Source organism: Ahaetulla prasina, chromosome 2 (genome assembly GCF_028640845.1).
Source record: "Ahaetulla prasina isolate Xishuangbanna chromosome 2, ASM2864084v1, whole genome shotgun sequence".
NCBI lineage: Eukaryota > Metazoa > Chordata > Lepidosauria > Squamata > Colubridae > Ahaetulla > Ahaetulla prasina.
In genome coordinates, this window is record NC_080540.1 from 165,719,685 (window position 1) to 165,943,685 (window position 224,001).

General features: G+C 40.9%; 4 protein-coding genes across 7 annotated transcripts; 1 reads left to right on the top strand and 3 right to left on the bottom strand.

The window, feature by feature from the left end:
• Positions 1-12,016: 12,016 nt before the first annotated feature.
• DTX3 (deltex E3 ubiquitin ligase 3) lies at positions 12,017-37,626 on the bottom strand. 2 transcript variants are annotated; one of them, XM_058171780.1, is made up of 5 exons: positions 37,301-37,626; positions 27,552-27,626; positions 23,137-23,870; positions 17,065-17,282; positions 12,017-14,374 (listed from the first exon to the last, which is right to left on the bottom strand). In XM_058171780.1, exons 2-5 carry the CDS (start codon positions 27,562-27,564, stop codon positions 14,299-14,301), a joined length of 1,041 nt encoding a protein of 346 aa, XP_058027763.1. In that variant the 5' UTR covers positions 27,565-27,626; positions 37,301-37,626; the 3' UTR covers positions 12,017-14,298. The 2 variants fall into 2 exon arrangements, with proteins under 2 accessions (XP_058027763.1, XP_058027764.1); XM_058171781.1 differs by lacking the exons at positions 27,552-27,626; positions 37,301-37,626 and adding an exon at positions 27,279-27,418.
• Positions 37,627-39,676: 2,050 nt separating this feature from the next.
• On the bottom strand, positions 39,677-76,760 carry PIP4K2C (phosphatidylinositol-5-phosphate 4-kinase type 2 gamma). Of its 3 annotated transcripts, XM_058169499.1 has the most exons (11): positions 76,329-76,453; positions 73,694-73,772; positions 69,351-69,448; positions 65,127-65,223; positions 62,974-63,117; positions 61,622-61,768; positions 55,750-55,788; positions 54,025-54,138; positions 45,007-45,256; positions 43,258-43,361; positions 39,677-42,059 (listed from the first exon to the last, which is right to left on the bottom strand). In XM_058169499.1, exons 3-11 carry the CDS (start codon positions 69,413-69,415, stop codon positions 41,979-41,981), a joined length of 1,041 nt encoding a protein of 346 aa, XP_058025482.1. In that variant the 5' UTR covers positions 69,416-69,448; positions 73,694-73,772; positions 76,329-76,453; the 3' UTR covers positions 39,677-41,978. The 3 variants fall into 3 exon arrangements, with proteins under 3 accessions (XP_058025482.1, XP_058025481.1, XP_058025483.1); XM_058169498.1 differs by lacking the exon at positions 73,694-73,772 and having other exon boundaries at positions 76,329-76,760; XM_058169500.1 differs by lacking the exons at positions 73,694-73,772; positions 76,329-76,453 and adding an exon at positions 73,201-73,608.
• Positions 76,761-86,528: 9,768 nt separating this feature from the next.
• On the bottom strand, positions 86,529-152,496 carry KIF5A (kinesin family member 5A). The gene is made up of 29 exons (XM_058169032.1): positions 152,368-152,496; positions 122,616-122,703; positions 122,345-122,418; positions 122,099-122,203; positions 121,519-121,567; positions 121,290-121,345; positions 118,159-118,246; positions 116,230-116,354; positions 114,772-114,876; positions 112,440-112,588; positions 111,740-111,888; positions 110,609-110,784; positions 110,391-110,459; positions 109,658-109,864; positions 108,921-109,067; positions 107,951-108,139; positions 104,423-104,540; positions 103,823-103,881; positions 102,153-102,262; positions 101,101-101,202; positions 99,198-99,258; positions 97,763-97,834; positions 96,452-96,556; positions 91,454-91,474; positions 89,615-89,831; positions 88,348-88,498; positions 87,319-87,401; positions 86,789-86,816; positions 86,529-86,607 (listed from the first exon to the last, which is right to left on the bottom strand). The coding sequence occupies exons 1-29, from the start codon at positions 152,494-152,496 to the stop codon at positions 86,529-86,531; spliced, it is 3,111 nt and encodes a 1,036-aa protein (XP_058025015.1).
• Positions 152,497-171,630: 19,134 nt separating this feature from the next.
• DCTN2 (dynactin subunit 2) lies at positions 171,631-222,270 on the top strand. The gene is made up of 14 exons (XM_058168520.1): positions 171,631-171,747; positions 174,322-174,390; positions 206,837-206,933; positions 208,750-208,811; positions 209,098-209,196; positions 209,412-209,572; positions 211,640-211,793; positions 213,352-213,417; positions 214,478-214,516; positions 215,687-215,764; positions 216,937-217,008; positions 219,955-220,057; positions 220,252-220,343; positions 221,756-222,270. The coding sequence occupies exons 1-14, from the start codon at positions 171,712-171,714 to the stop codon at positions 221,840-221,842; spliced, it is 1,215 nt and encodes a 404-aa protein (XP_058024503.1). The 5' UTR covers positions 171,631-171,711; the 3' UTR covers positions 221,843-222,270.
• The last annotated feature ends 1,731 nt before the right edge of the window (positions 222,271-224,001 follow it).

Below are 224,001 nucleotides of genomic sequence, written 5' to 3' on the forward strand. Positions count from 1 at the left end.
ATTATAAGTAGAAACACTTCAGGGAGGGAGACAATTTATGTGGCTTCACTTTATTTATCTTTTTATTTACTAAATTTATATGCCATCCAGTGTACCAGCAATCAACACTGGATGACTTCATCAAGATAAGTTGATGAAGGAGCTGCTAATCCAGTTCTACAGAGGCATTATTGAGTCTGTCATTTGCACCTCTATAACTGTCTGGTTTGATTCTGCAACCCAACAAGAAAGACACAGACTTCAGAGGATAATTAGAACTGCAGAAAAAACAATGGCTACCAACCTGCCTTCCATTGAGGACCTGCACGAATCAAGAAGAGGGCTGTGAAAATATCTACAGACCCTTCACATCCTGGACATAAACTGTTTCAACTCCTACCCTCAAAACGACGCTATAGAGCACTACACACCAGAACAACTAGACACAAGAACAGTTTTTTCCCAAACGCCATCACTCTGCTAAACAAATAATTCCAACACTGTCAAACTATTTACTAAAACTGCACTATTAATCTTCTCATCGTTCCCATCACCCATCTCCTTCCACTTATGACTGTATGACTGTTGCTGGTAATCCTTATGATTTATATTGATATTGATTGTTTCCTGATTGCTTATTTGTAGCTTATGACTATCATTAAGTGTTGTATCATTAAGTGTTAAATTTGTACCTTATGAGCATCATTAAGTGTTGTAAGTTTTATACTTTGATGAAGGTATCTTTTCTTTTATGTACACTGAGAGCACATGCACCAAGAAAAATTCCTTGTGTGTCCAATCACACTTGGCCAATAAAAATTCTATTCTATTCTATTCTATTCTATTCTATTCTATTCTATTCTATTCTATTCTATTCTATCTCAGGATTTGACCTGGTTAATACTTGGATGGAAGACTACTAGGAAATCCCAAGGCCATGGACTTAAACTTGGAAGTTGAATATTCCAAAATATTCCAAAAGAAATGAAAGGCAAATTCCTTTGATATTCCTGCTGAGAAAATAATATGGTTGTGTCCAGTTGGTTACCAGATGTAGAGTTGAAGAAGGGCATCCTTACATTTATTCGCAGTTGCACAAAGCTTTAAAAGTACACATTTACTCCAAAAAAGGACACTTCACTGAGTGTCAGCCCATCTCTAGAGGCATTCTAGAAAACTGCCTGGGGTGTCAAAATTCCAGGAGCTGTGATATATAAATGTCTGTGAGCAAGCAGTCACTTGTTATACTTCTACAGAAAACACAAGAGACTGGTTTAAAAAGAACATTAACTTTGAATCTGCAGGAAACTATACTTGCATGAAATTGGCTGTGCTCATATCAGATCTCTGTCCTGCTTATTGTTTCTGTTCCCAGTCGCAGCAGTTACCTCAGTGTTTGCCAAAAGGAGGGATGTGGAGCCCTCCCCCACCCTACTGACAAGCACAATTGTTGTTACAAAACAGCGGCAATGATGACATACTTCATATTATTTTTATAAGATGGCTGGGTGATTCTGAGTAGATGGTATGACTTAAAATTTCAGGAATAGCCAAAATAGAATAGATTTTTACACACTTGTTGTGACCCAGGCCCAAGTAGGTAGTAATAAACTTAGTCCGTGGAAAAATAAACTTTATTTGAACAGCTGGGAATTACTTCATTCCCAGCATCATTCAACTCAAAGTAAAACAAATGCCTCCCAACACAAATTCTTCAGTTATCTCACAAACCTTAGTCCAATTAGGCAAACTGCCAAAGGCCCTTCCTGGCAAATATCCAGAAGCCAAAAAAACAAAGACATACACGAAGCAGAGGACGCAGCTACAACGTTGTTTTCCGGCAAGCTGAAACACCGTCGCTGGTCTGTTTTAAGCCTTATGGGAGGGACCAATCATCTCTTGGCCCTACTCCCAAGTTGTCCTCTCTGCTTGAGCTGCTCTTGCCTTCTGGCAGCTGTTCTCATGCGTGCATTAGAAACAGGCTCCTCCTGTTCCTCTGTCTCACTACTATCAGTCTCTGGAAGCTCTGGAGTCCGCACCTCACTTCCCAATGGCCCTGGCCTCTCTCAGCCTCATCGCTGTCTGACTCCGTTGCCAGCTCCATAGGCTACTGACGGACCACAACACTTGTGGCTGCCTTTGGATAGTGTTGGAATGGGACTGGGGTAGTTTCTTTAAAGAGGCTAGAAACTGGGTGACTGTAAGTTCTAGTCCTGCCTTAGTCACAAGTCACTGGGTCTCTCTCAGCTCTAGAAAAAAGACAAGAGTTCTGAAATCTTGACGAGAAAACTTCAGAGAGTTGCCCAGGCAGTTGCCAGAAGTCAACTTCAACTTGGGAGGAAAAAAAACCCCATGCCATCTTAACACTGGGTACATCTAAAAGTATATTAAGTCTGCCTTAATTAGAGGGAATAAGATGAAGCAATGGTATGGGACACACCATTGGAAAAAGAGGTTGCCATGGCACATTTCTTCTGTGGTAAAGGGTGACTGAGGAGAATGCATACTGTCAGTCTCAAAGGAAATTTCCCATCAACTTATCATTCATATCCTAGTCAATTATTTTAAGGTGACTGGAGTTTACATAGGAATATTCTGACAAATCTTGACTTGCTAAAAAAGACAGCCAAAATCCAGTAATGTCAGGGGTCCACTTAATTTCTGAGGGCTCCCATATATGGACACAATAAATACTGTCGGCCATCCTGTCACATAACCCCCCCTCCCCCAACATATAAACTGAATTTGTGGCTGATAATCTGAGAAGTCTGAGAAAAGGAAAGATAATGGGTTCACACAGAGAAAGGAAAAATGGACTAAGAAGCTGTGAGAAGGGGAGGAAAGGGAAGAGAAATAGCTAGCAGACAAGGATGGGATTAAGCAGCGCCAAGTTGCTGAAGAGAGGCCATTCCCGAGAAGTTCAAGACCACCAAAGAGGAATTGGAATGGAAATTGCTAGGAATGTCCCTTTAGGGCAGGGGTGTCCAACCTTGGCAACTTTAAAACTTGTGAACTTCAACTCCCAGAATTCCCCAGCAGGTTACATTATAGGATGGCCACATTGTCATTTTAAAAGAAGAGTACCGTTGCTGGCAGAGAAAGTTAATTTCTGAACTGCAGAGTAATTAGGCCAAATTATTTGCTACATTAAAATTTCCTTTAAAAGGTGAGTCTTTTCGTACCTCTTATTCTAAGAATTGTTTTAATGGTAGGATTCATAAGACCTTCCTGACTTCCTGCTGTCTCTTGTCTGACCAATCTTGAGAAATCACATTAAATCACCTTGAGTCCCTTGAGATTGAAACTGACTCATTCCCCAATAAGCCAGATATATTTAGGGTATCTGCTTGTGAAATACCCTGGATATTTTGTGAATGCTTCAGAAGAGGGTGTCTTGGCAGAATACTCCACAATATAAACCCAGGCCTTGAATAAATGGGTGCAAAATTGGTGGTCCACTAATTCCCAATTATGAGTTTAACATACCATATCTCCAATAAGATAGAAGGAATGTAAGGGATTAGTTCTTATCACTTTGTTAGTGTGTATACTGAGAATTTATGCACCAGAGACAAATTCCTTGTGTGTCCAATCACACTTGGCCAATAAAGAATCTCTTCTCTTCTCTTCTCTTCTCTTCTCTTCTCTTCTCTTCTCTTCTCTTCTCTTCTCTTCTCTTCTCTTCTCTTCTCTTCTCTTCTCCTCTTCCCTTCCCTTCCCTTCCCCTCCCCTCCTCCCTTCCACTCCACTCCACTCTCCACTCCATTCCATTCTACTCTCCATAATTCCCATGCAGAGTTGGATTGATGTGGACAAAGTGCAGTAGGAAATAAGATCACCCCAAGATAGAAAGAAATTCCGATGCCTCACTTTCATGGAGATGTGCTCATCTCAGCAAATTGGTAAGATGAGACCAATGGTATAAGTAGACTTATATTTGGAGATTTCGACCCAGGAGATTAGAGAAGCATAGTTTGAATCAAGAGGAAAAAACACAAAAGAAATGCCCCTCAAAATGGAGAGAATCCATGCTTTGTATATAGAACAAAAGTTAAACAGAATATAATTTTCTTTTTAAGGAAAAAGGGCTCTTGTTTATGCAGTGAATAGAATAGAATAGAATAGAATTTTTTATTGGCCAAGTGTGATTGGACACACAGGAATTCGTCTTGGTGCATATGCTCTCAGTGTACATAAAAGGCGGTGGTGAGGCCTCTCCTCAAGAGGCCTTCCCTGGACCCAGCTGTGTTAGGTAATTATCGTCCGGTCTCCAACCTTCGCTTCGCGGCAAAGGTTGTAGAGAGTGTGGTGGCATGTCAGCTGCCCCAGTACCTGGAGGAAACCCGTTCTAGACCCGTTCCAGTCCGGCTTCCGGCCCGGTTACAGCACTGAGACGGCTTTGGTCGCGTTGGTGGATGATCTCTGGAGGGCCAGGGACAGGGGTTATTCCTCTGCCTTGGTCCTATTAGACCTCTCAGCGGCTTTTGATACCATCGACCATGGTATCCTGCTGCACCGGTTGGAGGGATTGGGAGTGGGAGGCACCGTTTATCGGTGGTTCTCCTCCTATCACTCTGATCGGTCGCAGACGGTGTTGACGGGGGGGCAGAGGTCGGCCCCGAGACGCCTCACTTGTGGGGTACCTCAGGGGTCGATTCTCTCGCCCCTCTTGTTCAACATCTATATGAAGCCGCTGGGTGAGATCATCAGTGGTTTCGGTGTGAGGTACCAACTGTACGCTGACGACACTCAGCTGTACTTTTCCACACCGGACCACCCCAATGAAGCTATCGAGGTGTTGTCCCGGTGTCTGGAGGCCGTACGGGTCTGGATGGGGAGAAACAGGCCCAAGCCCAACCCCCCCAAGAGGGAGTGGCTGTGGATGCCGGCATCCCGGTACAGTCAGCTGCAGCCGCGGCTGACTGTTGGGGGCGAGTCATTGGCCCCAATGGAGAGGGTGCGCAATCTGGGCGTTCTCCTGGATGGACGGCTGTCTTTTGAAGACCATTTGACGGCCGTCTCCAGGAGAGCCTTCCACCAGGTTCGCCTGGTGCGCCAGTTGCGCCTTTCTAGACCGGGATGCCTTGTGCACGGTCACTCATGCTCTCGTGACATCTCGCCTGGACTACTGCAATGCTCTCACATGGGGCTCCCTTGAGGAGCACCCGAGACTCCAGGTAGTTCAGAATGCAGCTGCGCTGGTGATAGAGGGAGCCCTCGTGGCTCCCATGTAACACCTCTCCCGCGCAGACTGCACTGGCTGCCTGTGGTTTTCCGGTGCGCTCAAGGTTTTGGTAATGATCTTCAAAGCGCCCATGGCATAGGGCCAGGTTACTTACGGGACCGCCTGCTGCCACCGAATGCCTCCCACCGACCCGCGCCTCACAGAGAGGGACTCTCAGGGTGCCGTCGGCTAGGCAGTGCCGACTGGCGACACCCAGGAAGGGCCTTTTCTGTGGGGCTCCCACCCTCTGGAACGAGCTTCCCCCAGGACTTCGTCAACTTCCTGACCTTCGGACCTTCCGCCGCAAGCTTAAGACACATCTATTCATTTGCGCAGGCCTGGACTAGGGTTTTAAATTTTTAAATGATTAAATTTTAGCTTGGGTTTTAAATTGGGTTTTATTATTTATATCTTATTTTAAATATTTGGCCTTTATAATAAGTTTTTTAGTTGAATGTTTTTATTCTGTACATTTGTGTGTTTTTATATGGCTGTACACCGCCCTGAGTCCTTAGGGAGATAGGGCGGTATAGAAATACGAATAAATAAATAAATAAATAAATAAATAAATAAATAAATAAATAAATATAAATAAAAGAAAAGATACGTTCCTCAAGGTACAACATTTACAACACAAATGATGGTCAATATATCAATATAAATCATAAGGATTGCCAGCAACAAAGTTACAGTCATACAGTCATAAGTGGAAAGAGATTGGTGATGGGAACGATGAGAAGATTAATAGTAGTGCAGATTTAGTAAATAGTTTGACAGTGTTGAGGGAATTATTTGTTTATCAGCGTGATGGCCTTCGGGAAAAAACTGTTCTTGTGTCTAGTCGTTCTGGTGTGCAGTGCTCTATAGCGTCATTTTGAGGGTAGGAGTTGGAACAATTGTTCTGGTGCACAGTGCTCTATAGCGTCATTTTGAGGGCAGGAGTTGAAACAGTTTATGTCTTGGATGTGGGGGATCTGTAAGTATTTTCATGGCCCTCTTCTTGATTCGTGCAGTATACAGGTCCTCAGTGGAAGGCAGGTTGGTAGCAATTATTTTTTCTGATTTCTTGGCTAAGCAACAAATAAGCAGAAAAGCATAAGCTGATAGAAAAATCCATTTAGCTATATAGAAATTGGTGTTATATTAGTAAATTAGTTCTCTGATCCATCCACTTAAGAATCAGAATATATGTTTTAATGTAATTCAAGGCTTGTATGATCCATTTAATCTGCTGTTTCCATCCATAGAGGGGTTTCTAATTTCCCCCTTTTTGTTTATTGTTTCTTCAATATATAGGATAGTATAATCTATCACTGATATAAAGGTTTTATTTGGAGGATTTATTTATTTAGCAAATTGTGGGGCAGCAATTCTAAACATATTTGAATAAGTTTTAAATTTCCTGGAAAAAGCAAAATTGATATCAAAAGTCTCTGGAGTGCCCTGATCAATGAGTTCATCTAGTATTTCATCTGACAGCCATTCTTCAATCTTCAACTTCAATTGTAGTTGCTTAAGATGGGCAGCCATATCAATCTTTTAAATAAACAAATAATTCTGTCAAATGTCTTTCATTCCACCATACAAATCCTGAGTTGAAAACCGAAAGTCAGCAACACATTTTCTCACAGAATGCTTGCCCTATATTGGGAGATAATGTTTGGCAGTCAGTTGCTTGATGGACTTATCAAAATTAAGTCCTCAGGTCTATGACTACTTTGTTGTTGTTGTTAGTTGTGAAGTCATGTCCAACCCATCGTGACCCCATGGACAATGTTCCTACAGGCCTTCCTGTCTTCTACCATCCTCTGGAGTCCATTTAAGTTCACTGTGACTACTACATTTATATCATTGTTCAAGTGCAGGCTTTTCTGCAGCTCCCTCTATCGAAATTCCAATTATAAATTCTCAGGTCCTAAAGTGATCCTCGATCAAAGAAGATTGTAAATTTGCAGGGATCTCCATCATACTTGTCGGGTATGGTGATGGAGAATTGATGCTAGGGCCACTGGATCCTGACCGGAGGGGGGAAATAGCCTTGGCAGCTTTAGTCCTTACTGGGTTTTGATCTTTGTAAAGGGGATTTTAGCAATACAATAAGAACTTCTGGATGGCATAATTTGTTATACAATGGAACAAACTGTAGAGAAAAGTGAGAAATTTTGTTAAGAGTTTGGTACATGCTTTCTTCTCTTAACTGAATACTTCTTACAGCAAAATGCTGAAATTCATGTTACTAGGAGAGATTGGAAAAAACATTTTTGCTTGAATTTCTACTGCCATTTTAAAGACCACTAGACAACCTGTGTCTTGTTAGGTCAGTGGTCGGCAACCTTAAACACTCAAAGAGCCACAAAGGTCCTAACCAAAAGCCTCCTGTTCAATTGTGGAGCTGACTGGAAGTCCGGTTCCCCCACCATAGAGTCTCCTCCTAGCGCAGTGTCCTTTTTCCTCTACCAGTCCTAACCGAAAGCCCTATCAATTGTGGAGCTGACCGGAAAACCCGCCCCTTGCCATATAGAGTCTCCTCCTGGCACGCCGTGTTTCCCCTACCCAAAAGTGTGGTACCGACTGCAACAGGGAGTCACAGCAGAGGGTGAAAGAGCCACATGCGGCTCCAGAGCCGCAGGTTGCTGACCCCTGTGTTAGGTCATGGTTTCAGAGATATTTCTTTATCTAAACTGAGAAACAGAATGACCATGGGCCAACAAAAAATCACTGGGAATAGAAGGGACTTCTGATTTCCTGTTGGTTTCCCCATTTTTTTTCCTTCATGGAAAGCTGAGAGGGAGCATTGAAAATCTTCCTCCCTCCCTCTTCCTGCCACGTCTAGTTTAGACTTCCTGCTGGCTTTTCCACTGACTTAAAAAAGAACAGGCACTGTGAACATCAGGGAGAATTCACAAGGGTGTGGTGAGAGTCAGAAAGGATGAGCAAGTGATGTTAGAGGGTGGACTTGCTGGATGTAGTGCAGGTCAGGAAGTGCACGAGAGGTGCTGCATAGATCCAGGAGTTGCACCAGATGTGGTGCAGGTGAAGAAGGGTGTGTAACGATGCACAAGAGGTACTGCACAGGTCAGGGAAGGTGCATAGAGGTGACTTGGAGGACTGGGAGAGTGCACAGGGCTGCAATGTGGGCCAGGGTATGCAAAAGTGCACAGGAGATGCCAGGTGGGTGAAGGAGGATGCAGTGTAGCACAGGTTGGGTTCTGCAGAAATGCACAGGGGTGTACGAAAGATGCCCAACTGGTTGGAAATGGGGCACGGGGTGCAGAGCAGGGTTGCATGAGAGGTGCTGCATGGATCAGAGGTGCAAATGAGTACAGAATGGGTTGGGAAGACTGAATGGAGGTGCACAAGTAGCTGTCATTGTGCAAGTGCAGAGAGGCTTGGGAAGTTGAGTGAGTGGGGAAAATTACCCAAGCAACTTGAAACTTTCTCTGCCAGCTTCTCCATTATCAACTGTGCTCGAGGGAGCTGGAAGGGTGCATGCGTGGCAATCACAAATAAATTTATACCTCCTGCCAACTTCTCCATTGACATGTAGGAAGCTAGCAGGGAGGGTTGAAAAATTACCATCACATGACTACAATTGAGAGTGGTGTGGCGTGGCATCACTGAAGGGAGTTGTGTGTCATGAACTTTGGATGCATTCTGTAAGTTAGCCCATTTGAGGTAAGTTGAGCAAAATTGGTATAATGCCCCATTTTGCCCAAGTGATGTTTACAAAGAGACATGAGTTTTAGTAGACTATCCACCAGTCCTTATGAAAGTTGTTATTTCACGTGTCCCCAATTAGGTTTCTTTAGAACCTAAACGTTTTTGTTAAAATCAGCACGCAGGGGATAAGGGAAGTCTTTGAACAACACCTGCTTCCCATCCCTTGTTAAGACATAAAAGAATATAAAGCATCCATGAAACAAACTGCACAGCTCGCATCTTCTTATCCTGCTCTGTATGTTATATGCATTAGTCCACCTACTTGGTAGCCCTATGACTGACTTTCTGGAATAAGCACCTTGGAGTAAATAGTAAAAGAGGATTATGCTGGCTCAAGTGAAATGTTATGGCCTTCAAGTTGAGCTGTTGGTTTCAGACACACAGTCGTGTAGCTTTATTGACAAAGCAGAAATGATATGCAACTGCCTTTTTCTGATATGTTTTCAGCCCAGCTAACAAGTCTGGGATTTCAATACTTGGTTACTGGCCCTGCTTAGCTTTTCAAGATCAAGCAGACAGTGCTTCAATCTGATTGCCAATCTTTGCCTGCCTCTACAGCTCTGTCTTTGCCATCAGACCTGCTGATCTAACAAAATTTAACATAATCAGGCAAAATTAACCGGGATCAAGTGTGGACAGGTTCAGTGCAAGAGACAAAAGCAGATTCCTACTGAATTCCCTACCTTAAAAGGTTCAAATTCAAATGAAGTTGTGCAAATATGTAGATGCAGAGTTGGTCAATGCATGAGGGTGAGCAAGAAAGAGAAGTATAAATTTCAATACAGGAAGTGGGATGGAGCAACCACTAAAAGAGAAGTAAAGATGTGGCGGCTAAATTTTAGCACAAAAATACCATCCCCGAGTGCATATCCATTCAGCAGTATGGCAATTGCAGAGTTCAAAGATCCCATAGGAAAGTATTAGCTGTCTGAATAATCAAGCTAAAGTGATGCTCTCCCAGGTTTGTCCAATGAACTTGTTTTCTGTCATTCCCAACTTTCCTAGTAATTTATCATTACTTTTTAGCTCATGACTTTCAAAAACAAACAGGTGCCAACTAGTGCTAGCTTGGCACCTCTTACATTGCATCTTATCCTCTGGTCCCCCCACCCCCCAAGAGTCAAATGCCCCCCTCCTCCATCTTTCTGGTGTTTGGAAGGGTGCTAAAGGCCCTGGTCGCACGAGCCTTTGGTGAGTATTATTGAAGCTCCCTTTTCTTAATTTTCGTTGTTCCATCCAGATTTGTTATCTCTGCTATCTATATTGGGGTGGCGGTGATGTTGTTTTCAAATGTTTTTAGCAGTTTGTAAACCACCCAGAGTCGCAAGGAATTGGGCAGCATAAACATTTTCATCTTTCAAGCAGCCTAGACCTTGGGCGGCCATGAGGTCATCACAGGAGAATCATAAAGGCTTGAAGAAATGTTATGATTAAACCCCGAGTTCAGTCTTGAGGGTCCGTGGCCATGGTCCATGGTCACAACGTGGTGAAGAAAAGGTTGAGAACTACTGGCCTAGACCCAAGGGTCTGCAACCTTAAACTCTCAAACGCCATTTGGACCCATTTCCCACAGAAAAGAAAACACCGGGAGCAACAAAACCCTTCCTGTGCCTATTTCTTCAGTGGCCACAAAAACTAGCATATGCATCCATGGTTGGCCTACTGGGGGTTGAAAAGCTCAATAAACCATGTGCTGGCGGGTGTCGCATATTGGTGGTTGTGATGCATATTTTGAGTGACAGGGAGCCACAACAGAGGGGTAAAAAAGCCACATGAGGCTCCAGAGCTGCTGGTTGCTGACCCCTGGCCTAGACTATCAGCAGCATCCATGGAGTGGAGGTGGGGCAAGATAGGCAGACACAGCAAGGCAATCCAAGTCCCACTCCTTTGTATGTGCGTGCAATATTAATATATGTACAAAAGTGGTGAAGCTTGGATCACAATGCCACATCTACCACCTTGCCTCTTTCGACCAACCACCCTTGGGTGTTTTTGTAAAATATGTAACTGTAAAGCAATAGCAGGACAAACAAGATTCTTACACAAAACACAGAACTGCAGATCAACCAGCAATGTCATGGTACCAAATGCATTTCAAAATGTACCTTAATAATGAGGGATATAAAAATAGTGTCTGGCTTTAAGAATCTAATTCTTGCAGGTGGTTCGAATTACACGTCCAGACAGATACAAGAAAGATGGACATTTCTGTGTTTTTCTGATACCAGACTTCCAGATATGGTTGATTTTAAATATCCCATCTCTAAAATATTTCAAATTCAGTACCAATTTCATAGGACACTTGGCCCACCGTTATGCATCTGTCCTCAGGAGTAAAAACCCATTGATTTCAATAAGCTTACATAGCAAACTACTGCGCAGCCTGCTTCTTTAAGATCTAAGTGTTTAAGATGCTGAATAAGGAAAGAAAATTAAAACCAAGACATTCTGAACAAGAACTTTTCAAAACACAGAGGTGATGTTTTCCTGTAATAATTTCTGCTCTGGTTCAATGGTTCAGATTTTCCTTCACTTCAGCAGATACATCTTATCATATCAATAAACTGCACATTAATAAAAGCAGGCTTCTGAACTCAAGTTTCAGAGAACTGGGGAACACAGAAAATCGCAGGACCCATCATAAGAATTCCTGCTTCAAATTGGCAATCCCCTAAAACAGGGATCTCCAACTTTGGCAACTTTAAGCTTGGCAGACTTCCAACTCCCAGAATTCCCCAGCCAGCAAAGCTGGGAGTTGAAGTCCGCCAGGCTTAAAGTTGCCAAGGTTGGAGACTCCTGCCCTAAAACACAACAGGTAAATTGGGTTTGTACATACCTACTCATTGGTTACTAAGCCAGATCTTTTTGCATAATGGGAGAAGGCTGTCATTTTGTCTGGTTTCCTTTTTCCACCCTTTTGTTCGAAGTCCGTTGATATACCCACATTGAAACCACTGGCTGGTTTCATGAGGAAAAAATGCCATTTCCAAGACCCGCTTCTGATGGTGGTTCTGACAATTATCTAATGCAGTTTTAACAACTGAGGTTACAGTTTCCTTTTTCTCCCCCCCCCCCAGCCCTTCCCTCCCTGTTTATTGTGCTCTTCGGTTCACATTCCATCGTTCCAAACTGTAAACTCCTTTGAATAAATAGGTGGAAATATGTAAACCACAAACACACATTCCACAAAGATGAGAACAAGTGGCACATGTTCAGTTACTCTTTTTTAAAACAGCAAAAGAAAGCCCCGTTGTCCAAACTGTGCGTTCGAGGGAAGCTCTCACCAATACGAGACAAACTGAGTATTAGAAGTCATCTCTGCCAGAGGAGACACGCTTACAGTTAGCCAAGAGACATTTCCCTCCCTCCCCCTCCCCAAAACACTCAACAACAGGTAGGCGCGCCAGAGTCAGGAGCATTACAGACCCACCAGAGATTTAAGAGAAGGCCTGGCTAAGATCCCAGTAACACAACTTGTCCCAAGTGAAAAGGCTGGAATAATTACAGGAGAGTCGATATGCCAGGTGAGAAGCATATGAATTACACAAGGGGTGGTCCCAAGAGGTGGTTGATCCTCCTCTCCGAGGAGAACACTTGAATGGTGGCCTGTCTGTCCAGAAGCTTCTTGTTTATTTTAGCCGATATGTCCCAACGTTTCAAGGAAGTTCAACTGAGTTGGCCTTGATAACAGATCCTGAAGAAAAAGTAGCACAGGAGTGCATGAGCAAGGCAGGAACGCCTGGGCTCCACAAGTCATCAGTCAAAAGTTGGGGATGGGTGTACATCTGAACACCAAGTAAGGAACGGTGTACAAAGTCCAAGCCCTGCCTCCGGCTTCAGTACCCATGCTCTCCAGTCATTCTGATCCCATCCCAAATCACATAAAACACCCCATTTATGGTCCCATTTCCCATTCACTTGACATTAACCCTAGACACTATACACTCTAGGCTGTAACGATCCGTGGCATCTGGAGAGTGGTCAATAAAGGCAGAATGGCAGTTGCAACGGTGCAGTTGAAGCTCCACCCCTTTTTTTACATGTGATGTCACATGCATGCTCGAAGGGGGTGGGGCTTCAACTGTGCTGCTACAACTGCCTCTTTTGACCTCCTCCCATTTATACCTGCTACTATCGGGGATGCTATTCTGCACGTGCTCTTGGCTCAATTATATTCCATTTCTAACAGTCCCATTCTCAAAGTGGTTAGCACTATGGAAAAAAGGAGAAAGGAGCTTGAGATTAGGGAGGAACTGAAATAAGAGGGCTCACTGGGTTTCAACCATATTTGGGAATCAAACTCAAAATGTGAACCCTCCCTCCTTCCCTCATACTTGAAGCATAAAATGAAAGTGGACCAATAGGGTTGAGCAAAAGGGTTCCACAACTGGAGTCTGGGGACTAGATTTGGCCTCTTGCAGAGATACATTGGGAGAAGCCCTTTCCTCTATTTCCCACCCACTTTTCTCTAAATGCGTTGCTTTTTAGCACATGGGCAATTTGTCACTCACTTGGACCTAGTCCATTAAGTGCAAATATCATAGGAGCACTCAAGAGAGAGAGAGAGAGAGAGTGCTATATTTTAATACCAAAGAAAAGTACTGGAAGTGAGGATTTCCAAATGCTCTCAACAATCCACGTCTTAACTCCAACAGAAATAACTTGGGTTGAGAGAAAACTCTGAAAAAAATAGAATGTGGGGAAATAAACTGGAGAAAAAGGAAGGTCTGGCTTCTCCAATCGATATGAAACTCCTGCTTCGAATTTTTTTAAAACAAGGGAAAGAAAAGAAAAATGAAATCAACCTTGGACTTACCACTTGATCAAAACTCATTTTATCCTCAAGAGCCAAAGTATTGAGGTGGTGAATTCTAGACTTTGCAGCGTTAGATTTTAAATCTTAATGGTGCATGTATATATTTATCGCCCAGTAAAAAAAGAAAAAAAAATTCCTCTGCATGAAGTAAACCAGCACATTGAAAAGACAGGCTCAGTAGAAGTACCTACGATATGTTTGCTAAATGCAGGGACAGGCCATTTTTGTTTCTCTTTCTCTCTCTCTCTCTTTTTTTTTGCCAAAAGCAAATCATTCAGCATGACGGCCCTCTTGATACAACTATTTTGAACAAGTCCAAAATTCCACCGTCTTTCATTTACTTCACTCTCCTCTCACGCCTCATGTCTTTGTTCTCCAATTCCTCAAATAATCAATTATATATAAAATGTCAATTTCAGCCCCAAAACTCAAGCTTTGTACTCTGGATTAAGATCATGTGATAAAGAGATAGTTGGCTCCGACGGATGACGGAGCTCCCTCCGCAAGAGCGGAGTTCGGCAGTAACAAGAAGCCATTCCTGGGCACGTGGCAAGAGAGATCAGTCATTGGTGATACCCTTGGCCCGTAGTTCCTCTTGCACCCGAGCAAGATATGTAGGATCTGGGTAGCCAAACCTGGAGGAAACGAAGACAAAGGTTTGTGAGCTCACCCTGCTTGAGCTAAACTCTGGCAGTTTAAGTTATCCCCAAAGTGGCTTAACTTGGGATTCTCTGAAAGCTTCAGGAAAAATAGAGTGGACAACTTCCTTCTAATAAAATACTTACCATATTTTTCCACGTATAAAGTGATAGTTTTTCTTTAAAATATTTACCTAAAAATGGAGGGGCATCTTATACATGGGGGGGGGAGGCAAGAGGAGAATCGTGGTTGCGCAACTGCCAATCGTTTAAAATATTGATTTCTGAACTTTGGGTACGAAAATTAGGACGGGGTGGCTCCTATACATGGGGGTGTCTTATAGACGGAAAAATACGGTAACTAGCCTCTGCTGACCCCCCCTCCCTTCCCTCAAATGTGTGAAGGCTTCTGGATTCTAGGCTGTGACCCCATTATCCCAAGAGGCACAAAAGAGCAGATTGGTGTGAAAATTTTCCTTGAAATGATGATTTCTGTGTATGCTGGCTGTCTCCTCTTCTGTGGTAGGAGATGTTATCTTACAGTCGGAAAGGCTATCCTAGAACATTTTCTAGATCAGTGTTTCTCAACCTTTGCTAAGATGTGTAGATCTTAGATGTGTGGATTTCAATTCCTAACAACAGCCGTGCTCTGGATCCTGCTGCATATAGGTTTCTTGCCAAATAAACAGATGTACAAAATTGTTCCCTAAGAAAGATACCCACAGTCAGATACTTCTGCAGGTTGAGAGAAAAAGCTTAGTTGGTGCATCAATCATGTAGCTGGTCTAAGCAAAAAAAACGAACAAAAAAACCCCCCAGGCTCAGTTCATGCAAAAGTTCACAATGCAACATTGGCTAATCAAAACTTTCTTCAGCACCAGGCACCCAATATATATTGAAAAGAATCCAATGCGAAGCAAAGCAAAACAAAAAACAACAACAGAACAATGCAACAATGCTGGGTTAGAACAGGTTCTCATTTCCTTTCAGTCACTAAGGTCAGTTCATAATTTCTCTTAGCCTAATCTATCTCAGAAGGCTGCTGCAAAGATAAATACATAGGCAACAAATTTATATGCCACAATGATCAACCTGAAGCAAAGGAGTGAATGAAGGTACACAAATATGGGTAGTCAAGTTACAAATGTAATGGAGTCTGCCCATTCCATCCGTAATTCGAGAATTTGTGGGAGTGAATCTCGTACCTTGAATGAGATCACTCCTGCTTTCAGCCACGCATTCACTAATTTAATGCGTGAGCAAATGTGCGGTTTGTTGTGCACATGAAGTATCTTGAAACCGCACATAGAGGGGCCTAGTGAGACCACCACCCAAGGCCTTCCCCGACCCACAGATACCTCATTCTCCCACCCCTGGGGTCCCCACAATTGTTTCCCCCCACATCCTGCCATGCTGGGTGACTTACTTTATGAAGATCTGTCTCTTCTCCAACCTGTTTCTTTGCCTGCTCCCTCGTTTCTCGTCAGCAAAGGGCTTGATGAGGCTTCTGGTGGTGAGAAAGCAGGCCTGTTAGGCCACGCACGGCCTTCCGGGGCTACTTTCTCAGCACCAGAGGCCTCGTCAAGCTGATCTCTGGTGAGAAGATCCATGGTCTTCTGGGGCTGCTTTCTCATTGGCAAAGTGCTTGAGGATTGCATCCATATAGGATTCGGCAGCCCTTTGCAAAAACCCTCCATTGTAGGAACAGGGCTTCTCCCAAGCTCTGCTGGTGCCAAGAAAGGCTTTTCACAAAGAACTGCCGAAGCCTACAAGAACGCAATCTCCCTGCAGGCTTCGGCAAGGAAACGGCAAACAGAGGGAAGGCCTGAAGCCTTCCCTGCGTTTGCAAACATCCAGGCCTCAATTCTTAGAGAATAAAGGCCTAAAGTGTGAGATTACAAGATCAGTAGCTCAAGATCTCGTGCCACTGAACTTGCATGATCTCGCGGTATGTTAGGCCTCTGTTCTCTGCGAATGCAGGCAAAGGAACCGTGAGAGGGGAGATCTTTGCAAGGTGAGTCTCCACAGGCGAAGTGCCTGTGAAGACCCGGCGGGGGTGTGAATAGGTGGGGTGACTGTTGCAGAGCCTCTGTGGCCATTCATAACCGTGAACAACTGTCGTGGTGCCGAAATAGCCATAATTTCAGGACTTGTTCGTAAATGCAAGGGGGTGCTTACCATGTAACTTCGAACGTTCACAAAGGGAACATTCATAACCCGGGGATTACCTGTATGTATGTCAAGTTAAAAAAAAATCCTAACTATAGCATTTTAAGAAGACACGACATTGGAACTGTATATCTGAAAAGCTCCTGGTGAGAATAAAGTAACCAATTATTTAGAGAGCCAGTCTATTCTATGAAGTTCTTGATGATATTCAATGATATCACTAAGTTGTTTTCAGTTTGTAACCTACTGAGATCAAATAGCATTCTTGCAATTTATTGACTCTGGACTTTGTAGCCTGGTACCTTTTAATGCTATTGTTTGGGTTCTCATAGGACCCAAGCAGCTTTTAATATTAATCCCGCCCTTTGACAGCTCCTCGGTCCAAACCCTCCCCCTTTATTTTATTCTCTCCACTTCACAACCACAGGCACCCCAGTGTTTTTCAACCTTTGCAACACTGAGATGTGTGGATTTCAATTCCTATAATTCTTAACAACAGCCAGTTGGCAAGCCCTTACAGCTGGGGTCCCCCAGTGCAGTTGGTTTTGTGATGGATGTCGTTCCAGGTGATGACGTTGGCTCGCCCTGTGGTCATGGAGGTCCCAATAGTGAAGGTGAGCCGTTGATCAAAGGCCTTGCGGAAGAGCGCCAGAACTTTGTTGCCTTCAGGGCAGTCAGGTAAGTAAGCCACACGGGTGGTGCCTGGGTAGCGGACGCCAGGATTGGGATGTTCCACCTGCAAGAGAAAGATGAATTCTGAGGGAAAAAACCTTAACTACAAACAAGAGATGGCGGAGCTGACCTATAGGTTGGGAAGTCAGACATGGTACAGGTGAAATCTCCTAGACCAGGGGTGTCAAACTCGCGGTGTCACGCTGTTGTCACGTGACGTATCTCAACTTTCCCTCCCTTCGCTAAACTGGGGGTGGGCGTGGCCAGCGCATGATGCATCGGGCCTGCAGGCCGCAAGTTTGACACCATCTTAGACTAACCCCGAGTCAAGCCTGCAACAACTTGTTATAGTTGTACCTGGCTGGCTATAGTCCTCATTTGTATTGCCATTTTCCCCCACACTACTGCCCTCAAAATGTATTGGACCACAACTCCAATTGTACTCCCAAAGTCACCACGATCATCTAATTGGAAAAGGTTGGATGAGGGGCATTTGAGTCTACAAATAGGGGAGTAGCAAAAACAGAAACAACACAAGCTGTTATTCACTTTAATAGCTTTGGTTAAGAGAGTGAAATAGAGGAAGATCTTGCCTCTTTTCAGGAAAAAATGGAATCCAATACAATTATGTATGAGTAATTTACAAAAGTGGCTAATTTTAATGAATATACAGTTTTTCTCAACGGATCAGTCCTATCTAACTTGGCAGGGCAGAAATTTTGGAGTACAAATCCTAATGTCCTTCTTGATAAAGAAGATATGTGGTTTGTTAACAAAGGTTGGATAAGATAGCTAAACTATCAGACTAGCTCTTTTGTTTCCCATCATATATGGAACTCCTCCTCTTCTGAGCTTAATCTGAAAGAAATGGAAATATGGCTCTTCTATTCTAATAATAATGGTAGATTTATATGCTAAAAGCCATGGATAGATTGCATTTGTAGAATCTGCTGCTTTCACTCAATTTTAAAGGTCCACTAGTCTGAATCTACCGGGGGTGGGGGGGTGGGAAAGAAAGTTGGGGAACTTGTTCTGAGAACTAGTCCTCCTTCATCTGTGATCCTAGGCCTTACTCATTTCAGCCATGTAATTTAGCTTACAGGAGAAAGAAACAAGTTTTAATGTTGCTTTTCTTAACCAATTGGCAACCCAAAATCTTCCCTATGTAGATCAAAATTTTCCCAGAGATTTTACTATAGATGACCATTCTTCCGTAAGCTGCAGCTACAATACTGTGCCATATTTAAGTTGTTCAAAGATGAGTGGCTGGAATTGCCACTGAGCATTTTAGTCTCTGATGTTACTATATCAACCATCTTTTCTCTTTCTATTCCCTGAGAAAATGGCCATGCAGGACTTCTTGGCTCTCCTGCTCATTTTCCTTTTCCCTTTGCTTTCTATGTTCTTATCAAATTGAAAAATCTACAGCTTCACCAATCTACAAAAGGCAAACAATTAAAATGCCAATGAGGCCATAGGAACAGAGCTTCCCTGAAATTCCCCCCACAGGGCATTTTCATCTGCTGCTCTTTCTCAAAAGGTATCATCCTGATAGATTGTCTCCTTTGGCCTGCCTCCTGGTCACTTTGTCAAGAGTGGAAAAATATTCTGATTCAAGAAAAATAGGCCTAAGCACCCTGGATAATTTCAATTTGAATTCAAAGAATATCAAAGAAGATTTACAATTTTTTTTAATAGTAGGAAGGAATATCTGGGTGACTTTGGCCAATCTGAAAAATAGCAACTTGGGTATTGGCGACTGAGGGCTACCGTCTAGATTGGGAAGTTGAAAAACATCCAGGAGATGGCAAGCTGTATCTAAATTGCTATCAAGAAAGTAGGGGCATGCCCATCTAGTCTTCAAAAACACAAATGGGACCCTTGTCGTTTTCTCCCTGGCTGTTTTCGTCTGCTGTCACCGAATCTAATTCCAGAATGTTCATGTGACCTGCACTTACCTACTAAGAGTAAGATAGAGAACTTATTCTGAGTAACTTACCTTAACAATCAGCTCAGCAAGAAAAAAAAAAAGCTCAGTGAATGAATTATGCCCTGGGTTATCATTTTCATAATTTCATCCAAGGCAATTACTACATTTGGTCATGTTTCAACTAATGCCCCTGCGTATTCTTGAATATTACTTTTTTTGTGGCAGCATATATCTTAAATACTACCCCTCTTTAAAACTAAAATATTGACTCTTATAAAATTTTCCTTATCCTCCAGCAGAATCCCATGACATTTGACTGCAAGAATATTATGGTTTGAGTGGAGGTATTTCTTCTGCAAGTGAATCGCTTGAATCTAAGCCATTTGCATGGCTTTTTTAAACTTAGAGAAGGAAGTGTAGATTTCAGGGATCCTTGCAACTGATTTTGCAGGCTCAAGTAGCTTCAGGCTTGAATTGCAAGCTGCCTCACTACCTAACAAATCCTTCTGCAATTCCAGGAATTTTGAAGAACAGTTGGCAATATGGAATGTAGGCCACTGAGCATCTTTAGTTCCTGGCAGATTTATTTCTTACCTGGATGTCACACCTTTTCTTCCCAGAGCTGAAGGTGGCAAGCCTGCTATGCTTTTCCTTCTCCCGTCCAGCCATTTTGTTCTCACAACTACCTGCTTTGTGAACAGGATATGACTGTCCCAGAATCACCTAGGGAGTGCTCAGCCTGAGTTTTTTCAGTCCTAATCTGACACAGACATCACTATGCCCCGCCAGCTTTCATAAAAAGCTTTCATAAAAAGCTTTCACGCATCTTTTTTTTATTTGCACAGAGGAGTATCTCCCCCCCCTCACTTGCCAACCATAAATTTCTAGCCTCTGGTTTTCAATTTGTCTCCTTTTACTTACAGAAGACTCTAAAAGCATCCGACAAACATCACACTTAGCAAAATGGCACCTTTTATTTCCTGATAAGTAACTGCTTTCTCCATTTACTATCTGCTGATCCTGCTCTCCTTCAAGAAGGGCAAACCATTCACAAACAAGGTAATAATTTTCCTCACAACTCATGCTTCCTTCATCCTCGGATATGCACCGTTTTTCTAGAGAGCTCCAAAAAATCAGCAAAGCCAGGATTAAAAAATTCTACATTTTAAAAAATTAAGATTATATCAACTAAACATCAGTATTAATCATTGTCATCTGTTTGGTTAACCCATGGCATGTTAAATATTGCCATTTTTAAAGGAACCAGATTGTGCATATGACACAGACCAGGAAGCTATGACACTAGACCAGCTAGTTTAGTCTAATGGTTAAAGCACCAGGCTCCAAACTGGGAGATGGTGAGTTCTAGTCTCATCTTAGCCATGAAGGCCAGCTTCTCTCTCTCAACCAACTCACCTCACAGTTGTTAGAAAAATAGGAGGAAGGTGTGTTGGATATGTTCACCACCTTATTTGTAAAAATAATAAAGACATGATATGAATAAAAATAACACTAAGGTTTTTCTGCCAATTATAATTTTACTGATCCTCAGGACCAGTAAATGAAGAATCCTTCAGGGATTCTTTTAAGTGACTTCAGTGTGGTCTGACAGTGACTTTCCTTGGCTAATCTTAAAAAAAAAAAAAACCTAAACAAGCTCAGATCTGATTAATTCTAAGATGGGAAAGTCCAAGGAAATCCCACCTCTGTAGGCTAAACTAGGAAATTGAAAAAAAATGCAAAAAAAAAAAAGCACTTCCATATATTGTAAGTTGCTGCAAAAAAAAACAACAAACCATGAATCCCCTCTATTTTATTTTAATCTGTTACATAATTTTCCACAATTAATGCCTACAGATTTAGAGTTTTCGGGAAGACATGAAAGATTGGCTTAAAGACCTACTCTTGAATCCTATCATGTTTTAATGCGATCTTATCCAACCTGCTGCCTCTCAAGTGTGTTGAGATTACAATACAATTCTTAAAATCCTTAGCCAGCATGGCCAATTGACCACCTCTTTACAAGTCTATTCAGAACAAAATGCCATCGCATTTAATCTGCTTCCTCTCAATAGGATGGCAAAAAGGTAGGGCAATAATCATTGAAGCCTATGGTTGAAAGGAACTTTGAAGGCTTCTAGTCCAACTCTCTACCCAGGGCAAAAATCCTCAGATCAAGCCAGTTCAATGGTTTTCCTACCTTTGTCTGAAAATCTCCAAAGATGGAGCACTCATGACTCTGGGAACCAGGCTGTTCAATGGCTTAACATTTGATAATAATTAATAGTCACAGTCAGGAACTTCCACCTTATTTCAAGTTTGGATCTCTCGCTATAAAATTTCCACCCACTGGTTTCTTATCTTATCCTCAGATGCTCTGGAAAATAAATCCATACTCTCTGATCTGTGACATCCCTTCATGTTTTGGAAGATTGTTATCAAGTCTCCCTTTATCCTTCTCTTCTGTAAGCTAAACATACCAAGTTTCTTTAACCATTCTTTAGCGTTCAAGCCACTCACCATCTGTGTCTTTCTGTGCTCTTTATATTGTATTAGGGTGACCAAAACTGGACACAGTATTCCAGATACGGTCTGCTCAGTGCAATGCAGAGTAGAACTATCACTTCCTGTTATCTCAACATTTTATTTCTGTTGTTGTGGCCCAAGACTGCACTGACTCTTTTGGTATCTGCAGCACACTGGTGGCTCATGCTTGATTTGTGATGGAGCAATTGACTGAGAACCTTCTCACAAGCACCACTGCCAAGCCTATCTTTTATCTGGGTATCTATTTTTTCCTACCTAAGGGTAGGGTACCTTACATCTGTCAACACTGAACACCATTTTGTTGGATAAGGTCCGATTTTGAAGTCATGAAGATGTGTTCACTAAAGAAGGTGGCCAATGTTAATTTACATGCCTAACAAAACATCCCACTCTAAGATTCAGCCCAATACCATTCCTGAATTCTTTTCAAGTCCCCTCCCCCCCGCAGACCGCACACACACACACACACACATTCACCATTTACTCCTATTTTTGGTGTAGAAATAAAACCACTGTATTTGAGGATACCAGTGATGGAAATTGTCCTGACACCGTATGTTCTCTCCTGCAGCTTGTAAGTCATAATAAATTTCTATGTAGAGCAGGAATTTAAAGTAAACAGACCTGATACCACAGATGGCTTGCCAGCTATCTTTTGGGGGCCCGAGAATTAGGCCAGAGAAGATGAGACTGGGTACTTCAGCCTTTTTTGTTTACATGAGTGGTTAAAATGGATAATCCTATGCCTTGGAGAGATTTAATGCTCTCATTTCCTCTTAAAAATAAACATTTCTGTCTTCCCAATGTATTGTGGCCATGCCCACTGGTGGCACACAACCCTTGCATTGCCACATTCCCATTAAACCTGGTGTCGTTCAGGAGTAGGGGATGCTGTTATATATGTCCAACTCCATTTTTGATAGAACTTTCCAGCCATTTTTGACCAGGGCCATTTTGCTCTTTTCTCAATTCTCTACCTATCTTTTGTTTTCTCCAGTTTGGTGCCAACCCGTTAAGTCCAATGCTGGGGGAATAGAGAACAGCAACTCCTAATGCCATATGCAGCCTTTGACCTCATCTGAAAACCTTTCAGAAAAGAAAATAACTCAGCCCCAAGTTAGAGGTGCAGCCTGCTGCTTAGAAGGAAGAGAAGAGGGCGTCATAAAGAGAGAAAAAGCGGGAGAGTCCTAACTGTTTTTTTGCTGTCATCCCAACTATTGCTCACTTTAGTGCCCTCAAACAAATTCTCTAAGAGGGAACACAGTCCTTAAGAGCGAGAAAGGATTCCTGCTTCTGACTCTGGCCTAGCTAGCCCTGCATGGGAGCTGAGGGTTCTGGGAGATGTAGTCTTAGCACAGCTGGAAGCTTCCAGAACAGGGAAGATGACCCTGTGAAGACCATTTCCAAACAACTGAAAGAAGAAAAGAGGAACCCAACTTACTCCTTGTATGCCAGGTGGGAAGACATACTGGATTATGATGGTGCCATATTTCTCGTAACCAGGAAGCAGAAGACTTGAGTCCTTGGAGACTAGCATGCGTCCATTCTCCGGCTGGTTCCCTACCAGCTGCCCGTAGAAACGGCCACACATTGGACAGGCTTTCTTGACCTGCAAGGCCCGGGTGATGCAGTCCTCACAGAAGGAGTGCTTGCATTTCTCCAAAGTCTTAATGTTCTGGATCTCCCCCAAACAAATGGGGCACTGGCTGTCCTGTTCCTCCTCCCCTCCCCTTGAGCAGCTGGCCATCCCTCCACTGCCACTTACTACTCTTGGCCCAGAGGTCTGCTGCCCTCGGGATATCAAGGCAGCTCCTCGACGGTGGAGCTCTACAGCTCCATGTTCTCGGCTCTTCTCCATCAAGGCCATGCAGCCCATCAGCTCACTCTGACGCTGAGCCTTCTTCAATTCCTTCTCCGTTTCCTTGAGCAGTGCTTTGAGAGCCTTACGAGCCAGGTAAAGGCCATTGCTTGGTCCATGGGCAGGCATGGTAATCTGCAGCACATAGATCTCGGATGTCTCACCATCAATCAAGACACCAACTTTATTCTCCTCTTTCAACTTGACCAGTTTGGCAGGACTTTCCTTGGTCAGGAAGTCCCAGACGTGCTTATTTACCGTGAGCCTATTTTTAGTGGTGCCTCCACAAGCGGCCATCCTGGATAAAACAAATGACACTGAAAAGAGAGGGAGGAAGAGAAAGATAATCAAAGTTACAGAAGTGGTTCCAGACAGAAGTACAGATGGATACAGTCAGACAGAATCCCACGTTGGGTTACTTTATCTCTATTGTCTAGAAGCGTCAAGGACTTGGATGGTTTCATTGTTTTGGGGGGAAATATTTTTGCTTTTGTTGAGCATCGCAACCCCCATTATCAAATCCTGAAGCATTTAGAATTTAGACTGTTTACATTCAGTACATCCATCCTACATAATCATATATGCCCCTCTATCAAACTCCTAAATCACTTGAAGAAACCACAAATCTAAGAGACCTAAGAAAAATGACTGACCAACCAGGGAGGTATTGGTCCCCAAACTATACATTCTGGATTAAGTTGGGCTAGGTCTTTCTTTCTTTTTTTCCTCCTGGTTAAAATGGTGGAGCTATAATCCTACCCATTTGAAGATCCTAATTTGGCCAAAACTGATTGTGATTACGTTTTATTATTAAGGTGGGTGAAATAGGACCAAAAAGAATAATCTATTTGTTTCAGCTCTCTTTGAATTTCTAAGTAGACTAACAAATGGCCCATTATTAACTGCAAGAATGGCTTTTTAAAAATACAGTAAACCACCGGATTGTGTGTATGTGAGCAGAATCAGAATTACCATACCTGCTTCTCGCATTGGAGGGAAGAAAAAACTGTATTAACACAATTGCTAATTGTGTGAATGCCACCTTATCTTCTTTGACCCAAGCAGTAAAATTCTTGAGCACAGACTTATACTGCATGACTGGCAAACATGCAGGAGTCTGGATATTGCTAAACTTATCATTCCTAGTGTCCCTTGTTATTGGCTTTGCAGACCCAGTTTGTTAGATTCCGCAGTTCAGCAATATCTAAAGGGCGAGTTTCCTACAAGACTGAGAAATGAGTTGTGAACATCTGAATGGGCTTAATTGACAGACCAATCTACTCTTGCATAATATGGGTTCTTTCTGTTTCATCACCTTACACACTCCTCTGCATATATGAAGACAGAGGATAATTAACAATTGACCCAGGGGCAGGTTTCAAAACCCTTTGCTATTGGTTTGCTCATGGGCGCTCGTGCACGACGCTTCTGCACATGTGCAGAAATGTCTGGGTGGGTAGGTGGAGCCTTCCGCCACCGCCGCTACCGGTTCGCCCGATTCGGGGTGAACCGGTAGCAACCCACCACTGAATTGACCAGAAATCTAATTTATACCTGGTACAATCCTAGTTTATGTAGCTCAGTGGTCAATAACAAAGTGCTTTCCAATATCTTGGACAAAAATCTTTAGATTTTTTTTTTTAGTCGGATTTCCAAAATCCAAACCTGGAATTTTATTTTATTTTTGAATGCAAAGCATGGATGCTACTCTTACAAGATGGTGGGCTGAGCATAAAGTTCTTGCATTTTGCCTGGACTGCCAGAAATTCCTTTACTTGTAAGCAATCAGTGGGAAATCTATGAATGTTTTCAATTTAAACCTCACCTTACAAGGCAGAAAATCAGTCCCTCTCTCATTTCAACTATCTTTCAAGATTAAAAAAAAATTCAAATGATTAAAATGTAAACATTGCTGTATTAAAAAAAATCTGAAATAAGGAGCATCTCCAAGGATCACCTAAGACCAAAAGAAATCTACAGCCAGACTGTGTATTACAATATTCTGCCTCTGAGCCAGTACTTTGCAAGAGACTTTGGGACATCTTAGTAGAACACTGCAAGTAATCAAAGCCCACTAGCAGCCCATGATGAGTAAAAGGAAAGAAAAAAAGAATTAAAAGCCTCTGGGGAGGTATAGTCTAAGAGAGGAGCCTGGGGAGATTAATAGATGAAAGCCTAATTGGGCTGAGTAAAAGAGATACAGTAGATGCAACATAATCAGGGGGCTTAGTAAAATCCCAAATGTTTGCCTTTTGGAGACAAGTTCCAAAGAGTTCAGTGAGCCTTATACAATAGTTACTAAGCTTCTATTAAGGGAGTCCTTTTTTTTTAAAGCCGATCCTTTACACTAAGCATTTACTTTTCAAGCACATGTGTTGGTATTTCTTTATTTTATTTATTAAATGTATATGCTGCCCATTTCACTATCCAAAGCGATTTTAGGGATTCTTTTCTACAAATGACTTAAACAGCTGAAGTACCAAATAGCAAAACATGTCCTTTTTTATGGAACATAGGAAATGCTGGCATTCACCTCCACTATACATAAACAGCATACAGCTCTGAGATTTCCTGTTGGTTCCCCATCCAAATGCTAAGCAAGCCTGACCCTCTGAGCTTGCCAGCTCTTGCCTAAACAAATTCATAAAAAATTCACCCTATTGATGGCAGAGTTTTCATGGCTGGGCATTAGTTCTGCAAACTATTTTTCCAAATAGCTATTGCTATAAAATGCAGATGGGAAAACATTCTGTCCTGCTCCTATATTTCCCTAGAGCAGGGGTCTCCAACCTCGGCAACTTTAAGACTTGTGGACTTCAACTCTGAGAATTCCTCTCAAAATTCCTTGAACTCCCAGAAATCTGGGAGTTGAAGTCCACAAGTCTTAAAGTTGCCAAAGTTGGAGACCCCTGCCCTAGAGACACCTGGCTGGGGAAATAAAATACATCTCTAACTTGAGCAGATCACTTATCAGCTTCAACATGGCTCTTTTTTTGCTCCCAACAAGACACCAAGCTACACCCTAGCCCAGCAGCTATACACGCAAGAGGTTTATTACAACCTTGGGAAACTACCCTAAAATGATTGCATGGAGAATGTCAAAGGTTACAATTTGCAGCGTTTGCATGATGACACTAATTTACCTGAAGTCATTACAGCAAGGAGGGGATTTTAAATTTGCATTAAAATAGTATGTTAAATACTAGTTACACAGGCTCCTCCTCCCTTTCCTTGCATTTTCTATATACTTTTGAGAACAATTTCCCTTCCAACAGTGACTTAGAACAACTTTACTTTAAAACATACACTAATTGACACACATTAAAATGAAATGTCGTTGCATACAGCTCTCAAACGGTCATTTTCGAGTTATCAAAAGCTCCTCCTAGAAATGGTGATTAAAAAAGCAACCGGGGCTGCCTTTTTAAAAGACACAAACGTTAATTTATTTTGCTCCCAAAATTCTCCCAAGTACAAAATTTAGGAATTAAAACACCCCACCCATCCCAATCCTTGTCCAACTGGGTATGGAAAACAATGGCCTTGTCAAAGCCGGCTATGCGGGGAGGGGGGGGGTGTTTAGGGTCTGTGGAAACGCCAGCTGTCCCCTATAAAGAAGGGAAAGGACCAGATGCAACGCCACAAAGGCAAATGCACCAGGCCTCTGGAGGGAAAGGGGGGAGCCGGTAAGCTCGCTCGTCGTCGTCGCCGCCTTCAATTCCTACCTAGGATAAGCGGGAGCCTTCTAAAGGCGAAAGACGATGCCCCAGCAATGCAAGGAAGGGACCGGCTTCCTCCTCTAGGCTCCAGGCTTTAAACGCTCCGGGGATGTGGCAAGAAGGCTGACTACTCTTGGAGCGCAAACCCTTCCCTAGGTGGAGCAGGAGCAGCGGGCGGAGCCAGAGGGCGAGTGCTCCCCGCTCGGGCGATAAACGAGGCACCCAACCCCGCCGCGCGTCACCTTTGGAGAGGGCGCAAAAGCCACCGCAATACCGTACCTGGGGAGCCCATGAGAGAGGCTGGGATCGAAGACCGGCCGGATGTGGGAGTTCAGCTGAGCCGCGAATCAGAAACTGCAAAAGGGAGAGGAGAAGAGAGGAGGCGGGTTAAATCGAGTCTGTGCCGAGGAGGCGGCGCGGGGAGGAGAAGGAGGGAGGAGAGGGCGTGCGTATATTTATAGTTGGCGCGGAGGAGCTCGGCTGTGGGAACCCGGGTGCAACCCTTCGCCCAAAGATGCCTCTTTTCGGCTTCTCCCTCCCGCGTTGCGGAGCCCTTGTTGGGTAAATGAAACGTCTGCAAGCGAACCACCAAGCTTAGAGAGCACCACGGACACTACAGCTCAATCCTGAGTTGCAAATAGTGGCACTTTTCCTGAGTGTGAGTGAAGAGACTAGGCATTGCCCTAAGGGGGGAAAAAGTTCCCCTTTTCCCGTTTCCATATAACCCAGTAAATGCTTTCAGATGTGAGCTTGTGCCTGGTACAAGCCTGGTCAAGCGCTTTCAAGGTAGCTTGTGCCTGGTAAAAAGCTACATTGCATAGATTGCTTCATTGACCCCTTGGGCTGGGTGGATCTGTGGAGGTATATGGACTTAAATCAAATCCCAAGCAGTTTCCGTGTCTGGCTTTATTCTACGACAATATTTCTCTTCAAGATCCTCCAGGAGGCTATGGAGCTAATAACAACTAGCATGAGTACATCGGAATGGAGCCAAGTACTCTTGGCCATCTCTTCCACATCTGTTTTCATTCTGTGTAACCCAAGGAAAGGCTTTTGAATGAAGCAGGACTAAGCCAGGAGGTCACGGCTGACTCAAAGTGAATGTGTTGGACTTCATATTAGCCCATCACAGAATCAGACATAATTATGATTTCTTGAATAAGCCATAGTTAGACTTACTTATTGCATTAAACCATAAACCATGATTTATAGATCACGGTGGCTGAGTTCACACTAAACAAAATTAAATTAAAACCAAATGGGTGATCTAATCATAGCATATGTTGACTTTCATGTACCCAGGACTCCTCTTTGCAATAAGTAGGTATTTTTATGAAGGAATTTACCACAGAAAATCTGTTGTTTTTTAAATTTGGGAATTAAGTAGAAGTTAAGCCAAATTATTTGGATATTGTATGATTGGTACATTGCAAAGAAACACAAGAAACACAATCTCTTTAAATTGGGGAGTGGTACATAGGATTCAGTGTAGGAAATTTACAGTGCAAAGATAAAGCAATGCTTCCTGGAACAATAAACTTTCTAATTGTCCTGACTGGCCCAAAAAATCAAGGTAAACAACTGGAACAAAAGTTCAAATGAGAGTGTTCACTATGAACAGGGCAAGTTTTGGTTAGAAAAGCAACTGAAAATAAAAAGGTGAAAACAATAGCACTACATTGTATATAGTTTTAGTTGCCAGATTTCTAAATTGGGACTGTAGGCCTGGGGGGGGGGGTCTAAAAGAGCCAGTTCCTCTATGAGAAAGGATTGTACATTTTTTTAAGGACTGAAGAAAAATGGGAAGGAGGGATATTGCTAAAATTTGTCAAACACGCAATTGTGCAAACTGTGGATGGGAACCACTTTGCTCCCCCTCACATGAAATTAAAAAAAACAGCTAATGATTCAGAAGTGACAAAATTGGGGAGAGTTAAAGCGAAGTCCTTCAGAGGGAAAAAGGTTTCCAATCCAAACCTTGAATGTTAAAAGAGTATCTTGTGGCCACTCACATAGCATCATATTCTCATCAAGGGTTGAGTTGTTCCAGAAATAGTTACTATAGTGGATGCAACCAGTCACAAGACACCTATTTTTTTTAGGCTGCAAACTTGGCAGTTTGCTCCTTGCTACCTCCGCAGCCTCCAGGGATGTTCCCTAGTGATCCTGATGTAGTATACTTCCCTCCCTCTCTCCTTTTTCTTGCTTAGCACATGGGCACCCTTCCAAGAAAACACTGGACAGCAGCAGATTTCCATCATTTTAACTTTTAAGAATACCTACGGGTCCCAGAGCATTCTTATAAATAAAGATAAGCTGGTGCTTTGATTTCCAGAATGCACTTCCTGTCCAATGGAAAGAATCCATTAAAAGCTAAGGCAGGGAGGCTAGTAGGATTCAAGAGTAGTCTTGGGTGTCACACCACGATCTCGAATTCCAGCCTTTGGAAATTTTAGTTGCCCACCTGGCTTTTTGGGTAAATTCATGAAGAATTAATTTCATCAGTGGTTACCAATCGGAATGACTGTAAATGTACTTTATAGGTAGCATCAGAGGCAGTGTTGTCTCAATATGCCAGCCGTAATTCGCCTTTATGAGAAGAAACTGCCAAACTGATCAAGAGCAATAGCTGCTCTTATGATTTTAATTTGCAAACTGAAACCTATAATGCAAACAGAATGTCTCTCTAAAAATCCTTTTTCTGCTCTGATGAGGAGCAGAACGGTACGGAAAGCAAAACACAGCACCGAAAGGCCCTGCATAGATGTGACTTCTATGGATCCTATAGAATCCTCCACAAGTTGCTTGCATGTGTTAATGCAAACGCATCTCCTTCATTGAGTCCTTTGATAGTGGGAAGCAGTCAGGGAAAACAGCCATATTACTATATAGACTCAGAAAAACAATTTCATCTGCTGACATCCTTCCCAGGGTTTCTCTTCATTCCTTTACTGGGTGTACTAAAAGAGGGGTCTCCAACCTTGGCAACTTTAAGACTTGTAGACTTCAATTCCCAGAATTCCTCAGCCAGCAAAGCTGGCAAAGGAATTCTGGGAGTTGAAGTCCACAAGTCTTAAAGTTGCCAAGGTTGGAGACCCCTTCTAAAAGACCACACCATGTTATAATGACCCTCCAGGGAATTTGCTCTTGGCCACAATAGTCTCAAAGCCCTTCCATAGCTACCTTATCAATATCGCTACCTAGGAAAGTCAACTTATCAGAATTTATTTTAGAAACTGGATTTGGGCACCTCCAAGTCAGATGAAGTTTGAATTACAGGAGGCAAGCTAGAACAAGTGATCGCTCAACAACAAAGCAATCTATATGGTGTCTCTCTCTGCAATAAAGGCCCTCTGGGTGCCTTTGGTCCTGTACTCAGTATAAATTCAGGAGTGTCAAAATCCCATGTGATATTAAATCCTGATAAATAGGTTAAAGTAACTTACTGAATTGTATAGTGATTAAATCCAGCTTCTCTAATTTGGCACTGTTCTGATGTGTTTTATTATAAAGGCCTGTCAGTTCCTCATCAGCATGCCAAGGTGGCCAGGAGGGTGAAAACTTGCAATCGGGAGAGCACCCAATTTGGGAAAGCCGCCTCTGGTGGCTCAGCAGACTAAGTCTGTCTGTTATTAACACAGCTGCTTGCAATTACTTCAAGTCCCACCAGGCCCAAGGTTGACTCAGCCTTCCATCCTTTATAAGGTAGGTAAAATGAGGATCCAGATTGTTGGGGGCAATAAAAGTTGACTTTGTATATAATATACAAATGGATGAAGACTATTGCTTGACACAGTGTAAGCCGCCCTGAGTCTTCGGAGAAGGGCGGGATATAAATTCAAATTAAAAAAATCGAAAAGGACTCTTAATTAGTAGACAAGAACTTAGGCCAAAAGGTAATGGGGGGAGGGGAGAGACCAAAAAAAGTAACTTGTTCTCTGTTTACCTTATACCATAAACATAATGAAGAACAAAGAGCTTGTAAAGTATTTTTGGTGGCATATTACCTAAGAGTGAACTTCTCTTAAATGGTACTGCTTATGTTGCTTTCACCTGAAGTGGCACCTCCACATAGGTGTTATTTAAGTGCTGAGAATAATAACTGTTTTATCACCCAGAGAGAGTTATGTCTCAAAGATGGTATTCAGCACTCCAGCCCAATCCAGGATGAGGGAAATTAATTTTAGAGCAGAATGGAAGGCTCTCTTTCTAAGATCACCTTTCCACCATTCCAAAGCATCTCCAGCATTACCTTCACTTTGTATGCTTCGGGACATTATACTGTGACAGATGGATTTCACATGGAGGTTTGACCAGCAGATGGCCTTAGTGCATAAGAGCAGCAGGAAAGGTGTTGAAAGGTTCTATGAACAGAAACAGGGTATTAATATAGCCCAGTTGGTTGCTGGTTCGGACTAAGAAAACGTATTTGTCACAGAACTATCATGGGGCTGATCTTGAAAGTTACGGAGTGCCACGAGTGTGTATTCCTTGATCTGGAACTTGCCTCCAGAAGCTGTGGATGCTCCAACACTGGAAGTTTTAAGTAGAGATTGGACAAGCATTTGTCTGAAATGGTATAAGGTTTCTGCCCGAACAGGGGGTTGAACTAGAAGATCTGCAAGGTCCTTTCCAAATCTGTTATTCTGTTAACCCTCCAGGTGTGTTGGCGTTCAGAAACTCCAGAAATTCTGGAGGGCATCAGATATATTAGTATATGATATGTAGACTACCATATAGAGCTGCTGTCAGCTAAATGGAATGGCAGCCTAAGTTAAATAAGGGCTCATAATAAAAGCCTGAGTCTGATTGGCTATGCACATTTCATTAAATGAAAACCGAATATAATTTAGCGTAATGTGCACAGCCATTCAAAGTCGCAGTCTTAACAGTTGGGTACAGACAATATATGTAACCAAGTCAATTAAAAACTTAGAACTGTTTTTTGTACAACATATTAAACTGGCGAATGTTTACTTTGGTAAGTTTTTGTGGGTCAGCATACAGGTAGTCCTCAACTTACAGTTTCCGTTGTAACTTTGAAGTAACTGTTCAAAGTTACAATGGCACTGAAAAATGTGACTTATGATCGTTTTTCACAGTTACAACCTTGTGTTGCCATCCCCAGGATTATGTGTTCCAAATTCAGATGCTTGGCATCTGGTTCATATTTATGACCGTTACTATGTCCCAAGGTCATGTGATCCCCTTTTGCAACCTTCTGACAAGCAAAGTCAACGCGGAAGCCAGATTCACTTAACAACCAGGTTACTAATTTATCAACTGCAATGATTCATTTAATAACTGTGGCAAGAAAGGTAATAAAATGGGGCAAAACTCAACAAATGTCTTACTTAACAACAGAAATGTTGGGCTCAATTGTGGTCGAGGACTAAGTGTGTTATGTAAATCCAGAAAATAGTTAACTCAATAATCCAGGTAAACGGTGAGAAACCCAGTCACTGTGTTGCTTAAACAGCCAGCATACTTTGTAAACTATGATTTATAATTTAGCAAGTTAAGCAAATAGTATTTATTCGGTAGATTATAGTTCAGCAAACCATAGTTTAAGTCAATGTATAAATCTAGTCTCTCACTATAGTTCATCCTAAAATGAATGTCAACATGGCTTAAGCGAAGTCTGGAAAATACTTTGGTGGCACAGAGGCACTTTCTCAATATATGCAAATATGGATAACTGTGGGGGCAGATAAATGTCATTGAATAAATGCCAGAACTTACATATAACAGGAAACAGGTATGTACATGTGGCTCTTACATGGTGATGTTACCACGCCTGGGCTATCATTTTGGCATAGTTGTGGTTTATTCCAATTGCTGCTAAAGTTTGGCATTTCCCAAATATTCTCCTTGGGGTAGAATGTACTCTCTCACCTTATACAATTTGTTTGAGATGGCAGATCAGTCCTTACATTCTTATAAATGCTGCAAAAATGTTCCTAGTAATTGTAAATGTATAATTCATTATTTGAACAATGATAAGCAGATATTGTACAGAATATGTGGTCATCCTGATGGGAATTGATTGCAAAATGGTTTACAAATATATATATATTATATTCTACATTCACCGGGGGCATATGTCAAAAAAGTCAAGATGGTGACTGTGACAGACTACTCAAGCCCCAATCCTTTTTTACATAGTCTTGTGTATGACATTCATAAGGCAGGTGGAAGCTGCAACTGTGCAACCATAGCTGCTATTTTGACTTTGCACTGTGAATGCCCCGATCCATAATCTGAGCCCAGTTTCATGAATTTCAACAGAGAAACATATCAATTAATCATCTATCAGCTCACTCCATTTCAAACAGGTGAAATCACCTTTTATACTTTCCGAAAGATGGCATGTATTTATTTATCCATACAGTATATCCTGACAAATCAGTTTTAAGAATACTTGCAAAGGAGCCACACAGATCAAATGAGTAGGGGAAAAAAAGAAAGAAATGTACAGCCATAATATTGCTGGATATCAGGCAAGCATCATTCTCTCTCTCTCTCTCTCTCTCTCTCTCTCACACACACACACACACACACCCACACACCCACACACACTTCAGGAGGATTTCTAAGAACTTGCCTTGGAATGTAAGACACTTAGCAGAATCCAAAACGTAGTTCCTGTAATTCTCAATCATCATATTTGTACCTATCTCTGACTGCACCAATTAATGTACTTAAAAACCAGCCCTATCTATCTAATGATTAGCCCAAAAGGGTAAGGAATAGAATCCAATGTTTATATAAGTGACATTTAAATAATTCTAGAGGCTGCTGGGTTCTTCAATGAAATCTGAAGGGGGGAAAATTATCTGAATGGTAGGTGTTGATTGTTCCCGTCTTGTCATTGCAGTATGCAGCCACAGGAAAATATTAGATGCTTTTCAGCTCTTATGCAGTGGTAATGAAGTTCCTCAAACCTGCCCTGAATGGGGCATCAAAATGTATGCAAATGAAATATGCTTTAGGCAGTTTTGGAGATATCAGCATATGTAGCTCTTTGTGTGGCACAGAAGTTGATGCTAAAATGGCAGAGTAGCTAAAAATAAGATAAACAAAACACAGCCAGCCACAAGCCAACAGTTCAAAAAAAAACACCAAAAAAAAAGGTTTCTTTTCGGTTGATTCTAACTAACAACACTTTTTATAAGATATATATACAGGTATATATAAAATGGGATGTCCTTTCTGATCTGGTCATGCTTGCTCAAAATCAAACCTTTTAGTTCGATTTACTTCCTCTTAAAAATATACACATTTTTAAACACATTACAATTGCAAATAAATTATCTAGCCCATAAACATGTTAACAGGCTGCCTGTTCATACACCGTTCATACCCTGCATGTCAGCATATAAAAATTATTTCTTCCTGCTTAGCAAAAGCTTTTTTGATGGAAAACCATTTCATTTACCGCAAGAGAATGGGTACTTCCAGAGTTAGTTCTGTGCAAACAACTTTCTATATGGAAAAAGACATAGCTGAATCTATTTTACAAATTGCTCAAGAAATGCAAACATTTATATAGCAGATCTTTGACTCAAAAGCATCTGGATTGTCTTCCATTTTGGAGCTAGACAAGGTCCCAATTCTCCTAGACAGAATTCCTCACCTTGTCATGTACTGAGAGGACAGCCACTGCATTGTTTTCTTGTCCTGAAAAATCCCTTCCCTTGTTACTGCTACTGGATAGCGGGTACAGGGGCAAGCAACAGAGTGGGGTGACAAAACATGGTTTGCCAGCTGAGTTATCTCTATACAGAGCTTTCATTAGAGATCAAACTATTCTTCTTTGGTGTTGTAGTACAGGTGTCCTGTACTACAAATCCTGGGTCTGTGGTATTTGCAGTCAAACATTTGAAGGGTATAAAGTTGCTTGTGCCCTGGAACAATGCAGTGTCCACTTGTGGAACTAATCCAGATGAATAAAAACATAGCTGTCAGTTATTTGGATGGGAGTGATTCTTTAAAAATAAAGCAGCCTACACAGTCACCTGCATTTGGCAACGAATCCAGTGTAACAGCCCTGTTTCTAAAGCCCTTCACCTTCCCAGTTCAACTCCACCCCAAGATAATTTGACAGCGACCAAACAAATAGCTTCTGCTCAGTTACAAAAGGCATGCACCTCTACACAACAAATGTAATCTCAACTCCAACCGCAAACCTAATTCCTGTCTACAGTATTTCCTCAAATCATCAAGATGGAGGGAGGGGAGGGTGAGGTGCTAACTCTCCAGAATTCAGTACCCTTTGTGAGCGCATTACAGGCAGCCTTTCAGACATGCTTTAACAAACCAGGCCCAGTCAGTGAGAAAGTCCTCTGCTTGGAAATGTAATCTGTTTTGTCAAGGGAGAAAAGGAAAATTCAGCAATGCATCTCTTTGCTTACCCTGGCTAGAGTTGACCTCTACTCTTATCATTAAGCTCTGCTTGCTATTGGACCCTTAACTAAAAAAACAATGTGACCTTGGGCAACACCAGGCCTTTACATTTCAAGGAATCTCACCTATATAATAATAGCAACAACAACAACAATAACAGTAATCATGAAAAATATTTTTTAGATCTCATCCCTGGAAGAGAGGAGGAAGGCAAGCTTTTGCATGGCACAGAACTTGTTATTGTGTGGTTGGGAATTAATGCAATAGTTGTAGGGAGGTAGGAAAAACATTGATAGGTGGGCTATTTGCAACTGGGAAAGATGTTAATTCTTTTTTTAAAAAAAATCTCCTCCCCCTTCATTTTTGAGAGAAAAGCTGCCAGTTACAATAGAGGAGAATATGAATATGTGTGTGTGTGTGTTTGTATATGTGTATGTATGCATGCATGCATGTATGTCAAGGTTGAACATTGGTAGTTTCTGAGCTTGGCTGTCATTTTACAGTAACTTTTTAATTGAATTCAATGCTAAAAAGATTACACAGTAGATGAAACATCTACAAAATGAAAGCCAAGCTCAGAGACCATCAACAACCAACAAAACTGCCAGGTTTTTACAAAGCTATTCAATAGCAGCAATGAAAGACTAGGCCCAATAGCCTTGGAGTCACAAGGAGAGATGTGGAACAAAGAGAAAAGGGGGGGGGCTTGGGACGAGAAACAATGGCTTGAGGAAAAAGGGCCCTCTGGGGGAGGGGAAAGCTGTCAAATTTCTTTGCCACCCTCTGAATCCCAGTCACATCTATATTTTCCTCATCTCCCACATATCCCAGAGACACCTGCCAAAACCCCAACCCCCATTTTCCAGGACTTCTCCACCACCTTCAAGAGCCTCATATGACGCACAGTCGTGGAGGGTGAACCTTTTCTCCCATCCTCTTAATACAAGGAGAGAAAAGGTGGGCACTTTTAAGTTCATGCTTGCTTGACCAAGAATGCTGCAAAAAATAATCCCTCTGCCATCCTGACACCGGAGGGGGAGGGCAACCTTTGCTCACCTGCCAGCTTGCCTGGTTTTAGGAGACTTGACAGTTAGATCCATAGACATCTCTGTGGGTAAATCCTTACCTAAAATACCCTGGTGTGTGTGTGTGTGTGTGTGTGTGTGTGTGTGTGGTGTCTGTGCACGTATTTCCCCTAAAAGTCCTCCCCCAGTAAAACAAGCTATCATCCCCCCCCTTTTCATTAACACATAAACCATCCTTTAGGCAACACCCCTGCTGCAAAGCCAGCTGACAACACACAAAGAAGGGACTGACTGCTGCAGCTGCTGTGGCGGTTGCCTGAATATGCAGATGGCCTCTGATCAATGCGCCACATTAGGAGGAGGATGATGATGATGATGACCCTTAAGCCCCCCCCCCCAAAAAAAATCCAAAATGAAAAGGAGAACCATCCGGCCAACCAAGCCAGAAGGCGCGCTGGAGCAAAGCCCACCACCCTCTTTTTGCTCGCGCCCCATTTCCTCCCCCCCACCCCGTCCTCAGGCTCCAAAGCTTTTTTTTTTTTTTTTGGTAAAGGCACCCCTTATTTTGCAACCGGCGCTCCCCAGCACGGCACCCACCATAGCGGAACATCCAAGGGTGGCAGGAACGGTCCGTCCATTGAAGCTGCAGCTGCTGCGTGCGAAGACAACGACGTTGGGGCAAAAAAAAAAAAAAGGGGGGTGGTGGTGGTGGAAGACGGGACGGTGGTGGTGGTAGGCGAGTGAGGCAACGAGGGCGCCGAGGCTTGAGCAAACGGGGCTGACGAGGCGACCTATGGCGCGTCCGGGAACGCGTGCCGGTGCCACCGCTCTGCTCAAGGTCTCCCTCCCCGCCAAGCAGCGGCAGCAGCAGCAGCAGCCATCGCTGGGCGCGTCACGTGGCGCCGCTTGTTGCTGGCATGACGGCCATAGCCATAGCAACCACGCGCCGGGATGGCGAGAGGAGCGAGCGCAGGGTACTGTAGGCGACGAGCGGCGGCTTCGGCTTTCTCTTGGCGCAAAGACCAAGCCGCAACCGCGCCGCTCGCGGTTCCTCCCCCCCCCCTCTCCTTTTCCCGCGCGTTCTTCTTGCTTTGGTTGCCGTTTGAGAGGCTGGAAGCCGGGAGGGGGGGGGGAATCCAACGGGGCTCAGCAGGGACCTCTCGGCCTCGAGCGGCGTCTGTTCCGGAGTTAGGCCGTTCCCATTCAGGTTCTCTTCCTCTTTCCCCGCTTGCTTGAAAGCAAATGAAGCGGGCCTGGCTTCGTAGGTCAAGTGCAATGAAGTTCCAGTGGCGTTTGGTTGGGTTTTCACGTTTTATAACTAAGCAGCGCAGACCTCCTTTACAGACCTGTGCTGGGGGGGGGGCGCACTCAGAAATCGATCGCATTTTGCCTTCAGATACATTAATTAGATCCATAATTTGATTAATTGGATCCATAAACCCCCTTGCCCCCCCCCGGTATGATCTTGGTGACTGGAATAATTAAATTCCGAATAAAGCAGGAAGCAGAGAGATGGTGGGCCGGCAATAGAACAAGGGTCCCCAATTTGCAAATACTCATTTATATTGTTCTTTTAACTGCAAGAATCCTTATCTGTAATAAAGATGTAAACTTGCACAGTTCAGGATTGAGATCGCTATTCACTCCCCCCTTCCTTCCAGTTGATAGACTTTACACAACAGAAATCTTATAAAAATGAAATTGACTACTCCTTCCATAATGGCTTATCGGTTTATTATTTCCCTATTGAAGATGCGAAAGAGGCATGGACCATAACAGCTTATTCAGGGCTGGGTAGCAACTCCTAGGCTGGAGCAAGATTCAAGTAGTTGGTGGGGGAGGGGAATTATGCTCCATCTTAATTATCACACCATTTCTTATGTTTACAATAATCATTCAAGAACTTAAAAACAAGGGTTATAATTGAATCCCAAGGAATTTAGGCATGCCTATCTCCAAATAAATTCAGGTTCTAAGTTCATAAAGCTCCATGGAAGAATGATTTGGCAAAGATCCCAGGGCAACAAATACTTATGAAAATAAGCATCTTGCTGATAACCTGCTTGATATAAGTTAATGAAAAGAAGAATGTCTGCTTTGTTGATGTTGCTATACCAAGTGGTGCTAGGATTGAGGAAAACAGTTGGAAAGAAATTATAAAATATTGGGACTTGCAGACTGAAGTTAGATCAAATACTTGTGGGGGGAAAGAATCCATTCTTACACCAATCATGATTGGAGAACAATACCTAAAGGATTTCCTCAATGTAGGAATATATTGAATTTATCAGACTTGAACACCCTAATTTTTATAAAAAGCCACCCTGCTTGAAACTGCAGAGATTATTAGGTGCTACCTAATAATTCTTAGGTCTTTGATTGAGACTTGAATTATTAAGTCTTAACTGACTTTAACTGCAAATTACCCACAGATAACAATAATAATAATAGCTATTCAACTTAAGAATCTTTTGCATCTCAAAAGATCAGTGGATTGAAATAATCTTAATCCTTTTAGATACAGAGGCTGTCTGACATTCAACTGTTATAATACTAGTAGACAGGTAAGGATTGGAAGGATTGTTTTTGTATGCAGTCTTGGTTAATGATTCTCATCTGCAAATGGAGTTTTGCAGGAGTATAAGCTCTTGATCAGTTTTCTATAGGAATGGTGAAACTTGGATAATTAAACAAGCAATTAAAAAGCATGAATCCTGCCAAATTGCTGTCATCATTTTTATAAATCAAGCCAGCTTGGAACAAGATCTCCTGCTAGTGGAAGGGGCAAGCCAGACAAGACTTAATGTCTACAGTTTTGTTTCAAATTAACCCTGGTTCATCTGGTCAAAATCATAACACTCTTGTCTTAACTGATCCCCCCCTCCCCAAGCTTGGATATTTTTTCCCCCTGAAGGTTGAGAAATGTGATAAATAAAAATAATTGACATCATAATTTCAATTCAGAAAGCTGTGAAGGGCCAAGGAAAGTCTTTTATTCTTTCACTGAAACAGAGTTCATCCTTCTACCCTGCTAGGTTAGCAGTATATAACAGCACAGCTGGGCACTTCATACAGAAAACTTTTGGTTCAATAATTTATTTTTAGCCATACAAGAGTAAACCAGAAATACACACTGTATACAATTACAAAACACTGAAAGGTTGGAAGGAAGACAACCCCACAGCATAAATGTATCTCCATGGCACAGCCTTTAGTGTGCTGGGAGCTGAAATGACATCAGTCCCAACACACCAGTAATGGGGCAGAAGGGGAAAACATTACAAACCATAAAGTAGCCCCCATGTTTCAGGTCCAGAGTAGCAAACTTAGTAGCACTGTACCCTGAACCATAGCTAGAGTTTCCAGGTAGGTAATACTGGCCCTCGATGTTGTTAAACTGTAATTCCCAGCATTCCTCATAAATGCTCATAGAGGGCTGGAGTTATTGGGAATTATAGTTCAGAGATAGCTGGAGTGTGACAGCTTCCCCCTGCTGCTAGGACAGCTACTACAGAAAGCAAGATCTCTTAACCAAGCCAATAATAAATGAATAATGATCATTTAATTTATCCAGTTCTTTTCTGTCTGCATTCCTCATTGCACTAGAGGAAATATCATTTAATATATCCAGTTCCTTGTCTGCATTCCTTGCTTTGCTAAATGAAGTATCTCCAAGAATTCCCATTCTGGTGAGTGAAAAGGGATATTGTTTTTAATGCATCTGCTAATTTATAGCAGTTTCCTCCTTAAGAGGCATTTTGATCAACCACTGAGACAGGCCATTTTCCCAAAACACACTGGTTTGCCAATTTGATATACATATAGAAGAAACATATAGAGCCATTATGCACAGGCAAACAGATGCTGCTTCACATAGCATCCTGAAGCTGGGCGTGATACCCTCCCTATCTCATAACACTAAACAAAATAAATGAGGCTTGGTTGATTCCTACTTCAATACGGAGGTGTTTTATGTTTGGATAGGGAGCCAGGGCTCTCTATCTGTTGCTGAACTCTCAACAGTCCCTATTCTTACTGGACATGGTATTGATGCTGTTGCCAGTTCACCAACATCTGAGGCTTGCTTTAATTTTAATGTTAAAGCTTTACAACCTAAATGGTGAGGACTTTCATCCTTAGCATTTCTCAGCAGATTTCAAATTTAATATATGGTGGTAAATCACAAGTAGCCTAGCCATACCTTATAGGCCCTTTTATGGGTTACACCCACTCAATCTGGGTTGTGTGCCCAATAGACGCTCCTGTATAAATTACCCCAAAGATTAGAGTTACCTCCAAAATTAGTGTTATTGTGTCCTTCTCTCAATCTCCCTCTGACAAGGGAGACTCAAAAAAGCTCTGCAGTATGTAGGACAGGATTTCAGACAATAGTGCTATTACTCAGGAGTTCACTCCAAATTTATTTAGAAAGTACAAAGAACTTCTCAAACCCTACTTCAACTCTTATTCTCAACTAGAAAACGGAAGGAAAAAGGATGCATGAGAGCAATGAGTCTGAAGTAATTTTTTTCTCATTAATAGCAACCTGTGGGCCACAAAGTTCAAAGAACCTGCAATTCTACATGGAAAAAGGCTTAAGGGGTACTGGATTCAGTGCTGGGCTCTTTTCTTTAGCAGAAGAGATTTCCATTATTGACAACAGGAGTAGAATCAGAGCAAAACTATTCACAAAGATGGGGCACAGTGCAGTCTTCCATCAAAGGTTGTGTATACAGGGATGGTAGAAAAGGTATACGACTGGCGCGTGGCTTTGAAATAGGCAGTACAATGGGATATCATAGGATACAATATTTGATTGTGTAAATGGGGAAGATTCCCTTCAACCCCCTTCTTCCAAGGCACAACTAACTTCATATTGCATATTATTCTATTTCAGCATTATCCTGCTCTAAATGACATAACACTGGTACTATTTAACGGAAAGGAAGAAGTCAGTGTTTAGATAAAAACCAGCCACTCCTCTTCCTCCGGCATGGAAGGAGAAGTAGCTCTCCGAAGCATTCGTAACCAGTTTCTTTGGTACTCTCGATCATTTCTCACCTCAGCAGATGATCAGAGTTAAGGCACTTGGTTCAGCAGCCGTCCCTCAGTTGCAAGAGTGGGACTCATCTGAAGTCAGCCCAATTCCCCTGCTGATCCCAGAATAGCAGGATGAAAACTATCCTACTTACGGAGAATCAGGGAGCAGGGTGACTGACAACTACAAAGGTGCTGGAAAGGTTTGATTTGGGTCAACAAGACATATGAAAAACTGCTAAGCAAATATATTGGTGACAAAGTCCAGAAAGCGCTTGGCATATTGTTCTGGATGCACTGTAGAAATCTCTGCACCAGCCTGTAGGGGAAGACAAAGTGTCAACAACTACCACAAATCAGCCCCCTTAATTCTTAATCACTATAGTGAAAGCAGTATGGCATGGGCTGTGAATATTAGAAACACTGGGGATGTAACACCTGAGTCCTAACTTCCATAGAGCCAATCAGGAGTAGTGGTTAAGGTGCTGGTCTAGAATCTTGTAGGTCATGCGTTTTAACCCTTCCTTAGGCAAGAAAACCAGCTGGGTAACTTTGGGCTAGACATTTCTCTCAGCTCAACCCACATCATAGAATTCTTATTGTGGGGAAAATAGGAGGAAGGAGCATTAGGTATGAACACTGCCTTGAGTTGTACAAAAAAAAGGTCAGATATATATATGTATAAAACTAAAATGTACTGATCAGATGCTATTAACATGTGTATTCTCCACTGCAAATATTTCTGACCCAGTGGAACATCCGTCTTGCTTCTCTTGAATACATTATATCTGCTCCTTACCATCTTCCCCTCAAGGAAATGTCCTTGTACTTAAAAAACATAAAAGCCATTGCCCCAATGGTACAATAAAAATAACTCTTCTGTGAAATCGCCCACAGCAAATAGCATTTTTTTAAAAAAAAAATCTATTGGGGATGGTGCAGGTTTTTCTGCCACTGACATAGTTTCTCCACCTTACTTCCTTGCTTGTAGTCTGTAGCTACAAAACTCCCATCGGCTGTATTCTTCAGGACATAACTACTCTTTGATTTAAGAAGCTAGATAAAAAGTATCAAGAGATATCTCAGATAACTAACCTAAAACAACAAATCTCAATTTCAGCCTGTCCCCACTTCATGGGGTAGTCATCATGCACTACCAATGGCTATGTTGGTTGGGATCAAAGTTTCTTCTCTGTTGCTCTCTCATAATGAGAAGAGATTCTGAATTCCTGCTGCTCCCAAGCATAGAGCAAGACACTGGAATAGCTCCTATCTATAGGAAAGGTCACACAGTGATGATACAGTATAACCATCTTGAGAGGGACAGCCTTTGGCCATTCAGTTACTCAGAAGGAGAAAGTAATGCTGAAGCAGGAAAAGAATAACTATTTGGGGCAGAAATAATGGTCGTGGGAAGGGAAGATAGAGGCTGGGTGCTGGCCAGTTAATCAAAACCATGGCTCCCTTCTTAGCATTATTTGATCTTCATAACAGACAGGGCGGCTAGTCAAACTCACCCCATGCTTGACTGTCTTAGCTGCATGGGCAGCCTTCTTCTTGGCATCATACTGCGTGAGGATGTCTATGAGGCCCATGCAGTAAACCTCTTTTTGAGGACTATCTGGAAAAATAAGAGAAAACAGTGAGGGATATATATATGATGCTATATTTTACTTGTATCTCCCTTTCCATACAAATATCCATCAGCAAACAAAAAAGATGAACAACAATGACAACAAACCCCCCGCTCCCCAGAAAATACATAAGCAAAAAGAGTGGTCATACAGGGTTGAGGCAGGAAGAAGAGATTCCTTTCCTGAATCAAAATATAGCAAACCAATCCTGAGTAATTCATTTGAGCAATCACATTCTTTAGGTTCACAGGCTGGTCTAAGATCTTAATAAAGTTTATGTATTCTTCTTTATCTTCACTTCTTTGTAATCTGCATTGCAAATTCAAGCCCATAGCAATATGCAAAAATTCTGGCTATTAAATTTACCTTCTTTCTCAAAAGCCGATATCCAGATCTGATCAACATGGACTCAGCACCACTCTCGCCCTTCCATAAATAAAAAGGTTACAAAAGTTGGTGCACTGAAGAAAGACCATCCTGGTACAAATAATTAAATACAGGTGGTCCTTGACTTATGACTACAGTTGAGCCCAAAATTTATGTTGTTAAGTAAAGTAGTTGTTAAGTTTTGCCCCTATTTTACAACTTTTCTTGTCATAGTTGTTACGTGAATCACTACAGTTGTTAAGTTAATAACTCCGGTTGTTAATGAATCTGGCTTCCCCATGAACACTGCTTGTCAGAAGGTCACAAAAATTGATTAGAAGACCCCAGGGACACTGCAACCATCATAAATATGAGCCACTTGTCAAGCAGCTGAATTTTGATCACGTGACCACAAGGAGCTATAACAGTCTTATGAAAAACAGCCATAAGTCACTTTTTTCAGTGAATGGCTGTAAGACACTGAGAAAATTGAGAGTACCTGATGTTGCATCTGGAATACCACAAGGCACACCTACATCTTTGATATCATAGCTAACAGAATCCTTTTATGAGTTTGATGGAGCCTTTCCCAAACTAGTAAGAGTTTGGAAACTCTGGAGTATAACTCCCCAAAATGTCCATTCAGCAACACCTTTGTCTGACCAGCTGAAAATTACAGGAGCTGTAGTACAACTTACCTGGAGGGTGCCAGTTTGAGAACGAGTAGTGTAATATTTTAGAATAATAAAGGGAACGCCTTCACAAAAACCTTGCTTAAACGAGACTGGGATTTAAGTTTTAATCAAATGTTGCTGAGGTATCTTTTCTGTAGACCTTTCAAGATTGTAAGCTAGGAGGAGACTACATTGCTCCATATCAATTTATTGTATGTACTTATTATATTAGGTATTTAAGTAAGGCTTAACTTTTTTTAGCCCCAAACCTTGGAATTCTTGCTAGTTAATCACCCCTAGGCAAGATGGATGATTTGACTTAATATAAGGCTGTTTCTGATATTCCTGGGCTGGCTGTAATCACCTATGACAGAGAAAAATAAAGTAAAAGAACTGACTTCTGTACTCCAGAGTGTTCTCTGGAACTGACTAAAGGCAAAAATTTCTTGGTAAACTAAGAGTTGCAAATGATAGTAAATATCATGATACAGATTCTGGTGTACAAAATGCTGCAATAAACAAAAGGCCCAAAGGCATTTTTCTATTCATTTAAACTTTCATTTAATAACATTTTCGTTTTATCCCAACTTACTTTCAGCACTCTTAGTGGCATAGACATCAATATAAGGGTCAAAGTCACCGGGCTCCAATGGTTTGTGGGAGTTTAGGTAACTGCCAATGCCCTCAGGATATGTTCCATATGAGCCCACAGGTGCCCCTGGTTCACCCTCTCCATCTTCCTCTTCCTCTTTTATGTCTTCCTCTTCTTCTTGTTCAGCTCGCTGTACATCATGGATACCCAAGAGAAGGCTGTAGTCCATAATCTTTAGCTGCACTAGGAACTGAAGAAACAAACACAATAGGGAGATGGGCAGGAGATGTACATATTTGTCTCATTATTCATTCCAAATATGAAAATACGAAAATCCCACAACACAAACTCATGAAATAATTTATTCCATATATTACAAAATTGCAAATATTTTTATCACTTCATGCTCTTTTGCATTTGCACAAGCTTCTGTCTGTGTCCTTTCCATTATATTTTACTTGAAGACTGTCACAATGTTTAAGATCCCATGATCCCTTAATGCGGAGAACGGAGAGGTCATTTCAATAAACTCTTGACTGCTGGTCTTTTGTAGTATTATAACAGTTCCCCCAGTGACTAAAGCAGTTTCACTCACCAAAACATATATAGCCAACCTAGCAGGAAATACTGCTTTGACATATAGCAAGCTGCAGTTTCAGAAGGGAACATACTTAACTCAGTAAGGTACTGTTCACCCTGGAGGGGACTGTATTCTAAAGAATTAGATATGCAGCCTATGGGGAATTGTACAGCTGAATGTCCTCACCGAGACTACCTTTTATTAGCTTAGACTAAGGTACCGTCTCTGGTCTTTCTTCTTTATCTTAACAGCCTTGCAATAGTTATTCATTCTCCCATAATTTTCTATTCAAGGACTAAAGTCATTATCAGAGATACTTTCTTCGACTCTTCAGGACAATAGGCAAAAGGACAGAAAAGATATACATTTTTTAAATAAATAAGTCCCCTGCTTAAATGCAACAACTGATTTTAGTGAGAACTTATAGGTTTTTATAACAATTGTTATTGCTGTTCTTAATATATATATACAATCACTTGGGGGAGCGGCTTTGCAGATGACAGATTCAAAATAACACACATATTATACTTTGATAATTCTTGCTTAATTGCATGCCCCTTCTGGATCTATGTGATAAAAAAAGAGTGATTAAAATACCACAGAGAACTCCCCAGGTTCAAAAAGGTATTTATAACCTTCAGCTGTATAATCAATGTGTACTTTCCAACAAGCCCAAAAAACCATGCTTCTACTGTTGGGAGGCATTCGTCACAACAGACATTCTATTACTGTTTTAGAGATACGCTGTAGCTAGTTTAGCTCAAAAGAAGCCTGAAATAGCGTGGTTTCAACATAGCTTCAAAATAAAAATAAACTTTAAAGGTAGGCTTTCTCCAAACTAAGGCCATCCGAATAAAGCTGGTTACTCACGCTGGCTGGGAGTAACAAGATTTCATTCATTCTGAGAACATGTTTTGGGTGCTCCATGAAAACCACCATTCAATTGCTCATTTACCAAATGGCTATTGGGGGAGGCAATATATGGTCTCAAATGCCCAATTTTGCAAATTTGGTGACCCTGCTCTCTGTTCACTATCAACCTGTGGTTTATTTTTTTTCCTAGGCAGGTAGGCAAATTTACAAAATAGGTACTTGTGCTACACAAGCATCGTATATTTATTCTCTAACAATACCGAAGAAATCTATGAGGAACCCAAGATTATTTGGGGAAATCAGCATTAGTTGTTTGCACCACATTAGTTTCCTTTAAAAAATGCTTAGACTTAAAATAGGTTTTTTTTAAAAAAAGTAGAATAATCTGCAAGGGAGATATCCATGGGCACACTAACATCAAGGACATCATACAAAATTAAGAATCTAAGATGGATCCAATGTATCTGGGCAGATGGTATTATTGACTTGCCTGAGACTTCCCTGCAAACTTTGTAGGCAGCTAGGCATCTGAATTTCATCCAAACCCAGCTTGCTATTTCAGCATCTCAAAGATTAGACCTAAGATCTTAACACTCAAGTGTTGTGAAAACCCATTCCTCAGTCAAAGATAACTCAAATTAGTTTCCTATTCTGGATTGTGATGATCCTCAGCAATAGTAGGCCATAATGTGGATGGGTGCATTCTACATTTGCACACCTAACACTCTTATAATTTGTATTCCAAGATTTATGATTCAACATGCCTGGCACTGTAATTCATGTAATGAACTGCACTTAAAACATAGCCTCTTTTGCGAACAGAAAGCAGTTCAATAATATATCATGGTTATTTTCCTTGCTCTGGGCCTTATTACATTTCGAACTAACCTTGTAGCAAAACCAGTTTGCTTAGACCCAAAAACTCCAAAATCAGCAGGAGGTAAACAGATTATTAACTTGGTATCTTAAGGTATCTTAACTGATAAATACACCTTAAACCACTACATTGTGTCATGTTAAAAGTTAAACACTCAAGCTATCATGCAGATATAGATTCATCTAGCAGCTTTGATAGCAAAATCAGAATTTACCCTGCATTTACCCTGAATTAAAACAAGCATAAAAGCAGTTTTTCTTGCCTTTAAATGAAGTCCAGGTTTAATCCAAAGATGGCATGTGTGCAGGGAGGGGGAGGGCTCCCCTTTGGCAACCTGTCCCCATGATTAATTGCTTTGGCTGTTCAAACCAGTGGGCCTACTTTCCAAATGGAATGCATCCAGCTTTAATTCTCAGACTTGAGCCCTTTTCTATAACTGGAATGATTAATTTTTTTAAACAAGATTTTTCTTTCCCATCCTGTGGAATCAGAAAAAACAACAACAAGCCCAACCCCTGAGAGTATTGGCACAATGGCAGTTACAAAGGCAACACAATTGTAATGAAAAGAAGTTAAAGAACTACCAGAAACTCAGAAATTGGATATATATTAGATCAGCCTGGCTCCAGGACCCAGCAGCTGTTTTTTGGTGAACATTTGCTTCCATTGCTCAAAAGACATAAAACAGTCTTCTAAGCCTGCGGCCTCCGACCTTTTGGAGACCAGGGACCAGTTCCGTGAAGAGAGGTTTTTTAGTGGACCAGAGGGGGTGAGTTTTTTGTGCTGCCTACATTCCACAGATGGGGCTTCACTTGTTTTACGCTGCCCAGTTTCTGGCATGCCATGGACCAGTGCTGGTCCACAGACCAGGGGTTGGGGACCCCGGTTCTAAGAGAAACGAAAGCACAAAAGATTCCTCCACAAGCATATATTTGACATTTATTGAGTGTTTTCACTTGGTGAAAGCATCTGTGTGATTCCATACAATTGATACAATAATTCCATACTATTGAATTATAATTCAACAATGCTAGAATGAATTAGTTTACTCTTATAGCATATGACAGATCTAAGACTAAGACTAAGACTAAAAGGTCTAGAACCATGATGGCGACCCTATGGCACGCGTACCACAGCTGGTACACAGAGCCCCCTCTGCGGGCACGCGAGCCGTCGCCCCGCTTAGTTCCACCGCCCATGTGGGAGATGCGCACGCATGCGTTGGGGTGTGTGGGGATGTGTGCCTCCGCCCAGCCCGTTTTTGGTCCCAGGAGGCTGCAGGTGTTTCAAGTAGTTCTAATCAAAATGCAGTTAAAAGGCTATACAAGCCATCGAGAATATAAACACATATATACAACAGGAAGAGGAAGTGCCTCACAGGAGCAAATAGAGGTAAATCTTAAAAAGGCAGGAAATGCATCACAAAACAATGGAGATTAATGCTAAAGAGGAATAAAGCTGCATGCAAGGCAGACATAACATCTGTGAGCAGGGAGGCCTTCTAGGCCCAAAACAGGGCGGGGGGGGGCGTGTATGTGCGGGGGGGAGCATGGGGGGGTCACAGGGGGAGGGGGAGTCATGTGCGCATGCACGAGGGGGTGCATTGCATTATGGGTGCTGGCACCCGCACGCACTTTTAGCACACAACAACAAAAAGGTTAGCAATCACTGGTCTAGAATAATCTCAGGAAAAGTACCACTTCAAAACCTGGAATTTTTTAAAGCAGAAACTTTAAAATCACAGTTCATGTTTTTAACCAGGATATTAAACAGTCATAGTGAAAAAAAATCACAGAGTGGGAAGGGCGTTTAAACCCACTGAATCCAAACTTGTGCAAAGAGCAGGAATTTAAATTAGAGCAACCCCAACAGAGAGAACCATGGTGTGGTCTAGTGGTTAAGGTTCCAGGCTAGAAAGCAAGAGATTGTGAGCTCAAGTCCTGCCTTAGCCATGAAAGCCAGCTTGGGAGACCTTGGGCCAGTCACTCTCTCTCTCAGCCCAACTTACCTTACACAGTTTTTGTCATGGGGAAAACAGGAGACAGAAGGTGTGCTGGATATGTTGGCTGCCTGGAGTTATTTTTAAAAATAATAAAGGTGGGAAATGGATGGATGGATAGATGATAGATAGATTGATAGATCGATAGATAGATAGATGCTGTCTCGTCTCTATTTGAGCAAGTCCAGTAAAATGGGGGCTCAACCCCTCCTTGGGTAATTCTCATCTACTATGGAACTGTATCTTAAGCTTTATTGTTGTTTGCCAGTGAAATCCATCACTTTGTGTCCTGCACTCTTGAACAATGGAGATCAATCTTGGCTTCCTCCTGTGTGGCATCCATTCAGGTATTTGAAGATTACTGTCGTATCTCCCCCTCAATTCTTTCAATCTATCTTCATGGGACTTAAGTTCCCTCCCTTCTTTAGGTCATTAAACTCATTTAGATCAATCACCCTCACATCTCAGTCTAACTATCTCATAGAACTGTAAGCATATGTTATAGCCTTTTCCTCCTGCAGGATAAAAACGTTAGGCAACCTAATTAATGAACAGAACAGAGATTTTACTCCATTCCGCCTCTTCTTTCTTTGCAGTGGGGGAGGGGGGAGCTTATCGCTAAAAGCATATTTTCAACTCTCCTAAGAATTCCATGTTAAATTACATCAGTCATTTTTATAACAAGGCTGCCAGATTGAAAGGAAGTGTGGAGTTGTGCTTAAGAGTACAGAACTAGGGCCAGAAGAGACCTAGGTTCAAATCTCCATGTAGCCATAAAGCTCATTAGGGTTTGTGAACCAGTCACTAATATCTCACAGAAACATTTGAGTGGGTAGCAAAGAAGGGAGACAAAAGTCCCAAATGTATTACTGAGGGCTTCTGGGAGTGAAAGCCAAGCTATTAAACAAACAAGATATCATACAATAAAATTGTTCCTAATATTACATGGTAAAGGGGATTACCAAGAGATCATTACGTGCAGCTTTCGCAATCTGGTTTTCTCCTGATATGCTGTGACTAGAACACCCACAGGATCCAGCTAATGGCCACGCTAACTGAGCTTTTTGAGTGCTGTAGTCTTAATCTATCTGGAGCTGGAACCATCAAGTTCGGGAGATTGATGAGTACTGGTGGTTAAAGTAGAATGTAGTGGTTAGGGTGCTGGTCTGGATACCAGGAGATGGTGAATTCTAGTCTCATTTTAGCCGTGAAAGCCAACCAGGTGACTTTGGGCTAGTTAGTCTCTCTCAGCCCAATCCACCTCACAGGGTTGTTGTTGTTGTGGGGAAAATAAGAGAAGGAGTTTTATGTATGTTTGCCACCTTGAGTTATTTTATAAAGTAATAAGGGCAGAATAAAAAATATAATTAATGAATAAATTTAAAGCACATCTCTTCTGAAACTACCTATCCAGAAAGCAGTGAAAAATCCTAAATCTAATCTCACTTTTTGTGAAGAACCAGTTAGCAGGCATTAACAGAAACATAATACAGAAACAAGTCCTATCCTTTTTTAGCCAACTCCTATCAAGCACAGGGGACTCAGGAGTCCAGGCAGTTCAAATGAATATGTAGGAAGTTAGCACCCATCCTCTCCTAGGAAAATGAGATATTTTGGGAAATATTAAAAGGGCAGAATATTTCCCCTAAAAGGGAGGCAGAAACTCAGCCCTCCCCACCCTTTGTCAATGGGCCATTAAGGCCTAGGCCAATCTATTCTACATAACAAAGATCTACCTTCTTCAGGAAGAGCCATAGTAGGAATTTCCCAAAAGCCCTTTCATTACATCATCACCCAGCAAAAGTCAACCAAGCTTGGGACTCAGGGACTAGCTCCATGGGAGTCTGACAACCAATCATAATACAAGCTCAAATTCAAAGCTGAACAGAAGGTATAAATCTCTCTCTCTCTCTCAACCATGTGCTTTTTGCCCAGGACCTCAAACCATGTGGTCCTGTCCACCATTAAAAACTATCTTTCCAATCAGCCACCATGTTTCCAGTGTCTTTCTCCCCACTTGGAACTGAACCCAGAAGGATATTTCTTCCAACAAATATTTACATTTATTGTAAGCTAAAACTGTACAAGAATCTGAACTACTAATGATGAAAGCTAGTTGGTGGCAGATAAGAATCAACGGAATGATGATGCGTTTGAACCTTCCCTCTGGCTCTAGCCTGGTCATCTCCTACAACTCCACTGGAAACATTCAAAGTATTGTTCATGTGGCTGAGACTTTCATTTAGAAGATCAGCAGAAGATTTCAGCCTGCTTGTTCCTAGGGAGTGACACCAAATGACCTCCTTTGTCACATCCAAAGCATCAGGTTTTTTAAAACTCAAGAAGCCCATTGCCTATCAGTCCCCTGATTTGGGTCAGCAGTAAAACAGAACTTGGAGGAAGAAGAATTGGAACATTTGAGAGAAACAGAGCTGATGCAGGAGAAAGGCTGCATGGTATGTATACGAGGTTAATCGTTAGACCAGTGGTTCCCAACCTTTTCTTGTTTGAGGCACAACCTTTTCTTGTTTGAGGCACCCTTGGAAAGCCTTTCAAAAGTTCCCGGCACCCTTATAAGGAAATAGATATTTAAAATCTCCGTAGCTCAAAAGTTCCCGGCACCCTCAAAAGATCTCACGGCACCCCTTAGTGCCGCGGCACACTGGTTGGGAACCACTGCGTTAGACATTGAGCATCTGCAGCCCCCACCCCCCCATCACATGCTATTAACAGTCATTAAGGCCAATAGGGAAAATCTCACACTGCAGAAGTAGTTTAAATTCTGCAGATTCAATCCCTAAGGAAATATAATAGCTGATGAAATGCTAGCTGTGAACAAATTTTTCCAGAGCTGGAAGTTAACCTCAATTCTCACCTCATTATGGCAAATGGGGTGCAAATGTTGACCAGCAATTCAGAAAATCAGGGTCTGAGACCTCCACTAGAGAGCTGAACCACAATTCTTTCAGTACAGAATTTGTCCCTCAAAGTTATGAATACAGTACAAATATTTGCAGCTGCCATTCCAGAAGCCCAAAAAGAATAAAAAAGCAAAACAAGGAACGAGCGATAAGAAAACAATGAATGAACACTTCAGTACATAACAGTTGCTATGAACTGTTCTCATAATAATTCTCATGTTTAGATTTCTTCTCCTTCTGCCATGGAAACAACCCTTCCGGCCATTAATCTGGGGTCAGTTAAATGCTTAGAACTGCCTTTCTCCTTTTTTGGTATTACATTTTGTTTAAAGCACTTTCTATATATTTCTGCCATTACAAGTTCACATAAGTTGAAAAATGTTTTCAGTGAAAAGAGTGTGCCTTTATGATGACATAAATGCCAGCCAATAAACATTACGCACACCGACTTCCCTGATTCTCAATACGATTATATCCTGTCATTCAAAGCAACAGAGACTCTGAAGCACCCTTCTCTAACATGTCGTCTTTGACAGGGCTGATGTACTCTCCATCTGACCTTAGATGGCTAGGAAATTCAAAAGGCAGCTTCAAAAATTCCCAAATTAGCTTATGAAAGAATGGAGGGAAAGCGATTTGCTGCTATGTAATCCTCCTGAGATAAGAATGATGTACAACTCTAGAAATACCCTGGGAACCAATACTTTTTGCCATATGCAAATAATATAGGGGAAAATACCCAGAGGAAGAAAGATCCATCATATATACTTTATCAATGACCTTCAGAGTTGCCTGGAACAAGCTGAATATAGTTACTGAAAGCCCTTTGCTCTTTGTATCAAAAGGTCCTACCCCATTGCCTTCCAGAGTCAACCTAGAACCTTAGAATACAAAGCTGGTCAAATGATTGACGTTCAGGGATAATCAAGCCTGCTTGGGAACAATTTTTGGTTCTTCAGAAGCAACAGCTGATTACTCTCAAACGATACAATTTTTCATAACATCCTCACACTCAGGACGACCTTACCGCCCCTGTAATTTTCCCAAGCCTAAGACTTGATGACTTGTCAGAAAAGGATCTGCCTACAAATAATTGTACTGAGAATATTATCCCCTTTTAAGGACATTTCCTGTTTATATTGCTGGGCAGCCTGTTAGTTTAAAGAAGCAGATTATCAATAATAAGGAGCTGTACAAAAAAAAAACAAATTCCTCCGAGGAAACTTGCAGTAGGAAAATGCCAATGTCAACTGCTCAAGCGTGGGAAACAGGGAAGGAAGCAGTGAAGTAGTCAGAAATGTAAGGTAGAATTGGGGATAATAGCAAAGCTCATATTCAGTCTGTGATGTAGGAACCATTGTGGCATCACTCCTTGTGCCGTACAGATGGCATACCAGTTCTATGGCTTTTTCAGCCTCAAATCCAGAGGAGGGACACAGACCAAGAAGCCCTGGTGCTTCTGGTCAGGAACGCTGCAGATGCTCCCATACCACCAGCACAACATTAGATTTTATTTAGGGATAGGGTAGAAGGAGTTGATTCACTGGCAGATACTAGAGAAATAATGGTAACTTTTAACCTTAAAAGGTATTAAGATGGGAATCAGAACAGTAGGGTGGGTTACCATTAGTAACACCAATTCAACTGAACCATGAAAAATTGCCCATTTTAAAAATCTCTCTTTAGCATCCACACCTTGCCCCATTAGATTACTGACCCAGAACCACCCCTCTTGTTATACTAGATCAGGCTGAGAAAGCTACAATACCTCTACATCTCGCTTCAACTTTTCCATGAAGTCTTTTTTGGCCTCTTCACTGATGTACACTTTCTGGTTCATGTTTAGGAAATCAATGTCCTTCAGAGTTGGTAGTTCCTTGCCCTGGAAAAAGAGGACAGTGCATGAAAAAGAGGCAGAGGAAGAAAGTCAAACTTCAACTGAAATTTGCTGAATCCAAATTTGGAAGACGGAACTAGAAGCAATAAAAAGTTGCAAAATAATTTAAAAACAAAACTAAGGTTTCATGTGTACGTATACTATAGAATAAAAGATTTTCATTTTGTGGATTGCGTCTTCTCCACGTATAGGCCATGGTTTTCTATTGTGGTTTCAGTGTAATTTTTAAACTGATGATCTGACTTTGGGTCATTCCTTGGTGGAAAAGTGGGACATAAAATAACAATTACAAATCAATGCAAGTAGCCCAAACCATGTAATTGTAAAGTGAGATAAAAATATTTTAAACACCTTTTAGAAAAGAGAAGAAAATATCTGCTCTATTCTCACCGATAGCAGGCTTAAACTAATTAGGGAGCATATACCTTTCAACTGTCAGTTTAAGGAACATAAAAAGTCATTCTTAACCTATTTTGAAATTGCTCTTAAAATAATTTCCAGGAAGTAGCATTTCTGCCCAATATCTCATTTTTTCTATGTGCCCATTAATACCAGGGTTTTGCATTTAAGTTCTTAAAATAGTACAGTCAGTCAGTCTGTCTGTCTGTCTATCTATCTCCCTTTCTATTATGTATGTCTTGTGTTTATATTTAAAAAAAGAAAGCTAATTTTAAGCTTAGAGTGATAGCTCAGAGCTACAAAGGAGGAAACGAAAATACCAGGGGTCAGGATAACAATGCAGAAAGTTTTATTACTTTTTTTTTATTATAAAGGGGCTAAATCTATTTTAGATTTTGTAGGCCTCTGACTTTAAAACTACATCAACTTCAATTACATCAACTCCAAATGAAGCATAACATAAGTTCCATAATAGGATACTCCAATAGTTCCAGAAAAAGTTTGGGGATGCAGATTGTCCAACTTTGCTTTAAGAAGAAGCAGACTCCCTTGATTAAGTTCAACCTTTGATGATTTTATAGGTTATATTAAACATTATCCAGTAGCGAGGTATACACATTATCCTGTACTTTGTCCACCTGGTTGTGTATTAGATGGTGCAAATCCTATTAATGTAGGTGTCTCCTTCTGGATTAGGTACCTCATACTCAAGTTTCTTCACCTGGAACTTCTAGAAGCCTTCCAGTGATAATGATATCATTAGAAGGAACAAGGGGGAAAAAGTCCATTTACTCAAATGGAGGAGATTTGAGGATGGAAATGACAACTTTTAAGTTTGTTTTCCGAGCCTTCTGCACACCATTACCATCTTTAAATCAACTCTCATCACTCCGAAATTTAAAATTAAGGAAAAACCATGCCAGTGAAATAGACCCTTTTTCTGCTTAGTGTTGATTCTATGTTCTCAGAAGTTTTCCAAGAGTCTAGAAAAAGAGAGTGAGAGACCACTCACTCCTGGCTTAGCTTTGGGCATGAATTCAGCTAATTGTGGTTTATGAAATAAAAACAATAATGTTTAGACATAATCTGTATTACCTTTGTACAGAAAAAGCTATAATACCATGTTGGGTTGTGTCAACAAACTATAATCAGCCCATATCAGGTTAACATGAAAATGCACCTACAATCACCAATTACCTTCTCTTTGTCACTGGCTTCACGGGATATCAGTGAACCCTAAAAAAGGCAAGAACATGAAGATTACAGTCTAGAAAACATGAGATAAGTTGTGTATTTTTGGAGCATCTTTCAAATTAAAGTATTAACATAACTCAAAATTATTAGAAAGTGGGAAGGAAAATGGGCTCATAACTTCAGGAACTTTAAAATCTCAATGGAAGGTGAAGAGTTACATTAAACCTTCCAAAGGATTGCCGTAGTGGTCATATATTTATTAAATAAAATCACTGTAACCATGGTTAATTAAAAAATAAAGCTAAAGGTTTCCCCTGTTCAGTTGTGTTCAACTCTAGGAGCCGGTGCTTATCTAAGTTTCTTAGCAGAGGGCACAAGTATTGTCCAAAAACATTTTCATGGCCATATGGCTAGCATGACTATATGCCAAGGTCAGTGGTGAAATTCAAAAATTTTCTCTACTGATTCTGATTCTGTGGCCGTGGCTTGGTGGTCATGTGACCAGGAAAACCAACTATCACACTTTACACAAAAATAACACAAAAGCTTCACAACTGACTCACACATAATGCAAAAGCAGCTGAACTTCACACAAAATGGCCCCTGCAACAAGCAGGAACCTCAAAGTTACAGAGAGCTCAAAAACAAACTATCACACTTTACACAAAAATACCGGTTCAGCCAATAGGTAGTAAAAAAATGCTTTAAAAAGTAAAAAAAAAAGTTCTGACCATCACGGGTCACAGCTGATTGTCACAGCTGATTGTCGGAACCTTTTTAAACTTTTTTTAAAGCATTTTTTTTACTACCTTTGCCCAAACTGGTAGTAAAAAAAATGCTAAAAAAAGTTTTAAAAAAGTTCTGAGGATCATCTGTGCCGCACGATCCTCAGAACTTTTTTTTTTTTAACTTTTTAAAGCATTTTTTTACTACAGGTTCTGGTGAACCAGTAGCATTTTCACTACCGGTTTGGGCAAACCACTCCGAACTGGTAGCATTTCACCCTGGCCAAGGTACACGAATTTAAACATGTAAATCACAAATTGTTTCATGACTAATACTATCATTTTAGACGGCAATACTATCATTTTAGACGGCAAGAAAATTGGTAAGGAAATCTCTCACTTTTCTATAACCTCTTTTACCTGTATCTTCCATTCATCCCATCCCAATGCTTCAATGCTATTGGCTGTTAATTCCTGACTGGATGGTTTGAAGGAGGAGGGGAAGAACCTTTATGGTGCTTTGCATAGCCTTATATTCTGCCTGCAGGGTATGTATGTGTCCTCCCTTCCCCCTCCAATATTTGATGCAATTCTTTCAAGTCACCAAGTGCGTCCTAGTATTTAATGAGATGGATATAAAGGCTCCACGGTTGACCAGTCATTTCTTGGCACCCAGCAAAATATGCGCACATATAGAGACTTTAACGCCATTTTTGACAATAGGCCAATCATTCAAAGCAAATTCATAGCAAAACTGTCTTTAGCAGCATAAACAATTAAGAGTAGTACTGAATGGGCAAAAGTTTTCAACCATTTCCTGAACATGTTGGTTTACATTTATTTTTGGTATATCAGCAGATCTGCAATGGAAGGGTTGCACCCTAAAAATCAATGGTACACAGTGTAACATTTTCACGATACAGATTAATCACATCCTTTATTCATTCGGAACATATGTGGCAGGCATTTATTATTATTTTTTACTTAATAGAAGGGAGAGAAGAAACTGGGAAAACATGACTTAATTAAAGCTATCCAGAGGCTCTTAATGAAGCCAACAGATGAACCTGCATCTCACCCACTGAGTTCTAAAACCTTGGTGGATGGGTGTTTTTTTTTAAATTATTATTTTTTTAAAAAGACTTCAGCAGTCAAAAAGGAAGCTGCCTTGTCAGAAATTCAACATGCTATTGTTGTACCACTATGAACCTGGGTTTACACCAAACTTGGTGCCTTCTCTAAAACACACACACATACACAAACCCCTCTCAATAGAACATACTTGAGATGTCTCAGAACGTGGAATAATCTTATCAACACCAACTGAGAAGCCCCCAGACCATCTGCTCTTGCTTGCTTTCCCCCCTCCAACCTTCTGTCAAGATACACCCCCTTGGTGCCCTTGTCACTAATGCCTTTGTTAATTTCTACACCTTGGGGGGGGCCTTTGCTATACCCACCCACAGTCTCCTTTTTACAATGCTAATTTGCCCTGCCTTTCTATTTGCCTTATTACATTTTTATGTAACATTCTGAGCAGGGGCTATACTATATTGCTTCTATACGCTGCAAAGTAATTGCAAAACCCCTTGGCATCAGATAGAGAAACGACCCAACAAATTAAATCTAGCTCCCTGCTCCAAAGCTTCCCGGGGAGATAGGCTAACCTTCTGAAGAGTTATACACATATTGGCAGCATGAGCATCCGAAGCGAGGAAAGGTATCACTTGAGATAGTTAGGCTTTTATTAGAGACCCACATTTCATTCAAAAGAAAAAGAAAAACACTCCATCCCTTGTAGACTTCAGAGATAATTTTGATGGAGGAATAGGTCAAGTATTAAAAACGCATACATGGAAAACAGCCCAAATCTCTCACATTCAATTCACTCACACTGCCATATCATTTCTGCCCATTCATCCTTTTCCGACTGACTTGACTTTTGGGGCTTGCATTAATTTCAGGATAAGCAGCACATTAAGCATAATTGTGGCAATATTTTATCGTCAAGAAATATATTAACAGCCTCTGCAAATTACTTAATCTGCAACCCTGTATGATAATGTGTACTAACAAGCGATTCCCCGGCTGCATTTTGAGCTATAGCCCTTTTGTGGCAATGCAGTTTCTAGCCCCCCCACCCCACCCGTTCCCCTCCAGAGAGAGTGGCCTCCTAAAACACTTGTGAATGCAAACACTGCTTGTAAATTATTCACATAACCTTGCTATGAGAGAACTTGCTTAAGGTCAGCATTTAATGATGTGTAGCCAGGCTGGAGGCAGAGAGGCGTGGACATGATCCATCTCATTTTCCCAGCTTAGCTTTTTAGCGCAAAATAGCGACCTTGCATTTGAAGCCATTCCTCTACTGAGTGAATTCCCCAAGGAAAGAAGGGGGCCCTTGCGTGGCAGTCCTGAAGCAAGAGACGGGGAGGGAGACCTTTGCAGCCAGGGCCATCTAGGCTGCCTTAGCAGGCTTTGGGACAAAGAACAGGAAATGAAGCACAGGCTTCTGAGAGAATGCCTTTATCGCTTTGGCTAGTCATGATCCAAAATCCCATTCCAGCCGTGACTCTGCAGGACTAGCCCCCCAGGAAAGCTGCCGCAGATAGGAAATGGGAGTATAGGTAGTCCTCGACTTACAGCAGTTCATTTAGTGATCCTTCAAAGTTACAACGGCCCTGAAATATGTGATTTATGACCGTTTTTCACAGTTACGACCTTGGGAGCATCCTCATGATCATGGGATCAAAATTCAGATGCTTGGCAACTGGTTCATATTTATGACCGTTGCTGTGTCCCAAGGTCATGTAAACCATCTTTTGCGACCTTCTGACAAACAAAGTCAATGAGGAAGCCAGATTCATTTTACGACAGAAATTTTGGGCTCAACTGCAATCTTAAGTCAAAGACTACCTGTATAGCAACAACCGATGTTAACAGACTACCTTGTTTCCCCGAAAATAAGACATCCCCTGATAATAAGCCCAATCGGGCTTTTGAGCACATGTGCTAAAATAAGCCTCCCCCAAAAAATAAACCTTTCCCAAAACAGCTGGAAATCAGGTAAGACAGCCCCATATTGCTCCACACGCACCAAAGATCTCCCTGAAAATAAGGCCAAGCATTTATTTCAGGGTTCAAAAAATATAAGACAGGGTCTTATTTTCAGGGAAACACGGTATCAGGAAAACAAAATGGATCTTCTGGGCAGCTATCAGATCAGAACTAGATCTCTCCTCAGATAGATCCTAACTCAGCTGTGACAGAAAGGACTAGAAAAAGCTCAGAGGGAATGTTTTGCTTGCTTTAGGACGGAGAACTCATTTCTGACCTTAAAAATAACTAATTGGATACAGTAGTGGGGGTGGTGGTGGAGGGCAGGTGACTCCCAAAGGATTTTGTCTTTGAAACAGATCTACCTATTGTGATCTATTCTTTGAACAGGCCACCGGAGTCCATGATGCATGAAGAGAGCTACATAAACAAAAGGCAGTCCTTGCCCTAAAGAGCTTATCTAAATTTAGACACTGTGGCTGGATGATGAGGGAGTCAGACAGGCAGTGCCAGAAGATTCATGGAATGAATTAAGCATATCCCAGTCTGCAATCCCACATCACTCACTCAGGAATAAAACCTCACTGAATTTGGGAATGGTGCTCCCTCCCAAGTAGACGCACTATCCTTTCTGTTATGGATAAAGGTGGTTAGAAATAGTGTCAGCTGCTAGCTCTGTGAAACCTTTGGCTAAAACCAGATGTTTGGGGCCGAGCACAGTTGTGGGCAGAAGCTTGATCAGAGCCATGTACCCAAGCATATGCAGCATGAGGCTTTGCTGTTAAATAACAACCCCATGAGTGCCCTTGTCTCACACCAGATGGAAATCATGCTTGCTTGTCAATTTATGTCACAAAACCATTTTAAGACACTGCCATCTGAGGCAGCGGTTTTTTTAAAATAAATGCTATTTGAATGACCTTTTATCTCAATTACTCCTGTATGATGATTATCCTTTTTATAGAATAATCAAAGGAGGATTGTTGAGAAATTGGATTATTACAAGGTAAAGAGATTGGATACCAAAACTCTACTTGGGGCTGTGCAGTTTTCCAAATCAATTACCGGTATATGCTGCTCCCTTGGCTCAACACCTTCTGTTCCCCAAAGGGAGAGAAGGGGACGTTACAGAGACAGTGGCATCCACACCAAACCCACTAATGCGGTAGCAACATAAGGACAATGATGTCACTACCAATGCCGTGATATATTTGTATTAGTCTGTACGTAAGTTGCTGTAATTGACTGATGATGTCATCACACATGTCATCCTCCCCCCTCCCTTTCCCTAGGAGAGAAAGATCTGGAAATCAACATCTCCTTAAAGCTACATGTGTCATTGTGCTAAACAGCTATGACTGGGAATTTTGGAACATGGCAGTGAATATGGGCTGAGTCAGAGAAATGAGCCAAAACTCCTGACAGCCCACCTCCTTGTAACGAGTCAATCCATTTGTCTGAGTGTTTTGTTTCAAAACAGTATATCAGGGGTAATTGAGCTAAACCAGTTTGGTCTAATGGTTAAGGTGCTGGCTTAGGAACTATGAGACTGTGAGTTCTAGTCCCATTTTAGGCATGAAAACCAGCTTGGTGACTTTGGGCTAGTCACTCTCTCTCAGCCCAAACCATTTCACTGGGTTTGTTGTTATAACGAAAACAAGAGGAGGAAGGAGTATTAGATATATTTGCTGCCTTGAGTTACTTGTAAATAATAATAAAGGCAGGATAACAATCAAATAACAGATAAATAATACTACTTCCAGATACACCAGCATGCATACAGTCATGTGAAAACCACAACAACTTTGAGTTCTATGGTTTTACATATCAGGACATAGTAAAAATCATCTGATCCTTAGCAGATGATTAAGATGAACATGGTCTAATATGACATCTGTTGTTGTTCATCTGAGGTTGTATTTACCTTCTTTTAAGAACTCCTAAGGACTGGATGGTTTTTACTAGGTTGATATGTAAAACCATAAGGGAATGTACTTTCATTTTCACATGACTTAGGTAAGCACCATGCAGGAGATGACTAAGCAAAGACAGAGACTCGATTCATCCAGTGCTTTTTCTCCATCATCCATTACCTTCAAATCATACTTTCGGTGTATAGTAAGTCTGTGACTAAACATGTTCCTCATGACCAGCATGTAGCTCTCCTCGTTGTCAACACTGAGCCGGTACATACCCAAGAATTGGGGCAAGAGTGTACTCCCATGACATTTCACAATGTACTGAAAGAAAAGAGTGACAAAAACATTATAAAATGTTGTGTCAATTCTCAAAGAGCCTAATACTGGTGGAGGCAGTCAAAAGCTCAGGCATACTCTGTGTGGTATCAGATCCTTTCAGAAAGAAAATGGTTGATGACCACAGAATAACGCCTATGCCTGACAGAAATCCAGTTTCCAAACACTCGTGCCCCTTGGTACATACTGTAAGTGCTATTAAAGGCAATAATAAGCATTATTATTAATAAATAATAAACTAATGAAGATCCCCTGAAAATTTCAGATTCAAATTTTGAACACAAGTATGAAAGATGAAAATGCATAATTCGCATCTTTGAGGATAATCAGACATTAGTGGACAAGACAGCTCTCCGGTTACTATCTCCAAAGGACAAATGCACCACCTAGTGGGGGATAGTACATTTTTAATCACTGTTTCTCAGGAGAGTAGACTAAATATCATTAATCTTTTTGTTTTTCTAAATGTCAAGCTTCAGAGCTTTCTGTTGAAAAATACATTTCTTGCTCCCAAGGCGTGAAGCAAAGCTAGAACACAAGCGGCTGTTCCTATTCAAATCTCAGGAATAAACAAGGAATTCCTTAGACTGTGACTAGGCTTCAGTATTTTCTGTTCCCTGGACAGCAGAAAAAATACCTGCACAGATCTGCAGTTGCCTACATTTACATTCGAATCTGCTGAGCTCAAAAACTAGGTTTATTTTTATTTAAACACATGTTTTTGCTGTTCTAGGGTGCATCAATAAGAAAATGCACACAAAAAGTGCCCCCTTTTCTCTTCTACTTCTGAAACCAGGAGGGTTATATTTAGTTAATACCAGAGACTACCGGGAAATCTCAATCCCAGACTAAGAAGTCAGGAATAAAAACCCTGGAAAAAGACAATAATAAATATTATAATCACCTAGGGTTTTTGTTCTTAGTGTTTGCCCTGTAAAGCCAAACTGGATTTAAGAGAGATTTTAACCTTTTTACCCTGTTGCCCCCACAGCTACCTGACCCCTGCTAGCAATTTTTTCGGAGGGTGAGGCCTTTTTTTAACCAATGTATATTGCAGGAAAAGAGAAGATCAGAAGGGAAACTTTCCTTCTGTAACAATCTTTCTGTTAACCAATATTTGGATTCAAGTCAAAGAAATTTTCGTCTAGCTAGAATCCCCCTGAAGCCATTATGTCTGCAATTTGTTTTACCTGATGATAATGTGATAGAAGGCTATGCACATCAGCTACGTCTTCACTGGTTATCTCTTTTATGACCACTGTCCTGTCATAGGACAGGAGAAAGCGACCCCCACCCTCAGTCTCATAGGTTGGTGGGCTACGTGTCAGGGAGACCTGTAAAAAAGAAAGAATGAACAAAGCAAGGAAATTTACAAGAGAACTATGAAGGGATCTTCCATGTGCAGATCAGGTAGAAGATGCTTCACCTAAGCAAGGTCTCAGAACCCTCCTAAAGTCTTCCACTTCTTTTGACAATGCTCCTTCGATCAGCCATCTTCAAGTGGGGACACTTTTTAGAGCAGATCCCAGTGGGGCACCATATGAAGGATGTTTAACAGCTCTCACCCAGCTTGATTCACTCTATAATGTGAGAAGCTTGACTAAGAACTATGAAACAAGGTAGGTACACTGAAAACAACACATTTGTTGCCTGGTTAGAATTCTAATTACTCAGGTGTTCAGGCAGCTTCCAAAACAAAAGGTCACAAGGGGGACGGGGACGGGACAGAAAGAGAAACAGAAAGGAGGAGACTGCAAGTCCCACTTATAAGATTACAGTATGAGGAATGCCTTATCGTGCTTTTCTACCAGAAGGCAACAAAGAGGGATAGCTGTGACTGCTTCAGCTTCAAAGGATACCGCCAAAATACTGTCAGCTGTGCAAATGTGTGTGTGTGTGTGTGTGTGTGTGTGTGTGTGTGTGTGTGTGTGTAAGAACATAATTATAAGCAAGCCTGGCCTGGGGCTTCCTTCTCCACATCTCTCTTTAGCCCATTCTGGAAATCTGTAGCTGTTATGTAAGTACTAGATTAGATGCATACAACCTCTTGTGTGGCAACATACCATTTCTAAGCTATTGCATTTCTGGCCTTTTTTCAACATCAGTATTTTGATACTTTGGAAGGAGTTCAAGGCGCTTCGAGTATAATCATTTTCCCTACCTTTCCCTTAACCTTATATGATAGGTCACCATCATTGTTTTTACAGAGCAGGCGGGGGAATAAGACTAAGTATAGTCTTATATAATATAAAGGGGGAATAATGTCACGAGTAAAGCGGGCCTTGCAAGTAATCCAGGACAAAGGCAACATTTCATCCGGGCCTCCTAGCCCCTCTGCTACCCTGAACTGACTTCTACTAAATGGATGAAACAACTAGTATCATGGCATCTGCAAGAGTAATAAGGATTATGTATGTAGACAAGCATATCTAGAAACACAGACACTAATACAGTTATTGAATAAAATAATCCACTGGTTTAACATTAAAGTAATCCGACTTTAATATTAGTTTTGCTCAGGAGAACAGATTTGAACAAGTCTCTTCTGGGTTCTTAAACTGAAGCAAAAGTAACCTTATAAAAGAATTGTAACTGCATGTTCTAGTAGCATAGACTACAATTTCTCAAAATTTCTGTTGTTAAGTGAGACATTCATTGAGTTTTGCACCATTTTATGACCCCTCTTGCAAAAGACGTTAAGTGAATCATTGCAGGTGTTAAATTAATGGTAAGTGAATCTAGCTTCCCCATTGACTTTGCTTGAGGGGAATATTGCAACATGTGATCACATGACCCTGGGGCACTGCAGATGTCATAAATATGAGTCAGTTGCCAAGCATCTGAATTTTGATCCCATGACTGTGGGGATGCTGTCAAAAATGTGAAAAATGGTCATAAGTCACTTTTTACAGTGCCGTTGTAACTTTGAATGGTCACTACATGAACTGTTGTAAGTTGAGGACTCCCTGTAATATACTACAACATGTGTTTAATTTCAAACATGATTTCTTAACATTTTTGTCTTAAACCTTTGAACACTGGGCTTGTTACTGTAAAGTCAGTAAATGCATAAGAGCTAAATCAACCCATCCACATAAAACCAAACTAGTTCTACTAGACTAACAAAACATCTGGCCATATGGGTCTTCATTGCTTTTATTACAAGGAAGGAATGTTAAGTCTCTCATAATGTGACACTATGGAAAAAGGCATTAGGCAACCCACCTCCCCCCCCAAAAAAAATACGGGGGGAGAGAAGCTCTGTGGCTACAGCTGGAAAAACTCTGCACCTTCAGGTCTTTTAGGTACTCAAACTCTTTGGGATAAGATGGTATCTACTTACTTGATAATCCTGATCATCAATGTTGAAGCGTTCACGGAGGTTGCGGAAAACCTGTGGACAGTACTCCTTAAATTTGAAGTGACCAGGCAAGTTTTCCCTGCAGTAAGTAAGTAACATGGTTAGATGCCAAGCCAAAGTTTAGTCTGCAAACAGAGCATAACGAGGCAGACAAGAGGCCTGAAATACTTTAGAGGAGCAGAAAATGAATGGAATGTTTTTATTTCACTCCTTAAGTAAAAATACAACTCATCGGTAAAGATTCTGGCCCAACCTGCCCTCCACTGTAGTACTTCACGTATGGAGAAAAAAATTATGTTTGTTTTCCCCATCCTGCATCCTGAAGTGCTACAGGCCATTTCATCACCTCCAGGCTGTGTTACGTCTGGCGTTCAGGCTTAACCGTTTCTGCTATGGGAAGAACAAGCTCACTTTTGGAAGAACCCTACATTATATCTCATTTGTATGAGATACAAAGGCCCTACTGTTTCTTTTATCGGAAGAGCAGTCTTTTTGACAAGTGAACAAGGCTTTAACAGGAATAGCTGCCAATTACAGTTTAGAAATCTCAGTAATCTATGGCCTGTGCTCCATAATCCTCTCACCAACAGCCTCTTCTAGCACATGGTGTAATCCTCCATTCTGACGGTTGGTTACATTACTGTTCAGGCGGAAGAATCTTCTTTTAATACAAAGCATTAGGTATCTAACAGAAGAAGGCAGGCTCTCAGCTTGTACTAGCAAATAACTGCATACTTTTACATAAAGATAGATTCTAGCAATGTAATATTTGGCTTTTCTAAAATGGTATTTTAAAAGATAAGACTAAATCATATGGATATGTATACACACACAGATACACACACAAACACAAACGTAGTGTAAAAACCATGTCCTAATAAAATTATGTGAGAGCCAGTTTGACATAATAGTTAAGGCACCAGGCTAAAAACCGGGAGACAATGAGTTCTTGTCTCGCCTTAGGCATGAAGCCAGCTGGGTAACTTTAGGCACGTAATTTTCTCTCAGGTCTAGGAAGGAGGCAAGAGCAAACAGTTCCCCAAAATCTTTCCAGGAAAACTGAAAAGAACTGTCAAGGTAGTCACCAGGAATCAACCATGACTCAAAGGGGAAAAACAAGAAAAAAGAAATTATGTAAACAGTTCCCAATTCAAACATTTTGCAGTTAAGGCACTGAAAAACAAATAACACTGATATACAGTAAACTTACATTATGCATTATCTGAATGCATAGCCCACCCTTTCTAGCAAGTTTTAATATATATACACTGTATCTCACCATCCATCCATCTGGATGATCTTGGGACAGTCACCTTCTCGCAACCCAATTCAGAGCCGTGATGGTGAACCACTTTCCGGGCACGTGAGCTGTTGTCTGTTGCTCTTCCGGGTTCCGGCACACCAGCCAGCTGGTCTTCACACGCACTGAAGTGCTGGAAATCGGAAGAGCAGCAGCCCGGCGCGGATGTGCATTGGGACGATGATGTTCTGGTTTCCAGCGCACGCATGCATGCAGGCCACCTGGTCTTCTCCAAAGATGAGCTGGCCGGCGCGCATGCGTGCACCGGAAACTGGAAGATCATATTCCTGGCACGCTCATGCACACCAGGCAGCTGCTTCTCTGGTTTCCGGTGCTCCCGCTTGAGTGAAGACCAGCTGGCCAGCACGTCAAAACCCGGAAGGACAACAGGCGACAGCTCGCATGCCCAAAGACGCGGAGAGGGGATTCTGGCAGTTGCTTCCTAGGGGAGCAGAGCTGTTGGCCAGGACAGGTGGGCCAGGGCTTCCCTCCCTCCCCAAGCGGGCTTCTTGCACGGCCCAGACCCCCAGACTGCGGCACCGATGCGCATCCGTGGTCTGGAACACCTGGCCAGCTCGGGCACATGGGGCAGCATTTGCTGGCTGGGCGGTCACCCGCCCTGCCCACTTGTTGTGTCTTCGGCTCCCGAGCCTGGCTTCTTGGCAGAGACTGATTCAGAGAATGAGGGCGAAGAGCCGACAGGACTTCCCTCTGCAGGACCTTCCTCTCTGGCTCCACTCCAGGATCCAGAGGCAGGCCAGGTGGAGGAGGTGACGAGGCCTCTTTCTCCCGCACCTTCCCCCTCCCAAGAAATGCCTCAAGACTCAGCTGCTGACAATCAGTCCTGGTTAAATCCCAGGCATCGCAGAAAGGAGAGGCAGGAACAACAAAAGAAGGGGTGGGGCAGGCCTAGAGAGTGCTGAGTCACGGAGCCACACCCCACAGGGTATAAAAGCAGGAGGAGCTGCTCTATAGCTTCTTGTGACAGACAAAAACTTTGGAAACTTTGGCTGCAGTATTTTGGCTTCTGGATTTCTGTTTATTTCTGAACTGCAGTTACGCTGGTCTGAGGAGATAAGAGAACTTGGCAGGCAATCGCAGGTTCGTTGCCAGAACTGATATCTGTCGTAGGAGTAAATTGCTGGCAAATATAGTCCGCTCGCGTGTCTTCTTGGTTGTGGTTGGGGGGACAGAACACCACTGCTCCTGCCACCACCGGAGGTGAGGGGGCAGTGGCAGTTCTTGCACTGCTGCTTCTGACCGGGATGCTGGACCAGCCAGGAGGAGGAGGAGGAGCCACCGTCAGGGAGGCAAGCTGCCCCAGGAGGGCTGGAGGAGACCGTAGCTCCTCACGCATGGAGATGCTGCTGAGGGTCTGGCTCGCCGGAGGGGAGCGGCTGCAGGGGCCAGCCAGTTGCTCCTGCCCCTCCCACTGCTACTGCTGCTCTTCTGGGGTGGCGGGCCTGCGCAGGAGCTGAGTCCGTGTGGGAGGAATGTTTGTCCAGCACCAGGATAAGAAGCGCATCAGCCAGGAAGCGGCTGAGCTCCCTTGGCAGAAGTGGTGGGAGGGGGGGTTCTGCCCTGGCTTGTTCTCGGTGGCGGGCTGGGGGGGGCACTTCATTGACACTCTTCGTTTCTGTCATGTGCATAGGCACCAGCCAGCTGGTCTTCACATGTGCATGCATGCCAGAAACCGGAAGATCATCTTCCCGACCCGCACATGCATGGTGGGCGGCTTCTCTTTCGGTTTTCGGCACGCGGGAAAAGGTTTGCTAACACTGCCTCAAAGGGTTGTTGTAGAGAAAATAGGAGGAGGAAGAGGTATGTTCACCACCTTGAGTTAGAAAACTAATAAAGGAGGGATATAAATAAATAAAGTCCAATATTCAAATATTATGAAGCAAATATTATTTTGCTTCATAATCTCAAGAAGCAAAATATTTTATTTTGTTGTTTTTTAAACAGAAACTGGCCCCTAAAGAGGAGAAAATAATGGACTGTGGACTATTAACATTTCCTGGAATTCAGTCATTTCCATTCCCTTTTCTCTCAGCAAATCCCTTTTCAGTCTAGTCACAAGTAAAATTATACTAAAGGGCAGTAGAGGTTTGCGAAAATATAAAAGGAAGAAGTTCCATTACAGCACAAACGAATGGAAATGAGCAGAAGGAGATTTCAGTGAAGGAGGACCATAATCACTGTAGAGAAGCTAATAGCATAATCTGGCTAGGAAAAAGAAAACTTTTAAGATTAGAAGCAGGAATTAGTTGAGCAAGGCTTTCTGCTAGACTGTAAGTGGTTTATATATTTAGTTACTGTAAATAAGGTAGTCTATACAAATACATTTATGAGGCTTAATCAATTTTAATCAATTGTAAGTCACCTGCAGTCATATATGAGTTGGGTAGCTATATGTTGTTGTTTAATAATAATATAATCTCTTTATAAAGAGATAAACATACTCAGATCAATTAGAAGAGCATATCATATCTGCCAACTGTGTCAGATTACAACTTCCAGGCTCTTCAACTAGCACAGCGCTGGTCAGCACTAGAAAAAACAAATGGCTGCATCTGGAGAATCTTCATCTCAACCGGCAAAAACTATTTTTGAGGGATGTTTGTACCCGAAGCTATATTATTTGGGAGTAATTGGGTCTATTAATCCTTCCCATCAGGGTGATGTAGATATTAGGCTGCACGACTTTAGAACATTCCATGTAGGAAGCATGTGCATGTATTGGGCAAAACTCACAATGCCAAGCTTAATCCCCATTGTTCTAATTACTAGACCTCATTTGAAAGAACTGGAATGAAGTTTGCCCGAAAAACTGCAGTGGACCTGCATTAGGATGAAATTTGGATTAGGAAGGCCATGTATCTCTGTATCTCCAGGACTTTCCTCACCTGTTGAAGAGATGGTTGTTCACCTTTACTTTAGAACTGGCTTTGAAGTCATCAGGAAGCAGCATCACTGGCTGGGGAACTTGATTGAGTTCATTGATCTAATGTGAGAAAATGAAGGTAAAACCAGACAAGGTCACACCCAACACTCTACTACCAGATTCAGTTTCACTGAGACAATTTTGCTAGCTGTAGTTTGGTCAAAGGCTCGAGAGAAAAGTCTCTGTGTTTTTACCTGTTTTTCTGCCTGCCAAGAGACTGCAGAGCCTCCAAGATTTGGTTGTTTTCATTCTAGACTTGGACAACTTCAAATAGGCATCTGAGCAGCCCGTGACCAAGATCCTCAATGATCTTTTGACCTGCGGCTGAAAGCAGCCTGTCACATCATTTTCATCCAGACACAAGTTTTGAAATTTATGTAACAGCCATGTGTTAATCCCTACTGAAACGTGACTGTGTGAAAAAAGGACCAATGAGGAATTTTTCTATGGCAGAGAAAATGTATTGCTCTTCAGAGGTAATGCCAGGAAAATATGGAAAATGGACCAAAAGTGTAATTGCTATCAAAGATGGGCATATAAACCTCAAATCAGCATGACCACATTGAAAGAGGCACAAAACATGCTTGGCCACCTTCCTCTATAATTCCTGGTAGGAAAAATATGAATCAGAGAAGAATGGGCCACAGAGAATTATAGCTATGAGGCTCTGCTCTTCATATGTTCCATTTCTATTGCTTTTGGGCAGCCACTCAAAAGCAGTAGAGCCAGAGCCAGTTTAAACCAGCCTTACAATGATGGTGAGCTCATATTGAACTATCCAGCATTTCTGTTTAAGGAGTGGGGGAGTAAAATCTGCTTAGAATCACATTTCTCTCATAAAATGTACAAAGAGGATCCTTGATATATACTGGGCTGTAGTTGGTAAAGGTATATGTATATAGGTTTAGGTTTGTACACATACACATTTTTCTCATATAGTCCAGTATCCCTAATTTTGTATCCTACTCTCAGCTGACATATATTTTAGAAAGTTTTATATTGTCTTGATCTGTTACTCTGCCTACTTGAGGGGTCTGCCATTAAAACAAAAATTTTGCACAAAGACAATCCAAAGTGCAAAAACCATATTATTCTTTTATTCAGCATACATTTAAGCAGCAAAATAGTAACAGAATGGAATATTCTGACAGGATTAAGGCTATCTTTGAACAATTATAGGGGCTAGAAGGATAGCTTTAAAAAGTTGCTTAGGAAGTTGAACTCCAAACAATGATATACATTTTGAGGATTTTCTCTCTGGCCCTGCAGAACTACAAGATGATGCAATTCTACTTTTAAGCCCAGCTATAATGTAAACATTCATTAATAACTTCTCCACTGATGAAAAGCTTTCAAAATAGCATGCACTTATAAAAGATAATATTGCCATCACAAAAAAGACAAACTCAGAAATATTTAGTAACACGTGAACTCTACTTATTATGTGAGATCCTGTTATGGCCACAGAAGATGACTTACTTATGGCTTTATAGTTCAAAATAATAGCAGGAATTGAACATTCCAAAACAAATTAGAAGCAATTAATTCAAGCTTGATATCTGCATCAGATCCACTTATGACTGTGTTACGTGTTATTTTTAATCAAAACTACTTACTGTGCAATGTCTTGCAAACAGGACATTATGTATTAAATTACTGAACCTCTGCCTCCAAAGACATCACAGCAACATATAGGTGGATGCTACCTGATGTTCTTGTACTATACATTTACTGTATTAAAAACTTTGTTCTCTTTTGTACTTCAGTCTTCCAAAACTAGTGGTATAAAGAGATGTCCTCATTTGGCTTCAAATAAACCAGCTGCCTTCCAGCTGTCCTCTGACAACAGAAAACTTCAGTTCGTGTCAGTTAACCAACTGGGATTAGCAATTTTTACACTTTGCAAGTGTTTTGGAACGATCAATATTGATGTCTATGCTGCAGGGATGGAGCATCTACAGAAATTTTTGGATAAAAATCTGCAAAATGTAACATGCATGAGATAAAATTATTAATGAGAAAATCTGGTAAATTTGAGTAAAGAAGTATTTTAATTTGGTTCACTGGTACTCCAAATGAAGCTTTTTGTCATAGGACAGTTACCAGCAAGCAACCCCTAGTCTCTTATCTGACTGTGACGGAAAGCTATCATCTCAAACCAAGCAGAAAACCTATTTGCTCTTATGTTTTATTCATTTAGTTAATTTATATCCCACCTTTATTATTTTTATAAACAACTCAAGGTGGCAAACATATCCTTCCTCATATTTTCCCCACAACAACAACCCTCTGAGATGCGTTGGGCTGAGAGAGTGACTGGCCCAATATCACCTAGCTCATTTTCATGGCTAAGGCTGGACTTGAACTCCTGGTCTCCAGGTTTCTAGCCTAGTGCCTCAACCACTAAACCAACTGGTCAAAAGTGGGGGAAATGGTCATAAATCACTTTTTCAGTGGCATTGTAACTTTGAACAGTCACTAAATAAACTGTTGTAAGTCGAGGACTGCAAAGGTTGTTAGTGAGAGGAACAATGATAAATCCCTATTTTCAATGCCATTGTAACTTTGAACGGTTACTAAACATATGGTTTTAAGTCAAGGACTGCATGTAATTAGAAGCTAATATGGCCAATTTTCAGTTCTACCAGAGGCCTAGAAGCAGTGATGGGTTTCTACCGGTTCGCCCCGGTTCGGGCAAACCAGTAGTGGTGGCGGCAGAAGGCTCTGCCCACCCATCCGGACATCTCTGCACATGTGCAGAAGCTTCTGCAAGTGCACCCTCGAGCGAGCTGGTAGCGACTGAAATTGAAATCCACTACTGCCTAGAAGGGCAAAGTACTATAGACTCATAGATACCTGATCTATGGGAATGAGGCATTACTGTAGGAATAAACTGTTTGGCAAAGCTGACGTGCAAAGCTAATAAGAGCCAGGAATCTCTTACCTGTCAGCTCTTGGCTTCTACTTCAAGCGAACTTTAATCTGTTTAATGCTACCTAATCTTGGTACTTGCCCGGTTATTCTAACAGACTTGATTGGTATCTGTAATGAAATGTTATTTGAAGAGCTAGAGCTAGTTTATCATTATGCTAATATCCAGAAACATTGGTATTACTCTCAACAGATTTCAAGGTTTTAAGACAATTTCACATTTTGAAGTTGCATTTCTTAGATGGTTATGACATACATGCAGCTATTCTGCTCATTAAAAAAACATAGCTTAAAGAGAAAATGCCACACACTAGACTAGAGTCATCTAGATTACAACTGCTTGCAAATAACTCATATGGAATCTGAACATATTGGTCAGTTTCCACCATATGACATTCAAGAATCTTTCCTAAGCGAGCCAGTTAAGGAAGAAAGCACACACAGAAGAACCTTTTGTGGACCAAAGCATCCATATATTTTCCATCAAAGCTTCCTTAATTAGGGGAAATATTTGCATGCTGCAAGAACCTCTCCCTTCTTAGAACTGACCTGTTGCAAAGTATAGCTTGCTGCATAGGAGCAGACATGAAGTCAAAAAATAGTACTTGGCCACAGCTGGCAAACTCAGGTGATATGAGGATAAAATCTGTCCTAGTTTCCTTTCCTTAATGGGAAAAATTACCACCTCCTCTGTATAACTGCTATGAGTCAGAGAATGGATAAGGATTCTGTACCACTCTGCAATTTGAAAACATTCACTGTTTATAGTGTTCTCAATACAAAACAAGGTTCAGTTTTGTTATCTAAATGAACCAGCATTACTTCTGTTAAAGAAGCCAATCCCAAATGAAAACCATCTAAGGCAGGAGTGTCAAACTCACATTGTCACAGCGGTGTCACGTGACATAACGGGACTTTCTCCCCCTCTGCTAAACCGGCTGTGGCCAGCGCATGACGCATCTGGCCCGTAGGCCAGGAGTTTGACAGCCCTGATCTAAGGAAAAACAGTCACCATTGGGTATAAAACAGAGCACACAGGATTAAAAAGTTATTTACTGATCTAGAAACATCAGACTAGCTAACATACATACTACAGTACATACGCATGATAGGTACCAGAATATTTTCAGCCAGTTTAGGGAAAAAAGCCAAGACAAACTCAGGTTTTTTTGCAAATGCATTTTATCCAGCTTCTTTGGCAATAAAAGAAATCATGCTTATTTTTAGGCAAAACTCAAACACAGCAGTCAAACTCTAAAAGCACCAAAGAGCAAAATGGAAGGAAGCAAATGGCTTTTTTCCCATCAAGAGACTTAGCCTACAGCACCAAAAACAGCTTGCAATCCAGAAAAACATGCAGTAAGGCTCACGTACCAGCTACCTCCTTAATTCTGGAATCTGAATTATGCTAGTGTTGCGTCATGAAGCTCATATGCTTGGGGTCATAAAACTGCTGGAATCAGAGGGGAAGGGATTAATGAAGCTTACTTAGAAAGGGCAGACAATGGAATACAGCTTTGCCTCTCTGAGGCCTGCACAAACAAAAAGTGCAATCATTAGTAGGCAGAAATACTATATGTTCTGCTATCAGATGCCACAAGTTCCCATTTCCAACCCATTACATGAAAAGCTGCCTTTTTTTCAGAGTTTGAAGGAGGCCAGACTTCAAAAAGTGTATGGTTATTTATGCAATCTTGGAATTTCAGTGTTAACATTTTCTGTTGCCTACTCAAACAACTCTCGGTATTCTAGAACAGGGGCCACCAACCTTTCGGACCTCAGGGACCACTAAATTCATAATTTAAAATCCCGTGGACCACTAATAGGATCTGCCTAATGACCGGCTGGGTGGGCGTGGCTAGGTGGTCATGTGACTGGGCATGGCCAACTCAATGTCACTCACGTTGAGGGGCGCCTCTTCGGCCTCTACTCACCACTCCCCTCCCAGCCACTCCTCCCCCTCCCCATCCAGGCTCCTTAGGGCCCCAACAGGAAGCAGTTGCTGGAGCTAAGCAGCCACCACAAGAAAGAGTTGGCAAAACAGCTGGCTCGGTTCAAATTGGATGTGACCGAGAAGAAGGCTCAGCCGAAGCACCTCATTGAGGACTACAAGCATAGGCTTTCCAAGCAGAGGAAAAACCTGCAGGCGTACAAAGCCAGGTACCGGCACCTGGAGGCTCAGCGGGCTGAGATGGTCAGCCAGTTCCAGGCCATGATACAGTCCCACTGGAACAAGGCCCTCCAGCTCTTCGCCACCTTCAGCGCTTCACTCCAGCCTTCACCCAAAGCCCTGCACCAGGAGGTTGAAGCAGACCCCAAGTTGGAATTTCTGTCCCCCTTTACCTGCACAAAGAGACCCCAAAGGGGGAGACTCTCTGCAGTAACACAAATGTTCATTGCACATACCAGGCCCAGGGGCTGTAGTTTGAGGACCCCTAATTTAGTGCAATATGAAAAATGCAAATAATTTTTCTGCGGACCACCAAAATTTTCTCACGGACCACCAGTTGGTGACCTAGAATATATTAAAACATTGATAAAATCCATAAATATCACTATTAACATCTTTAAAAAATCCGTAGCAATTGTCTCATGGGGAAATTGCCTGGTGTCAGATTCTGTCAAAGAGATGGAAGAGGTAATGAGAAACTGGCACAGCAATTCTGCATTCAGCAGCACCATCTAAAATGTACTGGGTAAATCAGAACATCAGATTAGCCAGTAATTTTTGTTTGCTCAGAGCATATTTATATGAACACACAAATTGTGTTTTGTTCATCCAAGTCTAGGGGTTAACATATCATATGAATCCAGACATGTAGGAAGAAATGATAAGAGCCCATACACAGAACTATTACCATGTCTCCTTCCTTTCAATAGATGGGAACAATCTCCTCCCATATGAGTCAGGACTATGATTAAGCACTATGGCATTAGTCAACGTACTAACAGGTAGACAATTTTCTCTCTCTCACTAGATTTTGAACCAAAGTAAGTTAAAACATCTGTGCAAAATCTGTTACGTTTTTCAAACAATTTTATTATACAAATAGTTATACTTTTCCCACCATGCGTATAAAAGTTTGCAGCAAGAACAGAGAAAATTATGCAAATATGCTGATGAGCATAAGACAGAATAAGACAGAACATAACCCTACCCCAGCCTTCCCCAAGGCGATGCCACAGGGCTAACAAAAACCCCATTTATTTTTTAGTCCTTAAAAACAATACAGTAAGAGAGGGCATCGCAATAGAGAAAGCTGTTCAAAGAAAGTCATCATAGTAACAAGAGCTAACACCAGGTGTAGGGAGCAGAAGCAAAGGAAAGAAAAATAAGAAATCCCAAAGGTGCTTTTTCACCTTTGGATGACTCGAGCACCTCCACAGACAAAAAGGAGAAAAGACAGTACATAAAATTACAGGTCAGACTTAACGAGTTCATGGCATCCCATTTTACTGAAGCACTTTTGTGCCTTGTTTTTAGACATCACCACCCACTCAGTCTAACTTTCAGCCCCGGAATTTCCTGGTGGTCTCCTCTCTTATCTTGACTGAGATCTAGTAAATATATATATATATACTATATATATATAGTCCCGGGGACCGACCCAAATTCGACCTGGCATCGCCATCCCGAGACACGCCTGTTTGCCTTCCTTCCCCTCTTATCCGCTCTTTCTGAAGCTTTCTGAAACCAACCACTGTCCCGAATACAATCGGGATTCAAAGAATTAGAGGACGGGAGGATGACAAACAAAAAACAAAAAAACCCAGCACCTCCCGATGGGTACAGAATCAGATCCCGCCACCGGGAAAAAAGAGAAAGAGAAACCCGGCCGGTTGAAGAAGTGCCAGGGGGCGGGGGGGGGGGGACGGGGCGACCCGCCTTCCTTCTATCCAGCCGCGGGATGCTGTGGAAAGGAGGCGACCCAGCAAAAGAGGTGGGCTGCCCTATATTCTCCACCCCACCCGCGCTCAGCCCAACAATCATCGGGCGAAGCCGATTTACCTGATGGTTGATCCCCCAAGCCAGCACGCCCAGAAGAGGGTCGGCCGAGCGAAGCACTTTCACCCGCTGCGGGACGAAGTGCTTCTTCTTGGTCTTCGTGCGCGTCCCCGGACCCACCGAGGCCGCCATCCTCGCTGCTGAGAATCCCGCGCCGAGTGGCCGCCCCCCCCCCCACACACTACTACCCGCCTGGCCGGCCTGCCCGCCTACCCACGCGCCGGCCGCTCGGACTCAACGGCAGCCCGGAACGCCGGCAAACGGAAGTAAAGGCTCAGCTGATTCCCGCCGCACGTGACCACGAAGGGAGGCGGCGGGGAAGCTGCGTCACAAAGGAGTGGTGGAAATAGCGCCTTCGGACGTCCATCTGTGGTGGCGGCGAGCGTTAGGCCTTAGTATAGCGGAAGGCGTTGCTCGTAAAAGGTGGTTGCCTAGTGCAGGGATTTCCAACCTTGGCAACTTTAAAACTTGTGGACTTCAACTCCCAGAGTCCCTCAGCCAGCAAAGCCTAGCCAGCAAAGCTGGCTGAGGGACTCTGGGAGTTGAAGTCCACAAGTCTTAAAGTTGCCACGGTTGGAGACCCCTGGCCTAATGCGTGACGCTCGGTGTTGCGTAAACGCTCCCTGTATATGGCTGCGCGCCTTTCTTTTCTTTTCTTTTTTACTTAAACTCTGTGGTGGGGGAGTGGGGAACTAACATGGCGCTTGCAGATACACGGTGAATGAAACTTATCTAGAGCGGAGGTGGGGAACTGGGGCCGTTTTGTGACTTGTGGACTTCAATTCCCAGAATTCCTGAGCCAGCATGGAATTCCTGGCTCGGGAATTCTGGGAGTTGGTCCACAGGTCACAAAAGCGCCATAAGATTCCCCACCCAACCCCGATCTAGATCAGGGGTCTCCAACCTTGGTCTCTTTAAGACTTGTGAACTTCAATTCCCAGAGTTCCTCAGCCAGCTTTGCTGGCTGAAGGACTCTGGGAGTTGAAGTCCACAACTCTTAAAGGGACCAAGGTTGGAGACCCCGATCTAGAGGAAGGGTTGGGAATAGAGTAGAGTAGAGTAGAATAGAATAGAATAGAATAGAGTAGGAAGAAGAAGAAGAAATAATAGAAATAGAAGTAATAGAAATAATAGGAATTGAATTGAATTGAATTCTTTATTGGCCAAGTGTTTATTTGACACACAAGGAATTTGTCTTGGCTCTCTGTGTACATAAAAGAAAAGATACATTCATCAAAAATCATAAGGTACAAATTTAATGATACAACACTTAATGATAGTCATAGGCTACAAATAATCAGGAAACAATATCAATATAAATTGTAATGAAACAAGTAACAAAGTAAAAAGAACAAAGGAAACAAAAAAAGGTTCGAGGGCAGCGTTTAAAAATGCAGCCGAACAGAGGACGTGGTCGTTGCACTAGGCAGGAGTGTTATTTCATCGAGCCCTTCGTTAAGAAAATGTTTTCGGGGGAAGACAGAGCCACAATGCCATAAATTCTAAGTAACAGAATATACACAAACGTAGCCTTCCAGAGAGTTGACTTGACTAGTCCCTGCTGTTTTCTTGGCAAGTGTTTTTGGAAGTGGTTTGCCTGTTTGGGGCTGAGAGAGGGGGACTGGCCCAAGGTGACTTTATGCCTCAGATGGGACTGGAACTCGATGGTCTTCCAGTTTCTACCCTGACCATTATACCAAATTGGCCTATCCATAATTAGAGTAATTATAGTTCATTAAATATACAGACATATAACTGGACTATTAACCTTACAAAGTTTGAGTTGTTCTAAATTTGTTCATTTGGCAGCTCAAAAAGACACAGTAGGCAGAACTAAATGGTCATCTCTTTACGTATTGCTATATATCTGTTAGAGAATATTCCAGCAGTAGCATCTATTAAAACCTAAGGCATAATAGGCCAGACTCAAAACCTATCTGGGAAAGGTGATTGAGACCCATCTGCCTCAATCTAATTATCTGAACCCATTTCAGTTGACTTTTTAAATACCATAAGTATAGACCCATACAAACACCCCATACAAACAAAAAGCTTTTTTTTGGGGGGGGGGTCCTCAATTTTTAGAAGTAGAAAAGAGTCCTGAGAGAAACAAATTATAAAAAAATTAAACACAGAAAGCAGCCCTGCTTGTTCTCCCCCCCCAATAATTTTATTAAAGATTATATTATAAAAGTTAAATTTTATAGAACTACAGAATAAAAAAATATATTAAAGATTTAAAAATTAAAAAGTGAACAAAAAGGAGAAACAGAAACAGAAACCTACCCCTTCATTCTTAGCATTAGAATACAGTCAACATTAAGAACTTATCACTATCTCTTAAAATGAAACCAAACATTTTTTCATTTCATATCTCACCCAGTTTCTGTAAACCCATGCCTATCTCTTCCTATTAAAAGTCCAGTAAGGGTTATCAGAAATAAAGTATTACACATTGTATTACATCCAATCTGAATACTTCCTTTCCTTACTTCAAATAATCAACATTCCGTCCCACTCGAAAAACAGATGATCAGAAATAACTATTATCCTCCACTTCTAATAAAGAAACTATTAAACTCTCCCCCCCACAATAACAACCCATTACTTTAACCTTGGTCAAATCTTGTATTCTTTCTGCAAACAATCTTTAAACACTTCAAAGGAAGTTCTAACATCTGTCTTCTCATGCTGTATTCTCTTCTTCAGTAAAAAAAAAAATTCTTTTGTCTTTATCAAGCCTTTTGATTTTCTTGTACTCTTGGAAGCTTTCAAATATAAGTTGTATTTTTTGATAATTTACAGTTTATAGGGACATTTTCAATTATTCCCATCTTTCTTGTTGAGCTGCAAGAGGAAGGTAGGGCTAGAAGCACCAACACTTACTAAATCCAGTTTTTTTTTTCAAAGACAGTAAATATGTGTGATAAAGACATGACAGTATACTCTTCTGTGTTGTTTGTTTAACCAGCATCTTTTATCTGGTAACGGGGTTTAACTGAAGCTCTGATCAACTTGTAGGTCACAATACTGCAGGATTATAGTGTGTTCTAAATATTTCATTGACTTTCCCCACTGTAGTTTTCAGAGGCTTGTCTATCTGGCATACAGGAGAGAAGCTTCAGTGTTGCTTCTGGACACAATAATTACTTTCTGATATTATGAGGCTAAACTGATGGTGGCTCTGTTCTGATGTTATGACACAAAATTGTCTCTGTAGTGCCAATTTGTGTGTGTGTGTGTGTGTGTGTGTAGGGGGAGGTTGTCATGACACCAGTACATATTGGATGACGTCATAATGCACATTTTATCATTTACCCACCAGCAGATGTCCATCCTCCCAGAAATTCTCCAGGTACTACATTTGGACTTCAATATATGAATTGTTTTTCATTTATGTTTTTGAATGTTTATTTTTGTACCCTTTTATGTCATTGATGGTTGGCAGCTTTCCATCCTTACATTGACTAGAAAGGTAGAATATTTATTTATTTATTTATTTTATTAATTTAATTTATATATCGCCCTTCTCCCGAAGGACTCAGGGCGGTTCACAGCCAAATAAAAACAGATTACACAAAAAATTAAAAGCATTTTAAAAATCTAATTCAATTAAGCTGAAGCAAAAATTTAAAACTATAATAAAACCATCATAATTATACCCATGTTAAAATTACGTTAAGCTAGCCCTGCGCGATAAAACAAAAAGGTCTTTAGTTCGCGTCGGAAGGTCCGGAGGTCAGGGAGTTGACGTATCCCCGGAGGCAGCTCATTCCAGAGGGCAGGCACCCCCACAGAGAAGACCCTCCCCCTGGAGGTCGCCAGTCGACATTGTTTGACTGACGGCACCCTGAGGAGACCCTCCCTATGGGAGCGCACAGGTCGATGGGAGGCAATTTGTGGCAGCAGGCGGTCCCGTAAATAACCCGGTCCTATGCCATGGAGCACTTTAAAGGTGATAACCAACACCTTGAATTGCACCCGGAAGACCACCGGAAGCCAGTGCAGCTTGCGCAGGAGAGGTGTTACATGGGAGCCTCGAGTTGCTCCCTCTATTACCCGCGCAGCTGCATTCTGGACCAGTTGGAGTCTCCAGGTGCTCTTTAAGGGGAGCCCCATGTAGAGAGCATTACAGTAGTCCAGGTGGGAAGTGATGAGGGCATGAGTGACCGTGCATAGGGAATCCCGGTCTAGGAAGGGATTCCTAGACGTGGACCTGGCGTATCAGGCGAACCTGATAAAAAGCTCCCCTGGCGACGGCCGTCATATGCTCTTCTAAGGACAGCCGTACATCCAGGAGGACGCCTAAGTTGCGGACCCTCTCCATGGGGCCAATGCTCGCCCCCAACAGTCAGCGATGGAGTCAGCTGGCTGTACCGGGATACCGGCATCCACAGCCACTCAGTCTTGGAAGGGTTGAGTCGAAGCCTGTTCTTCCCCATCCAGACCTGCACGGCCTCCAGACACCAGGACATCACTTCAACGGCCTTGTTGGGGTGGTTAGGGGTGGAAATGTACAGCTGAGTATCATCAGCGTACAGATGACATTGCACCCCAAAACCACGAATGATCTCAGCTAGCGGCTTCATGTAGGTGTTGAACAGAAGAGGCGAGAGAACCGACCCCGTGGCACCCCACACATGAGGTGCCTCGCGGCTGATCTCTGCCCTCCTGCCAACACCGTCTGCGACCGGTCAGAAAGATAAGAGGAGAACCACCGAAAAACGGTGCCCCCAACTCCTAAAACCTCCAGCCGTCGCAGCAAGATACCATGGTCGATGGTATCAAAAGCCGCTGAGAGATCTAATAGGACCAGGGCAGAGGAATAACCCCTGTCCCGAGCACTCCAGAGATCATCTACCAATGCGACCAATGCCGTCTCCATGCTGTACCCAGGCCGGAAGCCGGACTGGAACGGGTCAAGATAGACAGTTTCATCCAGGTACTGGGGGAGCTCTCGCGCCACCACACTCTCAACAACCTTAGCCACAAAACGAAGGTTGGAGACGGAACAATAGTTCGATAAAACAGCTGGATCCAGGGAGGGCTTTTTGAGGAGGGGCCTCACCACCGCCTCTTTCAAGGCAGTAGGGAAGACACCCTCCGTCAAAGAAGCGTTGACAATTCCCTGAAACCAGCCTCGTGTAACCTCCTGTGTGGCCAGTACCAGCCAGGAGGGACATGGGTCCAATAAACATGTGGTCGCATTCAGCCTCCCCAGTATCCTGTCCATGTCCTTGGGAGCCACAGTATCGAACTCTTCCCAGATAATATCCTCAAGATCTATCTCCGTCATCTACTATAAATCTACTTCAACATGGCAAGAAAGCATAGCATTATTTTTTAGCAATTGTGATCATAACAGGGTTCAGTAAGGTTTAGACCTTTAACCTATAGACCATTTGTTGCTGCCTTAAACAATCGTTTACAAATTATAGAGTCTGGGTTCCCATAAAACCTGTGTGAATTCAATGAATGCTACCATTGTTCATTCTCAGAAAAGCTAGAAGTCTCCCTCCCTCCCTCCCTCCCTCTCTCTCTCTCTCTCTCTCTCTCTCTCCAATTATATTAGAATCAAGAAAAAGTGCTTCTTTCCTGAATCTATTCTGATGGTTTGAAGATCAGATTTTCCTGAATGAAATGGCCCAGCTCTAATTCAGAAAACAATTGGTGCTGGTATTCTACATTTTAGTTGATAGTAAGATTTATACAAGTACATAACCCCTGAAAAGGTATATCAGCAAATCCTTTGGCTGGATAGTACATATCATGAAATAAAACAGTGGTCCAGGATAATTATAAAATACAAGAGTGCATTTTAGTGCACGCTTTGAATTTGATACTGGAATTCTTCCAGCACAATTTTCTTAGTTATGAAGCATATAATAGCACCTAAAGGGAGAAAGAAAAAAACTGAAAGTTTGACCTTACCTTCTAAAACCTATTTTCCTAGGTATTAAACTACACTCAAATATTTTTACCTTATACTTTAAGCAAAAATCCAGATAAAATTTCTGTCTGAGATATATATGGCCATGGATCTTGAGCCAGGGGTCACTTTAAATCAGATTTTCTGTAATAGCTTATAGTACTTATAAACACCATATGTTTCTGTGATAGTCTTTCTATATGATATTCAGATCTGCACGTTCCAGATGTCATCGCCAGCATAACCAGCAGGGATTCTAGTTATAGAAATCCAGGAATTGTTTCAATATATCTGGAGGGACTGGGTTGAAAATTGTTGTAATAAGATGTTGGAAATGTACATTCCTCCAGCTATTTATTACTTAAATATGTAAACAACCTACAACCAACAGAATGTTTTTCAAACTCTGGGTGCCACAGAATTGTTAATACTGATGTTTACCATGTCATTATTATAGTACCATTATTCTAAGCCCAAATATCTAAAGTTTTGTCCTTCAGTTACAAGAACATGAGAAAAGTTGTGTGGAATTTGTCCAATGATCTAACCCAGCTTTCTGATCCTATATAGGACAATCAGATACTTAATGAGAAGCCAAGCAGGACGGGAACAGACAGTAGCAACATCTTTCTGCCTGTGTCCACTAACAATTGGTATGTTACTTTCAGAGCTAGAGGCTATATGACAGGGGTGTCCAAACTTGGTCCCTTTAAGACTTGTGGACTTCAACTCCCAGAGTCCCTCAGCCAGCAAAGCTGGCTGAGGAACTCTGGGAGTTGAAGTCCACAAGTCTTAAAGGGACCAAGTTTGGACACCCCTGCTATATGATCATTATGATTAACAATCTTTGATGTTACCTAATTTGAGTAGTGAAAAATCTATAAGAAAACAACCAAGCTCAGAGAGCACCAAGGACTCCTCATTGAATAACCTTATTCCCCCATGAGACTTCTTTTAAAATAGCCTGACTTAAAGATCAGAGATATTTCCTTTTATCTGCCTCAAATCTCTCACTATTCAACTTAATTTAATGACTCTGAGTATTATTATTATGTAATATTATAATGCTATATTAATATTATAAGAGAGAAAAAACATTGTCCTATCAATTTTTTAATATATGTCTTATACCTCTTCTTATTCACTGATGGAAGGCAATGTAGCATTATTGTTAAGATGTTAGACTAGTACTGAGACAACAGTACTAGTCCTTATTTGACCAAAGAGTTCATTTGACTACTGAATGATTTTGGGCCAGTCACCATGTTATAGATCAACCTATTTCATAGCATTATTTTTATGGATATAAAATAAGAAGTGAGCCTCATGTAAGCCACTATGAGCTTTTACAAATAGGATATATCTAAAATATATCCTATGTTTTATGTTTTATGTAATCCTATATACAATATGTATTATATGTAATAAATATTTTTGTTCTGTTTAAAAAGTGTTGTCAGTTTTGGAAGGCAATTTTCTTTTTGCTTCTTAACTGCCACATATTTTAGCTGAGGAAGTTGTGAGGGAGTTGTTGTTGGAGCGGTAGAAAGTTAGTCATAACAACATTCCGTATTCAAGGACATCCTGTGTCTGATGGTGACTACCTGAAGATTGTATCCAATTGAGTGTGAAGACTTGATTGGACAATGTGATGAACTTGTGGGTGTGGGACAGGGCTGTAAACTGTTAACTGGATGTGGAAAACTTTCAGTTTCAGGTTTTCCCAGCCATGCCAACATGACATCTGTAATAAATTGGAACTTTTGTTGGGGCGTTCCTTGGAACCCTGACAAGTGTCAAATATCATAACCATCCATTAATGGAAAGCCTTAATGATTTTGATTGCCCCTCTTTTATTACTTTTATTATATATTATACCAGCTGTATAATGTTTTATTTTGGGGTGGTGAGCAGAAATGCAGTTTGAAAGCATTATTATGGTGATAAAGCATTCTGAGAATTAACTCGTAATATTTCAGTAATTCACCTACTGCTCTTTTTCCTTACCACTCATTCTGCTTTTCCCCCCCTGATATTCACTGCAGCTACCTTATTATGTGAACTTTTAGTTTACATGTTTCATAAGGATCTACTACAGATACTTCTCCCTCACCCATTTTCTTCCAGTCTTAATAGATAGCTGATGACTTGAAAGTTAAGCACATTCAGACCAGGTTAGACTTGGATGGGAAATCATCAGGAAATTCCATAGACTAGACTGGAAAATTTAAAAAAAAATCACGTTACATATATAATATAATTTATATAATTGCCAAGAAATTGCATGGATATGTCCATGTAGTCACATGAGGATTTGAGTTTCACCTAAAGGAATTTTTATTATAGACACAGTAACAAAGCACACAAACCTGTTATTTTTTGAACTCTTCATTTATTTTTTTTAAATAAACTTTTGAATAGCTTGACATGCAACATTTGATGTGATCTGAGCAGACAGGGATAAAATGACAGGATGTCAACAACCATCAAGAAGACAGTTAAACAGGGTTATTGCTGTTTTAAGAGTTTGACAGGAAAGAGGCTTGCAAACCTTTGTAAAAGCCACTTTCCCTGTCTCCCAACCCTGTTTGCCCTATTGACTCAGAAGTGGTGATATTAAGTTAAAGATGTGCAGTGGACTCACTGTTCCCTCAAAATATACACATGGGAGCACAAATGAAAGGCCCCTGAGCCAGCTATCAAGAGATAAAAAGGAACAACTGAAAATATGTTGATAGCAGCCTAATTTTTTTTTTGTTTCACTTTACAGAATCATTAGGCCCCAGACTGTGCCCCAGATATGCAGTGGTTATGGTTGGTTAGGACTTGCTAGCGAATTTACCTGTCAAATCCAACAGGTCTGTTCTGCAAACTGTAACCCTGCCCCTGCAAAATCAAAACTATCTAGTTTTCCTTTACAGAATGAAATGGGGCCACTTATATTCCTGAGGCCATGTTGCTGGCTCGTAGAGGAGTTATGGTCCCCACGGATGAAGTCTTCACCCATTGGAACCTTCTGTTCCCACTAAGGAAACAATAACTGCTCAGGATAGGCAGCATTCCTAACGTATCAACTGAAGGAAATGACTAGCAGGATCTCCTCTCTGTAGAAGACTTTCCAAGGCCATTTCTGAAGTGCCATAGCGACCTATGAAAAATGGGAAATTTAAGTCCATAAGGGCTGAGGCTCAAGCATTATGGGAAACTCCTAAAGGTGAAGCTAACTGCCAAATTTTATATTCTTTGGGGATTACCCCAAAGGATAAGAACTAGATGTTAAAGCTCTAGGCCTTATCTGAAAGTCAGCTAATACATACACTATAACAGTTCTAGCCTACCTACTTGGAGGTATTCAACTTCTATTCTTACAGTAAGACCGAAAGATATTGGAGTGGGTGTTGTTCTACTGCAGTTCAAAGGTCATTATGACATGTGGGAAATACCTTATGCCCTTTCTCTTCGGCAAGAATTGTTTGCACATTAGGGGTGCTTCTACATCTAGGTTCTTCCCTGGCAGCCCATCCCTTAAGGCAACTGAGGCAGGAAAGGAGAGGCACAAGTCCTCCTGGAGTAAGGAGCAGGGATCCAAAGAGATAAGGGAATACATTATTCTCTACTTAAGTAAGACAGAGAAACAGTGAGAGTGAAGCAGCAGCTGATAAATATACAGGACACGGAGAGAGCAGGACACAAGGACAGGGCCAATTGTAGCAGAAGTCAAGGAAAGCCGGCTGCAGCATGCAGGTGTGAGGCTTCCATCCCATTTAGAAACTACAAGATGAGGAAAAGAGGGAAGAGGGAAAAGTCAATAGAAATGATCTTAATATACAAGCTTCTCTCCAGCTAAATATTAAGGAGGAAGCTTTCTGCATTTAGTTCTGCAATTCACCAGTAGTTCTTACAGAGATAAAATTGGTGTTGTTGAATCATTAAGTCCATGGATTTGGTGACAGCCAGCCAGAATACATTATTTACTCCTGGAAGTTCACAAACAGGATTTATGTAGTGAAAGATCAAGGGGGGGGGGGGAAGGACCTACCCTATACCCCTTGTGCAGGACAGAGTTTATTCTGTTTTAATTAAAAGGTGTCTAGCAAATCTTGTGAGAAAAAGTATTTACCCAGCTGGAAGAAGCTGAAGGGCAAATCTGATGAAGGCCTGGGAAGAGGAAATATTATGAGATGCAATAAAAAAAGTTGGTGAGATAGAGAGCATATGATGGACTGTACCTGATGGTGAGTTTAGATGCTCTGGGCAGGTGGTGATACTAGCTATTAGCTGGCTGCAGTCTCCTGATGAAAGGGAAAGAGCTTGGCTTGCTCATCAGCTTCAACACCACAAGGCAGGTCACTTCTAAAGCAGAGGAAAAGGGAACACATAGTATCTCAAACTTTCCCTCCCTGCTAAATGCTTTCCCCATACTTTTGTATTAAAAAAATAATAAATGGTTTATCCCTGGAACTAACCACTCTGAAGAAATAAGAAAACTGATTTGATCCAATGGCTAGGCAATCTTCCTCCATATAGCTCTCACCTGTTATCATTGATGTCTGTGGCATTTCCTGTGCACCCATCCAATGGAAGAACAGGGAAAGAAAAAACAGCATTACAATTCAGAGAAGGGCACATGCTGAGGGGGCAAACAGTGACATTCCTGTGCGTGTGTTTAGTTCTGCCTGGAAAATGCTGCCTCACTGAGACTTAAACATAAACCTACCAGCACCTCATGCACAAGATAAACACAAAGGAGACTTATTCTGAAGCATTTTCTACCAAGCTAACCATCTCTCTAATTTATTTTCTTTGCTTTCCAGCTTTCCTGTCCCATTTGTTTGTTTTGTGAGACAGAACCATGCATCGCATCCCTGTCTGCAAACCAAGAAATAGTGGGATGTGAGAACAGACTTTCATTATAAAGACACTATCTCCTCAGCAAGTGGGTCCTTTAAATGGGGCCACAATGATCTCAAGCTACTGATAGACCCAAATCTAGGCAAACTGAAAAGCAAGAGGCACCCTCCCTTCTCCTTAAGGGTGTACTTATTTTTCTTCCCAATATCCTACCATTATCCATATTGAGCTTCTGATAGGAGGTCAGAGGGGCAGTGGAGGAGGTGCTTCCACTGCTGGAAGGTGCATTTGTAAAGCTGCATGAATGGAAAAAGAAAAGGGATATATAAGTAGTGAATGGATATTAATAGGTTATGTATGTTAAAAGGACTATAGGTGCCTAGATGTCTCAGTTCTATTTTCTCAGTGTTGAAGTTTACAGCTGATGGGAACTGCTAGGGATTGTTGTGCTGTAATAGAACAGAGAACTCTGAAGCCAAATGTGACGTTAAAAGCTGGGGAGAGAAGATCTGTGTGTCAAAATGATTTTAAAAACCCTTTTCAAGTAAAAATGTGTAGGAAATAGATGACTATTAAGATCTTGTATTCAAATTACTAAATGTACTAAGTTCCAGGGGAGAGTATTTAATCTGAATATGGTAAATTTGGGAAATAGTCATCCCATTAAATGGTCAATGTGGATGAACTTGTTCCTGATTCTCCAACTTAAATCTTGTACCTTTGAATGACAGCCAAACATAGCAGTCTTTTTTTTTTAAATGGTTATTAATGCCAGTTATTTTTCTCCCTGTGTATTTGTGAAGATTGTAATGATCTGGTGAGTAATTTATATCTACAGCTCAGACTTGATGTATCCTAGATTATATTTTTAAAAGTAGGTTAGACCAGCCAGCACATAAGCAAATACGAATTCATTCTTCTGGCATGGCTTTTCTCCACATGATAATATACAGTGGATCTTGCACATTCAAATTATTTTAGAATTCCAGAGTCCAGATCAAAAACAAAAAATTGCAGATGGCCTAGGCCTTCTTTTTGCAACCAGCCAATAACTAAGACAGGACATTATTTAGATCAGATTTTATGTAAGTCAAATGACATGATGACATATTCAGCTTTGATTTATGGAGCAAAATGTTCTTCAGGTCTCCTCCTGAAAAACTGATAGATTCATCTAGGAAGCTTGCTTAAGCCAATCATAGTTTGCACAATGTAACAGAAATAGAAGTCAAATATACTCACTAGCTGTCAGGCACAGTGCCGCCAGAATTCAGATAGGCATTTTGATAATTCTGGAAGAGGCTATTGGTGTAGCTGATGCAATCAGAATTACGGACACCGTAAGGATTGGTTGGGGATGAAGCTGGATAGTGCCCTGGTCGCACTGGTTTTGCTGCAAGGGGAAACAAATGTTAGGTTTGGTTGGATAAGTCACACAGTATTTCCTTGGAAGAGTAAAGTACAATCTGAACAAGGGAAAAATCTGAAAGATACTCATAAGGATTATAAAATTTGTTTATGACTTTTCTTCACAAAGGAAAGCTCAAGAGCAAATCCAATAAAATAAATAATTCAATAAATCTAAAGAAAAGCCTTCTGAAATAAAGGACTATCCATTATAATAAAGGATGTACAGTTACTGTGTATATATGCGCACACGCATACACACACCATTAATTAATTAATTAATTCATGGAGCTTGGATTTTCAGGATCTGAGTTCTATTTCTCCACCCCACTGGAACAGTTTAACTCCCTTCCATGCATAGAAGGGTACTGCTGAATTGGGCTGCAGGACGGAGCTGGGATTTTTGGGATCTGAGCTCCATTTCTGTTGGAGAAGTTCCCCTCCCCTTGGCAGGTAGGCCTTTTGCTCTCAAAGGTCTGCCTGAAGGTTTTGTGTGGGGGGATGGAATCTCAGCTCCGTGCAGAGTTGAGATTCCCACCTAGCTGGCAGCCCTTTTACTCCGCAGCTTTCTGTGCGGAAGGAATCTCAACTCTGTGGTAGGTGGTAGCAGCCTGCAATCTTCCCTGCCAGCTTCCCCACCGATTCTCTGGGAAAGCTGGCAGAGAAGATTGCAAATTGTGATGACATGATCATGGGGTGCTTGGCAACTAGTTTCACAACATCCAGTTTATGAACTGTAAAGCATTCTTCCCAAGGTCATGGTACCTTCAAATGATCATTAAATGGATGAGGACCACTTGTAAAAGTCAAGGACTACCTTTAAAATTTTAAAGACCATATGCCTATAGCAGAAACTTCTGTGGAAAATGATAGGTCGCTTTAACAAATTTCAGATTGATGCAGTGGTGACACTCCCATCTTCCAAACTACCTTTTCTGAATTGAATCAGAAGTACTGCACAGCATTACATACACATTCAGCCAAGTAGAAAAGGTATTTGCTCTTTCCTAGAACACATATCAACAATATAGCTGCTACCACTGAGAACTGTCTCTGTGCTCACCAGGAACGGACCCCTAAACTACAGAATTTGTTTGCTTACCAATCTGTGCAGAGTGGTTGCGTTTCATGCTGTTTTTGTAGCGCACTGCTTCCTTGATGCGGTCTACCTCCTGCTGGTAGCGGCGCTTGTCTTTCATTGCCCCTTCCTTGGCTTCCTTCAGTGCACCCTCCAGGGCCTTAACTCTCTCAGCCGTAGCCCGAAGACGTTTCTCCAGTTTAGGAAGCTCACAACGCAGATCTGCATTGTCACGAACCAGCTGGGCCCCAAGTTAACAAGAAAGGGAAAGAAGAGTAATGGAGGTGAAGTGGACGAGGTAGGCACAACTCCATTCCCCAAGACCTGAAACATTCGCCTCCAGTCCCAAGATGGTTCTGCCCTGCTTTCTCGCATTCTGCCCTTTCCAGAAAAACACACAGTATCCGCTAATTCTACCCAATCTGATCTACCTGGAAATCTCACACCTCAGAAGCGTGATTTTTTTTTTCCTAGAAGGGAACTATTACATCGCATTATAGATTTTGTAGGAATGTTTGAATATGCCCCTCAGGGCAAAATATGAAGGGCATATTCAAAGCCAACATCTCAATTTGCAAGAACAAGCTTTATGTTCACTCTTGCCCTACTTCTGAACGTCATGATGGGGAAAAATCCTTTGGAGCTGGTCTTGAGGAATGCCTGAGTGAAAAGTAGCAGAGCTTGGGGGAGGGGGGGGGCTTTCAAAAATCACACAAAAAGAACATTGTAAACATAATCAGCCACTGCTCCAGGTTATAATGAAATGGAGAAAAATAAGCCAAATACCACACCAAGTGAAGTTCTCTCTGTTGCACATCTATTAAAAGCAACCTATAGTTGACACAGATGCTGGTGATAAGCCACTGCCCTTTATAGGTGACACCCATCCCTTGTTCCCATTAAGCAGGCCCCAAGTGCTACAGATCCAAGCCATGCACCATGCTGGGGTGGGAACATTTTATGAAATGCAAGGCCGGGAGATAAAGGCCGAGGACTCACAATGATCCATTTAACTCTCACCATATGTAAGCTTGAATTAAACACCAGGTGGGTAAGCAACATGAAGTGACAGCTTAATGGCGTGAGATGAACAATTACTCAAGGGGCAGCCAGCAGCACAATAGGAATTGGCAGGAAAACTACTGTGCAGCCCAGCCTCCAAGGGAGGGAGAGAAAATGTTTGAGATAATAACATTTAGTTCCCATATCTGGAGATCGATATCAAACCAGAATGGGGGTGAAGCATATAATGAGAATTTATGAACCATGTTCTTTTCCAGATAACTGTAGGGCAATCTTCTGTAATCTGATGTCTGCTAGATATGCTGGACTACAATTTCCATCAATTTTAGTTGTTACTAAGGAGGCTATATGGCCTCAAACTGGGAAATTATCTGGAATTCATCTAACTATTTTGATGTTTATTGTATCTACTTAATGTTGTAGTGGAAGAAAGAGCATTGCTGTTGAGATTTTAGTGTGGAACAGCTAAGCTTTAACTTTTTTCTTCTTTTTGTGACAGATGCTGTGTAGGTCAATTTGGTCAGGATTGCCATGGCAAGAGAATGGATAGTAGAAACCACATACATGAAGCTGCTGAGAATGAGGCCTTTGTACAGACATGAAGGCCACAATGGTAGTGGTTGCCATGGCAGCAAATTATGACCTAATGCAAAAGGGTCATTAGGGGGATGGAGTTGCCATGGCAGTGGAATGGTGAGAGGCACCTGACCTTTCCACCCAATCAGTGTCCTCCCCCCCACCCCCAAATAAATATCTGTACTCCCAATTTGGTCACCAAGTGCAAACATTTCCTGCCCAGCCCAACAGGCAGAGGAAGATGTGAGAGTGGCTGTACAGTACCTTGGAGACCCAGCGATCCAGCTAGGGTACAGCAGCAATGGGAAAAGGGGGATACAGACATGACTCAGCACACCAGCAGAGTCCCCAATTAAACCTTCTCTGGAAACCCAGAGAGAAAGAAGTTACACCCCAGCAATGTCTATTGCTTCTGGCTGCTGGTATTCAAGTAGTACCTTCCTTCCCTGATCTGAAAATAGGGAAAATTCTCTTTTTTGAGCATGAGATGTGGCAGAATCATCTTTCTACCATCTTACTCAGCTAAAGTAAGTGGAGACAATTGGAGAAGGAAGGAGAACAGAACAAGGGTAATGGAAATCATTTTGTATGAGAAGCAATGCAGGGAATGGATATAAGCAAATACCTACCAACGTTCTAAGTACACATGTCCCTTGCTACTTTGCCACCTTGTCTTAATTTACTCACTTCAATAAATATATGATTTTACGAGGGAATGAAAGACCGTAGCCTGAAATGCAGATCCATCTCACTTCTTTCTACTTCCTGCTATTTTCATTCCATTCATTGTTTGAAACTTTCCAAAACTTGCTGCAAAATCTCACCAAATTGCACTTGGAAACAAGTGTGACATTTTCAATTAAAGCTGCCACGGTTTCATAGCAAATATTGTTGGGAAAGGAACCAGAAGGGAGAGATGCTGAAGTACCAATATGACTGGAAGCAGAATTCGAAAGCCAGGATAAGAGAGCTGGGTAATTCCTGCTGAGCCAGATGTTAAGGAACGTTTTCTGTATTGTACCAGAAGACACAATTCCCACAGGACAAAAATGGTAATTTATGACCAAAGCTAATCAGGGAAGAGCTGTTCTTTAGTCTGCTGCTAGGGAGTATACATTATTTGTGCATGCACCTTTTACTTTGCATGCAGAAAATCCAAATTGAGTCCCTGGCATCTCAGTAAACAAGGTTGCAGGTGATGAGAGCTCCAAGTCTGAAGCAGACAAAGAGGAAACAGTTATTAGGAGGCTATAGAACCTCCCTAGAGAACTGACCTCTGCTAGGGCAGAACCTGAACTGGATCCCATTTCTCCAACTTCTTCAAATCCTAAAGAAGATTCACTGACTCCTGCAATACATCCATGCTGCACTCAGTATGAAAGAACAGAGAACTAAGCCCAGCAAGTGTGCAAGGTCCTGAGGCCAGGCTTCTTAGGTGTAACGTGCATTGATGAATCCAGTAACTGTAGAAAGACCCACTGAAACATCTTCAAGCACCTGCCTTGTTGTTGCCTTATGCCCTCAAATTCTCAGTGCTTTGATTACATGCGCCAGGTATTATACCTGTCTTACTCTGATATGATCTGTATATCTTGTTTTTGATTTATGACTGAATTTGGAACACTATTGCCTGCTGCCAACTCCTTTTGTATGATAGCTATATTTGCTTTTGATCTCAGCTAACTCAATGGATCAATGATTGGACTTACTAAAAAGGCAAACTTCATGAGCTCATCTTTCAGCTGCATATTCCTCAGGTTTTCTGCCTCCATCTAAATAAATATTTCTCAAGTGTTTCATCACTCACAACTCTTCAGTCAAAAAAAAATGACCCATAATTATTTGAGAATGGTTCCTTCACTCTGTCTGGAATCTTCCTGTTGCTACAACAAATTTCTGGATAGCTTTTCTTATCCTTTTTACTTTATTAATTTGAAACTATCACAGGATGCAAATTGTGCCATGAAACATCTATCCCCCCCAAAAAAAACACCAATATTTTTCAAGGAGTTATTTCTTAATAGATGTAGTTAAACTTACAAAACCGCTTCAAAATGTCCACTATTTGGAAAGGCAGTTAAGAAGGGGAGATGAATACTCGTAGTTTGTGATTTTTTTAACATGCGTCTATCTACTATTCAAGGCCAAGAGAAGGAGGTTGAAATTTCAAAGAAGGAAAACTTGTACATTATTTAAAAACCACTTCAGTTGCCTCCCCTGAAAGGCAAAATAAACAATGTGTTATCAGCAAAGCAAGGCTCTGGAAGCAGTGCATCTCCCTTCTGGGAATTAAAGGTTTGACCTTTAGTTCTTTTAAACTTTTGTTGTTATTGTTGCTCTTGTTTTTCTGATCAGTTTCTTGGTGGAGACATTGGCCTGAATTATTTCCTCTTTCCAAAACAATCCTACATTCTTCCTCATCTTGGGTTTACTCCCGGTTTAGTGGATATAACAGCACAATCTCAATAATACATATTGCTTTTGCCTTTTAATTTAAGACTGCACCCCTATAGATTTTGTAAGAACATCATAGGGTTGATAAAAAGTGCTCTCCCTTGGGGATGTTTTAGAATTTTGACATGTATGGGAGGAAGGTCAGGACGTTATACAGGTAGTGCTTTACTTACAACTGTTCACTTAGTGACCGTTATAACAGCACTGAAAAAAGTGACTTTTGACCATTTTTCCCACTTACAATTCCGTGCTGCAATCCTAATGGCCATATGATCAAAATTCAGACGCTTGGCAACCCGGTTCCTATTTATGACGGTTGCAGTGTACTGGAGGTCATGTGATCACCTTTTGAGACCTTCTGACAAGCAAAGTCAATGGGGAAGCCAGATGCACTTAACAACTGCAGTAATTCACTTAACAACTGTGGCAAGAAAGGTTGTAAAATGGGGCAAAATTCACTTAATAAATATCTCAGCAACAGAAATGTTGGGCTCAGTTGTGGTCTTAAGTTGAGGACTACCTGTATCTGTCGGATTCCAATAGCTCCTACTCTCTTTTTTTTTTTTATTGAAAAGAGTTTTAAAAAACAAAAACATTTTCCCCCTTTTTCCCCCCTCCCTCCCAAAAAAAACCCCTCCCCCCCCGGCTTCCCGGGTCAATCACAAGGTATTGTTATACATAAACCAAACATAGAATAAAATTTTCCCTTCCAATCCAATCAGCCTCATCCAAAGCTTTTCATCTCCCAACCCCCTCCCCATTACATAAAATAACTTTCTAATTATTCGAAGGCAATCTGATATTTCTTAATCTGATATCTGTTTTGTAGATAATCAATCCATTTTTTCCATTCAATTAAATATCTTTCCTGCGTATTGTCTTTTAAAAACGCTGAGATTTTAGCCATCTCAGCCAAATTAATAACTTTCAGTATCCATTCTTCTATTGTAGGTATCTCTTCTTTCTTCCAGCATTGTCCAATCAACAGTCTTGCTGCTGTTATTAAATTCAGAATCAATTTAGTCTGCTCCTACTCTCTTTACTGCATTCTTATAGCCGGTATTTAAAAAGTCCCCTCTATTGTTCGTAATGGGAGAGATACAATTCTCTTTTTTCTTTCTATTCCACCTCATGATCTCTGAAAGCAAAAGTTATCAACAAAAGAGCTCAAGTCTGGGACTTTATAAACCCTGTATCGTAAAATGTTTTCACCTGGTATGTATTTTCAAAATTCACAGGACGCCTTTTAGATCTACTCCCTCCCTCTACAGGTAACACATGAATAAATAAATAAACAAGATGATAAATTGCTGCATCTGGCAAAAGTCCCATCAATGATGTCACTTATGTAAAGATACAGCTGGGCAGTATAGTATATATATATATTAAATAAATAAATATAAATAAATAAAACAAATGATATGTTCAGCTTGTTGTCACTGATCACATGGTAAGGAAAAGGCGAGCAATAAGCCCTAACTATCAAAAAGATCATTGTAGGGGAGAATATTTATCGTTTTGGAAGGAAATAGTGGAGTGCCTTGTGGATTTTACAGTTTTTGGCTGGATTCACACAATGCACTGATTCAGAACCAGAAATCAATCAAACATTTTAACCTACTGTCTTGTGTGAAATTGGCCATGGTGATTTATTGATTTTCTATTTTTTTACAATATTATATTTCTTGTTTCTGTACATAAGCATAATTTATCTAAACATAAACATACATTCTCGATTCCCTAAAATCCACGGAACTACATGCTGTAATCCCTGTGAATTGCTACACACTCAGAAATACACCCTCATGCAGGGGGTAATAAAAGAAATGACCATGCAACTCTTCTCTCTTAAACTCCCAAACCATCCTCTGTCTGATCCACAGGATTGGCTTGCCAAATAATCAAGGATACTGATACAGTATGAAGGGCAAATTATTATGGATTAGCAGAAAACAGGAGACAGCTCAGCACAAGCCAAGACTTTGTGATGAGTTTTGGGATCAATAAGCTCTAAATCTGGTGTTAGAAAAGTGATTCTATTTTGATGGGAAAATAGGAAGAAGAAACCTGTTGCCTTCTAACTTTGATGAACCATATTTTCTAGCCAGCTTTGCAGCCTGATCAAAGCTGACCACTTTTTTACCCAGTTTGATGCAGTAGTTAAGGCACCAGATTAGAAACCAGGAGACCTGTGAGTTCTACTCCTGCCTTAGATATGAAAGCTGGCTGGGTGACTTTGGGGTAGTCACTCTTTTCTCAGTCCAACCCATTTCACAGGGTTATCGTGGGAACAGGAGGAAGGAGTATTAGGTATGTTCACCGCCTTGAATTGTTTATAAAAATGATAAAAGGCGGGAAATAAATAAATAAATTCCAGGAGTTATCATTCAGCAATATCTATGAGGCTCATCAGTTCCCCACCCTGATTTAAGCAAACTTATATTAAATGAGAACAGATATGTGCAGGAATTTTATTATAGAAAGAATCGGAGAGTAAGCCTGGGCAATATATTGATCTTGCATTACGTGAATTCCGAACAAGCGAAGAACATATCCATGCACGGATTTGTGCCAATTGAGTCCTTGGTGAATGGAAAAAAATTGAGAGCGCGCATCCAGATGGCCTTATGAACATTCAATGCTGCTACAATACATGATGACTGCAAAATGGAGACAGAGAAAAAGATTCCCATCCAATTGACTAATTACTGTATAAGGAATGAAAATAGCCCTGAATTCACTAGCTGTCCTTCTCTCCGTCTGCTCCATCCCTCTTTGTGGTTGCTTGGCTCTCATTCAGCCACTCACCTGTTTGTGAACTTTTGTAAGCTGTTCCAGGTTGTTCTCAAGAAAGGAAATCTTCTGTTTCTGGGAATGAGCCCCCCCACTGTCCTCGGGTTCCAACTCCGCACTCTGGAAAGAAGGAGCAAGAAGATATTTATCTCTGCAGCAGTGTAGGACATGGGAACAGAGGAAGATCCTCTGAGATAGTACAGCAATGACACCAGCAGTGCAAAGCCCAAATAAAACTATATGGATCACTCCACACTAAAATTTATTCTTTAGTTGCCTCCTTACAAAGAAGTATAATTCCAAGTGTGAAATGTGCATCATACAAGATAAGGAATGGCAAGAATGGGTTCCAGAATTGGGAATGACTGTGAATTTAATGTAACCTCACCGAGAACCGTTCAACAGAACCATTTTCTGCCTTAATTTGAGCAAAAATTCAAAACTGCTAAGTGGGGAAATTAGAAGAAAGTGAATTTCCTTTACAATGGAAAGAACACATCTGGCTTGCACAAAGGGCTTCCTAAGATTGGGTTGAGGTGCCAAACCTATCACACTACTACCTAATTTTGTAGTTATTAGTGGATCAGAGGATTTTCAAAGAGTCTAGATCAGTGGTTCTCAACCTTTATAGGGCTGCGACCCCTTTAATACAATTCCCCACGATGTGGCGACCCCAACCGTAAAATTATTTTGTTTTGAATTTATCGTGCCTGAAGCCGTATTGGCTAGCAACCTGAACTGCTTGCGATTGCCTTGAGGACGGAGGCATTAAAGCGGAGACTCCTCCCCTATTAAGTTTATTGCGCCTGAAGCCAGATTAGGCTAGCGATTGGGAGTGATTGCAGCTGGCTTGAGAGGGAGACATCAGAGCAAAGATTTCTCTCTTTTTTAATTCATCGCGCCTGAAGCCGAATTCGGCTAGTGATTTGAAGAGCCTGCAGCTGGCTTGTGGAGTCAACCATTGGAGCGCGATTCTTCGACTTGTAAGTATACTTCCCATATTTACGATGGTTTTAGGCGACCCCTGGCAAATCGTCATTCGACCCCAATCTAGACCCCGCTGGTCTAGATAATGTAGAATAATAGCTAAAAGACATGGTATATCAACATAGATTTGCTTTCACATCAAATCCCACCCTTGCAATGACTTCAGGTTGTGGCTTTAGGCAAATACAATATCTCACACCTTACCTTCTCACTCCAAACTGCAGTTTGGGGACAGAATTGCTAATTTCCACCTTAAGAGGGTTTTTTATAACAATACCTTTCAAAGATAAAGCGTTTCAAAGATTCACAAGTTTTCGATGTGTTTCAAGAGCTACCTACTTTCTTAACTCGAGTCGTGACGTCTTGAACGAACAGCTTGCGAAGGTTGTGGAGGGTCTGGAGTTCACGGGCCTAGAAAGGGCACATACGTAGAAAAGAAAGCTGAGATAAGATATTTTAGACTCCCCGTTCTCTTCCTCTTGTTCTATTCACAAAACACATTTAACTGCATATTAGGTAAACCCTTTAAGCTACATTAGTCACTTGCTTAACCAAATCTGGTCAAATTTAGCCCCAGACAGTTAAACTGCTGTTCTCTGTGGATAAAGTCAGCTAATGTGCAAACTACTTATGAGTCAATTAGTTGTTTTACAAGGATATACTCTGGTCACCAACTGGTGGTCCACAGAAAAATTATTTGCATTTTTTATATGGGCCGAATACGTGCAATGAACGTTTGTGTTGCTGCAGAGAATCTCCCCCTTTGGGTCTTTTTGTGTAGGTCAGAGGGGGGCAGAAACTCCGACTTGGGAACTATTTCAGCCTCCTGATACGAGGCTTTGGGCGAAGGCTGGAGGGAAGTGCCACTGGTGGCATAGAGCCGGAGGGCCTTGTTCCAGTGCGACTGCATCACGGCTTGCGACTGGCTGACCATCTCAGCCCACTGAGCCTCCAGGTGCCAGTACTTGGCCTTTTACTCCTGCAGGTAATCCCTCTGCTTGGAAAGCCTATGCTCATAGTCCTCAGTGAGGTGCTTCTGCTGAGCCTCCTTCTCGGTCAGACCCAATTTGAATTGAGCTGTTTTGCCAACTCTTTCTCGTGGTGGCTGCTTAACTCCAACAACTGGTTCCTGTTGGGGCCCTAAGGAGCCCGGGCAGGCAGGCAAGGAGTGGCTGGGAAGGAAGGGGCGATAGAGGCACATAAGTGACATCAGGTTGGCCACTCTCACCCTGTCACATGACCACCTAGCCATGCCCACCCAGCCGGTCATTAGGCAGATCATCATAGTGGTCCGCGGAATTTAAAATTATGGAGTTAGTGGTCCCTGAAGTCAGAAAGGTTGGTGACCCCTGCTCTAGATAATTCTAGAGAGACTCTGAAAATGGGGTGAACCTGTCTGTGTTCCTTAGCAGTTTTAACTGCCCTCAAACATAGCCCCACAAGGAGGGCAAAAGATGGCAGAAACAGATTAGTAGTGAGTAAGCCCTCCCTCCAAATCTTTCTGCAATAGTGCCAATCACAATCCCACCACTTCAGGTGTTTTTTTTTAAATACTTCCCAGGTGTTTTTTTTTAAATACTTCCCAGGAAGGGGAATGGGATAAAAAAGGCCACAAGAGGAAAAAAAGGGACAATCTTTCAGGTTTCTTTACAACAGCTGGGAGCCCTAAAATGTGGCCATCGTATAACAGAGTCCACCTTGTACCCGATGCTGCTGCCACAGATGTGAGTCTATTCACTAGGAATGAGAGAATACTGCCTTTCAGGATGCTTACAACGGTCTCCTCCAGCCCCTTGAGGTCTTGCTTGGACTGCTCGTGGCGCTCGTAGAGAAATCTGTGAAGCAAAAAGAGCATGTGGGGCAAAGACACCATAGGAAAAGTGTTCTCAGAAGAATTTAATTGTCCTCGCTAAAGCATAACTCTGGTAGCACAGGCAGGTGCTGTCTATTCCCTTACGTTTTAGAATCCTGCATATAGTCAAGATTAGAGGCTATAGATATGCAGGATGGGCAGGCTTCGAAGGAACGTCATTTGGTGGGTCCAGAAAGTGAGCCTTTTCTGAAGTAGCATCTGCCTGATGAAAAGCAGGATGTTCTCAAACTTTCAGGCCTTTTCTAGAGACTTGGTTTTGTGCCTAGACTTGGGGCCCGGGAGAAATGAAGGGACCTATCTTCTAGCTACGTTAATGACAGTGGACTGCAATACTTCCTGGGCTGCTGTGTATTTTCATTCTTCGACTTGTTTTTATTTTTATTTTGACATTGTTCGCCACCCAGTCACTTATTGAGATGGGCAGCTATACAACCTGATTTTAAAAAAAATAATGGCTAAATTAATTTTCACCTTCTGAGCTTTTAAAACCTTTTACAACTTTTATCAAGGTTAGGGTTCTTTTCCTCATTGCTTCTTTGAGTGGCATGCCTACATATTCCAAAATGTAGGTGCGTACAGAACCAAAGATGATTGAACTAGGACAAAAACGTGACTTGATACAATCACTCCCCAGATGCCTAATCATCCTGTCTTCTGCCCTTTGAAAAATTGTCACAATTAGTGGCAATTTTTGGGGGCTCTATGGGTTCCATTCCAGACTTACCACATGGCCATGGGCCTTAGATTGTACATGCCTGTTTTATAAAATCTTAAGACACAGTGTTTTTTTGTTGAAGGAGGGAAAACTGGGTAGTGAGTAGCTGAATTCAACTGCATATATGTGTGAGAGTAGGCAGATTTGGTGGCAGAGAAAAACCAAGTACTGTAACTGAGGAGGAATGGTTCACTGATCCCTTCCAGATAACTCCACTGCAGATGAATATAAATAATCTCTTAGAATTGGGGATTGAGCACCATCTGTTTTGACCCAAACTGTAAAATGTTCTAGAGCTATTCCACATAGGAAAAGAAGAAACCCCATATGGGTCATCATGGAAGCAGTGAAAAAAGAAGTGAGACACAGCAGGCTTGAACAAGTTCTTATTGGGAGAGGAAGGAAACAAGAAATGTACAAAGCCTGTGGGCTGAATTCGGCCTATGGGATGCTTAGATCTGGCCCACAGGCCCACCCTGGAAACAGTGAAGGACCGGCCCACAGTGCCTCTGCCAGCGATAACTGAGCTTGGAAGGGACGTGCACAGTCACCCAGAACTCAGTTTTCATTGGCAGAGGGCGGCAGGAGGCTGTTGTAGCCGAAAATGGAATTTGTAAGCCCATTTTCACTGGCAGAGTGCTCGGGCCACCACAGATACCCCTGACACGAGTGATGTCAAGCTGGCCATGCCCATCCAGGCCCCCCAAGGTCAAACACAAGCCTGAATGAAATCGAGTTTGACACCCCTGCTTTAGAAATATGAAATCGGACCCAATCATGACATTTCCTTGTAAAGGATCATCTTCAATTTGGGATCATCTTTTGAGGTGAAACTGGTATATGGTCTTTTAAAAACCAAATATATTTAAACTATTAAATGTTCCCTCATCCCAACTGAGTTATAGTTCCTTTCCCCACTCACTACATGGGTTTAATGTACTTCAGCTTTTCCCAACTGGTGCCTGCTGGCATCAAATCCCAGAATTCATCAGGACCAAACACATTTTGTTTTAGAGAGTGGGACTTATTCTTAAACACAGGGATGAAGAAAGACAGCTGAAAATGTCTGAGGAAAGGAAGAGCTCTCACGTCAGTTCCTGTAGCTTTTGTGTTTTCTCTTGCTCCTCATTCTTGAGTTTCTCATAGTCAGCACGAAGTTTCTCCAGTTCAAGTTCTAACTTCTGGTTTAAGCTGGACAGGAAAGAATGTATGGAGAAATATGCTATTGTTGGAATGGTAAGCTAATTATCATAGTTATTCAGCAGCCTTTCAATTTAGCATAAGATCAGCAAAAGATTTCAATGCTAAAGACTCAAAACATGGAGACTAAAAAGCCAAAGCCTCTGATGCTTAAAGGACTGCATTTCAGGACAATGTACTGTATAAAAGAGGATATTTGAGTCAACCATCTTTTAAGCCTTTCCATCACAACCAGCTGCTAGTTTTAGGTTTAGCATTGGTATAAATGGATTTTTAACTGCAGCAATCCAGCCTAAGGAATTTTTATTAGGGGAAGTTCTATTGAATGAATTTCAGTTCTCAGGAAGGAATTACTGGCCTTAAATTAGTTTCAGTTCATAGTGTCTCAGGGGTCTTAATTACCAGTCTATAAATCCTATAGATTATACACAAATTAAAGGATACCCGACAACTGAATTTATGTCACACAAGAGATATGGGTATACAGTAGTGCAACAACTCTAGCTGCACTGCATTGCCATTACTTCTAGAATTAATTAACATGAAATTTCTCCTATTTGGTTCCTCCAGACTTATTATGAAAGACTATAAATCTCAAATTGTTAGTAAGCATGCTGATTAAGAATTCTGGGAGTTGTAGTCCTAACACAGCTGGAGTGTGTGAGGTTGGTAATGGATGATTTACCCTTACCCTCTTCTTCCATCTTTGCTCCTAATTTCTATTCTACATGTGTTCATAAATGATTGTTGCTTATTTTATTCTTTTCACATTAGTTCTGCCTTGTAAACCTTGTCCAATTTTCTGTTGCGACTCTGCCAGCCCTCTCTTGAAACTGCTAAAAAAACCAAACCAGCTTCTCATCTCCAACATAACCTATCTTATAATGAGAATCTCTCTCTTCCGCATCAGAACAACTTGCCCCAGCCTTAAAATGACTCACTCTTTAAGCTCATCAATGATTTTCTGCTTCTGGTTGATCTCATCACGTAGGCGTGCCAACTGCTTGTGGTGGGCTTCGCGGTGACTCTCTAGCTGCACTTCCAAGGCCTTCTGTAGGAAAAGAAAGCAGTTCAGAAGTGTAGATAGCAGTGCTAGGGCCCCTCATAAAACAGCAAATCTTGGACACTCTTCAAAAATATATTATTTTCCGGCAAAGCTATACTCTCTTCAACAGCCCATCATACGCTTGTCCTCTTTTTTCTTGTCCCATCCTGGCTCACAAAAATCACTGATGCACGATTAAGTCTTACATCTTTACTAAAAAGGTTTTCTAGCAGAACTCTAGTGGCAAAAAAAGGTTGGACAAACAATTGTAGTCTCTCATGATTTACCCAGACCACAAAACTCAACCAGTTTAAATCAGAGGCGAGAGAAAGTTCAAATCATAAATAAGGTACCAGAGGGTCGGTCAGTTATGCTATCAGAGTCCAAACTTACTACCCTGTTTCCCCGAAAATAAGACATCCCCGATAATAAGCCCAATCGGGCTTTTGAGCTCATGAGCTAAAATAAGCCTCCCCCCAAAAATAAGCCCTCGCCAAAAATATTTAAGCACAGAGCTGGAAATCAAGTAAGATGGCAAGAGGAGCCCCATCTTGCTCCACACATCCCAAAATAATAAGACCTCCCTGAAAATAAGGCCAAGCGCTTATTTCAGGGTTCAAAAAATATAAGATGGGCCTTATTTTTGGGGAAACACAGGTACTTGAGAAAGAAAGCTAAAGAATAAAGTGGTGAGGTAAATGGAGAGCTGTTGCCAATTGATGGATGAGGCACTTCTTATATAGGGGCAGTGTGATTTGAATTTGTTCCTGGGAGGGAAGGGCAGCATGTGTGGATCTGTGTCTGTGCCTGTATTCTTTCTGGCCAATTCTTGCTGAGCTTCTTTGCTCAGTCCCCTTTCTTGCACTGGGGAGCAGGTGTTACTTTTGCCTCTTCATCTTCTAAGGTCTCTGATAGCTGCCTTTCCAGGTTGCTAGGCAACACTGCTTTCCCTGCCTGCAACTCTTCCAGTGAATCTCCTAAGGCTGATGACTCTCTTGTAACTGCTCTTCATCTTCTGAATCTGAACTGGCCATGCGTGACTGTTTAGAGCCCGAAATATGCCTGTCTGGCCCTCTGTCTCTCTACCTTCCTTTTATTTCCTCCAGCTCTACCAGAGGTGGGTTTCAGCAGGTTCTGACCAGTTCTGTAGAACCGGTAGCAGAAATTAAAGTAGTTCAGAGAACCAGTAGTAAAAATTCTGACTGGCTCTGCCCCATCTATTCTCTGTCTCCCAAGTCCCAGCTGATCGGGAGGAAATGGGGATTTTGCAGTAACCTTCCCCTGGATTGGGGAGGGAATAGAGATTTTACAATCTTTCCTCTGGAGTGGGGTGGGAATGGAGATTTTACAGTATCCTTCCCCTGCCAAGCCCGCCAAGCCAAGCCACGCCCACCAAGCTACGTCATGCCAATCAAGCCACACCCACACAACTGGTAGTAAAAAATGTTGAAACCCACCACTGAGCTCTATCCCTCTTTTTAATTAATGCCTCTAGGGGCCAAAGGGATTGTGTAATTGGGATAACACCCTTGATGTAGAAAGACATGCCTTATCTCTTGTACTAACTTTGACTTCATCTGTTTCTTGTATCACGTCCTGCTCCTTCGCTACATCATGTACCGTCTCTGTGGGAGAGAAAAAAGATCCTTAATGAGAGGATGTTAGACAGACTTAGAGCTTAGAGTTGATGACCAGTGTTAGATTAGTAATTTGCTTTCTTGATCTAGGAGACTTGGCTGAAACAACAATTGCTCCTTTAATTTTCTATGATTTCTTGAGCAGGTTATTCTCTCAATTTTATCTCTCAATCTCAATATTTAAGTGCAGAGTAAAAAGTTTCTATTAAAAGACTTATTCTGTACCCCTCCTTCATCAATAAAATGGAAACAGTAACCTGCCTTGTACCTTTATACATATAGCAGGAAAAGCTTTATGTAAAAAAATGAACAGGCTAAATACAAAGAATAAATACAAAGATTAAATAATAACAGGAAGGAACTAGTGTGAAGATTCACCCATGGTCAAAAATTCAATACGCAAGGACTCAAATAGTCTGCATTAAAATCTGTATTCTGCAACCACTCTGACCTACTCATTTCCTGAATTATTCACATACTTCTATGCCGATCATAAAGTATACCCTAAGCCCAGTTCTGTACGTATTACCTTGGGCCTGCAGTTTAGCTAACTCTTCACTCAGAGCATCATAGGATTCTTCCAGGTTCCGTTTCTTCAGCTCCACACTCTGCATGTACTCAGTAAGTGAACGGATCTTGGCTTCATGCTGAGAAGATTAGGAAATGTAAGTGAATAAGAGATCCCTTTCACAAATGTAGTCCAGATTCCAGACTTCCCAATCTCATTTTCTATGAGGAAGAATTCAACTTTCTGCTTGTCCAAGCTTGGAAACTGTCATCTCTCCTCAAATACATCCTCAGAGTTCCAAAATAAAGAGGGGACCAAGCAATCAAGAAGCCCCTTCCATGCTGCATTTCAAGGGTACACCTATCGTAGTTTACAGTATAATATTATGCAAGTATATGCAGAAACTGCAATCAATAGGACTCTTCTAAGATTAATTAGAGTAGACTAGGATTAATATTGATTAGATGGATCATTAATGACTATTGGAAACAGGACATGATTTTGGAGTAAAACATAATCAATGTGTGTGCTTGTGGGTGTAGATGTGTTGTGTGCTTTCCCCATTTCAGGTACACCCTCATAATGTTCTTCATGGAGCTGTGGATTCATGAACATTCACTAGCAGAATGTTTTAATTAAAAGAAAGGAATGTTTGTGTGATCCAGAACCAGAAAATGAAAAACGGGGAAAGAATTTAACTTCTCCTCAATCTGCTATTTCTCTGATCCCATTTTAAAAATTGGTATTGAGAATTATGACGTGCAACAGCATGAAGTCTGGCTCCAGAAATACATCTCAAAATATTAAATATTAAAACAGAGCTTCGTGTTCCAAAGTGATCTATAATTAGATTTCTCATTATTTTCATATGCATTTAGAAGCAATTGTGAGAAGCTGGAAAATGGATTAGAATAGTGGCATTAGATGGATAATATATGAAGTAGTGTTTGAAAAAAATGGAAATAGGAGAAAAGTTAAACCTTCTCCTCTGTGATTTAAAAACAAAAATCCTACTTTGAGGTTAGCTTCCCACAATGACACCTGCTCCACAGTTGATCCCTTGTTGATCCCTTGTCACAGATATTACAATGTCCAAAAGAATATTAAGATGCCTATCTGTAAACAGCTGAGTATGTGCTTCTGGCCATTCTGCTGGAGCTTGGTCTCCCAGATATGTATGTATAAACATTTAAAGATACATGCCAATCATTTGACTTCTACAGATCTGCTGTAAGGAATATTCATGTACTGGTAGCAATGGTATCTTCCTATAAACAAGGAAAATGCACATTTGGGGAAGCTTCACCTCACTACTGAAACAATGGTAGTAGCAATAAACAAGATCAACAAGACCAATGGTGCAAGTTCCAAAGCTCCTGAACCTAGACACTGAACCAAAGCTGGAACCAGTCATTTAAGGCAGAGGTCTCCAACCATGGCAACTTTAAGACTTGTGGACTTCAACTTCCAGAGTTGAAGTCCACAAGTTTTAAAGTGACCAAGGTTGGAGACCCCTGATATAAGGTTTCCTTGAATTAGGAACCCTCACTGATCTTCCAAAAAATATTTCCCACTATATCTATCCTTCTTAATGCTAGAACTTCAAGTTTCCTGATGCCTGTTTAAAGAACCTGACCGAGAAATAACAGAAGGCCACAAGGATAAGGAACTAATTCTTTAAGACTTTTTTTCAAGCTTTCTCCAACATAGTCCTTTCCTACCAGCATGGGAGATCAGCCCTTTTCTACTCCAGATTGGAAGAAATCTGGAAAGTTAATTAAATCCAATGACATTCCCAATCCAATACGATTTCCTTTTATACCTCCTAGTTCTCAAACATACCGTATATACTCGAGTATAAGCCGAGTTTTTCAGCACGTTTTTTGTGCTGAAAAACTTCCCCTCGGCTTATACTCGGGTCTATACGGCTTATACTCGAGTTTTTTTTTTTTTTTAAAGCCCCTCGGCTTATACTCGAGTATATACGGCTTATACTCGAGTTTTTTTTTTTTTTTTTCACATTTTACCGGACGGAAGCCCTGCCGGTGCAGTGAGAGGGCGGGGCGGGGGAGCCGCCAGCCTTCTCAGCTGAGGGAGGGAGGGTTTCCCCAACCGGTAGGTGCCTCATTTCCCACCCTCGGCTTATACTCGAGTCCCCAGTTTACCCCAGTTTTTGGGGTAAAATTGGGGACCTCGGCTTATACTCGGATCGGCTTATATTCGAGTATATACGGTACTTATATAGAAAACTCTAAAACTGAGATGGGTAGCCTATAAATCCCAAATACTGCTGAACTATGATTTCCATCAATTTCACCCAGCATGGTCAATGATGAAAGGTGTGTGTGTATGTGTGTGTTAATAATATCTGCAGTACCAGAGATTCCTTACTCAGATTGTGAAAATCAAGGCACTTGTCTATGAGGAGTGTTCTGGTCCCTCTTTATTTCTTCTATCAGTTTTAAATGCCACAGCTAGTGTCCTTTTGTTGTGGTCCGCTGGCAACCTGCGGAACTGGCAGCAGAGTCAGACATTGAGGAGGTTGGGGAGGAACATGGGCCAGTCCTGGAGTCTGGGGAAGGCTCAGACGAGGGCTTTGTGTTGGAGGCAGAGAGGGGGCCAGGGCCATCTGGGAGTTATGTGCTGCCTCCGGAGCCTCCAGCATTGGACATCAGAGAGGCAGAGGAACAGGGGAAGCCTGTTCCCAGGGCGCGCATGAGCAGAGCTGCCAGAAGGCAAGAACAGTTAAGACAAAAAGGATGACTCGGGAGTAGGACTTGGAGATGATTGGTCCCTCCCTTAAGACATAAAGGAGGAGCAAAGGCACGTGAGCCTTTTGTCAGGCCTGGAAACCATACTAGACTTTAGGTTTCCAGACGCTGCCACATTTTTCCCCTGAGGGGAAGAAGGGGGGCTGAGGGGTATGGTAACATTCTTCAAGCGGTCAAGGTCGGATGGTGTTCACATCTGCAGGAAGAGTGGCGAGAAGATATTCGAATGAACTGGGAGAACGTGGGACCATGTGACCATCAAAGGGGTCAGGGGGGTGGGACTCTTGGGGTTTGTATAACTGGGAAAAGAATCCGGAAGTTCAGTTTTGGAATTTCACTCATCGTGTGCCAGTTTCCTCATGCTAGTAAAGAACTCTGGAAAACAATGGCTTCTGAGTTTTTTTTATGCAGAAGAGGTTTTTCTGGAACCTTGACACCTTTGCAGGAAGCAACTTTGTTTGTTCTGGTTGGTTTAAATTCTGAAGCTCCATTTTGACTCTGTGCTGCTTGTGGCCTTGCAAAACTAATTGCCAATTAGGTCTTTGGCAGTGTGTCAAGAGAGATAAAGATGGGTGCTTATCAGCCTTATCCCAAAGGACTGTGGCAGACCTCTGTCGGATTCTTTACAAACTATTTGTGACTGATTAGGGGCTGTGAATGAACATAATTCACAGCCGTTGAAATAAAGAGAGGGTTTTTGGGATTAATCGTGTGCTTTTTACTGTCTCAGGAAGCCTAGGTCAGAACACCCTTCATCCCCACTTCCACAGAATCTGACCTGAGAAATGAGAAGCTGGCAGGAAGACAATTCCCGTCCTGTCACCTCCATCTTGCGGTGGCACTCAACTTGAAGACCTTCCAGCTGACGGCAACGTTTCACAACGGACTTCACTTCCGATTTGATTTTGCTGATGTAGAGCCGGGCAACAGTAAATTCTTCCTCAATGGCACCACTAATCTCTACTGGCTAAAAATTAACAATTTTAAAAGAGAACATATTATTTGAGGAATATACAGGTAGTCCTCGATTTACTAAACAGTTCATTTAGTGACCATTCAAAATTACAACGGTACTGAAAAACGTGACTTATGACCGTTTTTCACAGTTATGATCTTTGTAGCATCCCCATGCTCACATGATTAAAATTCAGATGCTTGGCAACCGGTTCATATTTGTGATGGTTGCAGTGTCCCAGGGTCATATGATCCCCTTTTGCGACCTTCTGACAAGCAATGTCAAAGCCAGATTCATTTAACAACCGGATTACTAATTTATCAACTGCAGTGATTCATTTAACAACTGTGGCAAAAAAAATCATAAAATGGGGGAAATCAGTTAACAAATGTCTCACTTAACACAGAAATTTTGGACTCAGTTGTGGTCATAGATCGAGAATTGTCTGTAGTTCAATGTATGATTCTAAGAAGCAGAACTATTTATACATCCCTCCTTCTTTCTTTTGCTCAGCAGATGACACCGTTCCCAGATCATTAGATTTCACTATTTTCTAAGTAGTTTTTCTCACTTTCTTCAATTTTTTATGTGGTAAGCTCAGCACTAAATACCTTAAATGAAGCTTTCTATTGCCCTTTTTTTTAAATTGGACACAACATTTAAAAGAGCTTGATTAAATACAACAAAGAAAACAATTAGGAATTTCCCCAGATACAACTTATATGTTTCCAAACTGAGAGAGAATGACTACTTTTCTTCTTTCCCAACATTGACTCCCCTATCAACTGCTTACCAGTTTGATCTCACCGTTGCCCACAATGACGCTGAATTCACTCAGATCCTTCATAAGGCCATTGAGGACCTCAGCAATGCGTTTGCGCTGGTGCCCACTGAATTCCTGTAGGCGTTGCAACTCTGATTCCAAAGACAACATGGTGGCCTGCAAAGATAAAGACAACTATGGCTTATCCAGCTCAAAGAGAATTCCTCTGGTTTAAAAATGTGGGACTCTCAGTTTTTAATTAAAGGGAAAAGACCTTAATTTCTTGAAATAAATAAAATTAAATTAAAATTAATCCTTAAATTAATGATGTAATTTCTTAAGTGTCTTAATTTAAATGCGAACCCTCTGGTTAGGAATTAGTTTATACAAAACAAAATTAAGACGAAAAAGATGGTTTAAACTTGAATGTATGCAAGGGCTCTGAATAAATATCTATGGGAATGGAAGTTTCACCAGTTAAACCAAAAAGAAAGGCTATGGTGAATTTATTAGATCAATCTATGAACATCTGCTACTGCAGGTATCTGGAATCTTCTGGAGCCTTTCTCTAAGGAATCTGTCTATACCACCATTGTTTTCTTTTTTGTATCCTAAAAAAACTTCTTTAGTTACTCAATGGCTTTTTAAGAACTTCACTAAGTCCTTTTGAAGTTTTGATGAATGTATTGATTCTAGAAGGGCAACATTTGAACCTGTTAAGTTTTAACTCGTGTTTTACAGTTCCGCAAGGAGATCTCGGCACTTACTACTTTCTGAGACAACTCATCCACCAATAGCTGATTCTGCTGGCTCTTCTCATCTACCTCCTGGGATTTCTGATCGTAGTTGACAGCCAATTCCTCCAGAGCTTGCAGTACCTCCTTCACCTCCTCCTTAGCGGAATCATTCTCAGCCTGCAGATGGCTTAATTCCTGCTGCACTTTTTCATTGTCCCCACGAGTGGATATTAGCAGCTATCAGAGGGAAAAGGCAGTGTGAGTTAGTAATTAGAGAAATGTCAGGGAAGATATAAGAAAGGAGGAAGAACAGGAAGGCCAAATGTGGATGATGTAAAAAGAGGTAGAAATATAGAGAGAATTACAGACTGCTGTTAAAGTTACCGTATATTAGTCTTTTTCTACCCAGTTGCTTTCTGATTATATATCCATCAATTCCAGTCAGCTGTAGCTTGCTAAAAATTATCACAGCTGCAATCTAATATTGAGGACACCTAACTCGGGAAGAATGGAATACAATTACAGTATTTAATTAAAGTGCTGGGAAGACCAGGACAAAATCCATAGCCAGCTACTAAGCTTATTAGCCAACTTTGGATACATCATCATCTCTCACAGGACTGTTGGGAGGACAATGTGATGAGAAAGAATAAGCAGATATCATCTGTTCCTTTGAGGAAAGGCTGTCTTAAACTAAGATAAAAAATCAGGATGCACTTTTATGCATGTCTGTGCATAAAAATACTCTTGGGAAATTGCTCACCTCCTCTTGGTCCAGCATCTGCTCTTTTAGTTTCTCCATCAGTTGGCTCTGCTGATTAATTTCATCATCCTGATTGGACAAAAATACGTCATTGCTAACTACCTTGTTCTGTGTCCATGGTTTCAGACAGATAAGGCACAAAGAAAAGACATTGTGATCAAGATGAGGTTAAAAGGAAACCAGGAGAAATTTACGTAGGATGGAGGAGAGATGTCTACCTTATCATCAAGCTGCTTATAGAGTTTGCGGATCTCCTCCTCATACTTATGCCGCTCCTCGTCTGAGATCCGGATGACGATGGAGGAGTTGTTATCATTAATGGGTGTCTCATCACAAGTGTCAGGTACCACCTTCTCCTCATCACTCAACTGCTCTGTTTCTGGGACATTCTCACCTAAAAATGTTTAAATAGAAGACAAGGGACATTTTCACACACTTATTTTACTGCTGTTTTTATTATGAATCACGAGGTACCATAGTGCCTTTCAGGGACAGATCTGTTTAATGATTATATGAGAAATCACACTTTTTCACCATCCTAGAAATGTGAAGCCCGTTCAGAGGAATCAGAATTAAGGACACTAACTAGGTGCCCTTTTCCAGTGCTAGACAAACTCTGCAATTCAAGGCCATTTTGGTCCAAATCTCTGAACTGAGAGTGGATTATGGCACTATTTTTTCACAGTAGGCACCTAAATGTATTAAAGGAATATTGCATCTGTTTCATCATAGGAATAAAGATCAAAAATTCAATGAAGAGAAATTGCATTGCACAAGTTCCCAAGTTCACTCCTTAGCATCTCCATCTCCTGCCAAGGTTGAATAGTCTGACGATACATGACAGTTATCTAGGTTTTTATGACTGTCCCTTGCATTTCATCCCTCCAAGACCCTTTCAAATCTGCACTTACTATTTAGTTCCTAGGCAACCTGAGGCATCTTTATTACATCATATATACATGCAGCATATGTCTGGGATCACCTTAAACTTAGGTGAAGCAATGTGGCATTTCAGGACATTGATATCCATTCCCAAAGTCTTTCTATTAGGCAAATGCACTGGAGCCATAATTCTTGCTTGCATCCTTGCATTTTTTTAAATATTCCACTCCAAAAATTTATCGGCATTATAGAAAAATGAAGAAATGTGCAATTCTCATTGCTTAGTTTCAGGTACTCATAAATTTTACCCCAAAACCAGCCTTTTGTTCATATGTAAACCTGTCAACATATGGTTGATATACAGGAAATACATCTACTACTAATCTCACTTAATTCTGAAAGACCAAACATGAATGCAGTTAACAGCAAAGCAAAGGGGACCTTTATATTCTTTGCACCCAACCTACCATTGCGCCAACGTCCTAGCTCAGCCTCCAGCTTTGTAATTGTCTCCTTGAGGGTCTTGTTTTTCTCCTTCTCCTTCTCAAATTTCTTCTTCCATTGTTCTGCTGTCAATTCCAGATTCACTGATGCTGTATTCTTGATTGTCTTGGCCCTGAAATGGAAGAGAATATCTTTATGGAGAAGACTGCTTTGATTGATTGATTGGTTGGTTGGTTGATTGATCCGACTTGTTTTTGACTCCTAGCAACCACATAGATACATTTTCTTCATGGTGATGTATCCATAATCAGATCATTCAGGTTTTTCAACAGTGTACTCATTGCCACCAGAATTGATTCCATTCACCTTGCTGCTTCTTTTTTCTTCTAAGACATTCCATTACACCCTATTTATTATACTGACCATCTTCCTAGTATTGACGCAGATGACTGAAGCTCTAAAAATACAGGAAGATCTTACTTTGCTACATTGCTCATTGACTAGCAGGAATAGGTTTTAAGGCTAGAGTTTACCTCAGCAGAAGATGCTTATGATCAAACCATGGCTCTTTCCATGCAAGACTTGTTTGCCACAGCTGAAGTCAGTCCTTTCCCTAGATGCCTCATCTCCGAAATAGCAGCAGAATCATTTTACTTGGCTATTCCAATAGTAGCCTTTTCAAAATAATATCCAGTCAAAAAGCATTTCTGTCAGTATGCTTACCGCTGTCCAAACATGAGAGTAGATTTGGTCTCAGCATCATTATAGCTGGAAGGAGAGCAGCAGATAAACATTGTTGTGCGGCAGTTCCCACCCAGGGAGTCCTGCAGGATACGGGTCATCTTGCTATCTCGGTAGGGCACATAGCTTTTCTGCATGAGATAATGGGAGTGAACATATTTGGCCTTTTTCACACAGGCAAAATTGACCGCAGAAATGTCAATCTGCTCACAGTTCTTATTAATTAAAAAAAAAATTCTATACATCCAATGGACAGGGAGAAGCAAACTCATCTAGAAATTTCATCTTCCAGATAGGAAAGGAAAACCTAAATCATCAGAAGCAAATAATTAACAGGTAGCAGTGTATTTTCTAGAGCAGTCAACATATTCCCAGCAGTTCTGACTGTATCAGATGCTTTTGCTACATTTTCCCCCAAACTTAAGTTCTTCAAGCCTGTTGAACCACCATTCCCAGAAGTCCCAAAGTCATATCAAGAATTAATTTTGGGAGTTATTGGGCTATAACTTCAGATATTAGGCCAACTCCCATACTCCCAAAACAGCTGGTAGAGGTTGTTTTCCTTTTTCCCTTTGGTTGTGTTAATTGGAAGAATTGTTAGTTTTGTCTGTTGGTTGCTGCTTATGTTATTTATCATTTTGTTTATTGTTTTCATTCTACCCACAGTCATGTACTCTAGATGGGTGGCCATATAAATGTAATAAATAAATAAAATCCCTAGATGGGGTGTCGGCAACCTGTGGCCCCAGAGCCGCATGCGGCTCTTTCATCCCCTTGCTGTGGCTCCCTGTCGGCTGGTCCCATCCCCCGCCCTCCCTTCCCAGTCACTCCTCACGTAGTCTGAGAAGGTAAGGGCAATGGCGGGGATCGAGACCAGAGGTGGGTTTCAGCAGGTTCTGACCAGTTCTGGAGAACTGGTAGCAGAAATACCACCTCTCACTGCACCCACCCCTATCTATTCTCTGCCTCCTGAGTCCCAGCTGATCAGGAGGAAATGGGGATTTGCAGTAACCTTCCCCTGGAGTGGGGCGGGAATGGAGATTTTACAGTATCCTTCCCCTGCCACGCCCACCAAGCAATGCCATGCCCACCAAGCCACACCCACAAAACCAGTAGTAATTTTTTTTTGAATCCTATCACTGATGGAGACTCGCTCCAAACAAGAGGGAAGCGCCCCTGTACTTGCCCCTCATCTCGCGGATGCTTCTTTGGGTGCTTCTTAGTGCTGCACGCACCTCGGTTGGTTGGGGAGATGCACAACTTGCTCTCCACCCTGAGATGCTGGCCTGGGCCAGCTGCAGCCAATGCTCTGCATCGTAATGGGCTTCAAGAGGAGGAGGGGACGCCATTTACAATGCAGAGCATCGGCTGTAGCCGTCCCTGGCCAGCATCTTGGGGCAGAGAGCAAGCCATGCGTCTCCCCAAGCAACCAAGGTGCGCATAGCAGTAAGACGCGCCAGAAGAAGCCTCCGCGAGATGAAAGGCAAGTACAGGAACGCTCCCCTCTTGTTTGGAGTGAATATCCATCCCCGCCGTTATCTTCTCAGGCTACGCAAGGAGTGACTGGGAGGGGAGGGTGAGAGGCGGGGCAGCCAGCTGACAGGGAGCTACAGTGTGGGGGGGAAGAGCTTCATTTATCTGGGAATCTGAAATGACTCTTGATTTAAATCATATGGTAAAAAGCACCCAAAAAAGAAGAAAGAACATCAGCAAAACAAACAAACAAACCCCAATCTTCGCCTGTTTTTGGAAATGGTTCAAAAGGGAGCATACACACACACAAGACAGAGAAGGAGAGAAGAGAGAGAGATGAGAGAGAGAAAGGGGGAGAAAAAGAAAGGGAGAAATGAGAATATGATGGAGGGAGAGAATGAGCGAGAGGGAAAAAGAGAGAGAAACAAATGAGAGAGAGAAGAGAGAGAGAAACGAGAGAGAGCTGGAGGGAGAGAATGAGAGAGAGGGAAAAGAGGGAAACAAATGAGAGAGAAGGGAAGAGAAAGGAAAGAAAGAGGAAGGAAGGGGGAGAGGAAAAAATGCAAAATAGAAGAGAGGGAGAGAGAGAGACCCATTTCCCACAGAAAACACCCAGAGCTCCAAAACCCAGGTAGGCGTGGCTGGGGCAGGTCATGTGATTGGGTGGGAGTTGGCCACACCCACCCAGGTTTTGTGGCTCTGTGTTTTCTTTTCTGCGCGAAACGGGTCCAAATTGTTCTTTGAATGTTTAAAGTTGCAGGCCGCTGCCCTAGATATCCATATAGCACCAGGATGGGGAAAGCTGGCAAGTAATCTTTTTGTTAAGGGATGCACTACTCACTGTGCCCTCAGCCAGAGCTGAGATAACATTCCCAAGTGCCGACAGAGATTTATTGATATTCTTGGCCTCATCCAACACAGCTCCTTCAGCTCCAGTCTTACTGACCTGCCAGGAGAAGACATTTGTTTATTATAAAGGAGATACATCTGTATGTTATATGAAATCCTAAACGAGGCTTTCTGCTCTGAATAAACAAGCTTCCTAGGTATTGGGAGAAAACCAACGGAACCAGCTAGAAGGCCCAGAAGAATTGGGACAGACGTGGAGACCAATGAAAAGTAATTGTCCCAAACATCTGAAAGCTCAAGCAAAGCTCCCTATCGTTTCCTTTGGGTGGCAGACAATTATGGCTGGCAAATCAGGACCTACTCTCCCATTCAGTGATTTCTCAATACACTATTCAGACTTGCCACCTAACTGCATTTAAAGCCCATAGCTCTCTGGAGATCCCTAAGATACTGATTTTGAGACCTGTCCTTCAAATAATGGGTTTCCTGATGCTCAGGAGAGGAGAGTACGACTGTTGTGGGCTGTCAGCAGCCTAAGGAGCTGGCAATGGAGTCGGACAGCGATGAGGCTGAGGTGAGGCCAGGGCCATCAGGAAGTGAGGTGCGGACTCCAGAGCCTCCAGAACCTGATAGTAATGAGGCAGAGGAACAGGAGGAGGCTGTTCCTAATGTACGCATGAGAAGAGCTGCTAGAAGGCAAGAGCAGCTCAAGCAGAGAGGACAACTCGGGATAGGGCCAAGAGATGATTGGCCCCTCCCATAAGGCTTAAAACAGACCAGCACCAGTGTTTCAGCTTTGCTGGAAAACAACTTCTGCTTCATCCTCTGCTTTGTATATGTCTTTGTTTTTGTGGCTTCTGGATATTTGCCAGGAAGGGGCTTTGGCAGTTTGCCTAATTGGACTAAGGTCTGTGAGATAACTGAGGAATTTGTGTTGGGAGGCATTTGTTTTACTTTGAGTTGAACGATGCTGGGAATGAAGTAATTCCCAACTGTTCGAATAAAGTTTGTTTTTCCACGGACTAAGTTTATTACTACCTACTTGGGCCTGGGGTCACAACAATGGCATTTTAATGAGTCTTAGCTTCAAGGTATATATTTTATGAAGGCATTGCTGAGATACAGTACATGTATGATGTCCACATTGCACTCATGTCAGAAACACCAAGGTGCTTCCAGATTGAAATGATTAGCTGGTAACATCACCGTTTCACAGGGGACGCCCAGTTTGGGGCTTCTTTCCTGTTCCTGACAGGAGCTGGAGCAAAGGCCAAGTGCTCACCCACCCCATGGCAGCACTCAGGTCTCAAATGCAAGCTTGCTAACCTCCAACCCAGTGTCCTAACCACCCAAGTCACCATGCTCCATATGTATGATGCTGATCTTAATTTATGAAATAAATCAAACTCTGCTTGCTTTCCCACTCAGATCTCTTATAAGCCCCGAGCACCTTTTCGCTGCCAGCCAAATCCACTAGGTAAAGCTTCCCACTCAGTTTTTGCTCAGTCTCCATGTTCTCCTGCTTAATGTTGATAAGGAAGATGCTGTGACTCCGAGAACTGTGCTCATTCATGTCTGCAAGGTTAAGGAAGAGAAAGAGACAAGCCTGTTTTATTTTTCAAAAAGAAAGCCTGGGCAGAGATTTCCTGCAGTGAAATTGTACAATATTCAACCCACTGAGGGCTCTTCGAGGCATGGAGATTGGCAGTATTATTGAAAAAAGCTTAGCAAATGAGTTTGTTGTCTGCTTTCTACTCTAATCCTCATATGTCCAGGTCTAAAAATAAACATCACAGAAACACGTAAAACTGTTTGATTTGAGATAATAAGCAATAATTTAAAGGCAGTATCAAAACGCTACTCCAGTTGAATATACTAAGAATTATATTACTTTCAACTCTCTACAGGAAATCCACATTCCCCACGCCCACAAGTCCTATACAATACTTGTATTGCAGAAAAAACACAACAAAACAAAATAGGTGATAAAAAGAGTTGTGACTGCTTCCTAATTATAAATTGAGAACAAAAAAGAATCCTTTGATTAATGATATACTAGTCTTTGATGCAGGATTCTTTATATACAGTAACTGGGAGATTTGTACACTTTTTTCCCCCTTCTTTCCTTCAATCGTGTCCAATTCTCAGAGATTGCCTGGGTAAGTTCCTGCAATTTTCTTGGCATGGTTTTTCAGAATTGGTTTGCCATTGCCTCCTTCCTAGGGCTAAGAGAAAGTGACTGGCCCAAGGTCACCCAACTGGCTTCATGTCCAAAGCAGTCCTATCCTGATGCCTTAATCACTACATCAGACTGGTTGCCATTTGTATACTAGGCCATACTTCAGTTTTTATTAGACCTAGCCTGTGATCAACGTACATTTTACACTTTAAGCATGATTGAGAGTAAGAGACAGCAATGTCATTACTTTATCTCTTGGTGACAATTAAAAAATCTTGCTGGATGATTATTGCTTTCTCTCAACTTTAAATGGAGAGGCTGAGATTTACTGGTAATCTCTCTCTAAGAACTAACCATCTCTAGTCCTGCTCAGCTTTATCAAAATTGGCTGCTGTAACCTTTAAGGGATAGTTGTACTTTTTTATTAGTGTATAAATATGTTAACAGGAGCTCATTTAGCCTCACACAGCCATCATAAAGATCTGGGTTAAATATGGAGAGGTGTCTTTGACCCCAACACTGTAAGAGCCTGCCCTTTCCTGAAAGTTACATCTCCACTGGCAACACACATAATCTATGCTCTGTCCTTCAGAGCAGAGGTCTCCAACCTTGGCAAACTTTAAGACTTGTGGACTTCAACTCCCAAAGTTCCTCAGCCAGCTTTGCTGGGAGTTGAAGTCCACAAGTCTTAAACTTGCCAAGGTTGGAGACCCCTGCTTCAGAGCATGGTCCTTACAATCTTAAGTGATATCACTCTGATTTTCTCTGAGCACAAGAACTTTTCTTTTCTTACATTTTCTTCAGTACAGACCTATCTGTGCAGTCTGTGACCCACTGAACCAATGAAGGAGTTGGTCCAAAGCTTTTTTGCAGCCTGTGGCACCGAACATGATTTTCCATTCTCTGGGTTAACCAAAACTGGCAGCTTAAGGATTTCCAGTGTCTTGCCACCAGCTCCCACCCCATCCTGGCATCTTCTGCCTGAAATCACTGCCTCAATCTGACATAAACCGCCCTCTCTTTTTTGCTGCTTTTCTGGATGTGCAAAAGCAAAGGAGGTACAAAGTTCTCAGGAAAAAAGCAACAACACTTGAAAAGGTCCTAGTGAAGCAGACATTCTTCCTGCCTGGTATGTGGGCTCCCCAACTGCCTGTTCCATACACCATTCTCCTTTCCCAATTGCCTGTCTTCAAAACTCACTGGTGACAGCCACATGGCGGTTGGATTTTCCTTCATCAATAACATCCAGGATTTCTTCAGGGCTGGAGACAAACCGTTCAGTGCAACCCTTAAGCAAAAAAAGAGACAGTAGTTTGCTCCTGATCCCATCACTCCCTTCAGTTTTGTTCCTAGTTATCTCCCTCAGCCTTGCACCTGCGTAGCTTTTCCTGAGTTATCTCAAAGATGCTTTTTCAAAAGGCAACTCGGCTTTGTTTTTTCCTTGAGGAAGACATTTTGCTTCTCATCCAAGAAGTGTCTTTAGTTCTGACTGACTTTCTTGGGTGAGAAGCAAAATCAGTGGTGGGACCAGTTCAGCCAAACCGGTTGTTAATTTTTTGCGTAGTTTGGTGAACCGGTTGATCCCACCACTGGGTGGCCCCTCCCCTCCCCGCCCACCGGGGTTGTCATTCAGGGTGGGGAGGCTGCAGGGGCATGATTTGGAGCCACACTGATCATCTGGGAGGTGGCGAATGGACCCGCTGTGCTGATCAGCTTGGAAGGGTGCCCCTCCCGCCTGCGGCCCGATTTGGGCCTTTACGGCCTCTGGCAAAATTCTGCAGCAACCACCATTCCTTCACTAATCTGCTTTCTAGCTCTGTACTCTGGCATGCAGGGCAACAGAAGAAGATCATGTGACTACCAGTTTAAAAAATGTTCAATCAGACCTTCCAACTTTATGAGATCTTTCCCCCACCCCCAAGAAGTTGGAAGGTCTGACTGAACATTTTTTAAACTGGTAGTCACATGATCTTCTTTTGTTGCTTTGCACACAGGAGAACGGAGCTGGAAAGCAGGTTAGTGAGGTAATGGTGGTTGCTCTGGGATGGGGTGGAAGTGAGGCTTTTTCATTATCATTGCTCATAAGTAAGAACCAGTAAAAGAGGAATGGAAAAATCCCTGCCTGTAGATCAGCGTTTTTTAGTCTTGGCAAGTTTAAGCTGCCTTGGAAATTCTGAGAATTAAAGTCCATGCATCTTAAAGTTGCCTAAGTTGAGAAGCATGGGCCTAGACTGGAGTTTAGGATTTTCCATTCCTGTTTTATTTAGAATTTGGTGCAATTAAATAGATCAGTTGTGGTTTCCTTAACAAATAGTGATTAAAGCGAAATGAACCATTACTGGACCTTTTGTGAGAAATTGAAATTAAAAGTTGATCTGGGCTTTGATGATTAGATATAGGATTATGGAAATAATGTAGACAAATGTTAATCTTAGAGTAAGAGTTTGATATATTTTTTACTTATATCTGTACCAAAGAAAGTTGGAAGTCATTCTTTTTCAGTTTTTCTTCTTTTCCTCTTTCTTTCTCTTTTTCTTTCTTTCTTTCTTTCTTTCTCTTTCTTTCTTTCTTTCTTTCTTTCTTTCTTTCACTTTCACTCTTTTTCTTTTCTGACCCTTTTCTTTTTTCAGATCTGTTTTTATTTGTTTATCCCTTAGCCTTTTTTTTTTTTTTGATGTATGAAGGATCAAATACTCAGCCATTATAATTCTACATTCCCTTATTTACAGAAATCATATCAAAATTTAAAATGAAATCCACTGGGAGCCCTCTCATATAATGCAGGCTCTGAGTCCCTCTAACCAAAAAGTATATCGATAGAAGAAAATATTTGTAGCTAATAGTTGAACTGTGGGTTCCTTGGTGCTCTCTGAGCTTGATGGTTTTCTTGCAGATGTTTCATTATCAAACTAGGTAACATCATCAGTACCAGAAGGGAGTGGAATTTGCTCTTATTTTCATATATTAGTGGTTTACCCTGTCACTGTTGATCAGTTGCTTCACAAACTGTGTTTTGATTGATGCCAGGTCTCTACAGCCTCAGGCAGAGAAGAGCTATTCTGCACTCCTCCCTCAAATGTTCTTTAAAATACAGTTTCCCAGCATTCCTTTAGAAACCTCCAACATGCAAACTGTGGTTACTCATCCTAAAATGAATCCTCTTTACCTGGAGCTTCAAAATTTGCTGTTTGCTGAGAAGATACCTAGCTAAAAATCAGTCTACATTTAGTGTACATCTGACTTCGGGGATGTTTCTTCATAACCAAACAAAAGTGTATTTTCTGTGCTGTTCACACCACTTGCTCGCTAGTTCTGGATGTCACAAAGCAAAGCCCACATTTTGTAATTAACCCCCACACCCCATTTTAACTGGCAGAGTGCTGCAGGAGGCTGAGCGCTGTCACATCCGTTGGCCACACCCCCTGGCCACATCCAGCCAGCTGGTCATTAGGGCAGAAAACCGGTTGTTTCAATTATTTGAATCCCACCACTGAGCAAAATGTCTTCCTCAAGGAAAAAACAAAGTCCAGTTGCCTTTTGAAAAAACACCTCTGAGATAACCATGATATGGATGATTGAGAATATAGAGCTGCGGTGGCGCAGTGGTTAGAGTGCAGTACTGCAGGTTACTTCTGCTGATCACCGGCTGTCAGCACTTTGGCTGATCGAATCTCACCAGGCTCAAGGTTGACTCAGCCTTCCATCCTTCCGAGGTGGGTAAAATGAGGACTCAGATTGTTGGGGGCGATATGCTGACTCTGTAAACTGCTTAGAGAGGGTTATAAAGCACTGTAAAGCAATATATAAGTCTAAGTGTTGTTGTTGTTGTTGTTATTATTATTATTCCATAGACTTTACCTGACTTCATGCCCAAGGCAAATGCTCTATAACAGAAGTAGTTGATTTAGTGTCTACTGGTTGTAAGGGACTACAAACTCCCACAATTCCTTGCCACTGATTTTGCTGCTTGAGATTGATGTAAAATGTATACATTTGTACAATATAATTACTTAAAACATCTGGAGATTGTCTATCTGTCCTTAAAAAAGTATATATTTAGGAAGAGCGGAAATTTTGGGGAGAATCTTCCCATCATGCACAATATTGTAGATTATGCTAGTTTTACACAAGTCTATTATGTGTCATTTTTTAAAAAAAATAGCAGAACTTCTTTTAATATGCAATGCTTTCATTGATTTTAGCACTACAGTACCTAAAGACAGACTTTTCAATCTTGTTCTTCTAGCTGTAAAATTTGGTATTGAAATTGATCATTGCCCAGTATTGATTTTTTTTAGGAAATATATTAATTCAATTTCCCAACAACTCACCTTCACAAATGGCACACGGTTCTTATCCTCGTGAACGGAGAGATTGGTCTTCGTCACTGTGAATGAAAAAGAAATGGGTCCAAGAGAACTCAATGAATCCAAGGAAATATGTTTTATTTAAATTACTCGCTATCCTCACAATTGCCAAAATTCTTCCCAGGCCATTGATTTGTTCTATCACCTGACTTGCTCTCCACCCCACGTGATATTTCCCTTGAAGCTCACTCACCATCTAGCAGATCACGGATTTTGTCCAGGTAGATTTCAAAGTAAGAAACCTGAGAGGAGAAGGAATAAAGAAATGAAAAACGGGAAGATGGGAATTACCCATCCTCTTGTCCTCAAGGATACGTGCCTTTCAAGCAGCAAACAACTATGCACTCTCAAACATTCCAAAGAGGTAACTCGAATCTTCCAGATGGGAACTGTTAAGCTTTTAGCCTTTTTAATAACAAATACAATGGAGCAACAGGACAAAGAAAAAGCAAGTTTCTATCAATCTAGTGGGTTCCAAATATGGTTTACTACAGTTCTCCTCAGTCTTAACTTGTAGATCAAGCATATCCTTAGTAGCACTGACATAAGAGAACCTGTTACTCAAAGACACGGGGCTGCTACCACCATCTAGTTGTTTTCCATGAAGGGCATGAATTGCACTAGTTGGTGCAAGAAAGGCAAGTGATGGGACATCTGCCTAACGTTCTAAGAATCTTCTGGAATTAAGGAATAGATCAGAACGCTTCAGGCAAATAAGTAACAAGCACTACCTACATCACTGGTCCCTCCTTGTACTGTTGTATGTCTCTGACCTTAATGTGGAACTCCAGGTTCTCATCCATGGAATAGATATGGTTGAAGATGTCTTGGGCAATGCGTGGGATGATGCCCATGAGTTGGGGATCATGCAGCTTGCCCTAGTGGAACAGAAGAATTGAAAGTAAGGTCAACAAGCCCTCCCAAATTCTTCAGATAACCTTGATTCTTGAAACATCAGATCTATTTGCAGATGCTACTATCAGGCCAATATTTTCTCATTTAAAACGTATAACACCAACCTCCATGGTGTGAGTCTTTCCAGAAGACGTCTGTCCATAGGCAAAGATGGTTCCATTGTACCCAGCCAGCACATCTGCAAAAAAAAAAAAAAGGGGGGGGGGAGGAGATGAAGGACAAAAATAAACTTAGCCCTTTTTAAAGGATCTTGTTTATTCTCTTTCTGCTGCCTACCCAAGCGATCCTATTAAGCACCTGATATTCTACCAATGCCGCCCTGAGTCTTCGGAGAAGGGCGGGGTATAAATTTAAACAAACAATGCCCATACTGACCTTTGACAATCTGCATGGCACAGGCATGATACACTTGTTCCTGTGTGGTGTTGGGTGGGAAGACCCGGTCAAAGACATAAGGCTTGCCCTGCAGAGGGACACAGAAAGATAACATAATAGATTAGAATACCCAAATGTTTACATGAAGTATCCATGTATTATTCCTGAAAAACAGTGCTTAGAGGGTGTCAAGGTCTGACTGGGACAATACATCAGTAAGCATTCAGACTACAGAACACTGGATCCAGTATTATTTCATTCAAAGTCTGATACATACTTGGAGGATAGGGAGAGGGTGGGGGATCCTGAACTCAGCTGTTACTTAAATAGCAGGTAGGGACCATGGTGGGTGGCAGTTGCTCCACTTCAACTGATGATACAGTTATGATTCCATCTGGACCACTACTCATCTGGATTACTGTAATGAGAGCTCTAATGATGCAGACTTTGGAAATGACCCAGAAGCTACAACCGATCGCTCCTGTCATAGTCAATACTTACGACCACAATTAAGCTCAAATTTTATGTTGCTAAGTGAGAATTTGTTAAGTGAGTTTTACCTCATTTTTGCCATAGTTGATAAGTGAATCACTGCAGTTGTTAAGTTAGTAATATGGCTGTTAAGTGAACCTGGTTCCTCCATTGATTTTGCTTGTCAGAAGGTTACAAAAGGTGATCACATGATCCCAGGACAATGCAACCTTCATAAATTTGAGTCAGTTGCCAAGCAGCTAGATTTTGATCATGTGACCATGGGGATGCTGTAATGGTCGTAACTATGAAAAATGGTCATAAGTCACTTTGTTCAGCGCCATTATAAGTTGAATAATGCTACCTGTATTATTTCTCTTGAGGTTATATAGCACTGGTACCTATAGGTTCCTTTTTAATTATAGACCTAATTCAAAGTGCCAGTAACAACTCACAAAGCCCTATATGGCGCAGCATCAGATTACGTTTCTCACAAGAGGAAAGCACAGAAAATGGCTTATTACCAGAATGGATAAAATAATTCTTCAAATCCTTGGAGAACTGCATTTCTATCACCAGCTTAAGGGTAAATGCTATTGTCACATCTTACTTTGTGATTCTTACAAGAACTTAGAATGGTTTAAGTGCTGACAGAATGATTCACACATTCTGGGAAGCCCAGCCAAAGAATACTTGTTTCAGGGAAATGTCCACTGACAGATGAAGATGATGTAGCAATTAGAACAGGGACAAAATAAGGTTTTACTTTTCCCATGAAGCTGAATACCTTGCTGAGCATAAGTGCTTTTCATGTCTGGAGTCTTTTATTTATGTATTTGTTTCTTTATTCATTTTCTTTGTCTGCCCAACTCAGTCAATGACTCTGGGTGGCTTACAATTCAAACAATATATTACAGTTTCTTCCCCAATTTATAGAAAGACTCTCTTTATTCATTTAATCCAATCAGCCACAACTTGATCAAAAATAGTTCATGGCTATTCTAGCAACATACAACCATACTAACTAGGTCCAAAGTTGCTATGTTATGTAACAGAAAATTCCTAGCCACTTTCTCCTGGAAGTGCCTGGTGTTCCATGAATTATTGCACAAGGGTGTACAAGGCAAAACTTAATGCCTTAATGGTGGCTAGGCACGCAGTAATAGACTTTGTTTAGGAGCTGCAGCCAAACAACTCATGCAATAATTCTGAAAGCAGAGACACTTTTTTCAAAAACTCTTATGTCTCCAACTCTATTTCTTGAAACACAGCTGGGAGGGCTTTATAAACTACCCCAAATCTTTATCTATATATGTATGGTATCCCCAAAGCATAGCTGACTGGGTGTTTGTAATTTTAAAAAAACCTGTGTTAAAATTAAACCACTCTTGCCCCATTATTAACCAAGTTATGATATTCTCACAATACATTTACCCCACTATTAGGGTTCTGTTTTTGGCAAGATGAAAGATTTGTATTTATATGTTTATGTCCAGGCATATAAAACATTTGCTAGACCAATTCTAGAATACAGCTCGCCTGTTTGGAACCCTCATCACATCTCTGACATCAATACAATTGAACGAGTCCAGAAATATTTTACAAGAAGAGTTCTCCATTCCTCTGAAAACAACAAAATACCTTATCCCACCAGACTTGAAATCCTAGGTTTAGAAAACTTGGAACTCCGTCGCCTTCGACAAGACCTAAGTTTAACTCATAGAATCATTATTTGTAATGTCCTTCCTGTTAAAGACTACTTCAGCTTTAATTGCAACAATACAAGAGCAACCAACAGATTTAAACTTAATGTTAACCGCTTTAATCTAGATTGCAGAAAATATGACTTCTGTAACAGAATCATCAGTGCTTGGAACATTTTACCTGACTCTGTGGTCTCTTCCCATAATCCTAAAAGCTTTAACCAAAAACTTTCTACTATTGACCTCACTCCATTCCTAAGAGGACCATAAGGGGCGTGCATAAGCGCACAAACGTGCCTACCATTCCTGTCCTATTGTTTTTGTTTTTGTTTTTGTTTTCTTTTCTTTTCTTCTTCATATATATATATATATTGATGCTTATACCTCCTAATATTTACTCATATATATGTTTATATACTATATAATCCTTTTTATATGATGTTGTGACAAAATAAATAAATAAATAAATAAAAAATACATGACATGATCTCTCCCCCCCTCCCTCCCCCCCCCCTCTCTCTATATATTTGTTTTCTGAGGTTTTCGCGGGTGTTTGTATGTAGGTCTTTGGTTATTCAGGTTTTATCCCGCGTATCCCCGTTTTATCCCACGTCGCCAAGACACTTCCAATTTTACGTGGGATAAAACCCGAATAACCAAAGACCTAGATACATATATATATATACATATATATATATATATATATATATATATATATATATATATATATACACACACACACATATATATACACACACACACACATATATACACACATACACACATACACACACACAGAGAGAGAGAGAGAGAGAGAGGGAGAGAGAGGGAGAGAGAGAGAGGGAGAGAAACAGGCGTTCCAGGATAGTCTGTGAATAAGGAGCTGTCCAAATGCTGATTCATTTAAATGTAGGTAAGTTGGCTTTTTAAAGCCACTTTGCTGCATGTCTACCAATTACAGCTGTACTATCAAAAAGTAACAATTAAGACAACAGCATAAGATTGCTCCTGAAGTTAGGCCTTGTGTAAATTTAAGCACAGCAATCACATAAGGAATCTTAAACAAGTAAGGTAGTACTCACGTAGCACATTTAACTTGTAACTGAATCACAGAATACAGTGAAAGATAAACTAGCCAAACAGGTTGGCTTTACACAACATGCTAACCCCAGATACAAAAACTAAACAAGATTAAACCCAGCCAATTTAGTATGCTATGCCAATGCATCTGCTTTTCTTTTTCTGGCTTGTTACAAGCGTGTGTTATGTGAATGCCTCTGAGGGTTATTCAGAGTCAGACCCATTCAACCTACTGACTTGAGGCAATGTAATATATACCTTGGGAATTCATGCACACTTTCTCAAAAATATGAGTGCCGAAATTGGACAGTTAGAAAATAATGAGACAGTTAGAAAATAATGAGGAAGCTGAACAGCGCTGAAAAATATATTCAGTGGTTCACTTCAGCTTATTGGACTGGTTTATAGGGCCCATGGGCACACAATCAGCTATGTCCAGGCAGATGTTTTTCCATCTGCAAATGTTATAGTGCCCACGTTTATCATCTGAAAGGCATGTCCAGGACACAAAGCATGTTCTAGCCTGTCATTACTCAACCCATTGTAAGCCGAATACACAGTGACCGCTACATATTTCGCATAATAGTGTGTGCAGTTAATCTGCACCTGCTTTCTAATTTTATCACATTTATCACTTTCACATATAGTGAATTAAATCCTGCTGCTCTGTTTCTGAGGGAGGCACTTCTTAAATAAAATCTGATAAGTAAGGTTGGGGAGGAGGATATTAGATGAATGGAACATGACGCTCTTGTGATATTTCCTCAAATGCAGGGGTCTCCAACCTTGGCAACTTTAAGACTTGTGGACTTCAACTTCCAGAGTTCCTCAAAACTGGCTCAGGAATTCTGGGAGTTGAAGTCCACAAGTCTTAAAGGGACCAAGTTTGGAGACCCCTGATCTAGAGGAAGGCTGAAGCTGGAACCAGGCATCTAAGGCAGAGGTCTCCAACCATGGCCACTTTAAGACTTGTGGACTTCAACTTCCAGAGTTCCTCAAAACTGGCTCAGGAATTCTGGGAGTTGAAGTCCACAAGTCTTAAAGTTGCCAAGGTTGGAGACCCCTGGACTAGTGTACAATTCTATCATCCTACAATAGTCCAAGATTGCAGCCTGAAAAATCAAGGCAATCGCTAACATAAAGCAGGGGTGCCCGATCTTTTAGGCAGTGGGCATATTGGTAATATTGGGAATTTGTCACGGACATATTCACAAGGTGAATGCCATGATGGGCATGGCCAATCACAATTCATTTGCCAGAATTATGAGCTTCTCCTAACCTTTCCCTCTAATCTCTCAGGATATTCAATGCCACCTAAATTCAATCTTTCAAACAATCTGATGCACCAGGAATCCTGGAAGGTCTAATGGAAGTTTGCTGAGGAGACACTGGTATTCCAGGTACCATGTTGGAGAGCTACATGGAGAGAAACCAGAGGCAAATTCATGTTAAAATCACCCTATATCTCACTATCATGATTTTTAAAAATCTGCATTACGCTACTTATAGAGAGTAGATACTTTATTTCAATTTCATTATAAGTATCTCTACTTACAAAATACGTAGATAAAATTCTTCAGATACTAAAGATTCTCAACCTAATGCAATTAATTGTGCACAACATTCATTTGAATGGGGTGTAGTATATTTTATCCCATACAGGAATGTGGCCTATGCTTTGTGCCATTAACTGCTAATGATGACTGCTCTTGAAAATGGCTGTAGGCTGCTGTACAGTTTTTAAGAAGAGATTCTAGCTTAATAGATTCCTTCACTTACCATTGATATTTAGAATAACCTAATTATATTTTGTTATTTATTACAACAAAATTACAATAAATTTTTGTAACAAAATATGTGAAAATACTGATGCTTGGCATAATTTACAGCACCAGTCAGCACTAACTGTTTTAGAGCCTTACAATGTAGGTAACTTAAAAATATATTGGCCCTCCTGACTGAAAATTATGGTTAATTCCCCCTAATGGGAAAATACCAATTTGGGGAAAGATTGCATTCAGTCTTCTTTTTCATACATTCTTCAGTGACACATTTTACCATGGAAAATTTGTGTCATGGTTTGGTTATCAAAATGCTGCATTTAATACTCAAGCTGCATACAAAATTGTTTGAAGAAAGGTGAGGAATAAATTAATTCAGTCAGAAACATACAGCCTCAATCCATCCCAGACTGTTACCAAAACAAAGAACAGATGGAAACTGTATTTTCTGTCCAACAACAATCATATTTAGCCCTTTACAAAGAGTGGTTGGGAAGAAAACAGGATGCTTATTATCATAAATAGAAATAATACATGATACACATCAGTTGCTGAAATCATTCAGTATGTATTCTTAGCTGTTCTATAATAAATTATTCATTAGAGATTCATGGATTCTTATGTGCATGTTTAATTGGCTTCAGCCCAGATTGCCAAAAAAGACAGACTGATAGTTTCCAATTATAGTTTCCCAATATCAGCTTTTCTGTTTGGTGAGACTTGATTATATTTGCTCATTATACAATAAAGCCATCATTACCAAAGTGGAGTAATGTCCCACTCATCTCAAAGGCGAGATGATATACAGGTAGTCCTCAACTTATGACCATATTGAGCCCAACATTTCTCTTAAGTGAGACATTTGTTAAGTGATTTTTGCCCCATTTTATGACCTTTCCTGCCTCAGAATCACTGCAGTTGATAACCCAGATGTTAAGTGAATTTGGCTTCCCCATTGTCTTTGCTTCTCAGAAGGTTGCAAAAGGTGATCATATGAACCCGGGATACTGCAACTGTCATAATAATGAACCAAGCATCTGAATTTTGATCACATGACCTTAGGGATGCTACAACAGTCGTTAAGTGCAAAAAATGGTTAGAAGGCACTTTTTTCAATACCATTGTAACTTTGAAAGGTCACTAAGTCGAGGACTACCTGTAATGGTATATGGAAATGACTTTGGGGTGGGGGGAGAGATGCTGCATAGGGAATGATCTGATAAGAAAGGGCACGGCCCACAGCTGCACAAGGGAAGAAAGGCAGACTCAGAAAGTATCCTTCCTAATTTCTCAGGCTGTAAAAGAAACAGCAGGAAATTAGTGCTATCAAACTTGCAAGATTCTGTTAATATACTCTTAGAATAAAGTAGAGTTAGCTTATCCAATCATGTTTCCTGTCTTGTCTATCTGGGAAGACAGATAATGGGGAGAATCAGAAAAGGTACCAATTGAGGGAATTACCTCACCTGTTCCTCAATGATTCTGGCACTTTGTATTTTTAGTGGCAGGGTGGCAGTGGAGACAGAACAATAATCTAATTAATAACTGAGCTGTGAAAAAGCACTTAGGTAATTGTGACCGATCAATTTCAAACCTACCCCAGTGTTCCTTCAGCAGGTTGAGTCTTGTGTCAATTTAAATATGAACACAAACACACACAGAGAGACGCAGACACACACACACACATGGCATAAGCTTTTATGGGCTAGATTCCATTTGATCAGAGGCAGCTGCTGAGGTGACTTTGACTTTAAGAAAGCAGAAGTCATCATATTCTCGCTAGTTCCCTAAGGGACCTTGAGGATGTTATTTTTGCCACAATGTAACTAGTCCTCTGGAAATTGACTTTTAGCTAATCATAGCTTCATCCTAGCCAATTATATTGAGACACCTAGAATCTGCCATATTGCTTTTCCCACAGCCTCTCCTGGTACTGCTGGATGGGATCACCAGGTTCTGTAACGAAAAGACCAAGGCCGCTGAGACTGCAGCTGCTGTATTATGTAAAAGCAGATATGATGCCTCTTTTTTTTGGACTTACCTAGGGGAAGGAGGCAAATGGCTCTCCTATCAGCTATTGCTCTATTGTCTCTTGAGTGTGACAGTTTTGGGGTCCAGCAGGAAAGTTCAGAAGGTCAGATCATGAAAGCGTTTCAATGAAGCAGCTTTGAAAAAAGTTCATCTCCCATGTCCAGTTCAAATAGTCAGTGGGAATTGCCTTTAGATCATGACTGGCATTTAGTTAAAGAAATGAGCAATGTGCTTAATTCAACTGCTATAATTAAGCAGAACGTCAACCAAAGGACACAGCAATAGCCTAGAAAGCAAGGGAGCTGCCCAGATGACCTCATCAATTGTATAAATGTGCCCTTCTTCTAACATATTTTTTTCTGCCATGTTTCCCTGATATTGTCTTTCCTGAACAGCCCTATTTAGATATTTAATCAGCATTTTTTACAGCTGTGTAGGGTTTCAGAAATGACTTGGAAAAATTATTTGGAGCATACAAAAACACAACAGTATTAACCTACAAGATGGAGGTCCTGAATGAGTATTTAGAGACCATATGGATGGGGTGAAACAAGTTGATGCTCAATCTCTGAAGGAAGGAACCTAAAAAAACTTTTACATGATCTTATCTGTTGGGGAAGAAATAATTGAAGATGGTTGCCCCAAAACATGCCTCCTATGCCATGATAGGACCCTTAGTGGGTGATTTTTTTATATTATTTTTCAGCACTATGTTTTTAATATTAGCTGTTCACTGTTTGGTGCCCTTTGGATGAGAAGAGGGGTGTGTGGGGGGGGGAGATATCTCACTTCTGTGTGTGTGTGTGTGTGTGTGTGTGTGTGTGTGTGTGTGTGTGTGTGTTTGTGTGTGTTTATTTCACTTCAATCCAAAGGGCATAATAATATAAAATAAGCATAAATCTTGTTTCTTTAAAGGTAAGTATTTGGCAGGCTTTTTTTTCCAACTAAGGAATTTTTATCTCAGTATTAAGATCACAGTAACTTTACAAATACAAACACACACACACACACATAAACAAGCTTTTAGAATCCATAAGTAAAGCTCAAAAGGCATAAAAAAGTAATCCACAAGATTGATTTAAAGAATCTGGGCCCCAATGGCAGCTTTAGAGCCCTAACTCTTACCTATACCCCTTGATGAACCCTGCAGATGGATTCCTACAAACTGAGGTGGTGGTAGAGGAGGAAAAGTCATTGTGCTTTACAAAAAAAATTGCCACTTGCATTGACAAAATGAACTGGGAATACAGACCATGCAGTAAAATGGGAGAATAACCACATCAACCTGAACTACCTGTTCGTTAACAAGGAGCTTTGTTAGTCCTGTGCAAAGTTCCCTTAGCCCAAGCTAGACATGGGGCATTTTCTGAGGGCAGAGGTGGTATTCAGCAGGTTCTGAAAAATTCTGGAGAACCGGTAGGAGAAATTTTGAGTAGTTCGGAGAACTAGTAAATAACACCTTTGACTGGCCCCGCCCCCATCTATTCTCTGCCTCCTGAGTCTCAGCTGATCAGGAGGAAATGGGGATTTTGCAGTAACCTTCCCCTGGATTGGGGTGGGAATGGAGATTTCACAGTATCATTCCCTTGCCACTCCCATCAAGCCACACGCACCAAGCCATGCCATGCCCACCAAGCCATGCTCACAGAACCGATAGTAAAAAAATTTGAAGTAATATAACAACTAAATAAAAACAGCTGCTGAAAGTCTACCATAAAACTAATTCTATCAAGATTATGACTGAATGAAAATACCTGAGGGAACAGAAAGCGTTTAGCCTGGCGTCAGAAGCATTAACAACTATGGTACGTCTTGAACTTCCCCAGGGAGAAAACGCCACAGCCTAACTATAATTGGTAGAGGACCAATGCTGTGTCTTCTCAGCTAACAAAAGTAATGATCTTACTAGCTGGACCAACTGGTGTAGATGCAAGCAAAACTTTAGGTATACCAATTTTAAACTAGATGGGATTTTAAAATCCAATACAGGCACATAATATTGATATATGTTTAGAAACTGCCTGGAAATCACAGTAACTGTTTGAAGCACGGATAAAGTAAATTTCACTTCCAATCCCTTGGTCTTTTTAGTTGCTGTAGTTTGGATTTATTGCCATGCTGTTCAAAAGAAGCCCAGATCGAACATTTTATGATGATCTATCACAGATGACATGGGTGGTTTAGAGGAAACATGTTACCTGCCAAGAGGCTATCTAAGAACTTTATTGTCTCATTTACAAGAGAACATAAATTTATGAGTCCATCCAGATACTGTATATCTTCATCCTTCATCGGGGACATCTAGTGGCTAAAGCAAATAATGACACTATCCGCACAGCGTTCTTCAAAGGTTTTGTCTGAATGGTAGATTATAACACAGAAATTAAACAGAGACAGCACAATACAGAATTTTCCAAAAATAAATTAGTGCAAATGTCCAGTTATAAAGTTCTTTTATCAGTTTGGGCACAGAATGGCATTGGATTGATTTTATATTCATTCTCTTACACATATAGTATTAAGTACTGAACTGGTTTTATATTTGGAAAAATGTTTCTATACCAGGGGTGAAATCCAGCAGGTTCTGGACAACAGGTAGCGGAATTTTAGTTTGGAGAACTGGTACCGGAGATTTTGAGTAGTTCAGAGAACTGGCAAATACCACCTTTGGCTGGCCCCAGAGTGGGTTAAGAATGGGGATTTTGCAATATCCTTCCCCCAGGAGTGGGGAGGGAATGGGGATTTTGCAGTATCCTTTCCCTGCCACACTCACTAAGCCACACCCACCAAGCCACACCACGCCCACCAAGCCACGCCCACAGAACTGGTAGTAAAAAAAATTGGATTTCACCATTGTTCTATCTTACAAGCTATGCTTCTATTTATTTATTTTTATTTATTTATTTATAATTACATTTCTATACCGCACCATCTCCCGAAGGACTCAGGGCGGTGTACAGCCAATATTAAAAAAGTAAAGTATTTATACTTTACAAGCTACATGAAGCAATCATTTTGTATTTAATTGGCACCAGCATAAATAGTAATTGCCACATATTAAAAAACTAACTTGACTGCTTTCATTTTGGGGCTTGTAAATTTATGGAATATTGCTAACTTCAATTTGGCATATTATATTAGACATAACAGGCAAATCTTTTGAGGCATATGGTTAGATTAAGACGCTGAAAACAAGACATTTAACTTTTCTACAAAACTATAATTTAATTGAATTTAAACAAATTGTTCATTTAAATATAATGTACACATTAGGAAAAATACAAGAAAATCTGCTCTGTTTAAGAAAAAAGAAGAGCTTTCTCCCCAATATGCCTTTAAATAGTATGGCTCAGTTCCTTGAGAATTATGATCATACAAATATATTTTTTTTCTGACCAATCTTTTTTAAGGTAGTGGGGTCCTCTTAAGTTTATAAGGTCCTTCCTTTATTTATGAAAATGGTGTGAGAAAAACAGACACTTCCACACCCAAGAATTCTAGGAAAGTATAATAAGCAGACAACTGAAAATATTGCAATTTATGAACTCAAAGATAATAACTACTTGGTTCTTCTATGGTAGAACTGAATCCTGGTCCATTTTCATTTACAACCACAATTAGATATAAGAGCAATTTTTTCCCGAACGCCATCACTCTGCTAAACAAATAATTCCCTCAACACTGTCAAACTATTTACTAAATCTGCACTACTATTAATCTTCTCATCGTTCCCATCACTCGTCTCCTTCCACTTATGAACTGTAACTTTGTTGCTTGTATCCTTTCGATTTATACTGTAATTGATTGTTTCCTGATTGCTTAATTGTAGCCTATGACTATCACTGTTGTATCATTAAGTGTTAAATTTGTACCCTATGACTTTCATTAAGTGTTGTAAGTGTTGTACTTAGAATAGAATAGAATAGAATTTTTATTGGCCAAGTGTGATTGGACACACAAGGAATTTGTCTTGGTGCATATGCTCTCAGTGTACATAAAAGAAAAGATACGTTCATCAAGGTACAACATTTACAACACAATTGATGGTCAATATATCAATATAAATCATAAGGATTGCCAGCAACAAGTTATAGTCATACAATCATAAATGGAAAGAGATTGGTGATGGGAACTATGAGAAGATTAATAGTAGTGCAGATTCAGTAAATAGTTTGACAGTGTTGATGGAATTATTTGTTTAGCAGAGTGATGGCCTTCGGGAAAAAACTGTTCTTGTGTCTAGTTGTTCTGGTGTACAGTGCTCTATAGCGTCGTTTTGAGGGTAGTAGTTGAAACAGTTTATGTCCAGGATGTGAGGGGTCTGTAAATATTTTCACAGCCCTCTTCTTGATTCGTGCAGTATACAGGTCCTCAATGGAAGGCAGGTTGGTAGCAATTATTTTTTCTGCAGTTCTAATTATCCTCTGAAGTCTGTGTTTTTCTTGTTGGGTTGCAGAACCGAACCAGACAGTTATAGAGGTGCAAATGACAGACTCAATAATTCCTTTCAATAATACTTTGATGAAGGTATCTTTTTTTTTAATGTACACTGAGAGCGTATGCACCAAGACAAATTCCTGTGTGTCCAATCACACTTGGCCAATAAAAAAAATTCTATTCTATTCTTAGCTTGATCTGCTAAGATTATAATCAGTTTCCTCTGTATTTGTTTCTTCTATCCATGATAAAAGGAGCTGCCAAAATCCCAAAATCTGCACCCTGAGCACTCAGCCATTTCAGGGTGCTGGATGTGGAAAAGGAGAAACAACATAGGGCATATGGATAATTTCCTCAGGAAATTAAAGGCAAAACTGGGATAGAACGATAAAAGACACAAAACATAACAGAAAAGATATCAAACAGGCAAGAGTTTTCCATTCATAAACTGTGAGTGGAAGGGCAATCTCAGATTCAGCAGCAACCTCTTTATTTTTAAAATGAAAAATACCACATGTCACGGTTACAGATACAACAGATGTATTTAAAATCAAGGAAGGGTATTTACAGGTAGATCTCGATTTACAAGCATTTATTTAATAACCAAAGTTACAACAGCACTGAAAAAGAGTGGCTTATGACCAGCTCACACACGTATGACTGTTGCCGTATCCCCATACTCGCATTATTAAACTTTGGGTGCTTGGCAACCAACATGTATTTACAATGGTTGCAGCATCCCACCATCCCGGGGTCCTAAGATTAGCATTTGTAATCTTCCTAGGGAGCTTCTGACAAGCAAAATCAATGGGGGAAACAACATTTATTTAATTACCTCATGATTCACTTAACAACTATTGTGATCTGCTTAACAAATATGGCAAAAAGGTTGCAAAATGAGATATAAACCACTTAACAACTGTCTTGTTTAGCAACAGAAATTTTGGGCTCGGTTGTGGTTGTAGGTCAACAATATACAGTATGTACCTGTACTCTGAACATGCTAAGACAAACTACCGAAACCTTGCCATTCTGGAATATTCTGTTTCAAAAGTGACCAACTGAATGCCTCTGAGTGCATAAACTTGGTTCTCATATTTCTAAGTGGAAGATTTATAAATATTTCTTTGCTTTTTCTTTGCTACATTATCTGATATCCCAAAACACTTCAACAATTTGCTACATTATCTGATATCCCAAAACACTTCAACAATTTGAAAACTATATTTAGCTATTATGGTTAAATACTTTGTTTATCATTTTAAGGCCATTTAAACAACACAGGTCATCACATCTCCCTTTCCTAAATCTCTTAAAGAATTATCTGCTGGATAAAGAAATAGTACAGCATAAGTCAATAGGCTCATTCCTCATAAGCCAATTTAAGTTGCACATGTCCTCCTGAGTGAAATATATGAGTAATGACAGAATCTAATTTACTGTTAATAGATACTATGATATCAAAAACAGAGCAGGAAACAATTACAGACATGAACTGGAAATCCTATACTGTACTGTATGAGATTCTGATGCATGTGAGAGTTATAGACACCTTGTGGTACTGGGCAAAATACTGCTTACCATTTTCTCATTTTTCACAATGTGGGCAATGAGAAACTTGGATGAGATGTTAGAAACTGAGGAAACAAAGGGTACCAGCTGTCAAAATTGGGGGTGAAATGTAAAATTTGTTACTACCAGTTCTGTGGAAGTGGCTTGGTGGTGGGGTAATGTGACTGGGTGGGTGTGGCCAACTTTTTTTTTTTTTACTTTTAAAAGCATTTTTTTACAACCTCTTTGGCCGATCCCAGCTGAGCCACGCATTCATCAGACCCCTTTTTTTTTTACTTTTAAAAGCATTTTTTCGGCCAAAGAAGGGCATGGAGGCTCAGCTGGGCATGTGGGGGGGGGTAGGGATTTTTGCTACCAGTTCTCCGAACCACCCTCTGCCTTCACTACCAGATCAGCCTTGGTCCAAATCCAAAGTTAAGTCTTCTAAACTAGAAAAGATTTATGTTAGAATAGAATATTTATTGGCCAAGTGTAATTGGACACACAAGGAATTTGTCTTTGGTGCATATACTCTCCGTCTACATAAAAAGAAAAAAAAATACATTCAGCAAAACTATCAGAGAGCATTTATCAAGGCGCCATCAGCGCCATCTTGGAGTAACTTTACTTTATATGTAGATATATTCATTTGTATTTCTAGTTTAAGGCTGTTTCACTCAAACATTAATTTCTCTATGAAACACATACCGAAAGAAATGGCAAATTACTTACATTGTGTTGAAATAATGCAAGAATTACAGTTACATTAGGCACGTTGGGCAGAAATTAAGGCAACTTGGATATAGCTTTGAGAACATTTGACTAAATATAAAGAAGGAAACAAAAGGGAAAGGAGACAACTAAAAATATATGAAAGAAAAGAAAACATGCAAGTGCATTTGTGGCTCTTGTAAAAAAAATAATTCTGCAATTTAGCAAGAGAATTCTGCACTTGCTAAACTGGCACAAGTTACAGCTACCAGTATATTATCTCTTCATACAATCTTCCTGTTAGATAAAAGTTTTAACTCTTTGCTAGTCAATTTGTGTCTTGTTGGGTCATCATTTCAAGGATATTTCATTATCAGGTTTCTCAATGTCTTCAACAAAGACAGATCTTTTTTTTTTTTAATTAGAAAAGTTTTACAAAAATTTTTGCCCCATACATCCCCCTATCCCTCCCACTCTAACCCTCTTCCCTCCCCCTTCCCTCCTTCCCCCACTCCCTCCCCCTCTCAGACTTCCCAGAGCAAATACTAATCATCCAAAAGCTCCCACCCATCTTTAAGCCCTTAACTCCCCTTTTCCATAAAAACGAAGAAAGGGTTGTAGCAGTGCAATTTACAATCTTTCTATTCATCAACTATTTAACTTTTTAGTCTTTCAGTCCAGTTCTTAAATATCAGTCTATCTTCTCCATTCGTAATATCTTGCATAAACAGTCCTTCAAATATGATATTTCCATGTTGCCATATAAGTTCATAAATTTTACTGTCCATTCTTCAATGATAAACAGTATTCCAACTTCCGATATTACACCATCAAGAGTTATTCTTCAATATAATCCATATTTACTTTCTAAAATGTATTTGGCTATCCAAAGTCAATTAGGAAATATATCTTATAGTCCATATTTGTATGTCCATTAAATAAACATCATCCTTTTAATTTATTTAAATCTAACATTTAACTCCAGTTCATTCCCATATTCCCAACATTGTATTCTAAACATTTTCTAAACAATCTCGACATATATAATTTTCTTAACAATAAAATTCCAATTATATCTCTTACTCTTAATTAATCAAATAACATTACTAAAATTACAACTCCAACTTATATCCAAAATAAATCAATTATTAACAATTAGACCATATATAAACAAATAGCATCATTACAATCACATCTCCAACTTAAGTTATTATTTTAAGTTTCTTCTTTTATTATATTCAAAAAAAAGAAAAAATGTATCCTTTCCCATAAACATAGACACCATTTAATTTAAAAGCTACACGAATCTCTCCTTGTTCTTTTAATTCCTTATCTTGTATTTGTATTACATCCTTATCCCATTTTTTTGCCATCTCAACACCAATCAACTTAGCTTCTAGCAACAAAGGGTTTCCAGGCTTTAATACATTAATATAAAAGTCTCTTGCTTTAAAAACTGTGCTAAGACAATACTTTCTCCCTTTGTAATTCACTGTTAAACCAGCTGGAACATCCCATCTAAACTATATCTGATATTTCTTAAGTTCACCCACTAAAAAGGCAAATTCTTTTCTCTTTCTTAACATTTTAGGAGGAATTTCCTTCTCATTATTATATCTTGTCCTAATATTGGAAATTTATTTTTATAAAATGCTTGTAAAATTCCAATAGTCTTAGTTGTAAAATAAATCACCACATCTCTTGGTAATTGCCTCTGTCTAGCCAGCCAGGAGTTAACGTGCTAAATTTACTGAATTTTTCCATTTTATTTTTTATCTTTTTTTGCCATTTGGCATATTATAGCTTAACAGGAAATGGCTTTTAAGCAGACAAAGCCAAATGTTATTAAGGACTGTGAAATTTCTATAGTTCAAATACAGAAGTTAAAAGAAGATCTTAAGGAATATTTAATGGCTTTTTTAAAGGAACTTTGGGAGGCTCAAATTTCTGTAATAGATCAAAAATTTAATGAAATGGAAAAAAAATACTGGATTTTAAAGATATGGTGGAAACTCAAAATAAGGATTTGGAAAGTGTAATGGATGCATTTAAATATTTAGCAGATTATACTATTAAGATGAATGAAAGAATGGAAGAACTTAATAAAGTTAATTTGGATTTGGAAAGGAAAATAGAGGAGGTCCAAATGAATCAAGTTAATTTGAATTTAGAAAACAAAATAGAGGGACTAGAGGTTAAGGTGGATAGGGCAGATGAAGAAATGATTATACTACAATATAGGTTAATGGAGTATGCCATAAGGGTGAGAGGATTGAAGGAATGTAAGTGGGAGAATCTAAAAAGGATTTTTACACAGGCTTTTGCACAAATAACTGGAGAGAATCCAGAAGATTTTGAAGTTAATATTGAAAAAAATTATCGTGTTAACAGAGACAGATCTTCTAATGTACTACCTTCACTGGAAAAGTTGGGATATATTCAGATTTGTATCTGCCTTTAAAATAGTTCATGTTGAACAATTTAGCAAAATCAACATCATCACAAGAAATGTTTTGTGACATTTCATATTATGTCATAAACTATTTAGCCCATGCTGAGCTGTATAGCACAGAAAATGTTTTGTGACATTTTGTATTGTTATAAACTGCTTTATAATAATGTTTATATTACAGAAATATTTTATAAAATTTGTTAAATTTCAATTCCACGAGAGTTATGGGATTGTAAGTTAACTAAGGCACTGTAGTTCAGAAAGTTTTGTCTTACAATGCACTTTTCCCCCCAGTTCAAGATTAAAAGAATCAAAAGTTTTAGTAGCATATAGATAAACAACTGATTATCTGTATAAATGAGGGACAAAATACGATACAATAATAGTCCCCCAAATTTAAAATACTACACTGTCAGGAAAAGAGCTGATCTGAAGATAACATCAATGTAAAAAAACATGTGTCTAGATATCATTTTGAGGCTCTGGCAGTGAAAGTGCAAACCACAATTATGCTTGGCCTCTTCTGAACTGTGCCCCACTCACTTGTGTTTTGCTACAGAATCAATCACCCCAGTAGAGAGGCAAAAGCTTCCCCCCCAATCATGGACCAATTAAAACAACTGGAGAAGAACATCTATGTTAAAGCAGTACTAGAGTAAGAGCTGCCTATAAGTCTTCCTGGTCTGTTCCTCTTCGCTCTATCTCTGAGATTTTCTGCAGCATGAACAGTTCTCCTCATGGTTGCCAAGCTACGAATATTCCTCCTCTTCCCCCACCCCTCATCCCCTGCGGGCTGTGGCTACTTCTCTTCTGCCTTAAAAGCAGTCATCATATTTGACTGCAGGAATATTGAAGAAACCGACTGCAGGGAAAGTAGTAGTCACATTTCACATTCTGCGGCAGTAGGAAACAGCAAGAGACAGCTAGGTCACAGTACGGAGAGCATTCGGAGCAGGGATGGAGAATCTGTGGTACTCCAGGTCTTGCTGAACTCACATCGTTAGCTTTGTTGGCTGGAATCATTGAGAGGATGAATTTAGCTATTCTGGGAGGCCCAACAGTTCCCTGTGGATAATTGTTCTGGGTTCAGTACAGAAATCCCCTTTGTGTATTAGTGTTTCAGTTAAGCTGTTAATTACCAGCCACACACTTTGAGTCTCTGCAATTTCCTGTCAAATTTGCTGGAGGATTTACGTCTTTCAGGCATCTTAAATCCACAGTGTAGGTAGTCCTCGACTTACGACCACAGTGGAGCCCAAAATGTCTGACGTTTGTTCAGTGAGATTTGCCCCATTTTATGACCTTTCTTGCCACAGTTGTTAAGTGAATCACTGCAGTCGGTAAGTTAGTAACACGGTGGTTAAGTGAATCTGGCTTCCCCATTGATTTTGCTTGTGAAGAGGTTGCAAAAAGCTTGGGACACGGCAACGGTCATAAGTATGAACTGGTTGCCAAGCATCTGAATTTTGATCACATGATCATAGGGATGCTACAAAGGTCGCAAGTGTGGAAAATGGTCATAAGTCATATTTTTCAGTGCCGTTGTAACTTTGAACAGTCACCAAATCAACTGTTGTAAGTCGAGGACTACCTGTATTCAAATATTTTCTGAGGTTTTACAACAAATAGCTAGTATATAAATTGAAACAAATAATACTATCAAAGGACAGCAAAGCTAATTTAGGATGGCATGCCATTTACATCATGAAATCACACATTTCTACATCAAGGCAATTGCCAAACAAGTTAATCTGAACAATTTACAAATAAGAAAGGACTGAAGTGTCAATCTTAGACATCTGAAATGACTTCAGGAAGACTTCGCCTTCATTCCTTTCTAATCTAGTGTTTACTTGGTGGTTCTGATAAACAGCCAATAACTTAAATTGTAAACTAAATTTTAAATTGCATAAAACCTCTTTAATCAACATGTACATTCCTGCAAGAAATGTATGTCTATAAAATGCCTAAACAGTGAGAGAAGGACAGGGAGTAGCATTCACAGTGACTGTCAACAGTCTAGTTTAATTACTGGGTGGGAGGAACTTAGAATATAGAATCTTGGAAAGTCAATCAGCAAAACTCCATTCCTCATGAAAGGAATTCATTAACACAGGATCCCTATGAATCGTTTAATTTCTTTCTCCCAGATTATTAAATTGAATGGTTCTTCTGCCAGGGTAAGACAGAAACATCCCTCTGTTCTTTGTATGTTTCCTTTGGTGTGCTCTTTTTCTTCATCAGCACCAGTAGTTCTATTATCTATGCCATGTCTTAATCTACAACTTATTAGGGGTCTGCCTGTTTAAGAATGTCAAAAAGAATTAATGCCTCTAACAACCCTCATATTATGATCCTTCCTGACTCTACATTCCACAACCACTGTGTCAAAGTCAGGAATGAAAGCCTTCTCCAGAATTCTATTCCCTTAACCTAGGCCCAAATCCTTCCTAAATATTCTGTATTTGTTTATTTATATTGTATTACACTTCTCCTTTACTTAAGGGGCGTATAGAGTGTTTGGGGGGGCGGGGGGGGGGCGGGTAGCACCTGTGGTCAGAGGTGGGTTTTAGCAGGTTCTGACCAGTTCTGAAGAACCAGTAGTGGAAATTTTGAGTAGTTCGGAGAACCGGTAGTAAAAATTCTGACTGGCCCTGTCCCCATTTTTTCTCTGCCTCCTAATTCCCAGATGATTAGGAGGAAATGGGGATTTTTGCAGTAACCTTCCCTTGGAGTGGGGTGGAAATGGAGATTTTACAGTATCCTTCCCCTGCCACGCCCACCAAGCCACACCCATAGAACTGGTAGTAAAAAATTTTGAAACCCACCACTACCTGTGGTAGTGGGGGTAGGCTTCTTACAGTTGTTGATTTATCTTTGGACCCAATGGTGGATTTCAAATTTTTTTACTACCGGTTCTGTGGGTGTGGCTTGGTGGGCATGGCATGGTGGGTGTGGCAGAGGAAAGATACTGTAAAATCTCCATTCCCACCCCACTCCAGGGGAAGGATACTGCAAAATCCCCATTTCCTCCCAATCAGCTGGGACTTGGGAGGCAGAGAATAGATGGGGGTGGGTCAGTCAGAATTTTTATTACCGGTTCTCCGAACTACTCAAAATTTCCACTACAGGTTCTCCAGAACTGGTCAAAACCTGCTGAAACCCACCTCTGTTTGGACCCCACCTGACATTGTCATCTGTGGCTCTAAGTAACTGTAAGAGGTACAGGGGCCACACCCCAGTAAACCATTTAGGCAGATGGGTCAAGCCAAGTGAGGGAGCCAATGGCCCTTTGACTCTTGGTTAGATACAAGATTTCTCTATTACAGCATGGGAATTCTGACCCTGGCAAATCAACAGGCCCACCAAGCATTGTGGAGCACTAACAGCATCATGACACACTTAGGCAATCCGATCTTCCACTGCAGCAAAAGAAGTCTCCAGCTGTATGTTCTCCATGCCGTGCTGGATTAAAGTCCCTTCTACCGAGAGAATGGGACTGCCCCTGTACAACAGCTAATGAAATTTAAGATTCCATCACCCATAGGATTCTGTTGTGTGATTAATCTTCCTCTACAAAGCATCGGAAGTTCATCTTAACCTAATCCTAATTCATGGAGCCTTTCAGCAATGGGTGAGTGGCAAAGTGACAGGTGGAGATGACCACTGGCAGTTGTAGTCACAAACCTACATATGGGTGGCTCTTGGACCAGTGATCATTCATCTCAGGACCAGGGCCACAGAGATGTCTGGCAGAATCCAGAATGACTGGGCAGGACTTCTAGGATAGCACTGCCCACCTTCACATGAGGGAGAGGGTTAAAAAAAGGACCCTACACATTGCCCGCCTCACAACATCTGGCTAGTTAACCATGGCTACCAAATAATCTACTTAATGGTCAAAAATCATGAAAAATGAATAAAAGAAAACTCATTTTTGAAACTTGGAAACTCCATTCCTTGCTGGATACAGACAAATTGTCATAGCCCAAAAGATGAACATCATTCATAGCAACCATTCTTTTGTCTTTAATAAACAAAAAGAAAAATAGAGTTGGAAGAGACCTTGGAAGTCTTCTAATCCAACCCCCTTCTTCAAGCAGAAGACCCTGGACCATTTCAGACAAATGGCTGTTCAACCTCTTCTTATTAAACTCCAGTGTTAGAGTACCCACAACTTCCAAAGGCAAGCTTTTCCACTAATTAATTGGTCTGTCAGGAAATTTCTTCTTAGTTCTAAATTGGTTTTCTCCTTGATTAGTTTCCATTCATTGCTTCTTTTCCTGCTCTCAGGTACTTTAGAGCAGGGGTCTCCAACCTTGGCAACTTTAAGCCTGGTGGACTTCAACTCCCAAAATGCCCCAGTCAGCTTTGCTGGCTGGGGCATTCTGGGAGTTGAAGTCCTCCAGGCTTAAAGTTGCCAAGATTGGAGACCCCTGCTTTAGAGAATAGCTTGATTTCTCTCCCCGCCCACACCCGCTCTTCTTTGTGGCAACCCCTGAGATATTGGAACACTGCTATCATGTCACCCCTGGTCTTTCTTTCCATGAAATTAGACGTACCCAATTCCTGCAACCGTTCTTCATATTTCTTAGCCTCCAGTCCCTTAATCATCTTTGTTGCTCTTCTCTGTATTTCTGAACATCTTTTTTTAATATCATGGTGAGATGTATAACACTCTATAACACTGACATTGCTGCACTCAGTGAGACCAGGCTGGCAAATACAATACAATATTATGGGAAGCAGCAAGAATGGACAATTTTGGAATGGGAACCCACAAACTGACAACAGGACTCACAGAGTAGGTTTTGCAATCAAAACTGCTATGCTGAAAAATATCTCTACTTGACCCAGTGGATTAAATGAACACATTATGAACACATCCAATTTTGTCTTATCAAGTCCCGCTATCTCACCATTGTCAGCACTCACACATCAATTCTCACGAGTCCGAATGAAGGCAAGGAAGATTTCTATGAGGACCTGGACCAGACTATTCAGATAACCATGGCAAGTGACAGATGTGTCCTTCTGGACGATGGAGTCCTCGGGAGACACGAAATGGAAAAAACTACATCCACAACACAATATTCACACTTGCAATAATCAGTAAAAAATGAAAACCCTACACTGGCACCTATTTGGCTATGTCATAGTTTGTCAGCATAATTGTAACAATGTCATAATCACTCATGCCATGTAAAGTGCTAAGTGCTGGATAGATCACAGGCTGGTCCAGTCAGTCCTCAATTTGCACTTTTATTCTATTATTTTATTTATATTCCACATTTATTATTGTTTATAAATAACACAAGCTGGCGAACATATCTAATACACCTCCCTTCTCCTATTTTCCCCATTACAACAACCCTGTGAAGTGAGGTGGGCTGAGAGAGAGTGATTGCCAAGTCACCCTGCTAATTTTTTCATGTATAAGCGGGACTAGAACTCATAATCTCCTGATTAGTACACGCAGTACACGCAGTACATGCCAGTACACCGAACATTAGACCAAATTGGCCCCTTTACCTCATAAACAAGCAAAGACTGCCAGAAAGTCATTCAACATTGGCAGACTACAAAACCCAAACCTAATCCAATGTCTTCTGTGATGCCTTTATTGTGGTTTTCTATATAAATAAGGGAAGCAAATGAGACTGTGGAAACTACAGAGATATCTCGCTGCTGCCCATTACAGGCAAGGTCTTTGACTGAATTCTCCTGAACAGACTTATCACTGTCTTGAAAAGGAACCTCCCAGAGGCATAGTGGCCTTCAGCGAGAAAGGAGGACAGCAGATATGATATTTGTTGCGAGGCAAGTCTGGGGTAAGTGCATTGAGCAGAACAAGCCTCTTTATTTGGTCTTCATTAGCCTTACAAAGGCATCTGAAATAGTAAATAAGGAGGCTCCTCTGGATCATCCTGAGATGTTACGGATGCTCAGAGAAATTTGTGAAGTTGATTCAGCTACTCTGCAACAGAACGACAAAACATATTTTTTACAACAATAATACATTGACTACATTTGCCATTTCCAATGGGGTAAAACAGAATGCTAGCCTCAGTCGGCAATAGAATAAGTTTTTTAATTGTTGTTTTTTAATCTGTATTTATATGTATTTTAACTGCCTGTGAACCGCCCTGAGTCCTTAGGGAGATAGGGCGGTATATAAATTTGAAAAAATAAATAAATAAGTCCTATTCAGTCCATTCTTCACTTTCATGTTGTCACTTGCTATGCAGGAGGGAGTGTACATGACCTTTTGTTTCTTGAATGCTTAGACCAGTGGTGGGATTCAAATAATTTAACAACCGGTTCTCTGCCCTAATGACTGGTTGCATGAGTGTGGCCATGTGGTCCAGACTCCACCTCCTGGACCCCCCTAGGAGCAAAAATGGGCCACGGGGGGGACAAGTCACCCCCCCTGCGGCCCATTTTGGGCCTAGTATGGCTCCCTGCAGCCTCCTCGGAGCAAAAACGGGCAGCAGGGTGTGTGTGTGTGCCACACCCCCATGTCCCATTTTGGGCCTAGAAGGCCTCGCTGCACTTATTTGGGATCCAAAATGGGGCACGTGGGGACTCCTGGAACGGGCGGGGAGGGGCCAGCCAGAAATTTAACTACCGGTTCTCCCAAACCGGCTGAATTCCACCACTGGCTTAGACTAAATTCTTCCAAACAGTCATTCAAGAAACCCTCTTTGCTGATGACCGTGTGCTCCTGGCACAAAGACACTGATCCAGAGTTGATGCTGAACAAGTTCTCAGTTGCTCAATTCCTCTTCAGCCTGATTATCAGCCTGAACAAGACTGAAGTACTTTAGCATCCCGTGCTAAACCAAAACAAAAAATCACTGTTGACAATAGCTAACTGATAAATATAAACAGCTCCAAATGCTTGGGAAGCATCATCTTGAGCAATAAAGTCTTTGGACAAAGAAACTGACTCTCGGATCAGCAAGGCCAGCCAGGCATAAGAGCAGCTACGTATTAGAATGCTCAGTCAACACAACATCCACACAGTGAAGGTCTATAAAGCTGTGGTTATCCTTTCTCTCCTATATGAATGTGAGTCCTTGATTCTGTACCAAAAGCACGTCAAAAAACTGAAGAAATTCCACATGGTTTCTGCACTCCATCCTTAGCATTTTTTGGCAAGACTGTATCTCTCAGTTAGAGGTCTTGAATTGTGCCGAGTTCACCAGCACTGAGTCCCGTGATTATTAGAGCCCAGATCAGATGGCGGGGGGGGGGGGACGGGACATGTCATAAGAATGTATACTTGTCAGTTGCTCTATGAGTGTACTGGAATCTTGGGACTGACAGCCCACACGCTACAAAAATGCTGTGAAAGAAATACTATGTCACTATGACATCCAGCCAGAAGCTAGAAACAACTACAGCTGCTGACAGAACCCAACAGCAAACCTTGTGCTATGAAACCTCCACCAACTTTGAAGATAGGTGCCACCAAAAAAAGATAGGAAACTGTGAATGGAGTCACAGAATAACATTCAGAGATACTACAACAATGGATTTTCAGTGTCCCCATTGTGTAGACTGTGCTTCCAGATTGGGACTGAGGAGCCATTTCTGCTTCCACAGACGAACTACATAACAGCATATCTTCTTCAAACTTGGACTACTATATTAAACTATGCAGCAAGTTATTTCCTCTGTTACATTTCCATTCTAATTCAATAACAAAGCTATCTCTCTTCCATAGTACCGTCTATGGCCAACTAAAAAACAGGTCTGTCTTGCAAGTTTCAAAACTAGTAGCTCTAAGTATATTTCTATATACATTTTAATAGTAAAGAAAATTAGTATCAGGAGTGTTCATACAGCTTCACTGTTAGCTTCACTCAGAAATAAGAATGCTATATTACTCAGGACATTCTCACCAGTGGTGGGTTTCAAAAATTTTCACTAACAGTTCGGTGGGTGTGGCTAGGTGGGGGGCATGTGACTGAGTAGGCATGGCCAACTGGACATCACTCATGCCCATGGCCACTCAGTCACATGATCCCCCCCACCTAGCCACGGCCACAGGAAAAAGTAGGAAAATTTTGGGAATTTCCACCTATCTATCCCTGCCCTCCCTTCGCCAGTCACCCCTGTTTCACCCCCTTTAGTGGCCCCAGCCCTAGCCCCGCTTTCTTCCCCACCACCGTCTCGTTGTTTGGGCTGTTTACCTTCCATGGCGGCTAGTCCAGAGTCTGGAAGGCAAGCTAACTGGAGTTTTTGGCAGCCCCCAGCCAGCCCCCAAAGCCGCAAAGTGGCTCTCAAAGAAGCGGTGGCTGCCTGCAGGCTGCTGAAAAGTACAAGAGGTCATGGAAAAAGCTACTGCCATCGCCACCATGTTCTTTGTGCATGTGCATCCCATTGGACTTGCAAGGCAATGGGATACGTGTGCACAAAGAACATGGCGGCGATGAACATGGTGGGCAGGGCGAGCAGGCGGCAACCAGGGGAACTTTTTGGAGGCATGGCCAGCTGGCCATCTCTACCAGTTCATCAACCTTGGCCAAATTTCCGCCAACGGCTCGCGTGAACCGGTGCGAAATGGCTGAATACCACCTCTGATTCTCACTATGAAAATTAATCTTAGTTCTCTTTTGGTAAGATGGGAGTGTTCATCTATTTAGAATATTACTTTGACAATGAGCAAAATACGCAACCTAAGATAATAGGTAGCTTGTCCCATAGTAAAAGTATTTCACAGTGTAGCTTAATAACAACTTACTGTACTTGTTAGCGATAAGCAACATAAAATCCCACACAAAATGGAATGAGAAGCCTGGCTTTCTCCTTGGACAACATGGAAACCTAGCAGGCTGGGACAAAGTTAACAGAATGGCCAAGTATTATACAATATTTGGTTTAAGAATTGGAGGGTCCAACACTGGTAAACACCTGTACCACAGGTTTTTTTAGGGGCGCAATCAGTGGTGGGTTGCTACCAGTTTGTCCCGGTTTGGGCGAACAGCTAGCAGCAGCAGCAGCAGGAGACTCCACTGACCTGCCCGGATGTCATGAATCTGCGCATGCGCAGAAACTTCTGCACATGTGCAGAAGTGGCATGTGCATGAGTGAAGCAAGCGCACACATGTGGTATGAGCAAACCGGTAGCAAAGGTAAGTGAAACCCATCCCTGGGCGCAATCTCTTGTAGCAATTTATACTATGGTGAAGGAATCGTATATGGGTTCCATTTAAAATCTAGTAATTATTGTTAAATACGAATTTCAATACACAAATTAGAATATGGAAATTTAGGAAATTTGTTTCCCCTTTCATTTTCACAGTGAATTGATTCCTTCCTTTCTGCATAAATGGTCATCTCAGTTACAACTCAGTTGTTTTTTACAAAGTAGATTTTTATATTTGCTAAGCATGTGTTTCCATGCCGGAAACCTCTTAGCAGGTTAGTAAATCATTCTGAAGGTTATAATGATGATGATTTAGAAAATAGATTACGTGCTTAGCATCATCCCAAAACAATACACTCTTGCACAAAATAGCTCATTGGGAATGCAAGTCCTTACCAGCAGAGAGCAAAGCCACCTGCTTACCCTGAGGAAATAATCTCAACCACAAAAGATTCAAAATGGTCCCTCTAACCCTTTCTGAGTAGAATAGAAGTCAGGAGATACAGTATGCCAGGCAGCTGGCAAGAAACTGTACCCCCAAGCAGTATGCAAAGGCCAGCAGACAGTATTTTTACCTTTCAGATAATTTCAGTCTAAAAGTTAGTTTGTTCCTTAGTCCTGTTTCTGCTATTTTTCTTCCTATTGCTGGTTTTACACCGTATTCTTTTGCTCGCTTTTTTTTTATTCTGCTTTAAATATTTTACCATTTTAGGATTTTCTAAAAACGCCAACAGAATTTTCTATTTCCATGTGGTACAGTATAGAAATATCGTGACTAAACCAAATAAGCACGTTAAACATTAATTTTTTAAAAAAATAAAGTTTTTTTTCCTACAAATGCCTATGCTGCTTCTGTCTATTTATTTATATATCAAAGTTAGAAATTCCCCATCTCCCTCACAGAAGAATTCTGGGCAGTGTACAAGTAAAATCTAAAAACAAAAAAAACCCTAAATATTACATTAGGAGACAAAAGTAGTTAAAATTCAAAAGGCGGGGAGAGGGCCATCTTACCAGCTACCATAAAGTTCCTTCTCCCCTTTTTAAGACAGGCGAAAGTGAGGTCTGACCCATGTCAGGAGGGAGAAGAGAAGAATAAATGATGGGACTTGGTAAAAAGTAGATAAGGAAGAAGTACTGGAGCAGTTCTTCCTTCTGCTGATTCTGCTGGTAGAGTTGGAAAGTCCATTTTCTAAGTTGCCCCATGCATTCTTTTAAATTCATATTTATACCCATGGGATATTTATACCAGGAAGGTCCACAAACTTGAATAGTTTCAAAGACTAAAATATTCCAAACATAGGTAAATCATATTGCTTATTCTGTGGCTGATTTAGCTGCAACAGGCCTCCCAGAAATAAGAGTTCTTCGGAAGAAGGGCGGTATACAAATTAAATAATAATAATAATAATAATAATAATAATAATAATAATAATAATAATAATAATAATAATTAGTTTCCTATCAAATCCAAGAGCAGACCTGTATTGTCTAGATCAGAACTTCCCTCAGGAAATAGTCTCCAGTTGTTTTGAATATCACCCCAGCCATTTCTTCCGTTATTTATGATGGTGAAGATGATAGGTTTAGAATCTGCCTCAACTGGATATTAACCAGGGTAGAGAAACTTATGTACATGTTGCAGCCTAGACTTTTACAATAGTATCAAGACATTGTTCAATGATGCAAGGAATTCATTTTTCCCTTTTTCTGTGGGATCCAATTGATGAAATGGGTCATATGGTAAAATGATGTTGTCAAGGGGAGGGCTTGGTGTGGTTAGTTATCTTTAGGTTTATTTTTTTTTTAAATCTAGGTTGTATTGGTACACAGCAAAGCATGACATGGGGTTTATTTTACATTTATTGAATAATACAGAGAAATGCTTTCACCATTTTGTGGTGATCAGTTGCTTGTATTTAGCAACACGATTTCTGGAAAATATTAGGGTTTCAGAAAGAAGGTGCTGGCATTGCACACGGTTTACTTCTATTTTATAGCGAGAGATAATAATAGCCAAAAAAAAAAGGTATATAGTCATGAAGCAACAGAACATGTTCAAAAGCAACAGAGTTTTAACCATGTTTACCAGGACTAGAGAATCATAAAAGATATGAGAATAATTTTCCCAGAGTATTTCAGGAGAAAAAAGCTACAGCTAAACAGACTTGTTTTCCTTGATGTGTAACAAAATCAATTATTAACATAAGCTGTTTCCAGCTGGAAATTGGTTCGGCATCAATGGGGAAAAAATCAGCAAATCAAATAATAAATATATCATCACTATTGCTCATTTCAAGTGTCCAGGAGTGGATGCAAGCAGATAGATGCTGATTGTAAAATCAATGACTTTACCAGTTGGCATAGGCAAAGGAGACCCTCCCCCCCCCAAAAAAAACCCCTTTTGGATGCCATGTGCAATCACAACTGGAAAGAGCAGTAAAGGGCAGAAGATCAAGATGATGGTGGCATCAAAACAAGGATGTAACCTAGCAATGGATCCTGGAATGGCCTAGAGCTGAACACAAAGGAAGGGAGTGGTACCTAGGAAGGAAGGCTCCTAGTCATTGCTCTGAGTGATGACCAAGCAACTGAGCCCAGGCATTCTGCTGCTTGCTCTCTCTGCAGTGAAATTCATGCCTTGCTGTGGTTTTCTTCCAAAGGAAGAAGAATGGAGTTGTCTTTCAGGAAAGGAAAAAAAAATCTACCCAACTTCAACCGCCTAAAATGAATCCATCTTTTAATAAGCCAGTCTTAACTGGTCTGGTGGTAACTGGGGTAAAGCTAAAGCAATTTTGAATAGTTTGATTGTAGTTCAAATGAACAGGCAACTGTCGTTCAGGCTTTATAGAGAAAGAAACGACACAAATTGTGAACACAGGCCCATCGTGTTCAGGAGCTCCGCTGAAAATCTCTGCTGAACCCACCAGCTGGAATGACTTTGCAGTGCAGCAGGACCAAATCAAAAAAGGCTTTTTTTAACATGCCAGCCTTTTCCAAGCCAAGGCAAGAGAAAACAACTTGACATCCAAGTGAAAAATAAATTGGTTATCACAGGCCTTAATTTGCCGGTGCAATAGGAAAGCAGTCAGGCCATGCTGATTGATAACTTTCTCTGCTGCAAGGGAATAGGGAGAGATCCTGGAAGCATAAATGCATGTGCAGTAAGTAGACTATTTGGAGTTTGAATCCTCCCATATACCACGAGTAGCTGGGTCACCTTGGGTGGAACCAGACTAATTTTAATTTAATATCTATCAGTTGTGGCCAGTGGGTGAACCCTAAGTTATAAAGACTATTGACGTAGATTATTCATCTGCCAACTGTCTGCAAAGTGACAACTAGCTACTTCTTGAACATATACAATTCTTAGTCCCGCAATTGTAATCAGTTACTGATAAAATAATGGCTTGTGGCATTGTGGCTATGAGAGTTTGAGGTTTAAACATAATTGTTCAGCATGGTAACAGCATATATGTTTCTACTCCAAGCAAAATCAATCATGACTCCTCCCCTTAGAGGGTATATTTAGCTCCTGAAATAGCCAAACAATAAAGGACAAAAAACCCAGAATTATAACAAAAAGAAGCAAACACGGAGACCCCATGGACAAGCTTCAGGGGCGTTGTCAGACATGTGTAAGCAACCTGCAGACTATTTAGTAAACACCTGCATAATTTGTATTCTTATACCTATGAATGGAACTGAACATGGAAGTATTATGGAGATGGATAGGATGCAGTAGCAATTGCCAGAAAAATCACCATTACTAATGTTGGAAAATCAAATTAGATATCAACTTTTCATCTTTGAGCGAATACTCTGTAGATGGGGATGTGGAGGAGAAAGAGCAGCATAATTTAAAGTTGAATCGACAGAATAATTTTAAGGTTTGGAAAGAGACAAAAATGCAGGACTTGCAAAGAGATTTGATGGAGAGAAACCAATGTTGCATTTGCTATGAATTTTTGTTTTGTTTTCCATCTAATTCTAAGAGGTTCCTTTATTTTTTCCCCAGGAGTCAAACCAATAGCTAGTAGCCACACCCAGTGGCTTCAAGGATGCAAACACAAATAAAAATCTCAAAGCATCTTTCTACCATTATCAATTTTTCCTTGGACAGATGAAGATGCGCCCATGTTTATGCTGCTAGCTTTTAAGCTAGCAATAAGATACAAAATATTCCACCTGGATGGCTCCTTAGCACACAAAAGAGCTGAATTTAAGCATAAATTCAGCTGGTTTTAAGACCAACTGGTTCTTGTACCCAAGGGCAATCTACCATCCAGAAGAGGCCTTGCTAAGAGGATCAAGAGCCTTTCATTTCTGAAGCATTTCCAGACATATGTACATATTTCTCTCACCTCCAGCATTTGCTTACCCCAATGATGACGGTGTCATCGCCCTGGAAAACCGGGATGAATTTATCTCCCCGTATGATCTCCGACTGATTCAAGGGCCGGAACCTACAGAGCACCTTGATGCTGCATTCATTGAGTTCGGTAGTCATGCTGGCTGGGCAACGGGGCTTTGTCCTGATGTGCAGCTTTTGTAGCTAGAAGGAGCGAAGAGCAGCAGGAGATGCAATTCCCAAGCAAAATGAGAGACAGGCAAAAGCAGGTTGCACACAGGCACTCTCAAAGAAGGATCACAAAGGGGAAGTCTTTCCTAGATTGTCACCCCACAGCAGCAGAGCAGTTGGCTCTCTCAGCTGGGCTGGTAAGTCTTCCGTGCCTGTGGTACCCTGGGATGCTGCTTACAGTGCCTGTATCCCCCTCCTCCTGCTGCAGGAATCGGCAGCATCAGCATCAGGCAAAGGGTTGGGCTGTAGCTCAGGGTTAATACATTTAAGGTGGAACTACCCCAGTGCCTTAAGGTGGACATGATTATTTTTTTTAAAGAACTGCACCTTCCAGCTAGTCTCTTCACTTGATGTTCCAGTTGTTAGAAGTTATTTTGTTCCCTTTATCCTTTCCAGATACAAGACAATACAGGGATCCTACAGACAATAAATATAAAGAAGCGAAAATATTGAAAATGAGAGTTTGTCATGCAAAGTTTTAAAAAACTTACTTTTCCCCATTGTATACAGCTGGTAAGAATTTTCAAAGCTTCTCCTTTATTTCAGAAATATCCACAAAAAGAAAAAAAAATCACAATTGAGTGGGACTTGAATGGTGTGGGACTAATTCAAAGCCATCACTGAAAAATTCACCTAAAGCTTATCGTTTATAGAAGACTGGAAATAGCAATGTGTTATTTTTCATCAATTAATTTGGTTATTTCAGATTGGTTTTAAGAGAGCTCCAAAATGGGAATAGGAATTGAGCAGGTCTTTTATAAATTGAAGAAAATGTTATTACGGTAGTAAGGACAGAGTAAATATAATTGTAACTGGCAATGCCTGTGGATTGACTTGCTGAAAAGTGCTTCCAACTCATTATGTAGAAATGAGGCTTAACATGGTAGTATCCTTAACGTATTCAACCAATAATAAGATTGATTAATCCATGAAGTCCTCACAATAAGCAATATAATTCTTGAATATGTTTATATGACTAAGCAATGAGTGACAATATCTGATGGTACTGTGAGAAATAGAACTTGTGGAGAAAAGGACAAATCATTTCTCAATTTTGTTTTGATTCTCACCTTAGAAACATACTTAGCATGCAGACAGAACTGGAGTTACTTGACCTGAAAATGAATAGTGAGTATGTCCTGCAGTGACTGCAAATAGCTTCTCTTCTAGTGTCTAGTCATAGACCACAATGGAATTACATAATAGAATAATGTCTACAAGACAACTATCTGCTCAGTCCACTGCTTGTGCTGGTTCTCCCTTCATTAACTGAGATAAAAGTTGACAATTCTTCCCCAAACGAATGATTGAACCAGTTACCAGACCTATGTTTTCCTTTCCTTTTTCTTTTAAAGACTATGACTTACTAGTTTAGGAGTGAATATTCTGTTCCTAGTTATTTAAAATGAACTTTTTGCCTGATTTTTCAACAGACTTTTAAGCGTGCTGTCAAGAAATGCTCATACTTTCACAGGCTTGAGTTTAGTTCAGGTCTAAGTTCCCAAATGTTTCGGGTTGGTAGATATACTTGGAATGAAACCATATCCTTGGTATTCTCACAAAATAACTGTTACAGGGGCACAGCAAGCCAGTGGCCACTAGAAGCCAGATGAACAATATTGCTGCTCACTATTACCTGTGGCTTCCTGGAATGCTGTCCACTATTCCTCTTATTTCTGGACTTTTCAAATATTTTCAAACATTGCTTGTTGCTGCTGCCCTCCCCCCTTTTCTTATTTTCTATGAATTTGTTTGGTGTACTGTACATGAAGAGCCCGCAAGCGCTCTCATAAATCAGTCTTTGCTTTGCTGCCTGCTTATTTTCTTTAAAAGAAATACTGAATCTTTAAATAAAGGAAGAACAAAGAGCCTGTGGCTAGAAAGGTAGATATTCTAAAGGCACCATTTTGAGAACCCAGAGTATATTGCTTGGTGCCCGAATGCTCCTTAAAAGTCCCACCATTAGAAACAAAATATAGGATTAGCATACATTTCAGCAGAGTCACAATGCCCTCAAGGAGAATGGGATCTAACATGGGCTAAATTAATAGATCATCTACCACTTTCAAAATCCTGCTAGCTTATGTGGAGAAAGATTCTTGTTGCCTTTATGATGATGATGATGATGATTTTTAAATGTCCTCTCCTTTTGAACATAACCATTGATGGCTACACCTTGTGACTTTCGCTGAAAGAAAGCTAAGGAGGGTTAGACCTGATCTGTACTTGGATGGGAAACCTAGGAAATTCCATCCTAGGACGGGAAGCTGAAAAACATCATGGTAAGCAATGACAAACCATTTCCACTTGTTGCCAAGACATTATCTATGGGTATTAAGTCACTGGAAACAGACCTTTTCTCAAAGAAGACTTTTTTTTTAAAATCATGGACTAAAACTGAAGTTGGAACAGGAATGGAACCCAGAACCTAGAATCAAAGAGTGAATCAGTTTTATTCATCCAGTGCATCTGTTGTTATTATTTCCCTGATAAGGACACCCATGCTGGCAATTCACCCTTGCATAATTTCCTAACTGGACCATCCAGGTAAAAGTTCCCCTCTTGCTGACGAAACTCCTTTGTAGGCCTTTCTCCCCATGTCTAACCTTCAAATGACATTATGTCTGAGCTATATTTTTTTCTCTTGTTAAATTACAAAAGGAAATCTATGAAAATCATTTGTAGTCGTACATAAGGTGGCTCAGTGGCTAAGACGCTGAGCTTGTCGATCGAAAGGTCGGCAGTTCAGCAGTTCGAATCCCTAGTGCCACATAATGGGGTGAGCTCCCGTTACTTGTCCCAGCTTCTGCCAACCTAGCAGTTTGAAAGCACGTTAAAAAAAATGCAAGTCAAAAAATAGGGACCACCTTTGGCGGGAATGTACGCCTTTGGCGTTTAGTCATGCCAGCCACATGACCACAGAGACGTTTTCGGAATCACTGGCTCTTCGGCTTTGAAACGGAGATGAGCACCGCCCCCTAGAGTCAGGAACGATTAGCACATATTTGCGAGGGGAACCTTTACCTTTACCTTTTATAAGGTACTCATGTATATTGTACTGGGCCTTAATGTATAATATTAAAAACGTATATAATTTTTAAATAAGAAAATGTGAAATCAGCTTTTATTTAGGTCAAGAGATCATAGGCTGATAACAACATTTGTTCAGACTAAAGCACAGCTTTGGGGTACACAGAACTTCTCATGGGGCTTAACCAGGCAGTAATTATCACGCAATATGTTACAAATCCAGTCCTCTATTAGGTGCTGCAAGAACACAATTGAAATTGGCTACATAACCGGGGTGATTCCTACCACCCCCTTTCTCTAAGCTTCTAAAGTAATGGCCCAGCCAGGAAGATATGCATACAGTAAAACCTTTTAATCATCACCACTGCTTGCTCTTCCAAGAAACAGAGAGCCATTTGGGCAGATATTTGCAAAAACAGCAGAAATCAGAGGAAGTCTTGACAGAGGAAGACGTAATGATAGCAGAAGGGCAGCAGCTTTTTTTGCAGCAGGCAAGAAGACAAGAGCAGAACAACTGCAATAATTGGCAAAGAGAGTTTTTTTCCTTCCAGATGGATTGAACTAAATGAAGTTTTAAAAAGGGACGGCTGAGAAAAGAGAGGTGAAGTCTCTGGTCTGCTTGCAGGTCTTTGAGACGTCAGGTAGGATACTGAGGAAAACACCAGATGCCTAATTAAATGGCCCTCCTTCTGATTCAATCTGGAACAACAATTCTTATGGTATTGTGGGAAGCTCCCCCCCCCCCACAATGAAATATTTGGGGAAATATTTTTTTAAAAGACAGAATATTATATTTCCCCTAAAGGAGAAATGAAAAAAATGTTAAGGGAGGCAGAAACCAGCCCCAGTTTCCCTGCCCCAGCAGAAACTGAGGAGAACAGTTTTTAGAAATGCAGATTTGGTAATCCATTCAGAAAGATTTGGTAAAGACAGAAACTCAGTTAAGCAATAAACAAAAGGTTGACAAAATTAGCTCAGACAAACACCTAGGATTTGCATTTCCTCTTTTGCCTACAGAGCCAGCTATAACCCTTACATGACCCCCATAGGAATCCAGAAGGTATAAAAACCCACCCGCTCTAAACTCCATTTTGTCAGCTGCCCAGAATCACATGTGGTTCTGCTTCATCAATAAATGGAACCTTTCTTTCCAATCAGCCTCCAGCGTCCATTTTGTTTCCAGTACCTCTCTCCCAGCTTGGAACTGAACCAGATGGATTTTCCTTCCAACAGTATACATATTTTAGCACAGTAACCATATGCTGCAGCGTTAAACAGAGGAATGCAGGGCACTGTAAAATAATCAGTTTGATGATAGACAAGGTCTGAGGAGGCCACGCTGAAACTGCTACTCAAGAGTTACAGATAGCTAAGTGAATTGGGGCCTCTGAATAATCTGCCCCACAGCATTGCTTTGAGATGCTATGCATGGAGAACACAAAACGAGAGGAGCCAAGAATGGGACTTTAGTCTCCCTGAAGGCCAGTTAGATATATGTAACTTACGTGTTATATGTAATTTAGATATTTGTGTATGAGTATTTGGAAACAAATCACATTCTGCTTTATGGATTTTGCATTCATTTGCTAGCAAACCTTACAAAAACCTCCACTGAATTTGAAAGGGTTTTGGACATCACGTGTGCATATATTGCAACAATGCTTAATGTGTAAATAAATGGACAATTTTAAAAAATGTAACCACAACCTATTAACTTAACTCTATCCCCAAAAAGAGTTTGAGAACTACATTTTAATCATTTAACATATTTTTAATTGATACATTGTTTCCAAGAGATTCAAAATGTTAAAAAGATCAAATGTTTACTTAGTAAAGACCATTTTCGCACAGGTGGAATACTGAATGCTGAAAATTAGAAACGAGCAAAATTAGAACATCTAATGAAAGAAGCACTGGAGACTTAATCGGAGAAATGCTTTAATTCTATCTATAGCACGTATAAGTATACATTTATGTATGTCTATAGTGAACATATAAATAGTATAAAACGTTTGTGCAGAAAGAGAACTCTACAAAACCATCAAAGGAGATGTTTTGTTCGATTTTTTTTCCATCAGCAAAGTGAGGTAGCTGTATACTGTATGGAGATGATGCATGTGAAAATAGCCATGAGCAGTTTAAAAGCAGTCTTGTGAATCTGGGAAGAGATGCAGCTACTTTAACAATTGAAGAAATGTTTCACACGCGTTCCCACACAGATGCAAAACCTCATATTTGTACAGCTCGACAATGTGTATATGCACACATGCATATTTACAGGAAATGCATATGGTTCTCCAAGAACCAGTTTGGTCTAGTGATTAAGGCACCAGGTAGAAATTGGGAGAGGGTGAGTTCTAGTCCCACTTTAGGCACAAAGCTATCTGGGTGACCTTGGGCCAGTAATTCTCTCTCAGCCCTAGGAAGGAAGCAAGGGCAAACCACTTTTTTGGGGGAAAAAACCCTTATCAATAAAACTACAGGGATTTTCCAGGCAGTTGCCAGGAGTCAGCTGTGATATGAAGGTAGACCCATATACACATAAATATAGGGTTTCCCAAATGTTATATGAAATGCACCTGGAATTTTGCAGGCACTTTCTGACAAGCACGCGTAACAGCACCAGCGTGCCTATCATCCCTGTCCTAATGTTCCGTTTAATTGTATTCATTTTATGTATTCAGTTCATGCTTATACTTATATATATTATCTAATACAAACTCAACAAACAAATAAATTAAATAAAATGTCTGTGGGGTTTTCCTTTTCATAAATTGGCTACTAGGGGAGACATGGTTGACGATAAAGCATAGACATACCTAGGATAAATGAGTGAAGATGATCTCCATCGTCTCTCTCTGATCCCTGTATTCCATTCCTATCACTGTCACAGCAGCCATTTGACATTTTTATTGTTAAAAAATATCCATGAGGCCTACATAGAATCTAAGATGTTTTCAACATTAAAGATCATACTGAATATTAAGATTATGTTGCATGGGAGTTTCCTGATTTTTTTAAATTAAAATTCAGGCATATTGTTAAAAGTTCAGGTGGGGCAGGAAGCCCTACATATAGTAAGAAGAGATATCTCTTCACACATTGGTGGCAATGAGCACTGTATTTTGGAAACTCAGGGTATATACAGGGCTTTTCCTTACATTTTTTAATGCCTTATATTTCCACTGAATTAAGACTTTCATACTGAAACAAGAAAAGATTTTCAAAATAAGCAGAATGTTGTATGAATATTTATTTTCTATCCTGTTGTTCCATTCAAAGGACAATCAAAATATCTCACAATGCAATTTTTTTAAAAAAAATCAAACCGAATAAATAACATTAAAAGAGATACAAATAAGTTTTTAAAGTTCTAAATGTTTAATGTTTTAGTAAGTTTTAAAATAATAAATCAAAAAAATGTTAGGGTTCTATTTATGACTTTTCAGTTCGACTGAACTTTTTTTCTCAAGTAAGTAGATATGCAGCTGCAGAGTCAATTTTTTAAAAGTCATGTGGAAATATAAAACTCCATAAATACTGGGCATATATCACCTCAGCTTATTTGTCATTAGTAATTACGGTAACTTTTAACGTATTCCCTTGCTATGATAAGTTGGAGCACATTCACCTTTTATTCTTACAACTTACAACAAATCTGCCTAATGAATTATTTAGGTTTACAATAAGGATGTTCAAATGGATTAGGTGCACATACTTAATAAAAAGGCCTAATGAATTATTAATATTATACAGGCATAAAAGATGCACCCCCTATATACTGCAGAGTACATTTTGTATTATTTCCTGACTTGCAGCAAAGCAAGACTCTGCAAGATACAAGCAAGACCTGTAATCCTACTGAGGAAAGGGTAAAGACTGGTGAGATAAGGATCACCATTATTTTCCATTTCATGAATACCAGATTTGGCCCAATCTATTTTGAAGCCCAAGGCCAAGATTATGTATTGCCTTCTTTTTCAATGCCCAGATGTTGGCTGGACCAGCAGATAAAGCTGAGCAGGTTGACTCAGCCTTCCATCCTTTATAAGGTAGGTAAAATGAGGACCCAGATTGTTGGGGGGGCAATAAGTTGACTTTGTAAATATACAAATAGAATGAGACTATTGCCTTATACACTGTAAGCTGCCCTGAGTCTTCGGAAAAGGGCGGGATATAAATGTAAATAAAAAAATAAAAAAATAAAAAAATATTCTTTTACTATAGGACAAAATTTGAGGGAAAGTCCAGCCCTACACTTGAAAATATATGGCTGGTTTAGGAATGCAGAGTGGGATTCTCTCCCTTAAACTCTGTAGGCATTAGCTATCCTTTTCAATAGTTTTTGAGGGGGCTGCAATGGCTTAGTGGTTAAAGAGGCTGAGTTTGTCAGCTGGAACGCTGACAGGTCGGGTTAAAGAACTGAGCACTGTGCAACAGGGTGAGCTCCCGTTCCTTGGTCCAGCTCCTGCCCACCTAGCAGTTTGAAAGCATGCTCATGCGAGTAGATTAATAGGTACCACTTTGATGGGAAATTAACAGCGTTCCATGCACCTTTGGCATATAGCCATGCTGGCCACATGGCCACAGAAAATGTCTTCAGACAAGCTGGCTCCCTCGACCAAGAAACAGAAATGAGCACCGCCCCTTATTGGAGGCGGATTGGAGAGGAAAACCATTACCTTTATCTTCAAAAGTTTGCTGCCATTTCCTGGTGTTCTGCCACTTGAAGATGTTTAGTTCCTTCTCTATGCAGCTGGAGAGTAGTCTGCCAAAGAAGCTGTTTCATGCTTGGATGCTCTTGATTTCTGCACCTGGAAGAGAGCTCTATGGAATCCCTCTGTTTCCGTTTTTGTGAGAATTCTGCATGCACCATGAAAGAAAGGGCCTTACCAAAGCTGCTCCTGCTGTTTTATATCACTGGATCAGTGGGACATACAAACTATGCTGGCTCTTCACACCCAATGCAAACTAACTGCTGATTTGGATCATAGGCCCATGTTTTATACATACATACATACATACATACATATATATATATCACTCACCAACTTGAAAAAAGACAATAACATAATCATTCTCCCAGCAGACAAAGGTAATGTCACAGTGATGATGAACACATCTGACTACCAATCCAAACTAACCAACCTACTCCAAGACTCTGCTTACAAACCTCTAAACAGAGACCCCACCACCTACCTAGAAAAAACCACCAAATCCAAAATAGAAGCCTCCCCCATCAGTGAAGAGATTCAGCAAAGAATCATCCCCAGAGAAAAATCATCCATATGCCCCAAGCTTTATGGCCTTCCCAAGATACACAAAGAAGGAACACCACTCAGACCCATAGTCAGCTCCATAGGCTCACCTCTACAGAATCTTGCCAAATTCCTTGCCAAACAACTTCAGCCCTACGCAGAATCCATCACCTCACACATACAAAACTCATTCCACTTCATAGAAACAATAAAGAAACAAAACCTACAACCTAGTGACCTACTTGTGAGCGTCGATGTCATATCCCTCTTCACCCAAATACCTATTAAAGAAGCATTGACAGCTATCCAAAACAAATACAACCCCCCCAAACACATCCTAGATCTGACCAACCACTGCCTAACCAACACATACTTCATCCACAATGGACAAAGATACAAACAGGTAGAAGAAGCACCCATGGGATCACCCCTCTCACCTGTCATCGCAAACCTATACATGGAACACTTTGAAACCAACGCTTTAGATAAATCTGAATATAAACCCAAACTCTGGCTCAGATATGTAGATGACACCTTCGTAATTTGGCCACACAGAAAGAAAGAACTGGATAACTTCCTCACACATCTCAACAGTCTTCACCCCAAAATACAATTTACCATGGAAATAGAAATGAACAACCAACTCCCCTTTCTAGACGTCCTAATCTACAAAAAACCAAACGGCTCCCTAGGACACACAATCTAGCAGAAAAACACACACACCAATCGCTATTTAAATGCACAATCACATCACCACCCGGCACAGATCAACTCCGTAGCCAAGACTCTCATCTCCAGAACCAAACACCTAGCTGACAAAGACCACCTAGAAACTGAATTACACACACTTACAAACGTACTAATCTCAAACGGATTCCAAAGAAACACAATTACAAACCTAATCCAAAGAGACACTCAACTCAAAAACCAAGACACAGAACAAAACAATGACATCGCCCTCCTCCCATACATCAAAGGCACTACAGATAAAATCAGCAAAATTCTCCACAAACACAACATCAAGACAGCCTTCTGCACAGACCAAAAAATAGCCAACAACTTAAGAAACCCCAAAGACAAGATCCAGCTAGACTCCTTGGTCTATGAAATACCTTGCAAAATCTGCCCAGCAACTTACATTGGACAAACTAATACGAGAATAAATGCACGCATAGCAGAACACAAGACTGCAGTCAGAAAAAAAGAAAAAACTTCATCTCTTTTCCAACACCTTAAAGCAACAGGACATGACATTGATTTTGAAGGAACCAAATTAATCTCCAAAACTGAACACTATCACAAGAGAATAATTATGGAAGCCATAGAAATAGAGAAACACCCCCATAATGTGAATAAACGTGACGATACCTCCCGCTTACCAAACATCTGGAAACTAGCACTAGTCAAGAAACGAATCCCAGCTACAAAAATTGACACCAACACATGACAGGACCTTGAACTTGGAACCAGACCAGAGCCCAAAATGCTACTCCCCACACAAACATCAACACATGATAGGACCTCGAACTCGGAACCAGACCAGGGCCCAAAATACTACTCCGCACACAAACATCAACACATAAAGGACCTCGAACCCGGAACCAGACCAGGGCCCAAAATGCTACTCCCCACACAAACATCAACACATAATAGGACTTCGAACCCGGAACCAGACCAGGGCCCAAAATGCTACTTCCCACACAAACATCAACCCCATTAACCAATTAGCAACACAGCCAACCAATCAGCTTGCAACAGCTAGTCCAGCAATTCAAAAAACTCCATTAACCAATCAATATGTAGCAACACAGCCAACCAATCAGCTTGCAACAGCTAGGCCTGCAATTCAAAAAAACACCCCACCAGTATTTATAGAGAAATAGCAGTTAAAATCCACACTTTGCTCACATAAGAACAAAGCCAAAGCCTGAAGATGATGAGTGAGATCTCATCGAAACATTGCCTAAATACTTCCTATCTTACACGGGAAAAGACCCGAACATACCAAAACCTGCATATATATATGCATAGGCTCACCTCTACAAAACCTAGCCAAATTTCTCTCCAAACAACTACAGCCCTATGCAGAATCCATCACCTCACACGTAAAAAACTCATTCCAGTTCATATAGATCATAAAGAAACAAAACTTACAGCCCAGCGACCTACTCGTGAGCTTCGATGTCATATCCCCCTTCACCCAAGTGCCAATCAAAGAAGCCTTGACAGTTATCCAAAACAAATATAACCCCCCCAAGCACATCCTAGATCTGACCAACCACTGCCTATCCAACACATACTTCATCTATAACGGACAAAAATATAAACAAATAGAAGGAACACCCATGGGATCACCCCTTTCACCTGTCATTGCCAACCTCTACATGGAACACTTTGAAACCCAAGCACTAGAAAAATCTGATCACAAACCCAAACTCTGGCTCAGATACGTAGACGACACCTTCATAATCTGGCCACACGGGAAAGAAAAACTTCATCTCTTTTCCAACACCTTAAAGCAACAGGACATGACATTGATTTTGAAGGAACCAAATTAATCTCCAAAACTGAACACTATCACAAGAGAATAATTATGGAAGCCATAGAAATAGAGAAACACCCCATAATGTGAATAAACGTGACGATACCTCCGCTTACCAAACATCTGGAAACTAGCACTAGTCAAGAAACGAATCCCAGCTACAAAAATTGACACCAACACATGACAGGACCTTGAACTTGGAACCAGACCAGAGCCCAAAATGCTACTCCCACACAAACATCAACACATGATAGGACCTCGAACTCGAACCAGACCAGGGCCCAAAATACTACTCCGCACACAAACATCAACACATAAAGGACCTCGAACCCGGAACCAGACCAGGGCCCAAAATGCTACTCCCCACACAAACATCAACACATAATAGGACTTCGAACCCGGAACCAGACCAGGGCCCAAAATGCTACTTCCCACACAAACATCAACCCCATTAACCAATTAGCAACACAGCCAACCAATCAGCTTGCAACAGCTAGTCCAGCAATTCAAAAAACTCCATTAACCAATCAATATGTAGCAACACAGCCAACCAATCAGCTTGCAACAGCTAGGCCTGCAATTCAAAAAAACACCCCACCAGTATTTATAGAGAAATAGCAGTTAAAATCCACACTTTGCTCACATAAGAACAAAGCCAAAGCCTGAAGATGATGAGTGAGATCTCATCGAAACATTGCCTAAATACTTCCTATCTTACACGGGAAAAGACCCGAACATACCAAAACCTGCATATATATATGCATAGGCTCACCTCTACAAAACCTAGCCAAATTTCTCTCCAAACAACTACAGCCCTATGCAGAATCCATCACCTCACACGTAAAAAACTCATTCCAGTTCATATAGATCATAAAGAAACAAAACTTACAGCCCAGCGACCTACTCGTGAGCTTCGATGTCATATCCCCCTTCACCCAAGTGCCAATCAAAGAAGCCTTGACAGTTATCCAAAACAAATATAACCCCCCCAAGCACATCCTAGATCTGACCAACCACTGCCTATCCAACACATACTTCATCTATAACGGACAAAAATATAAACAAATAGAAGGAACACCCATGGGATCACCCCTTTCACCTGTCATTGCCAACCTCTACATGGAACACTTTGAAACCCAAGCACTAGAAAAATCTGATCACAAACCCAAACTCTGGCTCAGATACGTAGACGACACCTTCATAATCTGGCCACACGGGAAAGAAAAACTTGACAACTTCCTCACACACCTCAATAGCCTACACCCCAAAATACAGTTCACCATGGAAACAGAAGCTAACAACCAACTTCCCTTCCTGGATATCTTAGTCTACAGGAAACCCAATGGCTCCCTAGGACACACCATCTACCAGAAGAAAACACACACAAACTGCTATCTGCATGCACTTTCACACCACCACCCAGCACAGATCAACTCCATAGCCAAGACACTCATCTCCAGAACAAAACGCTTAGCTGATGAACAACACCTAAAAACCGAACTACACACTCTCACTAACATACTAACAGCCAATGGATTCCAAAGAAATAAGATTACCAACCTAATCCAAAAAGAAACCCCCACTAAAATCCAAGACAGAGAACAAGAAAACGGCACAGCCCTCCTCCCATATATAAAAGGCACCACAGACAGAATCAGCAAGATCTTCCACAAACACAACATTAAGACAGCATTCTGCACAAACCGAAAAATATCCACCATCCTAAGAAACCCCAAAGACAAAATTGAGTTAGAAAATCAAGGAGTATATGAAATCCCATGCACCGCCTGCCCCACCACATACATCGGACAAACCAACAGAAGAATAAGTGCACACACTGAAGAACACAAGAACTCAGTCAAAAAAGAGGAACCAATTTCTTCCCTGGTCCAACACCTTAAAGCCACAGGACATGATAATGACTTTAAAAAGACCAGAACTATCGCCAAAACTAAACACTTTAACAACAGAATAATCAGAGAAGCCATCGAGATAGAAAAACGCCCACACAGTATGAATAAACAAGATGATACCTCCCGCCTACCAGCCATTTGGAAACCCGCCCTTATTGACAAACGAGTCCCTAACACGAGGAATGACACCAGACCCACACTTACGAGGGCCACACAGGATGTCACCACCACACATCCACCCAGAAAGCAGACTCAAACCCATACAGATGATGAAGCACAACCAAGGACCAGAAACCAGACCGCAGCTGCAACATTAGCCATTTCAAACCCCTCCAATCCATACATGCAGCAGACTGACACCCACCATGAAGATGTAACACGACCACAAACACGAAGCCAAACAACAGCAATGCAGCTCACCAGCTCAAATCCCCCTGCAACTCAGACTAATCTGAGCACAACCAAGCCCCCACCCAAATAGGATACACCCCCAGCCAATCAGAGCACAAAAACCCCCCATCCAATCAGAACAGAGCCAAGCTCCCACCCAATCAGTTCAAACTCCACTAGCAGTTAAAAGGAAGAAACAGCTGCGATGACACATTGCTCCTAGAAGCACGAAGCTGAAGCCTGAAGATGACGAATGAGACTTCGTCGAAACGTCACCAAGACACTTCCAATTTTACACGAACAACCAAAGACCTACATACAAACACCTGTGAAAACCTCAGAAAACAAATATATCTATATCTATATCTATATCTATATCTATATCTATATATACACACACACATACACACACACACACACACACACACACACGACTCTGTTGAAACTGGTGGATTTTTACTGAAATCCATAGATTTATACACTCCAATTTCTAACATTCTACAGACAGTATATATAAAAAACATTGGCACAATCTGGAGAAAATCTAGGCAAATTGTAATCCTGCTGATGCCATTTAAATGCTCAAGATTTGCAGAAATATCAAGAAAAGAAAGGAAAGTGGGAGGGAAAGAAAAAGTTAAAAGTGACGATGGGCACCCAAAACAAAACAACAGATCAGTGAGGATGAATGTGGAATATTCAAGAGGAATGGTTTGAATATGTGGACATCCAGAATTCCCCAGCCAGCCTACTGGATAGGGAATTCTGGAAATTGAAATCCACACATCTTCAAGTTGCCACAGTTGAGAAATGCTGAATGAAGTATCCTGGAATTGGAAATGATTAGCTAGAAACTTCATGAGCAATATAAGCTGCTCAGAAAAATAAAGGGAACACTTAAACAACACAATGTAACTCCAAGTCAATCACACTTCTGTGAAATCAAACTCTCCACTTAGGTAGCAACACTGATTGAAAATCAATTCCACATGCTGTTGTGCATATGGAATAGACAACAGGTGGAAAGCACAGGCAGTTAGCAAGACATCCCCAATAAAGGAGTTGTTCTGCAGGTGGTGACCACAGACCACTTCTCAGTTCCTATGCTTTCTGGCTGATGGTTTGGTCACTTTTGAATGCTGGTGGTGGTGTCACTCTAGTGGTAGCATGAGACGGAGTCTACAACCCACACAAGTGGCTCAGGTAGGGCAGCTCATCCAGGATGGCACATCAATGTGAGCTGTGGCAAGAAGGTTTGCTGTGTCTGTCAGCGTAGTGTCCAGAGCATGGAGGCGCTACCAGGAGACAGGCCAGTACATCAGGAGACGTGAAGGAGGCCGTAGGAGAGCAACAACCCAGCAGCAGGAACGCTACCTCCACCTTTGTGCAAGGAGGGACAGGAGGAGCACTGCCAGAGCCCTGCAATATGACCTCCAGTGGGCCATAAATGTGCATGTGGCTGTTCAAACGGTCAGAAACAGACTCCATGAGGGTGGTATGAGGGCCCGACGTCCACAGGTGGGGGTTGTGCTTACAGCCCAACACCGTGCAAGACGTTTGGCATTTGCCAGAGAACACCAATATTGGCAACTTCGCCACTGGCACCCTGTGCTCTTCACAGATGAAAGCAGGTTCACACTGAGCACATGTGACAGACGTGACAGGGTCTGGAGACGCCGTGGAGAACATTCTGCTGCCTGCAACATCCTCCAGCATGACCGGTTTGGCAGTGGGTTAGTAATGGTGTGGAGTGGCATTTCTTTAGGGGGCCGCACAGCCCTCCATGTGCTCACCAGAGGTAGCCTGGCTGCCATTAGGTACCGGGATGAGATCCTCAGACCCCTTGTGAGACCATATGCTGGTGCAGTTGGCCCTGGGTTCCTCCTAATGCAAGACAATGCTAGACCTCATGTGGCTGGAGTGTGTCAGCAGTTCCTGCAAGATGATGGCATTGATGCTATGGACTGGCCCGCCCGTTCCCCAGACCTGAATCCAATTGAGCACATCTGGGATATCATGTCTTGCTCCATCCACCAACACCACGTTGCACCACAGACTGTCCAGGAGTTGGGGGATGCTTTAGTTCAGGTGTGGGAGGAGATCCCTCAGGAGACCATCCGCCATCTCATCAGGAGCATGCCCAGGCGTTGTAGGGAGGTCACACAGGCACGTGGAGGCCACACGCACTACTGAGCCTCATTTTGACTTGTTTAAAGGACATTACATAAAAGTTGGATCAGTCTATAGTGTTGTTTTCCACTTTAATTTTGAGTGTAACTCCAAATCCAGATCTCCATGGGTTGCTCAATTTGATTTCCATTGATAATTTTTGTGTGATTGTGTTGTCAGCACATTCAACTATGTAATGAACAAAGTATTTAATAAGAATATTTCATTCATTCAGATCTAGGATGTCTTTTTTTTGTTTCCCTTATTTTTTTGAGCAGTGTATACTTTAAAAAGGTCAGACATTCTTAAAGTTAGTAAAATTTAGTTATATGCTAGCCTGGATAAATAGGCTTTTTTCTGAGCAAACCTGTCTTGAGGAGAATCCAATTCGCAGAAAGTTCCCATTTTCCTTTCTATTATCTGAGTAAACATGGCTGACTTTTCAGTCACAAATTTTACTATTTGCTTTGATGATGCGTTCTTAAAGAGTCAACAACTTTCCTATTTTGTTACATTTGTCATGGCTCAAGAAAGGTATTATCTCAATATAAAATATTTTTTCTCTAAGCCAACATTCCTTTCATACAACTCAGAGCTCATCCTCAAATCCCGTCACCCGTGGTATGAAGCTGTCCAGCTAACCATTTTGGAGGACTTGTTCTCATAAATACAGCCATTGTCTCATTTAGCCCACTGAAAAGGGAGCCTAAATTTAACTGTTCCACTTTAACGATTTGCTGTTTTTCTGACCCAAATCTTAGCATCCAAATGACCTTTGATGTTTCAATTCACATGCAGTCTTTGTGATGACATAGCCAGTGACTGGCATTTGCTGTGCTTCTATTGGTCAACTGAAACTGCTTCAGGCAACCTCCTTTCCCTGGTTACTGTTTTGTGCTTCCTATGGCTATTTTGACTTATAGGAAAAACTATATTGCAGGTATGTTTCATGTAATGCCTGACCAGTGGTAGGTTGCTACCGGTTCACCCGGATCAGGGGAACCGGTAGTGGCGGTGGCGGGAGGCTCCGCCCACCCACCTGGACATCTCTGCATATGTACAGAAGTGTTGCACGTGTGTGAGCGTGCACCCACGAGCAAACTGGTAGCAATGAGATTTGAATCCCACTATTGTGCCTGACCAGCCAAATGCGAGGTGTGCGCGTGCGCAGTGCACGCCAAAAGGAGGCATGGGGTAAGTAGAACTGTGCGTGGCGGTGTGTGATCAGCTGTCGCGCGCGATCTTTTTTTTTTTTTACTTTGAAAAGCATTTTTTTACAACCTCTTCGGCTGAAGAGATTGAAAAAAAATGCTTTTCAAAGTAAAAAAAAAGGCTCTGACGATCGCATGGCTCAGCTGGGCATGGGTGGGGGGTGGGCAGGGATTTTTGCTACTGGTTCTCTGAACCACCAGCCGCCATCGCTACCAGATCAGCCAATCCAGTCCAAACTGGGAGCATTTCACCTCTGCATCTATTCCATATAATAACGCAACGCAGCTTATAAGAATCCATAAAAACAAAGGGTTAGGGCAGCCACTGAAAAGATGTGCTTCTGAGGTCCTATCATGTTGCAACATTTCATTCCTTTACAAATGTATAAAAACAGTTTATTAATCTTCTGGAAGACTGGCATCCCTCTGCCCCCAAAGAGTCCAGCCAAGAGCAGTGGTGTGGAAGATGGGTCAGGAAGAAATGACAGGGAGTTCTTTAAATATGCTGGAGAAGAATGTAGAGTTAGATTCAGAAGAAGTCTAGTTGACAGGTTTCTGGGCTACATATAGTTTACCTCAGTGGTAAAATCCAATTTTTTTTACTATTGGTTCTGTGGGCGTGGCTTGGTGGGTATGGCAGGGGAAGAATACTGCGAAATCTCCATTCCCAACCCACTTCAGGGGAAGGATACTGTAAAATCCCCATTCCCACTCCACTCTGGGGCCAGCCAGAGGTAGTATTTGCCGGTTCTCCAAACTCAAAATTTCTGCTGCCGGTTCTCCAGAACCTGTCAGAACCTTCTGGATTTCACCCCTGGTTTACCTAACTAATATTTAGCTATTATTGTTAGCCTAACAAACCCAGCACTTATATTTGGAATATTCATTTTATTTATTTATTACATGTAAATGCTGCCCATCTCTCAGTTCAAGGGGACACTGAGTGAGGTATAAGCTAAGCAGTCTCAGACAGTCTGTTTGGTTTTGTAGTTAAGGCACCAGGCTCGATAACCTGAGTGCTAGTTTGACTTTAAGCACAAAGCGAGGTGGGCAACTTTGGACCAGTTACTGTCTCTCAGTCCTAGGACTGAGAGCAAGTGGCAAACTGCTGTACTGATAAGACCATACTTGGAATATTGCATCCAGTTTTGTTCACCATGATAAAAAATGTTTCTAGTGTCTTTCTCCCCACTTGGAACTGAACCCAGATAGACATTTCTTCCAACAAAGGCTTAACAAAAACAGAGCCAACCTAGAGTTGTTGGAAGAAATATCCATCTGGGTTCAGTTCCAAGTGGGGACAAAGACACTGGAAACATGGAGGCTGCTTGGAAAGATGGTTTAATGGTGGTCAGGATCACATGGCTTGAGTTCCTGAACAGAAAAGGGCCTGAGATCCTGTGTGCTCCCTGGTTTTATGATTTTTCTGAGCTTTGACCTTTCTGGGGCACAGGAAGAGTATCCTGATTGGTTGTCAGACTCCCAGGGGGTGGGGGTCTTAGCTAGCCTTGCTGGCTGTCTCTCAAGCTTGCTTGAGCCTTGCCATGTGGTGAGTTTCAGTTGTATTGTGTTGCAAATCATGGGGGGATTGAGTGAGCTTGGTTGAAGCCTTAATTGCCCATTGACAAAGGTGGGGAGAATGAGTGAGCTTAGCTGAGGCTTTTAATGGCCCATTGACAAAGGTGGGGGGGGGAGTCAGGAAGTTGCAGGGAGCTCCTTTGTCTTTAAAATATGTTTCTCCATTTCTCATCCAGGAAGGTATAATATTCTGCTTTTTAAAATATTTCCTAGAATATTTCATTCTTCTAGGAGGGGGGTGGGTGCTAAATTCCTACAGAGTTAAGGAGAAATTTCCCGTCAGAGAGAACAAAACAATCGGTGGAATGGCTTGCCTTCAGAAATTGTGGGTGCTCCATCACCAAAGGTTTCTAAGAAGTAATTGGACAACCATTTGTCCAGAATAGTATGGACAGGTTCTCCTGCTTGAGCAGAGTATTGGACTAGAAGAGAGAGAGAGAGAGAGGGAGGGAGGGAGAGGGAGAAGGAGAGAGGTTCAAATGATATACAGTACTGTATTTGTTTCTCTTCCTCCAACCGTTTTAAAATGATTTTGGAAAAATCATCACATTATTTTGTAAACCTTAATTGTATTTGTTTATTTTTTTAAAAATGCCTGTTTTTCTTGTCGAAGAATTAAGATACTAAATAAATGAAAACTCAAGCACAAAAATAAAAATAGAAAGCACCAAGCATAAAGAAGGCTAATAATAGCCAATTACTACTAATAAAAACAGAAATCCTTTTTCTCCCTGGAATTTCTGGTTTCAGCTTTGATGAGAAGTTTCTTGTGTATTTTTGCAGCCTGAAATGAAAACAAAATTAAAACCAATACTGGAGAAGGGGTATGAAGCAGGGGTATGCTAACAACATTCACAGTAACGACCAAACTTAACGTTCTTCCTCCAGCAGTGGATGACTACTGTCTCTAGGACTACAGCTCCCAGAAAACATAGCGCGGCAAAATACCCCACAAAGTCTTCCCGTCGCGTTGTTCTCGCGATACTTGGTGTTTTTCCCCCCCCCTGCCTCTCACCGGCCTAGGTGGCTTCAACCCATCCCTGCACCTGGCTATGGCCGATCCCAAGTATGCGGACCTGCCCGGCATTGTGAGTGACGAGAAAGAAGCCCCTGCGGGGAGAAAGGAGGCGGGGAGGCCGGTTGCCGTTTTAAGGATGGAGGAGCATGAACGGTGCCTAGGGAGAGGAAAAGGGTGGGGTCGGATAGGCTAACTAGTAAGATATGAGGCTGCGGGATGGATGGAGGAAGAAGAGGGTGGGAGATCTGCAAGTAAGAAGAGGAGCACCTGAACGTAAAGTGGGGCTTTTGATCCGCCCCAGGGAAGGGAGCTCCCTCGTCTTGGCTGAAATTAGAGGGGTTTATGGGAAGCCCCAGAGCTCAGCCTGATCCCGAAGGAGGTTTTTTTTTAATCTGGCAGCCGGGATGTCATTAAGAAAGGAGTGCCTCTGAGCTTGTGCAGAGAGTTGGGGATCTCCTGCAGAAAGAGCAGGGAGTATTGAGTGATATTGTGGAGGGCAGATGTTGCCAGCTAGTTCCCCACACTTTTCAGAATGCAAGGTTCCCTGTGTATTTTGGCTGCCAGTTTATATCTGTACTAATTAAACTTGTATTTAGAGCCATAATGGAAATTGAAGAAAAGGTTGATAACGAATGTTGCATGTGATTTTGTGCAAACATAGAAAGTATAAGCAAAATGTTTCTTCGGGTCCTCTCTTCACTCTCACATTTTATTTTAAAAAAAATATTCTCTCTGGCTTTTCCCCACCACTGCCAGGATGAAAAAATACAGTTGAATGAAGAACATGAAAATTAGATATTACTATCAAAAGCGATTCCAGAATCAAAGGGTCTATTAATGATAATATGCTGGGAAAATCCTACGGCAGCTTTCTCTAAAGACAAGTCTGTTGACTAAAAAAGCTCAAGACAGAGGGATACTTTTGTTCCAACGTTTTAAATGTCTGCTGCTGTTTAGTGGCTGACTGAATTGACAGACAGAACAATAACCAATAAGTTGTGCTTGTCTCGGTTAAGAAAGGGCAAGTGTCACATTGAAGGATATAACATAAGGTGTGGGTTGCAGATACTTTAGGGTATTTTATCTGGAGTGAAACAGGAAGCTTAAGAGGTGGCACATTCCATGCCCTGTAGCAACATCTCTCTATTTTGTCCTGTCATTGGAGTAATTCAGCATTTGTGAGGAATTATTGCGTAGTGGTTAATGGCACAAGAGATTCTGCATTCAGTCCCTGGCAGATCAGGAAGCATTGATATTTAACATACCTTAGTCAATTTCCAATGAGACCATTACAATGTGCTTTAAAGAGCTGCTATATTAGACACAACACCACGGCTACATAAGAGCTGCAATGAATCCCAGAGGGTTTCTGGATGCAGTTCACGTTGCTGATTATAATTTTTAAAGCTTTACATGACATGGGGCCAGTTTACTTGTAAGGCCACTGATCCCAAATGATTTCTTGTTGTCCCAATAAATCTGGCAGATGGGCATGTTCCAAATCCTCTCATTGAAGTAGAGTCTTCTGTTAACATAAGGAGCATGCCTTCTGTAATGACATATCTTGTGGAATTACTTCGCCCAAAAATAGAGGCTTAGATCCTATTGGCCTTTTGAAAAGCTATGAAAATCTTGCCTCTTCCACAGATACTAGAGTTGGTGGAGCCACAGCGTGGGTATTGTTTTGTTTTATGTTCTAAAGATGCAATTTTTAGGGGCTTTGACCCACTTTTAATTGGATTTGTAGAATTTGCTTGTGTTCCACTTCTGCTTCCTGCCCAGTGATCCTTGGCTACATGGACAGCTATCTAAATTTGTTAAATAAATAAAAACCAATTGATGCATTTGGGAAGGGCAATGCTGCAATTCAAAATTCTCGAAAAAAACAATGTGCACCTTCTGTATTTATTTCATATATTCCCTATTGTACCAAAGATGATCATAGTATGCACATTTTTCTGCTGAGAGTTTTTTTTAATTACCCCCACCCTGCCTTTGCTAATGGTCATGTACCTGATTGCCTGAGTTGCTTTAGTACTGATGAGGCCCAATAGTTTGAGATTCTGTCTGGAGTTTATAGACCTGGTTCTGAACAGCAGATGAGGTAATATCAACTACTGATTTAACCTGAATCACTGTATTTTCTGAGCAAGGAAACACCACAAATATGTAGATTATACATGCAATTCAGACAGGCTCACGAATCCCCCCCCCCAATTCTTCAATCTTTACTTATTATTGAAAAGGTTCTGTTAGGGCTGAATAATTAAAAACAGCTGCTTTAAGTGGTGAATGGGCTAATATATATTCTTTGGGCCAGTATGTGGGGTTTATTTATTTTGAAGCTTCCCATCTCTATCCTGCCACTGGGCAACATACAACATAAGATAATTAAAAATAAAAAAATATGCAAAGATATTACAAAAGAAAAGTTTGGAAAACCTGTTACTTAAGTGATCATACTTTAAGTATGTGGTCCATCTTGTTATGTTCTCTGATTTTAGTTCTTTAGATAAAAAGAGTTAATTCATACTATTATTAATTTATGGTGGATTTTTTTAAAAAAAGGAAATATTATTGTAATAGGTCTCTTCAGAATCTGGTATAATATTCTGACACACACACACCCCTTATTGTTTTTCAGGCCAGGAATGAGCCTGATGTTTATGAAACAAGTGACCTCCCTGAAGATGATCAAGCAGAATTTGATGCGGTAGGAACATATAAACTTCTATTGCTTTTTTTTTTTAAAAATGATTACATTAAAAGTCAGTATCTATCCTTAGATTATTTCTTAAAATGTCATTTCATCAAAAGTGACTTGTATTGCCTACTATTGTTATATAGGGTGACCAAGTGAAAGGAAATATTGAAATTGGAAAATGATATAATTTGGTCTTTTAAATCTTTATTAAAGAGAACGGGATTTCATCTTTTTTTTAACCTGAATAAACTGAAAGAAACTCTCTGAAAAACATCAAACTGTTAAACTGTTGATCTTTACTGCTGCCTCCCTCCTTCCTTAATGTGACTGTACAAAATAATTCTGAACTGTAGATTTTTCTGAGGAGAATATTTGCTGTTTTGTAATAATAATTTTCTAAATCAAAATTAAATATTAAGCAATTGCTTTAGAATTTTTCAAAGTTATTCTTATTCCTTCTTGCCTGAAAAGAGTTGTTTTTGTGTCTTTGTATATGTTTGAGGCTTTTTAATGTGTTTTTATTAGTTACATATGTACTTTAGTAGTTTATACTCAAGTGAAAGATTCCCTTGATGTCTTCTTAAAATTCTTGGTGGGAAACCACCAGCAAAACTATACAGGGCAAGTGTTAATTGACTTTGGTGATGAGACCTTTGCTGTAATGAACAATCAATTGGTTTTATATTTGTTGTTTTATTTGATTGTTGTACGCTGGTCAGAATTGCTATTTATAAGATTGGTGGCTATACGGATAAGATTATTAAGAAAAATAAATAGCTTTTACAATTAGATGTAATAGTTAGTAGACCCAATCTGAAAGAATTCCAGGAGAAGCTAGGGAAAAAAATCTTAAATTATTTAGAAGGATAGCATGAATTTTAAACTATCATATTATGAGTTTGATATCTGGAATTAGGCATTTATTTCTTTTCTTTAAATATTTGAAACCAAAAATATAACTGAAAATATTAGATGTGTCATTTGATTACGCTACTTTTTTTATACATGCACTGTTTAACATTTATATTCTAATTCAGAAAAGAAAAATATTTGACTTTCAAGAGGCAATCTCACAAGTTTAAAATCCTAAAATTTCAATATGCCCCAATATATAATTCCCAAATGTGTGGATGAAGAAGCTGTTTTATATTTCTTCACTTAATGAAAGTGAATTCAGTATTACAAAACTTACTTTTTTTGCAGTTACATAAACTTTCATTTACTTAACTGCACAAGTAGTCCTTGTTTAGCAACTGTCTTGTTGCTACTATTGTTTTCAATTATGATGGTAATTACAATTGAAAAGCAAGTTTGTGACCTAAGCCTGATATTTTTGACCTTTGCAGGTTTGTAAAGTAAAGCTGAAGCAAGATAAGCACAGTTCCAATGTTACTTAATGACTTTGCTTAATAACCAAATGGCCAATCCCAATTGTGACTGTTAAATAAGGATTACCTGTATAGTAAATATATTTAATTGCAAACGCAACCAATAACTTCACCAGTACAACTTTGCTTCTTACAAATATAGACCTGGGTGGTTGTTTTTTGAGGAAAAAGAAGATAGTAAGGCTGCCCTGTGTGGGTATATGCAACATTCTCCATTTCCACTTCATCCATCCTGCTATATTAAATACGCCCCCTTTCCAAATTAAGTGAATCATTACAGTTAAGTGGGATTTTTATGCATGCATAATTAAATTAGTCAAATGTGAATTTCCTAGTTCTCACTTTGCTTCAGGAAATAATCCTCTTTGTTATTCCAAGGAATATACAATCAGAATGGCATTCAAATAATACAAATACAAGTATGTTTATTACAAGGAACTTGGTTAAATCCTTCATATTTAACCATTCTACCCAGCTGCTCAAATCTTGCTTGATAAATATCTCTGTAAGATGCTTGGGCATTTCTGTATTTAAATATTTTGCAGTACGGGAGGTGTTTTTATAGTGACTCATTATTATAATGGAAAAATCTTTTGGTCCTACTATAGAATGTAAATTGTTTCCCTGATTTGTCCACAGTATAAAGGCAGAAGAGTCTTCCTTTTCTATACACAGTTAAGCAAATTACTGGGTGGACAAGGTGGGCATTATATGGCCCTTTTATTATATTGAAATCAGACTGAATTGAATATATGTGGGATTAGTCTGATATTTCCACCAAATTGCAAAGTATTATGCATATATTTATTTTTTGTCTTTCTTTCACTTTTCCTTTGCAATGTATACATACTTTGGTTCTGTGATTTCAAAACATTGTGTCCCATTCTTTTGACTTTGGGATATTTGTCATACTTAAATGACAGTCTTGCTTAATTGAGTTCCTTCTTTAGTCTGAACTCACCCAGAAGAGAATGAGTAGGACCAGAAGAGCCATGACATCTCTGAGATTTAAACTTTACTGTAATAGATTTGTTTGGGATGGGGAATAATGAAAATCTCCAAGGACTCAGCTATTTTGTAATATATGCCAAAGAAAGCATAACTAAGATATATTTGCAGCTATTTTGTAATATATGCCAAAGAAAGCATAACTAAGATATATTTGAAGAATATCACTTATTTTTTAACAAAGAAGGAATTATAGTAATCCTTTAAATAGCTATAGAACATTTGAAAGTAAAATTTCGGGGTGAGCCTTAGCTACGGAAGGAAAAGTCCTGGTTAGAATATCTGGTTTCGATCTCACAACGCTGCCAGCCTGTGATGAAATGGCATTATGATTTCTCATGGTGTGATCCCATATTAAAAGTACGTTCAAATGATGGGTTGCTGTACAAGTCCAGTGTAATGATATTTTTTTCTGTGGGGGTGCTAGTTGAATCTCCTGAAGGCTGTATAAAATGGATGGTATAGATTTTAAAGTTTAGAATCAAAAGAGTTTTGACCCCTTGTTTTTGTATATCCCTGTTTGCTGTTAAATCTGAATATTTAAAACTCCCCCACAAAGCTTATTCATACTGGCTCTGGTTTTAATAGTCCAATCTTGCGTCCATTTTTTTTTTGAAGTAACTGTAGCATCCATTAATAAATGCTCCGGCTCAGAGAATAGTGCCATAAGCTGATTCCTCGACATGGTGGAAAATGCATCATGGGTTCAAGTGCTCATTCTCACTTTGGCTTCTCTGTCATTCGCCCAACCATTAATGGCCTCTTGCAATTAATTCCCCCAAAATTATTAATCTTAGGTATGATTTATTTGAAATAAACCAACATCAATCAATGTACTATGGAATTGGTATATGTCAATACATCACAATTAAGATTAATTGCAATTTGGTTTTATGTCCTAACTTCTGATTAACTTGAAACTGATTAATTAGAAATAAAACTGAAAACTTCAGGCCATTTCATTCTCATTACAATAAACTATGATTTAACACGGTGTCAACCTGCAGTCATTTTAAATTAGGCTCTTGGCACATCATGGTAATCTGGAGGTTCTAATAGTAAGTCAGTATATTAACTGTAATATTCCTTTTTGGTTCTTCCTTGAATCAGGAATCCTGTTTTACCCCTCATAACATGTCAGAGTTGAAAAACATTTTGTTGTTTCTGATCCCTGGCTTATAAGAGAAGTAAATGAGCGATTCCAGTTTAGTTGTTCCATTTTTTGTTAAAAAAAGGGGTTTTTTGCATTTTTTCTTAAAAATATCGAACTCAAAGCCATATAGTTTGTATTTAATGTTTCCTCCCATCTCCTGCTAAAGGCTCGCCTGTTCCTGCAGTACAATATGTAGTGTTGATGTACGCCCTTAAATGTTTTGCAGTGAGTTGCATAAAAGCTATTTTTCTCTTCTTGGCATGCAAGCATTCCCAAAGGGAATTGTGGGAGGTACATTTAGTCTCAAAGTAACGGGCATAGGGATTGAGGAGTAATCAGGTCAACAAAGCATTACCTGTGTAATGCTAGCTAAAAGCACTCTGAAGTAGCGGTCCCTTTCTGTAGGCTTAGTAAAATCTACAGCTACTGATGGAAGTTATATAACAATTTAGCCAATCTTTGAGATTAATGGTGTCTGATATTCAAGCCTTCGATCTCGTGCCAAGTGATATGAAAAATTTTATCTTGGTGCTAATTTACATAACTATTTAATTTGCTGCTTGTCACCGTGTGCTTTGTACATTTTTGAGCTTAATATATAATCTTTGGGCTTTATTTTCATTTAACCTTTTATTTTGAATCAGACATTGAATCAGGATATGCACATTTGTCAGAGGCAAAAAAAAAAGTATGCTGATAGAATAAAAAATACAGACACACAGTAAAAACCAAAACGTAGGATTTGCATTTAACCCTCTCCTTTGTGCTTTAGCAAAAGCTCCAGAAAGACTCTCGGGAGAAGAGATTATGGGTAAAATGGTCCTCATATCACATCTTCAAAATTACAGCCACAGTCCTGGCTCCCTAATGCTGGCATGAAGCATTTATCTCATTATTCTGTAATATTGTACTTTTTGTCTTTTCACAAAACTCACCCTGCCTAATACAGTGTATGAAATCAGTAAGACACTGGGGGGCAGTTTAAAGGCTGCCTACTTCAACCGGCATATTCATATTTACTGGGTTGTAGTTGCCGGAATTCCAGTGGCAATGCAGCTGGTCATAAAGCATGATGTCACATAACCTCATTGCTTAGCGATGGCAATCCTGGCACATCCCATTGCTGTTGTAAATTGAATCCCACCAGCTGTTAGCCGGGGACCACTCAGATCTAAGCCAGTGATTATTGGGTTAGGGATTAGGGTCAAAAAGTAAGTAGGAAGAGAAAAAAAATTAAAAGAGGAGATTGTCTTGAAGATGACAACATGAAAAGCCGTTCTTATGTTTAATTCAAGCTTGACTAAGTTTATCTTGTAAAGGTTGGTTTAATAGATGCAGCCTCTAGGCCAGTGGCCCCCAAACCTTTGGACACCAGAGACCGGTTCCGTAGAGAAAGGTTTTTCCGTGGACCAGAGAGGGCATGGTTTTGTGTGCTGCCTGCATCTCACGGATGGGGCTTCACTTGTTTGCACAGACCGGTTGCTGGCATGCTACAGACCAGTGCCAGTCCATGCACCATGGGTTGGGGACCCCCGTTCTAAGCAATCTTTGGTGCTATAACCCAAAAATGGAAAATCTGGCCCTCCCAAGTATTGGTGAGCTATGGCTCCAAGCCTCTCTCATCATTCAGTCCAGTTGGCTAAGTTCAGCACCATATAGAGATTCATATCTTCCCACTCCAGCTAGTGGCATCGAAAGGATGTTAAGCTTCCTTAAAGGTCAGGCAGCTGTGCTCCACTTGTTTATTGCAGAATAATAGCTCTCTAGCTTCTAGCACTCAGTGCCCCAAGGAAACTGAAATAGCTGCCTATCCAGCTTGAACTGATAGGATTACACTTTTAGCCCGTCATTCATTACCTGCTATGAAAATGAGGGAGATTTCTTGCTTTGTGTACAAGCTGTCTAAGTGATGAAAAATATCAAATCTTTGCAATTGAAGAGGAAGGGTTACAAGAGAGAGAGAGAGAAAAGAGATATATTTCCTTTGCTGGGGATTTATAAAAGCTGCCATTAAAGATGTCCAAATGAAACATTGGAATACATAACCTGTTTTGATGAGAATTAGTATAAAGATTTTATCATATAACATGTATTTTTTTTAAAATTTGCATTTATATCCCGCCCTTCTCCGAAGACTCAGGGCGGCTTATACTATGTTAGCAATAGTCTTCATCCTATTTGTATATTTATATACAAAGTCAACTTATTGCCCCCAACAATCTGGGTCCTCATTTTACCTACCTTATAAAGGATGGAAGGCTGAGTCAACCTTGGGCCTGGTGGGACTAGAACCTGCAGTAATTGCAAGCAGCTGTGTTAATAACAGACTGTCTTACCAGTCTGAGCCACAGAGGCCCCTATGTATATCTAAATGGTTCGTTTATTTGGTTAAAGAAGGAAATATGGTACTTTTTCAGTGAGGTAGGGGTTGAGTAGAGAAATGGAGTTTTTTTTTTAAAAAAAAATTAGGCATTTGATAATATTTACGGAAATCTTCAAATTGTTCCCTGAAGACAGTGCTCTAAAATGGTGGTGGTGTATAAATATTAAAAAGAAAGACATTAGCATGTGTTGTTATGGAACCTCCGAAATAATAAATGAATTAACTTCCAGTCTGTATATATCTCTTGCTGTTGTATTTGTTTGCCTTTGCCCTATTAATCCAAATACTTTCTTCACGTTTAACTTATGCCTCATTTCTGGGTCACTGCCCTTCATGCCTGGCTGTTTTTTTCCATTGTTACTTTATATACCATATATATGTATGTATGTATGTATGTATGTATGTATGTATGTATGTATGTATTCTTAATATTACTTCTGTACATAGTATTTTACTCTATAAGCATGAACAGAGGATCTTTGTGCCAAAAGCATAAAACTTAAATATTGACACTGAGGGAACAGTAGAAAGACCTATATGTAAATGTTTACGTAGTACAGGAAGTCCTATTGGGGCCAGAATTTCCATTGCTAAACAAAATAATTGTTAAATGAGTTGTAACCTATTTTATGACTTTTATGACTTTTTTTGTCACAATTGTTAAAGCGAATCACTGCATTGAAGTGAATCATGCAGTTCTTAAGTGAATCCAACTTTCCGTATTGACTTTGCTTGTCGGATGTTGCTGGGAAGTGTGCAAATGATGCTCACATGGCCTTAGGATGCTGCAATCATGCTGTTTGCCAAGAGCCTGAATTTTGATCATGTGATTATGCGTATGCTGCTGTGGTTATAGGTGTGAGGAGTGACCATAAGTCACTTTTTCCAATGCCATTGTAACTTTGATCACTAAATGAATGGTTTTAAGTTGAAGACTACCGTACCTGTATTCCTTTTTCTCAGTTTCCATAAAAACCTTTGAATATTTTGTTCCTCTTATTCCTTTTACAAAGAGCCAAAGCTATTTCTGCTGTATTGAAAGTTAGATGTACTACATAATTTTACAAAAGCTGTAATTGTACAAGAAATGATTGCTTTATAGCCCATTTTCAGGTGAACCACCCACTCCATAGCCAAGCATTTCTCACTGCTCAACTTTTACAGAGCTTAAACTACCGAACAAAGCGTTATTTAAATACAGGTAGTAGTCCTTGACTCACAACTATAATGGAGCCTGCCCAGTACAGTTGGAAGTTGTGATGGCTGTTAAATGAAGCACCCATACAATCACAGTACTCCCCTCAATCTATGTTCTTCCTGGTGCAGTTGTTAAATGAACGTGTGGGTTGTTAAGTGGAGCACAAGGTGCCTCAGAAGTCCTGGGGGAAGACCTTGGAGGCCTAGCGGAGGCCCTGCCCTAGGCATCCCATACTCCCTGAGGCACTGCAGCAGCCATAACTTTGGGATCGGGTCATAAGTAGCTTTTAGAGGGTCTGCTGCAGGGATGAAATGCTCCCGGTTCAGACCGGATCACCCGATTTGGCGATGGCAGCGGTTGGTTTGGAGAACCAGTAGCAAAAATCCCTGCTCCCCGCCCAGCTGAGCCGCCCGATCATCAGAGGGTTTTTTTTTTTTTACTTTTAAAAGCATTTTTTCTTCGACCGAAAAAATGCTTTTAAAAGTAAAAAAAGGCCTCTGATGATTGTCTGGCTCAGCTAGGATCGTCAGAGGCTTTTAAAAGCATTTTTTCTACAACCTCTAAAGAGGTTGTAAAAAAATGCTTTTAAAAGGCTCTGGCGATCCCAGATGTGTTGCCTGATCGTCAGAGGCTTTTTTTTCTTTTACAGGCCAAAAAAATGCTTTTAAAGGAAAAGAAAAGCCTCTGACGATCAGGCAACTCAGCTGGGATCATCAGAGGAGCCTTCTAAAAGTATTTTTTTAGAACCTCTTGGGCCAAAGAGGTTGTAGAAAAAATGTTTTTAAAAGTAAAAAAAAAAGTTGGCCACGCCCACCCAGTCACATTATTCCCCCCACCAAGCCACGCCCACAGAACTGGTAGTAACAAATTTTACATTTCACCACTGGTCTGCTGTAATTTTGAACATTTACTAAGCAACCAGTTGTAAGACCAGGATACCTGTATTGGCTGAGATATTTGCACCTCCTTAGCTCATTTAAAATGTCTACTGCAACCTGTTGAATTAATTGTTTAATTAACTGATGCAACTCTTACAATCGGGTTGGAATTTTTGAAGAATTTGCTCCTGCTCCTGTTTAGATCTAAGGAGCAGGCTGCCAAAGAACCTGCTTTGGCAGCAAAATCAGCTGTGCATCGGCAGGAGAAAAAGATTGCTCCATTTAAGCATACCGTCTTGGTGGAAGTCCATTGTTGTTTTACATCTGATATAATCAATTAGTGGTTTTTTAAAATTGAGCTCTAGCAAAATGGCACAGTAAATGCAGTTTTGTTGCATTTTTGCTATACATATTACTGCATATATCGAACCTCAGTCTTTTTTCTATGGAAGAATATGGATGGAAAGATGTTTCTCATAAGCAAATCAAGGAGAATGAGTTTGAGGTTCACCTTGGCCGATAATGAAAAATAGATGACTTCTGCATTGTCTCAGAAGCTTTAACTGCTGAAGTGAGATACACAAATGTTTTGCTCTTTGCAGTGGTTGTATTGAAAATGTCATTGATACAGTTACAACCATACTGTGTAATAAATATGCATTGTCATAGTTTAGTTTCATCACATTCATTGGTAAGTCTGTATTTTCCCCATTTTAAGGAGTAAGAAATGAATAAGAAGTGAAGGATCATGTTTTTACATTGGCAGTTCCGAAACACTGCTTTTCCAAAAGCAGTTGAAAATAAAATGGAAAAAGAAAATGACAAATTCTTTATATAGATGTATTTTATTCAGCTATCCTGTATTCATAGTCAAAAACTTTCTGTATTATCTATAACAAATAAATACTCTACAGCAAAGGTCCTTTCCAAAGTCAATTAAAAGTTTTCTATTTGTAGATCCTGCTCATTTTATTGATATATTGATTATAGCTGGGAGAATATGAATAGCCATTGAATAGTTTTCACTTAATTTCTTTTGAGGCATTATACCTGAGAAGAGAATAGTAATACAGTGTGGATGATAATTCTGTTCTCAGCTTCCTCACTTTCTGTACAATTGAAACCCAGTTAATAATGATTTTGATTAACTTAAATAAATGGATTTTAATATACTTCCACTTGTGAACTCAGTTAATTAACTGGCAGTGCATATGTGTTAAATGAGAAACTTGCACTATCTTAATTTGCATCCACACCATCAAAGTTTTTTTAAAATTGTATTTTCATTTATATTATCACTGGATTCTGATCACTGGTCTCTGTGTGTAGCAATTCTGCTAATTGATAGAAGTGTGAATTTTATCAACTTCCATTCAGCTGCATTTGTGATGGCCAAATTCTGAAGCTTCCAAGCAATTTGGACACTGAAATCTTTGGTGCTGGTTATTCTTTTTTTTGCCTAAACGTGAGGTTTAAGCAGAAGAGGTGAGCCTTTGGTGTCCTCCAGGAGCTATTAGATTCTAGTTCTAGTCAGATCTCCTGTAAGCTAGAATCAGATCTACAGATCTTACTGTAAGCTAGGAAGAAACAGTATGGTGCATTTCTAGATTTCACCTCCCATACAGAAAAAGTGAGCCCCACTAAGAAGCTTGTTTTAGAGTAGAATTACAAATATTGTAAAAAAAACAACAACAACCAAGGCCACCATCTTCACTAATGAATCCAAAGCTGATTTTAAAAAATTAATTCAAATACCTAACTTTACATGTAGTCTGAGGTTAATGTTGGTTTCTATTCATGGGCTTGAAAATTACAATGGTGTTTTAAATGAATGATTTCCCGAGGTAAATAACCAGTTTTGTTTTATATTTGATTTTTATTATCTGTTATAAATGTAAACAGTTACCTAATGTTGAGTCAGATCAATAGTTCATGTGGTTCAATGTTGCTTGCATTTTGATGGACAAAATTGGGGGGGGGGGAGAAAGTTTGCCCACATTTTAAAATTTCAGAAGGAGGCTTTCCCTTCTCTTCCCTGTGCCCACAATGTCTACTTCTAAACAACTGGAAAAAAATCTTGGCAGCTCTGTTTGCTCAGGTATCAGTCAAGGTGCTCTGTTAGCTAAAATGGATGACAGCTTGAATTAATGATTAGCAATTTGCATCCTTCTCTGCTACCATGCCTTGGGCTTAGCAAGCAGGACACTAAGGCAATAGAATTAACAGTGCATGCTGGCATGAACATTAATGAACATTTGGTGTGCAGAAAAGGGACTATAGTAGAAAAGAACTCCTTGAACTTCCCTACCGTCTTCTTTAGGATGATTTTGTACCTGCTGGTTAGTTGCAGTACTGATTTCTTGCTTGTGTGAAAATAATACTGCAAATCAAGCATTGCAGAGATTGTATAGTCTGACAGAAAGAGATCAGATGATAACTTCCCGGATTATCCCTTAAGTGACCACTACCTACTCTTGCCTCCAGCCAATAATTGCTTAGAATCCTTTCTTGGGATGTAACGGGATATGATGTTTTGAAAATCCTATTTTCTTTTGGGTGTTACCTGCAACCCAATTGTTTCTATCTGCTATATAGGAAGGGATCCATTTGAGTGTTACGTGTGCTCAGCAGTAATGAGCTATATTGAATCTGAATTCATTTTTAAAGATCTGTGCAGCTATACCCTCAAACTGGAAAGGGACCTAATGTAAAGTTGGATTATTTGGCCAAATGTTCATGATAGTGTTTATTTGTTCCACTTCCTGAGCTGAGCCTTTTTCTAGAGAAAGTCATGACCATATGGGAAGAAGCAAGAAGCATATTTCTGCTTTTGAATATACTTTTTTAATAGCAGCCATGACATTAAAACACATTAGTATGAGCTATATAGTAGTTTATAGTAGATTTATAGTAGATTTCAGATGTGAGGATAATTGGACAATATACATCTTCAAATCTTACTGGGAATATAATGCATTTTTGTTACAGGCATGGCATTTTAATGCCAAGCTAACCTGAAGCTGTATCTTAATTATACTTTCTCAATATGCATTCTTCCAAATTAGTCCAAGACTTTCTTTTCAGGGGTAAGGGAATAAGAACTTCTTAGAAAGAGTGATGGGAGAAGGAAAAAGAGCTAGAATTTTCAGAAAGTGGAATTTATTGTACAGAATAGTGTTTCTCAAACTTGGCAATGTTAAGACATGGGCATGGCTGGCTGGGGCATTCTGGGAGTTTAAGTCCATATGTCTTACTTAAAATTGCTATGTTTGAGAACCGCTGGTATAAAAGGAGCTTTCCTTTCTATATTTTTTGTACTGTTGATGCATTTAACCCATAGTCAGGTTTGATAGAATAAAATGTGGTGTTGTGCAGGACTGCTCACAATTAATCCTGGTTTAGAGATGCAGAAGGATAACATAGGGGAATTATGAAGTAACCCGAAAAAGTACCTGTACCTGAAGTTGTAAATTATTGTAGGGAAGATTCACCAAAAAGATGAGCGCTAATATTCTTATATGTTTAAGCCAGTGTTATTGGTAAGGGTCTTCCAGATTTGATCCAGCTTTGTTAACAATCACATTTTTTAACAATCCTCTGCTAGTTATAAGGCCCTTTCTTTTACAGCCACTTCCAAGAATTGATTGGGATGTTGAGAAAATGCCTAATCATTGTTTTAACTGTGTTTATATTGAATTATTGTACCACTTGAACTTATCTGAGTTTTCCTAATGCTCTTCCCCATCACCCTTCACACCACCTTGCCTGGATACTAGTTTGCACAAGTAAGACTATTAAAAATGCTATTTTTTTTCTTCTGCATGCTTCTAGAATCTGTGTTTGCATGATACTAAATCTGCATTATATAAAATTAAATCTGTTTTTAAAATCTCTTCTTATAATCTATATCGTTTGTACTTTTATGGCACTGTTAACTGTTCATTGGGTCATATCACAAAAGGGAGGAGAACAACACACTCTAAATTGTAAGTTTTAAAAAGCAAGAGAATTTACTTACCCTAAGGAATTAATTGAAAGACCAGTAAATATTTGCATTATTAGGCCCTATTTTTTATATTTCTGAAAGTAAAGAAAGTCAGTGTGGCAGTTTCTGGAGGTTGTAGAAAACCACCATTAAGTGCCCCAAATGCAAGTAAGGCAGCAACATTTTAGATTATAGAATAAATACGTTGAATTAGACATCCCATAACACAGCACTGGTGGAAATCTGCATTTTAATAGCAGTAATCAGCTCTGCATCAACCATGCAAAGTTATTATGATTTTTGGGACACAGTGCAATATTTAACTGAAATGATCTAAGAAGGGGAAGGGGGGAATTTTTGCTGGAGAGAAGAGTGTGCACTTTCATAAGGATAGTTCCTTAGCCCGAGAACTGATGGCTTAAGGTGCAAATCTATGGAAAGTGTAACAGCCAGCTTCGAATTTGGAGAATCTGGAACAAAAGTCTGATTTAGCAGATTGTTATACCTTGGTGTTTTTTCATCTGATCTATAAGTAGCTTCTATATTCCTGTAGCTTCCTGTATTGCTTAATCAAATTAGGACTGGAAAATTGAAGCACTTGATTTACAAAAATCGAATCATTTAATGCTGCTTCTTAGAAATCTAATTGACTTGTGGGAAATAATAAGTGATTGGGTGAAGTGGATGTGCTGAAGATGGGAGATGCAACCCATCCTCTCCTAAACTATTTGATTTCTGTTAATTTTGGGAAGTTATTATCAACATCCAGCTCGAAAATCCAAATAAAACTCCAGGATCATTCCATTTCCGAAAACCTTACTGTTTATTAGAGTACACTGCGTGGTGATGTCAAGGCAACTCTGAGGTTCCCAAACACTAATTCGTAGACTTAAACAGTAATTTGCCCAGCCAAGCCCCCCAACCTCCCATGTAATCCATGTAAACAATTTCACTTTGTTATGGGAACCTTCTGCTTCAACTCCACACCTCTTATGATGTCTTTGAAAAAGCTCCAGGCTCTCACAGTCTCCAGCAGACTTGTAGAAGTTTTGTTTCTCCATCCAACCCATTCAAAAGCAATGCCTCCCCCCCCTCCCAATGGCAAATTGAAAGAAAGAGGCATGTAGCTGCCAAAGGCTCATTCCCATCAGTTATTTCATTTTGCAAAACACAGAGAGGACTATCGATCTCTTAATCACCCTTGTCATTGTTTTTGTTAAAGTTTTTTTCCAAAGAAATCAACCAAGAAGTTAGTCTGCCCCCAAGTTGAACATTTTAAGGAATATTTAAAAAGCTCACACTAAGATGGGACTCACATTTAATGGCCATAATGATTATCAGGTGGATGTTCTGCTGATACACCTGGCTCCGTTTATGTTTTTAGTCTCCATGTTTAACTGCCTTTCATTAAATCCAAGTGAAAACCTTGTTCAGGCTCTGATTGTGACTCTGCTGAATGCTTGGCCAAGGTGGTAGATGCTCTCTAGATCAGGGGTCTCCAACCTTGGCAACTTTAAGACTTGTGGACTTCAACTCCCTGCTCTAGATAACAACAGTGATCTAATTTGCATTGGCCTTGCTTGTCAAAGAAATTACCTAAGGAAAAATATCGGATGATAACTAAAGTATGAGATTCATTTTTTTCTGAATAAAGAAAACACGACCCAAATAAAATTAGATAAGACATTCTGATGATTTCAGTAGGGCCTTAATGTGTTCCTTGTTTATTCATTGGGCTTATATGCTGGTCCAATCAGAGTGGCTTGCTTACCTAATACCATCGTTATTCAGTAGTAGGATTCAAACAACCCAACAAAGCCGACACCATCAATTTCCCATCTACCTAACCATCCTGATCAAGCACAAAGGAACAAGTCAATCTAATTACAGACTCCTACCAGCTAGAAAAGGATTCATGGTCCAAGACATACACGCATATAAAAATTAGAAGTGCCAGAATTGACTCCATCTATCTTTTACAACATGGACTTTATCCAGTGGTGAGATTCAGATAATTTAACATCCAGTTCTCTGCCCTAATGACCAGCTCGGTAGGCGTGGTGAGTAGTCGTGTGACTGAGTGGGTGTGGCCAACTCGGCATCACTCACATCGAGGGGCACCTCACCTTGCCCAACATCTCCTTGCCATGCCTGGCCCCGCCTCACCCCTCCCCTCCCAGCCACTCTTTCTCACTCTCAGCTACTCACCCCGGCGAGTGAAGGGCGGGGTGGCTGGGCAAGCAAGTGGGCAGTGAGGTGATGAATGGCTGGGAGGGGCAAGGCGTTGCCAGGCGTGGTGAGGCATGCTATTCGCCAAACTGCACAAAAAGTTAGCTACCAGTTCTACCAAACCTGCGCGAACCGGCTGAATCCCACCACTGACTTTATTTAAATATGCTGAATATAGTTTCAACTTCCAGAATTTTCAGCAAGGAAAGTCTTGGGATTAAAAGTATTTGTATTTGTGGGGGCACTTCCCCCCTCTTAGCAGCCAGTATCTTCCATGTAAGTAAGACCTCCTCTAGTCTCAGACAACTGTCTGCAGAATGCTGCATTAGAAGAGGAGACAAAACTTTGATAGAGTCTTGCAAGCACATCCAAGCACACATCCATGAAAAGAAAATCCAGTGCAGAAAAGAAGCATCTCTGAATTTTTGCTGCATGCATCCTAAGGTGATGTTTAATTAGCTAATTAATTTTCTAGTGAGCCTTGAAATTATGAGATCTGCTTTCTTGTAGATAAACCCAGTGGTAGACTTTCAGATCCATAAAATATTAGTTGGCTTTTTATAGCTCCCACTGATTTTTCTTCTAGTTTGTCAATCAGGTTTTTACTAGAACTAGTATTACAAAAGGAGAAATGACTGTCTTATATAGGCTTTGGGGAAAAAAAGTATATACTGACTTCTGTGTCTCAAAAGATGCTTTTTTCAAGAGGCAACTGGACTTTCTGATTTTTCTTTGAAGACGTTTTGCTTCTCATCCCAGTTCTGGAGTGAAACGTCTTCAAAGAAAAACCAGAAAGTCCAGTTGCCTCTTGAAAAAAAGCATCTTTGAGACAACCATGACCTGAATGACTGAGCATCTCCGTAGACATTGACTTCTATGTCTGATTATGTAAGTCAGTTACTCTAGGGCAAGGGTGTCAAACTCGCAACGACACGTTATTCTCACATGACGTATTGCAACTTTCCCCCCTTCGCTAAAATGGGGGTGGGCGTGGCCAGTGCGTGATGTGTCTGGCCCATGGGCTGCAAGTTTGACATCCCTGCTCTAGGGAAATTTCCACACGCCCAATGATCTTGCTGTTCTTATGCGTTTCTGCAGGTTCATGCCCACTGTTGCATGAATGGTCCACTGTTGGTGTTTTGTCCTCTCATGTTGCCAGGTAGTGCCCACTCTAGCTGCCAGTGACGGGGGGGGGGGGGGGGGGCAAAAAAAGCAGCCAGACTGCTTTGTCCCCACTCACGTTCTTATTTCGGAACGAATGGGAAGATGGGAACGTGATGGCAAGGCAAGAAGAGAAGGGGAGAAATCTGAGGTATCAAGAAATGAAATATTTCTTGCAAGTCCTCGACTTGCGACCGCAGTTGAGCCCAACATTTCTGTTGTTAAGTGAAACATTTGTTAAGTGAGTTTTTTACAACTTTTCTTGCCACAGTTGTTAAGCGATGTTAAGTTAGTCAGGTGGTTGTTCAGCAAATCTGGCTTTCCCATTGACTTCCCTTGTAAGAAGGTCGCAGAAGTGATCACGTGACCCCGGGACATTGCAACCATCGTAACATACAAGTCAGTCTCCAAGCGTCTTAATTTTGACCATGGGGATGCTACCATGGTTGTAAGTGTGAAATTGCTAAATGAAGTGCCATAAGTGGAGGACTACCTGTAATTCCTCCCTTTGAGAGAAGCATTCTAAAATTGTAATTGTAGAAGATGAGCTAATTCAGCATCCCAAGCTGCACACAAGCCACGTGGTCTTGTGGAGACACAGTTAGTGTTGATTTCACATTTCAACACTGCACATGTAGAAGAAGAGGGAGTATTTTTTTCCCTTCTAGTTGCTTGTGGCCTAGAATTACAAGGAAGCCATTGGCTTATTCCCGATAGCCAACTTACTTCTCCTCCCTGAGGTTTGAATTAAAATTGAAATGTGCTGGATACTTTGGGTGTTTGAATAGTAATTTTTTTTGGGGTGGGGCATCAAGTAAAATTGAGAAGGGGTTCTGAAGGCAGCTAGAGGCTTGTTCTGTCATGCAGATAAAATGACAGTAAGTGTATGGATTTGAACTTTCCACAGATATAATGCCGATGAGTCATTGTTTTATCAGTGTGCTTCTCAATTAGAGAAACAGACTTCAAGGGCAATGAGGGATTTAAAAATCCCTGCACATTGTGTATTAGTATTGCTTCTTTCAAAGATTACAGGTGGTCCTCGACTTATAACAGTTCATTTAGTGACCCGTCCAAAGTTATAACAGCAGTGAAAAAAAGTGACAGAGGACGGAATTTTTTCACACTTACGACCATTCTAACATCACATGATCAAAATTCAGACACTTGGCAACTGACTCATATTTATGACGGTTGCATTGTCCCAGGGATCTCCTTTTGCGACTTTCTGACAAACAAAGTCAGCGGGGAAGACAGATTGACTCAACAACCGTGTTACCAATTGAACAACTGCAGTGATTCACTTCACAGATGTGGCAAGAAAAGTTGTAAAATGGGGGCAAAACTCATTTAACCGATTTTTCACTTCGCAACATAAATTCTGGGCTCAATTGTGGTCGTAAGTCGAGGACGGTGCTTGTTTCCTCCTGGTGGATACAGTATAGAAAGCAGATTCAGTGTCAGTTGCAGCCACCTTGGAGTCCAGAACCTGCAGCCTTTAGTTTCACTTTAGTGAGAGCTGAGCGGGGTGATTTTGGGGTTTTATTTGCCTGCTCTTAGCTGCCTCTTTCTTATGGATAAAGTAAAAGTGACCCTGGTTGATTAAGTATACCTGGGAACACCCCTACAGCAGTGGTGCCAAACTCATGCCCCGCGGGCTGGATGTGCTTAAATCTGGCCCACAAGGCCAGCCTGGAAACAGCAAAGGACCGGCCTGCGGTGCCTCTGGCAGCCAAAACAGGGCACCGTGGGGGGGGGGGGGAAGGTCTACGCGGACTATTGCAGCACTTTGCCAACTAAAACAGGATTTGGGGGGGGGCCACGCCCCATTTTGGCCGGCAAAGTGTTGCAGGGGGCCATCCAGGCCGAAAATGGGGCCCTTGCATGGCCCATTTTGGCTAGCAAAGTGCTGCAGAAGGCATCCGTCCCATCTGCCCCTCCTCTCCCCCTCCGCCCCCCCAGCCGGCCCGCAGGGGGAGAACTACAATGCTGATCTGGCCCTCGAAGAAATCCAGTTCGACAGCCCTGCCCTACAGCTTTTAATCTTTGCTTTTTAAAAATGTAACCTCCAGAGCCATAGATACTTAGACTTAAACATGGTAACTAATTTATCCATTTATAAAGGGTGGCTTTCTAAGCAAAAGAAGGGAAATAACCTTTTGCCCTTGGAGCTTCCCACTTCTGCTGTCCACGGTTTCGCGGGCTGCTTTAGAAGCCTTGAGCCACTGGCGCTTAGTCTAGCAAAGCTTCATTTGATGCTGTGGCAGAAACCCATTTGCCGATGAATTTTGAAGGCCTCTTTCTCGTGATCTCCACCCAGCCTGCATCCTTCTTAGTGACAGGGGAGTCTCAAAGCTTGGGCAGAAGGAAGAAGCGACAGCTCTCCCTTGAGCTCTTTGCCATAACTAGTTGCTGCTCTCATACCTTGACCCTCTCTTCCATTTTCCACATACGCAGACGTGGCCGTGTAACCTTAACATCCTCCAGCTGGCATTTAACCCAGTAACCACTTAGCAACCTTGCGTGGTCCATGGGAAGGCAATTCACCGTCTTCTTTTCAAAACATCTCCCTTTCATGGGGCCTTCCTTCCCAGGTGCTGAAAATTTGAAACAAATTGGGCGAGGGGCAAGCTTAGCAGAAATTATTACCTTGATCAGTGAATATATTTGAAAATTTTGGTGTGTAGTGCATGTGAAAGCCTTCTAATAATTTTTTTTTGTCTTTTCTTCCCTTCCTTTTCCTCGTTTCCCCCCCTTCTTCTTCTTAACTCCCCTCCCCCCAATTCTTCCATCTCTGGTGAAAACGCAAGGAGCTGGTAAGAAGCCTTTTCCGTCTGCTTTGGTATTTGTGCTGAGAAGTGGTAGCTGCTAACCTCTTTATCTTTGCCAGTGCTTGCTACTCTAGAGGACCGAACTTTCTGTATTTTAGGCATACATTTTTCACTGGCTGCCAAAATATAAACAAGTGGTCCTCATTTAGTGACCACAGCTGGGACTGGCAACTTGGTCATTAAGTGAAGTGGTTGCTAAGTTGAAACTGCAACTGTGCTTACCGTCTTCCTTCAGCTTTCCTTGGTTTTACAGACTTGTGAAGATTGTAAATGCGAGGACTGGTTACAGACTTATTTTTTTCATTTGTAACTGAACACAGTCAGTAAACAAGGTGGTCGCTAAATGAGGATTACCTGTATTGTTACCTAAGACTAAAAATGCTCATGATTGTTTCCTCCACAGTACTAAGAAATAAATGATTGTTGCTTTGCTTGCCAGCTTTTCACACCAAGCAGAAGCTGCCACTCAGTTTTGATTAAAAGACTTGATAGGTGGCATCCTCTTTATATTGGTCCTTTCAATATACTGTTTCATTAACTGACTGCAAACAAATGACATGGAGAGCCATTTAAGTTTTATGGCTATTATAATTAGGCGAAGACTCCTTCCGACAGACTGCCTCAAAATAGAAGATGAAACCCACTGCCACCTAGCTTAGTATCCGTTTTTGCATGGTGGCCAGCCATAGCTTCTTAAGCGAGAGCTGAGAGCAGTAGACCTCTTTGGTGGCCTTTGAACGTGAAGATGCAGTTATGGTGGAGTCTGTAAAGAGAAGCTATATATACCTTTCTTCCAAAATTGGATAACCAGAACAGTGTACAGTGTTCTAAATTGATTGTTAAGAGAAGGGGAAGAATTGCTGGGGTAGGGTGGAGGTTGTGGTAAAGCAGTCAGAAGATCACATAATGATTGTGCCAAAATCTTATTGGCCCATAAACAGAGAGCATTAGCTAGCCAGGGTAGCTTCACCGCAGGATATTTTTGGATTACTTCAGTCAGAGGTGGATTTCAGCAGGTTCTGACCAGTTCTGGAGAACCGGTAGTGGAAATTTTGAGTAGTAGGAGCGTGCATAAGAACACCAGCGTGCCTACCGTCCCTGTCCTAATGTTCCCTTTAATTGTATTCATTTTATGTATTCAATTCATGCTTATACTTATATATATTATTTAATATGTACTTGACAAAATAAATTAGATAGATAGATAGATAGATAGATAGATAGATAGATAGATAGATAGATAGATAGATAGATAGATAGTTAGTTCGGAGAACCAGTAGTAAAAATTCTGACTGGCCCACCCCCATCCATTCTCTGCCTCCCAAGTCTTAGCTGATCGGGAGGAAATTGGGATTTTACAGTATCCTTCCCCTGCCACGCCCACCAAGCCATGCCCACCAAGCCATGCCATGCCCACCAAGCCACACCCACAGAACCGGTAGTATAAAAAACAGGTGGTGGTTTACTTGTGCAAGGGACCCAAGATAGAAGCTCTAGATTAGCTAGTCTTTAGGCTGAACAGATCTTTTTTATAATCTTTGCAACCCAACAGATTGTTTGGAAAGGAACCATATAAAGGGTTTGAGCCCTCTGTCTAGCACCCTGTAAAACAGGGTAAGATTTGGCATAGAGAGAAAGAGAAATGTAGTTCAAAAGCGAACTTTTGGCTAGAGTCCATATATAAATATTTCCCCAAAGTATCCCTGAGGCAGAAGCAATTGGGCATTGGCTGTTGCTAACTCTTCCTTTCGGCACTCCTTCGGCACAGAGTGAGTTTATAAGAAGTTAGAAGGCATTCTAGAAGCCCATTTCTGTATATTTTCCCTGTCATATTGTTTTAATTGTTACTGATAGAATTAACAAATTTTGAGCTTGGAAATTGATTTTGATTGTTTGAGTCAAGGCAGCTTTTTTTTTTTTAATTTATATCCCGCCCTTCTCTGAAGACTCAAGGCGGCTTACATTGTGTAAGCTTGATGTCCTTTCATACAGAAATCTAGTCCTGGTTATCCGATTACCCCAAGCGTTCTCATTTCATTAGCCACCTTATTGCAGCTATTGTTTAAAATTATGCATCAATAAATCAGTAAAATTTTGCTCACAATCGTCTGTCATTGAACTATATCCATTGTCGTTCCACACAGTCTAAAGATAGATTGATGGATAATCAAGATTGTTAATTTGGCCTGGGGAGAATTTCATTTTAACTGTGGAAAGATGACTCATAGTGCTCAGTTCATGAAGAAAGCCAGCCCATTAAATCAACCGGAACAATATTTTAGAATACAACCTTTATAATTTTTTTTATATAAGTGTGCTTAATAATAACACTTTCTGGGTGGTGTTAAAACACTGAAATGCAGTAAAATACATTGTAAATTACATACATTACGTAAAATAAGTTGATGATGCGATATCAACAAAGGTGTAATTTAAAATTCTAGTTATCTAAAATAGAGAATATCAGGCATCAAAATTATGATGTATAGACCATGGTTTAAAACACTGAGACAACACAGTTTTTAAAAGCCTGAAGAAATAGACCTATTCCTAAGTATAATAAAGGTGCTAGGCAAACCTCTATCCCTGGAATGGACCCACAACTAAGGAGGCCCTGCTTTACTTAGCCCAAATCTGACTCTTGAATAGGATCTCATGAGGTAATATTTTTCATCCAGCTTTCTATATATATTATTTAATTGGGATACTTTCTGATCTTCTACATTTGAGATGATCATGCTCTACTCTCAGAAAAAATGCAAAAAAAAAAGGATTTGAATTTTGCTGGATGGACTTAACTGTCGTATTTACCTGAAAAGAAAATGTTCCATATAAATAACAGCAGTAAAATGAATCCTCTAGTTTTGGATGCCTTGAAACATTTTGGTATGGTCAGGTTGTTGGGTTGTCTCTCACAAAGACACTTATAATAGCACAACAGGATTTTTCTTCCTACACACATCCCTGCCCTTGGGGTTGGAATATCTTCTGAATCAAACTTTACAGGTATTTAAGAGGAAAAATGTATAGGAGAGGAGAAATGGCTCCTCCTCTCCTTTCTGTCGCCATAAAGTTGCTTCCACTAACAGAAATATGCCACTAGATGCCACTGTAGGTACAAAATGTGAAAGCAAAGTAAAATATAAAACATTCTATTGCTTTTTTACAAGGGAAACACATAAAAAAAATTGAATGAAATTTGGTAGAACCATCTACCAAATGGAGCTAAATGAATTACCAGTTGATTTTCGTGGGAAAAATCTGTGGAAAAAGATATGAAACTCTCACCTCTGCAGTCAAAATATTGCTGTTTTCCTTACTGGTTCAAGAAAATGCAGCATTTTGTTTTTGCTTTGTGCTTGTTTTCATCAATTGGAGGCCAGTGTAAAGAATTCTGGAAAAATGGTTTCTTGCCAGTTTTTTATTTCTTCATTTTTTTAATTTTGGGGTCTCTACGCAGCCAGCTGGCGATTACCATGCAGCTACAGCTGGCTCCAGATTTCAAAAATGTGTGTAATATTAATGTGTAAAAAGTAATTTGCATAATTTATTCTAGTTCAACAATTTTCTGAAAGCAAAAGAGAGGAGCACTGCTCTCAAAGTTGCAATTGCCACAATTTTTGTGACTGCTCATTTATTAGTACAGGTAGTCCTTGACTTCAAACTATTCTTTTTGCAGTCGTTCAAAGTTAACAACAGCACTGAAAAAAGGTGACTTACAACTGGTCCTTGCACTTACAATTGTTGCAGCATCTCCACGGTCATTTGATCAAAATTTGGGCGCCTGGCAACCAGCATGTATTTACGATGGTTGCAATGTTCTGAAGTCATGTCATCATCTTCCCAATTGGCTCCTGACAAGCAGAGTCAATGGAGAAGCTGGATTTGCTTAACAATCACATGATTCATTTAACAACTGCAGTGATTTGTTGAACAACCGTTGCAAAAAAGGTTGTAAAATTGGGCGTGACTCACTTTAATTGCCTTCCTTAGCAATGTTGGTCCCATTTGTGGTCTTAAATTCAGGATTATCTGTAGTATAGGCTCCCTTTTAACGTCAAAAGCTGATTGTCTTGATATTGTAAAATAAACTCCCACTTTGGTGCTCTCCATATCTGTTAACTACAACCTGCATAATTGGCTATGCTGCCTGGGTGTTTTAGAAATTGTAAATAAGAATTTCTTCTTATATACACCTTCTAAGGGGGTGTATCCACATTATTATTTGGTATTTGAAATAGATGAATTAATATGTTTCATCCAAAATGGTAAAGTAACCAGTGAAAATACAATGCCAAAAATTACTTCAGCATTTCAGGTTTACGCCTGCAAACTCAGCTGGGTTATTAAGTTCAATTTTACAAATGACATTGATATAGGAACTCTCAAGAAGAAAGTATTTGTATATGTATCTACACAAGCACAGGCACAAATACACACAAACGAAATGTTTTGTCACTCTCTGAATATTTTAAACTCCCTGCCTTTAATGTACCTAGGAAACGGTGTACAATAAGGCACCAAAACCAGGGACTACTGTAACCGAACACTTTCTGAATTGTACTTTTCAGTTATTATAGTATTAATAACTGTATTAATATTTGCTATTAACACTAAATATTAATATTTGTGACTAACACTAAATATTAACATTTGCTATTAAAACCCAGCAGTTTTAATATTAGCTATTAAAATCTAGGGCCTGAAATACTTTCCATAGCCTTATTGAGAAGATAGGCAAAAGAAAGAGGGAGGGAGGGAGGGAGGGAGGGAAGGAAGGAAGGAAAAAGGTGCATTGACAGATTTCATTTTGCAGTCTAAAAAAGAAGAAAAAAGTCTGCACCTATTTAAAAAGAAAAGCAATGTCTGTCATACAATAGAGGTGTCTTTTTGGTGAGATGGGCGGTACGTAAATTTAATAAATAAAAAAATAAGATAAAATTGAGAGAATCCTTGCTATATTGACTTAAACCCACATTTTTTTTTACTATCAGATTCCTGATAATCATTTCATTGGCCTAAGGTCAAGTTCTCACAGCCTGTTGGGCCTCTTGTTTGTCCTTGATGAAATTTATCCTAGAATAAGTGGCTAGGTTAGCCATCGGGTGGGCTTCAAAAATTTTAGCAAAAGGTTCTCTGCCCAGTTGCTGGGTAGATGTGACCATGGTGGGCATGGCCTAGTCGGCCTCCTGCACCACAGTGGGGGTGGGTGGGCCTTTTGCCCTCCCCAGGCTCCCGAGGCTTTCCTTGAGCCTCCGGGAAGGCAAAAACGGCCTCCCCAGGCTCTGGAGGCCCTCTGGAGTTCTTCCTGAACATCTGGTAGGCCCGTTTTTCACCCTCCCTGAGCCTCCACGCGCATCCTGCACTTACCTGCAACCAAAATGGGCCACGTGGGGACTCCTGGGAGGGGCGGGGTGGGGCGGGCAGGGTCAGTCAGGAATGGGATTTTGGGATTCTCCGAACTGCACAGAATTTTAACTAGAGGTTCTCCTGAAGCCCTGTGAATCTCCAGCAGCGCACTCCTGTTAGCCATATGTCAGAAAGGCTGAGTAAGACTAGAGAGGATGCTTCGACATTGCCCCAATACAATTGGCATCTAGAGAATTGGCTGAGGTAAAATACAAGTCACTAAGCTACAGCTTTCTCTATATACCTGTAAATGTATATGGTTTTAGGCAAAAACAAGAAAGGCAAAACTGTCCCTTTTTGATCATGCATTTGCTTCTTTTTTTTGGGTGTGTGTGTGTGTGTGTGTGTGTGTTTCTTGTGCTTCAGTTTTTTCCTTCTACAACTTGTTTCCTATTTGAGGAAGCTCCTGGGAGGTTCTCCTAAACATTGAGAATTGTTGAAACCTCGAAGTTTCTGTCGGTAGCAGCCCACTTCATCAGAAAGCCAAAGGCGGATGACCATGGCAGATTCTCAGGAAGCTCTTAGAATGGGTCCTCCTCTCTTCTTCCATAAATTCATTAATATTACATTCACTGTATAATTTATTCGTAAGCCACTTTATTATTAATAGCATAGCTATTGCAACCACAACTGCAGGTTTGAAAGATGCTTGCTTTTCTGCAAAAATCTCCTGCTGGGAGATAACTCCATTAAACTCCTAGCTGTCACTGGCTGCAGAAGTGAGCAGGGATAAGTCAGGCTGAGGCTGGCTGGAAGGGTATGTTTGTGTGTGTGTGTGTATGTTTGCCGTCCTTTCAGCACAAAAGTGCTACAAATCTTCGATTATGCTCATCTGAGCCAATTGTTATTAGGCACTGACTGCTTTGCGGATGCTCGCAGCCCACATAAGCATTCCAGTCCTGCTCCTTGGAGATGGGAGTGGGAATATTTTTTTTTTTAAATTTAACATTTAAATATAACTATCTTCAGATTTCAGGATGGGTTGGGTTGGAAATTAAACTGCTAAAGAGCAGGTTTTCGTTTTAACATGATGCAGCAGCAAAAGGCTTTTAAGTGGGCAAAAACCTGGCAAGGCGTGCTTTTGAATGACTTTGGAGCCCGCATGCAAATGTAAATAAAATATTATTTTCCTTCAGTTTAGAATTTCTGGCAATTAATTCAAGGTTTAAAACCATGCATGGCATGGGTACAGGTTGTTTAAGCCACCGTCTTATCCCAATGGGACTGGCTTGCCCGACCCATGACAGCAGAGGAGGGCTCAATTGGTCAGGGAATCCCACTGCCATGGACCCAATGATTCAGGAAATTTCGGCTGGAGAAGAAGCCTTCTCTGCCATGGCTCCTGCCCCTTGGAACATCTCACTCTCTGAAGTGGCTCCTGACCTTCCACAAGAGCCTGAAGACATGGCTCTGCCAGTTGGCTTGGGGCCCCAATGGGAGAGTCTCATCCCGGGTGGGGTGGGGGGTTGGTGGACTAAAAATTGATCCCACCTGCCCCCCGTACATTCAGTGCCCTCCTTCTCCATCTTTTAATCATAACCCGCCTTTTTATATTTAATTTTTTAAGCCTCCCAGAATCTTCTTGTGGCAAGACGGGTAGAAAATAAAAATGAAATGAAATATAATGAAATAAAAATATAAAATAAACTAATTTCAGTGCTGGATTGGAAATCAAGAGCCAGTCCAGAAGAATGGTCCGGATTAACATTACACACTTTCGTTATGGGTCCAGGCAGGAGTATGAGTGCTTTTCCTGGGGAATTACCAAAAAGACAGGAGTATGAGTGCTTTTTTCCCCTTTACTGAATTAGAATGGGAAGCACATTAAGCATCTACCATTGGAGAAACCCACATGGTGGACGTCTGGATGGCGATATACAAAATTCAGGCGATAAACAAAATTCAGAGAAGCAGTGAGTATCCTTTTTGGTGACCAGGGTGGTAAAAGCCATTGATTTGTTTATTTCTAGTGATCTCTTAAAGGGTGACTGGTATAAAGGATTCCAATAAAATAAATCTAGTACAGGTAGTCGTCCTTTAACAACTTCCCCTTACAGTGGCCATTCACAGTTAGCGATGTAAAAGTAACTTTGCGCCCAATCCTCACATTTATGACCTTTGCAGGCTTGTAAAACAAAGGGAAGCTGAAGTAAGTTCATCAGCACAGTCGCAGTTTGACTTAACTATATTGCTTAATGACTGAGTTGCCTGGTTGTGACATTAAACATTAAACAAGGTTGTGACATTAAACAAGGACATAACCTAATACTAGATAAAGTAGAAAAATGTGGGTTAGACAGCACCACCACCAGATGGATTTGTAACTGGCTGACCAATCGCACTCAACGTATAGCCCTCAATGGAACTACATCCACATGGAGGGAAGTATGCAGCGGAGTACCCCAAGGCTCTGTTTTAGGCCCAGTACTCTTTAACATCTTCATCAATGACTTGGACGAGGGGATAGATGGGGAACTCATCAAATTTGCAGATGACACCAAAGTGGCCAACACTCCAGAAGATAGACTCAAGATACAGAAGGATCTTGACAGTCTTGAACATTGGGCGCTAACTAACAAAATGAAATTCAACAGTGAAAAAAGTAAGGTACTACATTTAGGCAAAAAACCCCAAAATGCACAGGTACCGTATATGTGGTACCTTGCTCAATAGTAGTAACTGTGAGAGGGATCTTGGAGTCCTAGTGGACAACCATTTAGATATGAGCCAGCAGTGTGCAGCAGCTGCTAAAAAAGCCAACACAGTTCTGGGCTGCATAAACAGAGGGATAGAATCAAGATCACGTGAAGTGTTAATACCACTTTATAATGCCTTGGTAAGGCCACACTTGGAATACTGCATTCAGTTTTGGTCGCCACGATGTAAAAAAGATGTTGAGACTCTAGAAAGAGTGCAGAGAAGAGCAACAAAGATAATTAGGGGACTGGAGGCTAAAACATATGAAGAACGGTTGCAGGAACTCGGTATGCCTAGTTTAATGAAAAGAAGGACTAGGGGAGACATGATAGCAGTGTTCCAATATCTCAGGGGTTGCCACAAAGAAGAGGGAGTCAAACTATTCTCCAAAGCACCTGAGGGCAGGAGAAGAAGCAATGGGTGGAAACTAATCAAGGAGAGAAGCAACTTAAAGAGAAATTTCCTGACAGAACAATTGATAAGTGGAACAACTTGCCTGTAGAAGTTGTGAATGCTCCAGCACTGGAAATTCTTAAGAAAATGTTGGATAGCATTTGTCTGAAATGGTGTAGGGTTTCCTGCCTGGGCAGGGGGTTGGACTAGAAGACCTCAGAGGTCCCTTCCAACTCTGTTATTATGTTAAGGACTGTGTTTATTATTATTTATGTTATATTTATCATACCATTAACCCTTAATGTTAAACCTTCTAAAAGCCTGTCATCCATTTGGTATTCACTGTATAACGAATGCATCGGCTATTTAGAGCTTATACTTTAATTAATAACTTTTTACTTACTATTAATAAGGCTAAATCGTCTTTCAGGTTTTAATCAACTCACTCTTCCTGTACTGATACTTTTGAACTCTCCCAGATGACAAGAGATGAGAGAAATTCACCAGAAGCAGACCAACAGATCAGAAAAGATGATAATATTTTTTATTGCTCTAGTAATCTTGCTGCCACTGTAATACTTCTGTATTTTGAGATTTCATATTACATAGTTAAATAGGTATATTTGTTCTTAGCTAGCAATTCGTTTATTCTAATGGCTACCATGCTTTTACACTCCTGTGATTTGTGGCATTGCTACCACAAGAAAAAATAATTTCTAATTGCATTATGAAGTCATACAATTCTGCCGCATATTCCACGTTAAAGTAGATTTTTGTAAAATAGATTTAGAGTTCCTTCTTATGAGAAATCTTCAAGGCAAAATTTGCAGAATAGACTTTGCAGGCAGCATAATCCTGTCTTGAGGGTTCCCACCTGCTTTTGAAGTTCACCTTTATTGTTTTCTTTTTGTCTACCATTACTACCACCCATGTTGTGGCGTTAGGCTTGCTTTAATCCAATGCGGTTATGGGGTGGTTGTTTTTTTGCCATCGGTATTTTGAGAACAATTTCTCCAGAGGCATTTCATGTGAGAAAGCAAAGGGAAATAAAAGCAGAAGTTTGAGCATCTTGCAATAGCTCTTCAAAAGCAGTCTGGCCTTGATGCAGCCATATATTTCCCCTCAGAATCCATTAAAGTCAAAAGGGCTGACATCTCTTAGCTTAGAGGAGGGGAATTAGGATCATAAAAGAACAGAGTTATGTTCCAGTCCTGCAAGGAAGCTGCTTCTCCCCCCCTCCCCCATTTTCTCTCTCTTCCAGCCCTCCCAAGAAGCAGCATAAAGTGCAGGAATTTAGACTTGTCCTAACTGAGCATGCCTAGTCACCCTCAGCCAGCATAAGGCCAGGTACAGGTAGTCCTCTACTTACGACCACAATCGAGCCAACATTTCTGCTGTTAAATGAGACATTTGTTAACTGAGTGTTGCCCCATTTTACGACAGTTCTCGTCGCAGTTGTTAAGCGAATCACTGCAGTTGTTAAGTTAATAACCCGGTTGTTAAGGGAAACCGGCTTCCCCATTGATTTTGCTGCTCAGAAGGTTGCCAAAGGGGATCACATGACCTTGGGACACAGCTATCGTCGCAAGTATGAACCAGTTGCCAAACTTTCTGAATTTTGATCACATGATCCTGGGGAGGCTACAAAGGTCGTAAGTGTGAAAAATGGCCATAAGTCACTTTTCTCACTGCCGTTGTAACTTTGAAGTGAACTATTACAATAGTAATAGTTGAGGACTACTGTACCTAATAGTGCCGTGATGGTAAACCTATGGCATGCGTGCCATCAACCCAGGTGGTACGCAGAGCCCTCTCTGCAGGCATGCCAGCCATCAACCCATCAACCGTACATGTATGTGCACCTCCCACTGGCCAGCTGGTCTTTGGGTTTCTGCCGTGCATGCGTGGGAGGTGGGGCGTATGCATGGGGGGCGCTCGCATTGCATTTTGGCGGTTCGCATGAGCACCACCACCCCGCACCAACCTAGAAGCCAAAGCAGGGGGCAGGGGGCATGTGTGGGGGACGTGTGTGCATTCATGGGGGGGTGCATGCATGGAGGGGCACTCGCATTGAATCTTGGGGGTTCACACACGTGTACGTTTTGGGCACTCGGCACCAAAAAGATTAACCATAGCTGAAATAGGGCCTCATTATCCATGACTTTATTTAGACTTGTCCGCAACTGGCTGTAGGTGGCGATATATACCTACGTTGCAAAGGGGTTGGTGGATAAGCGTAGGTTGCAGATGGGCTGATGCTCACACTTCCCAAATCTCAGCTATGCATTGTGTAAGTCCTTCCTGCTGATTGGTTGCTCCAACTTCCTGTTGGGAGGCGGGCAGAAGGCAAGGCACTTTCAAATGACCTTAACATGGGCAGAAGTCTAAATGCAACAGCTACGCAACCATCTCCGAACGACAAGACGCACACACCCCCTGACATGTAATGACGCAGAAGGTTACACCGAGCTTTAGTGAATGAACCCAGCCACATTATTGATTGCTCATGCTTTTTGTGGCAGTGTGCCATCTTTTAACAGGGCACGAATTGGGCCCTGCCCTCAATTTTGCTTCCTTCAGAGTAAGATGCTAGATGTTTAACAGGCAGGTGATGGTGCTTCCTTGAGGGGACCTGTTTCCCAAGGGGGGTCACAGGACACATGAGCCATGCCCTTGCAGTCCTCTCAGCCCCGGCTGGGTGCATTGCAGAGAAAAAGCAGCTTTTGTTCCCAGTTGGATAAAGCACCATGTAAATGTAGCCCCACCTTGTGTTATTTGGCAGGGCATATATTCCACTGTGCTATGTAGAGAATGCCAGAAAGGTTGGGGCCAGGCGGGAGGCAGTCTTAAATTCCCATAAAAGGAGCCACCTTAAGTTCATGGAATAAACCTTTTACTGATCATTTATGTTTGCAGCCCGTATGAGTCAGGCAGCCTCTGGATGTTTTCATTATTCTGTAACCTTATGACATGCGTATGTCACTTTGTCTTCTGCAGTTGGCACTGCTTTTGCAAGTCTTACTTGCCCAGCCTATTCTCCCTGCACCATAGAGTTACTTTGCGTACAAACTGTTACTCTTTTCCCATATATTGAGTGTGGGGATTGGCTGTCATTGGAGGACTATCCTTCAAGACCCAAAGACGAGCAGGAGAATGAGGCTAGGATGAGAATATTGACTTTTCGGAAACTATGGTGGAAGACTGGCCAAAATGATGGTTCAGTTTGATTCCCTGCCTTCCTCTTTATTATTATTTTTGGTATAATTCTTTAAAATGGGTGAGAACTATAACAGTACTGGGATTATGCTGTCAATCCTTTATTTGTCTTTTTAACATAATTCTTGTTTTTAACCCTGTCCATTCCTTTGTTTTAAAGATCATACAGATTTTCCAAGCTCAGTCAGTCAAACTAATGCTTGATGATAATTAACTGCTTTGATCTTTCCTCATCTAAAATTTTATCTTTCCTGTAATGGGAGAACTAGCTTCCATCATTTTAGATACTATTTGTGATATCTGAATATGCCTTTAGTACAGATAGTCCTCGACTTACCACCACAATGGAGCCGAACATTTCTGTTGTTAAGTGAGACATTTGTTAAATGACATTTTGCCCGTTTTTACAACCTTCCTTGCCACAATTGTTAAGTGAATCACTGAAGTTGATAAATGTTAACCTGGTTGTTAAGTGAATCTGGCTTCCCTATTGACTTTGCGTGTCAGAAGGTCACAGAAAGGGATCATGTGACTCCCCGGGACGCTGCAACTGTCATAGGTTTGATCACACAATCATGGGGATGCTGCAGCAGTCGTAAGTGTGAAAAATGGTCATAAGTGACTTTTTTCAGTGCCGTTGTAACTTTGAACGGTCACTAAACAAACTGTTATAAGTTGAGGAGTACCTGTATACTCTTGGATTCGTAGGGAGACTCTTAAATTGAGTGTTTGCTGTGATTATTGGCATCCTTACATTAAAATTAACATGCCATTGTCTTGACCGTGAAGACAGATTCTTCTTCTAAATGTGGACTCAGCAGGGCTTCTTCACCCACAATGTGGAGTTTCCTATTTTATTTATTGATAGATTTCTTTTTATGCCACCTCCATCTAAAGCTGAAGGTGGTTTTTGCAAAATAGTAAAACAAAGTCAGTAATCATAAGACTAGAATATCAGTAAAACTCATAATTAAAACAGTATCAATCATCAAAATGGTTGATAAGACATAATGCCCAGAATTAGAAAGCTGATGGGCAAGTGTCACAAGCTTGATTTTCCCCCATTGCGCATCAAGCCAAGTATGGACTAGGTCATTAAAAAAAACCCTAAACAATTCTGTGTATCTATTCGTACGTTGACAATATTTTATTTTATCCCGGGAAGTAGAAGAACAAAGGTCTACTGTGGTGATGAATAAAGTAAACTAAAGGAAATGGCATTGTCCTTTCACCCATATACACAGTAAGAGTTTCTTTCCTTTTCTCATCTTTCAAGGGGAGAGAGAGAGAGAGAGAGAGAGAGAGAGAGAACGCAAAAAACAGAGTTTATTCAGAAGTCATGTGGACTTAGACAAAGTTAAACATCAATGTTCATCCTGGTTTTGCAAATAAGATTCTGGTCAACATTTGGAGACCAAGGCATGTAAACAGCTAGAATTGTGCCAATCTAAACACTTGAATGTCTTTCCTTTTTTGAAAGAGAATGTGACAATTTGCTGTTTCCATATTGAAGAGTCATTTGTGTACCCTGCTAACATCTAGTTGTTTGAACAACTCTATTTAGTTACAAAGTTGTAGACCTGAAAGGGAAACAAAGAATAGTCCAGGCCTTTCTCAGTCATGTATAAATCGGATTATAATGGCATTTAAGCTAATGCACAGATTTGTTTGGCTAAAGAGAATCTCTCTGTGGCATAGAGGAGACCAAAATGATCCAAAAAGACCAGGGAGTAGTTTCTTTTAGCAAAGTCCAATAAACCAAGCTGCACTAATGGAGGAGAAATCCATTCCTCCCTGCAGCTGACCAATGCAGAGCTGATTTCAACCTAGAGATTTCCTTTTGACTCTAGCAATAGCATTTCAAACTACCGTATTTTTCAGAGTATATGACGCACCTTCGTTTTTGGGGAGGAAAATTAAAAAAAAGCTGATTGACAGGTGGATCACCCTCCTGGAATACCCCCAATCAGCTGTTCCCAGAGGTGAATTTTAGCAAGAGGTTCCTTGGTTGTGAGCTCTGTGCCTTGCTTTTTTTTCTGCCTTTGAAAGCTTCTGAAACAGCTTCAGAAAAAAAGCCTCTGAAGCTCTGTTTGGGAGGTTCTTTTCTGAAGCTTCATTTCTGATGCTTTTTTCAACCTCTGAAACCTCAGTTTGAGAAGCTGGAGGGGGCTACATTCAGAGTATAAGACGCCCCCAGATTTTCACCCTCTTTTTTTGGGGAAAAAAGGTATGTCTTATACTCTGAAAAATACGATATATATATATATATATATATATATATATATATATATATATATATATATACCCAGTGAATTGCTGTTTGGGCTGATTTTTTTTTTTTTTGGTCAAAAACAACATTGTTACTGCAACTCAACATGGTAGTCGCTGGCGCAGCTTCTCCTCTGTTGTGGGGACCTTTAAGACAAGTTGTTGGAAAGTGATGGGTGCAGTTAGAAGGGTGGATTGGATAGGAGGAGAAGAACCGAAGGCTTTGCTGTCTAATACGTATCTCCTCTCTTTGCATAGGAGGAACTAACTAGCACCAGTGTGGAACACATCATAGTCAACCCTAATGCAGCTTATGACAAATTTAAGGACAAGAGAGTGGGTACGAAAGGGCTAGGTAAGTACCTGTCGCCATGGAAACTTACAACAGATCCAGGGAAGAACAGTAGTTTCAGATGCTCCCCTGAACTAGAAAATGTACCATGAAAAGGTGATGGTGGTAGTTATACTCTTATCATAATCCACAGAGAGGATATAAAGGTCATGACTGAAAACATTGTAATACATCTCTGTCCATTAAAATTATAATCTGGATTTATTTATTGTTCGTTGCTACATTTATGTGGCTCTGAAATGCTAAGTATGTTTTTGTACGGTTTTCCATTAGGTTGTTTTTTGAAATTTGTAAATCGTATTATCATGGCCTACAAGTATATATTTAAAAAAAGGACAATAACTGCATGCAATAACTTTCTTAAATTGTTTAATTTTAAATTTTAATTTTTTTCTGGTTTTAATTGGGGTTTTTAGATTCTTAATTCTTAATTATTTCGGCCATACTGTATAATAAGTTTTTTAATTGTATTTTAACTGTATATTGTTCTTTTTTATCCTGGCTGTACACCGCCCTGAGTCCTTCGGGAGAAGGGCGGTTTATAAATCCAATAAATAATAATAATAATAATAATAATGATAATGGCGGTGGTACTGCATTAACTACACTGAAGTACATCTCCAGGCAGTCCTCAATTTACGACCACAATTGAGCCCAACATTTCTGTTGCTAAGTGAGACATTGTTAAGCGGATTTTTGCCCCATTTTACGATATTTCTTGACACATTTGTTAAGTGAATCACTGCAGCTGTAAGTTAGTAAACCCAGTTGTTAAAGTGAATCTGGCTTCCCCATTGACTTTACTTATCAGAAGTCGCGAAAGGTGATCACATGACCCCCCAGGACATCACAACCATCATAAATAGGAAAGAGTTGCCAAGTTTCTGAATTGGGATCACGTGACCATTGGGATGCTGCCGTGGTCATCATAAGTATGAAAAACGGTCACAAGTCCCTTTTTTCAATGCCATTGTATCTTCAAATAATCACTAAGTGAACCGTTGTGAGTCGAGGCCTACCTGTATTTGGGTGATTTTGTTGGCGATGCGATGACTTGCAAATGATGAGTACCAATATCCACGTTTATGTCAACGTCAACATTGCGGCCAGGGTTTCCAGACACATTGCGATAAGAGGAAATGATAGAAATGATAGAAAACTTAGACTACAAAGTTCAAAGGGAGGGGAGTTAATACTCCTCTGCTTTAACTGAAATTTATGGAAACATATGAACCTGCACCTGCAACTCATGTGGTCTAAAATTTATTTATTTATTTTATTTATTTTTCAAATTTATATACCGCCCTATCTCCCTAAGGACTCAGGGCGGTTCACAGGCAGTTAAAATACATATAAATACAAATTAAAAAACAACAATTAAAAAACTTATTCTATTACCGAATTTAAAAAACAATATAAATAATAAAAAAAACCTTAAAACCAATAACTTTAAAATCTAATCCAGTCCCACGCAGATGAATAAGTGCGTTTTAAGCTCGCGACGAAAGGTTCGGAGGTCCGGAAGTTGACGAAGTCCTGGAGGGAGTTCGTTCCAGAGGGTGGGAGCCCCCACAGAGAAGGCCCTTCCCCTGGGTGTCGCCAGACGGCACTGCCTAGCTGACGGCACCCTGAGGAGTCCCTCTCTGTGGGAGCGCACGGGTCGGTGAGAGGTATTTGGTAGCAGTAGGCGGTCCCGTAAATAGCCCGGCCCTATGCCATGGAGCGCTTTAAAGATTGTCACCAACACCTTGAAGCGCACCCGGAAGGCCACAGGTAGCCAGTGCAAAATTAAACTTTGTCCCTTTTCTCTGTTCAACAGATTTCTCTGATCGTATTGGCAAATCCAAAAGAACTGGCTATGAGTCTGGAGATTACGAAATTGTAAGTTGTTGACCTAGTTGGACAAATTTGATTGAAAAGGGAGTCTTCCAGTCCAGTTCTGGCTCAGCTCTACACACACACACACACACACACACACACACACACACACACACACACACACACAGAGGTGACAGTGCAGGGAGAAGTGCAGGCACTTTTTTGAAAACTTTTCCACGAAGCCCCCATTTTATCAGGAATTGGGATAAAATGGAAGCTACTATCATATCTTGTATTACCAACTGCTATCCTGAAATGCTAACTTTGCTTTTCTGCCTTTTTCATTAAGTTAGGAGAAGGACTTCATGTGAAAGAGACCCCTCAGCAGAAATATCAGCGACTATTGCATGAAGTTCAGGAGTTGACTACTGAAGTGGAGAAGATCAAGGTAAAAGTCAAAGATAGACAAAAGAGACCTGGTATCTCCTGAGGGGGCGTTCTTGATTTGGACCTACCATCAAGTTAAACTGATCCAGGACTCGGTCTACTATTTAGCTTCTCTGTGTGTAAAATTAAGTGCTTCTCGGATCATATTCTTACATTAAAGTTGGAGGGGACTGCGGATTATTAGACTTTTTAACACTTGTATTCCTGCTTCCTCAGAACAGCGTAAAGGAGTCCTCAGCAGAGGAGAAACTGACACCAGTCACTCTTGCAAAACAAGTGGCTGGCCTGAAACAGCAACTGGTCTCCACCCATCTGGAGAAACTGTTGGGACCCGAGGCGGCCATCAACTTGACGGACCCTGATGGTGCTCTGGCCAAGTAGGTTGTGGTAGGACTAGGACTTTCTTCAGGGAATAGCCTTCATCACCAGCTTTTTCCAATCAGACCCTCTGTACTTAAGGACCTGATGAGATCATGAGTGCCCCTTTCCAGGCAAGCGCAAGGTCAAATGTACCGTATTTTTTGGAGTATAAGACACATCTTTTTCTCCCAAAAAAGAGGGTGAAAATCTGGGTGCATCTTATACTCCGAAGGTAGCTTCACCCAGCTTCTCAAACGGAGGTTTCAGGGCTGAAAGCAGCTTCAGAAAAAAAGCCCCCAAATAGAGCTTCAGAAAAGAAGCTGCCAAGCAGACCTTTAAAGGCTTTTTTTCTGAAGTTCTGTTTTGGAGGCTTTCAGAGGCAGAAAAAAGTTTTTTCTGAAACAGTTTCAGAGGCAGAAAAAAATAAAAAAACAAACAAACAAAAAAACAAGGCACAGAACTCACAACCAAGGAACCTGTTGCTAAAATTCACCTCTGCGAACAGCTGATTGGGGGTATTCCAGGAGGCCAGTCCACCTGCCAATCAGCCTTTTTCTTATTGTCTTGTACTCCAAAAAATACAGTATCTTTTCTTTCTCTCAGACTCTCTGAGGGGTAATACAGGTAGTCCTCAGCTTACTACAGTCCATTAAGTGACCGTTCAAAGTCACAATGGCCCTGAAAAACGTAATTTATGATTATTTTATACACTTACGACCAGTGGTGGGATTTAAATAATTTAACAACCGGTTCTCTGCCCTAATGATTTCTTCCAACAACCAGTTCACCAAACTGCTCAGAAAATTAACAACCAGTTCTCCCGAAGTGGTGCGAACTGGCTGAATCCCACCATTGCTTACGACCATTGAGTTACCCCCGTGGTCATGTGATCAAAATTCAGACACTTGGCAATTGACTCATATTTATGATGGTTGCAGTGCCTGGAATCATGTGATCTCCTTTCGCAACCTTCTGACAAGCAAAATCAATTAAACATTGATTTTAATTAACAATTGAAAACACTGACCTGGGAAATTTTTAATTGAAATTCCTGTAAATATTTTTAGACATGACAGCAATGCTCATGTTTTTCTAATTTTAAGCTGGAGGGGGGGAAAGGCACTGAAACTTGCTGACATTTCAACACACCCGAAGAATTAGAAACATTCATTATAACTTGAGGGTTAGATTTAACTAATATTGTTTCCATTTGGTTGTGGTTAATATGCATTGTATAAAAACAAAATGTTGCATGCCGCACGTGTCAGAGCAGTGAAATAATTTGTGTTCAAATGCAAACAGCCAGCTCTACTATTGATTAGATTTGAAGTGCAAATCTTTTGGTAACACCATATCACTATGTCGTCCTATTATGGAGTCTCCAAACTTGGGAACTTTGAGACCTATGTATTTTAATTCCCAGAATTCCCCAGTCAGCATGGCTGACTGGAGAATTCTGGGAATTAAAGTACACCAGTCTCAAAGTTCCCAAGTTTGGAGACCCTGTGTTAGGATGTTTAATTACATCCACCATCTGTGATCTGAAACAAGATACCATATTTTTCGGAGTATAAGACACACCTTAGTTTTTGGGGAAGAAAATAAGAAAAAAAGCTGATTGGTGGGTAGATTGGCCTCCCATAATACTCCCATTCAGCTGTTCCCAGAGGTGAATTTTAGCAAGAGGTTCCTTGGTTATGAGCTCTGTGCCTTGCTTTTTTTTGCTTTTTTTTCTGCCTCTTGAAACTTCTGAAATTCCATTTCAGAAAAAACTTTTTTTTCTGCCTCTGAAAGCCTCCGAAACAGAGCTTCAGAAAAAAAGCTTTTTTTTCTGAAGCTCTGTTTCTGAGGCCTTTTTTCTGAAGCTTCGTTTCTGAGCCCTTTTTCAGGCTCTGAAACCTCCATTTGAGAGCCTGGGTGGGGCTACATTCGGAGTATAAGATGTACCCAGATTTTCATCCTCTTTTTTGGAGGAAAAAGGTGCGTCTTATACTCCCAAAAATATAGTAGTTGCCTTAGTTCATGTGATCAATGAGAGGGTGCAAACATTCTGTAAGATTTAATGGGCTCTTCTGCCTTTGCAGGCGTTTACTTCTTCAACTGGAAGTGACAAAAACTGCTAAAAGCGTTTCTGCTGGTGGGAAAGGTGCTGCCAAAGTCACAGCGGGCCCAGAAAACACTGTGACGTACGAACTGCATTCTCGACCTGAGCAAGACAAGTTCTCTCAAGCTGCAAAAGTAAGAATGGGAAATGTCTTGTTCCCTGGGTCCTCTTCTTGAGATGGTGGGGAAATGCATTAGAATAGTGGGATAGGAAGTGGGTAGAACAGAGGTGAGTTATCTTTCCCCAGGACCATCCTGGGATTCTGCAAGCTTACGTACTGTTTAAACGAATAAAAGCTGCATTGATGGGCCAGTGTTCATGATTTCACAAACAACTCACTCTCCAAAATGCTTGGACTCTATAAATGGGGTTTTAAAATATGTGTGTCATTTTATAAAAATATTTTTGTAAATTAAAAGTAAAGATAAAGGTTCCCCTTGCGCATATGGCTGGCATGACTAAACGCCAAAGGCGCATGGAACACTGTTACCTTCCCACCAAAGGTGGTCCCTATTTTTCTACTTGCATTTTTTACACGCTTTCGAACTGCTAGGTTGGCAGAAGCTGGGACAAGTAATGGGATTTGAACCGCTGAACTGCCGAGCTTTCGATCGACAAGCTCAGCGTCTTAGCCACTAAGCCATCGCATCCCTATGTAAATTAAAAAGAGGAATATTTATTTATTCTGTTTTTAAATTTAAAAGATTTGTAAGACTGCCTCTCTTCAAATGCAACTCTGGGTGGTTCACAACGATAAAACCCTGAACTATAAAAACCATAAAGCACAACCAAAACCCACTGCTTCAATTATCCCCTTGGGATGCCCCAAACAACCTAAACACACACACACACACACACACACGTCTCTGTATGTATGTTTGTATATGTGTGCGATGTTAAAAACAAAATATGGCAGATAGTGGAAGTAACTGAATCATAAGGATTGACAAAAATTTACCTCTGAACAAGAATTACTATTACTTCTGCATGGAAACTGTTAAGGCCAGAGTCAATGTCTGATATCACACCCACTGATGCTCTGCTTGTTGCTGAAAAATTAAGGTGACTTTAGAGAGAAAAAGTAACATGGGGAAACTGGGATTCTAGACTCTTCAGATTTCTGGGGCCATTTCCTTATTGCTGGCACTGTGTACGTCGTAAAACAGAACCTTTGCTGATCCCATTTCTAGTCGGCTCCATAAAGTTAAAGTGTATTCAACACTGAAGGATTTGTTCACCTGTTAGAAATCCAGGATATTCATCCAGAAATTGCTGTAGGACAGCTTCCAGTAGCAGGAGCCGGCATGATCTTTGGGAAAGGATGCTGGGAGTGATATTTCTGTACCGCAAGCTCCCACTGCCTGGCCCCTTAACTTGCTTTGAGCGGCATGAAAAAACAACAACAATTCTGTTCTTTGAAGGGCCTGCTTCCTAGAAGACTCATCTCAATTCAAAACAAAACTTTAGAAGCAGTTTTTCTGCTTGAGTCCAAGCTAGCAGAGGTCTGTGGATCAAATCATTGTCAAATAACCATTTGTCTGAAGTGGTGTAAGGTTTCCTGCCTGGGCAGGGGTTTGGACTCTAGAAGTCCTCCAAGGTCCCTACCAACTCCGTTATTATATAAAGTTATATAAATCAGAAGAGGGGAGAAAAATATTACATTTTTGTTGTTGTCGTTTTGTGTCCTGTCAGATAGCAGAATTGGAGAAGCGTCTGGCTGAGTTGGAGGCATCAGTTCGCTGTGAACAGGATGTGCAGGTGAGAGACATAGGGCAGTAGACTGACAGGTTGCCTGACAAAGATGGGGATTTTAATCGGTTGTAATGATCCCATAGCCTTAATCATTGTTCAGGCCTGAGGTTAGGGTTTTTTCTTCTTTTTTCTTATGGAGAAGCATAGGGAAAAATACTGTACTGTATGTCTACAGCTGAAACACAGCAGTGGATGGACCGTGAAGAAGAGCTTTCTTTGGGGTCTTTCTAGGGCTATTCACTTGCCTTACTAGGTGAATTCTGAGATCCAATTATGTTATAAGCGAAGCAAAAACTTTGTTAGAGTTCAATTTTATTTCGAAGGGTGGTGGTGGGGGAGGAGGCCCACACATTGTAAGGAGGTTATAGGGGGCTAGATGGGGAAAAACAGACTCAACTCAGACTCAGACTGAATGGCTGAGGATTTGGGGCCTTCCTAAAGTTTCCATCTTTGGCTGTGGGTGGGGCTGCACTACTCCAGATAGGCCAAGTGCGCCTTTTAAGGGTCCCCTCTGACTCACAACTTCAGTTTGAACAGCAGATGGCACTCATGGCTTGGAGTGCCTTTTGACAGTCTGTTTTATAGATCAAATTGCCCTCATACTGACAGTCTCTCATGCCTTAGTCACCGTCATCCGGATTAGTATTCCAGAATTTCCCTATCTAGCATGGGAATTGAAGTCCATATATGTTAAAGTTGCCAGTTGCCAAAGTTGAGAGACACTAGCTGGTGTTAATGGCATAACATTGTATTGCAGACTAACGTCCTTGTTAGAAACTGAATGGCATTCAGTGGTGGGTTTCAATTTTTTTTTACTACCGGTTCTGTGGGTGTGGCTTGGTGGGCATGGCAGGGGAAGGATACTGTAAAATCCCAATTTCCTCCCGATAGCTGGGACTCAGAAGGCAGAGAATAGATGGGGGTGGGGCCAGTCAGAATTTTTTCTACCGGTTCTCCGAACTACTCAAAATTTCCACTACCAGTTCTCCAGAACTGGTCAGAACCTGCTGAAACCCACCTCTGATGGCATTGTATTAAATCGCCCTTTTTCCTCCCCTCTATCTAGAATCCTCTGTCTGTTGGACTGCAGGGCGCTAGCTTAATGGTAAGGCATTGATTCAGTTTTCTTATTTTGGGCCTGTTGTGACTAGGAAGGAATCAAATGGGATGTCTGCTTTTTGGGAGTAAGCATGAAGGAATCTTGTTGATTGGTTTATACTGTGGATGGTTGCAAAACTGTGATTGAGAGTTGCTGTACAAAGCCCTTGGATGTATATGAAATCCTGGAAGTGGGAGAGTTGGAGAAAGGAAGAAATTTGGGGGCAGGGGGGGGGATAGTTTTCAGTAAGGCACTGGGTACATATTTAGCATTTGAAAAATGTTCTAGACCAGGTAGTCCAGATTTGGCTATGTGTCTTAGAAGCCAAAAAACAAAGGGACAGAGAAATTGCCAACAGCATTTTGGCAATTTACAGCAAAGTACATTTTTTCTGATGTTAGAGTTACATTTTACTCTCGTGCAGAAGTTGGTACGAGAGTAAAATGTAATAAATGTTATTGTTTCAGGAGTGTCTGCAGAAAATAGTCAAATAGTAAAAAACGATGACCACAGTGGTGTGATCCAAGCTCTGCCTGGTTTTTAATATATCAGCAGAGCTTTGGATGCACATTCAGGGTTACCGTCTTCTTGAATTTTCTTTAACCATATCCTGTAGACACCCAATGCTATTTAATAGTTTAAAAGGACCTCTTCTTTCCTAAATGCTATATAGGGATCGAAAGATTGGGTATAACCTCATACTTTGAATGACTAAGCTCTTGGTGAGATAATCTCCATCATATCTGTATCTGGATATGTAGGCCTCCTCACCATTAAGTTTCTATACACACATTCACCTCAGACAATATTATCAGTCGTGAATACTCAATGATATATATGGTAGCTGGCTATGGACAGAAAAAAATATATAAAACAGCTCCAAAGTATATTATTTCACCACCACCACCACCATTCTGTTTTGTTTTCTAAAAATAACACAGAATAATAGACACTTCTGGGCATTGTGAGCTAGTGGCAGGAGAGAGAGTGTTATATTCAGAAACAAAAGGGGTTCTGAAAGGAAAGGGAAAACCAGAATAAATGTCGTGTGAGGCCTACAGATTGCAGGTACATTTGATTAATCAGAATGTTGCAAGCAGTTAAAGGATTTTTAGCTTTTCATTCTCTGTCTTATCAACTGAGTGACTGACACTCTTCAATCCCATCCATCCTTAGGAAACTGTGGAGCTCTTGCAGGCCAAAGTCAACTCTTTAGATGTGGCAACTCTGGACCAGGTGGAGGCAAGGCTACAGGTGGGAATTATTCTAGGATTTCTTTTTTTAATATAATTTTATTTAAACAAAAAACACTAAAAAGGAAGATTAAAAGCGTATAGAAAATAATTTAAAGTAAGGAAGAAAAGAAGAAAAGAAGGAAGTCAAAGAGAAAGCTAAAAGTGAAAAAAGAGTAAATAAAAAATAGAAAAAAATACAAAGAAATGGCTTCCAATCTTCTTTACAGTATTTCTTACAATTATAAATTTACCCCTATCTCTTAAGTTATAATGTGTCTCTATTCTTTCTATCATCTATCCTATCTAACCTTCAAAACCCTAAATTGTAAGTTCAGGTTGATGGTTTTTTTCCCTGTTTTCTGGAAAAAGTTTATGAGGAGTTTCCAATCAGCAATAAATGTAAATATTGTCTTTTTTTTTTTTTAAATCAGAGAAGTTAATTTGGCCATCTCAGCAAATTCCACCATCTTCCCCGACCATTCCTCCATTGTAGGTATTGCCGGATGCTTCCATCATTGTGCCTACAATAATCTTGCTGCGCTTATCATATACAAAAATGAAGCTCCATTGTTTTTTCCCCCAACATCCGCTGATTTAGAGGATTTTGAAGGTGAATATATAATTGAGAGCAGAGGTCTGTATTGCGGAACTGTTGGACAAACAGTTGGGAAAAGTTTCTCTAGGGCAGCGATGGCGAACCTTTTAGACACCGAGTGCCCAAACTGCTCACGTACACGTGCCCTAAATGTGTGGTGACATGCACGTATGTGCATGGACATGCGCAAATGTGGACATGCGCTTGCGCATGCATGGATATGTGCGTGTGCATGCACGGACATGCTCACATGTGCAGCAGAGACCCGAAGACCAGCTGGCTGGTGGGAGGCGGGGCATCCCAACACCAGCAGCGCAGCAAGAGGTAAGATCGTTTTCTTTCGTGAGTTTCTGTTTCGTCGTTTGCAGGGAAACAGAAGCTCATGAAAAAAATGCCACGGAGATCTGACCTGGGGCGACAGTACGGATGCCAGCAGAGAGGGCTCTGCATGCCACCTCCGGCACGCGTGCCATAGGTTCACCCTCACAGCTTTCCCATCCGGCAATACATTTAGGTTTATCAGATAGGATATTGACCTTGTGGCAAGGTGTTCTGGTATGCTCTGCTAACATCAGATGTTTTTTTTTCATTCCTAGAGTGTTTTGGGAAAAGTGAATGAGATTGCCAAGCACAAATCCACAGTAGAGGACGCAGACACCCAAAGCAAGGTCAGCTTCTGTTTAGTCTTTCTAATACAGGACGTGATAAATACACTTCAAAAAAAAAAAATTCATACATATAGGTAGTTCTTGAGCCACAACTATTCGTTCACTGTTCAAAGTTGGGGTTGAATGTTGAGTTGAATGTTCAGTGTTCAATATTGGGGTTGAACAAATGGTACAGATAATCCTTGAATTATGATCACAGTGCAGCCCAATATTTCTGTTCCGAAGTGAGACATTTGTTAAATTAATTTTGCCCCGTTTTATGATCTTTCTTGCAAAGTTGTTAAGTGAATCCTGGCAGTTGTTAACTTATTAACACCGTTGTAAAGTGAATCTGACTTCCCCACTGACTTTGCTTGTCAGAAGATTGCAGAAGGTGACCACATGACCCCGGGACCCTGCAATCACCAGAAGTATGAATCAGTTGTCAAGTATCTGAATTTTGATCACATGGCCATGGGGATGCTACACCGGTCATAAGTGTGAAAAACGGTCATTTTTCAGTACTGTTGTAATTTTGAACGGTCACTAAATGAACAGTTGTATGTCGAGGACTACCTGTGCTTAGAACTAGTCCTCAGATTTCCACCTATTGCAACATCTCTGTGGTCACATGATTGCAATCTGGGTACCCAACGTCTGGGCTCATGATTGCATCATCACAGCAAGCCACAGTTACGTGAGTGTGATTTTTGAGGTTCCTTGCTGGTTTCTCACAGATCTTACTGTTATGAGAGGTCCTCACTTAATGATGGTAACCAAGACAGCTGGAATTGCCATCACTAAGTGGTCACATGACACCACATTTTATAACTGTGTTGCTTAGTTACAGCAATTGCGGTCTCCATGGCCATCGCAACCCATATTGGGAAAATTTTAAAGCAATTTTCCTCAACTTGAGTAGCTGGAAAATATGGTGGGTGGATTTATTTATACCCTAACATATCCAACACCCTTTCCTCCTCCTATTTTGAGACAGGGGTGAGGGTGGGGAGCCATGGCCCTTTTATGACTTGGACTTCAACTCCCAGAATTCCTGAGCAGCCATGCATGCTGGCTCAGGAATTCTGGGAATTGAAGTCTACAAATCATAATGGGGCTATAGTTCCTCACCTCTTTTTTAAGGTGACTTAAACTGATACTAAGTATGTATTTACACTTAGGTCAAATCATGATTTGCTTTTTAAATCTTCCCCTGCCCAGCCCTGGTGTAAATGTCTGGCATTCAGCAAGGGCAACATTTGTTTCTGGCTGATAATCTAAGTATATGGAGATTTGTACTGCCTGTTACCAATGCAGCAGCTACACCTAACTCAGATTTAGTTTCTAATATCTTGAAATATTAATAATCTGTTGTGTCAGATAGCTTAAAACTCATTGGGTCCTGATGACTCTAGATCTTGGTGGTTTCCTGGGTTAATTTTGTCAGCTCTGGATGATTGATTCCTTGTTGAGATTCTGCCTGTAAAAATTGGAAATTGCACTGTTATGTGCCTGTATGATTTCTAAGAAAGGAGAAGGGAGTGGCACGTGACATGGCTTGTTGTCACACAGGCAGGTGCACCATTTGTTTGCTTAGCACTTAATGGCTAGCATGTGATTGTGTGAACTGAACTTTGCTGGATAGCATCATAACTAGAGCATGACTGAGCAAGAAGACTGTTCAGCCCGCACTAGAGCTGAATATTTGTAATATATGCACCAACTACAGGTAATCCTCGACTTAACAACAGTTTGTTTAGTGACCGTTCAAAGTTAACATCGGCACTGAAAAAAGTGACATATGAGTTTTTCACACTTACGACTGTTGCAGCATCCCCCATGGTCATGTGATCAAAATCCAGGTCCTTGGCAACTGGTTCGTATTTATGATGGTTGCAATGTCCTGCAGTTCATGTGATCCCGTTTTGCGACCTTCTGGCAAGCAAAGTCAATGGGACAGCTAGATTCACTTAATAACCATGCTCCTAACTTAACAAACACAGTGATCCACTTAACAACTGTGGCAAGGAAAGTCGTAAAATGAGGCAAGCTCACTTAACAAATCTTTCACTTCGCAACATAAATTTTGAGCTCGACTATGGTGATAACTCGAGGACTACCTGTATACGCTGGTTGGTTTAATGGTTGATTAATAATTGATTAGTGCCAACCAGATCATAAGATTTGAGGCCCAAACTCAGTCAATTTTCGTTCCAAGTATGCACACATACGTTTGTTAACCTACGTAGGTGGTGTGGAGTTGTTCTGACCTGGGCTTCCTGAGTCATTAAAACACACGAGTTGTCCCAAAAACCTCTTTTATTGCAACAGCTGTGAATTCTGTTCATTCACAGGTGAGTCCCAATGAATTATGAAGAGTCCTTCAGGAGAAGTCCTTGGGGATAATCACCCACCTTTATCTCCCTTGACACGCTGCCAAAGACCTAATTGGCAAAGCCACACGGAGTCCAGAATCAAACAGAGCTTCAGGCTTTAAGCTGAACCAAATGAATAAACGTTGCTTCCCGCAAAGGCCCATGTGCCTTTGCTCCTCTTTTAAGTCTTATGGGAGGGGCCAATCATCTCCCAGCCCTACTCCCGAGTCATCCCTTTTGTTTTAGCTGTTCTTGCCTTCTGGCAGCTCTGCGCATTCGCGTACTGGGAACAGGCTCATCCTGTTCCTCTGCCTCGCTGAGGTCTGACTCTGGAGACTCCGGAGGCAGCACGTACCTCCCAGATGGCCCTTTCTCTGTCTCCGATGCAGAGCCCTCATCCAAGCCTTCCCCAGACTCCAGGACTGGTCCATGGAGGACTCCCCAGCATCCTCACTGTCCAACTCTGCTGCCAGCTCCGCAGGCTGCTGGCGGACCACAACAGTGTTGTGGAGTTTCAGAAAGTCAAGGCCAGGGCCAGACCTTCACTCAACTTCTCTCCTTGCTCAGGAGGTTCCTCTCTCTCTCCTTGTAGGTTCATCAGCTGTATGCACTTGTGCAGGAGTGGAGCCCACTGGCTAGCACCCTCCCTGAGGTGGTGCAGCGCCTTGTGGCCGTGCGGCAGTTGCATGAACAGGGTGAGTTCTCGGGCCTTTTTGGGGGGGATTATGGCGAGGACTTCTTAAAAACCAGGGGTGGGGGGAAACCATCCTTGAAGACACTGATTCAAAAAAGATTCTCAGCCTTTGGGCTTCTTGTTACCCCAAAGAGCAATCTAGTGCTGAACAGTTTTTTTTCTCCTCCAACTGACTTGGGTTCATCTTGGTTACAGCCATGCAATTTGGGCAGCTCCTGACTCATTTGGACACTACCCAGCAAATGATTGCTAATTCTCTGAAGGATAACGTCACCCTGCTGACACAGGTAAGACTTAGACTGCTGAGAATCCCGCCAGGGGGTAGTGTCAGTGTTGTAGTCGCTAAGACCTCTGCGACCTGAATCTGCATGAATGAAGTTTGCACATCCCTCTATAGATGAAACATGCCTGCATGTCTCACAGTGTTTAAGAGTAGGGAGCAGCTGTTGCACTCCCCAAAAGTTTATCCTATGATTGTGAGGTCTAGAGGGAGGAGTCTTGATATGTAACATTTGCTCAAGATTATATAGTTTTTAGACATTGTAATTGTGATGATACGTTTAACGTTTTCTTAGAAAAGTCTCCAGAACATCAGAGGTCAGAGGCTAAGATTTTGGAAGAGGTCTGGTACCTAGCTTTGCAACAGTTCCGACTGATAGTATCAATACAGTCCTCAGTAGCTCTGTACTTCCTGACAGAATCATAGAATTTAGGAGATGGAGATCTGAGAGGTAGATCATCTGGTCCATCCAGGAATCCCGGAATCCATTGTTAGTGCAATGGATTCCGGGTTCCAAAAATATTGTAATGGAATTAAAAGGAAAAGTACTAATATAGTGTTCATCAACAAATCTGTTGTCTTTTATTGTTCTAGATCTTGTCTAAATCAAAAAAAAAAAGGGCAGATAGGGCAGCGACCACGCTAGAAGATTTGGGGTTCAAGTAAATGTGTTAATGTTAGACTTTTTTCCTGGCATTCCATGCTCAGCTTGGGTGTTGGGTGTTTAATATTATTAAAACTAAAATTTATTAATAAACGATAAGAGAGATTTGAGATAGATTAGATTAGATTAGTTTAGATTAGATTAGAGCAGAGCAGAGCAGAGCAGAGCAGAGCAGAGCAGAGCAGAGCAAAACAGAACAGAACAGAACAGAATTTTTTATTGGCCAAGTGTGATTGGACACACAAGGAATTTGTCTTGGTGCATAGGCTCTCAGTTTACATAAAAGAAAAGAAACCTTCATCAAGAATCATAAGGTACCACACTTAATGATAGTCATAGGGTACAAATAAGTAATCAGGAAACAATATCAAGATAGATAGATAGATAGATAGATAGATAGATAGATAGATAGATAGATAGATAGATAGATAGATAGATAGATAATAAAAAGAAATAGGTAGGTATCTAGGTAGGAGGTGTATATATATGCGAGAGAGAGAGAGAGATGGGGAGGAGAGAATATGGAGGATGCTGGTATACTTGATGTGCATTATATTGGTTTACTAAAGCATAGCCTTTAGTTATTGGATATCAGCACTACCCGGAAGCATTTGGGGGTTTCAGATGGTAGATAACCTCAACTTGGTGCTCATAGGGTCCTCACTGTATACGGTGGTAGGCAAGGGGTTCCAGTGAATGTGCCTGGCTGTTTCCCCTTTGTGGCTGACAACTCTCCACTCACCCTCTCTCCTTAGGTTCAGAAAGCCATGAAAGAGAATTTAGCTGCTGTTGAAGACAATTTTGCCAGCATCAACTCACGGGTACAGAAGCTGGCCAAATAAATCTCCTCTAACAGAAAGCCAGGGCGGGAAGATTTACCTCCCCACCCCTTGTAAACACACACTAATGGCTCTGTCCTTCCCTTCCCTTCGTCCCTTTTCTTGCACATTCATAGCAGGAGTTGAACCTTCCTATGGGCCAGAGGACTGAGCGCTTCTATGTTAAAAGGCAGCTGTGCCCCTCCCCCCTTCCAATGTTTCCATGTCCCTGAAGGTTGCCGATTGCAGAGGGGAACGCTGCGCTCCCTATTTGGATGGAGAAGCTCTGTCCCAGTGAGGGAAGTCATCCTTTGGCTCATTTCTTGAGGAAGGCGCCCTGCCTCTTTGGCCTGGAAGGAAGGGCCTTTTACATGGAAAAGGTGTCTTACGCTCTCAGCATGGAGTTGAATTGTGTTGTATAATTATTTACTGTCATTAAACTCTGATGCTTACTGCTTTGTTCTGTCATTTTTTAAAAAAAAAAAAAGCTGGGGCATGATAAGATCTTACATGTCTCTTGCCTTCAAATGATTTGTTATATTCTCGTCTGTTTTCCTCAGGGATTAAACTCTCTTTTGCTACTTCCAGGCTTAGGCTGGTGTATCACTAGGTTATCAGTGGGAGACTGAGCAGCAAGGCAGTCTTGTGCCACCTGGGAGTATCCTGGTAGGCCAGAGAGGAGGGAGTCTCCAGCTCATTGTCTAAAGTTGGGCTGTATAAACTTGCCATCTGGCGCACAGAGTTAATGAGGCCTCACATTCTTCCCTGTGAGGAACGCAGCAGCTTCAGGGTACCTGGAATGCCTTGGAGAAGCGGGCCTCACTTATGTATCAATAAAGGAAGAAGAAAGAGCTTTTGGCCTGTTGCAAACATTGGGTGCTTTCTTTTGCAACCCAATGCAACATTTCTGAAGAGCTCTTTGTGTATCAAAGCTATACAAAGCATCAGAGAAGCAAAGTAAATCTGTTAATCCCAAACACACAAATCAACCACCTTAAATTTCTGCCTGCCGCATGTAATTTCAGTGTCTTCAGCAAGAAAATAAGACACCCTCATCTTCCCTCTTGGCTCCCCTCCTAGCAGTTACTGTGTAGTACGGATAACCTTTTAGAGATACTGAATTTGTAGTGAATAGTCTGGATATGAAATGCAACTACCAGGCTAGTTTCAAAGATTTTTCTAAGTTTCCAGTATTTTTGTATAATTTAGTAGCTTCTCCCGGAATGATACTCAGCTGAGCTTTTGAAACACTAAAGCATTTGGGAGATATGTTATCCGGTGATACCACTGGAGAAAGGGGAATCTTGTCTTGAATTTTTATAGGTCACTTAAGAATCAACCCAGGTAGTTTGTTCACTGAACTTTGCCCCCCCGTTTTCCTTCCAGCAGCATTTTGACATCTAGAAGCCTGCAATTACATAGATCACATTGCTCTAGTAGTCAAATATATCTCTATGTGTGGATTATTTGTGTATATGTGGCTCAAACTACAGGTAGTTCATTTCCTTTTAGGAATAGAACAATAGCCAATGGAATGCTACCCAATTTGTATATATGTTTTAAGTTCAATGAACAGATTGACCTGGGAAATATCTGATCGAAATCCAGGACAGTCTATACCAGGGGTCTCCAACCTTGACAACTTTAAGACTTGCGGACTTCAACTCCCAGAGTACGGTGAGGAACTCTGGAAGTTGAAGTCTACAAGTCTTAAAGTTGACAAGGTTGGAGACCCCTGGTCTATACTGACTGTTATAAGAACCACCCCAGAGCTTTTGCATGTTGCATATGTTGAAGAAAGGAAAAAATGATTAGACAAATAAAAAAAAAATAGAGTTGTCCAGTATAGGGAAGAAAAAGCAAAATTTGGTTGGAACTGTTGGATGATCAGTGAGCATGAGTTATCTTGCATAATAACCTGTCTCACTTTCTCTCTCGGGAAGCTGGAATATGTAGCATTTTTAGGTGTCAAAAAATCTCCTTTTAGCTCTTTTAGCTAATTTGCTACTGCTGCTTCCATTCTTCTAATGCAAGCTGATGATTGGCTGATAGAAGACAAGGAGGTCCCGGTATTATGATCTCAGGAGGTGAGCTCAGTCAGGCAATTTAGTAATGCTGCATCATCTAATGTGTTTGAAGTATCATTAGTCATGAAGAAAACACTTTCTAATTTAATACTAGAT

What these genes read in the sequence shown, in the direction of transcription:
- DTX3 (XM_058171780.1), bottom strand. An exon ending in TCCCACCTGGCATACAAGGA is followed by an intron (nt 17,283 to 23,136) that starts GTAAGTTGGGTT and finishes TTTCTCTTGCAG; the next exon opens with GTGGAACATCCCAATCCTGG. An exon ending in TGCACTGGGGGACCCCAGCT is followed by an intron (nt 14,375 to 17,064) that starts GTAAGGGCTTGC and finishes CGTTTCCTCCAG; the next exon opens with GTTTGGCTACCCAGATCCTA.
- PIP4K2C (XM_058169498.1), bottom strand. Translation starts at nt 76,457, where the DNA reads ATGGCGGCCTCGGTGGGTCCGGGGACGCGCACGAAGACCAAGAAGAAG. An exon ending in CTTGGGGGATCAACCATCAG is followed by an intron (nt 69,449 to 76,328) that starts GTAAATCGGCTT and finishes TTCTCACATTAG; the next exon opens with ATCAATGAACTCAATCAAGT. An exon ending in ACCGAAAGTATGATTTGAAG is followed by an intron (nt 55,789 to 61,621) that starts GTAATGGATGAT and finishes TGCCTTTTTTAG; the next exon opens with GGTTCACTGATATCCCGTGA.
- KIF5A (XM_058169032.1), bottom strand. Translation starts at nt 152,496, where the DNA reads ATGACTACCGAACTCAATGAATGCAGCATCAAGGTGCTCTGTAGGTTC. An exon ending in ATGACACCGTCATCATTGGG is followed by an intron (nt 122,704 to 152,367) that starts GTAAGCAAATGC and finishes GTCCCTCTGCAG; the next exon opens with GGCAAGCCTTATGTCTTTGA. An exon ending in GCAACGGTGAGATCAAACTG is followed by an intron (nt 108,140 to 108,920) that starts GTAAGCAGTTGA and finishes GTTAATTTTTAG; the next exon opens with CCAGTAGAGATTAGTGGTGC.
- DCTN2 (XM_058168520.1), top strand. Translation starts at nt 171,712, where the DNA reads ATGGCCGATCCCAAGTATGCGGACCTGCCCGGCATT. An exon ending in TGCAGGGCGCTAGCTTAATG is followed by an intron (nt 214,517 to 215,686) that starts GTAAGGCATTGA and finishes ATCCATCCTTAG; the next exon opens with GAAACTGTGGAGCTCTTGCA. An exon ending in GCGGCAGTTGCATGAACAGG is followed by an intron (nt 220,058 to 220,251) that starts GTGAGTTCTCGG and finishes TCTTGGTTACAG; the next exon opens with CCATGCAATTTGGGCAGCTC.